General features: G+C 50.1%; 2 protein-coding genes, 1 long non-coding RNA gene and 1 pseudogene across 9 annotated transcripts; 2 read left to right on the top strand and 2 right to left on the bottom strand.

Annotated features, from left to right (window-relative positions):
* Positions 1-322: 322 nt before the first annotated feature.
* SLC25A51 (solute carrier family 25 member 51) lies at positions 323-22,267 on the bottom strand. 7 transcript variants are annotated; one of them, XM_070480239.1, is made up of 4 exons: positions 19,148-19,255; positions 15,261-15,385; positions 6,125-6,170; positions 323-4,789 (listed from the first exon to the last, which is right to left on the bottom strand). In XM_070480239.1, the coding sequence occupies exon 4, from the start codon at positions 4,746-4,748 to the stop codon at positions 3,855-3,857; it is 894 nt and encodes a 297-aa protein (XP_070336340.1). In that variant the 5' UTR covers positions 4,749-4,789; positions 6,125-6,170; positions 15,261-15,385; positions 19,148-19,255; the 3' UTR covers positions 323-3,854. The 7 variants fall into 7 exon arrangements, with proteins under 7 accessions (XP_070336340.1, XP_070336341.1, XP_070336339.1 ...); XM_070480240.1 differs by having other exon boundaries at positions 6,125-6,167; XM_070480238.1 differs by lacking the exon at positions 6,125-6,170 and adding an exon at positions 16,065-16,212 and having other exon boundaries at positions 19,148-19,244.
* LOC139039468 (uncharacterized) lies at positions 18,893-21,794 on the top strand. Its single transcript, XR_011492727.1, has 2 exons — positions 18,893-19,197; positions 19,818-21,794. It is a non-coding gene; the product is annotated as an uncharacterized lncRNA (long non-coding RNA).
* Positions 22,268-35,506: 13,239 nt separating the features above from the next.
* On the bottom strand, positions 35,507-167,847 carry SHB (SH2 domain containing adaptor protein B). Its single transcript, XM_070480232.1, has 6 exons — positions 166,490-167,847; positions 119,388-119,508; positions 81,920-82,135; positions 63,158-63,329; positions 56,258-56,377; positions 35,507-36,346 (listed from the first exon to the last, which is right to left on the bottom strand). Exons 1-6 carry the CDS (start codon positions 167,198-167,200, stop codon positions 36,163-36,165), a joined length of 1,524 nt encoding a protein of 507 aa, XP_070336333.1. The 5' UTR covers positions 167,201-167,847; the 3' UTR covers positions 35,507-36,162.
* Positions 167,848-211,334: 43,487 nt separating this feature from the next.
* LOC110144883 (high mobility group protein B3 pseudogene) lies at positions 211,335-211,925 on the top strand (annotated as a pseudogene).
* The last annotated feature ends 31,868 nt before the right edge of the window (positions 211,926-243,793 follow it).

The following is a 243,793-nucleotide window of genomic DNA, read 5'->3' as shown; positions in this document are numbered from 1 at the left end:
ATACAAAGTATCAATAAGCTGACTTTACCAAGACAGTTTATACCCAGTAAGGGAAGAGTTTATTTGGAAAAAACCTTAAAAACAAAAAAGCTTTGCAGTCAACCTATTTAGAAAAGAAACTTATTTGTAACTTTTCTTGACCAAATAAAATGGATCAGTGAAGAACTGTTTTACCTACAAAGTTATCAGGTGGAGTCACTAAGAGTGAAGGTAGCATGCTAAATGGTCTACCAAGAAAAAGACTAAGAGACTAACCTACTACAAAAAGCAAGAGTGCCAGTAACCGTAACCCAGCCACAAGACAAGACCAAATAGAAAGGCCTTTAAAAAAGAAAAACAAAAAACTTTATTCCAAACAGAAATACCAAAAGAAGCACATTAACTCTGAATCATTTAACAGATTTCATTTAAAGGCATATAGTCACAAAACTCAAAATATCAAACAAAACCAGCTGTGTGCTTAACCACTTTTAATAACGAAACTTCAAAAAAGGAAACATATAGAGACTCCCCCACAATTTGGGAGCCATTTACGCAAGCATATATTCAGTATTAGGCAAAAAGGCAGCATTAAAAACTAAAAATCCTCAAATTTAAGGAGAATGCCTATTCAAGTCTTTGATACTCATTTATTAGCACACAAGAAAACAGATTATTTTCAAAGCATCAAGTCTGAGTGCTTACCCTTTGTTTAAATGTGATCGCCACCGCGCCTTCATCTTGACTGCATACCCCGCACGCGACAGGACTTCATCTACACTGAACAGTCTTGGTGGGTCTGACCGGCTGACCGTGAAGGCCTCCAGGACCACTGTCGTCGTCATCTTAAGGTCTGTGTGGCCTTAGTTATAACTGAGTCTCACCGCGTTCTCACTAGGGAACTTCAGGTCTTCAAAGCTGTTTACATATACACAGTTCTGTTTCATTGCACAGTTCACAATATATAGCGGGTGAGTATGTGCAATACTGACTGTTGAGACAAAAGCACCGACTGTCCCCAACTACAAAAGAAGCAGAAGACACACCCGCCACCACACCGAGGCTGTGTTTACTCTGCAGTGCGTCCTGGGGGTTCACACCACGTGAAGGGTGGTAAGGCTAGAATCTATCACGTATTTTTGGTGGCATCAGAATGAAGTATAGGAGGCAAGACCCAAACTGCCCTCTGCTCTGCGCCGTCTGCCCCACGTGTGTAACAGAAAGGCCACTTTTAAAGCTTTCCAGATAAAGTTATTTGATCATTATATGCCTTTTCAAAATTATTACCATACTAGTTCACACTAAAGGTAAAAACAATAGTTAGAATATCTTACTTACTAAAAACACATTTTGACTTCTTTTCAATTTCAGAAAAAGCTGTTTGCTACCACAAGTTCTGTTGAGTTTTCTGTCAAATTTAAACCATAGGAAAACACAAAACCATCCCTGGCAATGTATTTGCATTTTGGTCTTCAAAAGCTGTAAAAAGTGACAAAGAAATCAATAAAGTGAGTTAAAACCATTAAAAAATATTTATTGTTTTTAAATGCCACATGTTTGAGATGGCAGAAACCAAAGCGGCCTTCCAATTCTCACTCCGCTTCTATTTCACAAAAGTGCTTTAGAGTTTGGATTTCTATCACCTACATGGAGTGTATAGGCAAAAGGAAGCCCTGCAGAACGGAGTGAAGTGGAGCCCACCTGCCGGGCCAGGGCGTGACCGCAGGCTGACTCCCGCGCCCTGGCCGAGCACCCAGACACGCCCGCGCGCGCAGGACACACCAGGGAACCAGAGGGCCAGGCACCGCAGGGCCTCTGCTACCCATCCCTGACACTGGCTCAAATCCCGACTCCGCTCCACAGGCCAGAAGACGCCACTCCCGTTTACCTGGCGTGAGATCCTTACTTTCTCAAACGCTTGCACCTGCACCTCGGTTTCCAGGATAAACTGCCATTTCAGCACAGCATCACCAAAGCGCCTCTGCAGAGGCTCATCACCACCTGGCCAACACGTGACGATGCCCCCGACCCCTCACAGCGGGAAGGACGACGGTCCTGTCGCCCGGCCAGCCGTCCCGCACTGAGACGTAAACATCTGTTTTGGACTGCCTGTCCAGGAACTGAGTAAACTACCATTTGAGGCCCTGGTTTGATTTTGGTCAGCATGTGCACATATTCACATGCAATCATCCAGAACGATGAAAGACTAATAAAAGCTAGGTGCCCTGCCCCATGTCAAATGCTAGAAAGCCATCTTAACTACGTAAGTTACACATGTGGATTTTTTAAAAGCTGACAAACCATTTTTCTAGGATATCTGGTATGTTTTACTAGTTATTCAATACCAACTGAATGAACCAACTTTGCTTTTTTATCTGGAAAAAAATATTTTAAAATCTGATTCCTTTGACAAGCAAATTTGTCTGTTAGGTGATGGATAACTATGCTACTCAGCTATCACCAACTTCTAGCATTTAAAACTAAAAGATATTTCAAATATCTTTATTTAGGCCTTATCCTCTCAAACTGTCTTACTATTTAAATGATAAGATGGTAAAACTGGGTTCCCAAAATGTAAAGATCCTAACAGAAGTTTCTATTTCCAAGACTAAAATTAAAAAAGACAGCTTAACACTGTGGGTAAAAGTTATCCTGAGTTTTTTCCCCTCCTTCTCTGGAACACTTAGAAACCAGAAAAAAAAAAAAAAAATCTGAGGTCCAATTAATAGACTTCCAAAATAAAATGGAAGCACTTTTGTTGTTTTCTAAAGGGAGTTTTAAGAGAATAGGATACCTGAAAATGACAAACTAATACTCAAAGGAAAAAAGAAAAACAAACTTCAAAGTTCTTCACTAGGTTGGCAAAAACAATTCAAAGTTGGGCTGAACAGAGCTGGATCTGAAACACAATTACAGGTTTCCCCTGCATTCCCATGGAACCTTTCCTAAGCCGAAATGGCAGAGTGAAGCAGCAATTACTTTTTGTAAAAGCAAACATCATCTTCAGATTTCTTTTGGTTAGTGGAAACAGGTACTAATGTAGGTCTTATGTAAAAGGGAAGTGGCATAAAGGAAACTCTGGAAAAGTGGGGATTACCTGTAATATGAAACTTAATGGGATGAAACAAAATTTAAGTCTCCAGATCTTTTGGCAATGAAATAAGTGAAATACAAAAATATTTTGGAAAGGTTTAAGGTCAAGTTCAGAACTACAGAGAAAACTTTCAATCCTAGAAAGCAAACCTTAAATGCTTGAGTCTACCATGTCTAGACAAATAACTCAGAAAATGACCATCACAAGAGGTGCTTAGTTTCAAGACAAATACAAGCAATTTATCATGAAAAGCCTACACATAATAAACTATTTTTCTTCTCTCTTCTGCTCCATTGTTCTACCATGTACATGCTTAAGTTCACAAAAACTACCCTTTGCAACTCCTCCTAAGAGCAGAGAAGCAAGAAATAGAGTAACAGAAGGAAGCCTGAGAATTCATGGGACCCTAAAAGCCTTTTCTCTGGCTGGTCATGGCCACTTACGTTTCAGTACAGAAGACTTCTGGAAAAAAGAATCACACCTTGGCTGTTTGTTTCCTTGTCAAAAAGCTATCAGAGAGACAGCTAGTAACAAGGCAACAGGCCTAAAGGTCTCAGATAATGATTTAAAAAAATCCCACCCCGCTCAAAAAAAACCTTTAAATTTTCCAACTGAAACCTTTTATTCTGAATTTGTTGGGGCTTAAGGAAAATAGCTTTGCCCAGAATTCACTGTGCTCTGGACTTATGACACCAATTTTTATTTGGCCTGTTAGAAACAAGGCCAAATTGCATCCATCTTAGGTCTATTCAGGCGACAAATGGCACTGAACCAATTTCTTTCATATAATCTTTAACAAGAACTCGTAAGTCGCATTAATTATGCCCCAAGAGATGAGGGACCGGTGGTAATTCAGATGGGCACCTCGGAAAAGATTTGTCAGCTTCCTGTCCCGTTCTAGCCATATTTTTTGGAAAACCTTGGGGAAAGACTGAAACTCCCCGCCAATCTGAGACTGCATGCGCGTCTTTACAACATTGACTGGAAAAAACAAGATTCCCAACATGGCACCCAGCAGGCCTCCACAGATAAAATCATTGACCAGATGAGCACTGTGAGTCGTGGCTGTAGGCAGGTGCTCCTTTATGGGGCCACGCAGGCCAAAGAAAAGCACATTGCTAAATCCGTTACGGAAGAGAACGGGCACCAAGCCTCGATAATACTCTCGAATTCCATGGCATTTCAGTGCCTTGAAAGCCTGGTACGTGTTTGTAAATTTGTCATGATGCCTGTGGTCCTGAAGCAACGTCTGGACTCTTTCCAGTGGAGTGAAAATTGCTTCTGTTGTCCCTGCAAGGACTGCGGCCATGCTGCGGGTTGCAAACTCTGGGGAACTGATATGCTTACGGAGAAGGCAAGATAAATCCTCATACAGACCAAACATAAGTGCCAGTGTGGTTGTCTTCTGCATTAATGGGGGGAGGATTCCGCGATACAAGTTTCGAAACCCGTCCCTCCTCAACTGCAGCACAGCATCGCGGGTTTTGATCCCATACAGCTGCTGCCGAAAGAGGACCTTCTGGAGGGGGAACGTGAGCGCGATGTTGCTGAAGGCCGCGCAGCAGCCACACAGGTAATGCTTCATCTCGCCGACACCTGCAATGTGAGGTGCTCTATCTTGCTTTGACGACGCTAGGATTGGGGGCCTCTTTTCATGAGCTTCTGAATCCATCATGTTGCTTAAGATCTTTCTCCGTCACAAAGGACTTTTCTAACCTGCAAACAACCAAATGATAATAGGTAAACCTTTATATACAGTACTTAACATATGAAAAATTCCCCTAATCTTTCCTCCAATTTTTGGACTCTATTACATTTGGGGGGGGGGGCGGCCTGAAGCCCTTTCAGCAGTCCAGGGGGTCCTCTCTTTTCCAGCTACATATCTGCGTGAGGCTGGATTTTCTGCATGTACTTCAACCAAAACAATTTACCACAACAGATCAAATGCAGAGGTAGATATGAGATGCCACTCACCTTTTAAGCTGTACATTAAAGAGACTTACAAAACTGTAAAACATATTTCTCATTAATTTTTGGGGAGGGAAAATAATTATTTTTCATGAAAACATGTTGCTTATGTTAACATGTAATGGGTTTATTGCTGTTATTCTAAAGTGAATTAATAAATATTTTAAAATTTTGTTTTTATTTCTAAGACCATGAATATTAATCCATACAAATAAAGGCTCTTTGGGGGTCCACAAAATTTTTTTAAGTTTGTAAAGGGACCAAAAAATTTGAGAACCACTGGACTAGATCATATGTAATGCCTAAACTACATAATGGTACATGCTAATATCCTTCTGAAATAGATTCAAAGGGCTCTTGTAAGTAATAAAATAACAAGACACACATTCAATATTCTGTTTGCTAACACTTACTTAGTATCTACTGTAAACTAGGTCCTCTGCTAAGCGCTAGATATTCAAAGACAAGGAGCCTGCAGTCTAACAGAGGACTGCCAAGGCAGACAGCCACTTCTGCGTAGCACCTTCTGTGATAAGCATCTCCTGTGGGAACACAGGTAAGGGACAGCAGGCACATACTTTGTGAAGTGGAGGCTGGGAGGACAGGGTCAAAGACAGCCTGCAGGTACATACCAGACACTATTTTCACATACTTAATTCTCAAAAACAACTCCATAAACATTACTTTCCCAGTTTTACCAACGAAAAACCAATATCCCCTTCATCCAAGGTACAGTGAGTAGCTGGTGGAGCTGCCGTCTTGAGATGAAGTCTGCCTCAGAGTTCCCGCTCCTCTGGTCACACCACAGACGGCAGTGGCGTTGGTAGGCTGTCCTGGGACAGGCTGGCTGTACCAGACCGTGCTGAGGAAGACCTGAAGCCTAAATACTGAGGCTGAGCCCACTGAAAGAATGAAGGCAAGGTCCTACCCCTGGAATACATACGCTTTCTAAAAAAAGCCAGATTACTCCTTGCCAGTCATCTACAACCTAATTAAAAACAAGCAAAGGACTTGAACAGACATTACTCCAAAGATCTACAAAATGACCAAGAGACATACAGAAAGATGCTCAACATCACTTATTGTCAGAGAAATGCAAATGAAGACTTCAGACTCATTAGGACAGCTGCTATTAAAAAAGAAAAGAGCAGGTGTTTAGTGGGGATGTAAAATGGTGCATCCACTAGGGCAAATAGTATGGCAGTTCTTCAAAAAATTAAAAACAGAACTACCATATGAGATCATCACCAACCCCACTTCTGGGTACACATCATTGCAGGGTTTCCAAGAGATTTCTGCACATTCAAGTTCACAGAACTATTCACAGAGCCAAGAGGTGAAAGCAACCCCAGGGTCTGGATATATAAACAAAACATGGTATATACATACAATAGAATATTATGTAGCCTTAAAAAGGAAGGAAATTCTGTTACATGCTACAACATGAATCAACTGTGAGGATAAGGGGAAATAAACCAGTTATAAAAGGACAAATAACCATGTAATTCCACTTACACAAGTACCTAAAGTAGTCAAATTCATAGAGATGAAAAGTGGAATGAAGGTGGTTACCAGAGGCTGGGGAAGGTGGGAACAGAGTTCTACTGTTCACTAATGTGTATAGTTTCAGTTCTACAAGATGAAAAACTTCTGGAGACCTGTTTTATAACAATGTAAATATAATGTTACTAAATTTACACTTAAAAAATTGGTTAAGATGGTAAATCTTAGGATACATTTTTTTTTTAACCACATACCTAGAAAAGAATACATATAAGAGTTTTGATTATAAGTAATTACAAGAATAAAATAGGCCACTTAAACCATTTAGGTCTTTGACATAGGACCAAAAAAAAAATAAAAACACCTCCCTTCCTAAACAAATTTACTGTTCTTTCCTCCTCATACCACACACCTGCTGCTGTAAACTGCTAACCATTCAGGACAGAAGATGTTAAAGAGAAAGGTCATCACGTGAAGTTGGAGCAGAGTGAGGCGCAGAATCAGAAAGCGTACGTTCAGCTTACATGTGCAGGAGCCACAGACACGGGTCAGAAAACACAGAACACACCTACACGACTCTAGTTTTCCTTCTAGAAATACAGCCTGGGGACAGAGTTATTAACAGAAGAGGCACACGAAGACTCAACTGCAGGACAGTGCAACAAGGCTCTTCACAGAAACACAGAGTCAGAATTAACATGTGGAACAGAGAGACACGCACTGCGTAAATGAAGATGTGGCCAACGTCAGGATGTCATACAGGTACTCAAAATAAAGGAGCATTTACATTTAAGGCTCAGTATATTAATTTGAATTTTTAATGGTGCTAATGAAGTGTTGCATAGCAGTGAGTCCTTTTTTGGATAAAGTATCACAGAAAAAATAAAAATAAGGGAGAATACTTTTATTGACACGGCACAATCACATTTTTATTAATATATTTAGAAAAGAAATAGAAAAGCCAAAATTAGTTTTATATTTTCTGATTTCATAATAATGCTGTATTTTCCTTTGCTATATTTTTCAAGTTGAATTAGTTGGAGACAGTGATAAATCTAAAGGTCTAATCAGGACGAAAGGCCAACAGTGACAGAGGACGTGACGAAGCTCCCAAGTGACCAAAGGCAAGCTGCTGCACCTTCCCGAGGCTGCTTCCACACGCGTAAGCAGCCAAGGCCACCCACCCTCACGCTGGGGCGGAAGTCAGCTGCCGAGGACAGTCGCCAGCACCCACGTATGCTGGGGACACAGCGAGTTCTCAACTGGGCTCTTCTGTTTGCTTCCCTCAGACTCGCAGGATAACATCACCAAGATGTTATTTTCATTTACTTCTGTGAGGAATTTCTTCTTCTTTGCCTGCTTTTACACTGGTCTCCTCAGTCTACTAAGAGATTTTAATTCAACCCCTTTATTCAACTCCTGTAATGTTCAGAGGTTAGGGATAAAAAGGACCTTGGCCTCAGGGGAGACACGACACGCAGATGACTGGGTCAGTGTGATAAATGCAACCACAGGAACATGTGCGAGGTGTAAGCGGTCTGGAGGGAAAGACGTGGGCTGGGGCTCCCGGGCAGGGCTCTGAAGGTGAACAGGACTCTGGTTGTACGTAAGCGTGAAGCACATTCTGGCCAAAGGCAGCACAGGCTAAGACGGAGGGCCCGTATCAAGGAACAGCAGCATCATACTCCTGAGGAGTGTGTCTGGCGGGAGCTTACTGTGGAGGGAGACGGATGCGTGGCAGCCTGACACAAAAGCTGGCTAGGACCTGCATCACCAGGGACCTCATGACGATCCCAAGACCCTCTGATGCCATGATGTTTTGTTTCTTTTCCCTTTCTCGTGTGAAGCCAATAGAAACAAACTGTTTTCCTTAGGCATGTTATACCAAGATCTGTGTGCCCTTTTCCCAGAAGACAGACTATATTAAGTAGAAAATGTAACACCTATATACTCTAGCCCAATGGCTGTTTGCAGTTGGAGCTGGCTTGCTATCACATTTCTATTAGAAAAGATAAACATGCCCTCAGTTGAGAAGAATTATGCCTGGAAACCACTGCAGGCCCCATGGACTATAGCCTGCCAGGCTCCTCTGTCCATGGAATTCTCCAGGCAAGGATACTGCAGTAGGCTGCCACGTCCTTCTCCAAGGAAAGCCTGCCCCAAAGAAGGTAATAACAGGAGTCAGGAACCCCCCTCTCTGTGGCCACCCGGTCACACCTGCAAAAGGAGACAGCGCCAGGCCCTACTTTCCCTGTCCACTCCCATCACCAGAGAAGCCACACGGCCCCTGGGCACCAGAACAGTGTCCCCCTGAACAAACGCCACCTCCGGCAGAGGCTGGAGGACTGGGACTCATCTCTGAACGTTGCTTGGTACTATCACGACGGGGAATAAAGGGACGGTAAAATCGGTGGTTGCTGAGGGGGTTGGGAGAGGGATGGCACACCAGTTTAGGATCAGCAGATGCAAAGCTATTATACAGAGAATGGACAACAGGTCCCAGCATACAGCACAGGAAATTATGTTCAATATCCTGGGATAAGCCACGATGGTAAAGAATACGAAAGAGAACGTATATATACATATATAGATAATGGAATTACTTTGCTGTAGAGTACAAAATAACATTGTAAATCAACCATGCTTCAATAAACTAAAAAAAACCACATTTTAAAAAGATGTATATTTCTCAAGAGAAAAATAAAAGTGTAATTAATGAAATACACATATGTCCTCTCCTCCAAGCTCACTGCCCTAGCCCAGGTCCTCTTCATCTCCTGCCTGACCCACTGACAAACCCTCTTTACTAGTCAGCCTGACTCTAATCACACACTCCATCCCATTCCCACCAACCTCTCCATCATTAAAAAATCTGCTAACAGCAGCAGATACCCGTGTTTTGAATGGTCATATAGTAGTGTATCTGGAGAAGGCAATGGCACCCCACTCCAGTACTCTTGCCTGAAAAATCCCATGGACAAAGGAGCCTGGTAGGCTGCAGTCCATGGGGTTTCAAAGAGTTGGACATGACTGAGCGACTTCACTTTCACTTTTATGCATTGGAGAAGGAAATGGCAACCCACTCCAGTGTTCTTGCCTGGGGAATCCCAGGGATGCGGTGGCACAGAGTCAGACATGACTGAAGTGACTTAGCAGGCTTAGCAGCATAGTTTATCAAATGGATATATTATATGTAATTTATTCTATCCCTTATTTATGGTGGCTATTTCTGATTTTTTCCTTTTAAACAATGCCGCAATGGGCAACTTTGTAACTACACCTGGGGAACTCTCACAAATTTACCTGTAGGGTAAAATCCTTAGAATGGACTGCTGGCTCAAACTGCAGTACATTTTAATTTGAAGGCTATGCCAAATTGCCCCCAGAAACCATACCTGTGATTTACATTTCTATTAAGTGTATGCGAGTTCCCAGTTTCCCTACCATTTCCAGCACCACATATTAAACAGTAATTTCTGCCCATCTGATGGGTGAAAAAAAACTTGTCACTGAAATTTCTTGATCAAAATTGAGCATTTCTAGTATTTATTGACCATCTGAATTTCTTTTTACTGCAAAATTTTACATTATCTATTTTTCTGAAGACATTTTGTTTTTTTGTTAATTTGTAAGATTTCTTCGTATCTGAAGAAAATCAACCCTAGTACATTAAGTAAGTTGTGGCAAACACTTTCTCCACTTTGCATCATTTTTGTGATACTGAAGTTCCTACTATGGATATGACACCTACTGATTCTGGCCTCTAGGTTTTGTGTGCTCCATAGAAGGCCTTCACTATTCTTGAAGTATAACATGGATTATAAGTAATCCACACTTCCTCCTGCAACTTCTGTGGTTTTCATTTACCACTTTAAGTTTCCAGGTAAACTTGAGTGTATTTTTGTCATATTCTTCTCCAAAATCTTGGTATTTCATAGAAGTGACTTTATAAATTTAAATAACTCACTTTCTCTAAATTGAACCTTTAAAAAAAAAACAAAACTGTCCCTTACAAGGATGTGCTTTCTTCCTATTTACTTTTTAGAAACCTTAGTGGTATTTAAAATTTTGTTCACGGATCTTGAAATTTCTCATGACCAGGTATTTTACCTTTTTAGTCCCTATTATGAAAGAGTTATTTTCTTCCAATTAACTTTCTGCTCTTTGTCTGAGTATGAAACAGTTACCAGTTTCTGTGTATTAAGGTTAAAGGCGGCCAACAGCCTCTATTTCTCAGGTTTTTTTGGTCAATCTGCTTGTTTCCACTACATAAAATAGCAAATAACTTTGCCTTCTCCTTTATAGCATGTATCTTTCTTATTGGATTGGCATGTACTTGCTGAACCAAACTGAACTATGGTAATAGTAAACATCCTTATACTCTGACATTTGTGGGAACTCCGGTATGTGAAGCATGATGTTGGCTTTTGGTTTGAGGAACATGAAGTTCTTATCATCTGACTGTTTATAACCCAAGTCCTAGCAGTTTCAAGTTAATGTGGGGAAACAAGTCATCATGATACAAAAATATTCACTGATCAACTGGACCATATAAAATTTGGTCCCACTCAAGCAATCTGTTTACCATCTCTCCCTGCCCATCTTTAGGACTGGGCTGCCAACATGAAATGATAATGTCTTCCCAGAGCTATTACACAAATTCATCTGACAAATTACACTGTAAACCCCAACACTTCATTCTGCATTCATTCTAAGAATTAGTACACCTACAATGATAATTTAAGACCCTGCCCCCTGCCATTTACTAGGAAATTTGTTTCCCATTAAAAATGGATTCCATTTTCCTAGCACTCAGTTCAGTTGCTCAGTCATGTTACTCCTTGTGACCCCATGGACCGCAGCATGCCAGGCCTCCCTGTCCATCACCAATTCCTGGAGCCTACTCAAACTCATGTCCATCATGTTGGTGATGCCATCCAACCATCTCATCCTCTGCCATTCCCTTCTCCTCCTGCCTTCAGTCTTTCCCAGCATCAGGGTCTTTTCTGATCAGTCGGTTCTTGGCATCAGGTGGCCAAAGTATTGGAGTTTCAGCTCCAGCATCAGTCCTTCCAAGGAATATTCAGGACTGATTTCCTTTAGGATGGACTGGTTGGATCTCCCTACAATCCAAAGGACTCTCAACACATGTAAATCCATGGCTGATTCATGTCAATGTAGGGCAAAAACCACTACAATACTGTAAAATAATTAGCCTCCAACTAATAAGTGGGGGAAAAAAAAAAGTGAATCTTCTCCAACACCGCAGTTCAAAAGCATCAATTCTTCCGTGCTCAGCTTTCTTTATAGTTCAACTCTCACATCCATACATGACCACTGGAAAAACCATAGCTTTGACTAGACAGACCTCTGTTGGTAAGGTAATGTCTCTGCTTTTTAATACGCTATTGGAAAAGACCCTGATGCTGGGAGGGATTGGGGGCAGGAGGAGAAGGGGACGACAGAGGATGAGATGGCTAGATGGCATCACCGACTTGATGGACATGAGTCTGAGTAAACTCCGGGAGTTGGTGATGGACAGGGAGGCCTGGCGTGCTACGATTCATGGGGTCGCAAAGAGTTAGACACGACTGAGTGACTGAATTGGCTGACTGAATGAGGTTGGTCATAACTTGTCTTCCAAGGAGCAAGCGTCTTTCAATTTCATGGCTGCAGTCGCCATCTACAGCAATTTTGGAGTCCCCCAAAATAAAGTCTGTCACTGTTTCCATTGTTTCCCCATCTATTTGCCATGAAGTGATGGGACTGGATGCCATGATCTAAGTTTTCTGAATTTTGAGTTTTAAGCCAACTTTTTTACTCTCCTCTTCACTTTCATAAAGAGGCTCGTTAGTTCTTCTTTGCTTTCTGCCATAAGGATGGTGTCATCTGCGTATGAGGTTATTGATATTTCTCCCAGCAATCTTGATTCCAGCCTGTGCTTCATCCAGCCCAGCATTTCGCATGGTGTACTCTGCATGTAAGTTAAATAAGCAGGGTGACAATATACAGCCTTGACATACTCCTTTCCTGATTTGGAACCAGTCTGTTGTTTCATGTCCAGTTCTGTTGCTTCTTGACCTGTATACAGATTTCTCAAGAGGCAGGTCAGGTGGGCTGGCATTCCCATTTCTGGAAGAATTTTCCACAGTTTGTAGTGATCCACACAGTCAAAGGCTTTGGCATAGTCAATAAAGCAAAAGGAGATGTTTTTCTGGAACTCTCTCTGTTCTGATGATCCAGCGGATGTTGGTGATTTGATCTCTGGTTCCTCTGCCTTTTCTAAATCCAGCTTGAACATCTGGGAGTTCACGTATTGCTAAAGCCTGGCTTGGAGAATTTTGAGCATTACTTTGCTACCATGTGAGATGAGTGCAACTGTGCGGTAGTTTGAGCCTTCTTTGGCATTGCCTTTGGGATTGGAATGAAAATTGACCTTTTCCAGTCCTGTGGCCGCTGTTGAGTTTTCCAAATTTGCTGGCATATTGAGCGCAGCACTTTCACAGCATCATCTTTTAGGATTTGAAACAGCTCAAATGGAATTCCATCACCTCCATTAGCTTTGTTTGTAGTGATGCTTCCTAAGGCCCGCTTGACTTCACATTCCAGGATGTCTGGCTCTACCATCATGGTTATCTGGGTCATGAAGATCTTTTTTGTATAGTTCTTCTGTGTATTCTGGCCACCCCTTCTTAATATCTTCTGCTTCTGTTAGGTCTATACCATTTCTGTCCTTTATTGTATTCACCTTTGCATGAAATGTTCCCTTGGTATCTCTTAACTTTCTTGAAGAGATCTCTAGTCTTTCCCATTCTATTGTTTTCCTCTATTTCTTTGCATTGATCGCTGAGGAAGCCTTTCTTATCTCTCCTTGCTATTTGGAATTCTGCAAATGGGGTATCTTTCCTTTTCTCCTTTGTTTTTCGTTTCTCTCCTTTTCTCAGCTATGTGTAAGGCCTCCTCAGGCAACCATCTTGCCTTTTTGCATTTTTCTTGGGGACAGTCTTGATCACTGCCTCCTGTACAATGTCACGAACCTCCGTTCATAGTTCTTCAGGCACTCGATCAGGTCTAATCAATCCCTTGACTATATTTGTCACTTCCACTATATAATGGTAAAGGATTTGATTCAGGTCACACCTGAATGGTCTAGTGGTTTTTCCTACTTTCTTCGATTTAAGTCTGAATTTGGCAATAAGGAGTTCATGATCTGAGCCACAGTCAGCCCCTGGTGTTGCTTTTGCTGACTGTATAGAGCTTCTCCATCTTTGGGCGTAAAGGATATAAACAATCTGATTTTTATATTGACCATCTGGTGATGTCCATGTGTAGAGTCTTCTCATGTGTTGTTGGAAGAGGGTGTTTGCTATGACCAGTGCATTCTCTTGGCAAAACTCTATTAGCCTTCGCCCTGCTTCCTTCTGTACTCCAAGGCCAAATTTGCCTGTTACTCCAGGAAGCTCTTGACTTCCTACTTTTACATTCCAGTCCCCTATAATGAAAAGGACATCTTTTTTCGATGTTAGTTCTAGGTCTTGTAGGTCTTCATAGAACCGTTCAACTTCAGCTTCTTCAGCGTCACAGGTTGGGGCATAGGCTTGGATTACCGTGATACTGAATGGTTTGCCTTGGAAACGAACAGAGATCATTCTGTCATTTTTGAGACTGCATCCAAGTACTGCATTTTGGACTCTTTTGTTGACTATGATGGCTACTCCATTTCTTCTAAGGGATTCCTGCCCACAGTAGTAGATACAATGATCATGAGTTAAATTCACCCATTCCAGTCCATTTTAGTTCGCTGATTCCTAACATGTCGATGTTCACTCTTGCCGTCTCCTGTTTGAGCACTCCCAATTCGCCTTGATTCATGGACCTAACACTCCAGGTTCCTGTGCAGTATTGCTCTGTACAGCGTTGCACTTTACTTCTATTACCCGTCACATCCACAACTGGGTGTTGTTTTTGTTTTGGCCACTAATAATCAACCAATAAGGGCCTCTTAGTTTTTCAAACATGAAAAGGGAATACACACTTATTTCTGTTTTACCATCACCTCCACCCTTTTCCACCACCACTACACTAGGAATCCATCTTGAACTCTGGTCAGTTGCTTTCAGGAAGCTCCTGAGAGGATCCTATGGACCCTGGAGACAGAGCCAGTTAACATTTAACAGGTACAGATAATTGCCTGTGTTCCTGGGTTCAAATCCTGGTTGAATTATGTATATACTGCGTGACTTTCGACAAGTTACTTCATGTCTCTATGGCTTCGTTTCCTTGTTCATAAAATAAGAATGCTATCTACCTCACAGGCCAGCCAATTAATTGAATAAATACATAGGAAGCACCCAGGAAAGTAATCTACGGCACAACAGATGGCTGGACAAGGATAAAGTACTATTGTTCTTTTCTGATGTGTTTGTTTGGTATACACGTGAGTGCACTGCTTGACAATATGTCACCCTTGCAATCCTACTTGGCCACGGTGAAATATTCGTTGAATGTACCACTACAGTTGGCTAATATTTTAAAATTTCACATCATTATTCACAACATACTGAGTTTCTGATTTCAGTACTACCTTCATGTAAAGTTCAGATGTCAACGTTCCATTCCCTTTATAAAAGAATTCTGTCATTTTTCCTTCTTTAAGCTGGTAAACAATTTAAATCTTATCATAATTATCTTTTTCTTGAAAGTTAAAAGAATTCACCTGAAACACCATCTGGGCCCGGTGTTTTGGGGGATGGTAGCTTTTCAAAGACGACCTCAATTTCTTCCATTGTTACTGGTCTGTTAGGTTCACTTTCCAGAACCAACTGTGATAACTGGATTTCCCTAGACAGAACAAAAAAAAAGTCTGATTTATTTAGTTTTATAAAGCACTTGTTATTTAAAAGAACACTTTTAACCTTGTGTGTCTATATTCCCTTTTTTCTTGAGCAAGGTAGCCAGTTTAACTAATTCACATTTCTCTCATCACAGCAAAGAACCTGTTTTTAAATTTACCAATTTTACTATGTTTCAGTTTTCAAAAATTTTGTTTTTCTTCTTCATAATCTTATTTCTCCTGCTCTGGGTTTATTTTCTTCTAATTTCTTGAAGGGAAATTTTTTATGTATTCTTTGTTTCGTAATTTGAGTATTCAAGGCTTTGTATATTTTGCTTTAATCAAAACCTTTACTATTCCTTTTTAAGCCATTCCATGGAGCGTTTTGGTCTAATTGGTGGTTATCTTACCATCTGTATCGTCTCCTGTTCTTCACCACAGTGGCTTTGATCTGGGATGACATGCACCCTTTCCAGAGTCCAGGCCTGTTTAGGGTTCATGCATCACAGCATATCTTTAATTTATGCTCAGGAGAAGAGAATCTTTCTTGTGTAGGAAAGATCCTATATGGATGAACCTTGCTATCTGACAACTACCCTCCAGTCTGAAAAGGTCCAATGACAAAAACACCCTGAGGGTGACCTTCACCAGTGGGAGAACAAAGCAGCCACAAGCAGCCAAGCTCACCATGTTCACGGCTGAGGGTTTTGACCACAGTGGGACACTGGTCACGCGTGTACATGAGCCTGGAGTATCCAGGCTCTGTAACAGACTCGCCACAGAAAGAAAATCAAACAGAGACTTTTCAAAGTGGCCATCTTTCTGCCGGACCATGCTGAAATACAGAGTGAGAGGGAAGGAAACTGAGATTTTAAAATGAAGCCAGGAATGTTAAAAAGTCCCTGCTCTGTTCTGAACTTTTAGTCCATCCAGGACAAACAGGATTTTCCAGCACAGATACGAGAAGCTGCAGATCTGGTATCTAGCTGGGGCCTCCTTGACCTGCTGATTGCCATTATTTTGATTTTTTTCTGGAAAAGCACTTTTGATAAAAGCTGTATAGACTTCCTCCTTCATACCGAAAGTAATTTATATAGTACTGGCATTGTGCCATGGAGTATTGAAGACTCAATTTTTAAACTTGTTAACCTGTTTCTGACAGTGCTAACTCCCCTTTCAACAGATGTCTCCCTTAATTCAGGATATGATCTGTATGTATGACAGCTGTCCTTCACACACAACTTTTGTGGGTATGCATAAATCTGACTTTGGGAGAACTAGAAAAAAAAAAAACACAGTTTTTTAATTTGTTTAAAACAGATCTACTACTACATTTTGTGCTCTTAACGAACTAAAGGTGTCAACAGCATTTTTAGTTAAAGAAAAATTGTCTTATGGACGCTTGAGAAGTTTTCCAGGGCATAGAGTTTGATAATTATCAATCGATCAGTCTTCTATATCCTTTCTTATCGTTTCAGCTGCCAGACATGAGTTTAAACTCTTACTAGTACTGCACTTGTCAATCTAAGATTAACCAACATTTTAAAAACAACTTATCCTAGAAATACTTTATATCCATGTAATGCTTTGCTCTTCTTCAATTTCAGGAATAACCAATGTTAAAATCAACAAAAACATCCAGATTCATGTATGCTATTATGCCATAACACAGTGACAATTTGTAAATGTAAAAAAAATTTCATTTTTACATACAAAACACATAACAATCTAAATTATAAAGTCACAACCTACAAACTGTTTAACAATATACATCCCTGATAACACAAACCAAGATACTTGTACATCTGAACAACAAAATTTTGTTCATGTTCACTCTTAATTACTGGAATGTACTTGCATTACTTTACAAAATTTTGCAAATTAAAGTACTTCAACTAGTTTTGTCATGACTCTTTGTGTCTGCTATTAAACAAACACAAAACTGTGGTTAATAGAAGCCAGTCAGTCATTTCTTGACTACTGTACTAAATTAAGAAATCTGAAGAACATATGTACATTTAGGGTTTCAGATTTTTAAAAAATAAGCCTGGACTTAGGAAAAAGGAACATAATGAAATCTTTCCAGACTTTATAGATTTACAGCTTTCTCCCTCATTTCATCCTACACACCAGGATAGTGTGAAGAGGTTTTCAATTCAGCAACAGAAGGAAGGCTACTGTGCAGGATATTCTTCTGTAGCAAAATTTAAAATTTTGCATGTTTATCTAGAGTGTAAACATGACTAAATTTCTTTGTTAAACTGATCTATATATTTAAATTCTTTAACATGGATAATAATTCTTTGCAATTTATTGCAAAACTTATTTGCCATAATTTTACATTTGCTTGCTACCTAAAACACTCAACCTATGTCAACATTATGAAACAAAGTTAATTAAGCTGACTGTTATTAAACTCCAAGTGTCAATCAAACTTCTGTGGCAGAAGAAAACAGTGTAAAGTCTAAATGCTCACTGTAATTTACAGCCCACAGGATAAGACCGAGATGTGATCCAGCACAAAGGTCTTTGTGCAAAAACCGGGGAGAAAGCAACCGTAATTCTCAAAGGATGTTGAGTCCCACAAGTCAGCAGGTCTGAGTCAGCATTCAGAGCAAGGTTAATCTGGGTTCTAGTCCTAGTTAGGACACTATCTTGCTACTATAAATACAGAGCAATGTCTATAATTTAAAAATTCCACTTCTCTGGGCTAACTTTAAGATACCAAAGGAGACACCAGATAAATGCACTCTCTCTTGAAGGTAACAGCTTGTGATCCTTCCCTGGGATGCACTCGAGGTGACTCCAGATCCAAAGCGCCTAACCTGTGTTCTGGAACCACTAGCGGGCCCAACCAGTCCTGACACCTTTTGATTTTATGGAATTCTTTCAAAGCAAGAGCACTACAGAGTTACTCTACGGGCTTCTGTTTCACTGCTTGCAGGTGGGGATTAAGACCAGGTGTGTACAGCTGTAAGGGGCAAAAAAGAAAAGCGTAAATACAGCTGAGACATCGACACGCTCCACCTAGATAAGCTTAGTAATTGGTACAGAGATTTTCAATTAACAATGCCCACCCCCCCCTTCCCCACCATCACACACACAAAAAAAACCAGCCTAGTACAACGGAGTTTCTCGCAACGCGAAGCAACATGGTGTCGCAGAACAAGCATTGTTTGGCCGGGTAGCTGACCTTACCGCTCGCTCCCCTGGCGTCCATCTCCCCGGCCTGTGGTTAAGGGGGAGGGGAGGGGACGGGATCGTCCAGGCCTCTCCAGCCCCTGACAGGCAAAGGAACCGGAGGTCCTGAAATCCCAGGCCCGAGATGGCAGGAGCCCTTTAGCGGTCCCAGCGCCGCTCTCCCGGGACTCAGGCAAAGCCCGGCCCCTCCCCGCCCCGCTATCAGGGCTGGCCGGGAGGCACCTCCCCGCCCGGGGCGCGCCCAAACGAACGCACAGCCTCCTCTGCCGAAAAGGCTCTTCCCAGCAGCCAGACGGCGCCCTCGGCCCGGAAAAGCCCGGTGGCGGGGGGCAGAGCAGGGAGCCTAGAGCTGGCCCGGCGACTGCGGACCCCACCCGGGATGGCACGCGCGGGAACAGCGGGGCGCACCGAGGGGAGGCAGTGCGCGCGCGCGGACGGGGGTGGGCGCCCAGCAACCGCGCCAGAGGGCCGGACAGACGGCCTCCTCAGCGCCGCCTTCGTGCTTCCACTCACTCCACGCGGAGGCCGGGGACACCCCGTGCTTTCCTTTCGCCTGCCTCCCCACTCACCCATCGCCGCGGGCGCCCGGCTTCCACGCCCGGTAGCGGCCCGCCTGCAGGTTGGTGAGCCTGCGAGCTGGCGCAGGCGCAGACCTTGACCGACCCAGCGCTCTGGGCGGGGCGTGACGCGGTGGGCGGGGCGTGACGCGGTGGGCGGGGCGTGACGCGTGGGCGGGGCGTGACGCGGGCGGGGATTGACGCGGCCGGCGCCGCCGAGCCCGGTCACGTGAGGGAGACGCCGACTCACCACCTTTCCGTAATCCCGCGGAGGGTCAGGTGAGGCCGGCTGACTCCTGGCAGCGGTCCGCCGCCGCAGGGCAGGTGTAGGGTCACCCATCACACCTGTCGTCAGGCTGTGGGGTTCCGCTTGCTGGACTAGCGTGCCCTTGGTGTACGGTGGCCCTGCCGCGCCACAAACAGCCAGCACTTTTGCTAGTGCACAGCCTATGGGCGGACCCCTGGGAATCGACAGTTGTGGATGCAAACTTGCACGTGGGACTAGGCCTGCAAAGTCCCCACCTCGCTACGCTTTGTGTCATTGGTTAGATTTCATCAAACGCTTAGAGTTGCCTTTGGTCAGCTACTGATACTGCCGTTCACAGAACATCTTTCGAGTATACAAATGTGTGTGCTCTAAAATATACAGATTATTTAAAAGCCCCGTTTCCTTCCATTTCAGACAACTTGCACGTCTTGGGCTCCACAGCACTCAGAGTTAGGAGGCCTAGGTCAAGTCACAGCGATCCTTGAGCCCCAGATCTCTGAAAAGGAATGCCTGCCTTGCCTATCCCTGGGCCTTTGTAAGAAGAACTGGGAACAATGAGCTGACTCTTTTATCAACTGGAAGGCACACGGATGTGAGGGACCGAAGGAAATGGAAAGGTCAGCCTGGGAGCGAGGTCCTCTGGAGGATCGTCAAGTATGTGATGGCTTACCAGGTGGCTCGTTGCTAAAGAATCTGCCTGCCCGTGTAGGACGTGCAAGAGCCCCTGGTTCCATCCCTGGGTGAGGAGATCCCCTGGTATCCCTGGGTCAGGAAGATCCCCTGGAGTAGGAAATGAAAACCCACTCCAGTATTCTTGCCTGGAAAATTCCATGGACAGAGGAGCCTGGCAGGCTATAGTCCATAGGGTTGCAAAAAAGAGTCAGACACAACTTACAACTAAGCAACAACTACATGCTCTTGCCTTGGGGTTTGTGCAATGAGCAGCTCCACTGGGGTGAAGCAGGGTGGGGGGCTCTCTCTGTGTACGTCCCCTGAGAGCGCTTTGTAAATACTGACTGCTTGAGCTGGTCTGATGAGCTGCTTCTTGTGATGTGGGAGGCCATGCTACCTAATTTCAGCCAGTGCTCTGCTGAGGTACCTACTCTGTGCCACTGTGTTCTCTTGGGGGATCTTAGAGTGCAGAGAAGGCTGTAAAAGCCATAACTCTGAAAATGCAGAAGCATGGGGCGCCTTTCCCTTAAGAGAGAACCAGGGATGGCTTCATAGAGGAGGAAGTGTTGAATTGGGCCTTGGAGGATGAATGAGTGAAATTTGGACTAGTGAGGGAAGTCATAGCAGAAGGAGAAAAGATTATAAAGGTCAGGAGGTGGGGTCTGATATTGCAAACTTTGACAGTCAGATGCAGGCATCTGGCATCTGACTAGTGTGCAGAGATAGATTTCAGGCTCCACGGATAATGACAAGGCCATTCTGTACCTTGGAACCATTAAAATTGGGCAACAGCTGGGGAAAGGCATTTATGCTAGGGTTATGTTTGCCCTGTCGTGTGTGAATTCCAATTTGGATGTATTATTCGAAAAATAAATAAATTAGGCAGACACCCAGTGTGTTCATAGCATAAATAATTCATTTCTGATTAGAATGGAGAGGTTATTCTCCTGTGGTAAAGCCTGAAGAGGAGGCAAAAATGGAACTAAACACACAGCTGGGTCACAACAGACTCAAAAGAAGGGGGAATCCCCTCAAAAGAGGGCAGTGTCAACAGGAACACTCAGTTCCGGAGCTAAGCCAGTCTTTCTTTTATGCAGCCGGTCCCAGCGCTGGCCTCTCCCCCACCAGCTTAGTTCCTTGTCAGAAACCTCCCAGGTCCTTAATTGGCTATTCTTGGGCGTATGAATGTTGGTGGTCAAAAACCTCTGTTATCTGATACAGGATTCGTCATAAAGTTATCCTTTCATTTCTCCATCCTCATCCACCCATTGTTGTATTCTTTCTTCAGTCTCTTAAAGTATTCTCTATACCTCCAGCTTCCATAGCATCTGTCAGATAACATCCTCTAACCAAGTTTTTTTTTTTTTTTCAGGTTGCAAATATTAATCATTTAATGGTTTTCTTTTATCTATTTGGATGGTATTTTATGTTATTTTGTCTGATGGAAAAAGTGAAAGTCGTTCAGTCATGTCCAACTGTTTGCAACCCCATGGACTATACAGTCCATGGAAAGTTTCAGGCCAGAATACTGGAGTGGTAGCCTTTCCCTTCTCCAGGGGATCTTCCCAAACCAGGGATCAAACTCAGGTCTCCCACATAGCAGGTGGATTCTTTACCAGCTGAGCCACAAGGGAAGCCCAAGAATACTGCCCATCTGATGGAGAAGTCATCTCTTTTTCATATTTTTTTCACTTAAAAATTTTTGTAATTGGAGGATAATTGCTTTACAGTGTTGTATTGATTCCTGCCATATAACAATGCAAATCAGCTATAAATATGTATATAAATATACATATTTATAGCCTCCCTCTTGGGCCTCCTTCCCGCATCCTATTCCACCCCTCTAGGTCATCACAGAGCGTCAGGCTAGGCTCTTTGTGTCTAAGCCAGTTTTGATTATCTCACTCCTCAGCTTAAAAACTTCTAAGGGCCCCATCTGGTTTCCGCAACAAATCCAAACTCCTTACCGTGGCTCGTGGGCTCTCGGAGTCCTGCTGCTTTACTATCTGCCCACCTCATCTCTAGCTTCATCTTCTGCTTCAGTGTTGCGCAGTCTCTCAGTGTTGCAAACCCTTGTTTCTTAAACCTTTCTCCCTCTTTCATCATTGACTCTCAGTAGTCAAACATGTTAACTGTTTAAGGCCCTCTGCCTTCTCCCTGGAAAAGCATGTCTTATTAACCTGGGCAGACATGGTTGCCCATGCCCTGCCCATCGCACACAGTTTGGGGCACTTCTAATATCTGTTTATGTTACAGTCATGTGTGAAGGTGGCTCGCTTTTCTACTAGGGCAGAGCTGTCTGGCATTTCTGACCCTCTGACTCAGTGCTTGGCAAAAAGGGTGTTTCCCCAAATGAAATGCTGGTGGAGAGGGTCTGGGTTCTTGGAAACAGGGCCATGGGAGTGTTGCAGATGCATCTTTGCTTAAGCACCCTCTACTCCCCCTTCAACCTCCCATTAAAATGCTTTCCAGAAACGTGTTCAGTGCACTTATGGGCCCTTTTGTCCACAAAAACAGCTTTACGCAAGCTGTCGTCAGTGGAGCCTTGCTACCTTGAGAGGCTCTGCCCGGATAAGGTCACCGGCTCTGTCCCTAGCAGGGGGTCAGTGACTTCTCTTTCCCTTTCTGGCCACTCCTGTACACATCCCTAGGCTCCAGCCACAGGCCAGCTACTTCTGGGTCCCTTCCCTGAAGTTTCACTTCCCTGCATTCTTTGACTTGTCCTCGAACCATGTACATTTTGGCCTCTCCTCTTCAAAGGCTCTGCCTGCTTCATGACAAAGTTGTATTCACCCTTCACTGCTCAGCTTATGTAGAGGCTTCTTGATGCTCTTCCTGACCTCACTGCCTGACACAGAGCTCCCTCACAGGGCTGTCCTTTGTGACTCGTATGCATTTTACAGATCAAAGAGTTAGATCCTAGCAGATGCACTATGAAATCAGAATTTCCAGGGGAGAGTCTTGTTGGCCTCTCTAGCTGAAACACAAGCCTCAGGTGGTTCCTTTTAGACACGTTAGGGAAACAACAGCTCTAAACGGATATCCTGACCCATAACAGTAACCTAAAGTTTGAATTCTTCAATGGCAGGGCTCAGGAATGCAGCCCAGAGAGGAAATTGGGATTTATTCTTAACAAGAAATGAGCAAGGCTTGAAACAGACATATACCAAGCACTGTGAATGCCAATAGAAGAATGAAAATGCCCTAGCTGCAATCAGGGAAGGCTACCTGGAAGAGGTGACCCACAAAACATAACTAGGACTTAAAACAGGGTTCAGTTCGGTTCAGTTCAGTCGCTCAGTCGTGTCCGACTCTTTGTGACCCCATGAATCACAGCACACCAGGCCTCCCTGTCCATCACCAATTCCCAGAGTCCACCCAAACCCACGTCCATCGAGTTGATGATGCCATCCAACCATCTCATCCTCTGTCGTCCCCTTCTCCTCCTACTTTCAATCTTTCCCAGCATCAGGGTCTTTTCAAATGAGTCAGCTCTCTGCTTCAGGTGACCAAAGTATTGGAGTTTCAGCTTCAGCATCAGTCCTTCCAATGAACACACAGGACTGATCTCCTTTAGGATGGACTGGTTGGGTCTCCTTGCAGTCCAAGGGACTCTCAAGAGTCTTCTCCAACAGCACAGTTCAAAAGCATCAATTCTTCAGCGCTCAGCTTTCTTTATAGTCCAAATTTCACATCCATACATGACCACTGGAAAAACCATAGCCTTGACTAGATGGACCTTTGTTGGCAAAGTAATGCCTCTGCTTTTTAATATGCTGTCTAGGTTGGTCATGACTTTCCTTTCAAGGAGCAAGCATCTTTTAATTTCATGGCTGCAATCACCATCCGCAGTGATTTTGGAGCCTAGAAAAATAAAGTCAGCCACTGTTTCCACTGTTTCCCCATCTATTTGCCATGAAGTGATGGAACCGGATGCCATGATCTTAGTTTTCTGAAAGTTGAGCTTTTAGCCAACTTTGTCACTCTCCTCTTTCACTTTCATCAAAAGGCTCTTTAGTTCTTCTTCACTTTCTGCCATAAGGGTGGTGTCATCTGCATATCTGAGGTTACTGATATTTCTCTTGGCAATGTTGATTCCAGCTTGTGCTTCCTCCAGCCCAGCGTTTCTCGTGATGTTCTCTGTATGTAAGTTAAATAAATAGGGTGACAATATACAGCCTTGACGTACTCCTTTTCCTATTTGGAACCAGTCTGCTGTTCCATGTCCAGTTCTAACTGTTTCTTCCTGACCTGTATACAGGTTTCTCAAGAGGCAGGTCAGGTGGTCTGGTATTCGTAGCTCTTTCAGAATTTTCCACAGTTTATTGTGATCCACACAGTCAAAGGCTTTGGCATAGTCAGTAAAGCAGAAATAGATGTTTTTCTGGAACTCTCTTGCTTTTTCGATGATCCAGCAAATGTTGGCAATTTGATCTGTGGTTCCTCTGCCTTTTCTAAACCAACTAGGACATCTGGAAGTTCACTGTTAACATATTGCTGAAGCCTGGCTTGGAGAATTTTGAGCATTACTTTACTAGCATGTGAGATGAGTGCAATTGTGAGGTAGTCTGAGCATTCTTTGGCACTGCCTTTCTTTGGGATTGGAATGAAAACTGACCTTGTCCAGTCCAGTGGCCACTGCTGAGTTTTCCAAATTTGCTGGCATATTGAGTGCAGCACTTTCACAGCATCACCTTTTAGGATTTCAAATAGCTCAACTGGAATTCCATCACCTCCACTAGTTTGTTCGTTGTGATGCTTTCTAAGGCCTACCTGACTTCACATTCCAGGATGTCCGGCTCTAGGTGAGTGTGAGTGATCACACCTTTGTGATTATCTGGGTCGTGAAGATCTTTTTTGTACAGTTCTTCTGTGTATTCTTGCCAGCTCTTCTTAATATCTTCTGCTTCTGTTAGGTCCATACCATTTCTGTCCTTTATCGAACCCATCTTTACATGAAATATTCCCTTGGTATCTCTTATTTTCTTGAAGAGATCTGTAGTCTTTCCCATTCTGTTGTTTTCCCCTATTTCTTTGCATTAATCGCTGAGGAAGGGTTTCTTCTCTCTCCTTGCTATTCTTTGGAACTCTGCATTCAAATGGATATATCTTTCCTTTTCTCCTTTGCCTTTTGCATCTCTTCTTTTCACAGCTATTTGTAAGGCCTCCTCAGACAGCCATTTTGCTTTTTTGCATTTCTTTTTCTTGGGGACGATCTTGCTCCCTGTCTCCTATACAATGTCACAAACCTCCGTCCATAGTTCATCAGGCACTCTGTCTATCAGATCTAGTCCCTTAAATCTATTTCTCACTTCCACTGTACAGTCATAAGGGATTTGATTTAGGTTATACCTGAATGGTCTAGTGGTTTTCCCCACTTTCTTCAATTTAAGTCTGAATTTGGCAATAAGGACTTCATGATCTGAGCCACAGTCTGTGCTGACTGTATAGAGCTTCTCCATCTTTGGCTGCAAAGGATATAATCAATCTGATTTCGGTGTTGACCATCTGGTGATGTCCATGTGTAGAGTCTTCTCTTGTGTTGTTGGAAGAGGGTGTTTGCTATGACCAGTGCATTCTCTTTCCAAAACTCTATTACCCTTTGCCCTGCTTCATTCTGTACTCCAAGGCCAAATTTGCCTGTTACTCCAGGTGTTTCTTGACTTCCTACTTTCGCATTCCAGTCCCCTATAATGAAAAGGACGTCTTTTTTGGGTTTTAGTTTTAGAAGGTCTTATAGGTCTTCATAGCATCATTCAACTTCAGCTTCTTCAGCGTTACTGGTCGGGGCATAGACTTGGATTACTGTGATGTTGAGTGGTTTGCCTTGGAAACGAACAGAGATCATTCTTTTATTTTTAAGATTGCATCCAAGTAGTGCATTTTGGACTCTTGTTGACTATGACAGCTACTCCATTTCTTCTAAGGGATTCCTGCCCACAGCAGTAGATATAATGGTCATCTGAGTTAAGTTCACCCATTCCAGTCCATCTTAGTTCACTGATTCCTAGAATGTCAGCATTCACTCTTGCCATCTCCTGTTTGACCACTTCCAATTTGCCTTGATTCATGGACCTGACATTCCAGGTTCCTGTGCAGTATTTCTCTTTACAGCATCGAATCTTGCTTTTAAAACAAGGTGGGCTCCAGAAAAAGCATGGGACAGGAAGGAGTGTGTAAGGAAGGAGACAGCAGGCTTCTCATTCTTCTTGATCTCATCCCTGTCCCCCAGCTTTGCTTTTCTCCCAGTCACATCTCTGAGCAGAGCCTATGCCCCTGGTAGCCTTCAGGGCTCAGAACATTGTTGACCTTGGGGTGGGATCCTGGGGCACCTTACTTTGTATCTAAGTGACACATACTTGTGAAATACAAACACGTTTCTATCTGGCAAGGGCCGAGTCAATAAAACAACATCAAACATTTGCACAACAGCCTGAATTTTCCAAGCAGTGACGCGCTAGCTATCCCCTCTGGTTTTTGTGTAATTTGTGTGCGCAGGGAAGTCCTGTGACCTGCTTAAGTTTAGTAGGCCTCCAGAGGTGAGGCTGGGCGGCCCCGCCTCCCACCGTCTCTGAGAACAGAAGCGCTGTTGAGTAGCTGGTGCCTGGCACCTGGGGAGGAATCGATGGGTGGTGAGCTGCAAAGCAGCGAGGAGACTGGCCCTTCACCCAGGACGCGCTGGTCATAAGGCCCCCGAGTAGCTTGTTGCCAACACAGGCTCCTGGTGCCCGTCAAGACCTACTGGCTCAACTCTCCCAGAAGAAGGCTTAGGGATTTGTAATTCACAAGAGGCCTGAGTGAAGCTTATGATGAGGCTAAGGTGGGACCCACTGAAGTGGATGTGGCACGTTGCGAGATCAGCAGACCCAGGTCTGAGTCCTAGACCTACCACTTCCCGGTCGCGTATCTGGGGCAAAGCTTGCTCTGGCTCAGAGCCTCGACACCCCCACTTTAGAAGGAGGGTCCTTCCTGAGCCCACCTTCTCCCTCCCTGAAGGAGACTTCCCCAACGGCAGACCCGGCAAGACGGAGGCTCGTCCTCCTTCACGTAAGGCGTGGAGCGGGCAGTGGCGGCTCAGGGACTGTGCCACCTGATGCTGCAGATGCCACCCTTCTCTCCTGACCCCGGGAAGAAGGGACTGTGCTTCCGTCTGCACGTGTGCCAAGTTGCTTTAGTGGTGGCTGACTCCTTGCGACACTGTGGACTATAGCCCTCCAGGCTCCTCCGTCCATGGGGATTCTCCAGGCAGGAACGCTGGAGTGGGCTGCCACGCCCTCCTCCAGGGGATCTTCCCAACCCAGGGACTGAACTGTATCTCTTTTTTTTCCCATTTATTTTTATTAGTTGGAGGCTAATTACTTTACATCACTGCAGTGGTTTTGGTCATACCTTGAAATGAATTAGCCATGGATTTACATGTGTTCCCCATCCCGGTCCCCCCCCCCCACCTCCCTCTCCACCCGATCCCTCTGGGTCTTCCCAGTGCACCAGGCCCGAGCACCTGTCTCATGCACCCAACCTGGGCTGGTGACTGGTTCTTTACCACTAGCACCACCTGGGAAGCCCTGTACTTCCCTCTAGGCCCTGCTAACCTCTGGGCTGACTCTGCTCTGGGGTGTGAAGTACAGAGGAACACAGGGCCCTCACCACTAAATCTAACTTCTGCTTTTCCTTGCAGCCACTTCACCTTCTAAACCTCCTGCTCTCACACACACAGACTGGTGTGTGCACAGCGTGTGGGGCACACACAGCAAGCCCCCCGTATATGGGAACTTTTATCATCCTTATGTCATTTAACAAATACTTCTTAAGCACCCACTATGTGTCAGGAGCTCTCCCAGACCTCGGCTTGTGTGGCGTGCACATGCTAGTGGGTGGAGACAGACAAATACTGAACATGATATGTGTTTAATAAACAGTCAAGACACTACATAGATTTGATGCTTAAACAGAAAAGACAAGAAATAGGTTTAATATTGAAATAAACAGCTGTGATAATTATTTAAATGGTAAACACAACAGCTGCTTATTATTTAAGTAATATAGTATGTGAGCATTAATTTCAATACATAAAGATGAGACAGCGGAAGATGCAGAGGTAGGGGGATGAAGAGAGCAATTCTGGACTTCAATCCGGACAGAAAAATGATCCTGAGGCCTGATCCTTCATGATGTTCAGTAGTGCTGGGGCACTTCTGATTCGTAAAGTGGACTCCTCTGTCACCTCCTACAGGAAACCTTCCTAGAAACCCAGATCCTCTCCTTTGAAATTCTGTGGCTGTAATGACCCCTGCCTTTGCAGAAAGCACACCTTGTTCTCATCCTAGCTGATGCTGTCTGTAGGTTGAAAAAAGCTAAGATATGTGAGCGGTGTTTATCCAACACTGCGTGTAATCTGCAATAACCCCGTGAGGTCACCCCTGACGCCACTTTACAGCGGGGAAAATGGAAGCTTTTTACACCTTGCTCAGGTCACACAGCTGGAAAGCACAAGAGCCTGGGCTTCAGTATCTGTCTGTGTAACAGGCCAGTTGACTTGCATGCAGCTGCTTTCCCTTCCCGCTGAGACCGGCTGCGATGCTGAAGAGAGCCACACGAGGGCGCCAAAACCACACTGGTGACATCCTGCCACCCGGTCGGCTCCCGGTCCCTTCACAGTCGTCCCCCAAGGTCAGAGATGATACTAGTCACTGCAAGCTGGGACGCTCCCACTCAGGACGGAGCGAGAGGGGAGGAACTGGCTCACAAACTCTCCTAGAAAACCCCCACTCCTACCCCAGCCTTCCCGGAGCGGCGGCCCCGCACCCACGGCACGTGGAGACGGACTCGCTGCGTGGCTCTGAGCGGCCCCCTGCCCTCTCTGAACCCCAGTCTCTGGCCCTCGATGCTGGGCCCCGTGCAGAGATGCAGGGCGGCAGGCGGCCGGTCGCCCACCACTTCCTGTCGGCCAGTTAGGGAACGTGTTACCTGGCCTCACCTTGCTCCTGGTCACCAGCTCTTCCCAGGCCGTTTTGGCCTCAATGTTTGTTAAACTGAACCAAAAAAGAAGTTAGAAAACTCCCCCAGACATGAAACAGGCAGGTAGAAGTGACCACCAGAGACATTTGCTCCTCTCTTCAGGAAATATCCCTGGTATCAGAGCACTGCTGTTTGCCAGTGTCGGGCCCGGGACATGCCAGGGCTTTGCCCTCCCCTGAACGTGGGCCTCCCACAGCAAGGCGTGTGCGTGCGTGTGTGTGTGTGAGCCGTGTGTGTGAGCCGTGTGTGTGTGAGCCGTGTGTGTGTGAGCCGTGTGTGTGTGTGAGCCGTGTGTGTGTGAGCCGTGTGTGTGTGAGCCGTGTGTGTGTGTGAGCCGTGTGTGTGTGTGAGCCGTGTGTGTGTGTGTGTGAGCTGTGTGTGTGTGTGAGCCGTGTGTGTGTGTTTGTGTGTGTGTGAGCCGTGTGTGTGTGTGTTTGTGTGTGTGTGAGCCGTGTGTGTGTGTGAGAGCTGTGTGTGTGTGTGTGAGCCGTGTGTGTGTGTGTGAGCCGTGTGTGTGTGTGAGCCGTGTGTGTGTGTGTTTGTGTGTGTGTGAGCCGTGTGTGTGTGTGTGTGTGTGTGTGAGCCGTGTGTGTGTGTGTGAGCCGTGTGTGTGTGTGAGCCGTGTGTGTGAGCCGTGTGTGTGTGAGCCGTGTGTGTGTGTGTGTGTGTGTGAGCCGTGTGTGTGTGTGAGAGCCGTGTGTGTGTGTGAGAGCCGTGTGTGTGTGTGTGAGCCGTGTGTGTGTGTGTTTGTGTGTGTGAGCCGTGTGTGTGTGTGTTTGTGTGTGTGAGCCGTGTGTGTGTGAGCCGTGTGTGTGTGTGTGTGTGTGTGAGCCGTGTGTGTGTGTGAGAGCCGTGTGTGTGTGTGTGAGCCGTGTGTGTGTGTGTTTGTGTGTGTGAGCCGTGTGTGTGTGTGTGAGCCGTGTGTGTGAGCCGTGTGTGTGAGCCGTGTGTGTGTGAGCCGTGTGTGTGTGTGTGTGAGCCGTGTGTGTGTGTGAGCCGTGTGTGTGAGCCGTGTGTGTGAGCCGTGTGTGAGCCGTGTGTGTGTGTGAGCCGTGTGTGTGAGCCGTGTGTGAGCCGTGTGTGTGTGAGCCGTGTGTGTGAGCCGTGTGCGTGCGTGTGTGTGTGTGAGCCGTGTGTGTGTGTGAGCCGTGTGTGTGTGTGAGCCGTGTGTGTGAGCCGTGTGTGTGAGCCGTGTGTGTGTGAGCCGTGTGTGTGTGAGCCGTGTGTGTGTGTGTGTGTGTGAGCCGTGTGTGTGTGTGTGAGCCGTGTGTGTGTGAGCCGTGTGTGTGTGTGTGAGCCGTGTGTGTGTGTGTGAGCCGTGTGTGTGTGAGCCGTGTGTGTGTGTGTGAGCCGTGTGTGTGTGTGTGAGCCGTGTGTGTGTGTCTGTGAGCCGTGTGTGTGTGAGCCGTGTGTGTGTGAGCTGTGTGTGTGTGAGCCGTGTGTGTGTGAGCTGTGTGTGTGTGAACCGTGTGTGTGTGAACCGTGTGTGTGTGAGCCGTGTGTGTGTGTGAGAGCCGTGTGTGTGTGTGTGTGTGTGAGCCGTGTGTGTGTGTGAGTGTGTGTGTGTGTGTGTGTGTGAGCCGTGTGTGTGTGTGAGAGCCGTGTGTGTGTGTGTGTGTGTGTGTGAGCCCAGTGTGTGTGTGAGAGCGGAGTGTGTGTGTGTGTGTGAGGTGTGTGTGTGTTTGAGCCGTGTGTGTGAGAGCCGTGTGTGTGTGAGCCGTGTGTGTGTGAACCGTGTGTGTGTGAGCCGTGTGCGTGTGTGTGTGTGTGAACCGTGTGTGTGTGAGCCGTGTGCGTGTGTGTGTGTGTGTGAACCGTGTGTGTGTGAGCCGTGTGCGTGTGTGTGTGTGTGTGAACCGTGTGTGTGTGAGCCGTGTGCGTGTGTGTGTGTGTGAACCGTGTGTGTGTGAGCCGTGTGTGTGTGTGTGTGTGAGCCGTGTGTGTGTGTTTGAGCCGTGTGTGTGAGAGCCGTGTGTGTGTGAGCCGTGTGTGTGTGTGAGCCGTGTGAGAGCCGTGTGTGTGTGTGTGTGAGCCGTGTGTGTGTGTGTGAGCCGTGTGTGTGTGCGTGCGCGCGCGTGTGTGTGTGTGTGTCAACCGTGTGTGTGTGTGCGCGTGTGTGTGTGTGTGTGAGGTGGGGAGGGGCGTGCTCTGACGCGCTCAGGACTGACCCTGAGGACGGAATATGGAATCAAGGCTGGACCTGGGGGCGGTGGCGCGGGAAGCGGCCTGCTGGGGGCAGAGGGCCGCACCCCGGGAGGGAGGGAGAGACCGGAGTCCCCGCGGGCCGGGCGGGCTGGGCTCCACGGCAGAGCAGGCCTCCAGGCGAGCCGGGGTGGGCGGTGTGCGGCGGGGAGGGCCTGCGCCTCCTCAGGTGCTGACGCGTGAGGGAGGAAGGAGCTGGGGCTGCAGACCCCCCGGCCTCCCTGTCTCAGGCCGCAGAAGGACAGCATCGTGATCGTGACTCGGGAACAGACAACGGGAGACTGTATGCCCGTCTGTCCGAGCGGCCTCTCCCCAGAAAGCAGAAAGTGAAAGTGTCAGCCGCCCAGTTGTGTCTGACTCTGTGAGCCCACGGACTGTAGCCCGCCAGGCTCCTCTATCCACGAAACCCTCTAAGCGAGAACACTGGAGTGCGCTGCTATTCCCTTCTCCAGGGGGTCTCCCTGACCCGTGGATCAAACCCGGGTCTCCCGCATTGCAGGCAGATTCTTTACTGGCCGAGCCAGCGGGGAAGCCCTCAGCGGGCCAGCATCTCTCCGTCTTCAGGAAGGCCGAGAATGGCTTCCTGCCACAAGCGATGAACGCCTCTCTCCTGCCTCCAAGGGATGAGGCGCTCAGAGGCCCGGAGACCTCGCCAGCTCCTCTCTGCGGGCTGCGCCACACCGTGGCCCCCCACCTGCTACCTCTGCTGGGAATACCAGGCTTTCAGGCTCCTGACTCGTCCTCCAAGGCTGCAGATTCAATGCCCCCCATCTGCCCCCGACCCCGGCCCGCCTCTATTGCATCACGGGTAGTTGCCCGGTTCCCCTCCACACTGGAAACTTCCTGAGGGCAAGGGTTGTGTTCTGTTCTCTGTATCCACCAGGCCTGAGGACTCGACAAATGTTTGCTGAACAAATTAATTTGTTTTCACTTAACAAGCTCATTAGGGCTCTAGCTTCCTCCTAATGATGAAGCAGGAAGTTTCCTTTTTTTCCTTAACGATCCATCTTTGGGGAATGATGGCAGAACTTCAATTTCTGCAAGAAGAAGGCAATCAAACTAGACCCCGGGCACACGTTTGCATTTGAAAGAAAGAAAACATGCAGGCTCAGTGAGGTACAGTTTAAACAAAACACGTGTATATTAAAAGCTTCACATTAAAAATACATTATCATACAGTTCATCACACAGAATTAGATCTTTACAGGACACTTTCAGCAGGAGGCGGTGGTCACAAGGCTCCTGGCAGTGACACAACAGCCCCGAGGAGAAGGGGAGAGGCTGGGGGCTGTCCGTGCCCGGGGGTGCCTGAGTGGGTCTCTGTGGGGTTCTGGAAGGTGCTCCTGCATCTGGGCTCTGGGTTGTGCTGGTTCCACTGGACAACTTGCCCCATTTGTCTCTGCCGGCAATCGCTGGTGGAAGGTAAAAGGACAGACGTGGCAGCTTGCTGGATGACCATCTGAGCCCGCCAGGACATTTCACGGGCATCGATGGGCCCACTCCAGACGCCAGCCTGCCCTGTCTGCCCGTTTCTGCAGGCGCTGTCCTTGGGTCTGTGAGAACATAGGGTAAGCCTGGCCGTCTGCCCCTGCTGGGCCCTTGATCAACGACATCAGCCGCTTCCCTGAGCGTGTACTGGAGAGCTGTCAGAGCTCAGCGCTCTGACTCTTCAGAAAGGCAAGCTCCGGGGCCCGTGACTGCAGAAGCAACCATCTACCGAGGGCCCCACCTGTTGGTTCCCAGGCCCCTGCTGGAAGCTACATCAAGATGGCCCTCTGCCTGCCCACCAGAGCCGCTCTGGGAGCGGAGGCACAGCTCAGCTGGGACTGGCCCCGCCTTCTGAAGAGGGCCCTTTCCACCTCCTTCTTTAGAAGGGCTGCTCTGTGAGCCCGTCTCCTGACGGCAGGTGGGCCCTCTCTCCCCACAAAGCCTCCTTTCTTCCTGGGTCGCCATCTTGTTCTGGAGGGGCTGCCCAAAAGGCCTTGACTCCTCGGTGCTCAAGGACATTACTGCTGAAGTGGCTGGGGCGTTATGGTCAATAATGAAGCCAGCAATGGAGGGAAAGAAAAGGGGAAAAAAAAACCCAACAGTCCTGTGGCTCTGAGCAACACAGCCTGTTGGGGGTTGGAGGCTGTGCTCTGAGACAAGATGCTGAGGCGGGATATTGTGTGGCAGGGAGCTTTTTTTTTCCCCCTCTAAGAAATCCAGCTCATTTTCCCCCTCATTAATTGGCAGCAGATGAAAAAAAAAAAAAAAAGCCAAAACAAAACCCAAACCAACGCCAATAACCTGAATGTGAGTGTTTCTGAAAGGGAAAAGCTGTTTCAATTGTTAGATGTCCAAGAAAACATGAATACACGCTGCCAGAGGAAATGGTCACAATTAGAGGAAGAAGAGGGAGAGGTTCATAAAATTAAGGAAAAAAATTCCTTTTAGCGGCTCCCATCCTGTAAGCTGGCTCCTCTGCCGACCTCAGCCTCCAAGGGGAGCTGGAGGTTGGGGCTCCCAGGGAAACTTCAGGAAGATGGAGGCAGGGCCCAGGAATCCCTTAAAAGAGTAAAGGCAAGAACAGAGGGTGAAGCATTCTTGTTTTCCCTCAGACCATGGGGCGGAGCCTTTTCTGAGAAGTCTGTTCTGAATTCTGTTCATTGAGGATGGTCCTGGGCTCCTGCACTGCCTGACCTGTGGTTCTTAGGAAGGGCCCTGGAGAAATCTGGATTTGCTGGTGAAGGAGGGGCAACTGTGAGGTTCATCTCAACGCCCTGTTCCGCAGGCTACCTCCCCCTGTCTTCTATCTCTAACTGGGTCCTGGGGATCCACTCTCCTTTGGCACCTCTGTTTGGACAAGTGCCAACACTTCACTCATTTTTCTCACTCACTAGGGAAAAAAAAAAGAGGAAAACATGACATTAGTTAGGTACTGTAGCCTCAAAGGATGTTTTTGAAACAGCAAAGGAAAGGTCAGGTTTGAGGTGCTGGAAACTAGGCCCAGGTCACAGGCAATGAGGCAACCATGAGGTGGATGGGCCTGTGGGATTCATGGATGGGAGGGGCTGGGGCTGCCTGGACTGAGACAAGGACTCGGGAGACTGACCTGATTGGTTGAACTGGGCAGGAAGCAGATGCTGAGGAAACAGCTTTGGCCATAGCCTGCTAAAATCCACCAGACACCTAGAGACACGGCTTCTAGTCCTGCTTTGCACTGGCTTAACAGGAGGACAGGGCAAGCCCTCTCCTCTCATGAGGCCTCCATCTCCCATCTGGACAGTGAGTCGGGAGCATCTCAAAGGCCTGGCAGTGCTGGTGATGGTCAGACTGGACTCAGCCCCCTCCTACTGGGGACGATGGTGACCAGACTTCCATTCCTCTTAGCCCGCTGGCAGGCAGGATGACATGTGCTTGGTGAAGGTGCTGAAACTCGTGATGCACCTGGACCCCTCGCACCTCCTTCAGTAGGTGAAAGCCATGCCTTTCATGCTATTCCATGAGATTCTTTTGTTTCTTCCATTGCACTTAATTGTGGTATGGTGGTGGGTGGGTCGGAGGAAAAGGAAAGGTAGCAGCCTCGCTGAGCGTCTGCTCTGTATGAGATGGATCTGCCTCCTGTGAAGGGCAGCGGCAAGATGGGGTGGAGTGTGGGTGTGTGTGTGCAGATGTTCCCATCTGCGAGGAGGCAGTGCAGATGACCAAGAGGACTCCATGTCCCCCGAGAGGTCGGGATTTGCTTTCCTCCAGGAGCAGGGTGACAGCCAGAGACAAAGAGCCGGCTCAAGAGTCTCCTCTGCGTGTGGACTGGGTGAACTCGGACAAATCACCTTCCTTCTCTGAGCCTCCCTTTCCCCACATGTGAAGTGCCTCATGGGGTAGCACTGACCCCAGTTAATGGGGAGAGCGCGTTATGGACTGCTGGGTGCTGTGCGCCTGTGGGGTGAACACAGACTCGCCATCATGGGGTGGTGGTATGCAGAAGAGGGAGCGTGGATGCTGGATCAACATTGAAGGCTACCACTGCTGGAGCCTGAATGTCCCTTCCTGTAGGCTGAGTCTCAAGGAGGCAAAGAAAACCCCTCTGCCCTGAGCTGGGGGCTCTGCCTCCTTCCCACGTGCCCAGAGGAGCTGCACCTTGCTCTGGGAACGAAACTCACAGGTAATCACTTGACCCCCATCAGAGACCCACTGCAGTATATTAAAAAAAAAAAGGGATAAGAATATATATTAAACCACTATTTTATTTACACGCCCTATTCATAAATAATTGAATCTTTTTTTGACTGCACAACGACCCCTTGGAGATCTCCTAATGGTTACACTGAGTGACTGGAAGTGGATTAGTGGGCTTACATCTGTGTGTGGTCGTGTTCTTCCACCAATGTGCTCACGTGCACGCACGCACACACACACACACACACACACACATACACACCAGAAGGGAGGCGGGACTCTGGGGCCTTCTGGGCTCTCAAAACACCAGCACTTGGCTCCCAGCGCCAGGGGGGCCCCCGGTGGGAAGCACTGCGCCCGGGACACAGGTGTGAATTCCTGACGGCTGGAGAACAAAGCGCCGCGACCCGGGAGCTGCCGCCCCCGCCCCTCGGAGCTGCTCTCCTTTGTTCATCCGGGAAGGCATCTCTTTGGGTTTGCAAATATTTTAATTCACAGAAACTCGAGGAGGGGGTGGGGTGGGGCTGGGGCGGCGCGCTGGCTGTCCTCAGTCTCTCCGGGCCTCCTCCAGCCCCCGCGAGGGGCGGCAGCATTCTAAGACATGCAGTGGCGCGCTAGTACCATACACACGACGCGAACTGGACACGCCGGCGGCGGCGGCGGGGCGCCGGCTCCTCCGTCCGGGCCCGGCGGGGCGGGGCGGGGCTCACAGGGTCCGCACCGCCACGGGGTAGAGCAGGGACAGGTGCTCGGCGCCTTTGATGGGCAGCTTCCTGGTGGTGTAGTAGTGGATGACCTCCGGGACACTGTCGAACGGGGGGCTGTTCTGGCCCAGGACGTATTTCTCTTTGGTTTTGGCCAGTTTCATGTGCATGAAGCCCTGGTTGCTCCTGTGAACAAAGCGCAGAGGTCGGTTAGGATCCGCAGAACGAGGGAGGCAGAAGCCGCCACGCTGCCCGGGAGGAGGGAGGCGGTGGGAGGGCCGAGGGCCCCTCAGGAAAGCAGCTCCCAGGGAGCCTCTGGCTTCCCTCTGAACCAGCTTGTCACGAACTCACACTCGTTACCCGGGAGAGCTCTCCCTCTGGCCGCCCTCCTGTGGAGGCGCGGAAGACTCCTTGCTGCCTGGGACATGCAAGAAACAGCCCTGAGCTGCCCCTCTCCCAGCCACGGGTGGGGCCCAGGCCCAGCTGAAACGGGGCCTCACCCGAGAGCCCCTCAATCCTAGCAGCAGACTCGGCTGCAGGAGAGTCGTCAAAACTCAGGAGACTTGAGGGACTTCCTCAGAAAAACACGCGACCCCCCAAACGTGGCTCCCCTCCCTATCACTGATGCAGAGGAGAATTTAAGCCTGGCCTGGCAGGCACCATGCTTACATCCCCAGCGCCCTGACAAGTGGGCAGGGCAGGGGTTACACCTCCAGTTTACCGAAGAGGAAACAGAGTGTGGCAGGATGACAGGTGAATTGTTTCCAAAAAGCTGATGCTGTCCCTTCAACAATATGGAACTGTCAGCAGGAAGGGGCTGCCCAGCCCGAGACTACATTTCCCAGCCTCCCTTGCACCCACTGTTGTCACGTGACTAGTTGTAGCCAATGGAATGTGGGGAGACCGTGTCCTCCCCAGCTTTGCCCCAACACAGGCAGCCTTCTCTGCGTGCTTCCTCTTTCTGCTCAGTAAACCCTGCCTGCCTCCTCCAGGGCCCAGCCTGAGTGTCTCCTCTGCCAGGAAGTCTTCCAGGTTCCCACTGGCAGAGCTCCTTCCTGCCTCCAACGGCACCAGGGGTGTAATGCCTCCATCAGCACTTGCCCTCCTCAACTGTGATCACTTATCCATCTTCTCGATTCCCCTGGGAGCTCCGGAGCAGGGTGCAGGCTCTGCGCCCACCACGCTTGGCATCTGCTGAGACGGGCAGTGGGTGGGTTCCTCGGAGACAAAGCAGAGCCCTGAGCCCATGACATGGTGCTGGGTGGGGCGCCGCTTCCGCCTGGCCCGCGTGGACCTCCCCACGTCCCACTGAGGACTCTGACCACATCGGTCACTGACCCCCAGCCAACCCACCTTTGCTCAGGCTGCCCGTCCCCTGCTCACTCAGCTCCAAGCCTGGCCTGGCCGCCACACCTGTGGATGCTTGGTTTCCAAAACACCGTCCAGATTTACTGTGTCAGTGAGAAAGCTGGGGCTCTGACCTCCAGCGCCTTCTCCAGAGCCTATCTTTTGCGAGCAGCCCTAGGGGCCAGCTTCCAGACCAAGCCCATCCCAGGCGAGGCCCAGAGCACCGCGTGGACGCGGGCGTGCAGCCTGCAGCCCTCCTGAGCTTTGGTTCTTGTTTCAGCTGCTCCCGCATCTCTTCCATCCAGGACTGGGTTCTCCTCCCTTACCGGTGCCCGCTCTATTAATGCATCAATTTGGACTCCAGGACCATTTTCAAATGGGCAGAGCAAATGCTTAATGAAGTGCAGGCACTGAGTAATACATCTGCTCATAATAATGTATTTAGAGATGTCACCCTCAGCTTAAAGGAAATCGTTCAGAGAGCAATTATGTTTCAAGAGAGAATAATTCCTGTAAAGAACTGAAATTTAAATCAAGATTTTTTAAGGCTGACAATGTTCTAATTACAGAGCCTGTGGCAAGCCCTGCTCCTCAGTGAAGGGTCATTTCACTGGAGAATTGCCTCATCTGAGAAGCAGGAGGCGCACTTGCTTAAGCCGGTGCACACATTCAAATACGAGCAACTCCCTCTGAGCCCAAGACTCAGCTACCTGCTACCCACCTCCGTGGAGAGATGGCAAATCTGTGCTGGCCTAGAAGAGTCTGTAACTGCTTGAATGCAGGGCTGAAATTGTATGCCTAATAGAACCGGGGACAGTTACGAAGCCTTGCGGCCTTGGAGGCCATGTGCTCAGTTTTACCTGCAGAAGGGGTGGGTGGGTATGGGGACAACAGGGCTGGAGCGGAGGTGAGTGACCTGGGTGGGTGGGTGTGGCCTCGGACATGTCATGCCCTCTGCTTGGGTGATATTTTGGGCTCTACAGCTGGTGATGCAAAGCACAGGATGTGTTAGGTCTCAACAACTAGCTGTGAGCTGGCCTGAACACCAAAGCTTTCATGGCATTGCAGGTATGAAGTCGCTAGGGGAACCAATTTAGTATCTAAGGAGGTTAAAGAAAATAACTCATGTGGGTTAATAGGATATTTTCACACCAGTTGTTCTGAAAACATTCAGTGAGGGAAGTGGGCAGGGATGCTGACAACAGGACAGAGCCAGAGAAGCAAGCTGAAGCTCCTCGGTGCCCAGATCAAAGGCTCTCGAGGTCACCACATACTCGGAACTCCACACCAATGTCTCCATCTCAACACACGTTGGCAGGCACTGGGACCTCCCCGCACCTTCCTGACTCTCCAGGCCCACTGGATTTTCCTCTGATGCTGGTATTTCAGTACATACCAGTTTATAACCCTGAGCTGGGCTATGCTGAGGGGGCAGGCGGTCACCAAGTTCAGAGCTCAAGGCAGAGAACTCAGGCCTGTGGCTGTCCCCGGCAGAGGGAGAAAGGCCCACGAGCTGGCCCTCAGGCTGCAGTCCCTGCAGGAACGGCCCTCCCCCTTGGGCTCATGCACTGCACTCTCTGGTTCTCTGCACCTCAGGCTCTCCTTGGGCCCTACTGGGCTCTGTCTCTACCCACACTGAACCCGGGAAGGCTAACTGCATGGCCTCTGAGAGTGCTTCTAGGTCTAAGGTCCTAGATTCCACGTCTATGAGCATAGTCTGCTGCCCATGAGGTGAGGGCTTCCTGCAGGAAGGGATCAAGTCAGCCTCATGCCCCCTCCACTGCTGCCCTTGGCCTCCAGTCCTGATCTCACAGGGTGTTGGCCTGGATGGCTCTCAGGGCTGATGTATCCTGGGCACCTCCTGTGAGCCAGGCCATGTGCCCAGCACTGAAGCTCAGGATGGGAGGTAGCTGACTGGGGGTCATGCAGCCATCAGCTGCTGCTGCTTCCCTCCCTGGGAGCCTTTCCCAGAACCCATGCTCCTGACCTCAGCACCGTGAGCTAAGGAGAGGGCCCAACCTAGCCCCCAACACTCCCCATGAGGCCAGCCGGGGGCAGGGGGGCGGGTGAGAGGCATCAGACCCTGAGCAGGTGACTTCTTGACTGTCAGCTTCAGTTCCCATGGCACCCACCCCGCCGGTAACAGTGGCTCAGAGCAGCATAAGGGCTGGCAGTGAATGGCCGTCCCGGGGACCAGGGATGCTGCGTCCCGACCGGTGGAGGCCCCAGCCACGGAGGGACCGTCACACAGAGTTGATGGGCTCGAGAGGTGAGCGGGGCCTTCTTTCTGATACAATCTGTCAAACCCCGACTTAATGCAAACGTTGGGCAGAGCCTTGTCAGCAGACACCCAGGAGGTGTGCTGCAGTGATATATCCTGATCGGTCACAAGGTCCCCACGAGTGAGATGCCACCTAACGACAGCTGAAGATTTAAAAACAGCTGCCGGGGATGATTTTAATAACTGCCAACTCAGAGGAGGAAATCCAGCACAAGATTAAAATTCTCAGGGAGAAGGGAGGGTACGTCAGCTACTCAGCATGCACAGGGGTATGTGGGGCTTTAGCAGCAAGAAGTAGCCTGGGGACCATGCATCCAGGGCCAGGTTCCTGGCCCGGCCACCTCCCCATCATGGCTTCTGAGAAGGCATGGGTCCCTGGGGAGCTCAGACAGGCTGCCACCTCCTGCCAAGCTCCTGCATCAGCCCTGTCTCCTTTGATAGGACATCCTGAGAGAGCTAAGTCACAATTAGGGGTGTCTCCAGCGGGTGACCTGTCTAATGAGTCTTGTAAGGCTGGTGGAGGCTGGGGATGCTGGGGCTGTCAGGGCGTTCAGATCGCTCATTACCATCACAAAAAGCACCTCCTTGTATAACCGGGATTATCAAACGTGCCTGGCGCGTCAGGCCTAATAACAGGCCCCACCTCGTCTCATAATCACGGGCTTTAATAAAACATCACTCAGCCCGCAGCTGCCGGCCCGAGCAGGGTGCGAGGCCTCACCTCACGCTTTTAGACCTAATTGCTTGATGCATATTTCATGAAGAATCTTGGGTAATAGTTATGTTAAATCGCTTCTTTTCATGATGAAATGACTTAAAAAATACTTGATATAATATTTATGTGGGAGAAGTCGAGGAAATTGTCCTTTGGGATTCGTGTGTAGGACCTGGTTATAGGAGTCCATGCTCAGAGGTGTGATCTCAGGTTTACCTCTTTTGAAAGGTGGCTGGGGAGCTGCTCTCTTCACGGAGATGCCCCAGCACACTGTCCCTCAGCTCGAGACCACCCAGGGGTGTCCTTGGGACCCTGCGGAATAAAGGCTCAGCCGGACCGTGCACCGAGCTGCTACCACATGCTATCTCATTTAGGCCTGTGGCAAGGCTGACACGTTGCTTGGTGTAACTACCGGTGTTGACAGATGGGGAAACCGAGGCTGAAGCAGGCTGTGTGCCTCCATGGGCACCTCAGGGCCCACACGACAGGTACTTCCTGCGGCAATGCTGCCTCTGCAAGCAGATGGCTCTGGTTCAGCACATCTGCTCTCTGACCTCCAGGGAGATGTCTACAGAGAAGACGCTTTTCCTGCTCATCACACCTGTGAGCAAGCCTCTCCAGAAACATTTGTGTCTGCAGAGAAGCATGCTCCAAGGAGAGCCCTGGGGCTGCTGTGGAAGAAACCACCCAGACCTCCAATGATGGGGGCCTTCGGGGGAAGGGCACTGGGGTGACATCTCCTGAGGACGTTCCACCTGCAGGCTGGCCCTGCACAAGCTACGAACTTCCCGCTTGGGGCCTGGGAGCCTGGCAGAACAAACACGCGCCACGTGATCACCACTGCTGCCCTTGGTCAGTGACTGGACCAAGCTGTGGCTTCACAAAGAAGCTGGGACGGCTGACATTATCTGCAAGAGCACCAAGGGGCAGAGGGAGAAGCAGCCTGCCTGGATTGCAGTGAGAGGACAGCAGGGCTTTCTGAGTCCTTACAGCCGTGTGGTGGGGTTCCCCAACTGTGCCATGCACGGGGTGGGGGGCACGAAGGCCCCTTCCAGCTGAGACGCTCTAGGGGCCGAGGGAGGGAAGGGGTTTACGCGGTCACACGTGGTCACACGCCTTTTGAAATTGCCTTCAGGGGGACAAGCCAAAGACACAGGCAGCAGGTTATAGAGCACAAACATCTAGATGTGAACACCGCTGAGCCAAATGACTTGATTTACAACCAAATAATCAGACTTTCAATAAGTGCATTGGCAGCGACTAGCCTCCCCAAGAAGCCCAGACATTTCTCAAGCTCTAAGTTGGCGGCTCAGGGTGAGATCTTCAGTAAATGGCGGTGAAAAGCCATCTCCAGGGGGAAGAAGGGCGGCCGATGCCTTCTGCAGAGAGCTTGTTTTGTGCCGCACAATGCAGCAGGTGGGTCAGAACGAACCCATCGGGGGCAATTTTCTCAGGAGTAGACTAACAGAGTGTCAGACAGGAGGACTGCAATGATCCAGACAGCTGAGGAAGTGAGCCTCCCATCGCTGGAGGTGTGTGACTGGGAGGGTAATGATGCATGGAAGACTTTTTTAATTCTTCCGGTCGGTGTCCCTACATAGGCTTCAGCAAGAGCACGTGAAAACAAGGCGAGATGTGGATGCAGAACGAAGGGTGACATGTGAAATGTTTCAGAGCTTTAGGAAGAGGAAAGAGGACTTTTCTAGGAACACGAAGACCCTTTTGTGTTTGAAGCACATGGGGCTGATGGTGATGGCTGGACTGAAGTCAGACACCTGGGTTCAAACTCTGATCCCACTTATGTCAGTGGCTGCGCAGGTCCCCTCTCCCTGGGCCTCAGCATTCTTGTCTGGAAAAGATAGAGGGGGTTCCTCCAGCGCTGAAGTTCTCAAGCCAGTGAGAGGCATCCCAGGGGCATGGGAGCTGCACCAGCATTGCCGGCAGGACTGGCACGCTCACACAGTTATCTCTAGGTGGAGGCCAAGGATGTGGCAGAGGACAGATCACAGCACAGAATAACCCAGCCCAAACTCACAGGGCGCCAGTGCCTCCAATCCTTCATCTGTGAAGTGGGGCTAACAAGAACAGACGTGAGGGAGAAGCGAGAATGTGCATGTGAAGGAAGCAAGGACACCGGATAAAGGTTAGTTGTCCGGCTTCTCATTCAAGGGCTGAAGACACGGCACAGAATTTGCCAAAGGGATGCAGAGGTTCCAGGCTGTTTCCAAGGACCAGCCCCCCACCGTCACTCCAGCCAGCAGGTGCAGGGGGAACACACGGCACCTGAAGGCAGGTCCAGAACAGGGGTCGGGCAGATGCTGCGCAAAGGCAGTTGCCGAGGCAAGCACCAGCTGCCGCGGAGAGGACTTGGAGGGGCACAGCGGGGAGCTGGAAACCTGAGGCTGAGCCAGCTGATGCTGAGAGGGAGATGAGGGGAGCACTCTGGGGTGAGGAAGGTCAGACACGGGCAGAGGGATCACTGCCTGCAGATCCAGAGGGACCCAGACCTGGGCTCAGTCTCCCAGGTCCGAGAGTCTCCCAGACTGCCACTTCTGAGCTGCGGCCTCTCTCGGAGCCTCAGTTTCCTTATTGGAGCTTTCACTGCCCACCCGTAAGGACGGTCCTGAGGTCCCAGCTGGGTGGGGCATGAGCAAGTTTGGCAGGTGCTAAGGTCTGGAGTTCTGGCATGGCTTCGTTCCCACCCACATGCTGCAGGCGCCCTCGTAGAAGGTGCTGCCCGGGCTGAGCACTAAGGTGCCTCCCCCTGCCTGATCTGCCATTCGTGGCCATGTTGGCGGCAGGCCCACCTCCTCCAGGCAGCCTGCCTGGCTGAAGTGGGAGGCCCAGGTTCTGGCCCCAGCTCTGTCACCAGATGACAATGGGCATGGTGTCTGCATCCCCAAGATCAATTTTCCCAAACATCAAGTGGTATTTCTCAACACTCTCAAAAGCACACTGTTATACACTGGGGTCCACCAGAAAATAGAATGGGGATGATGAGGAAAGAGCCTTCTCTGCTTAAAAAATCCTGGTCTAAGGCAGTCCTGCGGGTACTGCTTTGCAGTCAACATTTCTGAGGGACACGAGACACCAAGCAGAGGCTTTTGAGGCCATGTGTTTCCCTGACCTTATTTTACCGATGACGTGAGGCCCAGAAAGGGGTGGAGGTTTGCTCCCCTTCTCCAGCGAACCCGGTATGACCCCCACCTTGTGCCATCAGCCACAGGGCACTACCCACATCCTCCGTATGCTCTAAGAAGGCAGGGATGCCGAGGGTGGAGGTGGGCGTGCAGGGAGGGGCAGGGAGACAGCAACCCACCTACACCCCAGTTCTCATCTCTGTCCTTAAAGCACAGTTCTCATCTCCGTCCTTAAAGCACGGCGCTTACCCTCAGGCGCTTACCCTCATTATCCGAGGACCCAACTCCTTTCCTGGTGGAGCTGTCCTCCATAACTGAACAATGGATTCATTACCACAGCAAAGAAGGGGACTCGCCCACAAAGCATCTGACCCAACTCACAGTTTTACTTAAAAAAACAAAAACAAGTAAAGATGGAAAATCCAGAAAGGTCTTTAAAAACTGCAAACTAAAACAGATTTGTTTGCTCAGCAGCCCTGCCTCTAACCTGAGGATCCATTCTTCCTCCCCAGAATTTCAAAGGCACACACTTGACTCTAAGCCAAAGTGGCCCTGGCCAAAGGCCTTTTGCAAATCATGTGAAAGACAGTGACTGGTGGTTTTCAGTGGAAAAGTTCCCAATAAGCCTTGGGGATCTGGGCCACAATTTCTTCATCTGTGAAATGGGGAGATCTTTATGATGTTCCCTAAAGTCACTGAAAGTAAGGGAAAAGAGCCCTGAACAGGAAGTCGAGACCTGACCCCTGGCTCTTGCCTTCTTGGGCCTTGGTTTTCCCATCTACACAACAAAGGGAAAGGACGAGGGGACCAGTGAGGTCCCACAAACTTCTAAACCTTTGAAACTTAGCACATAGAAGATGGTCACACCATGAGATGAGGAAAGAATGACTTCAGATATTAAACAGAACGACTGACCTTCACTGCAGATGCCCCAGAGTTCCAGGACTGGAAGAGAAGTACAGGTTTTTCAAACACAGGGTTTCTTCAAATGTGCCCTGGAATGCCTACCTCAAGGTCCCCGGGGATTTGCTAAGCCTGTGGCTTCCTGGGCTTCTCTGGAACTAGAATCAGCCTTTAACACGCCCTTCAAGAGACTCTGATGCACATTCAAGTTTGAGAACCACCATTCTATCTCTTATCTGGTGATGCAAAGTCCACATTCACATCTCACGTCCAGCGTTTGCTTTTTGCTCACCCACAGCACTGGGCAGCTCACTCCTTACAGGGACGACCTTTTCCAACCTTTGATGGCTCTCCCCATGAGAAAGTCCTTCTATGTTCTGAGCTGAATTGTGACTTAGCACGGTCCTGCAGACCACAGCTGCTCCACCTGCCCTGAGAAGGCCCGCCTGAAGAACGGGGCCCAGAGCAGGTACAGACCCGAGGCTGCTCCTCTCTCCAGCTGTCCTCAGAGGGCAGGAGCTCCTAGCCCTTCCCATCCTGGCCCCCTGCTGCTCACGATCTCTCATATGCTGGGGGCTGCAATTGGACATTGCTCCCGTGGGTCTGTCCCACTTGGCCATTAGTCCAGCTGTCTGGACATGACTGCACCATGTTACACCCCAAGCCTCTGCTGAACTCCTTTCTGGTGTCTGCTGACCTCCAGAGTCCACTGTCTTCCTCCTCCTCCTGATCCCAAAGGACAGGATCTCATTGGCTTGAGAGTGTCAGTGGGTCAGGCAACATGCACCTCTTGACCCAAACCCCAAAGGGCACCAGCCCAGGAACATGAAGAAGCAAACGCCCACTGGCTGTGGCCACACTTGGAAGGTTTGCAAACGTAATTTTGAAAGGTCACTGTCAGCCGTTCGTAATCTGGGCTCTGGAGGGCGAACCCTCTCACATTGGGCATCCATTCTGGCAGCTTCTGGACAACCTCCGTCCACAGGGTGGAGCGTTCTCTTAAAATTAAATCGCTGGCTCTTTGCTCCCTAATGAAATTGATTTCTGCCTTGATACACAACAAAGCTTTCATTTTATTATTTGGCTAGGGTTTGACCACATTAATTACAGTTTTTTTTCAGCATGGCTGCAAGTAATTGAGTTCCAAAAAGTTACTGACTATTGGAACTGATGGCTTTTTAAAAGCATAACTACCACAGAAGTGAAATGGTCAACTTTCATTTTGTCACAGAAGGATTTCTGGGGGGTAAGACTGGAACAATTCAGGACAAGAAGAAGCATTTCTCTAGTTTGAAAATCTGAACTCAAAATGGGATTACGCTCACATTTGGAGACTGTTTTTGAAATGTGGGTGTGCCTGGCACATACGACCTCACGCATTTGCCGCCTCAGTGGTCTGATCATCACTTGTGTCAGAACTCATAAACTGCCCCAAGTTTTTAATCATTGTTATTGGCGCAAGTCTACCTGCCTTAGAGGATACGCTGCGGAAGCCTCTTCAAATTAGTTTCTGACACCAGGTACCAGGGACTGCAAAGCGCCTACCTGGCACTGTGTAAATGCATTTCCCCCCCGGAGGCTGTGTTCAGTCAGGGTGGGGGCACCGTGTAAACGCATTTCCCCCCGGGTGGCTGCATTCAGCCAGGGTGGGGGCACCGTGTAAATGCATTTCCCCGGGTGGCTGTGTTCAGCCAGGGTGGACTGTACACCTTAGCGTCCATCAGCTGGAAACGATGGGCACACAACTGCTCTGAGCAAGCTGGGGGGTGGGAAAGGATTGTGGAAGAGAGGAAGGGCCAGCAATGCAGAAAGCTGTGGGGAGAGAGACAGAGCTGACCAGGACTTCAGAGTTTATGAGGCACATCTTTGTCCACCTGGGCCAAATGTCTAGTCGCCTTGGCCAAGGGGGGCTGACATGGAGGGGACAGCTGAAAACTCAAGTTGGCACCACAGGGAGAGGGGACACTGCAGAGACCTCTCCCCTGATGCCAAACCCAACTGCCCTTCGGCCTTGCTGTTACTTCCCAACACATTATTATCCTCCTAGGCCCTGCTCACACACCACCTCCTCCAGGAAGCCTTCCAAGATGCCACCAGTCAGACTCACTTTCTTCTTATTTATTCCCTGCCACACTTCCCTCCACCACAGCCCTCACCTATTCTTGTCCCTCTGTCTCCCTATCTAGCTGGAGGCCTGGTGCCCAGCGGGAATGCAGCAAGGACACCTAGGCTGCTGACCTGTCACCCTGCCCTCAAAGTCTGTGCTGAGAATGGGACAGGCTGATCCCCAAGCCGCCTGGAGCCGTGAGCAGCGTGTGGATTTTCAAAAGGAAAATAGCAAGCAAAAAAAAAAAAAAAGTTCTAATTAAAGCATTTCTAATAAGCCAGCTTTGCCAAGCCAATTGTTTCTTATATTCCTCCTGGGTGAAGCAATTTTTTTTTTTAAAAAAAAGGCATTAAAAGTGGCAGAAAGCACCCTCGGCTGGAAGGAGGTTGGCGGCTGCTCACTGTCGGGGGGGTGGGGTGCACCCAGCAAAGGACGGGTTTGAGGCACAAAATGTGTGCGTGTGTGAGTGTGACACACACTCAGACACAGCAAAACATCGTTTTTATAGCTTTAGAATTTGAACTGTGGGAGCAAAGACGAGAGCTATAAAATCTGACATCCGATTTTATAAACCTGCCGCAAATACCAAGAACGTTTATGGAGAAAATGAGAGAAGAAAATATAGTGCCACGGGGCTTCAAAAGGGTAATAACCCTGGGCTGGGAGTCGAGACATCTGGGCTCCGCCAGCAACTCGCTGTGGGACCTTGGGAAGGTCTTTCTCCCTTCCTGTGCCTGCTTCTCTCATCTGAAAGCCAGGGTCTTGACCTGGATGATTCAAGACTCTTCTGGTTGCAAGGGCCTGAGGGTGTGGGGAACAGGAAACCTTGAGATTTTACTGAATGAAGCCGGGTGCTTCAAGCCCCACCAAATGCCTCAAGGAGGGGGCTGGTTATATTTCCTCTGGGGGTTATTTACCTAGCTACTAGCAAAATAAGACCCCCAATACTTCCCTGGGGAAGGCACAAGCCTCTGTAAATAACCCCACCTGCATTTATACAGCCACTCGGGGCTTTCAAAGAGATCTCCCTTCCGCTGTGTCCCTGGACCTCGGGGGTGAGGCTCTGAGACGTGAAATAATTCGCTGGGTGACCCCCACAGCCAGCAGAAGCAGTGGGATTCAGGCCCTGGTCCTCGGGCCCCTGACTGCGTCCTTCACGTTTCTGCCCCTTCCCTGATGGCGGGGATGAGGTCTGCATCTGTCACCACGGCCTGGACCTGCAGTGCCCTCCCAAGTTCCCAAACAAGCCTTTCCCAGGTGGCTTTTGCAAAAACATTGCTGAATAAATCCTATTAACAAGATGTTAGAAATGTGACTGGAAAGAAATGTTTTTCACATTTGGAGAGACCAGTGCCTCAGAAAGGAAGCTGTCCCCGGGCACGAGAGGCTTCCTGGCCATGGATGGGCAGTTGAAACCGCCCCCCAACCCGGCTCCCCGACTGCCACCCGGCAGGCGAGCCTCGCAGGCAGATTTTTGTGGGCTGATACCAGGCAATTAAAAACCAGCTGGAAATGTAATCGGGGTGGCTCGGACGCTGGAGAGGACTAGGGAGCTCTCGGGGGAGTAAAGGGCAATGCGGTGTGCCTGGCTGGGAGGGGACACGCGGCAGGTCAGGAAGGGAAACCCCAGCCCATCAGCGGGCACCTTGGGCGCTGCCAGGCCAGCAGGTGCTCTGGACAACGGGCGGGCAGTGTGAGTGCAGGCGCCTCTTGCCTCTGGGTTTGGGGCAGAGACTGGGGCAGGGATGAAAACTCGTCCTGAGTTAGGATGAGTTTCCTAGGTTTTTCAAAACTGACAGTTCCAGGTCCGTGTTGCAGCTGGTGGAGTCACCACTCGCCCGGCCGTTCAGAAATCTGAACGAGGCCCCAGGCTCCTTGCTCTTTCTCACCCTCTTCAGTTCGACCAAGACACGACCTCTGTTTTCTTCCACTGCCCGAGTCCTTCGCTGAACTGTTACAGCCTCCCCGGCAGCCAGCGCTCCACCCCGACCTGCCTTCCAGATTCAGCCACCGTCAGATGGGGCTTCTGAAACCCTCTGTCTCTAGAGTTCACTGTTTTCATTTTGTCTCCTGCACAGAACGTTTGAGGAGCCTCTTGTTTTGCCTACAGCAGTAGCTCCTAATTGCACCATTTCCTTTAAACCTTTTAGAGAAGGCGAAAACATGCTGTCCACTAATTGAGCAGAAAGTTCACTTTCCCTCCATCAGCCCTGAAAGGATGTGAAACCCTCCGTGTAGCAAGAGCAAAGACACAGACACCCCCCTTCCCTGCTTGCCCTGTCTCAGGCTGGTGCAAATGCTGCCAAAACACAGGGCCGGGCTGAGAAGCTAGGAGGCAGACGAGCTCCTTCCTCTCTCTGGCCTTAGTTCTGCCTGCCTGTTGAGGTGGTCATCATCTTCAGGAGCTGATGAGGAACTGGCAGGTCAGAGAGCTTAAGTGACTTACTCAAGGTCACACGGTCATCAAGAGGGCAGCCTGGATTTAACATGAGCCCTGTGATTTGTCTCAGTCATGGCAATGCAGGATTTTCTCCAGAGGCAGTCTGCATGGACTCTGAGATCCTATCACCATAAAGGGGAGTGGATGTGGGCACGGACAGTCAGGTAGTTCTCAAGGTACTGAGCCACACCGAGCTATTTTCTCAATGACTCATGGTGGTAACCAAGTCTGTAACAAAGACAGTGAGCTACCACTAACTTACTGCCTGCTGGGCACAGGCCAAGCACTTCGCATACATCATCTCTTCATGAATGCCTCTGTAAAACGCATTTTATAGATGAGGAAACCGAGGCTCAGAGATGTTAAGTCCCTTTGTTCAAGACCGTCCTGCTAGTAAGTAGCAGAGCTGGGGTTCAAAAGCCCACGCCAGACCGATCCAGAGCTCATTTCTTCAGCTACCCCGAGCTGCCTCTATTCTGGGGAGATGGGGGAGGATGCTAGTGACTGGATCTACTGAAAACTGGGCTGGAAAGAAGGCAGCTTCTCTCCTCCTGCTCTGCCGTTTCCCCAGCATGGGCAGCTCCTTACCCTGCCCATCCCCAACTGTCTCAACCCTCCTCATTCCCCAAGGCCCAGGTCAAAACCCTTCCTGATCGCACCCTCTCCTGCCATCACTGTCTGCCTGGAGTCAGCCAGCTACCTCTGGGCCAGTCTGCCTGACCCCCGCCTCTGTTTCTTTGGTACCCCCCTCCTCCAGCCCTCACACCCACCTGGAAGCGCAGAGAGTCAGGGGGTCATGGGGGCAAACAGCCAGGAGACTAGGGCCCCGGTCATCAGAGCTGGGCAGTGCCCGGGGCGGTACATACCCGCCTTCCTTGAAGCCCTCAGGGCAGCCTGGGGAGGAGGGCAAGAGGGGACAGAGCCCCACATTCTGGGGCAGGAAGTCATGCTGGGCAGGGGAGCACACAATGGCTGGAAAGCCTCCGCGGTGGTCGGGGGGCCACCCTGGGGCTCGCCCGCGGGGGCAGCCACAGTGGAGCTAGGAGGACGAAGCCGCAGACGTCCACTCAAGGGGTAGCCCAGACGGCAGAAGGAAGTGCAGTCCGTGCTCTCTCTGATGATCGAAGGGCAAGCAGTCCTCGCGTTCCCCCACCTCTCCCCACCCCACAAACTGTTATTATTTCTTGCTCCTGGCTGTCAGCAGCAGCAAACTAAGATTAATCACTCGCCCGCCTGCCTAGACCCAGACATGCCTACTGTTTGAAAACTCTCTCCTTTACCATATAAATCAATGAGGGGAGAGAAGAAAGAAAAACAAGCCTAACAGAAATGCGCCCCAGCGCCCCTGGAACACGGCCCATCATCTCCTCTGGCCCTGCCACACACACCTCCCTCCCAGGAAGCACATGCTGGGCGAAGACTGGCTGCCCAGCAGTCAGCACACCCTCCCAGCTCCAGGCGGGAACCTGAAGGGCCTCGTTTGGCAGTCAGACCAGGAGGCATTCTGTTGATAAATTGTCCCGCCCCCTCCTCCCCGCCTGAAGAAGGAAGTGGGGCCTTCCCACTGTCCTTAGGACGGAGCAGAGAGAGAAGCTGGTCCTGACTGTGGAGACCGTGACCGGGAAGCAGATCTATGAATCAAACACTGGACCCTCTTTCTACGGCACTGGGGGTGGGGACAGACACCGGCGCGGGTCACCCGGAGGCAGCGGCAGCCCAGACACACGCCCAGCGTGTGTGCCCGGTGCAGCCTTGCCCCATGCTGGCTCCGCGCAATGTCTGCAGGCTCTGGGAAAGCTGGGAGGACCGGGGACCGGCACACACGAGGGCTTGCTGTGGCCGGACCTGCCGGGCTGCCTTAGTTTTTATAAGAACTTCATGGGAGTGGCCTGCACACCTTTCCAGGTGATGGTCAGGGAGGTAATTCACTAGAGCCACACAGCATTGAGCGTGCAGCAAGGATTCGAACCCAAGTATCACCGGCTGCCGAGCCCATGCCTTTCACTCTACATCTTCACTTTTTTTAAAAAAAACAAATTTCGGCCACACTGCGCAGCATGTGGGATCTTAAGTGTCCCGACCAGGGGTTGAGCCTGAGCCCCCTGCACTGGAAGTGCAGAATCTTGACCATTGGAAGGGAAGTCCCTCCCTCTACATCTTTAAAAGTGGTCTCCCCGGGACTCCCGCCTGCTCCCTGGACTGTGCCAGCTTTGGTGGCATGCCCGTGACATGCGAGGGCACGGGCAGGCAGAGCGATGCTCCACTCGACACCCGGTTCATGAACGGTTCTGGAGCACATCTGTGGGGTCATGACTGCAGCCCGGCTCAGAACCCCCAGGAATGCTCCCCGACATGCAGGATGGAGCCCCAACCCCCCAGCTGCATGACCAGCCGCCTTTCTCCTTGGCTCCGGCCAGGGTTACTTGCTATTCTTACACAAGCTCTGCATTTTCCTGTCTCTGTGCCACCCTCTCTGCCTGGCTGTCCTCTCTGCCCTGTCCACGGTCTAAGATCTGCCCAGCCTTCCAACACCCGCTCTCCTGGTTCCTTCCCTCTTTCATGGACCTGAGCACTTTCTGCCTTGAAAAGTGAAAAAGTGAAAGTGTCAGTCACTCAGTCGTGTCTGCCTCTTTGCAACCTTGTGGACTGCAGCCCGCCAGGCTCCTCTGCCCATGGGATTCTCCAGGCGAGAATACTGGAGTGGGTAGCCACTCCCTTCTCCAGGGGGTCTTCCCAACCCAGGGACTGAACCCAGGTCTCCTACAACGTAGGCAGATTCTTTACGTCTGAGCCACGGGCGAAGCCCACTTTCTGCCTTAGGTAGCCCTGAACATGTTCTGTGCGGATCTGAGTCGCCGGTGCAAATGGCGCTTCTTCCCCACTTGAGCTACGAGCTCCTGGAGACTGCAGCCCAGTAACTGATGAGAAATGAGGGGACAGAGCTTATGGGCCGAGGAAGACTCTTGAGAGATCTGGGCTGAGCTGCAATCTGACGGGAAGGTCAGAAATGTCTCTTGAGGTCGGAATCTGGGCCACATTTGCAAGGTTGTTGCGCAGTTTGCCTGTGGGGATTTCAAAGCTGAAGGCACCTTTCAAGGCCTCCCTGGGGGCTGTGTACCCTATTGGGGACGGCAGCTCAGGGCCTAAAGAGAGCTGGGCTGGGCCCAGGTCAAAGCAGCAGGGGCATCTCTGCTGCGGCCAGGAGGGTCACTCTGTCTGTCCCCTTCCCAAGCATACGAGGAGGCCCTGGTGCTCTCCCTGCCTCCCAGCTGTAAACCCTCCAGCCTTTGAAGTCCTGTTTCCCTCATCTTGTCCTGATTCCTTTGCAAAAACTCATGAAACTAGAACTTGCAAAGAGTCATTCATACTCCAAAGTGCCTAAAGAACCCTTTTAATGAGGTTTTTTTTTTTTTTAAATCCCTTTCTCCCACTGCTTGCCTTTCCAGACAGGAAACTGGGTAAGAGGGTGATGTTTTCTGGCCAACTTCTAAAAGCTCAACCTTTTGCTTTCCTGAGGCTAGAGTGAGTGTAGCAGGGGTCAATGGTGTGTGCTGATGGCCGATGGCCCAATGCCCTGCTGGGTCAGGCTGGAGATGGGAAGACGGAGACTTCTGCAGGAGGGGTTGAGGACAGTGTTGAAAAGTGACAAGGCAGGACCTCTGTGAGACTGCTTCGTGGTGGGGGCGGCTGCCATGGAGGGACGTGGGAAACTGAGGCAGGCAGGCACCGCGTGGATTACCGTGGGTGCAGGGAAACGTTTCTGGGGAAGGGGCTGGTGGGTGGCTGCTCGGCCTGGTCCAGGGATCCAACTGGTCCCCACAGTGGGACGCAGACACCATCTCTGTTGTCTGTGAGGTCACTTGCCGCTAGGTAGCTGGGTTGGTCGTGAGTCTCCTCTGGGTCTTGGCCTCCCTGACCACAAAGCCAAGGGACTGGACCAGCTGGGCATCTAAGGTCACTGATGACGAGGGTAGTGATGCCTGCCCTGACCACCCCGTGGGGCTGTTCCGACACCAAGGTGCAGGCTTTCTAAATTGTGAAGCACTGTGAGTACTCAGGGTGAAGTGGGCTTTAGGCATACTGATGGAAGCCTGAGGGTGGCCCCGTCACTAAGAACTGAGTCTCAGCTCCTCTGTGGGGCTTGAGCCCTGCCTAGGCTCTTGTGCATCTCCAGGGCTTTGCCTGGCGTGTCCCCTCCACCTGAGATGCCTACCAACTGTCCCATCCTAGGGAATACCTACCCTCTCCTTAAGGTTCAATGTACCTCTGCCCTGCGGCTTCTCCAGACCTTCTCACCCTTACGCCAGCTCCGGCCCCCAAGCCCTCTGCAAGTAACAAGGCCCAGACTGGGAGCTCTGCTGCCTGGGCGAGACTGTCTTCACCTCTGCTCCCCACTCTGCCAAGGGACGGATGGATGAACTCTGTCCTCTGGGCGGGAGGGGTGGAGAGCCCTGTTCCCTGGGGCCACACTCCCCCAAACTCTCTCTCTTCCCCAGAACACCCTCGCAGCAGGGCCCAAGGCTCACGTGATAACGTAGCTAGAATTCCAAGGTCACTAGGCCCTGCAATCCTGATAATGTCGCTCCCCACTCCACCCCTGCCAGGCAGCCTTCGGCATCAGAGAGACCCCAAACCTCCATGGTGGCTGGCAAAGCTGGCACCTGCCCCAAGCAGCTGGGACGTTCAGTAACAAGGCAGTTCCATTTGGGGTTGAGGTGATGAATGCCAGGTGTCTCTCCCTGGTTGGCAGCCTGGCTGGTTACTGGGGCTGTTCTGGAAAACAAGCCCAACTCCCCTTAGTAGGTTGCCCTGGCAAGCCATGGACCACCCAACCCTCCTCCCCACTTCTGGCCTCCTTTGAGGGAAAGCTGATCAGGTAAGACCACCCCTCTGGCCTTTGGGATCTAATGGCTCTAGACAAGCATGCAAAACTAAACCCTCTACCTCAGCATCCGTGGGCAGAGACCAGCCATCCAGACTGCACTTCCCGATAATGAGAACAGACAGGACGGGTGCAGGAAGACAACCCGGGCTTGATGGCAGAGTGCTCTGATCCAGGTTCCAGCACAGGCCCCCGAGCTGTGCCCGCAGTCTCCCCCACCTTCTCCTCTTGCCGGGAGGTGCAGGGGATCTGGCCGCAGCCGGCCAGGGGAAATCCGGGGAGCCAGGGACACTGCTGGGCCTCTCTGTCTGCTCGGAGAACAGCACTGCCTCTCGTGTGCAGGTCGGGACACTGAGGCTCAGAGAGGTGATGTGGCTGCCGAGACCACGAGGTTGGGGAGCGGGAAAACCCGGCCCGGACTGGAAGCCTGTGAGAGCAGGAGCGTCCGGGGAGGGAGCAGTCCAGGGACGCAAAGGGAGCTACGCCCTTAGAACCGCGACACGCTCTTCTGAAGACCCACCTGTGAGCCAGCATTTGCGTCTGTGCGCATGACGATGGCGCTGGCTCAGGGTGCCGGGGAGCGGACCCTGCTGGTGTGAGCAGTTCCCACCCCTGGTTCCAGACTCCTCGTGTGCTCTCAGTGAACAAACAGAGGCGCCGGGTCCCTGCCACTCACAGCAATGACTGGGCTGGAGTGGGGCGCCCCACCCCCGCCTCTGTGCCTTCAATCAGCCCTCCAGGGAAGACGCTTCCGGCCTGGTCCCAGATGACGGAATTCCAGGAAGAATGAAATACACTGAGGAGCTCAGAGACGGCCAGTGTGACGAGTGTGAGGAAGACCAGGGAGTGGGCAGTCTGTCCGGGTCAGCAAGGAAGGATGGATGGTGACATGGAGGCCCATCTCTGATGTCACTCACCTCCCTCACCTCCTGCAGCCCAGAAAGGCACAGTTCACCTTGAGGCAGGAAGGTGAAGATCTGGAAGCATCACTCATGGACCTAGGTTGCTAGGTTACCTCGAGCAGTGGGGGCGGGAAGAGGCAGCATGGAGCAGCGGGGTGACCCCTCCCTGCGGTTGCCCCCTCCCCGGGGCAGGGACAGCCCTTTGACTGTGGCTGCCACCAGCCCAGCTGTTAGCGCACTGAGTTCTCCTTGGCTGCAATAAAACCAGCCTGATTCTAAGCTGTCAGGCCTGATGGTGAAGAATGAAGTAGCCATGTGCCGCTTGCCCTGAGTGCCCTCCCAGAGGCTCAGAAATCCCCTCGACGTCCTCCCTGGCAAGGCAGTTGCCCAGCTCCTGGTTGCACACCCCCAGTGATGAGACACTCACTACCTTCTGAAGCAGCTCTGATTCCTGATAGGCTTGAAGGGTCGGAGAACCGCACCTCTCGCTGACCTGGAGTCCACCTGCCCATAACGCCCCATCCACCACTTCTGCCCTGATGTCCTTGAGAGATCCGTGGCGGTCTGTGCTGGCTGAAGGACCTGGGTTTATATCTCAGTTCTGTCACTAACTCTTTAAATCCCGCCTCTCTCCCAGCCTCACTTTTCCTATCTGTAAAATGGGTTTTAGTCAATCTGTTGAGCTCCATCCAGCAACAGCAGTGAAGGATGAAACCCTCAATCAAAAAACCCTTTTCTTATTTCAGGGCCACCTATCCTGAAAGCAACATCTTGTGGATCACAAAGACCCAACAGCTGACAAAGCAGCTGCAGGTGATCATGTCAGCAAGGTTCTTCCTGGCTCTCCGTGGGGTTCCTTACAACCTTCGCGCGACACATAAAAGGGAGACTTTCCCAAACAGTAGCCAAGGACATAAGGAAAGGGTGGTTCTCACGGGGGCAGCAGGAGCAGAGGGGCGTCAAACACCCGGCCTTGAGTACTGACCCAGCCCCCGCCCCTCTCTGAGCCTCAGTTTCCTCATCTGCACAATGGGGACAAGATGTTTCCCCTCAAAGGGCTGTTGTGAGGCTTGAAGGAGGGATGAGACATGCTAAGTGCTTCTACAGTCCCTGGCTTACGGCAGATGTGGAAGCTATTCTTGGATATTTAATATAAATCCTAGGAAAATGCCCCTCCTCTTCAAGGGAGGCAGAAATGGAGAATTAAAAAAAAAAACAAAAAACCCTCCTTTGTGTCCCAGGAGAATTAAATCAAATTGGAAAAGCAAGGCTTGAAATCACTCATGCTGGCAAGCTTCCCTGGGGGGACACCGGCGGGTCTTTCTGCCCCAGGCAGCCGGGCGGGGTCGCAGGTCGCGGGAGGCGGCCGAGGTTACTCACTTCAGGGAGAGGGAGTAGTCGTGCCTGCTGGTCTGGCTGTTCCGGACAAGGTAGCTGCATTCCTTACACAGGCGTAGCAGGTTCTCAGCGTCGCCCCTGCTGATGGCTCCGTGATACCATCTGCAGAGGAGAGATGGGCCCAGAGCTCAGAAGGGCTGGACACCCCGAAACCCCTCTGCCCCCGGGAGACTCAGCCCCCCCGGAAGGCAGCTGTGGGCGTCCTGGGCCTCCTTGTCACTAGGCGGCGTCCCCGTCCCTGCCGACGTCACGTGCGCGCTCACTCACTAGACATCGGCAGAGTGCCGGCCGCGTGCAGGCCTCAGGGGACAGGACGGTGCGCAAACCCGGCCTCCATGTGGCTCACAGTCTAGTGTGGGTGCCGCGAAGGACACGGCGCAGGGTCGCCTGGCTTGGAGCTGGCGGGAGGGACTGCTGTCTCAAGCAGCAGCGAGGGAAGCCTTCTGCAGGGGTGACATTTCAGTGTGGACCCGAAGGAGTTGAGGGAAGATGCCACAGAAGAAGAAGCTGGAAAACAGCCTATGTGGCAGAAGAAAGGCAGCGAGAGCAGGATGCCCGGCATGTTTTGGAAACAAGAAGGCCAGTGATGGCTAGAGTGAGGCAAGGGGGCGGGGTGGGCGCTGGGGCCCAAGAGGCCCGGGGGCAGGGCCGGGTTGGGGGCCTGGTGCTCGAGGTGATGCGAGGACTCTGAGGCCCGGGGGCAGGGCCGGGTTGGGGGCCTGGCGCTCGAGGTGATGCGAGGACTCTGAGGCCTGGGGGCAGGGCCGGGTTGGGGGCCTGGCGCTCGAGGTGACGCGAGGACTCTGGTCTCTCTGAGAGACACGGGAGCCGTCAGAGGGCGCCGACAGGAGGGATGCGTGCTGGCTCTGCGACATCTGCGGGACCGAGGGCGGTGCTCATCACTTAAGAGAGCAGGCGGTGGGGTGGGGTGGCCAAACCAGTGCTCCCGCCAAGTGCATCTGGCATCGGCCGGGCATGTGGGCATCCCAGCAGTTCTGTTTCCAGGCAGCACGTGGTGAGCGGCAGAATCACGTTGGGGGGGATGCTGTGGCAGACGCCTGGCTAAGGCCCCGAGCGCAGGACAAAAGGGGGACGTGGGTTTTCAAGATTGGAAGAGTTGAAGGTAAAATTTCAGCAGCAGAGTGAAGATCCTAGGATGCTGGTCAGTAGGTGTACTGAGAACAGGTCTCCGCTTACTTACATGACGGTCTCTGAGGGATTGGATCAGTGGGAAGGCCAGATGTGGTTAGGAAGGGAACCAGAGGTACCAGTGGTCAAGGATAGATCATGCTTTAGCCGTGGAGGCGCAGACCTGGCTCTGCCACTGGCTGGCCAGGAGTCTGGGGCAAGACGCTAAATCTGGGTGCACCTCAGTTTCCTAAGTTAGGTCACTCTATTGATGTTTTGGGGTTGGGAAGATTAAACAGAATGATGCATTGAAGGGCTGATGGAAAGCCTGCAGTGGGGTGGGTTTCAGCAACTGGCAGCTACCAGCATCAGCCAAAAGAGAAGTGAACTTGCAGACAGCCAAAGGTCACTTCCCCAACTACCAGTATTTCAGGCTGCCGCTGTGTAGACTGCATTTTAATTTTGTACCTCCCCCAGGGGTACGGAGGAGCCTGTCTCCAGGACCTGGCCCAGGACTGCCCTGTGAATAGTACCCGTGAGAGTTCTGGGACAGACATCCTGCGTGGAGAAAAGCATCACACTGCCTTTCTCTGCACGTCCTGCCGTTTATAAGGCAGTGTTCTAAACAGTTAGCAGCAGTGAAGATGACATAATTATAACCTAAGAAAAAAACCCAACTCAACCAGCTCTAGGAAAGCAAGGACTGCAGAGTGAGAGACGTGAGTATCCCCGTCCAGTGAGCTTGTGACAGAGTCACTGATGGCCCCAGAGGTGACAGCTCACAGGTCAGACCCGAGGCTGGACATCTGGAGGGGGACTCGCCAAGGGAAAAGGCAAGAGGAAGTGGACAGTGCAGACCCGCCTTCCTGTCTACACTTACACAGAAATTAACAGGATGTGACGCTGGGAATCGCACGAGCTGCCATAATTAAAACATTCCCAGAGATGTGAAGGGCCAGTGTGTGTTTAGGACACGTGAGTGTAACTGGGAGACGTGGTGAGACAAGGATGGAGCTGACTTTAGAGATGAGAGCTAACAGTTTTGCCAAGGTTGTTTTCCAGGAAGTTTCACCTGTGTAACACAGCCCCAGTGAGATGACAAAATGCTGCTTTATTAGCCACGCAAGTTTCAGCTGTTTGCAGCGCAGCCGTCCTCAGGGAAGGCCAAGGAGTGGTCTCCAGGGAGGCGCCGCCTGAGCCCGGGGCCTTGGGGGCTCTGGACCCTCATTAGGGTGATCCCTGGTGGGTAAACAGAGTAAGTTGCTGGTTCCTTCCCCAGCTGCTCCAGCCATTCCACACGCAGAGAAAGGCAGGGAACTTGGGATTGAGGATCAAAAGAGAACCAGGAGGAGGTGGGGAGAGAAGAGGCAAAGGGCGCTCAACTGGGGGATGGGGAGAGGGCAGACTGTCAGGATGAGGATGCCTACCAGGAGACAGGACGGGCCTGGCTGGTCCTCGGGGCTGGGGGCAACCCCTGGGCCCAAGGAGGACCTGCCTGAGCTGAAAAGAGAATCCAGACAGAGGCCATCTTGGGGAGGCACTGGACTTTGTAGAGCTGGCCACTCAGGCCTGAACCGTGGGAATTAAGAGGACTCAATCGCCGCCCAGTCCATCCAACACCCATGAGATCATCCAATTATCTACTCACCACTTACTATAACCTTGCTCTCAAAGGGCTGATGCAGGCAGACAGAGTCAACCAACAGATTCAGGAGACAATTTCAGATGGTGACAACTGCTACGTAGGAATACTGGGTTTGTGATAAGGCAGTGACTGGGGTCCGGGAGGTGCCGACTGTGGAATGAATGGACGGGGGGCAACCCGGAGGAGATGACATTTGACCTGAGAATCTGCACTGAGAAGAAGCCAATCACGTGAAGAGCCAAAGAAAACACGTTCACTGCAGAGGCAGCAGCAAGTGCAAAGGTCCAGAAGTAGGAATGAGCTCGGGGTGTTCGCGGAGCAAAAAGGCAGCCAAAATGGTCCCAGTGCTGTGACTGTGGGAAGTGGGGCAGGATGAGGGTGAACGTTCGGTGGGGGGGGGTGTGTTGGGGTGTGTGGGGGAGCAGGGCCCAGTTCCCGTGGCCGTGTGAACCACAGGAAGAAGTCTGATTTCATTGTAAGCTTAAGGAGGGCAATGAGAGTTTTAAATAGAGATGTTAAGAGATACTTGCTCTGGATGACTTTACAAAAGGTTAGCCAGGCTACCCTGAAGCAGGGCCAGAGGGGAAGTGAAGCACAAGACAGGCGAGGAGGCTTCTGCAGTGGTCCAGATGGAAGGACCCGAGATGGCAGGAATGGATGCATTCGGGATGTGTTTTGGATGGAAAACTGGCAGAGCTTAGTAATGCACTAGATGCTGGTGTGACACCAACAAAGGAATCAAGATGACTTCAGGACTGTGGCTTGAGCAACGTGGGAGATGTGATGCTGCTGGGGTGGCGTGGGGAAGGTGGACAAACGGAAGGAGCGGGTGTCCAGGAGATCAGGAGTCCGGTTTTGAACGTGTTAAACTTAAGATGCCCACTCGTCAGCCAAGTAGAGATGCCAAGGAGGCAGCTGGCCGTAGGAGTTAGGAGTTCTGGGAGAGGTGTGGGTTGGGGATGCGAGCTGGTGACTCACCACCAGCATCCTGAGAGAATACCCAGGGAGGGCACAGAGCCCTGGAGAGTCTAACCTTCAGGTCAGCTTGAGGTGAGGAGCTGGCAGGGAAGGCAGAGGAAAGCCGGGAGCAGAGCACGTCTTAGCAGGAGTGAGCCGTTCACGGTGCTGGCTGCCACAGGGGCCAGAAGAGGTCAGCTGCTCACCCGGGCAGAAAAGGGAAGCAGACTGGGGTGGATGAGAGAACAGGAGGTGATGGGAGGCAGAGAGAATGCGCCGACGGCTCTTTGGGGACTTCGTTCACCGAGGGGACAGCTGCCTATTCACTGAGTACCTACTACGTGCCAGGCACCCACCTAGGCTCTGGGCACACAATGGTGACCCAGACAAGTTCCTGCCCTCATGGAGGTTACGTTCCCAACAGGGGCTGGAGCCAGATGGGGGTGTCTAGTCGAGATTTATTTATTTATTTGTTTCAAGAAGTTCATAAAGAAGGTGAGCGCCCAATAATTGATGTTTTAGAACTGTGGTGCTGGAGACGACTCTTGAATGTCCCTTGGAGAGCGAGGAGATCCAACCAGTCCATCCTAAAGGAAATCAAGACTGAATATTCACTGGAAGGACTGATGCTGAAACCGAAGCTCCAAAACTTTGGCCACTTGATGCAAAGAGCTGACTCGTTGGGAAAAACCCTGATGCTGGGAAAGATTGAGGGCAGGAGAAGGGGGTGACAGAGAATGAGATGGTTGGATGGCATCACTGATTACAATGGACATTAGTTTGAGCAAGCTCGGGGAAACGGTGAAGGGAACAGGGAAGCCTGGTGTGCTGCAGGCCATGGGGTCGCAAAGAGTCGGACATGACTGAGCGACTGAGCAATACTAAGAAGTTCATGACTAGGACACGTCTATGTGCTGATGGTAACAATAATGCAGAACGGAGTGGGTGGTGGGCTGCCTCCAGGAGGCTGGGGAGGAGTTGCCCCCTGAGTACCTGAGCAGCCTTTCCACTGTCCCAGGAGGGCCAGCGAGTCGTTTGGGTGCCTGGGCAGAAGTGTGACTACCCACCCCTGACAACCCTCTAAGACGGGGTGCGTGCTCAGCATGCCCACCTTCCCTCTGCCCCGCACTGGGGTGGGGAGAAGTCGGGATTTGGAAGTGCCTACTGAACTCCGAGACAGCATCAGCCCGGGTGGGATACAGTGAACCTCTCGGCCTCGGTCCAGGGTCCTCAGGCTCTACTGGAAGTGGGATCTTACCTAAGCCCACCACCTGACTTCTTGGGTGAGGAGGGAGGCCTCTAGCAGGCTGGAATAATTCCAGGGAGATGAGATGATGGGGGGGAAAAGCCAGCCACGGCTCTGGCTTTGGCTGAGGGCCTTTTGGGCGGGAACGGGAAAGGCAAGGCAGCCCTGCCCCCACGGGGCTCACGAAGTTCCGTCCGGGTGTGGGCAGAGAGGAGGCTGGGCTGCCGACCCCAGGCAGACCTGGGTCAGGATGCCTGCTGAATAGCTCCCAGGCGTCTCTGGATTATATTTTGTTTGTTGATTAAAAAGCACACAGTCTGATCAGAAATAAGCAAAACCTGCCACCCAATCTGTGTGGCTGTGAGACATAAGAGATTAACTCAACACCTGCTGGGCGCCCCCCCACCTCCCCACCCACGTGCTCGGTACAGCAGGCACGGAGCTGCCACAAAGAAGGCTGCAGCACATGCTTAAAAAGGGCACACGAGCTCATGACATCATTCGGAAAACTCCGCATCCTGCTCAGCGAGGGAGCATTTCCTGTGAGGGATGCACTGCCGGCTGCGCGAGACCAGAATCCCCTGGGTGGAGACTAATATAGCACATGATGCACTCGACGCGGTCTCACAAGGAGCCCGCTGAGTGTCAGCTAATCTCTTGGCCTTACTGAGTGCCTACTCTGTGCTGGCCATGTGCTCAGGGTGAGGGAAAACTGCATACAGGAGGGAAGTGAGAGGAAGGTGTGGGGTCGAGTCATGGAATTTGAATCCTGCCTCAGCACTCTGAGCCAGGAGATCCTAGCCGAGGCTCCACATCTCTTAGAGTCCCGGTTTTCTCATTTTGCAGTAAGATGACAATCCCACTTATCCCACATCCACTTGTGAAGAGGGTGATACACCTGATGGTATGAGCATGGGATCCAGGATGTGCTTTGTTAAGTTTCTGGAGGAACTTACTTTAGGGCAGGTATGCGGAATGACGAGAAACTGAAAGAGCAGTCTGGGGGGCCATTCACAGAGCGAATCCGGCAGTTCTGGGAGGTGGGATTTTATCCTGGAGGCGATGGGGAGCCATGGAAGGTTTCAGAGCAGAGCAGGGACCCGAGACCCCAGCAGAGAAAGGAGAGGACCACCTCGGTCAGGGGATGGAGACAACACTGACCAGAGTATCGCGGAGAAGCCGGGGGCAAGGGGCAGCAGGGGTGGGACTCAGATGCTGATTAAAGCTGGGAACTCTCTGGGGGAAACCCAAATCAAGAGTGCCAAGGTCTTGTCCATCTAAGATCAAGCAGATATGGGGCAAAAAGATCACTCTTGCTATAAAATAAAGCTAACAGGAAGCAGGATTTAGCATGTGTATGTATGTGTTGGTCGTGTCCGACTCTTTCCAACCCCATGGACTGTAGCCTGCCAGGCTCCTCTGTCCATGGGATTCTCCAGGCCAGAGTACTGGAGTGGGTAGCTATTCTCTTCTCCAGGGGATCTTCCCAATCCAGGGATCGAACCCGGGTCCTATATGGCAGGCAGATTCTTTACCATCTGAGCTTCCAGGGATGTAGGGCAAAAACATCACTCCTGCTATATAATAAAGCTAATATGCAATCAGGCAGGAGGGTTTAATATACATTTAGCTTTTTAAAAGCTCACTTGCTGCATGATGAAACTAGAAAGGAGGATACGAAAGTAAGGAGAACACCATGTGGATGATCTCACTGTCCTTCCTACTAGCCATCCAGAGGCAGGCAGGTGATACAGAGGAGAGAGAGGAAGCACGGGGCCAGGAATCAGGAGACGTGTGCTTTAACCCTGACCAGACAGACTTGACAGTGGCCTCGGCCTTCTCTGAGCATCGACAGCAGCTCCGTGAACTGGTCCCCGAGACTGAGCTTCGCTCCCTGCGGACTTACATTTGCTTCTCCAGTGGCACAGCGGGATCCACTCTCTCTCCCAGGATCCCACAGAACTCAGGGCTCCCATGTTTGATGGGCTTGAAGCCCCCTCCGGGAGCTCGAAGCTGGCGCCGCCGGTCCCGGGAAGGCGAGGGGGATGACTGCCGCTTCTCACTGCCATTAAACTGGGCTGTGGGGGAGAGAGAAAGAGCACGGTTACCCGGTTACCCAGAGCTCAGGCCAACAAGTTAGGGGCGGCACACAGTGGGGCCAGGAAATCAGCACGGGTGGGTGATGATTTACAGTTTGCAGGCAGAAGAGTTCCAAGCAATGAACAAACACAGCTCAAAAGCTGTGGGCTTCCTAGAGCAGGATGTGAGGTGCCATCACAGTCAGACGGTGCAATCGAGGGGCTGGCTGAATCGACAGAGACCACTGAGCTCAGGCTTATCCCCAAAGGAACCCTCCCACAGCCTCCATCCAAGGGGACACGGTACCCCCAGAGGGGCTCTGCTCCCTAGACAGTGGTCAGGGGCAAAGTTTTTCTTTATTTTGTGCCAAAAACCTGCCTACAAGTGGCTCCTCTCCTCCTCCATTCTCCCACCCTCCCCCCAACCCGGGGCTGCACTGGCCACATCTGCCCCCTTTCTCCTGGGACAAACACAGAGTTCCAATCGAGGGGTGTGTTGCACCACAGCCGTCTGCTCCTCTACACTCACCCCACTGCGTGGGCCCTCTGCAAGCCAGCCCCGTCCTGGACGAGCCCCCAGGTGAGGCTGGAGCAGTGCCCAGCACGGTGGGATGGGCCCTCCAATGTGCCTTCCTTCCAGCCCTGGACCTGCAGGAGCATCCTCTACCCCATGGGCTGGGGAGGTACCTTTGGAGGGAAGGACCCTGGAGACACCCCACAAAGAGTGGAAAATACTGAGCTAAAACCGGAGTTCCCAGGACACCCCTGATGGTCAGGTGGCTAAGAATTCACCTTCCAATGCAGGGGATGCAGGTTTGATCCCTGGTCAGGGAACTAAGTTTCCCACATTCCTCGCGGTGACTAAGCCTGCATTCTGCAACTACTGAGCCCACATGCTCCGCAGCCCCCGTGCCACAGTGGAAGAGCCTGCATACCACAACCACATAAATAAGTATTTTAAAAACAAACAAACAAAACTGGAGTTGCCAGAGGTGTTGGGAGAGACCAGTAGTCCACCTTGCAAGTCATGACTCTGGGCTTCGGTTGCCTCGTCTGAAAACGAGGGATGACGACCATACCCAACGCGTGGGGCAGCTGTGAGGAGTCTGCCAGGGGATGAACAGCCATCTCAGCAGAGCGCCTGGCGTGTGGTTAGTCTGTGCTCGGTCAATGCTATCACAAAGGTTTGCTTTCATTACTCTTATCATGCCTACTCACTGTGGACACGTACTACGTACTTCACAGAAGCTTCCGAACTGCCCTGAGTCCCCCTCTGCAGTCCATGACCAGCTGTGTGCCTTGGCTAAGCCACTCCACTTCTCCGAAGCCGTATTTCCTACCATACCGACTGCCGTGGGAATCAGGTGAGGGACTACATTTGATTGGCACAGCATATACTTAAGCACTGAGTAAACTGGGCCAGGGCCTGCGGAACCGCGTACCCAAGGCCACATCCAGCTACAGGCCCACAGACGCACAATGGTGGAAATCTCCCCAGCCCCAGCCAGCAAGCACGGACGTGGCGAGCTGGCCTCCGACCCCAGACACACAGCGATCAACCTCATGTTCACGGAAGGTGGTGGGAAACTCCTTCCCTGACAGTGGTGATGCGCGGTCTACGGACCGCCGAGGATGGTGAATGAACCTGTGGCACGTCTCTGCCACGGAGCCAGATTACCCATCAGGGCGGCGAAGCATTTCCATTCCTCTGAGACAGGCTTCTCTATTAATCACTACAGAAAACAGTGGGGAGGGAGGGTGGTTCCCGCCAACCGAAGGCTCAAGACAGGCTGGACCCACGTGTTTGGTCACTGTCATGACTGCAGCGGGGTCTGGCAGGCTGTCCCTTCCAGACTCATGTTCGCGTGGGCCAGGCGTGGTCCGCGGTTGGGGAAACAGCACTGCGCAGAACAGAAAGCCCCACTTCTGGAGTTCAGGGTCTGAGAGACAAGTCAAGTCAGTCCGATCCACAGCACTCCAGCTAGAGCTAAGTGCTCTGGAGGAGAGGCCAGCAGGACAAGGCAGGCCTCTCAGAGGATAGCATCTGAATAAACGCCTGCAGGAAGGGGGCCAAGCAGCGTGGACGGCTGGGGGAAGGACACTCTGGAGAGAAGGAAGAACAGATTCCAGGCCCTTGACTTTAGGCTCAGGCTGAGGGTGACAGAGAAACAACACACCAGGGGAACGGGAGTGGGTTGCATTGGGTGGGATTTGAGGCCCAGGGGAGTGGGAGGGAGCAGGGCCGTGTGGTTGGGGGTTTTGTGGACCCTGGGAAGGACTTCGGTTTTATTCTGAGAGAAATGAAGAGCCATTCTGACTTCTGATTCTGAAGTCAGAAAGCTGAAAGCTTCTGGGAAAGCTTTCGACCTGGTACTCTTTAACAGGACTGCTGGGCTGAAAAGGGGACAGAGGGTGTGGGTCTATGGGAACTCTCCATAATTTCATCTCAATTTTGCTGTGAACCTAAGACAACTCTTAGAGAAACAAAAGTGTGTTAATTAAAAAGAGAGAGAGTGAGATGGACGAGGAGCAAGGCCGAGCGGTGCAGAAGCTCCTGGAGGACGGGCTGGCATTGGGGAGGTGGGTAGAAGTGACTGAGAATCGGACTTGTGTATGTCTTCAGAATGGAGGGCGAGAGAGACAGAAGGTCAAGGTCACTACCGGCTTTCGGCCTGAGCGTTGGAGGACGGAGCTGGCCAGCCCAGGTGAAGAAGGCCAAGCCCCAACCTCCAGACGCCCACAGCCTATGACGCCAGGGCTGGGGGCAGAGTGGGGGCCCGCCTGGGGCTCCCTGCCCTCGTCCCTGGCTATGGTTCTGTCCTGTGTCCAACCACGGGGACAAGCAGCCAGGTGGCGATGATCTCAAGGCCCTTCTAGGGGACAGGTCCTGGGGTTGGCTGTCTGAGAAACAAACATCCTCCTCCATCCGGCTGATGAGCTGAGCTTTCAGTGGTGATAAAGGGGTGATGTTCAGAGCTGGGGCCCCCACACGCATGTCATCACGGGCCTTCCCCCAGCTTCCCAGCTCCCCAGTCAGAACTCACAGGGAACCACACCAGCCCTCAGGGGCAGCCGGCAAAATGGGGTACATGTCCTGGGAGGGGGTGTGAGAGAGAGGTGAAGCAGGTTCTGACCTGAGCCACCTAACTTGCAGAGCCTTGCATGGGTGACCTTGGGCAGGGGCAAGCGTGGGGATCAGGTAGACAGGTGAGGGCCTGGTCACCTTCTAAAGAGCTGAGACTTGATCCTATGGTGGGTTGAATCAAGGAATGCCAACCTTCAGACTGGGCTTTAAAGACCTCTCTGACTGCTGATGGGGAGAGGGTTTAGGGGTGACTCTGGAGGCGGAGAGGTAGGGAAAGTGATGAAGGGTGAATCCCTCAATGATGACAGGGATGAGGGAGGTGACTCCAACAGGACTTGACTATTCGCGGGGCAAGTCCGGGAAGACCCCTGTGTAGTACCGCACTGCGATGGAGACCGGGGCACAGCGGGACGTGGGGTCGGGGAGAATGGGGCCAGTGTGCACTTCCCCATGAAGCCTCCCGTCGGCTACCTTTCTGGTTTTGGGGAATGGAGAGAATGGAGACAGGACTGCGCAGCAGGCCTCTGACCCCAAGCGGTGAACGGTGCCCCAGGGGGCAGCAGGGTGGGGGTGTGGGAAGGGGTAGGTGGGAGACGAGGTTCTGGGCTTTGTTCTGGCCCAGGCAGATAAGAGCGAGAGACCAGACGAACTGTAAGGCACTTTCACCTCGGACAATCTGGGTGCTCCACAATTTGGGTGCTCCAAATCGGAATCTGGGAATTTCTGCCAGCATAAAATCCTACTATACACCTCCTGGCGCAGAAGGTAAGGGGAGAGGCATGGAGCATGCAACATGATCATGGAAGGAAGGCAGGTTCTCAAGACCAACGACCTGGCAACCTGTCTGGTCTCAGGTCTCACCACGCCGCCTCCCAGGCTCTGTTCTTCGTGTGAATCATCAGGGCTCTTGCCTTTCTCCTCGTCCACCTGCCTGACTCCATGTGTTCTTTAGGAGTCAGCTCTTCCAGGAAGCCCTCCCTGGCTTCACCCACTTCCCAGACTCACCTTGATCTCAGCCTCAGTTCAGTTCAGTTCAGTCGCTCAGTCGTGTCTGACTCTGCGATTCCATGAACTGCAGCACGCCAGGCCTCCCTGTCCATCACCAACTGCCAGAGCTTACTCAAACTCATGCCCATTGAGTCGGTGATGCCATCCAGCCATCTCATCCTCTGTCGTCCCCTTCTCCTCCTGCCCTCAATCTTTCCCAGCATCAGGGTCTTTTCAAATGAGTCAGTTCTTCGCATCACGTGGCCAAAGTATTGGAGTTTCAGCTTTAACATCAGTCCTTCCAATGAACACCCAGGACTGATCTCCTTTAGGATGGACTGGTTGGATCTCCTTGCAGTCCAAGGGACTCTCAAGAGTCTTCTCCAGCACCACAATTCAAAAGCATCAATTCTTTGGTGCTCAGCTTTCTTTGTAATCCAACTCTCACATCTATACATGACTACTGGAAAAACCATAGCTTTGACTAGACGGACCTTTGTTGGCAAAGTAACGTCTCTGCTTTTTAATATGCTGTCTAGGTTGGTCATAGCTTTTCTTCCAAGTAGCAAGTGTCTTTTAATTTCACGGCTGCAGTCACTATCTGCAGTGATTTTGGAGCCCAAGAAAATAAAGTCTGTCACTGTTTCCATTGTTTCCCCATCTATTTGCCATGAAGTGATGGGACTGAATGCCATGGTCTTAGTTTTCTGATCTCAGCCTTTGGTACCCTAACGGCCAGTTTCTTTGTTTGGCTCCCCATGAGCCCCTCAAGAGCAGGGGCAACACCATATTTGCCCCCATCCCCCCATCCTTAATGCATGACCACAACATAATAGGTGCTCAAAGAATGACTGAATGAAGAAACTTAATGAGCTGCTGTTTCATTTTGCTGGGGAAAAATATCGGTTTTCATACCAGATAAATTGGATAAAACCTAATAACATCCCAGTCAACACTGCAATTCCCCACTGAATTAATTTATACATTCGCTTGCAAGCTTAATAATATAGCCATATATTTTAGAGGGAACAGGTGGTGATGAATGACAGGCTTAATTAGGCAAATCATTTCACCTAAAATAAAAATACACAAACTCCAAGTGCAGTGATTCAGCAGCACAAGGGAAAAAAAAAATGTTAAGAACAAAAGCTCCAAACACAACTGCTTTCATTCCTTCTAATTAAGTTTCTCTTTAATCTGCAATTTTAAAAGGCAATTCTTTTAATTTAGTGATTTTCTGCAAAAGATAAAGGAAGACACAGCCCTCAAAAGAATATCTGCTTTTAGAGAAAAAATATACCACCCCTGTGAGTTGTTAGAATGACAGTATCTAATTAACTCCACCTATAGGCAATTACAAACGGAAGTCAGGGTTCTGCTGGAGGGAGGGGAGGCTCAGGAGGGCAGGGCCAGGCCTCTGGAGCTCTTTGGCCTGACCGCGGGACAAAAGCCCTGGTGGCATTGATCCAGTTAATGGCTCCACCAGCCTCTGTCTCCAAGGCAGGTGAGGTGGCCCTTTGCGATGCCCTAAATGTCCTCCCAAAGCTCTGATCTGATGAGATCGTTAAGACCCAGCTCAGGTCTCCTGGGAGGCCTTTCCTCCATCCAGGTTGGCCTTTGCTGTTGGTGGGGCCCTTCCTACTTGCATTATAGATTTCATATCAATCAGTCCTGACGTTGGGTCAGTGTCAACAAGCACCCATGCTAGCTCTAACCCTCACGACAACCCTGCCACCCTGTGAGTGAAGGGAGGGGGTTACCATCCGGGTCTCAGAGCTAAGCAACAGGGCTGGACAGGCAGGCATTGCATCTCCCTCATTGAGTCTCTGAAATGACCACCAACTGTATGATGTCTAGAAGCTTCCAAGGTCTGGCACAAAAGCTTGCCTTCCACAAAACCTCCCCATCCCGCCTTCTGAGAGCTCCCCTCCTCCAGTACAGCTCACAGCTCTCCACCCTTCTCTTGTAGCTCAGCAAGCCCCCAGCCACTCCGCCCCTGGCGGCCCATGGGGTTCTCTGGGGGACAGTACCTAGGACTTAATTTCCTCTCCAATATCTTGTCAGCCTCTAAACTGACTGCAGTGCTTGGCATAGAGCTGGTGCTTAGCAAATGTTTGCTTAGATGAAACAAATGTGTTCCTTCTAGATCTGGCTCCTTCCTGTTTATCATTCAGGGCTAGCCAAAGGGATCAGGTTCCCAAATTCCCATAAGCCTCTAAAGCACAGCCTCTAAAGCCTCTCTGGGTCCAGAAACACTTGCTAGCTCCTAGGTCCCCAGGACAGGAAAGGACAGAGAACTCACTCTGGTGCTTGAGGCCATCAGTGACTTGGTGACAACCCTTCTGGGTTCCACACCCACCCCTCGGCTCCAGTCACAAAGAATAGCTGGTTCCCCATCCCACATCTTCCTACTTCCAGGCCTCTGCTCTGCTGTGTCTGCCCTGGAGAATCCCTTTCTTCACCATCTCTGGGTGCAGAAATCCTAGCCATCTTTCAAAGTTCAGCTTTAATGCTGCCTCCTGGGGGCAACTTTTGTCAGGACCATCCAAGGTGGAAGGCTTCCCAGGTGGCACTAGTGGTAAAGAACCTGCCTGCCAACAAAGGAGACAAAAGCGACATGGGTTCCATCCCTGGGTGAGGAAGATAGTCTGGAGGAGGGCATGGCAACCCACTCCAGCATTCTTGCCTGGAGAATCCCATGGAGAGAGGAGCCTGGTGGGCTACAGTCCATGGAGTTGCAAAGAGTCAGACACGACTGAAGCAACTTACATATCCGCAGGCCCCAGGAGAAAGGAATTCCGTTCTCCTTTCCGGAAGCCAGCCTCCCCTGTCTAAGGCACTGTCTGACCCCACCCCAGTCCACGTCACACTGCAGGACACACAGGCATCTTCTCAGAACCAGATGGAGATGAGGCCTCTGAAGTTCTCTGTGCCTGGCACACAGTCCACGGGCTGCAACGAGGCCAGAGAACAGATGAACTGCAGCTCAGCTTCATGGAGGGGGTGTGGACTCTGGAGTTAGGAAGATCCAGGTTTGAATCTTGCCTCTGCCACTACTGTGTGGCTTTGGGTAAGTTTCTAAGCCTCTCTGAGCCTTAGCTGCCACTTCTATAAAACAGGGCTGACAATGCCTATGCCATAAAGGATTATGGAGGTGATTAGGAACAGAGGACATACCAAAGCCCAGACAGGACCACTGTACACAGTGGTCCCTTCTCCCCATGGTCACATCCATGCTCAGAGCAGCTCCTTTTCATGTACTCAGGAGCATTAAGTGCCTTGTACCAGACTTCACCTTCTTCTCCAGCCTGCGCTGAAATTCCTAAGGTGGAGGCTCCAAGAAGACAAGACAGATTCTGTTTTTTACAAAGCTGAATTCCCAGTGCCTAGGACAGTGCCTGATGTTGGTGCTTAGACTCTACTGAGTGAATGAATCTCCACCCAGATTCATGGTCAGCAGGTCCAAAAAACACCTCATTCATCAATCAAGAAAGGAAACTTAGGAGCTGGACTCCCCCCTCAAATCATTTTAAAATAGTTTTGAAAAATGACTTGACCTTTACTGAGTGCTTTCTGTTCACAAGCTGGCATATGTGAGGACCCGATGTGACATTCTCTGACCCTCACAACAAACTGAGGCTGTTGGTGGGACTTTATGTTTTTGCGAACGGGGCCTAGACCGGGCAAGTAGACTGCCCAGCAGAGAGGAGCAGGCCATCAGGCCAGGCAGGGGCCCCAGCCCCCAGTCCCTGACTCTCTGCTTTGGGATGAGAGCCTGGGCAGCCTCTCCTCACCTTGGGGCGCTCTAGGAGTGCGTTTCTCTGGGCCAGGCAGGGAGAGAAGACTTGACAGTCTGCCAAACATCCCTGAGTCCTCCGGGCTGACCATGAGTGTGGATGCTGGCCCCTGAGGATGGTTCACAGGGAATTGGAAGGAAGGGAAGGGGACCCAGGGCCTTGGGTCCCCAGGTGGGGCCTGTAGATCGGTGGCTGCATCTTTCTGGCTGGCCTCCGGCCTCCCCAGCCCTCCAGCCCAGGACAGAGTCCCTTACGCGGGGGCAACAAGGATTAGAGAACTGAGAACAAAACCATTGCACAGAGCTCTCAGGTGCTGGGAGGCCTTTTAAGGCCCCATATGGGTGAGGCGGGAGCAAATAGGGGGCTGACAGGGGCCTGCACCGTGTTCCAGGTCTGGTGTTTGTTCACCAGTATCCTATTACATTGAAAACACAAGGGCAGAGAGACCAGAACGAAGGTGCCCACAGCACCCTTTCCACACAGTCCAGGGTGCTGATCCCTGCACGCTGCTGGCCTTGACTCTGGCTGGGTTGGTAGAGGGGGCAGGTGGGGAGTGGGGAGGGCAGGGGTGGACAGGCGTATAAGGGGCTGCAGCGCAGGCAGTCATGAGCCCCCGAGAGGGGGCAAGGAGGGAGACTGTGCACTGATCTGGGGAGGTGGGGCCCCCAGGACCCAGACTCGATGGACCTCTTGAGACGACGCGCAAACACGCCTGCGCGACGGAAACTCGGTTCCCGGCCACGGCCCTCTGCTGCTTCACCTTCCTAAACATACGTTCTGCGTCATCTCGCTTGTTTCTCAGAGACAAGCATTAGAGTTTCCATTTTACAGGTGGAGAAACTAAGGCCCGGAGAGGGGAAGCCCCCTTCTCCCCTGCGGTTCCAGAGCAGGCCTCACTCTCTCCTCTCCCCAGGGAGTGAAGGCTGCCCCTGCAGACAGGCCGTCAGACAGTGGCTGGCTGGCTGCCTTAGGATCCCCAGCAACAGGCCTCCGAGTTCCCCTCACAGGCACACGCAGGCCCCAGGACACCATGCCGCCACATCTCAAGGGCAGTGCCTGAGAAGAGAAGTTCCTCCTTATATGAGGGGGTAGGGGTGACTCCCCCAAAGCAGGGCATGGGGAAGCCCGTGAGGCAGGCGCCTGGAAGCCGCCTGGGCTCCAGGAATGCCATCTGGGTTCCAGGAATGCTGTCCACGCATGTACACCCAAGCCTGGACTGGGGAAGGAGGGCCTGGCTCCAGTGAGCATGCCTTTATCCTCCTAGCCTGCACCCCAAAAGGGAAATATGGATGTGGCTGCTTGGTGCAAAGACCCCACCCCAAGGGCTGCTGCTTGGCTGCAGGAAAAGTAGGGATAAATCCTGATGAAAATGATAAAATGACCTAAACGCAGAGGCCTTTACAGCTGCTGAAGCAAGCCATCTCCACCAGCATAACTCATTTTAGAAATGAAAAGTGACCGGCTGTGAAAGGGACTGACTTGTCCCCTGTCAACAGCGAGACTTGAACTTGGAATTGAACCCATACCTTCTGAATCCCAGGGGCTTCTAACAAGTTCAGCACAAACCCTGTCTATGGTGCAACAGGTTCTCAAGAACAGTAGTGATGATAAAGATACCAAAAGCCAGCATCCACTGAACACTCACTGTGCCCCTGACTCCTGGCACCGATTCCAATTACCACCTGGTTTTATAGGTGAGGAAACAGGCCGTTTGCCCCAGGTCACCCTGCTAGCAAGTGGCAGCCCAGGGGTTTAGATCTAGACCCGGCAGCTCTGCTCGCTCTGGGCTGGGCTCCCTGTCAGATGGAGAATGCCCAGAGCTAATGCAGTGTGTCTCCTAATACCTCCACCTGCAGACACCCACAGACACTTAGAGTCAGTCCCAGGGCCTGGGAAAGGGACGTCCCCCATCCACAAGCCTCGGAGGATGTGCAGGAAGCAGGCTGGGCATTTGTAGAAATGAGTCTTCCCTCCCAGGAGCCCCCAAACCTCAACCCAGCTGCTCACATGTTTCTGCTGCTGCCCATCCATAGATGGAATTACAGGAGAGGGGTGACAGGAGGGGACAGGTGCCCGGCTCTCAGGGCCCTGCTTGCCAGCTACGGGCACACCAGCCTCCCCACCCACAACATGGCAGGTGGATTCAGGGGCCAGTCCTCAAACATCCAGGGACACACTCTCGGCTTCGAGATCAGACCGACGGCAGCAACCACAGCCGTCACCAGCCGCTCACAAACGCCCCTCTTTTGTGCAGGGCCCTCTTCCTCATTAGAAGAGAGACAGGCGTACAGCTGGAAAGAGTGATGTGAAAACATAACCATCTCTGTGTGAGCAGGCTGTGTGATACTCCTCAAGAGAACTTGGGGTTGGTTTTCCTGAGACCTAATTTACTCAATAATTTAATAAATGTGTGTTCGTTACGTGCCAGGCACTGATCTAAGTTGGGAACCTAGGTGTCAACAAGGCCGGCTGAGTCTCTGACCTCACAGAACTTAAAAACCTCTATCCACACGGAGACCTCTGTCTTGCCAAGCAGAAGAGCAAAGACATTCTACTAAACCTTTGGGTTTTCTTCCACACAGGAGACAAAGGCACTTGAAGAAGAAACATTTCTATCAACATAATTAGCAGGCAAGCCAAAGCTATGAAACACCAGTGTTTTTCTTTTCTTTTTTTTTTAGGTTACTAAATGAATTCATTCATATGTCAAACAGAAAAACCAACTGGAAAAACCTGTCCCTCAGTAACATATCAGCCAAAGGAAGCGAGTGATCCCGGTTCTCTCGTTTAAACCCTCCCCCTCCTCTCTGCAGACCCGCTGTTCACACGTGTTAAACATTAATTACAACTGTTACTCATTACATAGCAAAAAGCTCGGAGTACCAACACAATTGTTAATTTCCTCCCCGGCCCAAGGCATTCTGGGAGGCGGAGCAGGGGGCAGGAAGCACTGCTGGAGCCCCGCTGGGGCCAGCGGGGAGGAGGTGGCGTGCGCAGGGGTGCCAGGCGATGGTGGCAGAGTCCCCGTGGAGTCCTCTGCCGAGGCCGGGCCTGTTTATTCTCAGCACCGGGCATGAGTCACAGGCGCGGTGGGAGCAGCGGGCCTGAGCCGGCGCTGACGCACGCAGCGGCAGGGCCGCCACCTTCGGGGCACTTGCGTTTCCGGTGACAACGCGTCCGTCACCAGCGCAGTGCGGAGTGGGCGCGGCGGCTGCTGCCTCAAGAAAAGCCACCTCGCCCCCGCACAGGTAACGGGAAGGTTCAGACCTCCCGTGACATACTCAGTGTCCAGGCGGCAGTGGGGACAGCGCCTGCCTCCACTGGCTGTGTGACTGCGGGCAGGCCGCTCACCGTCTCTGGGCCCGAGTGTGCCCATCTGTGTGAGGACCGTGAAACCACACCCTCCCTTGCAGGACCTCACAGGGTTAACCCACGCCAGCCTCCTTAACCGGGGCTCACTGTCTGTTAACTTCCTGCCCCTCCGCCATCACCCCCTTACCTTCATGGGCTTATCTTAAATTAGCCAACTGAGCCAGCTCAGGCATGACTCACAGATGTTTAGGAAACAGACATACCTGGGACCTTACTTTCCCCTTCCCCTGCCCTTTGAGCTTCACTTGATGAGGCTGGGAAAATGTCAAAACTCAAGAGGGTGCCTGCCAAAGGGGTGTCCAACACAGCAATAGCACCCCTTCAGCTGACAGTGACAAGGGAGTATCTGGCTGTCCCAGAATAAACCAACGCACACCCATAGGGGGTGAGGAGGGACCACAGAGGGGCCCCAGCCCAAACTGGGATGGGGGTGGGGAAGGGAGTCAAGTCAAGGGGGGCTTCCTGGAGGAGGCGGCACTGACACCACCCTCCCTGACCCCAGCACCTAACATACAGTACGCACCGAGCATGCTGTAGGCTCTCAAAGCGGGGTCCCCAGATCAGCAGCCCCAGCAACACCTGGGATCCTGTCTGAGAAGCAGGTTCTCCAGCCTCATCCCTGGAACCTCCTGAATCAGGAGCTCTGGGGGTCGCTCTATAATGTGTTTGACGCTTCTGGCAGGTGACTCTGCCACGTGCTCTGAGCAAACCAACCAACGAACGAACATGTCACAGCTAGAATCGAGAGGGGTTTGGGGGAGACTGGCAGTGGGGACCCTCTCACACCTGGGGACCAGTGGCCTAGTCCTCAGGAGGGACTGAATAAAGGATGGAAGAACTGGGTGGTTCACGGTGAGAACTGGTGCTGGAATCCAGATGGGAGTATCTCCTACAGAAGTGTTGTTTTCCACATTATCCATACCTCCACTGCCTGGAGTAACGGAATGAATTTCATAAATGGGCCTTCTGTGCCCCCAAAGTAGCTTTTTATGCAGTACTGTTTTAATATATAAAATTAAATTTTATTGAATACAGCAAGCCTTCCCTGAGCACCAGTAACTATTCTCTCAGGCATGACCCTTTAGAGTTTATGAAGTCTTTTCAGCCAGTCTTCTCCCTTGATCACCACAGAGATCCAGGGCAATACGGTTTGTGACAATCCCCGTTTTACAGACAGGAACACTGAAGCTCCGGAGGCTGAGAGCCTGTCTGAGATCCCACAGCTGGTGAGTGGTGGGGCTGGCATGTGAACTCGGTCTGAGATCCCACAGCTGGTGAGTGGTGGGGCTGGCATGTGAACTCGGTCTGAGATCCCACAGCTGGTGAGTGGTGGGGCTGGCATGTGAACTGGGGATTGTCTGGCTCCTGCTACTGTCCCAGTGGCTGCTGACACCAAGACACTGTGTTGAGCTTTCAAGGGCAGAGAATTTGGCCAAGGAGCTTAGTAAGGAAGACAGATAGGTACTCAAAATAAGTATATTCAGCATTGAGTCATGTCTGTCTTCTCTTTTCGCTAGAAGGCAGGCCCGTTGCTGGCTGAACCCAGGACATTGCTTTAAAAGTAACTTCAATGGGGACAAATCTCCAGACAGTGAGTCAAAAACAAAATCACTTTGTTTCTCTGAAAGATCTTTTTTTTCCTTTTTAATTTGACTGTGCCAGATCTTAGTTGCAGCATGTGGATCTTTGACTTTCATTGCGGCATGCAAAATCTTCAGTTGTGGCACATGGGATCTAGTTCCCTGACCAGGGATCAAACTCGGGCCCCCTGAATTGGGAGCAGGAAGTTTTACGCACTGGACCACGCTCTCTGAGATATCTTAAGGGTGCCCTCCACCCTCTCTTGCTGCCGGGCACCGTCAGCAAGCACTCTGATCGCTTGCTTCTTCTCAGGGGCAACTGTAACCATTAAAAACGTAGCTTTAACCCGACCCACTGACCTGAGAAGGAACGCTGACCCACCCTCTGGTATGGCCCAACTGCTCTGCCACGAGGTCTCCAGCAGTTCCCGTCCCCGCCCTGGGCCTCAGTTTCCTTGGCTGGACAAGAAGGAGTGGGATGCCATGGTGTGGGGACCCCTCCCCGTGCAGAGCGGGGCAGAGCATGACCAACCCGTGGGACGGCTCTGGTCATCCCCGTGCAGTCACGAACCTTCCAGAACTTGGGCTGCCACAGGCTCCTCAGCTGGAACCATTCCAAGTGGAAACCTCCACCCCAGGCACATATCCTACTTGCTGTGGACACAGAGAAATTGGTGACATTGCCAACAAGGTCTATATAGTCAAAGCTATGGTTTCTCCAGTAGTCATAAATGGATGTGAGAGATGGACCATTAAAGAAAGCTGAGCGCCGAAGAATTGATGCTTTGAACTGTGGTGTTGGAGAAGACTCTTGAGAGTCCCTTGGACTGCAAGAAGATCAAACCACTCAATCCTAAAGGAAATCAGTCCTGAATATCCATTGGAAGGACTGATGCTGAAGCTGAAACTACAAAACTTTGGCGACCTGATGCCAAGAACTGACTCATTTGAAAAAACCCTGATGCTGGGAAAGATTGAAGGTGGGAGGAGAAGGAGACGACAGAGGATGAGATGGCTGGATGGCATCACTAACTTGATGGAGTTTGAGCAAACTCCAGGAGATGGTGAAGAACAGGGAAGCCTGATGTGCTGCAGTCCATGGGGTTGGAAAGAGTGGGACACGACTGAACGACTGAACAACAACCCAGGGGCCCTGGGAGGGTGAGGGCTCCAGCACATCACATGCAGCATCTCGGATGGTGTCAGAGACTCGAGACATCTACAGGGTAAGGGCTTGGGTTCTAAGTGGGACTTTATAGGTTCAAATTCTGACGCTGCAGCTGACTAGCTATAGGATCCTGGGCAACTGTTTCTTCTCTTTGGACTTCAATTTCTGTATCTGTAAAAGGACAAAACTAAGATCCCAGGGGGTGGTTGGGAGGATGAAATGAAATAATGCATGCAGAAGTGTTCTGTAAATACCAGAACTTGCCAGTACCATGCTCTGTAAGCCTCACCAGGACCCTCTGCAGCAGACACATTTCCCCAAAGAAAGCACAGAGGCCCCAGGAGAGATTCTATCCCTGTCCTTCCCCTGGCCCCCAGAGATGGGGAGACTCCACATCCATGCCCCTCCTGCCCCCCGAGCCCAAGTCTGCTTCTCTAGGTTACCCACCCAGTCCTCGGCCCCCTCCCCGTGTGGCCCCCTTCTGGGTAGGCTCTGTCCATCTTACAAAGCCCAGGGGCCGGTCAGACCCTCTGCACCAAGCTGCGCCACCTGAGACAGCATGGAATCACTCAGGATGCTTCTCCTGCCCCCACTGGTCAGGGAGCTGCGTCGGTGAGGGGGTGGACCTGCTGCCTATAAAGGCTCTGGGGGGTGAGTCAAAGCAGCAGGGGGATCCGAGTCCAGCCAGCTCTGAAGGCAGGTGAGTCTGCCAGGGGGGCAGGGGGCTGACAGCCTGATTGTAAAACTGATAAGGCATCCGTTTTGGGGGTTGGGACCAACTCAGGCCAGGCATGTGCGCTGAGACTCCGGTGCTGGGTGCGCCGGAGTGCTGGGGATCCTGGCTGAGGTTATCAGCAGCTTCCCATAGGGAGGGCGGGCAGGAAACCTCCTTCACCTGCCACAGAACTCTGAGAGAAGGGAAGAATATCATTCCCAGCAAGTGAGGACCACCTCACACCCTGCAATAGCTGTTTTCACGACAACCAGGAAGTGATGATGGAGCCTTCCTGAAAGGTGGCACTGGCCGAGAAGGCTACCTCCTGTGGAGAATGCCGAAGCACCCCTTCTGAGAGCCTCCTTTCCCGACTACCGTGCAGGACAGCACCGTGAAGGGCGGAAAGCACTCTTGCTTCATAGACTGAGCCACAGAGAGAGTGCAAAGGGCTCCCCTTCCCCCAGCCTCTGGCCAGCAGGCTGGGGGGCTGACGAAATGAAGCATGGAAGGAGCCTTGGAAGTGGGGGGCTGCAGGCCAACCTCCCACCACAGGGCAAAGCCCTCCTGATTCCAGTCCTGCCTCACGCCAGCTTCTGCTGGCCCAGCTCAGTGACAGGAAGCTCATGATACACTTTCTCACCACTCACCGGGCCGGTGCATCCCTGTGGCTCCTCCTTGGTAGGCCCACCTCTGCCCTTTGGGGGCCCCACGCTGTACACCTCTGGAAATCTGAAAACACTGCCCAGGTGCCCTGCCCAGGTTCCTTCATGCGAGCTAAACAGGCAGAATCAGAATATAAGGGATGGAAAGAGATGACGACAGTTTTGCCCAGTGGATTTTTAGCCCAGCTGCAGATCCTGTCCCCAGGCTCCCGGGGCCCATCACAGCACCTAAGGGCCCAGAGAACTGGGCGGGGCCCTTCAAACAGGTGTCCTGAAAAGGAGGACGCCGCCCAGCTCAGCACCGCGTTGCTCCCTGACACCACCAATGACGTGCTAAGGCACGCGCTGCACTTTACTCACTCAGGCAGGAGGTGGGAACGTTCCCCTTTGTTCCTGAGCAGACACCCTTCCTGGTTTACAAATGGGACTCTGGCAGCACTTCAGCAACCCAATCGAGCTGTTTCCATTCGTTCTGGTTACTTGAGAGGTGCTGCATCCACCTCACTCCACCTGCACTTTGGGCTAGGAAATGGGAGGGTGCTCCTCACCTGACAATTTCTGTCCAGATGTGGGAAGGGGATCTGGTCAGACTCAAGACTGGTGCTCATGGCATCCCTCCAGCCTAGGGAAACAACTTCCTTCTATGCCCCAGAAATCAGAACGGAGCCAAAAGCTTCTTGGGGAAAGTACAATCAGTATCCAGGGCTTCCCCGGGGGGCTCAGCAGTAAAGAATCCACCTGCAATGCAGGAGACCCGGGTTCGATCCCTGGGTCGGGAAGATCCCCTGGAGCAGGGCATGGCAACCCACTCCAGTATTCTTGCCTGGAGAATCCCATGGACAGAGGAGCCTGGTGGGCTACGGTTCAGAGGATCGCAAAGAGTCGGACACGACTGAGTGCCTTAGCATGCATCCACAATGCGTATCCGCTCCAGAGCAGGACACACAGTTGATGAGGTAACTAACCTGATGAGACACAGGTGGGGACAGGATTCTGCATCTGCCTCCTATCAGTAGCCTAAGAGGGTGACCTACAATGACACATGTGATAGCAACTCATCAACAGAAAACCAAATCCAGAATGGAGACCCGTGGCTCAGAAACTTTTGCAGGGACCAGTTCTATCTGAGACCTTGTGATCCTTTGTGAAATGTATAGTCGTTCTAAAACCAGCTTTGGGCAGAATTGGGCAAGTTCTGGCCTGAGAGCCTTCTGAGGAGAAGATGTCGTGTGGGATAAGTGCTTTTCATTTTAACAAGCCTGAGAACCCCCTGGGGGTCTTCTAAAACTTATTGACTTTGCAGGTCTGGGGGCTTCCCTGATGGTTCAGATGGTAAAGAATGTGCCTCCAATGCAGGAGACCCAGGTTTCATCCCTGGGTTGGGAAGGCCCCCTGGAGAAGTGAATGGCTACCCACTGCAGTATTCTTCCCCGGAGAATCCCATGGACAGAGGAGCCTGGCAGGCTACAGTCCACGAGGTTGCAGGGTCAGACATGACTGAGCGACCAGCACTTTCACTTCCTGCAGGTCTGGTCTGGGGCCCGAGACTCTGCATTTCTCACCAGTTCCCAGGTGATGTGATGTTGCTGGTCCAGGGACCACATTCTGAGCCGTAAAGCACCAGACTAGACCAGAACATCAAAGGTAACGTGACCTGCAAGGTGGTCAGCCCAGGAGAGGGTGAGACGCCACGCCTGCCTGCAGCGTCCTCTCTTGCCACGGCCTCTTGGCATCTAGAACAGTTGTCACATGAAACGTCTGGCCCTTTAATCAAACTGGCGTTTGCAAAGAGCCACCTCTGGAGCAGCATCAGTCCCATTCTAGCTTCTCCCACACCCAGGATCACCCATGCCAGGGGACAGCCCTTGGCTTTCACTGTGCCGAGGGTGGAGCAGCTGTGAAATGCGCTGGAGAGACCTGAGGTGACCAAGGACCCTTCAGCTACCCGATTACTCTTAACCCCGACTTTGGGCCGGCACTCACCGCCTGCCAGACGCGCCCAGCACCTATAGCGCTGACTCTATATGGTGAAAGAACTGCCCCGCCCGGGTCACGAGTAGGAAGCTCTGCAGGCCTAGAGAGGCAGCAGGGAAGCCCATGGGACGTGTGGCTGTGCCAGGAGGGCTCACAGTGATGGCAGAGGAAGCGCAGGACTTCTCCAGGTAGGACACAGCTGGGAAGGGCACTTAGCAGAAGGCAGAGATGCAGAGCGCTGCATCCAGGGAACTGAGCCGCACACGCTAGAGTAGTCAGAACCTCAGCTGAGGGGATCAGACAAGCGGAGGGCACAGGCCTCACTTCTGAGCCCCAGAAACGGAGGAAGGGTCTAGTTGTGCTTGAAAATGGGAGATTCTAAACAAAACGAGTGTTACAAATAAAAACTCTTCCTTTATGACCTTCAATGTGAGAAGAGTCAGTCACTCCATGTTTCTCTGTTCATATGCCAAAACTCTTAGAAGCATAGAAATTTTTTTGCATCTGACTTTCCCCGCTTAACATTAAACACAAGCATTTCCCGAGGCTGCTATCAACTCTTCGTCAACGTCACTTTGCAGTGGCTGCTCAATATTCCATTTAATCAATGCCCGATGCCGGACATCCAGGTCGTTCCCCATCTCTCATGATCATCATGCCTTTTTCTGTGCTTTTGATCATAAGTTTGGATCCTAAGGACTGAGATTAGGATCAAAGGGTGTGAACACATCTTAAGACAAGAGACACATATGGCCTACCACTTTTCAGAAGGCTGTGGGAGCAGAGAGGCACCTGACTCATTCCAGGGGCTCCGGGCCAGGGGTGAGGTCAGCCCCTGCCCACAGCCTGTGCTCTGTGAACGGGCTTGTGCTGAATGAAGCTGGGACAGGAAATGCAGTGGCCCTGGATGCAGGCAGGCCGTCGTCGCTCAGCGACAGGATGGAGTCACTGGGATCCACGAGGCCCAGTAGGAGTCACTCTGCAGACTGATTTTCTTCTAGTTTCTAAAATTTCCTTCCAAACTCTTGGCTTCAGTGAACTAGAGCATTACCAACAGGACCAAGACAGAGACAATGAGAGCATCTGGGCTGTCTAGGCCTGGCCTCCCTTCCCTCCAGGATCTTCTTCATCTATGAAGGGCCCAGCTGCACTAGATACCTGTGGCTTATCTGAGCAGACAGGGACCCTCTACACAGGTGAGGGCCATGCAGGTGAGCAGCCGCCTCTGAGCGGGGCCGCTGGCTCCTTACCTGCCAGAGCTGGGATAGTGACCCGGTTCCACTCCCACGGCTGATCGTACTCGTCGGCGGGCCTGTCGTCATCCTGGGGCAGCTTGCTCTCCCGGAGCCGGGGGCTGACCGTGCTCTCTGAGTCCGAGTCCACGCTTTGGCCCTCGGGTTCATAAGGGGTGTCGTACAACTGGATGCCTTTGTGCTGCGACCGGATGCTTTCCTGCCTCTGGAACTCTGCAGGTGAAAAGGAAGGAAGCGGAGATGTAAAGCGTGCCAAGCACCTGCCGGATGATACCCATGGAAATTCAGAGTCGCCAGCCAGGGAGATGCGGACTGCACAGAGCAGACCCCTCGCTGCATTTAACTACTGCCCTCCCCTCGAGGGCGGTGTTTCTGCTCTCATGGCTCAAGGCTTCCTCACAAAGATCTCAGGTTCTGGACCAAATAACAGAACCAGAACACTCCCTGTCACCATCTGCTATCTTCAAGGGCAGAGTCCAGACACAAGCGTGATGTCCTGGGTGTGTTCCAACACCAGCCCAGGACACGCAGAGCTCTCAGCAACCCCCAGCTTCCAGCTTCCAGATGCGGCGGAGGTGGTCTTCCCACTAGGGCAGCTTCCTGGTCTCTGGACTTGTCATTCCCCATCTATGAGATGAGGAAAATGAAAGTGAAAGTCACTCTGTCACGTCTGACTCTTTGCAACTCCATGGACTATACAGTCCGTGGGATTCTCCAGGCCAGAATCCTGGAGTGGGTAGCAGTTCCCTTCCCCAGGGGATCTTCCCAACCTAGGAATCGAACCAGGGTCTCCTGCATTGCAGGCGGATTCTTTACCAGCTGAACTACTGGGGATAAGATGAAGAGACTGGGTCAACGACCCTCAAGTTTCCACACAGCTCACGTACTCATTTTATAGACCTAAGGAGCCAGAACCACCTCCAGAGAAGCCGGGTCACCGACTTCTCCCCTACAAAGCCCAGGACTGACCCTTTCCCTGAATTTCTGCCTCCCTCGGGGTCTGCCTGGCTCCTAACACGCTGAACACAGCCAAGCCACTGGACAGCAGAGGTCCAGTTTCACTTCTGAATAAGGAAGGAACGCTCTTAATCTCCTGGAGAGGATGCCAGGGCCCGGCGCCAGTGTGGGCTGACCAGCGGCCGCCCATCGAGATGAGGCCCCACACAGGGCATGATGCTTTCAGCGACTGCTCATTCCTGGGAGGTGGCGGCGGCTGAAGGACAAACACCAGGATGCTACAATCAGGCTCTTCCTCATCAAAAAAGGGGGCGTTTTTCTGGCTTTGATCACAGACACCCCCTGTGTGCAGGGGGACAGGAGGGGTTGCCTCCAGAAGGGGGACTGTGGGCACCTAAATCAGCAGAATACTCTTTTCAGGAAGGGGGCTCCTGCAGGGCCCGTGAGGGATGAGGCAGGAGGAGAGATGATGTTTGAATCTCAGCTGTGACAAGTGGAGGTTCAGGACGAGGGACAGGATCCCCCGTGGTAGGACCAGGGCAAGCCACGGCAGCCCAGCTGGAGAGAAGGTGCTCAATGCCCACTCTCTTGTCTTACTCGTAAGACATATGTATAGACAAATAAATAAAACATTTGCCATTTAACCATTCCTAAGCGTGCAAGTCAGTGACATGAAGCATGTTCACACTGGCATGCTTTCACCACCATCCATCTCCAGAACCTTTTCAGCATCCTAAACTGAAACTGTCCCCCACTACCCCCTCCATTTCCCCTCCGCCAGCCCCTGGCAACCACCATTCCCCTTTCTGTCTCTGTGAATCTGACGATCTAGGTACCTCATCCAGTGGAGCCATATAAGGTACTTGGCTGGGGATACTTGGTCTTCTTTGACAGTCTTATTTCACTTAGCACAACGACACATTGTAGCGTGTGTCAGTAGTCCATTTCTTCTTAAGGCTGAATAATAGCCCAGTATATGTGTTTGGGGCTTCCCAGGTGGCACTAGTGGTAAAGAACCCGTCTGCCAGTGCAGGAGACTATGAGAGATGGCGGTTCAATTCCTGGGCCAGGGAGATTCCCTGGAGCAGGGCATGGCAACTCACTCCAGTATTTCTGCCTGAAGAATCCCATGACAGAGGAGCCTGATGGGCTACAGTCTGTGTGGTCGCAAAGAGTCAGACACAACTAAAGTGACTTAGCAGGCATGCAAATGTCTATTTACTGCCTACTTCTGCTGGAGCACCAGGTCCAAGGGGGTGGGAGGAGGGGAGGTGGGGCTTGACACAGAAGTGGTGAGGGTCTTGAGAGTGAGCTGTTCAAATGGAGTTATGAGGCATTCTCCAAATCAGAATTCCAGCACCACAGAGATACAATAGGAACCCATGGGAGTCACACGTCTTGAAGAGCAGTTGACAAAATACATAGATGACGTCAGCCCTTCCGAGGAAGAGCATTCTTTAGACTAGGCTTCATGATCCAATACCAGCTCACAGGGCCAACAAAAACTACACCCTATGCATAGCACCTGATACAACAGAAACTAACTGATGCTGGGCAGTGACCTTTAGCGTTTTAAATTAAACAGCACTACGATGACATCTTTCAATGTCACATCTTTTGGCCTTTTCATACTCATAAAGAAAGCTGACCACTGAAAAATTGATGCTTTTGAACTGCAGTGTTGGAGAAGACTCTTGAGAGTCCCTTGGACTGCAAGGAGATCAAACCACTCAAGCCTAAAGGAAATCAATCCTGAATATCCACTGGAAGGACTGATGTTGAGGCTGAAGCTCCAATACTTTGGCCGCCTGATGTGAAGAGCTGACTCATTGGAAAAGACCCTGATGATGGGAAAGGTTGAAGGCAGGAGGAAAAGGGGGCAATAGAAGATGAGATGGTTGGATGGCATCACTGACTCAATGGACCTAAGTTTGAGCAAGCTCTGGGAGATGGTGAAGGACAGAGAAGCCTGGCATGCTGCAGTCCATGGGGTGGCAAAGAGCTGGACATGACTGAGCAACTGAACAACATCAACAATGGTGGTATCTCCCAAACTTCACTGAGTTGCATCCCAACTTCATGATTTTGCCATTTTCTAGTACCACCTGGGTTATTATTTACCATTTTTATTGATGTTGCCTCATTTTTTAGAGTAAATAAATCCACTTGAAAAGGAAACTTTTAATTACCACCCCATTAAACCATTACCTTTTACCAAAAAACAGATGATAAACATAAAAAGAATGAACAAGAACAAAACCAGCTAGGTAGGTACTTCTCCCAGAGCCCCAGGCTCGCTTTCTCGCTGCTGAAAAGGTGGACGGCAAGCACTGGAAAGCTGATGGGGGATGCAAGCAGCAAACCAGGATACCTTCTTTGGCAAATAAGAATAACTTTCTCTTTTTATTTTATTTTTATTTATTTATTTTTATTAGTTGGAGGCTAATTACTTTACAATATTGTAGTGGCTTTTGCCATACATTGACATGAATCAGCCATGGATTTACATGTGTTCCCCATCCCGATCCCCGCTCCCACCTCCCTCCCCTTAACTTTCTCTTTTTAGAAAGAAAAAGTTGAAAAGTGAAAACCTCACTATGTAGCCACCTAAAATCATGTCTCCTCCGACATGTCCCATACTTTGGCAACACGTGGCTTTATTGGGTCCCCTGAGTAAAGTGGGATGATTTATTAGTTTTGAGGATGATGCTTTCATATTTATGGGGGAGTAAGAGAGGAAGAGGTTTCCCAGGTGGCGCTAAAGGTAAAGAACTCACCTGCCAATACTGGAAACATATGAGACCCGGGTTTGTCCCTGGGCCGGGAAGATCCCCTGGAGAAGGGAATGGCAACCTACTCCAGTATTCTTGCTGGGAGAATCCCATGGACAGAGGAGCCTGGAGGGCTATGGTCTATGGGGTCACAAAGAGTAGGACATGACTGAGCGACTTAGTACACAAGAGAAGAGTTATAAGAGGCAGGACTTGGCCACTTTCAGGCAAAAACCAACTGGAAAGTACTGGAGACAACTTTGTAAATTAGGAAATCTATCAAGCTATTTGAGCAGTGTTTTGTGGGGTTGTCATCATCCGCATCACTGCCGTCCTGATTCTAAAGACTGCAGTTTTGCCTCCTATCTTTGGAGAATTCCAAGGGCTGGGAACATTGGGAACGCAGCTGACAGGCACTGACCTAGGAAAACCACCTTTCACTTCATCCTCTTCCACAAGGAGGACTGACAACCAGGAATATGTGCTCTACAGTATTCAAGGCACTTCGCATGAAAATTCACCATTTAATCCTGGGCCTCAGAGCAACTCATGGATGCTCTGTGGGCCGCCAGTAATCATGAACATCCTTGCTCATTTTCTGTCTTAGAGTGCACCTGCAAATAGATATTCATGAACATGGGTGGGATAAATGAACAACAACTGACAGGCAGAAACTCCTCTTTACCCCAAATTCCAATTAATTTATGAAAGTCTCTGGCCGCAGGGTTAAGGTACCTGGAACAACATGAAAAATAATATAGTCTAGTGTTACACAATATTCAGAAGAGATGGATATTCTACATAAACACCAGCCTAAAAGGAAAACATGTGCAGGGGACAGATTAGCTATTAAATCAGAGGGACTCATGCATACACCTCTCAGACAGGATTTATTGTTCTGAAAGCATCTGTGCCTTACCAAAGCTGGGTTAGTAATGGCATGCAGTCAGGGCAGAGGATGTTAGAACGGTAATCATTAAAACAAGCTTCCCCTGGTATTACATGGTGAATTCAAATTTTCATTAAGGCTCCAACAATAGGGAGCAGTTAAGTAAATTATGGCACGCTAACTGGATGGAATATTAAGCAGCCATTAAAATGATAAATCTGAAGATTATGTAGCTACATGGAAAAGCGTGCATGAAATTATGCTAAGTTAAAAAGTGAAACACAAGACTGTTTATGTGTTGAGCAGACCCTATCTCATGGGCTTTCTAAACAAGTCCTGGGCAAGGTGAACAAAGCCCCAAATGAATTCTACTCCTTGTTTAGGAATTGCTGGATACTGTCATCACACATTTTGCCCATCATATCTAAACTCTGATGACAGCTATGTTGTAAGAACCGATACACATGAATAAAGGGTGGAAAATCTGATACAGAAAGGTAAACAGTTACTGTGTATAGAGGGAGGAATTATTGCATAATAATTTTTGAAAGTTTTAAATAATGAATAAGGATGCTAGTAAGGAAAAAATGTAATTAAGAGAATCTCACACGAAAGTAAATGTGACTTTAAGCAGGTTGGGTTTACAGGAGCTGTGTGTTTTGGAAGCAGCTGCTTTTGCCTGACAAAACACCCATTTAGGGAGCATCTCTGCTCCTATTTAGGGAACATCTCCTCTCCTCTTTCCAAGAGTCCCAGGAAGTCAAGTGCTGCTGCACCATGCCAGCCCATCACTGTCCCCTGCCTAATGACCGGGTCCGTCCTCATCATTACTCTGACTGATCTGTGACGACCCAGAGATTGATCTAATAGGGAGCTGTAACCATATGTTTTAAGTCATGAGTTATCTGGACATCACCATCTATAAACTCATGAAAAATGACCTTTAATATTGGGTGGCAGGCTGTGATTTTATGCCTCTTAGGCAGGGAGCAGAAACATTAAATTGACAGGGCAGGGATTTCTGTTGACCTCTGGAGTAGAAAGGTTTTCAAGAGGAGCTACATATGGAGGAAGTGCAAAAAAAAAAAAAGCACTTTCTTTTAGAATCAGAGGCTGTTGAGGAAGGCACTCTGAGCACACTCACCAAGGGCATAGAGTCCAGAGGGTGAGGCTGGTGTGCTGACTAAGGACTGTAGCCCCGAGAGGCAAGGAGGGCCGGGGGTCCATCTGAGTGAGGAGCCCAGGACGGAGATCGGTGCGAACCAGGGGCCTCCTAGCTGGCTCTGAGAGCGTTGAGTTCCCCAAGTCCACGGGCAACAAGCTACACTTAGCTCCGGTGCTCACCAATTCCATTCCTCCCCCCACAGCTTTTTGTTTGTGTGTTTTTATTTTACCTCCTTTGTCTGTTGGGAAGCTCAGTTAATTCTGATGCTTACCTGCAATGGCTCAATTAGCTTAGATACGGGTAGACAGATTCGGGTTCACCTGCCCTCCCTTCTAGTATGTGTATCTTGATATCTATTATAGCAGCCTCATTATATACATTTCTATTACGCACAGCCTCAAATCTGTATTTTGAAAGCAGGCAGACACACATCTAATGAAAAAGACTAGAAGGAAAAAAAAACTCATCTCTTGACCTTCCTTTTGGGAATAGAAACAAAAGGGCAGGACTTGACTTCCCCTTTCGGAAACAGTCTAAATAAATCAGCGCACATCGCTGGTGCACCCAGCGCTCTCCAGGAGCACGGGTATCCTCCTGTCCGCACATCCAGGCAGGCATCTACTGAACGCCCAGCTCGTGAGCAGGTCGAGATGAAGCAGACACAGTCCTGGTCTTCAGGACTTGGTCCTCAGGGACAGAGGGTCAGAGCCCCCAGCACAGACAGAGGCAGCTTAGGGTGCTCAACAGGGGGCAGATGTGATCCTACAACTCAGTTGGGGGAAATCTGGGACGGCCTTAACGAATTCAGACTCGAGGGCATGCATCGCGGTGTGGCAGGGAAAATGGGTGTCTGATGAAGGAAGGACAGAACCAGGGGCACGGCGGCTGGAACCACGAGGTGAGCGTGGGGAAGGCGGGCTGTCCGGGGGCTCAGGCGGAGGGGAAGCTGAGGCACGTGGAGGTGGTTCTGGGTGGCCTTGAATGCTGCAGGATGGCACCCCCAGGACTGTCTGAGGACAGGTGCCCTAGAACCTCTGGGCAGGGTGGAGATGGGCGGGGAGAGGCCGGCACAGACGTGCAGAAGCTGAGCTGGAAATGACAGATGCTGGCCTGCAGGCCCCTCACCTCTAATTTTGCCAGCTGGTTTGTCTGAGAATCCACACCAGATCCCAAATCATAGGGTAGCAGGGCTCAACAGAAATATGTGGCCAAGGAGGCCTCCATTCCCAGGCCCCACCATCATCTCTCAGCCCAAGAAACCTCTACTCAGCCAGTGGTGGGCATGCCGGCCCTCAGGCCTCCATGGCCTAGGGCTGTATAATTAGGACAGTGCAACTGCCCGGGGCTGCCCCACACCAGCCAGCTGGGAGACAAAGTCCAGGCTCCAGGTAATGGACAGGTTCAACAGCACCGTGTGCTGGCTGAAACCACGGATGCCCCCAGACTGCTGGGGCTCAAGGTCTGACCCCAGTGGGGGACCCAGGGCAAGCTGCCCCAGTTTCCTCGTCTCTGAGGGGGGCAATGGTATCCAGGATGTTACAAGGATTAAACGAATCCATGCACCTTCAGTGTCTAGGACGGTGCCTGGCCCACAGAAGGTGCTCCGGGAATGTGGGTTTCACTTCAGTTACCACTACCGGGGCATCTCTGGAATACCATGCCAAGGGCTCTCCTTCTCTGAGATCAGCCTTCATCCCCCAGAGCCACAGAAGTCCTGCTTACAAACCCTAACAGGCAACCCTGCATTGGAAATGGAAGGGTTTCATCGCCCATCTATGAACCTGCCCTTTCTGGATCCACAGCTTCTGATTTCAGCTGCTGCTTTGGCAGTCTCCCGTTTCCACGTGGGAGCTTTGCTCTCAGATCCACTCTTGCACAGAAGATAAAACACACAGCGAAAGGATCTGTGCCCAGGAGTCTAGTGACTACATTTAACACGTTTTTATTTTATATTGGAGGACAGCCAACTAACAATGCTCTGACAGTTTCAGGTGGACAGCAAAGGGACCTGGCCAGACACATGCATGTATTCTTTCACACCCAAACTCCTCACCGACTCAGGCTGCCACCTAACATTGGGCAGAGTTCCCTGCGCTGCACAGTAGGTCCTTGCTGGTTATCCATTTTAAATATAGCAGTGTGCAAACGTCCATTCCACACTCCCTAACTATCCCTTCCTCCCATCCTTCCCTTACCAGCAACACAAGTTCATTCTCCAAGCCTGTGAAACTGTTTCTGTTTCGTAAATAAGCTCTTTCTGTATCACTTCTTTTCAGATTCCCCATATAAGGGATGTCATACGCTACTTCTCCTTCTCCAACGACGACCGTTCATAGATGGGGAACCTGAGGCCTGGGGAAGGCATGAAGCTCCAGGTCCTCTAATTCCTAGACCAGGCTCTGCTTCCTGCCTTTCCCAGACGCTTCCTCACACCTCCTTTATCAGACTGTCTTGGCTGAAGGGGCAACTACTTCGGTCAGGTCTGAGGTGTTAAAAGTCACACCCAGCACCACAGCCTGAGTGAGGCGTTCCTCAGGAGGGGCGGGCGGCTGTTCCCAATTAGACACACAGCCCAAACCCAGCCAAGACCCGGGCACCGCATCAGAGGGAAGGCAGGGGATGCTCTCCTCATCGAAACTGTTAAAACATCTGCTAGAGGAAGACCCTCCTCCTCGCCGGGGGGCTTCAGGGCTGGGTCTGAGTTCAGGGGTCCCCTGGCGGTTGAAGTGACAGCATGGGGCAGCAGGGGTCCTCGGGGTGGACGCCCCCCGGCAGCAAGGGCCGGGCAGCTGGGAGCCGGGTCCTGGACGCAAACCCGGCTCAGCCCAGGCAGAGGCCCGCCCCCTCCCCACCGGGTCTGGTTTCCGGAGCTGTCGAAAAGCCAGGCGACTGACTGATCGGTGTTCCCTGACCGCCTCCTTTCCAGGCGTGCACAGAAAACCCCAGAACAAGGGCGAGCTCTGTGGGGCAGAGGTGTGGAAAAGGACAGTGGTTGCAGCAGCGGGAGCAGGTGGGCCTGTCACTGCCGGGCGGAGCCGGCGCTGCCCGCTCCTGAACGCTTAGCCCAGGCTTGAGGGGCCAGCCCTGGTCTGAGTCAGGGAGCGGGGTCTGCTCCCTTCCCCCGTCCTCTGTGCAAGGATGGGGGCTCCCCCGAAGGGCCCCGTTCTGGGGTTCCCGCAGGGAGACAGGCTCGCACACCTGCTGACACCGATTGTGCTTTGCTCACAACTTAAAAGGCCACGCGGGCCTCTCTGCAGGGCTCTCGGGAGCTGCCCGCAATTACGGCAGGCCCCTCAGCCCTGCCCGTCACTCTGTGCTCTTCCAGTGACTGCCCTCGCGTGCAGAGACCTCTTTGAGCTGTATCGCCATCCCCTGTGGAGACTCACTGAGGTAAACTGGCCACTCCGGGGTTCGGCTGCTCCGGGCTCAATGCAGTACATGAAGGAGGGCCCAGAGGAGCAGCAGCCTCCTCCGGAGACAGCGCTCTTGCCTCCATGTCGGCGGAAGATCCACATTCACGGCAAGCAGGGGCCATGTCTGCTTTTCTTCCTCAGACCCATCACCGAGGGCCTCACTGGCGCCAAGGTGGACCCCAGGCCAGGGCTGAGCACTCACGTGGCATGAGACAAGGCCCCTCGACCCCAAAGAACCCGTGGTTCAGCAGAAGTTGGACGCCAGCAACCATAAGCACTGGGTGAAAAACCATGAGAAGTTACAGAAGGCCTGCTCGTGCCAGACTCAGTCCTGGGTGCTGGCTGCGTGTCCTCCCTCATCGCCATGAGACAAGAGACATGGGCGGCTGGCAGCCTTGGAGCCTCCACAGGGGCCAGCCCAGTTCCAAAGCGCGCAGAGGCTGGCAGTCCACGGAGGCAGAAAGCAAAGGCGGTCCCAGGGATTTCAAGAATCCTTAGGAAGGAGGTGGCACTTAAGAGGAGCTCAAGTCGTAGTGCAAAGAGGCCCCTCAAGGCCACAGAAGCCAAGGGACCTCCCTGGCATCAGAGACGGCGAATGGGGAGCCCAGGGGAGAATGCGTGCCTGAGTCCTCAGTCGTGTCTGACTCTTTGTGACCCCGTGGACTACCGTCCACCAGGCTCCTCTCTCCACAGGATTCTCCAGGCAAGAATACTGCAGTGAGTTGCCATGCCCTCCTCCTAGGGGATCTTCCCAACCCGGGGGTCAAACCCACATCTCCTATGGCTCCTGCGTTGCAGGTGGACTCTACCGCTGAACCACTGGGGAAGCCCCTCTGGGAAGAATGTGCTCAAGGAAAGGAGGAAGATTCGGACGGGCGAAGACAGGGCCTCAGGATAAAGGGCAAGCGATGCAGGTTGAACACAGGCCAAGTCATGGATGGAGCAGAGATGGAGAGATTGTGAGGCAGAATCAGAGACTGTGAACTGTCTGAGCCCAGGGCTCCTGAGGAAAGGATGTGGGGCGTGGCTAGGAAAGGAAACTGGGGCTGGGCTATGGAGGGCCCCGAATGCCATGAGGAGGGGTAGGAAACTGGAAAATGTGGCCAGCAGTCTTCATCAGGTTTGTGCTTTCAGGGGGGGAAAAAAGCCTTTAGAGAAGCTGGCAGGAAACACCAGGGCGTGGTGATCAGCTGCTGATGACCTGAAGGTCTGACCCTCTGAACAATTAGGGCTCTACCCATTCAAAAAGTGGAGGATGCCCAGGGCTCCAGAAGGAAAAACACACTCCAGTGAACAGTTCCCAAAAGGGGAAAAGCCAGCACTGCCACTGGGCTAACAGGCAGAGGTCGGGGTGGCACAAGCACCTTCAGGTCAACCTTGAGGGGGCAGGCGTCCGCTGACCCCTGTGCTGTGGACAGAGGCTGGGCCCCCTGGGGACGGCCAGGGGCCTCGGACGTTAGCCAGACGTGATCCAGCCGTGTGTCTTCTGAGTACTGATGGACTGTACTTACAGAGAGGGCTTGCCAGCCCCTCTGGTGTGATCTTCCAGTCTGCTGGGCATGGAGTGGTCTCAGCTTCCAGAGAGGCCTCAGGCCACACTCTAATGAGATAAAGCCACAGGGGACAGGCTTTCATGCCAGACCAGCTGGGCTACACCCCTCACCGAGCACCATCATTTACCCTTTCTCAGGGAACCTCCCAGAGTGAGCCTTGGAGGAGCCATGACCACGCCCAAGCCCCTTCCCTACCTCACTGATGTGAAATCTGCAACTCAGACAGGCTGTGTGGCTCAGCCAAGGTCTGGGAGACTCAACTCTTGGTGACACACTTTGAGAGCGCTGAGTATGTGTGATGTACCAGGGTCTGTGCTAAGGGCAGTGCCTCCAGGCTCTCATTTAATTCTCACAGCAATTCTGTCCAGCGGTGATGTTGGTATTACCGCTTTAAACTTGGCCACACAGCAAGCCAGTGATGGAGGCAGCCTGGCTCCAAAGCTCACGCTTTTCACCATGCAGCTGTCTATGCCACCTTTCCAACACTAGTTGGTACTCCCTCCCCTCCACCAGGTACAAAATAACACAAACATGTTTGGGTCTGCAGGCGAAGAAAGAAAGCACTGGAAGAAGCGAGTCCTAGCTCCAGCTAACTTGCTCCTGGCTTCACCGTGCTAAGTGATGCCAGGCAAGTTACTTCCTCCCTCTGGTTACCAGTTTGCTCTTTAGTCAGAGTAACTCAGGTCACCCTGGATTTTATCTGACTGGCCAACAAAGGGGGATATTAGGAGGAAGAGAGGTGGGCACTGTGGAGGTACTTAAGCACATTCTCGATCTTCAGCGGGTCGGCCAATGCAAGGACTGGTCCCAGGCTGGCTGGATCTAAGCAAGTGGTTACCGACTGGATGCAGGGTGCCCGCCTCCCAGGGCAGAGCCGGGGCCCCCTACCAGGCACGACCCTTCACTCCATCTGTATCTAACAGCCCCCCTTGCCACGTGTCAGGTTTGCAGCCAAAGTGGTCAAACCCCACCCGTACCCATCTGGTGGAGGCGGCAGTCCTGGGGCTGGTCATGGCTCATGCTGGGGGGTGTTGCTGGCGCTGTGCCCCATGCCCAGCACAGCTGTCTGGCCGGAAGCAACTTGCTGAGATCTGGCGTGCTCTCTGCCCTAGCCTTCCCTGCTTTTGGAACTGCTTCAAGAGAGGAACTAATGTCCCTGGGGACTTGTAGACAACCGCAGCCTTCTGGACGGTGATGATGAGGCTGCCGGCCTGGGACCAGCCCGGCCCTCTGCTCACTGGCTGTGTGACTCTGGTCTGCTGCCTCATCCACTGGGGTCTAAGATTTCTTGCAGGCGAGGCAGAAGCCAGTAAAGGAGATGCTCTCGGAGACCTTTTTGGCTCCAGGGTCCTCAGTCTGATTCTACGAAGACTGCATGTTCACACAGGCTTCTTGTTACACTGCTATGGGCTCCAGCACATGAAGGAGCGAACATACACAGGAGCACCTATCCTACAGTGGGCAGGTTCCCTGGCCTCGGCATCCTGACCACCTTCCAGCAAGCCCCTCCCAAATTCAAGCCCAATATGCAGTTAGAATCCTCTGCAGTGAGAAGCTCTACTCCAACACAGAGCTGTGTTCTCCTGCCTGTGATTAATTTTATGTGTCACCTTGAGTGGGCCACAGGGTACCCAGATACCTGGTCAAACATTTTTATGGGTATCTCAGGGAAGGTCTTTTTGAATGAGATTAACATTTAAATATCTAAGTAAAGCAGATTGCTCTCCGTAACATGGTGGGCCTTGTCCAATCAGTTAATGATCCAAACCCCGGGGGGGGGGGGGGGGGACCCTCCAATGATGAAGAGAATCCTTCCTGCCTGACAGCATTTGTACTGAGACATCAACTTTTCTCCTGCATTCAGACTCATACTGGAGTCCTGGTTCTGCCTGGGTCTCGAGCCTGTTGGCTTTTGAGACCCAGGAAGAACACCATCAGCTCTCCTGCTTCTCAGGCCTTCCAACTTGGACTGGAACTAAACCATTGGTGCTATGGGGTCTTCAGCTTGCTCACTCGCTTTGGGACTTGCCAGCCTCGATAATCACACGAACCAGCTCCTTGTAATAAATCTCTCTTGTCAGTTTGCTTCTCTGGAGAACCCTAACTTACACCCCGATGAAGAGTCCTTCCTCAAACGTCTATCTGCGGTCCCAGCACGGGCTGCTTGTCTGCCCCTTTTCTCAAACAGATCCTGCAAAGACTGTGTGTCAAACAGAGAGCCAGGTCCTCATCACAGCGCAGAGGGGCCTGCACTTTTCCTGACCCCGAAGGACGAGGGCCGAGCCAAGCACCAGCTTCCGAGAAGCAACATGGAGCGCCACGAGATTCCACCCTCAGGAGACCTCACAGTAGCAAAGCCGTCACGAGACTGGCGACCTCGGCAGAGATCCCTACTTGGCCCAGGAGTGACCCGAACTTAACAAAAAAGACCAACAGCAAGATTCCCTCGTTCCATATAGAACTTTCTGATCCACAAAGCCCTTTGTGCGATTTGGCTCTTATGACTTTCTGACTATAGACAGATTTTAACGCTCAGAGCCAGCATTCGCATTTAACAGGGCAAACAGGAAACCCAGAATCAAAGTGATTTGCCAAAGTTAGAGTGAGAAATCTACACGATTCCTACTCATGTAAAGTCTTTCTGACTTTACAATTTCATCTTGTACTTCATGGCACAAAAAATGCCCCAATGAAGTGTTTTTGTTTTGTTTGAAAGGGGAGTGGGGAAGGGGAAGGGGTGTGTGAGGTGCTACACACCAGAATTAGGAACCCGAAAGCTACCACTGTTGAGAACTGCCTTCAAGCGGCTCTTTCCTGTCGAGAGCTATCACAGATGACGCCATCCATACGACCATCTCAAGAATTTTTGGAAGGAAACATCTGGATAATGAATGCTTTAATACCGGGAAATGCAAGAACAACCCCTCTTGGGGCCCTAAATGGGTGTCCTGGAGAGACACCATACTGTGTGAAAGTTGCCATCAGCACCTGGAACGCAAGAACAGAGGCACCGCGTGATGCTGAGCCGGGTCAGCCTTCTCACCGCTGGTGGCCTTTCCCAACCAGCTGCTCTCTGGGAGTCCCCAGGCCCCAAGTCCTACCTTCTGTTTGGGTTGGGACCCGACGTATCGAACCCTCACTGCGTGTCAGAGACCCCTTACTGTCACTAGCTCTTCCCTTCAAGGAGCGAGGAGGGTGCTCATCACTCCCACACGCCCTCAATGTTAGTGGGGAGGCTCCCTCGGCCCAGGGACCCTGAGACCCTACCACAGTTCTAGTCATCTGCACACTCGGCCCTCAGTCCCGTTCCAGCTTCTGAGTGCCGAGTTCAAGTCCAACCCATCCTGACACATCCTCTGCAGGTCCTAACACAGAACGAGCTTCTACAGACCCTCTGTAAATACTGGTGGAAAGAACAATGTGCAGTCTTTTGCAAATTCAGAATTTAGCACAGTGAAAAATGTTTTTAAAACATCTGTTTACCTTAGGAAGAGAACTAGACTCATAGACTGTTGGAGGGAGTATAAAGTGGAGATGACCTTTCCAGAGGTAAAATTAGTGAATCTAACAAAAATTAAATACCCTTAGGCCTCAAGTTCCACTTCTGAAAATCAATTCTACAGAAATACCCAAACCCACAAGCAGAAATAAATGCACATGGCTGTACGCTGCAGAATGTAAGAACAAAAAACTTGACACAAGTTAAAAGGATATAAATAGGGGAACAACTGAATATGCTGTGTTCCAGTCACATTATAGAACCAGTCAAAAGGTTCTAACCAGTCTGAAAGGTTCAGACTAATGACCTTGGACAAGATCTGTGATGCTAAACGATGTCTAGTAGGAAAGTATTGTGTAGGAAAAGAATTGCTGGTACAATATAGAGATGTGTATTTTTGGAAGCTAGTGGGAAAAGGGCTAAAGGAATACAAAACAAATTATTAATGACAATTCTTGTCTCTGAAGAGACAGTTCATTTTTTATTTTCTATATGTCTATATGTTTTTCCTACCAGAGCACAAGGTTTTTTAATGGAATAGTTAAAAAAATCCTTTTAAAGGAAATTTCACATTTTGCAAACGTGGCACTTTATTATTATTGTTCATGACTGCACTTGCTGTGGGTCTACTTTAAACCAGGCCTGGTGCCAGCAGCTTTACAGTAATTGCAGGACAGATGGGGAAACTGAGACTGCAGCAGGAAGGACAGGTAAGTGAGGTCCAAGGGCGGGACTGGGAGTTGTCACACGTGCCTTCATCAGAGTCCATGCACGCTGTCCTCCTTGCTCCCTGCTGTTTCTGGGAAGCACCACGTCTGTAGAATTCCTTCATCTCCTACTTAACATTCTTGTGGAACAGGCTTCCAATCAACAGCTTCTGCTTCTGTAACTGTTTTTAAACAATTACCATTTCGTGTCATGTTTACACATTTGAAGTTTAGGAAATAAGAGTTTGGAGGAGATCATGTTTTGGTTTCTAACATGAAGATGTACATTTTAATTATAACACAGCTCCCAGCTATGCCCTGGTCATCTGGGGAGGCACTCCATGTTTAAAGACACATTAAAGAACTGTAGTTACAGTCTCGGCAACCACAAACAATGACAGTTTTCCTAAAACACAGCCACAAGGGCAGGCCTGATCACTATTTGGGTCCCGTGGTTTCACTGCAAAGGGCCCCCACCCTCTTAGGTGCTTGTTATCCTTTCTTCCAAGTGATGAGTCAAGGTGATAATTCCCTTCAACCAACACTGCTCGGCAAGCAGTGGACCAAAATCAACTTGGGATGTGTGATAGCAAGCAGGCTGCCCTTTTATGGGGAACAGATACGCGGAAGCAGGTCTAGACCTCGACGCCCAGCTGCATAAAGAGGGTGCCTTCTGAAAGACGGCTCCTTGCCAAAGGCATCAGAAGGGATTACAAGCAGCCTGACAAGTTCTTATCCAGAGAAGTGACACAGGATTCCGGCTCCTCCAACACAGGAAAGATGCTTCGGGAAGTGGAGTGAGATCCTGGCACCAGAAACCCACACGGCAAGTGGGCGAGGGTGAAGGTCTGGACACAACAACCTGTTTCACTAGTTCATTCTTTCACTTGCTCGCTCTCCCTTACAGAGCCCCTGTGTCACTGGTTTCTGGAGAAATGCTGATCAGTCAAGCCTGGTCCTTGTCCAAAAGAAGCTCACAACCTAAAATACAGTCTTCTCTGGGTAGTTATGTGTCGCCTGCTTAGGTAGCACCAGGCTAAGAGGACCACACTTCAGCGGAGAGGCAATGGGGCGCCATGGAAGCTTTCTGAGGAGGCTAAGAGGTGAGCAGAGCCTTAGGCCTGCCCCGCCTCACCTAATCCTGTGCCAGGAGGCTGGGCTAGTCAGCCCAGGGGGGCCGTTTCCTCAAGTGTTAGATGCATTCTCACTGCTGCCTTGCCACTGCACGCAGGGGCGCATGAACTAAACGATGACAATGCATCATATCAACCATGGGTCCTACTCCAAGTGTTATCTGCGGGGTGCCCTGGGCCAGAATCAAATGCGACAGGTGCCAGAGATGGACACAGGATCTGGGGAGCACCGTGTGTGTGTGTACTTACATGTACAAATATCCATGCACACGCACGCACAGTCGTGTGCTCACATGCCAGGCCCTCTAGCCGTCTGGCAGTCCCCCAGGCCATTCTGGTCAGGAGGTTTTCCCTGCAGGGGTGGGGTGGGGTGGAGTGCAGAGGTCAAAAGTATTTCCTATCAAGGGCACATGGGGTGAATGATCGGTGAAGAGACTCTCAATAAAATGACAAGCAGCAGCCCATGTGACACGAGATATTCTAGGCTTGCTGAAGACTCTCCTTCCTTTTTCCTGGAACAAAATAAGGCTTAGCACTTGCCTTTGGATTAAGTCTTAGGACCCAGTGAATGAGAACTGGAGTTGGGGGGTGGAGCAAGAAAGAAAGCCTATTTGAGTGTGTAATAAATTCGAAGAAAAAAGAAATTACAGGAAGAAAAATGAACCAAGCTAAAAATAAGGTAGCTCCAATGTTATTGCTAGACAGAAAATATAACTCCTGTTAGGCAGGGAAGCCAAAGTGGTATGAAAGAGAAAATATAAAGTTCCCTCCTAAAAATAACTGGTGGACTAACAGACTCACCGTTGAGAAATATGGAATTTCTGAAATTGCAGTCTCACTCGGTAGGGAGGGGTTGCCACAGTCTGGAATTTAACGTTCTCTTCCAACTATGAAGCTGGCAATGGAGGACGGAGATCAGCTCAAGAGCATTCCTATCTGTTGGCTCAAAGACTCGCAGAAAACTCAGATAAGCTGGTGGGCAAGAGGCAGAACTTGGGCTGAAGGTCAAAAGCCTGGCAGAGTGCATGGCTGGTTAGACCCTGGGCTCCTTGCAGCTTCCACATCTGTAAAGAGACTCAACGCCAGGTGCTGACTGACCTCACTTGTTCATTTATTTACTAAATCACCACTTTCCATACTGTTCCTTCCTTTTCACATTTTATATTTACCTGTGGTTGTACGATAGCGACCCCATAGCACAGAGAGTAGAAAGCGTCTATGGGATCTGGATTTGACTCAGGCCACTTTCAGGCTGTGTGCCCTGGTGAGTTTTCCAACCTCTCTGGGCCTCCAGCTCCTCAAAAGCCAGATGATGTCACTCAACCCAATGAGTAACGAGGGAGGAGTGCCGTGCATGGAAACAGAATTGTCTTCTGCCTTCCCGGGCTTCTAGGGTGCTTCAAACCTTACACTCCTGGAGTAAATGCCTTCCACTCCCCCAGTAACGCAGGTGCGTGGCACATGCATGCTGTCGTGTCTGACTCTTTCTGATCCCACAGACTATAGCTCGCCAGCCTCCTCTGTCCATGGGATTTTCCCAGAAAGAATACTGGAGTGGGTTGCCATTCTCTTCTCTAGAGGATCTTCCTGACCCAGGGATCGAACCTTCATCTCCTACATTTCAGGCAGATTCTTCACTGTCTGAGCCACCCAGGAAGCCCAATAATGCAGGTACTAAACTCTAGGAGACCGACCCGTGTATCCATTTTGGAACCAGACTCAGCAGTCTCAGGTCCAAGACTGAAAAAGCTAAAAGACTAAAAGCTGCCATTTATCAGCTCACAGCCTCTGGGGCTCGACTTGCCCCAGGAGAGCCTCGGCATCCTCTGCTGTGGAGCAGGGAAAATATTAATATCAACTCCACAGGGCTGTTACAAAATAAAACCAGACAAAGGATATAAAGACAGCCTTACAAACCATAAAACTGTATGCAGACGTTACAGATTAGGGCGGCACATACAGATGTGTACACACATACACAGCCTTGTTTCTGGCTGACATCTGGTACAAATGACTTGCCATTCCATCAGTTTACATCCCCAAGAAGACGTCCCATTTCATTTTTCTTTTGTCATTTCAGTCATGTGCTAGGCCTCTCACTGGTGCTGAACAAACAGAATCAACTTCTACCTCACTATTCAATACTTTCCATTTTTTATGCCCCAAAGGAAGACCCCTACCACGTGTGTCAAGATTCTGAAATGACATGATCTGATTCCAGGGTTCTGATTCCATGGCACACTTTTCTGGCCTGGCACCTATCACCAAACTGTTTAGAAACACTCTGGGGAAAGGAGTGCCTTGATGTTATAGAGAAAGGCCCCAGTAACTGGAACCGACGCTTTCTTCCTGAGTGTTTCATTAAGTATCATCTGCTCACGTTTGGCGCTTTTCCACCAGCTAGGAACCTACAAAAACTGATGTGGTGTGACAGCTGAGTTGGTGCTGCCCGACAAGCTTCCTCACCGGCTCGGAAACGGGGGTGGGGGCGGCGAGAGGGGAAGGCGTTGGGAGGGGTGGGAGTGGCAGCTGTCACATTACACGCTTGCACTTCAGATTTCTCTCACTTCCCCCCGACAGACGCACCCGCCACATGACCGCCAGGGCTCCACGCGCATCCATCCCGGGGAGACAAAGAGGCCGCGCCTCGCCGCGGATGTCCATCCTCCTGAGGCGCTTCTCAACCCGCCTCCAGCACAAGCTCTCCTCTGGGCCTGGTCCCGCAGCCATGGGCCCACCGCCGGCTCTGAAAAGGCCCTGCCCTCCAGCCTTCCTGCCAGCTCAGCGGGCGGACCACTGCGGCCTTTGGCCGGTTCGTGAAAACGCTCCCCTGAAGGCAGTGGTCGCGCTGTGTCCCGACCCGAGGGAGGGGCAGGGCCTTGGGGGTCCTGCCGAGGTGCCTTTGGTTACCGGTTCTGTCACCCAAGTTCATGAAAATCCCGTTCATCCTCACTCAGAGGAAGACTCCCTCCTCCTGGCCCGCTTTCCTCACTGACAAGGTCGGGGACATTAATAGTGGGAGTGACATCGTGGGGGGCAGGGAAGGGGGAACAGAGAGAAGGGTGCTCCAAGTTTTCTCATCCGCTCTATAAGGAAGGTCGCTGCCATAGGACCCTCCACGGCACTCCCTTACATCTGCCAGAAGGAACGCTCAAGACCAATTACTCTAAGAGCCAAATCATCGTCCCAGGCAGACGTCTTTCAACATCCAACTGGCTCGCATCCAACAAGTCTATACAATAGGTCAAATCATTCTGTTTCCTGGGGGTTTAATTTGCAACTAATTCCTCTTGCAGGGTTCACCAGAAAGCTCCCACTGTTTGAAACGAGATGTGCCGGGTACTTTATGGAGATTGTTCTATGTGGTGGGCAACCTGACATCACTGTTTTGAAAAATGCCCGAGCTGGAATGACCGCAGCCAGCCACGGTCCACAGGTGGGAGCGGACGCAGGGCGGGCCACCTGTCAGGCTTGACTGGCTGTCTAAATTTTCAGGAGAATCTGAAGCCCACCTCTGCCCTCACGCCCTAGAAGAGCTTCCCAGCTTCTCGTCTGCAAGACAGCCTTCGAGCTCAGCTAGGGATCCCAGGGAAGGTCTGCTCCGGAGGGAGAAGGAGCATGTTGGAAGAACAGCCTTGCAGGCTAACTAACTCTGGAGGGAGGGTCCCTAACCCAGGCCCCGTGGGCTGACTGTGTGATTACGTGCATAGGTGCCCAGATGGCAGAAGCCTGCTTTAAGGACTTCAGTAGTGCAGCAGTTCTTTAAAAAATATTTGGTAGGTCAGCTAACACTTAGGTGAGAGTCTGAAACGTTCATGTCTACAAACAGCAGCTGGCTCCCCACCCTCTGAACGCTGGGCACGTCCAGAATCACAAAGTTAGCATGCACACTTTGTGTCAGGCCAGGGGCCAAGGTCAGTGCCTACTCCCCACCCCATGTCCCCCACCAGTAATCACCTCTCCTTGCGGCTCCCCAAGGCCTTGCAGACCAGGCTGAGCTCATCTTCTTCAAGTGCTGCCCCCGGGCAGCCCAGGGGGGCACTCTGTCCCTCTGCTGCCCACTCCAGCACGGATGACCCAGCCTATTCACGCGTCAGTTAATCAACGCAAGGCCTCAGACATTTCTTTCAGAGCTGGTTTTAACTGCCACAGGACTCTGTGTCCCCAACTTCTTATCCGAGACTTAGTTTTCCAACTTGACCTCAGTTTTAGAGCAGAGGCTCAGTGGGATCAATCCGGGTGCCCCAAGGGGCCCACTGACCACCTGATCCCAGCAGGCGCTCAGCTGATACAGGGGAGAGATAAGCTGATGGGTGGGAAGTGGATAAAGGGTGAGTTACAGTTCAGTAACTCCCAACAGTCACTGAGGCAAAGCCCAGGCTCCTTTCAGGGGCTCAGAAAGCCTTCTGGGACCCGGCCATCAAGCACCCACCAGCTGCGCGTCTTCCCACATGCTCCCCACAAGCCTTGAAGCTGCAGCCACACCAGCCACTCGGGGCGGCACAGGCTGTCTCCACCCCTCCCTCACACAGCACCCACCTCTGGGCTTCCTCAGGGCCCAGCTAAGCACCCATGAAGCCACTGGTGGGCCCTCCTCCCAGCTGGCTGATCAGTCAAGATGTGGGTCAAGCGTTACCTCTTGGGAAGCCTTTCCTGCCTCTTTCCCTCGGAACCCGAGAGACTGTGTCATCTTGGCGAGGACCGCCCCCCAACGAAGTGAAGTCCAAGACACGTCGGTGCCTCCCAGGGTCTCATTACATCAGGGCGGCAAAGTGACTGGGGCAAGGACGAAGTGCTCCTAAAGTCCTGCCAGCCCGCCCCCACCCCCGCCACAGCCTTTCTGTGGCTGACCCTATGACCCTACAGGCCCAGAGGGCAGTGTCTGATGCCACCCTCCTTGGGCCCCTCTAAGGCCCGCCACCCCTCAGGATGGTTTCCGCCTGGTATCCACGCAGCATAACAAAACCAGCAGGGTCAGGAGGCAGGGAAGCCATCTCGCCGCATTTCTCTGGGGCAGAGCTTTTCTCCCTTGTCAAGTGATGCCCCCTCACCTGCCTTCTGGTAAAGGGGAATGTGTAAAGGGGATTTAGTGTTCCTGTTGTTTTGAGATCTCACCGCTGCGGTCTCAAGGCACTAGTGAACAGCAGCAGGCTGCTCAGAGGGACGGGCAGGCACTAGGGCCAAGGTCAGACTGGACTGTTGCCCCACCAGCCTGGACCTCCAGACCACAAACAGCTCCAAAAACTGTAAACTTCCCTGAGCCGCAGACACTCCGGGGACCTGTGATATCTCCCCCAGAGTGAGGCCAAGTGTTTCCTGCATCGCCTGTTTTCATATTCAGGAGAGTGTGTGCTCTGACAGCCTCAGAATCATTATTTATGTGCGAGTGCTCATTTTTCAGGGACAGACAGGAGCTCTAAGAGCACAACTGATGATTACGTTTGCAGCCATCACACCAACTTCAAAGGCAAGCCTCAGACGCGTGCAGAGGAAAGGCCTGTTTTCATCCCGTTTTGACAAGCTCTTCCCGAGTGCAGGGTCCCAAGCTAGACTTGGCGGTTAGACTCAGGCCTGGTCTAGGCTGCTGGGGGAAAGAGGGGCTCAGTCGGGACCCAGAGCAAGAACAGGAAAGGGGGAGTAGAAGCACTGTCTGAGTCCTGTGGGGGCAGGGAGCCGGGAGATGGCTCCTGGGGGAAGGAGGTTACACTGAGAACCGATGCAGGAGGGCAGAGGTGTTGCCTGGAGCCTGGGGTCCCTGGGAGGGGCTGGGTGCAGACGGAGGCATGGCATGAGGAAGACCTGGAAAGCCTGGGTCTGTGGGGCTCGGTCAAGGTGTCTGAACAGGGGAGTAACATTATCGGGCCATGTCCAGGGAAATCATCCTGGGACAGCAAGAAGGAGGGATCTGGGAAGGGTGAGCGGGCAGGCTGGGCTGGGGCCCCTCACTTGACCCTTGACAGGTCCCTCCTCCCCGAGAGCTCCCCTGATGTGTGCCCTGGGGACATGTGCCCCTCCTCTTTACGGGATGATGTACGTGCAAAATGACAACCTTTTAAAATGTATATTTTAAAAGATTTTTTTAAAAAGTAGGCATGGTGAAATCTGCTCCATTTGGAAGTAGGCTTCTCTGGAAAGACAGCCCCCAGGATCTCTGGTGTGGCTTGAGCTCTGGTCTGCAGGGTGAAACAGGCCGTGTGGAGGTCGGGTGGTGACTGGTGACAGAGAAAAAGGCTGCAGTCCTGCGGGCAGTGCCCGGGAGGACACCTGTGTGGGGGGTCGAGTGCCGGGGCCGGGGGGCTCCGTGGGATTCCACTGTGTCTCACTGCTGCTACCGCCACCACCGATGGAAATGAGCACTTGGATCTCCTGTGACCAGGTCCGAGCTCTGACCTTAGAGATGGGGAAACTGAGGCCCCCATGGGCAGTGCTTTGCCATGGTTAAACCAGGAGGCCGTGGAACTGGGATGAGCTCCGGAGCCCTTCAGCTCATGATCCCCCACCAAACCACAAAACACCCTCTACCCTAGCCCTGTCTCATCCGGTCACTCACAGATTTCTAAGATTCTAGCCATAAGGTCACAGCTCTGTGAAACTAACAGGATGAGTCTGCAAGGCTGCCCCCTGCCACTGACAACTCCCAGAGGAGGGGTTTCTGCTCCTCTCTGCAGCCCCCAGTGCTCAGGACTTGCAAGGGGGGAGGGATGTCATGAGATTCCGGAATGGATGTCCATGTCCCTGCAGCAGAGGCAGAGACAGGAGGCAAGAAGTCAAGGAGAACAATGCTGCTGGCAGAGCAGACCAGCCGGCCAGGAACTGAAAGAGACCTCGGGTTAAAGTGAAGCCTCTCACATCAGGGGACCGTCTGTCCCAGAGTCACGGAGCCAGCTATTAGAAGGCAGGCTCCTGGGCCCCAGCGAGAGCACATATGGGTGCAAGGCCTGGAAATCTGCACCTGCAACGCCTACCTCCCCTGGCTTCCCCGTGTTGACTACGACACAGACTGACATTGGAAGGCCCTCAACTCGCATCTTCAGGGCGGCCTGCCCCTCACCTTGGCCCAGGGTGGTGGGCACGGTGTTGGACTGACACTCTTCATGTTTCACAGACCAGCAGAGGTGAGGGGCCTCTTGGCCACCAGAGAGCGGAGCTGGGGGCAGAGAGCGTGGGAGGGTGTTCCACGGAGCCGTCATGTCTCCTGCACGCTCCCGCCCCGGTGGACCTGCTCTGAGGCAAGCAGGATGCTGTCTGCAACATGGGGCTAACCTGTCATCTGGGGGCTCTAGCATGGCTTGTCCTCCAGAGTCACTGCAGGCCGCCCGCATCACATCCCTCTCATGTGCAAGGTACTCTGGGCCAGAACAGCTTCTCTTGCCCCCTGAGTGCCCCAGAGCAGCAGGGGTGAAGAAGCTCCCGCAATGAATCACGGAAACTGCACTGTGTGTGCAGAAGCCAGGCTTACGGTCAGGTCCTGGGCTCCAGCCCTGGTTTCCTGTGTGTTTTCAGGAAAGTGCCTTAACCTCTCTGAGTCTTCACAGCCCAGCCTACAGAACAGGGATAAACACCACATGTACCGTCCTGTCTACCTCCCCAGGGTGATGTGAGAATCAAAGGAGCATGGATATGTTCAGGTCGTGAACACAAGGGCTATTGTTATGTGGTTTTCTGCTATTCATTTTTAAAGCATTAGGAAAAAGGTGTGTTCTTTTCTTCTAACGCTAGAGATCAAGTCAATGCGAGGTAAGTTGGCAGTTTTTTTTTTTTCCAGCAGCAGGCAAGAAAGCACTTGCGTGGCTTCCACCTGGCTGGCCACTTTCTCCAGGAGAAGAAGCCAGGGGTCCTTGTAGACAACTCTGAATGGGCCTTTCATAATTCTGAAATCCCAAGTGCGTGCGTGCTGTTTATGTCAGTACTTGTAAAGGAAATGGAACCTCCCTTGTCAGGGGAGGAGATAATCGTCCAGTTTGTCTCCCTGGCAGAGGTACTGTCATGTAATTAAAGATGATAATTATAGCTCCGCGTCTAGTGTCAAATCCGGGGCTCTTTCCAGACGCAACTGCGCCTCTCCTCGCGCTGTGTGAGCAAAACCACACCGCTGTGGACGGGAGGGCCCAGGCAGCCCCGTCCCGGAGTGGGGCGGCTCCTCTGCGGCCAGCGCTTTGGGCGGTGTGACCCGGAAGCTTTGTCCAGGACAGCGGGGTCCTCTGCAGTCCCGCCTCACTGCAGGATGAGACCAGGTGTCTGGGGGCATGGTCCGCAGACCTACGAGCAGGAAGGAGGGAACCCGGCTTGGTTCCCTTGGAGGGCACACACTCGCCGGCACAGAGCTCCCCCCTGGTGTCCACCCACAGAGTCCTCCGAACACTGACTTGAGCTCTCAGTCTCCTCCTCTGGCCATGGGAGTCTCCAGGCAAGAACACTGCTGTGGGTGGCCATGCCCTGCTCCAGGGCTCGAACCTGGGTCCCCTGCATTGCAGGCAGATTATCTGGGCTTCCCAGGTGGCGCGAGTGGTAAAGAACCTGCTCACCAATGCAGCGGACGCAGAGACTCAGGTCTGGCTGGTTTGGTTGCATGAAACCCTTGGGGTTCACAGCCTCCCCAGACGTGGTGCCCACAGCCTGGAGTCCACTGGACGCAGCGCTTCAGCTGAAGCCTGCCATCCGTTTCTAGCTGACTTGGCCTGAACTCTGGGTGGTGTTATTGGAGACCGAGGTGACTCCTTGGTCTCAGCCTCAGAGAGGGGGTCTGCCCTTCTGGGAATGTCCAGGACTGAGGCAGGGTAAGGGGCTGGGGCCCAGAGGGCAGCCTGGAACTCTCCATTAGCATTGGGAGCTTTGGGATTTACAGCAAATCTTTGTCCAGATGAAAATCAGTTTCATGTCTAGGCGGCACATAGGCTGTGTGTATTAATAACAAACAAACCCTTCCTCCTAATTTCTGGGTGCAAATCATGAAAATCATAAAAACATTGCCGAGTTTCCTTTGAGGCTCAATTCAACAAGATTCCTTTGCACGAAAGCCTAGGCAAAGCTTTGGTAGAGGTGGGCTGCTGCGCTGGGATGGAGGTAGGTTGAAGGTGGGGTAGAGGTGGGGGAGCCAAAAGCCAAGGCGACCACCTTGGGTGGGTGTTTTTCACAGTTCAGAGGCCTCCCTGCTGTCTGTGGCCAGTCCTGCAGCTCCGTCTTCCAGGCCTCCTTGGCGCACGGGCTCAGCCACGACCCCACGGCCTCTGCTCCCACGACGCTTCCCAGCCCAGCCACCAGGTAGGGAATCTGTCCTAACCCATGCCACCCCCAGCCCAAGCAGGCCAGCCCATGTCCTCCTCTGCAGTCGCCAGGGATGCACCTCTATGCCCACATCTGACATCCTCAACCACTGACGCAGTTCCACGGCATGGGCCACCTCCCACTGGAATGGCCTTCCAGGGGCCAGGCCCAGGTGCGTCCAAACTCCCAGCACTACAGGAGCGTCACAGGGGCTGGGCAAAACCCTCTCCTCGGCTTTACCCTGAAGGGTGGGGCTGCCCCTCCTCTGTAACATCCCCCCACCCTACCCTCCAAGCAACCCTCCCCGTCCCCCCAAGAGCGGCTGGGCCAGCACTAACCCTTTCCCTAGCAGACTGTCCGCAGAAGCAGCTCTGAGCTAGGGAGTGGGAATAAAGCCCTAGAGGAGGCCAGGGAAGGCGGGGCAGGGCCGGCGGGTGGGGGGTTGGTGCAGTCCACCGGCTGCTTTTCAGTTCTGCTGACTTGCGAAGTTGTGTCTGGAGCACTGCATTCCCCACTTTCAGGTTTCTGCTTCTTGTCACTGAGGAGGGTGGGAACTGACCCCCTCAGATCCATCCAGTTTGACCTGACAACTGCCCATCCCTCTCCACCAGCCTCAGCCCAGGGTCCTCCCCCTGCCGCCCACCCCTGCCTGGCCCCTGGAACACAGCTCCCAGGATGCCAGGATGCCAGAAGTCTCCCTCATGGCCCCTGGCAGTACTCAAGGTTTTGCTTCTGGGCTTCCAAGCCGGTAAAATGGAAGCAGCCCCAGGTACTGCCTCCCTGGGCCCTGGGGAGGGTGAGGAGGGTGCTCTCCAGGACAAGGTTCCTGATGGAAGGCTGACAGGTCCGTTCTGAATTAGAAAGAAGCTGGTGGGTGGGATGGGAGGGACTCGGGGGAGGGCGGCCCTGAGCTGGCAGGCTGGGCTGGGGTCAGAAGTGGGGGCAGAGCATGAGCAAACTGCGGAGTTAGAGTTGGAGCCCAGTGAAGAAGAGATGGGTGGGGGCAGACGCTCCCCCACCTGGCACAGTGCCAGGCCCGCTGGCTGGCAGGGTCGGGTGGGTGAGGCCAAAGACGTCCCTGCTTCGGCAGGCAGGATGCTGGTGCTGAAGAAAGGTGTGAGGGAGACCAGGGTTCAGACACTCGGGCACCCAGCTAGACGGGGAGGGGAGGGGCAGCTGGCGACACCCTGAGCCGAGGCAGGGTGACGAGGGCAATGCAGGCTTGAAAGGACTACCAATCTGGAGGACGCTGCGGCTGGGGCCCGGGGACACGAGTGTCTATGCTGGTCCCCGCGTGGAGACCCAAGGCCTGGGAGTGAGCCTACAGAGGCACAGGCAGTGGGCCAAGCCCAGGATCAGAGAGAGGGACAGGAGCGGGCCCAGTGACCAGGGCCGAGGGGCGAGCGGGCCAGGGCGTGAGACCCAGCTCTGGACCTGGAAGCCTGTAACCTTGGAGGGAGAGTTTACCGATTGTTTCACAACATCCCACCCAAACCAGCACATTCTGACCCGGGGACATTCTTCAACAGAAAGTTCCGGGCCAATATCTCAAGCACTGGACGCCAATAGCCTGACCACAAGAGTTCCAAGCCCTGTGGTCCCTGTGGTCTCTGCCCTCCAGGGGTCCCCAACCCAGCAGATAAATTACCAAGCAACGTGTTAAGCTCTGTATCAGCAAGACTTCACGAAGAGTGACTGTGGAGCCCACCGAGAGGCTCGGGCCCCAGGAGGTGACCCCTTCTCCAGGGCATCACTTCTCAGGTGGCCAGGTACAATTAGAAGCATGCATTCTGGAAGGGAGGGAAAAGAGACGTTTTATTTATTTGTGCTCATACTGCCAGTTTCAGAAAAGGACCAAAAAGGAGGCAGAGTGCCATGAAAACACACAGACCAAGCTAGGCGAGAATGGAATGGCAGGATTCCCCAGGAGGAGGAGAAGGGTGAGGAGGTGGAGGAGGAATAGATCTCAGGCACCTGCCAAGCTGTCCCACAGACAGAAAGGTTGCATCAGAAAAATGCAAACCCACTGTTACTCAGCATCCTTCCCTCAAGCGGCCAGGCACCAACCCCGCAGGGAGAGGGGGTCTGGAACTGGGCACAGTTCCAGGGAGCCTCCATGACTCAGCTTTCCCATCTGCAAGATGGAAATAATGGCACTGCTTCCTCCAGATGCCTTAAGGAGATTCTCGGCACCATCTATAAAAGAGCCCTTTAAACACACCACTCTGTCATCGTCACAAACTTGCAGAAAGCCAGCCCTAGTCAGAGGAGGGTACTAGTTAATTAGTCAGATAATAGGGTGTGAGGGCAAATCACTAACCTCCCTCTTCAGGCTCCTGGAGGGGCAGAAACTCTGGTGGGCGGTCTCCTTGGGTAGGCCCTGCCAAGCAGCTCCTCTCCCCGGGGGCCCTCCTCCAAACACATGGAGCACAAAGGCGCCACATCTGAACCCACCAAATCCCACCCCCGCCGCCCCGAGAACCTTCCTCCCCTTCTCGGATATGACAGGCCCCATTGGGCAACTGACCCGCTCATCCTCCCGCTCCCCAGGACCCCAGCTCCCCCCTCCCTCTCACCCACTGCACCCGATGGGCAAGCTCTTCCATCCCATCCACCCGCTCCAACCCACAGCACCCTACAGCCCCAGCCCTGGCTCTGGCCTCAGCCCCCTGGCCCGGATGACTGTTGCAGCCACAGAACCAAAGAACCAGTCGCCCTGCCTCTTGCTTCTCTTTGCTCTAATCCATCCTACGCACCCAGGCGGCGCAACTTCCTAAACAGCTTCCTAACCTGCCCAGGATGGGTGGTGTTTCCCCACAGCCTCCGTGCTCTGTCCACACCCAAGGTGTGCTGCTGGGTGGATAGGGGATGCAGGAGCTTTGCTGCCAGCTGCCTGGCGTCCACCGCTGGACAGCGTTCCCATCGGTCTCCATGCCTTCAGATCTCTTAATGTCTCTCCGGAATTCGAAAGGGCAAGAGGCAGGGGTGGGGAGATGAGTGCCTTAATTTCACATTCCCATTCCTTCATTTCCACCTTTGGGAGGGTGCCCGTTTCTCTCACAGCTGCCAGGAGACAGAGAGGAATTAGGTGCTACGTTCCTGGGGTCTGGAACCTCACACCTATGAGGCTGGTGCCAGCACACAGGATGGGGCTTGCTGCTCTGGGAAAATTCATGACGACCCCTAGAGCTCGTGCTCCCGCCCTGAGGCCAGGAAGAGAGAGGAACACAGCAGCCAGCCCCTGAGCCAGAGCTCTGCCCCCTAACCCCAACGACAGCACTGAGACCACCCTGCCTCCTGAAGGCGTTCAGGGCTCTGGGGACACGTCTCCATCCTGCCCTCGACTCTGAGAAAGTCCTTGAGCTGCAGTGCCCAGAGGCCGCAGAGTGTCTGAGAAACAGACCTCCCAGGACCAGAGTTCCCAGAAATGAGTTTATGGGAATCACGGTTACATAACACCCCCCTTTGATCCTGCACCCAGAGCGAAAGCTTCACAAGAACAGGGACTCGGCTTGTTCACTGCTCAACCCCGAGAGCATAGAACGGTGCCAACACACAGCGGATGCCTGCAAACGTCCATCCAATGAACACATGCATCGCACATGGCTCCCTGACTAAGCCCTGGTGACTTCAGACAACTGCGTCCTGGCAAAATAGAAAAAGTTGTTTACAGCAAGGAGCTGTTTACTGTTTGCTTTCTTTTCATTCATTGATTCTCCACCTAGACTTGTATTCCTGGGCTCATTCATTCACCTGGTAAATAGGTACTGGGCCCAGAGGAGATGTGAGGATGGGTAACACCCAGTCCTCGCCTTCAAAGAGCTCTCAGGCAGGGAGGGAGCCGAGGGAGGAGGCACCACCGGAGACAGAACTGACCTCCAGGACAGAACAAGGCACCAAGCGTCTCCTGCCCGACTCCCACCCAAGGTCAAGTCAGCTCCTTCTCTGCCTTCCCACCGACTCAGTAACTGGTTAACCTGGGACTTCCAGATCTGTCACCCTTGGAGGAGGATGGGATGTCTCTGGGCTCCTGAGGGCACCCCAGCATGTCTGTTATCCAGCCCCTGGTCCCTGGAATTAATTAACAGCCTTACACATTCAAGGACTATTTACTGAGTCCCGACTTTGTGCCACATACAACTTTAGCTACTGAGGTCACAGCAGGAACAAAGCGGACATTTCTGCCCTTGTGAAACCCACATCTCAGTGGTAGACAGACTATAAATGGATGAAGTGTGTTAAATAGTGAGCAGAGTTCAGGAACGAAGTCAACCAGAGAAGGAGGGGCAAGAAATGTTGCAGACGGGTTGAAGTTTAAGGTAAGTGGCCAGGGAAGGCCTCCATGGGAAGACAGTTTTGAGTCAAGATGTCAAATGTGGCTCTGCGTGCTGCCCCCTCCCTGTGCAGCCCACCCTGGTCTGCAGGAGCCCTTCCCACCCCTTCCTTTGATCTCTTTTCAGGGCCAGTCTGCTTGGCCTGTTTTATACCACAGACACCAGTGTCTGAGTCCTGGTCAAGCTCCCCATGCGACAAGGGGCCCCTGGAGGGCAGGGGCTGGGGTCTGGCACACTCCGGAATGCCATCAATGACTGTCAGCTGTCCATGGCCTGTCCCAGTCCTGTCGCAACTTTCCTGAAAAGCTGAACGAGCTCCATGTCGAGGGTCAAAAGGGCAAGGGGCACGTGGGGGGAGAGAAGAGGAAGGGACTGCCAGTGTGGGCCGGCCGGTCACCATGGGAACAGACTTCCTGCGGTCCTCCTCAGCAGCGCCTCTCCCCACCCGGCCTCCCAGCCCTGGAGCTCAGCAGGTAAGCACACTGGACGTCTGTGTGAGCTGCGCTGTTTCCCAAGAACAGGAAAGTCATTGGGTGACTAATCCAAAATCTATTTACACTTGATTATCTCCTTCCTGTCTGGTAGGTAAGTCATTCTGGTAAATGATAGACCGGCCAGGGAACTCTGCACAGTCCATGACCAAGCCTTCTATCTGTCAGGCGGGAGAGTGCCTGGGCAGGTTTCCAAACATTTCAAAACCAGGGCAGGAGCCCCACGTTAGAAGTCAGGAGACCTGCTCTGTGGCTTGCGGCTGTGTGACTCTGGCCAGCTTGGGCCCCTCTCTGGGCCTCAGGTGGAAAGAGGATGCTCGGCAGAAAGATTGCTCTTTGAGGGCAGCTCCCTCTGACATCCCCCAGCGGTGGAGACCTGTGACCTGATCCCTCCCCAGGACAGGCTGGAGCCTGAGGCAACTAGGAGAGGAGAGCTGGCAGGCCGGAAGGGAGTGCGAGGCTTATACAGGGTGAGGGGAACGAAGGGTGTGCAGACTGTTCGGGTAGCAGGGCTGTGGAGGAGGCCAGGTGAGGAGAGACGATGCACAGATATGCCGGGAGCAGGGGCCCAGACCCAAGGGCCCTTTACTTGCCCACCACTAGAAGGACAGGACAACAGCGCTGCCTCAGGCTATTTATTACACAGGAACAGACAAACAACAAGGCCCCACCTGTGAAGCGCACGGACTGTCTTCACTACCTTGTGATAAACCATAATGGAAAAGAATATTTAAAAAAGAACGTAAGGTATGCATAACTGAATCACTTTGTTGCACAGCAGAAATTAACACATTGTAAATCAACTACACTTCAATTTAAAAAAAGGAAAAAGGACTGCCCCAAGTGAGAGCGCAGAGATGACAGTGAACATATAGGAGAGCAGAAATCTCAGGCAGGAGGCGGCCCCTCTCTGATGGCCAGTCAAGACTCAGAGGGCGCCTTCTCTGAGAAGCATTTGCTAGTGTTTGGGGATTGTATTCTGGGATTCAAGAACAGCAGCTCCAGGAAGGGCACCTGGAGGTGGCTGTCCAGAGGGTGCAGACTTGAAGCTCCTTCCCCACAACCTGGCAAGACCTGGGCTGCTGCTATGAGGAGGGCAGCGGCGGCGGGGCGGGGGTGGGGGTGTCAGTTCTGCCCAGGACAGCCAGAGAAGCCTGATGCGACCACAAACGCAGAATCTGCTTTTTCAGATGAGGCAACGGAGGCCCAGAGAGGGGAAGCAACCTGCCTCAGGTCACACAGTGGACCAGAGCAAAGCCGGGGCTAGAATCCACATTCCTGCCTCCTTCCTCCAGCAACAGGCCACCAGTGGAACACAGACTTGAAAGTGGTACACAAGCATCATTCTCTCAGACAGCACGCTCTCACTAGAAGAGGCCACGCCAGAGGATAAGATGATATGAAAGAATGCCCCCGCCTGCATCTCCACCTTTAAAATCAGTGACCTCCCTGGCAGTCCAGGGGCCAGACTCCCACACTTCCATTGCAGGGGGCACGGGTTTGATCCCTGGTCCCGAATGCCATGGCCAAAAATAACAGTAATCAAATCAAACCAGTAACTGGCTTTACCTGGAGAGTGCCCATGAGCACATGGAGTTTAAAAGGGCATAAGGCAAGTCGTGAGCACCAGAGCTCTGTGTGAAATGGTTTTCTTTTAATTTCCTCTTATTATGCTATAAAGTTGATTTTGTAATAAAAACATGCTAAGGACTTTTTAATGTATAATTGCTTACATATTAAAAATTATATGAAATGCTTTCAACTAATGCTTATATGATTCATCCTGTGAGATGACACTCTGAACAATTTTATATAGGATGGGGGGTAGGTGGGAGGAGTCACCCCTCAATATGAGGCCCAAGTAACTGTAAAATCCCCAGTTATTTCTGCAGACCCTCTGGGAGTCTAGGACAGAGGTGAGTGCACTTTAGCTAAAGGCGGGGGCTCCAGAGGGTGCTGCTTTTCCTGGTTCTGCTGCTTACTTAACATTTCTGAGACTCAGTGTTCTCATCTGTAAAATGGGGATGATGCTAGTACTTATACCTCATAGGTTCCTTGGGAGGACTGAATGAGTGCATCAGAGGAAGGTTTGGAGCAGTGCCTGACACAGAGGAAAGCCCTGTAAAAAAAACAAACTCCCAGCTTCCTTGTCACCAGCATCACCGTGGGCACCTCTGAGAATTCCTGGGGTTGAAGGCCTGGGGAGGAAGGATCCCTGGTGAGAAATATTCTGTGCCTTTAGGCTAACAAGGGCCTGATGATCTGATCCGTCTTTACATGTTCTTGCCCCGTGCTTTTCCTATCAGGATCCTATCGGAAGCCTCATCTCCTGCCACTCCTCTCAGGCAGAGAGTTCCCACACCTCCATGCCTTTGTTCAAGCTCCTCCCTCTGCCTGGCTGCCAGGCCCAGCTCTTACCCCCCACTCTCACCTCCCACCCAGCTGGGACGGCCCAACCGGAAGCTGCTGTCTCTGCTCGGAACTCCTGGAGGTTTACTGCCCACCTCCAGGCACCAACCAGCCCCCGGGCCCACGCCTGTCTCCACGCTTCACAGATGTTCCCAGAGGCAGAGGCAGCATGTGCCTAGGCCACACGGTCCAGATGCCAACACAGCAGGGCTTGGCAAGGGCTCTGAGTACCAAGGGTACTGCAGCGGACCTGGGAACCAACTGCTCCAGCGGCCTGCTTGTTTGACCACCCACCTCCAAATGGGTTGGAGTTAGAAATGCAACCTGCTCCAGCATTCTTGACTGGGAAATCCCATAACAGAGAAGCTTGGCAGGCTGTGGCCCATAGCATCGCAGAATCGGACATGACTGAGCAACTGAATATGCATGCATGCACCCCAAATGGGCAGGGCCCCGATGGGGACTGGTCAGAGAATTCAGCAGCACAGAAAATCATGTAAAGGACCAAACAGGCCCCAATATCAACAACCTCAAGCACATGTGCAAAGTTTGTTCCTCCACCCAAGACTCACATCAGTGTTACATGCCTTGTTTTACAACGCGGCCCCCAACACGCTAAGCACCCTGGCCCACACAGTCACCCCAGTGGGCCTGACTCAGCCCGACACCCTTCCCTCTGCATCAGGAGGTGTCTCTGTGCATCTGGAGACCTCGAGTCCCAGGATCAAGCCTCAGGGAAGAAGGAGTGAATGGGCTGCAAAGCAGAGTTTTGGAGAGGGGTGGCCTGACTCTACCAGCTCCGTGGGAGGTTTGGCCTGGGGACACTAGAGGTGGACACAGGGGCAGGATGGACACCAAGAAGTGGTATGATCCGTGCTCTTCAGGGCACGTGTGAAAAGGTCAAGACCAGAACCTGACCTCAAGGGACGGGCCGAGGAAGAAGCAAAGGGGAACCAGGACCGAACAGGTGCTGTGAGCCAGGCTGGCGCCGAGAAGGGAAGCTGCCAGCCCTAACCAGATCCTCGCCTATTCAGAGCTGGTCTCGGGTGCTCTGTCTGTGGGACGCGTCCTAGGCGTCTAATGACAGGGCAGGGCACGGTGAATCAGGACATCCTGGAGCTCAGAGCTGGCACAGACCTAAGAAAGAGGTAGCCTGAACCAACCACACACCTGAGACTTCACTACTTTCATGTCATCTCCCAATGCTGGTTGTCTTGCCTCTGCTTGGATGCTTCTACGGAAGGGCAGCTCAATACTTCACAAAGTAGCTTCATATTTAACCAGAATGTTTAAAAAAATCTTAAAAGGATCTGACCTTTTTGAGCTTCAATTTCCCTACCTATAAAAAGAAAAGCTGGGACTGGGTCACTAGCCTTCCAACTGGGTTCCATAGAGCCCTAGGTGTTAACTCTTTAACACCTAGGTGTTATCTCCAGAGCTGCTGTTGGGGTGAGAGAGGTGATCAGGACAGAAAGTGAGGTCCAGGTGTACATGGGTTCTGAGGCTCCATGGAGACCTGAGCCTCCATTTGGGGGCCACAGCCTAAATCCTGTGGGTGACACCAAGGGGGCCAATGGGAGGGGGTGAGCTGAAGCAGACGAGAGGGACGTGGGCAAGAGGAGCCCCCGGAAAACGGGCCTGCTTCTCCACGCACGCCGTCCTGGCTGCGGCCAGCGGGCTGGGCTGAGCTCTCTGCTCACCAACTCACACCTCCCCAAGCTCTCTACCGCTTGCTGCACACTGCCAAGACTGCGGAGAACAAACCTTGCCAGTTAATCACAGGCCACACGGGCCATGATGTGGAGTCTGAAAGCCAAGCTGCTCGGACCCTGGAAAGAAGTCCTGAGTAGCTGCAAACAGGGTGTTGCGGACAGCACCCTCAACTGACTAGCTGGCTGTGCTGCCTTGGAGCAATTACTTAATACCTCTGTGCCTTAGTTTATCAGGGCAGTGGGCACCTACACTTCAGAGAGTAATGGTGAAGATCCAGTGAGAATTCACACCAAGTGCTGTAAACAAGTATGAGAGCGTTTGGCCGTGGCCTCCGCTGCTGCTGCTGCTATTACTGACCCATCCTTCCGTAAACCAGGAAAAACAGAGTCACAGAACGTGCTGCTCAGGGTCAAAACAGCTAGTTCACAGCCAAAAGCAGCTACAAGCACTACTGACGGTCCACTCTAAGGCTACTGCTTCTCAGCGGGAACCTGAGGCCCACTTGGTGGCAAGTGGCCACCCCGGATCTGCTTGACATCAGCTTGGTCTCCTTTCAGACCAGTGCAGAGAGGCACACCATCTCAGGCAGAGAGGCCATGCTCGTCCCAGGAGCGTTATCGTTACATACCAAAGAGGCCTGCCCCATTCACAGAAGCTACGTGCACTCACACACATAAATGTCACAGCATCAGAATAAAAGAAAGGCCACCCTGAAAGGGTGAACGTAACCTGTTCCGTGCCAGCCCTTGCTCGGCTGCCGTCCCCGGCACCCACCTCTGTCCCCTCTCCTCCCCTGCGAGCTTCACGGCAGCTGCGCGAGCTACTTCCTGCAACGCTGACACGGTGCTGGCTAACCCAGCCCCCAGCCCCGCCATCAGTCACTGCGGTGATGGTGATGTCACACGCAAAGAATTCCAAGTCAAAGAGAGCTGCTGCAAGGTCGTTACACCCAGAAAATGTCCAGTTCCCCTGCATTTCCTTAAAAACATAAAAATGTGGGTAAATTTGAGCATAGTCCCCAAGGTACAAAGCAAGCACAGAGCAGAAAATAGAAGGATGCTGCTTTGCAGAGAGAGCGCCTGAGATCTTAACAGGTTTCTGGTAAACTCAAACTGCCCTGCGTTGGGCCTGGCCCCTGTGGGTGTGCCTCATTAAAAAGCCAAAGTCCCTCAGGACAATTCCACCCGGCAAGTCGGCTCCTCACCGCTGCGGTCAGCGGCAGCACCCAGGAGGAGCCCGGCTCCACTCCAAAGACGCTGAGCAATTGTAGACTCTCCCCGGAGTCTGGCTCTCGGCAGATGCTCCCACCCACCCCTGTCAGCTCCCCGCCCCCGTGTTCTGAAGATGCAAGTCTGGATCTGTAATACCTTCTCCCTTTTTTGCTGGTGGGACCCCAAGGAAGTGACTTGTCCAGAGTCTCCATCACCTGTGAAATGAGACAACACCTCCTTCGCAAGGACACGGTGAGGCTTAATGAGCATGTATGTCAGAGTGCCCACAGAGGCTGCTCTGCCAAGAGAGACCAGGAAGATGGGAGAGGGCATAAGAGGCGGCCCTCGAGAGTCTGACCAGTTGCTTCCTGCCTCAAGCCCTTCACAAAGCAGCCAGCTGTTCTGGAGCCTACACAGGTAGCCAGAGAATTGCTTTCCGTGATCAGGAGAAACAGGAGGCAGAGTCCTGGAAGCAGGGCCTGGACTCATACCCAGATTCTTCAGCAATCATCCTAGAGCGTCTCCGCAGCCAGAGAGCAAACATGCAACACAGGCCCAGCGTGTGCTAAGAGCTCAGCTTCCTTTCCCTTTCTCCTCCTCCTCCCCCTCCTTCTTTTTCTCCGCAGTATGTTCTTTTATTTTTTATTTTACTTTTCGGCCACACCACATGCAGGATCTTAGCTCCCCAATCAGCGGAAGCACAGAGTCTTAACCATTGGACTGCCAGGGAAGTCCCTCCCTTCCTCCTTTAAACTCAGAAGGAATCAGGAGACCGTGCTCAAAAACAGGAACACCAAATAAACAGTAAGAGGGTCACAGGAGGAGGCACCTGAGTCCCGAATCCTGAGACATACAGGGCATCAACTCAACAGGACCCAGAATTCAGGGCCACCTGCCCACGGTCTGCGGTACATGGTGCCCCTGCTCACGTTGCTGTCCTGCTCAGGGCCAGAGCAGGCCAACCCACAAGTGTCCTTCCATGCCTGGACCATCCTCCTGAGCCAGCGGGACCCTCGGGGGGGTTCTCCCCTGCGGTGATCTCCCTACCACCCGCCCACGCCTGGGGTCTGTCAAGACGGCTGCTATCTGATATCTGTTCATTCTTTAAAGATGCTCTGGAACTTCCCTGGTGGTCCAGGGACTATGATTCTGCGCTCCCCATGGCAGGTGGCCCAGTTCGATCCCTGGTCTGGGAACTAGATCCCACATGCTGCAACTAAGGATCTCATAAGTCTCACAAAGACTGAAGATCCCGCATGCCACAATTAAGACCCAGTGCAGCCAAATAGACATTTTTTTTTTTTAAAAGATGTTCCAAGTATTATTCTGGTGAAAACAGACCCCCCAGAATACCACATACCCAGCCACATTCTGCTGGGCCCCACAATGCTGCTCTGACAGGTTTCATCATCAAGGGCCAATAGGAAAACGGTTATAGGGGAAAAGTCTCTGTGTTTTCCTATAAACCTGCCACAAAGACCACGGTGCTTTGAGCTGCTTCCTGTCCTAAAACAAAGATTTTCTTGGTTGGGGGCAGGGATAACTTTGTCCTTAATGACCTAATCTGACCCCTTCTACTAAGTAATAAAAGCAAGGTAACCCGGCCTGTTTCTCTTATTGCCCTGGTTGCTAGGAAGCTCCAAGCTTTCCATCTCAAAAGTTGTATATCTTTTTTCAACTAGAAATTCCTAAGAGAAACTCCCCCCACCTCCCCACTTACTTGTTTCTCTCCTGATAAACTGTACTTAGTACCCTGCTATCTCTGGACGGTCACTGTGCCCTGTCGGGTTCTTCCCGAGGTTAGTGAAACCTGAACAGATAACCTGTGGCAAAGATTCAACACAGTGCCAACTGCCCAACCACCACCTCCAAAGCACACACCGTCCCCTGCAGAGGCGGATGGGTGACCACGTGACCCATCCACCACCCCTCGGAGTTGTAAGAGTCTGTGCTTACCAGTCATGATCCTCTGGGCCTCATAGGGCTCCATGTAGCCTGCGCTCTCTCCCTTTCCTGCTTTGCTTTTGAGATCATTCTTGGCATCAAAGGGATCCGAGTAGTCATCAGCGATGGTCACCTGCAGGGAAGATGGCAAGGGTGTGAGTCCACCTGTGGCTTCCTACTTCACTTCTGTTCACAGCCAGGCTTTGCTCCAACAAATATAAACCAAGTCTGTGCCAGATGGGCAAGGGAGGGGAGGTGGAGGCAGGAGTCTGAACTGGCGCCCACCAGCAGGGAGCTCTGACTCTTGCAGGGGGACCAGGAAAACCCACGTTGCCGTGCTCCATCCTGAGGGAGGGTCCTGGGCCTGCACGGGCAGGACCGCTGCTCCAGGCACAGTGACTCAGAACAGAAGCACAGAGGCAAGAACCTGGAGGGTGTCTTCGGGGGTTGTGACTTGCTAAGGGTAACGGAATGAATGGAAACGGAGGAAAGTTGGAAAGCAGCTCGCAGAAAGCCCAGAAATGCTGACATGCTCCTGGCGCTGGCTGAGGCAGAGAAGAGCTTGTCTCGAGATAATTATGTCCAGCGTTCCACTTTCCCAAATCTGGAACACAACCATGCCTTGGGTAATCAGACAACAATTTGGTGAGATCAACGCTCTGCAAAGATGACTGCGGCCCCAGCCGGGCCTGGTGAAAACACAAGAGCAGCTCGGGGATGCCAGGCAGACTGGCCAGACTAAGGGCAGCAAGGGCCTTGGAAGCCACACATCAGAAGACTCTCCTGCGACAGACGGGGAAACTGAGGTCTAGAGCGGGCGGGGGCTGAACCGAGACCCTCTGCTGGCTCCTCTGCCTCCTTCCTGGACTCCTCACTTGTCTGTATCCCAGAAAACAACAAAAGTTCCACAACAAACAGAGCAGTCACCTGGGGCAGCCAGGGGAGTCCCGAGACCATAAAAAAAATCTGAGTTTTGAAAACTTCACAGCTTTCTCTTTTCCCAGGAGAAGGGTAAAAATTCCCAATTGCAGGCTCAGAGCAGACACAGCAACTTTTCCTCTCAGTGGAGGTGCCCTCGCCTTCAGGAGGGGCACCCTCACCAGAGGGGAAAGCACAGGTCCCTTTTCCACGCACACTCACTCCACCAAAACTCACTGTGACTTGGGCTCCTTTGGTCCCACACCTGGCAAAGGCCAAGTCCTCAGCCTCCCAGCCAGGGCCACCCAGCTGCCTCTCTCGGGAGGAGGGGGGCAGGTTGGCCTGTCTCTCAACCCTTGGGGTTTCATGAATTGTTATTTAAATTGTGAGTTTAATTAGAAACCACAAGAGCCTCCACTCTCACCCAGCTCCTGGAATGTGAGGCATTTGAGGGGCCTGTAAACCCGGGGGAAGGGAAAAATCCCCCTTTGTCTGCCGGGGAAGTGGCAGTTTGTGGCAGCAGACCTGGCCGGGTGAGCAGAGTGACCTCCGGCTGCCCGGAAGGTGATGCCCGCAGAAGGACCGCGGGCAGCTGCCCTGTCTCCAGCGTGTGACCAGGAGGGCCGGGGGGAGGCATCTCACACAGGAGTCACTGCTCGCTGAACAAGGGCAGGCTTATCGGTGAAAGACCCAGGGCTGGAGCACCGTCTGAGCACGTGCGGGGCCGGCTGCCACCGCTCTGAAGCGGCTGTGGGTCAGGCTAGAGTCCCAGTGGGGGTGCGTCCAGATGCTGACACTGCAATCGTGGCCTTTCTGGGGACTCCCGGAGCTCAGATGACACTGGGCAGGGACAGATGGGGGAGAGGAGGTAGCCTTCCTCTCCTGTCGTGTCTTCCGTATGATATTTCTACTCTACCATTTGCAGGACACACGAGGAAGAAAATTAGACACGTGAACCACTGTCCTACAGCACAGCTCAGATGCAGATCTGGGGCGCGTAGGGTTTTGGGTCTCAGAGTTCAAGGGGCCAGAGTCCAATGGAGAAAATGATGAACCTGCCGTGGATGACAAGTAATCTCATTTCTCTCGTCCTCACCTTCCTCGCAGTCTCTTTTCTTCGTGAATACCCTCCCGACTATTCTGCAACGAGGAAGGGAGCAAATATTTCCCCAAGAGAACAAAATCACTTTGGGGGGGGGGGATTAGCTGCGGAGGGTGCTGGGCTGCGTAATCTAGAAATCAACATTCTGGCTCCTCCCGGAAGTGCTCAGTAATTTGCAAACACGGAGGCAAGCAGGATACAAACCAAATCTTTGTTCGCCCTGGGACGGGAGCTCTGGGAGGCCTTTGGTTCAGCAGGCACTATCTGTATTTTCTAATTAAAATGAGATCTGAGCTCAGGCTGTCACGGAGGCCCTCAGGCTGCCTGCCCTGCTTGCTTCCGTTTCAATAAGAATTTACAAATCCTGAAACCAGGGAAAGCTCCTGGTCTCTGCTGACATGTGGTTCTAGTTATACCTGCTGACAGTTGAAAATCCTTCCGTTTACAAAAAAAAAAAAGTTTAGAATTCTGTTAGTTTAAGAAGCAAATCGGAAGGTTCCTAAAGTGTATAATATTTAATCAATTTCCTTTCAAACTTCAAAGTAAGGTTGGTAGAGGGGAGGGAATTTGAGGTTTAAGCAACGAGAAACTCGGCAAACACTCACTGAGCTGTCTGACCTTTCACAAAATCACGTCCTGGTTTTTGGAGTAAAAATTTAACCAGGAGTTAGGAGAGTTGAGTGGGGAGCTTAGCCATGCAATGTACCACTGGCCTCAAGGGTGGCCACTATCCCAGCTGCCCAGGGACACTGCTTTGCTTTCAAACACCCCCGTCAGTGGACAGGTATCTTAAACGTAAACAGTTTAAGCAAAAGTGAGCCAACCAGGACCCCTCTGGAGGTCAGGCCACTCAGGTATACAAGAAGCTTTCCTCGATTTTGATCTTGAATCGGCAAACGCCCGGCAGGGCGCTGGACCCTTCAGATGGCCTGCTTGCCTTACCGGGGCAGGTGCAGAGCTGAGAGGAGCCCGGGCCACAGGGCCCGCCGCTCCCCCGGGGAGGAGAGCGGCAGAAAGACGGCTGTTGAGCGTGGCTGCCTAACACATCTTCTTTCACTGTTCTGGCCTCCTGGGATGGGCGTGCCGCCTGCCCCTCTCTGAGAAAAGAAGCCAGGTATGGTTAAAACCCAGACAAGCCTTTTCTCGCTTTCAAACAAAACTGCAGATGCCCAGGATAGCCAGTGGCCCTGAAAGACTTTCACAGGCTTATAAAGCGGCGACGCTGGAGCGGGGCGCGGGGGTGCCGCTGTCCTCGAGAGCCCTGTCCCAACCTCCCATTTTCGTACATGGCCTACAGCAGTCCCTGTGGCTCAGACAGTAAAGAATCTGCCTGGAGTGCGGGAGACCCAGGTTCGATCCCTGGATGGGGAAGATCCCCTGCAGAAGGAAACGGCAACCCATTCCAGTATCCTTCTCTGGAAAATCCCATGAACGGAGGAGTCTGGCAGGCGACAGTCCGTGGGGTCGCGAAGAGTTGGACATGACTGAGCGACTTCACTTTCCTTTCCTGTCCACAGCAGTCCAGAGGATTCCAGAATCCCAGCACACTCAGTGCCTCTGTGACAAGGCTCTGGAGTGAGCTCCACAGGCCTCCTTTCTGCTGTGCACACACTGCTGGGTGGAACTGGTCCGGCCCTGACAGCTGTCTGAAGCCTGGGTTTCCCTGAGGATTTAGCTTCATGATAGGAGGTAGTCTTTCAATTCACCCCCAAAGGGAAGCACTGGAGGAAGTGGGTGTCTCCGCCTGGCCACAGGCCCACAGGCTTTGACGAGACAGTGGCACCGTATGGGGAACCGGTCCTCTCTCTCCACAGGCGCTGGGTGGAAAGATAAACGGGAGAGCCACTGTGAAGGTTAACTTTGGGCAGAATCCACTAAACTCCAAAAGTGACCCAACAGTTCCGCTTCTCTGTATTTATTCCCAAATGTGCACAGGGAGACTTGGCAAAGACGTTCAGTAAAGCAAGTGATAAAGAGAAATTTCAAGAACCTTCTATGTCCATCAATAGGGGAAATGCTAAACAAACCGTGCCAGTTTCTACTAAGGAATATTATGTTTTAGATTAAAAAAAAAAAAAAGCAGTCACTCTAACTCTATATGCACCAACACTGTGCTCCATGACATAGCTTCGAATAGAAAGAAAGCAGGTTTTAGAATGATAAATACAAGATGATACCTATTTATGAAAATTAAACAGAAACTTGTATCTCTATTTAACCTAACAAAAATGTCTGGGGAGACAGACTCTTCAAACTGACACCTCCTCCAGGAGGAGGGAGGGACCAGGATGGGGTGATGAGAGAAAATAAAAGGAGACTTGTCTGTAATATTAATACATTTTTCAAATAAGAAAAACTTATTACTCAATTATATGGAAAACTAAATTTTCCAAAGCACTCCTCTTCACAGGTTATTTTTGGTAGAGGAGATAAACTACTTAAACTAGCCTGAAGATAGGCGTGGCCTGGAATCCTTGTTTTATAAAACCCAGATTCCTAGCCCTAATAACTTGTATATTTAATAAGTAACCCAGGTGATTCTTATGAGTAAAGTTTGGGAAATCTTAAGTTAGAGCCAGCCCCCTCGCCCACCAATCTAAAGCTAAGCCTCTCGATATGACTCTGGAATTCCACTTTTCCCAGATGTTTCTCAGCCTTGTTCATTAAAGTGAAGCAAGAAGTCAGTGTAAAATGCAGCTCTCTCCTGCTTTCTTCCCTGGGGGTTAAGTGGAGTAAGAGATGATCCAACACACCTTGGTCCATCTCCAGGATCCAAGATGCAGGAGTGATGGCATCCTCTGTGCAATCCTGAGGGCTGGTCGGATTGAGCAACATGCCTGACCCTGCCCTGCCCCCTGAGGGGAGCCAGGGCCGAAGCTGGGTCTGGCTGTGAAGATGGGCAATGCTCTCTGTTCAAAGCACAGATCCTTTCAGAACAAGACTACTGCTCAAACTCTCCAGGAAGGTTACCTGGCTCCAGGGAGGGCTGGTGGGACTGTGGAGAAGAGCTGAAATGCACAGGTGTCCCTGCTAAAAGCACACAAGCCTGCTGAAAAGAAGGGACACGGGACGGGCAGCTCCACCCTCCAGGAGTGGGAGGCCTGTGCTGTCCCCACTGCCCCGAGGGCACCTCCTCCAGGCCAGACAGGCACCTCCCTTGCTCTGCTGCCTGGGAACTGGCAGCATCGGGCTGCCCCGGCTCAGCTACTTGCGGGATGAGGCAAGACCAGCTTCCACCACCCTCCGCTGCCCTCTTCTTCCTGGGAAGGGAGGGGGCGGCAACCCATGGGGCCCCGTGTCCTTTCCAGGCGCGGGGCTTTTGTCTCCTCTGCTCTAAAGCAAACTGCAGGTGAACACACCTGGGAACGTTCTACATGGTCCCAGTTGGACCATTTCCTTATCAATTTATTCTTAAAACTGTGCTGCTTTCTTCAGGGTTTGGGGGTCATGGATCTCTTTGAGAATCTAATAACTGATAAAGTTGTTCCTCCCTCCACCCCATTCATATATGCCTGCAAAGTGTCAGGCACTTCTCAAAAAGGTCAGGAGCCCCAGGTTAAATGACTAAACCTCCCCACCGCATTTGAATCACTTTAAAGAACAACTAAGGGGCTTCCCTGGTAGCTCAGTAGTAAAAATAAGTCCGCCTGCCAATGCAGAAGACATGGGTTCGATCCCTGATCTGGGAAGATCCACATGCAACTAAGTCTGTGTGCCACAACTACTGAGTCTGTGCTCTGGAAGCCTGGGGACTGCAACTACTGAGCCCATGAGCGGCAACGACGGAAGTCTGAGTGCCCCGGAGCTCTGCCGTAAGAGGAGCCTCCGCAATGAGAAGTCCCCTCACTGCAACAGAATAGCCCCAACTCGTGGCAATCAGAGAAAAGCCCGTGCAGCACAGAAGACCCCAAAGTAAATCAATCAATAAATTTTATTTTATTTATTAATAGAGCCAAAAATAAATAAAAGAGAGAGAACAGCTAAGACAATAGGAGCTCTCTGCCTTAGGGAGGTGACGGGTGCTGGCTCTAGCATAATTCAACACACCTGGCTGAAAATACAGGCCAGTGTACGACTGGCCTGCCTTTTGACTGTGCAGGGGCAGAGGGGCCATGAAGGACAGCCTGGGGTGCTGTGTCTTGGCTTGCCAGCTGGAAACCCAGGAGCCACACGGGCAACCCGGCCCCCCGTCCACTCTGGGGGTCAGGCGGGCTCCTTGAAGGTGAGTGAACAGCATGCAGGGCAGCAGCAGCCAGCGGCTCCCTGCCTCTGCCCCCACCAGGGGACTGGCAGGCTGGAGTCCTGCTCTTCCTCTGGGGCCCACCGTGACACAGGCCCTGGCAGGCCTCAAGAGGGAGACTCGGCTGCCATGCCGGCCAAGAGATGGCATTAACAGGACAGGGACTTGGGGGTCTGGAGAGGGCTTCCAATGACGAGGGGCTGCCTGGAGAAGAGGAGGTGGACAGATGCTCCATACAGACCCAAACTCTATAGGGGTAAGATTGATGAGTCGGGAAGGACAGCTGACAGCCAGTGAAAGGAGCAGCTGCCTGGGACCTGGAGCGCCTGCCATTCGGGTGCCCAAGCAGAGGCCCTAAGGTGGGTGTGCGGTTTGGGGAGAGGTCAGAAGACTGGACACCACCTGTCTGCGCTCTGTTAGTGCGCTTCAGCTGCTCCCCAACAGGACACCGGCTTCAAGGAACACCTAGCTGGGTGGCTGGCCGCAGAACCCCAGCCGTGACCTAGGTGGGTGGCATTGCCAAAGCCCTAGCAGCAGGCCAGAACTGAGCAAAAACGGAGAAAAAAGAGTGGCTCCACAGAAGGGATCCCGCCAAGCGGAAAGGTCCCAGACAGAGCGTTCTGGCCCGAACTGACTCTCCTTCATCCTTGCTGGGGAGCTTCAAACAACCTTCTTTTTATCTCCTCAAGCTTCAGCAATTCTTTCGTGAAACAGGGCAGAACTATTTGTTTTCTCAACTTTACGTGAGTATCGCGAAGAGCAACTAATGTCATGACTTGGGGACGTGTCAGCAGTTTATAAAGAACAGGCTATGGTGGCACCTCCTGGGAGCCCGGGATCAAGCTGGGGTCTCTGCCCATGAGAAGCTGAAAACCTAGTCGGGAAGACCGAACATAGACCCAAGAAGAAGCCCCAGAAAAGGCCCCAGTGATGATTACAGAGAGAAAATTGGCTGCAATTAGGTGTGACAACAGCTGTCACATTTCTCAACCACAAAAAGAAAAATGTTTGTGAACGATCCTTTTTTTTGCCTTTTATGCTTTGGGGAGGATGCACCTTGTACGGGGACTTGATTAAGAGGTATAGAACCTTCAGGCCACCCTCCATATGCTGAGATGGCAGCGTGTTCTGGGTCTGTGCCCACGTCCAGGGCTCCGAAGGGTCCACAGAACAGGCTGCAGCACACACAGGGCCGTGGGGGACACCTCGCCCCCACGCGGAGACACAGGCAAGCAGTCCCTGCTCGCCATCCCTGTCCCTGGCTTTGACCATCACAGACCACCTCTACTGACAGGCACACCAATAAATCATTTCTGACATGGTAAGAAAATTAATCTGGGGAAGATTAATTAGTTACATTCAGGCGTTCAGCCGAAACTCCTGGAAATCAGCTGGTGGGAAGGGTGCTTTTTCTGCACCAACCTAGGACACGTTCCCTTTCTTTCCTCTAAGGTCCGGCTCAGCCACAGAGAGTCACCTAGAAGTGTGAGGCCCCTCTTTCACTGACAGAGGTCAAGGGTTCTGCCCCTAAGGCCGCAGGGGCGGGAGCTCACAACCCTATGCTTCAGTTACTCAGGACAGTTGTCAGAATCCAAGCAGCCGCCGTCCGTTCCTTTGTGCAGACCTTAGGTGCTTTGTAAACGCTTCTTTACAGACCAGCCACTTAGCTGGCCTGTGTGTCGGGAGGCGGTGGTCTCCACTGGTCTTTCCAGTCCTGCCCCTCCCAAGGCCACAGCTGCTTGCCTAGACACCTGCAGGCTCCAGCTTGTCAGGAAAAATGCATTCCAAATTACAGCCTTCGTCAGCGCCTCTCCAGCCCTGCGTGCCCGCCTCCCCCCTCCTCTCACACACACACCTCACCCTCCTTCAGTTTCACCCCATGGAGCAGGCTGTGGGTCCTGGGTGGGAGGTTGTTGGAGTGCAGCCTGGCCCAGCCCTCTGTTTATCTACCCCAGAACCTTGCTGCTATGTGGTAGGCACCAGCTTCTCAGCATCTCTCAAGCAGTGGGAGGTTCTATTTTGAACTCAGAAATAGCTCAATCCTAGTTTTCATTTTTTCATTGCTTTTAGTCAGAACCTACGGACAGAGGATTCAGCGCCTCCCTCCTGAGGACAGAAGCACCTGGGGGTCTGCAGAGTCACTACATGTGGGGTCAGAGTTCAGAGGGCCTCGGGAGACAGTCTAGTCCAGTGGATCTCAAACTTTCCTGTGTCTAAATTGTGCCAAGGAGATCTCACATGGAGCCCCAACACGCTCCACTTTCCACAGCCTGAGAAGCACGAATGCACTGCGGAGCAGGAGGTCTTGGGGAACGGGGAGTGAAGGTCAGTGCCAGCAACAGACAACCAAATGCTTCCTCACGCCCAGGTCCACACGGCTTCCATGCTACCTGGATGGCTACCTAATTTTCCTCTTAAAGTCTTTCTTAAAAATTTCGGGGCATATTCACCACCATCATGCCCCAGGAGAGGCACACTAGCTCCTCTCACAAGAACCTTCATCCATCCCCGCAGAGTTCCTTACGGAGGCAGCCCCAGGCCAGGCCCGGTCCACCCGGGGTCACCCACTATGCATCCCTCTGTCCTCCTCTGAGCTCTGGCCCAGCACAGAGCAGTCCGCCTGCAAACCCCAACCACCCGCACCACCTTCCCAGACAGTCCTCTCTCCCCAGCTTCCTGCTCAAGAGGGGACAAGTGCCCCTCCGGGGTTTGGGGCCACTGCCTAGAAAGCGCTCTCAGACCAGACCCGGGACAGGCAGGCTAAGAAGGGGATTTTCTTCTTCCCTAGCAGGGCTCTCCAGACTGGAAGTGTAGGAGGCGGCAACATCAGGAGCAGGGACAGGGGACGGTTCTGAAAGTCAGTCACCTCTAGGGACCTCAGGCCCCTCGTCTATAAAACGACCGCGGGGTGGGGATAAAATGATCCCATCTGAGTGATGTACTTAGAACGGGGCTGGCACATGGTGAGTCCTGAGAAATGTCAGTTATGATGATCATCATCTCAACCCATCATCCAGCCTGATGGAGTCCGTCCTCTTATTGAGGAAACTGAGGCCTGGGGAGGGTGGGGAAGGGTCTTGCGAGTCACCTGGATGTCCAGTAACAGAATGCTCATTACCAGGGTGACAGAGCCAGACTCCCGGCAAATCCCAACCGCACGAAAACCTAAGTCATTTGGTGACCTACATACATATTTACAGCTGCCTGCTTCCAAAATGGGTTTTAGATGGCTGAATTGGAGTCATTTTTTGGTCCCATCCGCCGTTCCCTTCCCAAGGAAGGATCAGGCATGCCCATGGGGCTTTCTCACGGTAACAGGAGGCTGTGTCCAATAAGAACAACTTCTCCAGTGGACTCAGAGGAAAAGTATGTAAAGCAAACGCAGTGTGCAAAGGAAAAGTATGTAAAATAAAGAAGCCAAGGCCTTTCCCGAGGTCTCGGGCACTTCTGAAGACCAGGCCTCCATGCTCCACGCAGGGCCCAGGAGAGAGCAGGAGTGCAGAGCAAGGGGGCCTCTCCCAGCAGCCTGTGCTCTGGCTGGATCAAGGGGGTCGGGGCCCAGGCCGGCACAGCGCATTTCAATAATCAGCAGCAGTGGTGCAAGACCATAGGTGAAGGGTCGCTCTCTCTGAACGCAGCCCATCAGGATGATCCATGCACTCTTCCAACCTGGGAGCTGCAAGGCAGGCCAGGCCCCAGGGCCTCTAAGATGTGAACACTAAACAGCCACCCCCCAGCCCACCCCAGCCACTGCCTTTTATGGAGGACATCAGCATGGCCATAATTACCACCACCGTATTTGCAAGTTTCCAGTCATACTCAGCTTCATAGTGGGTGCTCAATAAACGGTGATTCACTTTTGAAAACGATGCCATGTTCTCAAATCCTTCAGCAACCAAGCCTCAATTAACTCTTTCTCCTGTGCAGTCCTCTAAGTTAAGCAGCTGTCCCTGAAGCCCAAAGCATGTTTTCTTACATGTACTTGGCACCCTCCTAAAGTACGGGAAAGTTACCAGGGACAGAACATTGCAGTGTCATACCTGTAATGGTGTCAGCGGCTTTGTTTAATCAGTTACCCTGTGCTTGTGATGTGCTCTTTGCTGGGAGGCAGACTCGGGCGGGTCCTTCCATAAGGCAATCGGCCCGTGGGCACAGCAGGGCCCTCACAAGGTGTGCTGGGCGGGGATGTACCGGGCAGTCCTGAATTCAGGGACCTGGGCTTCAGCGCCTCCTGGATTCTCCCCAGGTGTGGCAGCCTGGGCACATCTCTTTCTCTTCTCTGAACCTGAGCTCTCACACCTTCACTGTGAAAACATCTTCCTCCAGGGGTGGGAAGAAACTGCATCAATGGACTGAGGGTTAGCACCATATTGGCATGGGCGAGAGCACTGGAGAAGCGGGGAAGGATGTTGTTCCCACCTGAGATGCCACAGGCCAGGTATCTTAGTCTGGGTTCTCCCAGATGCAGAACCGGAAGCCAGGACTCAGGTGCAAGTGGTGTATTTGGGAGCTGACACTTAGGAGGGATGGGGAAATGGGTCAGGGAGGCGACAGCAGCAGGAATGCTGGGTAATCAAGTCAGCTACCAAAGTGGACCACCCAAACTCTACCCAACTGGGAAACTTCTGAACACTGTCTACAGAAACCCACTGCTCAGAACCCCTTTACCAAGGTGAGGAGGACAGGGGAACCAGACACCAACTTACTCTGGGAGGGCCCTTTGGAAGCTGTTCTTGAGCCCTGACTTCTGGGTGGCCTCAGGGTGGGAGAAGGATGACCGCCCCATTGCGGGTCCTGCACGAAACCTTGGGGAGAGATGCAGGTTCAAGCCAGCTGGGGGAGGCTGCACTGGTGGGCAGGACGGGCATGGCGGAGGCTGACAGTGTCCGCTGCCGGGGGCCAAGGAGAGCCTCACACCTGGTGAGCTCACCCCCAGCTGCAGCAGCAGGAGGGCCCATCAGACGGCCCCAGACTCCTGTCCCGTCTGGCCCCCAGCCTGCCCACGCTGCCGTTCTCCTCAGAATTTCAGTTTCCTCATCCATGCAATGGGAAGACGGATCTCCAGGCCCCATCTCCCTCCAAGGGTTCTGAGCAGATAACAGTGGCTTTAAAAGGTGGTGGAAACTGTACAGACTCATGGAAGCAGGCTGTCCCTAGAAGCCGGCCTCCCTAGCACAAGAGTGTTCCCACACCAAGGCCCTGGGTCATCTTCTCCTGGGCGAGGGCCCCTGTTCCAGAGGACAAGTAAGCAGCACCTGTACAAAACCAAGTGGGGACCCTGACGGGCCACTAGTCCCTTCAGAGGCCTGCGACGTCGCCTGGCAGCTTCAGGGAGAGCTGAAGCTCCCGTCCAGTGGGTGGGCTGCTAGAGCACGTGAACGCCTGGAAAGGCCTTGGGGGCCACAGACCCCAGCAGGGTGAGCCTGTGTGCAGAGGGGCCACCGCCCCCCGTGACTGGCTGACGGAGCCCCAGACCACTGTGGGACCCACGCTTCACCCACCCTGTAGCTGAGGACGCTGGCAGCCCGTGCCGGCTCCTGACCCCACAGGCAGGGAAGTGAGTGGCCTGCAGCAACACTGTTCTCAGTAGAGCCTAAAAATGCACCTCCTTCACGCAGACACCTATGGCTCAGACCACAGCCAAAAGTGCAGGAGAAAATTCTGAGCCAGCAGCTGGAGTTCTGACTTGTTCTAGGATGGCGTGAGCTGCCTGAGGACCCCCACTATGCAGCCAACAAAAGAGGGTAACAGAATCTTTTCAAAATTTATTTTTGATTTGTTTGTTTATTTTGGCTGTGCTGGGAGGTCCCAGTGGCAGCATGCAGGATCCAGTCTCCTGACCAAGGAACCAAGGCCCCCTGCACTGGGAGTGTGGAGTTTTAGCCACTGAACCACCATGGAAGTCCCCAGAATCTTTACTAGTTTAAAAAAAAGCCTTATCCTTGGCACTTCAGCAATTGACAAAAATCTGATTTCAACACAGAAACTAGGAAAATTCAATTCTTCTAAAATATAACACCAAAAAAAAAAAAAAAAAAAAGAGAGAGAGAGTGAGAGAAAGAAAGAAGCATATTTAAGTACATTTAAAAAAAGGACTGCAGGACTTCCCTGGCTAATGGTCCGGTGGTTAAGACTCCAAGCTTCCAATGTAAGGAGTGAAGGTTTGATCCCTGGTCTGGGAACTAAGATCCTACATTCTGTGTCAATCAGCCCCCAAAAAAAGAGTGGGGCGGGGGGGGGGGACTGGAAGGAAATACAGTAAAATAAGCACAGGTGGGCATGCATGCTTGCTGCCTCCATCCCATCACCCATGGCTGTACAAGACTCCCCTCTGACCAGGCCCTCCAGAGCCCAGGAGGTGGGCTGTGGACTCAGGATCTCTGAGCTTTCCAGGCTCATGGACACATTCTCCCCATACTCTTTGCCCCTGGATCCCCTACCCAGAGGTGCCAGATCTGTAAACATGTGAGTGGTCTCAGACCTGCAGCCTTTGCCCTGAGAACCCCAGGGTGAAGCCACAGTGCCCAAAGCTTTCAACACAGCGTGGTCCTAGGGGCTCTGCCCATCTACATCCCAGTGCTCAGTCCCAGCCTGGCATAAGGGGGCCAAGCAAATGCTGGATGGGTCAACGAGCTGATGGATCCATGGCGGGTTTGTTGGGCCATTCTTCTCCAGGGGGGAGCAGGAGCTCATGCCTATCAGGCGCCCCTTATGCTGAGGGTACTAGAAACAAGCACATTTTCACTCAAGCTCCTGCACACTCCCTGGCTGGGCCACCAACAGGTTGCATAAGCTTAGGCAAGCTCCACAGCTTACACTTTGTCCCGAGTTTCCTCATTTATAAAGTGGGAATAATACAAAGATTTACCTTAGGAGATTGTTACAAGAATTGTGTCTTATATATCTGTCAAACGCTTAGAATCATGCACATAGCACAAGGTAGACATCATGTAAGTGTTTAGTAAATAAAATAAGTAAATAGACACCCACATGCCTAGCATATGCACCTGCACTTACGTGAATGTACAAGCACGTCCATAAAGGCACAACATGCCCAGCCTCCCACACGCTCCAGGAGGCCAAGGACCTCGGTTTTGGTTTTTTTCCCCCAGATAAGCTGTAAGGTCAGATGTGTGGCCCCTTCCACAGCCAATAGTCAAAGAGAGAAGGGCTCTGGTCTGCCCTAAACCAAAAATAAAAAGAAAAAAAAATCCAATGAGCAAAGTCTAGTCAGGGCACTGACCAACAGCCGTGGCTGTGAACCTTAGTCTTTCACATCAGCTCAGTTATCTGCCTGAGCCAGGCTCCTGTGACAGGCGACCCCAGCCCCCTGGTCCGCAGTGATGTACAATATCTCTCCCTGGAGATACAGCACCACCAGAACAAACTCTAGCAGGTGAGACGGCAGGAAAAGCCCTGATAACCAGTCCACCTGTCCAGCCTTCTTCCTCCAGGTTTATGAGGGGCATTTCAGTTTTCTCAACACTGTTTTAAAAATCAAGCCCTCCTTTGGATTTCAATGGTCTGGTATACATCCACTACTTGGCGGGGTTCGCTTTTCCCACCACTTACTCCAAGGGCACACTCCAGACCACCGAGAACTGGTCTCTATGAAATGCCAACATGGTGCAGGACAGTAACCTCTTGAATCGAGCCGGAAGTGGCCTTAATTACTGGTGCACATTGTAAAATCTCCTTCCAAAGAAGGTCATAAATCACGCCACTGGAAATGTTCTATCCTTAAAGAGAGGCAAAGGTATCTTGAACAGAGTCCCAGACTTATCAATTTCAAAAGAGTAAACTTTGATCCACTGCTGCTGCGTTAATCAAGTGATCGCGGAGGCTGAGTGCCTCTCTGACAAGGCACCATCAGGAGATATCCCCAACGTGCTATCCCGTCATCAGCCTCCTCACTTCATACACCTCTCTGCCAGGAAGTGAGACCCTGCTCGACTCCCTGGAGGTGAGGTCCGCTGGTGCCAGGACCTGAGAACCTTAAACCAGACCCTCCAAGAGCCTGAGCGCACTGGAGGATGAGAACTGGCAAGAGGCTCAGACGTGATGCTGAGGATGGAGGGAACAGCTACTGTCAGGCAAGACTAAGGTTTTAACGCCGTCTTACTTCATCCTCCTAACTATATTGTTTTCGGATGAGATAAACCAGAGCCCAGAGAGGTTTCCTGGTTTCTCCAAGGCCTCAGAGCACGAGGTGGTGCAGGTTTCGACTCTGGCCCGCCTCCCTTCCAGTCTGTGGCTCTCTGTGGCGCCCACGGCCTGCCGCCTGAGTTTCAAAAACCCTGGGTTCCTTCCCGACAGCAGGACGAAATCTCTGAAGGGAGGTTTGAGAGGAAGGAGAGGAAGCTCTGCCAGTTTGGCTCAGACGCACACCCACTTGGGCAAGGGCCACCCTGACACTCCCTCATCAGCTGGGCGCTGGAAGTCTCCCTTCCTCTTCCTCGGCCTCCCTGTGACTGGAACACACCTGCATCCTGCCAGGGCCACACCTGGGGAAGCAACCGCTTCCGCCTGGAGCCGTGCGCTCTGCCGGGCTTCGAGCAATTACTTCCCTCCATTGCTTCCTGCCTCCTCCATCCTGCCCAGGATCCCACCTCCTCCTACTCCCCACAACCTACCACCAAAAATAGTGCAGGCATGTCCTTACACTAGAGGCAATGAGCACCAGCATTGTTCCGGAGGTGTTCACAGCAGCTGTGAGGCAGTAGAAAGGCTCGGGGACCCCATCCACATCCCCCACTTCTGCACACAGAAGCATCAGTCAGCACAGGAGGGAGATGAGAGCCAGAAGGTGAACCTGAACACAGGCCCCTGCTTCATCAACAAGAATCAATAGCTGGCTGTATTAACTTTGCCAACAAAGGTCCGTCTAGTCAAAGCTATGGTTCTTTCAGTAGTCATGTATGAATGTGAGAGTTGGACTATAAAGAAAGCTGAGCACTGAAGAATTGATGCTTTTGAACTATGGTGTTGGAGGAAACTCTTTTAGAGTCCTTTGGACTGCAAGGAGATCCAACCAGTCCATCCTAAAGGAGACCAGTACTGAATATTCATTGGAAGGACTGATGCTGAAGCTGAACTCCAATACTTTGGCCACCCGATGGGAAGAGCTGACTCATTTGAAAAGACCCTGATGCTGGGAAAGGTTGAAGGTGGGAGAAGAGGACGACAGAGGATGAGATGGTTGGATGGCATCACCGACCCAATGGGACATGAGTTTGAGCAAGTTCCGGGAGCTGGTGATAGACAGGGAAGCCTGGGATGCTGGGGTCACAAAGAGCTGGACATGACTGAGCGACTGAACAATCTGGGGAAAAGGATATGAACCCCAGAAGGATGTACTCCCTGGGGACATTTAAACCATCACCCCAGCCAACCAGCCAATACGAAAGGGCTCCACTTGAGTGGTGGACCTAAGTGGTCCACCTCCACGTGCCCTCTCCACAGTTCCATCAGGCCCATCCTCTGATCTGTGAGCAACAGGTCTAAATGGATGGCCCTGCATTCTGGACCCCCTAACTGGAGCTGTCCTGGCCCGGCGGCACTGGCTTAAGGACCAGCTTGGGCAAGCTGCTGCCGCTTTCCCAGCACCCTTGGCCAGCTGTGTCAGCTTGGTGAGTAAGGCAGGGAGGGCCCTCAAAGGCTGCCCAGAGCCCCTTCCACCCAAGAAAAAATTTTCTCTAAAATATTGACACCCTCCCCAGAACTGCCTCCCGGATTTAAGAAGGGGAGAGGCTGCTTGGCTTTAAAAAGGAAATTGGATGCCCATTCATGAACTCCCCACACCAGGACACCTAACAGGTAAAACGGGTTCTGCCATTGATTAATGAGCTGGGGTAATAATGGGGCTCACCCTTTGCCATTAAGAACATTAACCTCATTCCTGGCGCAGGGATGTCATAAACCCAGGGCTCATGAAGCTCTCTCAAGACCACACCACACAGCTGCCAGGTGAGGGGGCTGGGTGCATGTCTCTAACCTCCAGGGCAAGCCAGGAAGGGACAGAGCCCTTTAGGAAGCCCATGGACACTCCACCAGGCCCGGCGTGGGCAGGAAGGAGAAATAATGCCATAACTTGCCATAGATATACAAGAACCCAGGGATCTCAGCTGCCTGCGGCCTTTGTTAAAGTGATGCTGTGTTCGCATGGTCTAATGGCTTCTCAAAAGCCAAGCTGCCTACTGGTGGCATGGACAGTGGTGTGACCTTGTGACTTCCACCACCAGGGAAGGACTGTTTCCCTCCATTCTGCACAGACACGAGGGATGCTGGAGAATCACGTCCAGCGCTGGGCCCTGCACTTCAATTAAGAGTTGCCAGCAGGATGATAAACAGCCTGGACTCCATGTCTCATGAGCATAATTAAAGAGACGGAGAAATGTGCATGTTCTAGATAAGATTCGGGGGGGGGGGGGGTGTGTGCAGTGCAGTTAATTCCTGGAACCAGATGTAGACATGCTCTGTGGGGCCAGAGACAACAGAATGAGGACCAACTGGTGGAGGCTATAGAAAAGATTTCAACTCAAGGTTAGGAAGACTGTTTGATCAAACACAGCTGTGCAAAACAGCACAGGATTATTTCAGGAGGCAGTGAGCTGCCTGCCACAGGGAGCTCTGGGCAGAACCCGGCTGAGCCAGCAGAAGGACCGGGACTGCGGTCCTCTGCCCCTGGAATCTCTACGCTCCTCCTGCGATTCTTATGGCACCCCAAAGCAGGGGGCTGGGGGCGGCGGAGGCAGCGGTTGGTCCAACCTGTTAGAAGTATAACCCCTTCTCTCACTTCCTCAAGAAGACCCCCAGCCTGAGAGCCCAAAGGGTGCTGCTCGGCAATACAACTGGCTCATTTCCTAAAAGTATGTGAGGGTGGGAGGATACACAAGCCCGCCCGCAGAGAGGCAGTGTCACCATCCAGGAAAGAGATGAGACAGATCTCCAGATTGGGACCAGGTCACTCAGTGGGGGAGGGTCTCAGCCTAAGCTAATTGGGACCTCTTCTCCCAACTGATGGGCTGGGACTGACCCAGGCCACTTCTGTTTTGGACTTCAGCAACGCCCGTGGTGATCTAGAAGGGGACAGGAGGATAAACAGCTCAGTGTCTGCCCTCAGAGAGGGAGAGAGTCTGGCGAGAGATGTCAGCAGATTTCTTCTGTAAAGAGCCAAACAGTGGCTAATATTTTGATTAGCAGGGCATACAGTTTCTGTGGCAACAACTCCACTCAATTACCACTGTAATGCAAAAGCAGCCACATGCACAACTAAATAAATGTGCACGGCTGGGTGTCAATAAAACTTTATTTCAAAAAATAGGCAGCAGTTGGATTTGGCCCAAGGGCTGCAGTGTGCCCACCTCTGGGCTAGTCTTACTGTTCTCAACAGGCTGTGCATTAGAATCCCTTGGGGAGTTTTCACAAAGCACCAATGCCTAGGTTCTGCCCCAAATAACATCGAAATGGTGTAAGGTGGGGCCTGGGGTGAGTGTTCTCTAAAAGCTCCCCCAGATGATGGTACCATGCAGTCAAGACTGAGAATCACCGATCTCTAGCAGAAAAGAAGTACGTGAAATCCCACTATAATCTCACAATAATCCATAGGATTTCACAAACCCAGCCCAGGTGAAGTGACTGGCTCAGACTCATAAGTGAGTCAAGAGGCAAGGAATCCCAGCCCATGAGCTTTCCCCAGCACATAGCAGACAGCATGGGCTCACACCCCCAACCCAGCGCTCAGGATGCAGGTGCGTTATAGCACATGACCCACTGTTCCAGGAAGACAGGACCCTGTAGACAGAAATCCGTACCAAACACGTTCACAAGACACACTCTAATGCATGGGACCCGGCCTTCTCCCCAGACCAACCTCAATGACCCAGGACTAACAGAGGGACAGAAATCCCCAACAACTCGTTTGTCTGTTTTTGAGAAGCAGCATTTAAACCAAATTTTAAACAGTTTATTAGCATCTGGGAAGAACAAAAGGGGACTCTAAAAACTGTGTTTCCTCAGCCCTAACAAGCGGAGCCACAGGAAACTCTTTACCAGTGACACCACTGAGGACCTGCCAAAACGTGCCGCCTGCCCGGAGCTCTACCCACGCAGGACTGGGGCACAAGGAGCCCCCAGAGCCCTGGGGATGTTGCAAGAGCTTGGCCAAGGCTGGGCGGCCACTGGCAGCGATGATCTCAGCATCGACAGAGCAAACGCGCTGGGTGGGTGGGGCAAACCCAGGCATCCCTGGCCTTGCAGCAGCTCTGTGGGTGGCCAGAGAGCTCTGAGCCCCAGACCTTCCCCTTCCACTGAGTCACGGGGTCAGTCAGGGGGCTGGAGACAGCAAGGATGGGACAAGCATGCTCATAAGACAATAAATACTGAGAGCAGAGACCAGGGGCTGTGGGCAGTTCTTCTCATGTTCCCAACAACTCCTGTGGAGTAGATTCACACGTTGTCCCCATTTTGCAGATGGAAACACTGAGGCACCAAGTAGCCGAGTAATGTGCCCACAGCCACCACGGCAGCAAGTCAGAGTCAGAATTCAAACCCAGCTCCCCTGTCCCAGACTCTGGCTCTCAATGACCTGCTCCAAGGACTTAGAGAGACGCCGCTAAGGCAACTCCTTCCCTGCAGAGATGATGGAACACAACCAGAGTGAGGAAGGGGCTGGCATGGGGCCACACGTGGGGGGCTGGGGCAAAGCCAGTTCCGTGTACCACCCTCCCTCTCTGTAGAGAAGGGTCCCTGCCAGTTTCTCCGAGGATGGGCTCACTCGGTTGCTGAGGGCCTGCAGAACTGTAGAACTGTCAGCTTGAGGGCTCCTGTCTGCCAGCCTGTGTGAAAGAAAGCCTGTGAGGAGGCCCCACATCACTCACGATCTTCGGTCCCACCTGCGTGGCGGACAGGCCTGCCTGCCAGCCCTCACTGTCCACTGCGGCCCACACTTGACTGCAGGAGTCACCAGCCAGCTTCCCCGTCATGGCTCTCTGCCCACCCAGTGCCCTCCAAGGACGCTCCATTCTCCAGTTACTGTACGTCCAGATGCTACCTAGGCTCCAAGGCACAGTCCTCGAGAGCGTGAGCTCTGGGGTGGCCGCTGAGCTCGCATCCGAGCTGTGTCGCTTTGGGAAGCTTGCTCAACCTCTCTGGGCCGCCGTGTCTTCATCTAGGTAGTGAGGATAATAATGGCGCCCACCTCAGGCTCGCAGCAGTAAGGGTTCTACTGTATTATCATCATCATGGTTCAACCTGCACGTACCTTTCTCTGAGAAACTCCCCCTCCATGGTTAGACGTGAGCTCTCCCTCCTCTGAGCCCCCTAGTTCTGTCTGTACCCCCACTCAGCCCCCAGGGCTGACTCTGGGGCAGGGCCCGTGTGCTGGGCTCTGGGACAAGCGGAGTGAGACACGACTTCAGCCCTGCAGGAGCTCCCAGACCAGCCTGGGGGACCGACAAGACTGCAAATAGCAAATAGCTGTGAGCGCTAAGAAGTGACACTTCACATCCTGTGACACTATAACAAGAACTGTTTTTTTTTTTTAAATCTGGCTCACTTCCCACTGACTAAAGGCAGTTTCACTAACTCCTGATGAGCTGTATAAGAGTTTTAAAAAATCAGGTCAAATCACAATTGGAGAATTCCAAATGGCTCCCAGGATTTCCCCCTTCCCTTACTTCACCGTCTGGATTTAGCCATTCAGGTCCCTCTTCTCCACGCGCGCTAGGGCTTGGACGCCACAGAACAGGGTGGCTGCATAGGCACCTGGCTTGAAGGCATCTCCAGACTCAGGACTGGCGCTGCTCTGTTACAGAGCGATGGGCCCAGGAGCCCCAGCGACCAGCGCTATTTCCACAGGCACTGCCCTTTACAGCACACGGCGGAACGTCACTTGCTCTTCCCATGAAGTCATCTTGCCGTGACTATTAAGACCTCCTAAATCGGGGTTCTAGGACAAGGTTTATGCCTACTTATCTTTCTGGTACCTGTGCTTAACACAGCACCCAGCACATACTAAGGTGCTCAGTAAGTAAAAAAATATATATTTTTACAAGTGGGGAAACTGGTTCAGAGAGATTAAGAAACTTGCTCAAGGTCACACAGCAAAGGAAAACAGCCGGCCTGCCCAAGGGCAAGGGGAAAACAGTGTGACAGAGCAGGGCAGTGGGCAAGGGGCCGTCCGCCAGGGGCGGGTGAGTGAAAGGCGGAGTGGGAACGGCGGGCCAAGCTCCGGGAAGGGAGTGTCTGACCAAGACAGAACAAAGGCCCCGGGAGCAGGATGAGAGGGGCCAGAGGAAGTGAGGGGACGGGAGTTTCTGCGACAGACTGTCAGCCGCGAAGAACAAGCTTCTGAACTCCTGAAGTTTATCAGGCAGGCTGAGCTGGCAGGAGGGTGTGACAGCCCCGGACGATACAGCACAAGAAAGGGTTCTTTATAGTTGGCTTTATCCTTTTGAAAAATGTGGATAATTTGTTGTTAGAATGATGAAAAGCTGTCTTAAGATAAAGTGCTCTGTCAAATGTCAGGCCATTTAGACCTCCAATACAGTCCCCAAACCAGGCAACAGGAGTCTTTAAAAATTTCAAAACTATTCCTGGTTTGTCACTGCATCTAAATAAGAAAATGAACAAGCTAGGCTCTTTCACCAAAAGAAAAAAAAAAGGGTGCACTTTATATGATAAGCCCAAGAGAAAGCCAAGTGCAAGACTATTATAGTCCTGGAACCACTCTGTCATCAGCCTATCTGTGCTACTGCAGATATCAAGGCTTCGAGATCCAAAGAAAGGGGGTCATGGCCCCTGGGCCAAAGACTCCATCCTATTTTTGCAGTCCAGAGGTGTGTGAATGAATGGATTCCATGATTCTTGGCGCAAACCTCCTGATTTTATGATCCCCTGTCCCTCCCCCATCTACAGAGCAGAGCTCACAAAGCCACAAGATCCCTTGTAATGCTACTTCCTGTAGATGCCCAGTCTGGCTTTCTGAACAACCTCTTTAATTTGACCACACAACCCACAGTTGTCCAGAAACGACTCTGATACAAGAAACACCTCAGGGAAGCTCCGGCACCTTGTGAGTTCAAGACGTCTCTGGCTCGGGGCCTGCCATCAACCACTCGCCCTGGCAGAGGCCATGCCCATCAGCCTGGTTCCAACAGGCCAAGGGCCCCACCCCTCCCCTGCCCAACCCCAGGGCTGACTGTGGAGTTGCTTTAGCAGGCGGTACTGGTGGGGGTCAGGTGGCCTCCTGGAGGAGGCGCGTGGCCCGTGGGCTCAGGCGGGAATGACTGCACTTGAGGCGGGGGGATCAGCGGGAAGGCATCTGGAGGGGGCGTGAAAGTGAGGGAAGGAAGAGTAAAGTGCCCAGGCTACACTGCTGAGGAGGTTGTCCAGTGGGCGTATAACAAAGACACGTAGAAACGGAGTTTGGGGGGGCGGTGTGGATTGAGGGCTCTGCTTTGGGGCTTTACTGTAAACAGAGACTATATTAACATTCTGAAGCAGAGGGGTAACCAGCAAGGTGAGGGGTGATGGAGTGTGCCGGCTGGGAGGGGAGTGCAGCTGTCCCAGGGAAACGAGACAGGTTGATGTAGAAGATTCCTGCTTAGGGGGCAGTTAACTTCCAGAGGACCTGGCACTTGGGAGACTGGAACAGAAGAGAGCCTGTGACATTTATCCTCACTCAAAACCTCTCTTAGAACCTCCAGCCAGGGATGAAAGGCCGAAGTACAGTCACCACCAGGCTCACGGTTTTCTACACAATCAGAAATAAGCCCTTCATGCCTGATGCCCAGAAAGCCCTTCTCACTAATCAGGAACCTTCATTTGCCTTTGCCCACAAAGTCTCTATCTGTACTGTCTTTCCCCATCACCCAGCCAGGAGCTCTGTACAGGGGAGGGGCAGTCACAGCACCACACAATTACCTGTGAGGCAAGTCAGGTCATCACAAGCAAGGCCCAGAAGTATGACCCATGTTGGGGGTGGGGGGGTGGGGGGGAGGGAGCAGAATAAAGAGACAGTGTCCATGTTCTGCCAAGAGGCAAGATCTGAGCTGAACCTGTCTTTGCCAGACAGGATGGAGTGGAGGGAGGGAAGATGGGCATGCTAGCCTTGGAATAGCCAGGGGCAAAGCTCAGTGGGGTAAAAATTCGGTGAGTTTAGGTAAGGATGCTCCTGGCATATCAGGAAAAGGATTGGGGGACCACCTTGTAGGAGGTCTTGAATGCCAGGCTAAAGCAACCCCACATTACACCAAAAGGCAATGGGAAGCCACTGGAGGTTCCGAGAAGCCAATGACCAGATAGGAATCGTGCTTTTACTGGAGCGACATGATGTCAGCTGTCCCCCATAACGGGGTGGTAGGGGGGGCTGGTACGGGATGCACCAAGAAGAGCAAGAGGAGAGAGCTACAGCGGGAGCCAGCTAACTGCCGAAACGCAGCCGGCTGAAGTCGGCTTGCAAACATACTTGTTAAAAATAGTGCTTTGGGCCTTAGTGGAAACAACCTCATTCTACACCTATTTCCTTTCTTGTTCTTGAATATTCTCTGGAGCGTCTGAATATGCATCTCATGAGGAAGTCATTAGCAGAAGCTCAGCCTGTTCTAATTATAAAGCAGGCAAGGAGTCTGCTGAGGCCAATGAGGGGCTCATGCCCACGTCTGGCCTCACAGAGACACTAGGCCATGGGGTGAGAGCAGGCCCAGGGGTAGCACCATTAGGGCTCAAATGCCACGTCTGTCCTGTGCTGGCTTGTCACGCAAGTCACTCAGATTCCTGTGCCTCAGTTCCTACTCGCTGGGGATAAAAAAAAAGTATCTACTGGAACTTCCCTGGTGGCCCACAGTTAAGAATCCACCTGCCAACGCAGTGGACACAGGTTCGATCCCTAGTCAGGGAACTAGATCCCACATGACACCAAACAACTTGGCCAGAGTGCTGCAACTACTGAGCCCGCACCCTAGAGCCCGTGCTCTGCAACAAGAGAAGACACCGCAATAAGAAGCTTGCGTAACGAAGATAGCCCCAGCTCGCGGCAACTAGAGAAAGCCCGCTTGCAGCAACTTGAAGAACCAGCGCAGCCAAAAAAGAAAAGTACCCACTGACAAGGTTTGTCGCAAGAATGAAGCAAAAAAAAAAAAAAAAAAAGCTTAACACAGCACCTGGCACACAGTAGGAACTTAACATGTATTAGTGAAGCCAAAAACCACCCACCATCTTCAGCTGTCTAACTGCAAACCTCATCTCCTAACTGTGCCAATGCCCTGAAATTACTGAGGACTGTGCTGAGTGGTGAGTAATACCCTGGGCTGGGAGTGGGGAGGCCCAGCCCTGTTCGGGGTCGGAGGGGGGACCTCCCTGACCTTGGGGGGTGGTGCTTCAAGCCGTTCACTTCCCCATCCCTAGAATGGGACCTGGAAATCCCCATCCCCACCTCCCGTGCTCTCTGCCTCCTGGAGCAGCTGAGACAATACCAGTGCGAGGGCCCAGGGCAAACCGAGGGCCGGTGTGAGGGTCAGCACTCCCCTGCTCCGCGGGGAGGCTCTTCTGTCTTGCCCATCTGCTGGCTCGCCTCAGAAGCCACTGTGACAGGCTTTCTCAAGGCCAGCCCAAGCAAGCAGATGCCACCGCCAGAACAGCAGGGGCTCATTTCCAGCCTGGCCACGCATGGGCTTTCCTGGGGTGACCAGGCCCAGCCTAGACATCTAATTCCTGCTAATTCTCACCAGGGGCCAGGCCCTGGGCTTCCCCCCATGTCCCTGCGCAACAGAAACGCAGCCAGAGGTCCCTCAGACACATGACTACAATACAGAATCGCCTGGCTAACTGCCTGGACGGGTTCTCAGAGCCACTCAGAGGCCCCCATCGGCCAGATAATCCACAGCCCCGCCTGTTCCAGCTGTGTGCTCCAGCCCCACGACCTTCCCACCAGACGCCAGCCGTGCTTGCTGACTTCGGTGACTTTGGTCAAGCTGCACCCTCTGCCTATAGCTCTTCTCAATCTTACTGCAGCCACTTTTCAGGGCCAGACTGGAGCCTCGCTCGCACGCCCCCAGTATCAATGGCCCCGAGACGCTGACAGTTCTGCTGTGTGGTGGACGCTCCGTGCCTGTGGCCCTGCCCCCCGCCTCTCCACCTACTCCACAACGCCCTGTCCTGCATACTTCACCATGCCCACACCAGGGGGCTCACCCAGTGCACATGTGGGGACCCGAACCACTGAAACAGCCCCCTGTGAACAAGGTAACGGTTCTGCAGACTTAGGTTCCAGGGATTCCTGTCTTTTTTATTTTTTTAATTGGAGGATAATTGCTTTACAATATTGTGTTGGCCTCTGCCACACATCGACATGAATCAGCCGCAGGTATACATCTGTCCCCCTCATCTGCCTCCCCACCCTACCCCTCCTGGGTGTCACAGAGCACTGGCCCGAGCTCCCTGTGTGTGTCAGGCAGCAAATCCCCACTTGCTGTCTATTTTACACACGGTAATGTATATGCCTCCATGCTCTTCTGTCCAGTCGTCCCACCCTCTCTGTCCCCTACTGTGTCTACAGGCCTGTTCTCTGTCTGCGGGACTGATGTCTTAACTGCATTTCCCAAGCTAAACACAATGAGTTGCATCTTTCCTGGAAAAGCGGTCTCTGGGGGATGAGGGGGTGAGAGCACTTAGCTGTGGGGCCAGCTGCCTTCAGAAGAGAGAAGGTGACCCAGCCTGGGAATGCAGAGCTGGACGGGCGGAGAGAAATCAGAGGCAATGGGACTCCCTGCTCCCCTGCCACGGGCACCATCAACTGAGTCAGCAAGTTCTGGGAAGAGCCGGCCGGCTGCCTTTCATCCTCCCAGAACACGCTAGCAGCAGGGGAAGCTCAGAGGGGCAGACCTTGCGTCAGGGCCGCAGCCACTGGGCTGCAGCCAGCAAGCCAAGGCGGCGACATGGAGAGGCAGGCAAGTCCTGGCTCCGCCCGGCAGCCCACTCCAACCTGCCGCTACCCATGAATTACAGGGAGGAGGCTGCGGCCAGCTGGCTTCAAGGCCGGCCCTGCCTCTCTCAGGCACAAGGAAGCGCTTTGTGCGGCTCATTATCTGGCATCTCGGCCACACCGGAAAGGGCAAATAATGGGGGAAGCATGACACTTGTCGCACAGGTGCCCCTCCCTGCACACACCTGTCCTGGAGCCCCACTGCCTACGGAGCAAGGGCTCAATTAACTCCTTAGGCAGGCATCTGTGGCCCTTCCATCTGGCCACAACAAACCCTTCCAGAAAAACCTCCTTCTAGTCTAATTCACTTATTCATTCCAAAAACATCTGTGAGCACCTAGGTGCCGGGCACGATGCTGAAAGAGCTGAAGGATCCCTAAGTCCTTCCTTCTGCCCTGAGCCTGAGCAGGTCACACGCAGGTCCCCGGCTGGGCTGTGCCCACAGACGGTGCTCAAGGTTGGCGCCCGTTACGATCGTCAAGCCCACCTGTCCCTGACGAGGGAGGAAGCTGCTCTTCCCACACGCCCACCTACCTGCCCTCCAGTGTCACCACCACACCAGAGGCGGGCACAAAACTTACTCTGACCATTGGAGGCCCACCAGGTGCCGTAATCTGGAGCGTGCGCGCTGTTCTGGGGCGGGGGCACTGGGCTTTGGGGCTTTCCCTGTGCTGGAGTCACAGAAGGCTTGGAGACTCTGGGGGGTTTGGAGTACACTGGGTCCTAATCAGCCTCACTGAGGCCACTCATCTGACGTGCATGTCTGGGCCCCTCCCAGTCGGGCCCTGCGTAAGGTGCTCCCACGGGGAAGGCTGAAGAAGGTAAAGGTTACAGGTACACAACAGGCAAAGACGCAGGGGCATGGAGGTAACGTCCTGGGGAAGGCAAGTAGCTTCCAACTGGCTGGCCAGGAATCACAGAACAAGAGGGAACCTTTCACAGAGCTAAGGGGTCAGCTTGAACATCAAGCTATGAGTAAAGACATGGAAGCTATGGAGACTGTTTAAGCCATGATATGTCTGGAGTCACTTTTGAAAGGCAGAAGATGAAGGACTGATCTGGGGCTTCCCCGGCAGCCCTAGTGGTAAAGAACCCTCTTGCCAATGCAGAAAACATAAAGAGATGCAGGTTTGATCCCTGGGTCGGGAAGATCCCTTGGAGAAGGAAATGGCAATCCACTCCAGTATTCTTGGCCTAGAAAATCCCATGGACAGAAGAGCTTGGCAGGCTACAGTCCACAGGGCCGCAAAGAGTCAGATACAACTGAAGCGACTTAAAGCAAAGGCGTGGCCAGAAAAGTCAAGACTCAGGCACTGTGGAATGCCAGGGATGGAATTTTTCTTCTGACAGCATTTGAAAAACCCTTAAGAGTAAGCAAATGGACACTATCAATTTCTTACATCTTTATAAAGAGCCAGACAGACAATACAACAAGAGATCTCACACAGGACTACACAGTTGGAGGGGAAAGTAATACACTTGAAAAGACATACTTTTTGATGTGAGAGCGTGGGCTACTTCTGTGCAACTAAATATTGATGAAAGCTCTTACAGTGTCTTTAGGTCAGAGACAGCTTGCAAGAAATCCATGAGTATGGGGAGGAGTGGTGGGTGGGGAACTTTCATACAAGCAGGAGGTCAAATCAAGTATGTACCAAACGCAGAAGGAACAAGTCAGCATGGCCTGTGATTCTGAAGAGATGTGCCTAACATGTGAGGCCAGAGGTACGCAACGTTTTCTCCAACTACGCTGGGTCTTGGTTGCAGCATACAGAAGTTTTGATCTTCACTGCAGCCAGTGGAGTCTTTTTTTTTTTAGTTGTGGCATGGGAGATCTTTTTGTTGAGGCATATGGGATGGGATCTAGTTCCCTGACCAGGGATGGAACCCAGGCCCCTGCATTGTTGGGGGGGGGGGGGGGTGCCACTGGACCACCAGGGAAGTCCCTGTAAAGTTTTGTTTTTGTAAATAAAGCTTTATTGAAACACAGCCATGCCCATTCATTGTATATTATCTATGGGCACATTCTAACAAGGAAAAAACTGAAAAGCTGCATGTTGTCCCTCAAGCCTCAAATACTTACCACCTGGCCCTTCACAGAAAGTTTGCGCTGCGTGGGAATGGACACATGCAAGCAGAACAAGAGCCACGCACCCCCACCCTGGGAGGAACAACCTTGTTCCCAAAGCCCCTCTGGGCTCCTCTCTGAGTAGGGCCCCCAGGGAAGGCCACACACTTCTGTGAACATCTTAGGGTGGTAAAGCTTCCATCCTTTAGAGTGGATCTGACTTCTGGAAACTGCCCAAGGCTTCTCAAACCAATTCAGGTGAAAAGGTGGGTGATCACGCCAAGGAATGAAACATAAGAGCTTGCCAAGGGCAGGACGCGTGCCTTAAACACTGGGTGAATTGAAATGGTAGTGAGAAACGTGGTTTCATTATAAAGTTGCGTAACTTTATGTCTTGTGTCTCGTTAATTGGGGACAACAGTCATCTGATGTTCGGGCCTCAGCCCAATGGTAAAAGACCTTTTACAAGACCAACCGCATTCCACAAGCATCTGCAGTCTGGGATGGCTGTCCTGAGAAGTCTTTTACTTCTCCTGAAAAGACCGAGCCTGGGAACAGAGAACACCTGGCCGTTACAAATGGAGACGCTGCTGCGCAGAGAGGAGATGGGACTTGTCCAAGCCGCCGAGCCATGGGGCCTCAGGGTTTAATTCATCCAGAATGCTTAGAGTGCTTCAGGTTCTGAGCCACGAGTTAAGAGTTTAAATAAAAAATGTGTACATGCTGAATCCCTGGTCTCCAACGAGACAGGGGCATTTGACAGGCCTTGGCCACGTCCCCTGACCTGAGTCTGTTTTCTTATACAAAAAAATGGACAATAGTCTCCTTGTAGAGTTCCTGGAAGGATTACAGTTTGGTGCTGCACCTAAAACACTCAGCAGAGCACAACATACAATGGGTTCTCAATACAAAGCAGCTCGGAATCTCTGATGCAAGGGCAAGAGCAACGGCAGCAACATTCCACCATCTTTACCCACAGTGGGTGTGCACACCCTCCCATGCATCTCACTCCAAGGCTGCACCGCTTGATTGGGCACCTGTCCGTGCATAGCCTAGTTCGGCCTGCCTCCAGCGCGGAAGTTTACAGGGGGAAACTGCCATCTGCCTCCGGAGGAGCCATGTTCCCAGCTCGAGGGAACCGTCCCCTCTTCCGGGGACTAACTCCATCAGCAGGACCACAGCTGGAAACACAGCACAAACAGGAACGAAGAAACCAAAGCAGATGAAGAGCAGGTTAGCTCTGGCTTTTGGACGAGGCCAGGATCGATGTCTCTGAAGGGGCAAGGGAAAATCCCCATACCTCCCCTGGTGAAATAATGCCAGTAACCCCCTCCACGCTGGCCTCTCTCCTCACATGTAACAGCCAAACGTGCCAGTGGGAGTGAAGCAAGAGAGGGTGTGCATTGCGGCTTCCGGCGCCTGGCCGCGCAGCTCCGATAACAGGGCTCGGCCCAGATGAGGGCTGTGACCACAGACACAGACAGACGACGCCCTGATCCCGCACCAAGGGCCAGCGCTGGCACCATCCAGCAGGACTGGCGGGCTTATATAACAAAGGGCTTGTCATCACTTCCTGTGAGCCTCATCGCCCACATTCCAACACAATGAGACGCTCTCTCTGCCCTGGCTTTGAAGTTCAACAGCTCATTCACAAGGCTGGGCAGAGCTCTGCTGGGAGGCAGAGAGCCTGCACTGGCTCACCTTCCCATCCCCCTTGCCCTTGCCAAGTCATTAGTTTATTTGGGGAAAAAAATGTCCCTCTGTGATTAGTGTTCGCTTTTAAAAACTGAAAAATATCCAACCTTGCAGTGACAACTACTATTCACACTTGGGTCTATCTACTTGGGCCCTTTTTTCACTTTTGTAAGTGGGCATGGAGTAGAAGGAGAATATAAGTGTTTGGTTTTTTAATATCCTATTTCGAAAAAGTCTTCTGTGGTGAGCCTTTCCCCTGTTGACCCTTTGCAGTTGAGTTACTCAATCCCGCTTTGGATGGCCGCATTCCTCTCCACCGTACGCACGTGCCATTTCCCACAGCTGGGTATGTAGGTGATTTCCGCTCTTTTGTTTTTTCCAAACGCTGTAGGATACTGGTAGCTAAATCACTGTGACTCTCTTCACTCTCTCCTTAGGATAAACTACTAGTGAGGCCACAGAGTAGTAACTTCTCAGCTTCTCTGCGTTATTCCCTCAGTTTCCCATCACTCTTTCTGACCGGGAACCAAGTCTGTAACATTTTTGAGGCAACTAAGATTTATAAGGTCCTTGTGTGTGTGCGTGCGCACAGGCTAAGTCTTTTCAGTCATGTCTGACTCTTCTGTGAGCCCGCCACTCTTCTGTCCATGGGATACTCCAGGCAAGAATACTGGAGTAAGTTGCCATTTCCTGCTCCCGGGGACCTCCCGACCCAGGGACCACACCTGCATCTCTTAACGCCTCCTCTATTAGCAGGGGGGTTCTTTACCATGAGTGCCATCCAGGAAGCCCCATAAGGTCCTTTTACATTGGGCTTATTGACTGACCTCATGATAGGGATGAACCGCTCATTTAAAGATGGAAAAATGGGCTCAGGGAGGTGAAATGACTTGCCCAAGGTCACAGGCCCTCAACTTGAACCCAGACTAAGCCTGAGCAGTCGCTCCTGCCCTGCTCCACATGGCTCCTCTCAGGCCCCCAGGCCAGCGTGACAGCAGGCATGACAGGCGTAGTTTAAAGCTGAGTGCGCAATGATCTACAACACACACAGCTTGCTACAAATCCCAGGGTCCACCTGTCTATGCTTGTCAGTCTTGACCATCCAACCACAGACCAAAGAAGGGAAACATCCATAGTTCTTCAACCACAGGGTTCAAGTGGTCTTTTGTTCAGCAATGGAGAAGGTTCTTTTTTACCACTAAAGAACTAATGAGTCGAAAATGGCTACTAGTGGCTGCGGGGATAAATGATAATGGCAATCTAACTCACTTCTTTCTGATTTTTAGTTGTGAATGCAAGATGACCTTAGATTTAACATTCAAACAAATCTTTGAAATTCATAAACACAGATCTTCTAAAGAAGCATGGCTTCTTCTTAGGAGGGACACCCTGATTTCCCTTCTCAAATTTTTTAAAGAAAAGTCTGGGGAGCACAGGATGGCATGAATTTATTTCATTTCAGTACCCTTTGCAGATGTAAAATCTCTTTCCTATCTATCAGCAATGTCTCAGACAAAACGATCCTCTGATTAAATGAAGTCATACAACTGATATTTACTTGCAGAATAAGAAACGTTTGAGCACAGACAGAACTACAGCTGCTGAACTTGAAAAAAAATCCAGTGCTCCAAAGTACTTGCCATGTCGTAGAAAAATAGGTAAAACCAGAAGAAACCATCAAAAGCCAAAGGGGTACGATATTTTCTGGAATAACCAATCCCCAAAGGATCTGACGAGTATTAAAAAAAGGCATTTCTAGGAGAGAAATTAAATAGTTGTAATGTTGTTGTTTAGTCACTAAGTCATGTCCTACTCTTTTGTGACACCATGGACTACAGTCCACCAGGCTCCTCTGTCTATAGGATTTCCCAGACAAGAATACTGGAGTGGGTTGTCATTTCTTTCTTCAGGGGATGTTCCCACTCAAGGGATGAAACCCTTGTCTCCTGCACTGGCAGGTGGATTCTTTACCACTGAGCCACCAGGGACGCCCAGTACTCCCCAACGGAAAAAAAAAAAAAAATCAAGAATGTGCCCTCGCCCCCATCCACTGATTTCTTACTTCCAAACTCCTTATCCAGGGCTCCTCTGCAAGCTGTCACTATGAGCAATTTCTGCTTTCTCTGGAGGTTTCAGGTCTGATCATTTAAAGGACTCTCAATACAAAGGGTTTGCCTGGATGGAGAAGAGTTGCTCAGCTTTTTTAAAACCAGGCCCACCTCTGCCTCAGTCTGTGGGTGATAAAGAACCAGAATCAAGGGTGCAGACAAAACCCAGAGTAGGGCAGGACGAGAGAGAGAAGGCAAGACCCCAGACACACGCCTGGGGTGGGGCTCTGCACTTGGACAACACCAGGCCCAAGGCCTGCACGTCTGATCTGGGCCTTGACAATGCTGTCAGCTGTCCTGCGGGTGATTCGGAAGTGATGACACCGATTCCCACCATCTTGTCACTTCACAGTCACGCCACAGATGGCTTTCAGATGGGCCCTGAGCGCTGCGGAAGCTCAGCGAGCAGGAGCCGAGTGACAGCTGAATTCCCCGAGCGTGTGCCCCAAGCACGTGGCAAGAGCCCCCGAGCTGGCCCGATGGCACATCATTCCTAGATCTTTATTTACCAAGCATCTCTTCGGGAACTGGGAGGCATGCTCTGGGCCAGAGGGGCCCTCAGATTCAGCAGTGAATGAGGGAGGAATTGGCCAGGGATCCTCAGGGGGCCCTTCAACTGAGACCAGCAACATCTTCATCTTCAACGAGGCTAATGTTTCTCCCCCCCGCAGGAGCTCAAAGGCTCCTGAGCACTTACTGCTTCTCAGATCTCCTCCCATGGGGGACGTCCTCTGAAGGTCAGCATCCCAGAGGCAGCCAGAGCGCTGGCGCTCCCGTGTCCCATTTGCATTCCTTTCTTCTGAAGGCTCCAACTGAATGGGCAGCTTTACCGTGGCTCCTCTGACCTGCTACAGTGTTCGCCTGGACACCCCGGGATGCCTCCAGCTCCGCCCCCCACCCTCCCAGGTGCTGCCATCAGACGGGAGAGCTGAATCTTGGCCTCAAGGTCAGGTGACTAGCTCTGCCGTGCCCCAGAACGAACACTGAGCCCTGCCCTACCTCCTTCACCACGCACAACTTCCCTCACAAGTAGCTGAGGTGCTGCCTGGTTCATACAAGACCCCTACCCACCCAACTCTCTGGAAAGGCACGCGTGGAGATGCACCTCTGTCCCTGACCCAGGCCTCGGGAAGCACGATCCGCCTGACTGACAGAATGTGGACAAACACTCTGCTGGCCTGGGTAACTCACAAACCCCACATAGAGCACATCTCAGCTACTGATGACAGGGATTCAGAGAATCTATTCCCTAGACTCAGCTGATTTCCTTCCATTGACCACTGTCATCTGAGAGCCCCTTAAAGCGTCAGTCACAGTGTTTCATGGCTGAAGGATGCAGACTGGGGCCAGGCCCTTGCTGCCTCTGCCTAAAGCACTTGACGTCCTCTTAACAGGGCTCCCCACCCTTAGACCCCACCCGCACCCTCTCAATCTGTCCTCTCTAATGCATCTTCGTAAGATGCGGATGTCACCTCCGGGGCTCAGGTGATAAAGAACCTGTCTGCAATGAGCAGACCCGGGTTGGACCCCTGGGTCTGGGTTGGGAAGATCCCCTGGAGAAGGGAATGGCTACCCACTCCAGTATTCTTGCCTGGAGGATTCCATGGACAATGGAGCCTGGTGGGCTACAGCCCATGGGGTGGCAAAGAGTCGGACACAACTGAGCAGCTGACACTTTTCAAGAAGCAGACAGACAGGTCTCCCTAAAGCAGAGATCTGATCTTATGCTCCACCATCGTTCACTACCCACAGAGGACAGACCCAACTCTGCTGCCCGGCCCTCCAGGCTTTGACACCTGGCTTCATCTCTCTCTTGTATCTTTTCTGTCTTCTCACAGCCTCTCTTTTATTCATTATGGACCACTCACAAGGCCCCTCCCATGAAGTCCTCATACCCACCGTCTCTAAATATCCAGATCCTCTGTTTCCAAGAAGGCCCGCCTCGTGCGCCCCCTCCTCCGTGAAGCCTTTCGGATGCTCCTTTGGCAGCATTATCCTGAGAAGACACAGGGAGAGTGCCTGGCCCAAACCAGATGCTTTATCATCAGCAGAGAGTTTTTAAGTGGCTCTGGTGCTTTGGTTTTGGGACCACCAAATATTACAAGAACTGACCTCTGTCACTGTTCTCTATAACTGTGTAGCACAGAGGTTATGGGCAGACAGAAACCAAACTAACTTCCTGGACTGGACACCTCCATCTGCAGCTCTGCCCGTTCCTAGCTATGCCACCTGTGACAAGGTACTTAATAATAAAATAAAAACCACAGATCTGTTTGCCCCAGTTTCTCCATCTATAAAATGGGACTCTTAATAGAACTTACATTCTGGGGTTAGTGTTAGGGTTGAAATTCAGCAAGTTAATATTCGTAAGCACTTAGAACAGAGGGGCAATCAGGTAGATCCAGGTAGTTATTACCTCTATCGTCCCACTTCAGGGAATCATGGGTCAACCACAAACTGACTGTCACGGACAGGGTCACTTTTTGAGGACAACCTCACCAGGCCAGAAAGGGAAGTGCCACTAGCTTGACTGTGGGTGTAGGAAGCCCAGAGTTTGAGGCTGGGCTCAAGTCCAAAACAGCCTGTGGCCCAAAGAATTCATAACGTTCTTTCCACACGCCAAGCATTGTGCTTAGCCGATCAAACAAATAATTTTACTATGACCTTATGTATTGCCCCTGAACCTTATCTCCAGAATGTTACCTCATCTGTAAAAAGGGGATTCTAACAGGACCACCTCAAAGACCGGCCCTGAGGATCCCACGCAGAAAGTGTTCCACAGGTGCAAGGCACAGAGTGAGCAGTCAGGAAACACCATCTATTATTATTACACCCACGGCAGGACAGATGGGGCATTTCGGGCCTGAAGAAACTAGTCACTTGCCCCAAAGTGCTAAGCTTCTGAGACCCGGAGCCAGGACTGGAGCCCAGACTTCTGAGCCCAAAGCCAGTGCTCATTTCCCATCGCCACAGTGGGCATCGCTAGGGTCCCGCCGTGTTTGACTCAACAGCTCTGGGCACCTGTGGTGGGTAGTGTCACTGGGTACCTCCACAGAAGGCGAAGAACCCGGACCGAGAATACGGGGCCCCCAGCACCAGCCCACTCTCAGCTGGGCAGCGGCTGCTCTGCTTGCTGTTTGCTCAGCGCTGAGGTCCTGATGGCAAGATCCCCCGGCCCCTGCTCCCCGGGAACACGCTCCTGCCGGCTGCTCTAGTGTTCTCTTGGCCTTGGGGACCTACCCCCCGTCCCCCACCCCGCCCCACCGCCCTGCTCCTAATCCACCTGGGAGTCGAACCCAGCCATGCCCCACATTCAGTCACACTACGGCGTGATGACCTCCTCAGCGGCAGCCTCAGCCCACCCACTCAGAACCCGCTCTGCGGCCTGCCACTTCCTGCCCAGGAAGCTCCCGGACCGGGGTCCACCATCGCCCCCCACACTTGTGATGCTGAAGGGTACTGGCCCTCAGCAGTTGGTGTCCTGGCTGGGAATCCGGCTCTGTGGGGAAACAGTACAGCCTGCAGCTTCCGTCTGCCTTTGAAGATACGATCGCACATCTGAGGGTCGTCATGTGGAAGACGTAAGGTTAGACTGGTTCTGCTTGACCTCAAAGAGCCCAACGAAAACAATAACAGAATCGGCAGAGAGAAAGAAGTCAGCCAGCAGAGTGCCCATAAACACCAGGTACTCAACAAACCTGTACTAAATTGGAGGGGATAGCAGAAAAAACTTGAAAGCCCAGCTGTGCAAAGGAGTGTCTGGTTATGTGACAAATCCTCTCATCACTGCACGTTTTCAGGCATGGGTGTAAAAGGGTTGGACTGGGTGATCTCCAGGCTCCCTGGAAACCCCAAACTGAGGTCCAGGATAGCAACTTGCAACTTTGGCTCCATGGCAGAATCACTGGGGGACCTTTCAAAACTACTGATGTCCAGGCTCTGTCCCCAGAAACTGTGGTGTCATTAGTCTGGGGTGGAGCCCAAGCGACTAAAACTTTTGAGAACTGCTCTCCCGGCGATTCTAACAGGCTCAGGGCTGGTGTAGGCAGGGCCTGCTGACGTCGTGACACACAGCATGGGCGATCAGGCAGACACTCTCAGCCCCTGAGAACCACAGATGTCATTCAGTGTTCAAAAGTCTGCATTTTTTTCCTCCCTGATTTATTCACCATGAACACTCCTGGGTTTAATCTGTTCTGTCAACACCGATACATTAATGTCACAAACCCCACGGCAGACACTGCAGAATGGATTATCCTGACACTGGCCTGAGCCAGGAAAAGAACATGCCACAGAGATTGGGAAAGGCTCTCTCACTAATTGAAGACATAAGGACCTCTGGGTTGAGGGGACAGAAAAGGCTGGGAGTGGGGAAAGAACTCTGTAAATTCATGTCACTTGCACTGGAGTTGGGTGGGTGTGAAAAAAAAAAATTTAATGACTAAAATAATATAGTCCCACACGCCACATCTTTAAGTTCTCCCCATCCTTCCAGACTGAGCTCGGCTACTCAAGGTCTATGCTGAAAAATGCCTGCTGCACGGATGACGGAATGGTGCACGCTTTCCCCACAAACGTCACCACCGTGTAAAAGCTGAAACGGGCACACACTCAAGTAAGCTGCACAGGCAGCGCAGAGAGTAAGTGGCTGCCCCAAAATACATCTAGACAGCCAGCCCCCTGGTCCTGGAGGCGGGAGCTGACTCCATCAGAGGTGAGGCGAAGCTCTCCTGGCCTCATCCCAGGAAAGCTCTGGCATCAGACCTGGCATCCAAAGTGAAGTGCTGTTACCCAGTCACCTTCCTACGGTGTCAGGAGTTGAATGTGTAATAACTGCATGGGTATCTGCAGATGAAAGGTGTCATTTTACAAAGACAGGTGAAATCATCATTATCATAATAGTTGATGCGAACATAACACAGCCAGGGTGAGACGGAGTCAAAATATTGAAATCTAAAAAGGCACCTGAAGAAGTACAGATAGCTGATAGAACAAGCACAGAGGAGAGGATGTCCAGACACAGACTGGTCATATTCAGAAAAATAAAATTAAAACCCCACCTTGTACTCTAAAATCAAACTCCAGATTAAAATGTCAATGTTCAAAAAAGAAAGAACCCATCAAAGTGCTAGAAGAAAATACAGTGGAGTACAGAAAACCTCTCTAAGCAGCAGGCTGGTTACACTGTGTTAAACCAGAAGGATCCAGGAGGAGAAAACAACAGTTCAGTGTAAACAACCAGAGCAATCACTGGATGCAGGGCTGAACGGCGAATTACAAACTTGCAAAAACTACCCTGCAATCTAAACGGCAGGCAAGGGACTGCCATCCTTAACCCACAAAGAGCCAGTATAAATCAATAAAATGATAAACCCTATGGCAGAAACGATGGACAGATAGAAATACACAGCTTTGGAAAAGAGACACCAGTGGTCAACAGGCACATGCACTAGTAACCCAAGAAGCTGCAAATTAAACTAAACTGCATTACAGTAAAGCAGGCAAAACTTATAAGGCCTTTCTAGGACACAGTTTGAAAGCCTGTATCAAAATTTTTACCTTCCTACTCAACAATTCCCCTCTGGGAACCAATCCCAGGGAAATAATCACAGACTTATTTATGCAAAGAATTAAGTTACAAAGATGCTCATTACAGCACTGTTAAATTAGTGAAAACTAGGAGAGCCTAAATAGGCAAATAGAATACTATACAGACATTAAATTACTGTTGTTGAATGTTTAAAACAATGTAGATATCTTTCCACGTCATTAAGTGAAAAGTATATAAATAGATACATACAATATTGATTTCTGTGAAGGAAAATATAGGCACACATACATGCACTGAAAAAGGTTAAGTGGAAAAACAGTGAAACGTTACAGCTGTTTCTTTGAATTGTAGAACTGAAGTTGGTTTCTATTTTGGTTTTGCTTATCTGCATTTTCTATACCAAACCTTGTCTTAGTTTTGCTGAAGGGGGAAGAAAAGAGTTAACACAGATTTAAAAGAGTTAACACTGGTGGTGGTTTAGTCACTAAGTCATGTCCAACTATTGCGACCCCGACTCCACTTTCCACGGGATTTCCCAGGCAAGAATACTGGAGTGGGCTGCCATTTCCTTCTCCAGGGGATCGTCCCAACCTGGGGATCGAACCCACGTTCTCCTGCAATGAGGCAGATTCTTTATTGCTGAGCCACTGAAATTTATTTAAAAAAAAAATCCAAGCTCACTGTTCTGAGGAACTGCCCACAACACAGGCAACTGGCATCTGCTCCCCACAGGAGGGCAGGTAGGGGCTGCATCATTCTGAGAATGCCACGCAGGCCCCAAAGCACAGGCATGACTTTGGAATGCACTGGGGGGATTACCAGGCTGTCTGGCTTTCTGAGCGTGCACGTCCCAAAAAGCAGAGAAGCTTCACTCGGAGGAACTTTTGGGACATTTTCACTTTTAGAATTTAGCCACGGCATGGAGAAGCCAGGAAAGTTCCATTCCTCCTACTTCTGTTTGCCTCTCCCCCATAGCCCACGTTCTGGTGTGCCCCAGACAAGAAAGAACTTTCCCAACAATCACAAATGCCCCGCATCGAAATGTTCTGCTGAGCAAAACAGGCAAGCTCCAGCCTCATATTCATCCTGCCCCAGTGCCGAGCTCAGGCAGAGAACACAGCAGCTGGCCTCCCAGTTTAGAGAACTGGGGCAATTCTCTAAATTGCCAGGGGCAGGCGGCCCTTCACACCCAAGCCCCTGCGCCTCCTTCCTTTATCACGAGCAATTCCACTAGGCAATCTGGAGGCTCTGGCCACACTTGCTCGAATCCAGCAGGGCTCCCTTCCGCATCTCAGCCACTGCAGACAGGACCCTTTCCGTCTGGGACGCCCCACATGCACCGTCCTCTGCACCCAGCTCCCAGACGACTTCCTCTTCCTGGTGGTTCTTCCCAGCCCGTCAGAGCATGTATGGCTCTTAATCCCGGACTCACCTGCTGGATCAACTCTACTGGCTGGACTGTGGCTGCACTGCCGGGTCCTATTCGTCTTGGCTAAAGGCAACTCATCCTGCTAAATGCTCCAGTTAAAACCCGGAGTCATCCGCGACTCTCCTCCCCCATCACAACTCACACTTCCTCTGTCAGGAAGCCCTTTAGGACGAGTCCTGAATCCGGTCTCCTCTCAGCACCTATCACCAGCGCCCCAGTTCCTGCGGCTGAAGGTCATCGTAGTTGGCCCCCCAGCTGGTCTCCTCCCGTCTATTCTCCACTCGGCAGCCAGAGTGATCCTTTTGAACCCCCAAAGCCAGATCATGTCATTGCTCTGTTTAGAGCCTCCACTCACTTCCCATCTCACTCAGAGTTAAAGCGAGAAACCCTTTCAGCGCCTCCAAGACTCAAAGCTCTCAGCCTCCCCATCCCAACCCATCTCAGACCTCTGTCTCCCCACTTCCTCCCCACCTGCTCCGCTCAGTCACTCCGATCTCCCTGAAGCAGCCAGGCATGCTCCTGCCTTGGACTTGTGCCCTGACCGTTCACTCTGCCTGGAATGTACTTCTCTCTGTGGGCCGTGTGAATCACACCATCACACCCTTTAGCAAAGCCCTCTGGGCGTCCATCTGAAGCAGTTCTCCGCCTCAAATGCAGGCCCACCCCAGTTTTACTCTTCTCTACACTCCACCCGACATACTGTATTTGCTTGAATCCTCTCCTGAGAGGGCAAACTCAGGGGAGCATGAACGTTTATGCTTTGTCCACTCTGTAGTCCCAGCATCTAAACAGAACAATACCCAGCACGCAGCCCGCTCTCAACAGTGTCTGCTGAATGAATGTAGAGAAGGGGCTTGGTACCGGCTCTCAGGGCCCAGCCGAGGACTTGGAGTTCAGCCTGCAAGCGGGGGCCCAGCAGTGCGCCGGAAGTACCCATCTCCCTGCCAGCCCACCACCCATCAAATCATTTTCCCACTCACTGGCCTCGGGAAACCCCTCTCTGACCACTACTCTAAAGTTCTGCTTGGAAACCTCAGGCCCTGAGTCACTCCCGAGGGCTCTGACTAATTCTCTCTCCATCCCTTGAGCCCACCTCCAAGATCCTTCCTCTATAGCATAATGGGAAGTCCAGAGCGAGTTCCGCTTGGGGAAAATGGAAAGGAACTGAATGATTTAGAGGAAAATTCAATTCTTCCTAGCTCACCAGTTGAGAAAGCGCAAACTCTCAGGAAGCCAGTGCCTCCGAAAGTGAAACATTAATAGAAATATTACTGGAAAATACCAAACAGGAAGAGAAGGAAAATTCCATTGCGGAAGCAAGGTCCTCTGTCGATGTTCCTTAATGGTCTCAGTAACTTGTTTCAGAATCAAAACACAGAAAGAACCGGAAATCAATCAGGCTGTCACCCTTCCGGTGGACTAGAGCTTTGGCCAAACCATCTCCACATCACCCCGGCACAAAGGGCATTAGACTCAGAACACAAGGTCAGCGGCCTGGCCGCTGTGTTGGCTAGCACCTGCTCTGCGGCGGGGCAAGCTCCATTCCTTCCGGGACCCTCAATATTTCCATCTGTAAAATGGGGGTTACAGCACTTTCCTCAGAGCGAGTCTGACAGTGAAGTTAATTATGGGTGTGAAAGTTTCTTTTAAGCTTTGGAATACTTATGCAAATGTAGGAATCTGTAGGTCCTACAATGCTAACAGAGGAGATTTTTGTAAGACTTTAAGTCTAGCCACAAATAAGGCAGAGAAAATTAAGGCATGAGATTGTGCAGCCTGAGGTGGTATAGCACAGTGGTTCAAAGACCCTAAATCCGGTTTCAGGTCTCACCTCTGCTATTTACTGGCAAGGTGACCTTAGATAAGTTACTTAACCTCTCTGCCTCAGCTCTCGCATATGTAAAAGGGGAGCGACAATAGATCTACTCGACTTTGGGGAGCAGCATGACGGATTCTGCTCCTGCGGAAAGCTCCTTCAACTCAAATACTACTTACTCTTCCTTGAGTCAACTGCCGCCTCCTCCGAGAAGCCTTCCCTGCTTCTCTCAGTTGAAATGAACCTCCTCCTGACCCTGCTTCTTCCCTGAGTCAAGGCTCTGCTCAGGACGGCTTCTGGGCCAGGATGGCTCCCAGCTCACCCACACCACTCTGTTTACAGACAAACTCCGCCACACAGAACTGTGTGGTCCCTATGTCCTCACCAGAAGATAAGCTCCTTACGGGCAGGCACGACCTCTCCCCTGGTTCTTCCCTTTTATCCACGCAGCTTCTGACAGTGGCCTGCATGTGGCAATCTCCCAGTCACCACAAGCCAAGCAAGGTATAAGGCAGGCAGGGAGGCAGACACCACCAGCAGTCGGCCTCCATCCTGCAGGAACAGTCCCCTCTCCGAAAGTGGGCGGAGATGCCACCATCAGCCAGCCGGCAGCCCAGCTTTCTGCTTCAAAGCCACAGATCCCAATTTATTTTCCAGGGCGCCGCCTGACCTCTCCCTTCGCCACAGGCCACTGCCACTTGGCTCTCCCATCACAAGAGGAGAAAGTCAACTCCAAGTGAAACTGCTCAAGGGAGCGTCTGACCACAGGCATGTTCAGCTTTGCTTAAATGACCAGAGGAACGCACACCTTTTCAAGTTTGCATTTTAACCCCTACTGTGTGGGTCAGAAGCGCTCTGGGGCTGGGGAGAGGACGAGGTCAAGGCTTGGGGGTCAAGTCTGGGGAAATCAGTTATGTTCCGAGGTGGTCAGATTAGAAGACAGTGATCTGATCTCCCTCAAGAACACTCAGGTTCCTGGTTGACAAGGGCCAGGGTCCTGGGGTTTGTTTTGTTTTTTCCCTTAAAAAAGCGCACATGCAGGCTCGCCAACCCTTCAGTGAGAAGACATGACAGTTACAAGTCACGTTCTGTGCAGCTGTCCCTTGGGCAGTGCCAACTCTGTGCATGGAATTTCTCCATGAAATAACCCGGGTGCTGCACTAACATCTCATTTAGGGAACTCAGAGTGAGATGAGGGAAGGGGAGAGGAAAGCTGGCTCTGGGGCCCCTTTGGGGACCACCAAAGCCCAGACTGAAAGAGATGGGAATTGGGAGGGGGTGGTATAAGAAAAGGAACTTTAAGGGGAGGAGGAGATGTACAATGCACATTTCAGCAAATATCAGAGCTTTACTATCTCTATCTTATTAACTGAAAGGAGTCAAACAAGTTGATAAAAAGCATACAGGCTTATAACTCAGACTGAAGGTGTAATCCTGGCCCGTCACTTGGTAGTTTTGTGACATTAAGCAAATCAATACCTCTAAGCCTCAGTTTCTTTATCTGTGAAATGGGGCAATAGTGCCCAGGGTAGAGGAATAGCAGTAAACTCCCTGATTAATGGCCTGCCTGTATCCCTACCCTCTGCCACAGGACTTCACAGCTTCCCCTTTCTCTCTCTGAATACTGGCTGGCCTTATAACTTGCTTTGGTCAACAGAATGCAGCAGAAGGAACAGTAGGCCAGTTTCTAACTTCAAGAAACTGTACAGGCTTCTGTAATTCCTTGGAACCCTGCCACCATCATATGAACAAGGCTAACTTGCTGGAAGGTGAGAGACCATGTGGAACAGAACCGAACTGAGGCAGCCAGGGCCATCCTAAGCCAAACACGTAAGGCAGCCCGGCTAGGACTGGCCTGCAGACCCGCTCCACACTGACCACAGATGCCTGAGTGAGCCAACTGAGGCCAGGAAAACTACTCAGTTGACTTGGGGGTTCATGGACAATAATAAAGACTTACCATTTAAATCAGGGGTTGGAAACTGCAGACCGCAGGCCAGCTGCCTTTTTGTAAATAAAGTTTTATTGGGACACAGCTATACTCTTTAATTTATACACTGTCTGTATGCTTTCAAGCTACAATGGCAGAGTTGAATGGTTGTGATGGGGGCTGTCTGGCCTACAAGCTAACATTACTCACTAACTGATTGATTCTTTTGCTAACCTCTGGTTTACAACCACCGACTTTGGAGTAACTTGTGATGCAGCGATAGCTAACAGATACGGTACCTAAACCCCTTCTAGAGTGACTGTGAGGATTATATGATCAATTAAGTGGTCAGTCTGAAGCCTGGAGAATATATTTCTTTTCTGAGGAATCAATGGGAAAAACTGGATCGGATAGGCAGCATTTCTCTCACACTACTTTCAAGGGACAGGACTTCAAAGTGTTCCAAGCCAAACCACAGCTACCAAGCTTGGTCCTTACTTTTCCAATCAATTACTTTCTAAGAACTGGAGAATGTGGCTATTAACCAAATGGAAATAACTCTCAGCTCATGCTTCACCCTGGCTTCAATCAAGCTACACATCACCTATTTGATGTGAAAAGGACACAAAGACTCCAATTCCCAGCTCCTCCAAAAGATACACAAGACAATCTCTTCCTTTTGCCGCACCAACCTCTCTCTACAATGCCCCCACCACACCCACCTTTCAGAGCCTCCATCCATTCTCTTGGCACCAGCTTCTACCTGGAGAAGCTCAAATGTCACCACCTCGTGAAAGCCCTCCTTGAATTCATAGTCAAGAGTTGTGAATTCTACTCAGCCCTCTGCACACACTTCTGTTCTGGCATGCCTCATGTTGTGACACTGCCTCATTACCCGACTGACTCCCAGACTAAATCTTAAAAAGCTCATTTCAACTGCAGATTGAGAAGCTTCCCTCTCGGAAAAGCTCTCCACCACTTTTTCTCTCTGAGGTCCCCCCTGCCTCGCATGCTGCTCAGAAACTGTTTGCTGAGTATTTTTTTCAAAAAAAGTTGACCATGATATTATTTATTTCTTTGGAAGCATGTTATTTAACTCAACTCTGTGGATGCTGACAAAATACCAAGTGTTGGTACACATCAGCCTGTATTTAAACTTGGGAAACTGATGTCATGGTGCATCTCGACTTTCTCAGCTGCAGTGGAAACATTTACTTAATGATGACAAAAGAAACAAGACTTCAGCAGAAAACATAAGTGGATAAGACTTGTCTGGCTGCACATAAGGAGACCTACCAAGTTACTGGCCTCTTTGTCATCATTATTTTTTTTTTATAAAGACAACCTGGGGGAATAATATTTCCACCTACTAAAGTTTCGTATTTTCTTCCCAGGAGCTCAGGCCCTCACTGTCTCTCCCTGGGACTATACTGTAATTGCCTCCCAACTCCAAACCCATCGACCCAAGACTGCAGCAGCTTACAGCCTGGGATGCTCCCCAACCACGGCTCTGAGTCTATCCTTTTCCTGATCCAACAGTCTTCCAGGCTTTCCCTGTGGGGTCCAAACTCAGGCCCCCACCTTTCTCACACTGTCATCTCTCATTTCCCAAGTGAGGCCCACTGCAAGAAAGCTTTGGTTTCCAAAAACACTCTCCACATTAAGGTTTTATATATACACATGCACACACAGGCCAACGCACAGACATACATGCATGCACACACAGATGCATGTACACGGCACATATACCTAAGGGCTCCCACAGGCTCCAGTCAGCCTTTCCCGGCACCGAAATTACACTTCCATCCCTAGATCCAACTCACAGCTGCCTCCTACGTGAAGATCTCACTAAATTCCCCAAGACAAAAACACTGGGAAACAAATGATGAAAAGGTGACGGGTGTCAGCAGCCTTCAGAGGCTTAGGCCAAAAATTACTGCCAAGTCTTTTTGCAGCCTTTATTCTCTTCCTCCTAGCTTGTCCTTGTACTGAGAGATCTCTGAGCGCAAAATATGTGCTGGGTAAAAGTTGGTTAAATTGAAAACGTGATTCTAAAAGGGAAACTACCCCAAACTGGAGACTGGCTGGTAGCAGGGTATATGTAGCCAGGGGTGTGTGTGCCCTGGGATTCACCCAGGAGAACAGGAGGATGGCTAAGTATGTGTCAGAGGGGGGCACAGTACTGAGGGGGCAGAAGGGCCCCCAAGACAAAGGTGGGTGGGGGTGGCAATGGAGGCCCTGAAAGGAGGATCTGTGGACCCACAGCTCCTAGCCCCATGCCACAGTAACTCCCAGCACAGGCCAACATTAAAACACAGGTCCCGACACAGCTGGGGCATCCAACAGCCCTACGGGTACTTGTTCTATTCCCTAACAGCTGATAAGAGGAAGCTGGGCCAGAGATTAAGTGGGCTAGAAGGAGGTTTTCCTGGATCTGTGGGTGAGGGGCAGAAGGCGGACTCTAGTGTGTTCAGGGCTGGACCTGCAGTGTCCCTGGCTTCCAAAAGCTGTCTGGCTGCAAATAATGTGAAAACCAGGCTACCGCCTGGCTGCTTGACCAGGAATGCAGGGTGGGTATGGACGGCAGCCCCATAGAGGGCAGAGATGAAGAGGGCACCCGGAGTCTCTGCATCCCAAAGCAGCTCCAACCAGAAGACCCAGAGGGAGGGTTAAGAAGCCGCTGTTGCACTGGTGTGGTGCCAGGATCAGCTGCGAAAGATCACCTGAGAATTTGTGAGAAATACACCTTCTCGGGCCCCACGTGTTTTGGCCAGTCCTCCAGGTGATGGTTTGAGAACCGCTGCCTAGGATGCCCCTCACTGGTTCCTCCTCCTGCTTGCTAGAAAGAACATCTGGCAGTTGCAATCCCTCTGACTCTGAAGATGGCAACAACCTCTTAAAAGATCAAAGGGCTCAAAGTCACAGTCTAGTAGGTAAAGTGCACTCCAGAGAGATCTTTTTTAAAGAAACCATATCTGCTCATACCATTCAAGAGCTGAATCCCCTCACTGCTTAAGTTACAAGGTTCTCCCCGACTCGGGACCTCCTGCCCCTCTGGGGTCCTGGCCAACTCTAACCTCTCAATTCCTGCCACAAGGCCTTTACCTACAATCCCTGAGAGCACCAGGTTCTCTTCTGCAACCACCGTAAGAGTGGTCCTCCCTGGCCACCTCCCATGAAGCCCTGCCATCGCAGCACTCATCATGTACGCCGCAGCTTGGACCACAGGCGTCACTGGACCCTGCTCCAGGGCCCCGCGGAGGGGAGCAAAGAAGAACCGTAAGAGACGTCTGGTAGAACAAAGCCAAGTTTTCAACGCACTTAACACTCCAGCCATTAAACTTCGTATTCCTCGGTATTCGAAGTAGTCTTATTTATAGTTAGGAAAAAACATTTACTAAAGTTTTGAAAACCATAAAGGAAGATCCTAGTGAGTAGGCAGAACCACAAGCAGCGGGAGAGAAAGGAGATTTGCCCACCGGGGAGGTGGTCATGGAATAACAGGGGAATGGCGGGATCTCTCTGGAGCGCTAGGCTAGGCCATCCTTCTATTTCCAGGGACTCCAGGTTCTCCCAGATGAGCACCTAGCAGAGCCTGGGCCACACATAAGGCGGCAGGGAGCCTTTGTGGTTTCCCTTACAGATGGACCACAAACCCAGAATCCTGGGGGCTCCCAGAGAAACCTCCTCTGTCCCCGAGGCAGCGCCAAGGTGGCCACCCGGATCCTAGCTCTTGTCATTTAGGTGTGGCACCCCAAGTGCTGAGGAAGCCCAGAGTCCATGCAGATGCGGCCCCAAACTGGCTCCAGAGGGAAGTGGAATCCATAGGTTACCCACGTTGTCTTCAACAGACCCAGCGGGAGGAGGAGGTATGCTAGGGGGACCTGGGACCCTGGGGAGAGGAAGTCAGGCAGAAAAAGTCAGGAGGGGCACCGGCTTACTTTTCCTGCCTGGAAAAGGAAAAGTTCCCTTCCCAAGCACCAGCTGGCAGGTAGGGGCCTGTCTCCCTCCTGTCTGGACATCCAGTCCTAAAAGAAATTCAGACTCTATCAGTTTCCCCCAGCCCACATCTGGGTGAAAAGTTTACCTTTGGGAGAAGGCAGGGCGGTTGGAGAACAAGAAGGACAGCAGTCTCACAGCCATCGCAGGGCACTGGGCCTCAGATGGAACGAAAGCACTGCCTTCCACCAGAGGCAGACAGAACAAGTATTATTTTATGGGGGAAAGGAGAGTGTCACAGGAGTGTGAAGGGGGAAGAGGGGACCCAGTCTGGCTGTAATTAACCAGACTGCTCCAAAGGTCCGGGGGATCAAGACAGTCTGATCTGTTAAGGAGGAGAATGTACAAAATCGTCCCCCTCATCCTTGGGGCTGTAAAGGGTAAGGTCAGGAAGGAAGATGAGGATGGGAGGGGTGGTCTCCTTCCAGCTGGCCGGGTAGGCAGACCCCTCTTCCCCCAGCCGGGCTGGAGGAACTGACAGGTCGAAGTGGAGCGCTCTTGTAGACCAGCACACTTCAACCGGAAAAGCACGCGTAGGGGTTGGGGGGTGGGGGTCGTGTTTCTCGGTACAGCTCCAGTACAAAAGGCTGCCCCATTTGGAAACCTGGAGCGGGGGTGGGGGTGGGGGTGGGGCATGGCAGGGCATTTAGAGGGATTTACATATATCCGTTCAGAGACAGCCGGTCTGGATCTGCCATCGAAAATGTGTAATATGCGGCGGGTCCCTTCCCAGCTCTAGATCTCAGTTCCCATCTATAAAGTCAGGGGCGGGAGGAACGGGGGTAGACAAGAATAAACACTCTTCTAAATACGTGGAGAAGGAAATGGCAACCCACTCCAGTATTCTTGCCTGGAAAATCCCACGGACGGAGGAGCCTGGCGGGCTACAGTGCATGGGGTCGCAAAGAGTCAGACATGACTGACCCACTAACACTTTACATACGTTAAGGGCTCTGACTCTCTGACTTTCCTCCTCGAGGGGCTGGTTGGCTATCTCTTGGACCAGGCTGGGCAGAGAGCTCTCTGGTCAGGATATTTCCAAAGAGGGCACCTGGCTGTGGGTTCAGATTGAGGACCTTTGGGAAGCAGCAGCGTTGAGACTGTCAGGAGGCCAATGATCGGGGGCAAAGTGCGTGCAAGGAGGCAGAATTTGGTAGCATCGTAGAAGGCCTGACCTCGAGTCCTAGCCCGAAGTGGATGTAGGAACTCGAAACTAGAGCGGTGCCCCGTGCGCACAGTGGCTCTGGAACCTCGAGTGAGGCCAAGGGCGTCTTACCTTGTCCTTCTTGCCAGCACCGCTCTCCTCCGCGGCCGAGGCGCCACACTTGTTGAGTAGTTTCTTGCCGCCGCAGGCCGTCGGGCTCCAGGTACGGCCGCCAGAGCAGGCGGCCCCTGGGGGGTCCCCGGCACAGCCCGCGGCGCTCTCCACCTTAATGAGGCGATGCTTCGGGGAGATGTAGCGCACTTCGGCCGGGGTGGCAGGCCGCCGCTCGCTGCTGCTGCGGTAGAGGTGCGGGGAGCCAGAGGACGAGGACGAGGACGCGGCGGCGCCCGCGCCGGAGGAGGCACAGCAGCAGCCCGCGGCGCCCGACGCGGACGAGGCGGAAAAGGCGCGCTGGCTCCCACCCGGCTCCCCGCCGCCGCAGTAGTCCAGGCGGCACATGGCGCGCAATTTGCGCAGCGACGAGCCGGGCCCGTTGTAGGGGTCCTCAAAGTCGCGCTCCTTCTGTGCGCGGTAGGCGCGGATGAGGTCGCTCGTGCTGCCGCTGTCGTCGGGCAGCGATCCCGACGAGGCCGAGAAGCAGGAGGCGGCGGCGGTACCGCAGGACGCGGAGGCAGCCGCGGGGGCCTGCGGCACGGCCTGGGGGGGCTGCGAGGGCCGCTCGCCTCGGCGCCGCTGCTCGCGGTAGTCGGGCCGCGGCGGTTGCGGGGGACTCTTGGTCTTGCTGTTGCCCAAGCTGAAGTACTTGTTCAGCCACTTGGCCATGGCGAGAGGCCGCCTAGGGCCGCGGCGCGGGAGCCGGGTCCGCCGCCGCGGCCATCCGGGGGGCAGCGATGCCGCCCAGGTCCCTCGGCGCCCCGGCCCCGGCCCCGGCGAGGGGCGTCCGGGGCGCCCGCTCCCGACGCCAAGTTCAAGTTCTCTCCGCTGCCTCCTGCCGGCCGCTCCCGGGCTCCGGCAGCTGCAGCACCGCCCTCCGCCTCCGCCGCGCGCCGCCCGGGCTTTGGATCTCCTGCCCCTTGCGGGCGCGTCTCATGGGATCCCCGCCGCGGCCCCACGGATAGCGAAAGGCCCGGGCGCCTCCCGCTCCTCAGACGCTCTGGCCGTGCGCTCTGCCACGGAGCGCGCTCCTGTCCCGTCGGAACCGCAGCCTCCGCCTCGGCCGGGATCCGCGGCTGCTGCTGGAACTTGTCGGCGTCCTCGGCCCCCCGCCGCCCCGACTTCTTCCTTCCCGAGAGCGCTGGAGCGAGCTCGGCCCCCGGCCGGCGAGCAGTCGGGCCGGAGAGCGAGCGAGCGATGGAGGGACGGAGGCAGCCGGCGCCCGCCCGAGCCCGCGCGCCCGTGCCCGTCCCGGCGGCGCCTGCCGCTGCCGCTGTCGCCGCCTCCCGAACCGCCGCGCGTGTGACACTCGGGCCGCCAGAGCCCGCCCCGCCCCGCGGCCCCGCCCTCCCCGGGCCCGCGCGCGCCCCGCCCCCAGCCCGCCCTCTCAGACCCCGCCCCGCCCACCCCCACGCGCCCTGCCGCCAGACCTCGGCCCTGGCCCCGCCCTCTAGCGCCCCGGTTCTGGACCGCAGCAGCTCTCCCCTTCAGCACGCGCCACCTCCCGCGGCCGCCTCGGCGCCAGCCCCCGGATCGCGCCTGAGGGCGCCGGGGTCCCGCGGCGCAGCCGGCCCCGCCTCGCGTGCAGCCCGCCACCGCCTTGGGCGAGAGATTGGCAGCCTAAACCTGCAGCGCGTAGAGGCCAAGCCTTCCCCACCCCGGCACCCGCGCGTTGCGTTCTCCAGGGATCCCCACTTTAGGGGACAAGGGGCATTTTTAGTCTACGGCGTGACCCTCTTAGAGGAAATGCCGTGCCGAGACCCTTAGGAACAGGGTGTCTAATTCTCTGCTTAAACGGACGAAGACTTCGGTTCAACCCTGGGTGCCAGACCATCGGAGGATTCTTTATGCAAATGAGCGCTTTAGCCACGCGGACGACCTGGATTGTCTGCGGGGGCCTGGCCCCTCACCAACTGGAAAGCCAAGCTAAGGGGAGATCGGATTGTTTGCTTACCTTTTCACCTCTGAGGAAGTCTTGGCTTTTACCCTGATCAGTGCCAACCTGGCAGAGCTAGCCGTGGGAATGTTTAATGCCTAAAATTGTAGGAGCTAGCAACACTCCATTTAATCCAGGGCCCTCATTTTACTGATGGAGAAACTGAGGCTCGGAAGAAGGTCACCCAGGTGGGTCTGGATGTCAGTTCCTGGTCTGGTGGTGCCAAAATTGTTTCGTTTCCACTTGTCTCTACTTTGCCGTTTAAGATCGTCCTCTGATTATTAAAATGAGGAAACTGAGGCTGAGGGAGGAGCACAGTTTGCTCAGGAAGGCTTTTCCTGAGAGGAGCAAATGTTCTGCGGAGACCAAAGAGTTAACTGCCTCTAGAGCCGGTGCTCCTTTGAATTTGGCTGATCAAGCCCCAGACTATGACATACCATTAAGGTGTAAGACTGAGAAATTCTCAAAAAATGCTGATTTATTAAGATGATAGTCCAAATCATTATCACCACTTGCAACCTGCGTATTACAGATGGGCTTTGGGGAAATCTGTTTCCTGTATCCTCTAGGAAAAGCAGGACCTTTTAGGGCAGGGAGCAAGGTCAGTGTCTTCTCTGGCTAGGACTGGAGGTGGAGGTCAAACAGTTTGAGGCTCTTGGGTAGGTAGGGCCTCTTCCCCTGCCTAAGGCCACAGTGGGGAAATGGCAAAACCAGGAGACCAACTGAGATCTTACTCAAGCCTGAGCTGTGTCAACTCAGCCACCCACATTAATCCAGTGGAATTGACTGCAAACTCCCTTCAGGATCAGGCTGTTCACTCTTTCCCTCTGGTGAGACAGGACTGTAATCATCTATGAGCCAGTTAAAGTTTACAAACCCAATATATGATATACAGCCGTATATTATCAACTACACCAGCCCCTTCATTGCCGGAGATCTACTTATTTGGAATTTCATGGGAAATAATCTAGGATGTGGGGGGTGTGTGTGGTGTCTGGGGATGGTGGGAGGGCCCAGAAGTTGACCTGGACTGAAATGTTTATTTTGAATGTCCCTAGATTTAACTGTCTCAAATTACTCCTTAAATCATTCCTCTACTTTATAAGCACTTAATTGTCCTGCAAGTAAGGGAAGCTCCAATAGAAAACCTGAAATGTGAGGATATCCTCACTGTGAATCCCACCTTTCAACCAACCACAAAGCCTCCCCTACTCCCTCCCTTCCTATCTCTGCTTCCAGGTTTAGGAAAGAGGAATGGTCAGATGCTGGCAACAGGCCAGGCCACCCTGGGGAAGACAGGCTTCTCCAGGATCTAGAAACTTGTTCCCTGCATGTGGGTTGCACATGGAAGAATTATCTCTGCCTTTTCCAAAAGTTTAGGAAGAGAAGTTATAGTTCACAGCTTATTTTTTCCATTTCACTTTCAGCGGGCCATGGGGTCAGACCCACTTTTCCATGTGATGTCTCTGCTGGGGTATAATTTGCAAGCCAAAATTATTGTAATGCTATAGTATTATGCCAAAAACTTCCAGAGCACTTGTGTATCTGCTTAGCCCCTACACATTCTGTATATAATTAACCCTCCTCAGCATCCCTACAATCTGGTGTTATTCCCAGTTTACAGATGGGGTAACTGGCCTAAGGTAGTGTTTATTTCAAGCAGGCAAAAAAACCACATGGGTGTTTTTCTTTGGGAACTAATAACGACATCTTAGAAAACTCAGAGTCAGAAATAATCACTGTGAAAAGAAACAGAAAATTTCCTGAAAGGTGATGTTGGAGAAGCACTGTGTCAAATGGCTAGAGAAGAGGGGAACTTGTAAGAAAGGGATCAGAGCACTACAGATGGTTAAGCTAGCTAGACTCTTTTTAGAAAGCCAGTGACCCCATTTCACAGGGAGAAAGAAACCTGGGACCAATGAAGAGAAGAGATTGAATCAGGAGGCACGATTGGGACTGACACCCAGTCTCTTTGGTATCACAAATCCAGCCCTATGCCTGTCATTCTTGGCATTTTTAACCTTTAAATCCCCTTGCCTGCCTCTTGTCCCCAGTTTTCTTATTGGAGGGGTTGGGTATGCTCCTGTTTCTGTTTCTGCCCCATTTCAACTTCTCACTTTTCTCTGCACCCTCAGTATCTGGAGGTATGCTCTGCCATTGGAAAAGGCCTGGAAAAATGATGCCACCAACCCAACAGATTCATCTACTTTTTCAGTTCATTTCATCAAATGTTAATGTCAGTTCCTTGCTGTGTACCAGCCCAGGAGTCTGAGCTAAAAGCATGGATTCCAGAGTCATTAATCCTCAGTAAACATCTGAAACAAATCCCTCAGTCATTCTTGACACCCTTTTTTTTTTCACTCCTGCTCCATCCAACCATCAGCAAAGAATGTGCAGAATCCTACCATGTTCCACCACCTCTACTGCTTCCATCCTGGTCCAGCTCCTTAATCTCTTGACTGAATCATTGCAAGTGTCTCTCACCCATTTCCCTGTTTCTCTCTCAAAACAGCAGCCAATAATCCCATTAAAAATGAATCTGGGGAGTTCCCTGGTGGTCCAGTGGCTAAGCCTCCAAACTCCCAATGCAGGGAGCCTGGGTTTGATCCCTGGTCGGGGATCCCACAGGCAGCAACTAAAAGATCCTGCATGCTGCAACTAAGACTTGGCACAGTCAAATAAGTAAATAAAAATAAATATTTTTTTAAATGTATAAAAAAATGAATCTGATTATATCTCTCCCCTCTTCAATGAGTAAAGAGTTTATGTGCTCAGTCAGGTCCAACTCTTTGCAACTCCGTGACTGTAGCCCACCAGGCTCCTCTGTCTGTGGGATTTCGTAGGCAAGAATAGTGGAGTGGGTTGCCATTTCCTTCTCCAGGGGATCTTCCCAACCCAAAGATCAAACCCATGTCTCCTGCATGCAGGCATTCTTGACCTGCTAAGCCACTGGGGAAGCCCTCCACTCAAATCTCCCATTAAATCCCCATTTCCCTAAGAATAAATGTGAAAATCCTTATAGTGGCCCATAAGACCTCAGATGACCTAGTTCTCTTAAATTCCTGACTTCATCTTCTACTGTCCTCTCTCTTGCCCCAAACAGGCAGCCTCTTTGCTGTTTCTTGAACTTCTCTCAGGTTGGGTCTTTGCACTACCTCTCTGCCTGGAATGCTTCCTCCAGTTGGCCCCTGGTTCAACATTTGCTCCCTTCTGGTCTTTATTTAAATGACAGTTGCTGTGAGACCTCCCCTAGGCGCCATATCCAGAGTTGTCCCCAGTCAACACTTTCTGTCCTCATCTTTGCTTCATTTTTCTGAGTATCACTCATTCCCTTTTCACATACAGCGTATTTGATGTACCTTTCTTGTTTATCCTTTATCTTGCCCCACAGCGGGGAAAGGATCTTTGCTTTTTGTTCTCTGTATGAATTCCGTGTCCAGAACAGGGTCTGACACATAGTAGACTTGTGATAATATTTGCATAATGAATGAATGAACATGAGTGATTGATTGTGGAGGGTAGAAAGGCAGAGGGCTAAAAGTACATCTCTCTGCCTCAGTCCTGGGTGCTCGTGGCTTGGGCTTTGGTCTGGAGGTGGGAGCATGTCTGACTTGCTGCATTTTTAAAGCAAATGTGCTGGAGTGTTCTGTTCCCAGACGATGTCTCCTCCTTGGAGGAAGCAGAAGGAGATTCGTCCCTGTTTTCCCAGCATCTGCAGGGGCCTCCAGGAAGGTTGTGGAGCCCAGGTAGCCCCTTCCACACAAGTCCCAGTCATCCTGACACGCAAGCCTGTCCGCGGTGTCGCTGAGCCAGCTCTGTGTTCCCTCCACCTCAGGTACAACTAATCTTAGGAATCTCATTCCTGGCTGAAAGATAATCCTCTGTATCTAGATTAAAGGCTGTGTTTTGACCATTACTGTGCATTGAACATTGAGCCGACAGTTTAATTGAGCTGTTTATGCCGCTGCCTTGATCTCTTCCCAGAGAATTTACAACTAATTCCAAGTGTCTCTGTGAATTAAGTGGGCCTCTTCCAACATTTTCTGCCTGTCGTTTGCCTGTGCCAAAGCCCACTTGTCCTTGTGTTACCCAATTATGTGCTCTCGCTCATAGCTGTATCTGGCCGGGACCACTTCCAGCCCGCTTCCTCGCTGAGATGGCCATTAGTGACATGCCCTGAGAATGGCTATGCCCCAGGACAGCCTTGGTGGTGCCTGCAGCAGTAGAAAGCGGGGTATAGGTGAGGACTGGGACAGTAGCAGAGAGGACACAAATCAGACCCAACCCTTTGAAGTCACCTCCAGGTGACTGATAATAACCCCCTAACAAGAGAAGGGTGCAAGTGTCTTTAGCACTATGCTGTGTGATGGAAGGAAAAGAATTCTAGATGGAGGTCAAGACTCCTGATTTCTTATCCTGGCTCTCCTCTGACTTCCTATATGACCCCTGGGAACTTGGTGTTACTATTTATACAATGGAAGCTGGCAGATCCTTGTTTCTCATTCTATGTCATAGAGCATCTAAGGGCAGAGTTGCCAGAATTATAAAAAAACAAAATAACAATCACAAAAATGGACATCTATGCAATATTTGGAATATTCCTATGGTAAAATAGTATTTGTTGTTTATTCAGAATTAAAACTTAACTGTGAAACGAAAGTCACTCAGTTGTGTCTGAAGACTCTGTGTCCCCATGGACTGTAACTCACCAGGCTTCTCTGTCCCATGGAATTCTCCAGGCAAGAATATTGAAGTGGGTTGCCATTCCCTTCTCCAGGGGAGCTTCCTGACCCAGGGATTGAACCTGGGTCTCCGGCATTGCAGGCAGATTCTTTTCCACCTGAGCCACAGGGGAAGCCCCAAATTTTATTGAGTGTTCTATATTTTACCTGGTGGTCTCAGGTAAGTGGGCCCACAGAAAATGAAGGGGGCTCCCCATGCCTGGTGCAGCCTCTACTGATGAAATGGACCAGAGCAGACTTCTCACCTCACGCTGAGTGTTAGAATCACCTACAAAGCTTGTACAGCGCCTCGTCTCCAGTCTGCTGTTGTTTAGTCCCTATGCCATGTCTGAGTCTTTTGTGACCCCGTAGACTGTAGCCTGCGAGGCTCCTCTGTCTGTGGGATTTTCCAAGCAAAGAATACTGCCATTTCCTTCTCCAGGGAATCTATCCAATTCCTGAATCTATGCTTCTCCTGCTTTACAGGCAAATTCTTCACCACTGAGCAACCAGGGAAGCTCCGGTGACCCGTCTGTATTTCAGACCGGTTAAATCAGAATTCTGAGCATGGACTCAGGCATTAGTCTACCTTTTTTTTTTAACTCCCCAGACGAGTCCAATGTACAACTGAGTTTGAAAACCACTGAACTGGAGCGAGGATCCTTAAAGTGAGGCCCCTGGAGCTTTCCCGGTGGTCCAGTGGTTAAGAATCCACCTTCCAATGCAGCAGACGTGTTTTAGATCCCTGGTTAGGGAACTAAGATCCCACATGCCACAAGGCAACTAACCCCATGCACTGCGACCAGAGAAAGCCCGTGTGCTGCAATAAAGACCCAGTGCAGCCAGAAAAAAAAAAAAAAAAAAGCTGAGGTCCTTGGACCAGCATCAGCCTCACCTGAGAACCTATTAGAAATACAAATTCTGATTTGCAGAGCTTCAGAATCAGAAACTGGGTGTTGTGGCGCAGCAAGCCCTCCAGGACCTCTGCTATAACTGAAGTTTTAGAGCCAGTTCAAAAGTTCCTTTGATGACAGTAGGGCGCCTGATCAGCAAAAGGGTGCTAGGAAACTGAATTAGTTGAATTGCTTTGCAGTGATGCATCTTAATGGAGAAACTGCCTGAGCTCTGGTGATTGCAGCCTAAATGATGGAGTTTGCACCCTACCAAGTACGGTGACTGTCTCAGTCTCAAACTTCGGTCTGACAGCAATCTTGGAGGCCCCCACACCTGGCAGGCTCCAAGCCTGTCAGGATGGGCCAGAAAATGCCATCAGTGGGCTGGAGACGTCTGAGGGCATAAAATTCTGGGTCAGGGAGACGGGGCTTGGAGCCTGTGGACGAGGAAGCAAAAAGTGTGACAGAAAAGAACCAGACAGGGTCAGAGGGGCCGGAGGTCAGTCCAGGTCCCAAGGAGGCCTTGAGAAACAAGGATAGCTCCAGGGCTGGTTAGACTCAGGCACTGCTTCTGCAAGGAGCGGGGCCAGGGCAGGCCGGAGCTGAGCTCACCGGAGGAGGTAGGGAAGGGCGGCTGTTTTTGCTTTGTGTTAAGAAGCAAGTGATGATTCAGAACAGGGCAGCATTTTTCTGCTGCCGGGGAAGACTAAAGCATAAACCCATGAGCCCCGACAGGCCTTTGTCTCTGTAGGCCCCGCAGTCCCTGGCTGATCTGCTTTGGGGGTGCCAGCTGTCCAGGACATGTGACTTTGGTGTCTGGAGAGAATTCTGGAGGGCAAGGAACAAGGGCTGTGCGCAATGTATTGCTGCCCACCCCCAGGGTTCGCTCAGCACCGGGCAAACGTTAGGCCCTGTGTGTGGAATTGACTCCAATAGAGATTCAACAAAGCAGGGGCGGGGGAATCTTAAATATGAATTATCACCTCAGGCCTAATAAACCACACCGATGAGGAGCCACAGACGTCCCACATGCAAAAGGGCACTGTCACCCCTCGAGTATCATTGCAGACTCTCCTCCCGGCTGGCTGCCTGCCTTTCTCCCTTCTCTCTGCTCAGCACCCTTCCTATCCGAGGCCCGGCTCCACCACACGGCAGTGAACATTTGAAAAACAGGCACACAGGCAGCAAACACTGAAACCTCTCAGGTGACACTCACCTGGGTTCTAATGCCAACGACTTTGTGTGCAAAACTCAAAACCTGAGGTCTTTAATCTGATTCTCCTTATCTCCAAAATACACTTTGGAGTTCCTGAAAAGGTACGTGTATATGTGCGTGCCAAGTCTCTTCAGTCGTGTCCAACTCTTTGCAACCCCATGGACTGTAAACGGGACGATATTACTTTAAGTCCTACAGTTGGGAAAGGGATTTATTTCTTCAGTGTTAAACTGCACACACACATGTTCTTCTGATGCAATTTCCATCCTTTCCTTTTGATTGTAATATTTAAAGACAATTTTTAAAAGTCACTTTCTTTCCATGCATAATTTTCTCCTGATACATTTTATTTTTTTGCCAAGCTGTCATGTGAGACTTTCCTGGGGGGTGCATTGTTCTTAGCCAGAGCCAGGAAAGAGTTAAAGCTGTAATGGACATTCTGTCTTCTGTCTCAGCTTGAGGGTGGGGTGGGGGTGGAGATTACCTAATTGTCTGTCCTTTTCCCTTCCCTGGGGCTGAGTGCAGGATGTTGAATCTCCCAAAATAACTCGGACCCTGTGAGTAAATGCCTGCCCAGAGCCTGCTTGGAACAGAAGATTCTCAGGGTCAGAGAGGAGCTTAAATAATCTGATCTCCTGGCTGGAAGAGAGAAGAGCCCAGCACCTTCTAAACCAGATGTCCGCTACCACGTCATCAGTGGACCGTAGGAAAACCAGGTGACCGTTGTCAACTTCTTTCCCTCAGGTGGCATCCCATAGTGGACTGTCCCCAAGGAGAGGCCTGCAAGGCCAGTGGGAGAGGTCCCATCAGATCCTGGGCAGAAGCTAAGTGAGCCTGTCCATCACTGGAATTCCTGGAGATTTGGGGGTTTACATGAAGCTGTAGGATCACTGCTTACTGCACATGCCCAGAGGTTGGAACTGTTGGTTTTTGCAGCTTCCCAGAGTCACAGTGAGTGGACGGGCGCCTTCTGCCCAAGCCTTGAGTCCCCTCTGATCCCTCTTGTCCCAGAGTTCAGACAGTGATGGGCTTAGGAACAGCATTTCATTCATATACTTTGAGTCTGGAGCCGGCAAAGCCCAGAGAGAAACACTGCTTTCTTAGTGTCGTGCTTTTATCTTGATGCACAGCTCCATTCGTATTTCCGTTTGTTCCCATTTGTGGACATCTTTGTGGCAGACATAAACTTTTTATGTTATTACTAGGCTCTAACCACAGGAATCCATTTCTCCAGTGGACCTATTTAGCTATAAAGTAGCACGTTCCCCGTGGCCACGACGTGGGTCAGAGTTTAAGCTTGTGAGCCCGTCTCAGGGTCACCTAGGAACTGTCTTAGAATTAGAATGCGCAGTGGCAACACGCCGGCAAAAACCTGACTCAGAGCCTCAGGAGCCCCAAATCTACATTTTTACATGAACTGCAGCCAATTCTGCTCAGATGGGCCAACTCTCCCACTTTGAGAAACTCATGGCTCCCACTTTGAGAAGTTCATGGCTAGTCTCTGAGCTCTGATCCATAGTTTAAACCAGCAAGCCACAGGTAGAGGCATTTTTTACTTTTGTCCCCAAGATGTGATGTTCAGAGGGCTGGACTGGCTGTCTGTCATGCAATAAATGTCCCTGCAGGGCTCCATGTCACCTCAACTGTGCATTCTACGGGACACACAGTTGTTCTTATTTATACTGAGCAAATCTCCCTCAGTGGCCAGTATAATGGATTCTAAGAAGTGGGGCTTAGGCAGAAGGTAGGAAGGAGAACAAGTGTGAACACAGAACACAAGAGGATGCTGAGCCCAGTTCAGGACCTGAGGACGCAGGGGTCCAGGGCCAGTAAGTGCTGGACTCAGGTATGTTTGACTTAAAGCCGTCCTTTTTTCTATCCTTGGTTTTTTGTTTTGTTTTGTTTTTTTACTGAAATGGGTGCATTTTAAAACTTTTTCAACATTTTTTTGGAAAAATTTCAAACTAGAGAGAAATTGCAAGAATAGTACAATCAACTCCACAGACCCTTTAATTGTTAAGGTTTTATTGCATCTGCACTCTATCTACTGTTGCCAGAAACACAGAAACCAAAACCCCTTGCCATGAGAGCTGTAAATTCAGTTTCATTTGGGGACTCACTGAGGACTATAGCCCTGGAGATAGCCTCTCAGATAGCTCCGAGGAACTGCTCTGAAGAGTTGGGGTGGGTGGGGGGGAGATGATAGGATTTTGATGAAGGGGATGCGTGTAATTGAGGACACATCTCTGCAGAAAGTTGCCGCTGGTCACAAGACGCAAATGTCTCCATCAAGGATTATAGTGCTTTTCTAGCTATGAGAAGATGTAGGAAATCATGTTCATAAAATTTCCCCCTGAAAACATCTCTCTCTGAAGGCCTGTTCAGCCAGTTTTCCAAGATCAGAGTGTCTCCTGATCTCCACGCTGAGCTCCTTTCAGGGTGTGTTAAAGGTCAGTGACTGCAGTGGCTAGTGACTTCATTCTGGTAGGGCCAGATGGTGAGCAACATTTTTTAGTTGTATCTATCCATCCATCTATACATCCGTCTATCAGTTACGCTAATCCATTTGAGAATGACTTGGAAGTATTTCATTTACTCTCAAATATTTCAGCTCATCTCCAAAGAGCAATGGCATTCTTCCACAAAACTACAATAAAATGATCCCACTTGGGAAGTTTAACATTAACACATTACTATTTGATATCTGGTTTACTTTAATAATTGCTTATAAAATGTACTTTATAGTATTCCTTTTTTTTTTTTTAATATAAACCTCCAATTCAGGATCATTCATTGTATTGAACTATTGCATTTCTTTAGTATGTTCTCATCTAGAGCTTGGCTTTCCAGTCATTATTTTTCGTCTTTTATAACACTGACATGTTTTAAGAGACCAGGCCAGTTGTTTTGCAGAAATCCCTCAATTTGGATTTGTCACATTGCTTCCTCATGATTATAATCTTCTTTAGGCTTCATGTCAGAGGGACAAAGGCTTTGCCCTTTTGATTATCCTCCACTGCCTCTCACCAGGTGTGGGTCAAAGTTGGCCTTTTGTGCTGTTGTAAGGACCAATGTTGGGAGAAAAGCAGCATCAGTCAGTTCAGTCGCTCAGTCGTTTCCGACTCTTCGCGACCCCATGGACTGCAGCATGCCAGGCCTCCCTGTCCATCACCAACTCCCGGAGTTTACTCAAACTCGTGTCCATCGAGTCGGTGATGCCATCTAGCCATCTCATCCTCTGTCGTCCCCTTCTCCTCCTGCCCCCAATCCCTCCCAGCATCAGGGTCTTTTCCAATGAGTCAACTCTTTGCATGAGGTGGCCAAAGTATTGGCGTTTCAGCTTCAGCATCAGTCCCCCCCTCCAATGCACACCCAGGACTGATCTCCTTTAGGATGGACTAGTTGGATCTCCTTGCAGTCCAAGGGACTCTCAAGAATCTTCTCCAACACCACAGTTCAAAAGCATCAATTTTTCGGTGCTCAGCTTTCTTCACAGTCCAACTCTCACATCCATACATGACCACTGGAAAAACCATAGCCTTGACTAGACAGATCTTTGTTGGCAAAGTAATGTCTTTGCTTTTTAATATGCTGTCTAGGTTGGTCAAAACTTTTCTTCCAAGGAGTAAGTGTCTTTTAATTTCATGGCTGCAATCACCATCTGCAGTGATTTTGGAGCCCAAAAAATAAAATCTGACACTGCTTCCACTGTTTCCCCATCTATTTCCCATAAGTGATGGGACCAGATGCCATGATCTTAGTTTTCTGAATGTTGAACTTTAAGCCAACTTTTTCACTCTCCTCTTTCACTTTCATCAAGAGGCTTTTTAGTTCCTCTTCACTTTCTGCCATAAGGGCGGTGTCATCTTCATATCTGAGGTTATTGATATTTCTCCCGGCAATCTTGATTCTAGCTTGTGCTTCTTCCAGCCCAGCGTTTCTCATGATGTACTCTGCATATAAGTTAAATAAGCAGGGTGACAATATACAGCCTTGACGTACTCCTTTTCCTATTTGGAACCAGTCTGTTGGTCCATGTCTAGTTCTAACTGTTGCTTTCTGACCTGCATACAGGTTTCTCAAGAGGTGGGTCAGGTGGTCTGGTATTCCCATCTCCTTCAGAATTTCCCACAGTTTGTGGTGACCACACAGCCGAAGGCTTAGCACGGTGGAGATGAGTGCAGGCCTCAGTGAGCAGCAGAACTGAGCTCAGTTCCTGGCTCTGGCCTCTAGCTGATTTACCTTGACATATCAGTTAATATTCCTGGCCCTTGGTCTTCTCAATTATAAATGCAAATGGTTCCTGACTTGCAGGGTTTTATCTAACATAAATGAAAAATTTAGCAGACCATCTGATGTATAACCAACTGTAGTTTTATAAATGGCAGCTATTATTAAGTCCTTAAATGTGACATACCAAAATACCTTATTTCTTTTTTCAACACATCTCTCAGCTGCACTTTTCTTGTGCTTTCACCTCTCTCTCATTTTAGGGCGTCTGTCGTCCGGTGCCCACACCTTAACTAGTCCCATAGGTGCCCCCACTGCTTGCCCGTAGTGTGGGCCTTGCCGTCATATCCACCCGACTTCCTGTTTCCTCATTGCCTTAAGTCTGCAGGCCTGATATTCAGTGCCTCCGTCATCTCACCTCATTCCACCCACCTGAACTTGCCTCCCACTGTTTTTCACAGGGAAATGTGGCTGCTCTTGACTGACTGCTAGCAAATTCTTCCTCTCCTTCTGTCATCAGAGTTATAAATCCTACCCTATGCTCCACCCTTGGGGTGTATGCTTGTATCAGTTAGGATATGGTCATAAACAGGAACTGCTGAAGGTATTTTAAGAAGGAAAGGACTTAATAAAGGACATTAGGTCCTTAAAAAATCACTGGAAAGTCTGGACATAGGTCAAGGAAGGCCACCAGCTTTTACAGACAGGAATTTGAAGGAACTCAGGAAACCAGTAGGAATGATCATAGCTTCCTCCCATCCTGAGGCCCGAGATTTTCAGGAAAAAACTTAGAGACCACTGCAAAATGTCATGTCTGCCTAAGCCCAAAGTTTGACAGTGCCAGAGGAAGGAAAATCTGGCTTCTGCCTTATTTTGCCTTTCACATCTTGGTAAGTGCTTCTCCCCGAAGAACTGCTGTTTCTGAAGGCAGGGATTCTGGGACATAACCCTCCCAGGCTTCTAGCCCCTTGATAAAGAGAAGAGCCTAGAAGGGTCAGGCTCCCGTGATGGTTCAGCTGGTAAAGAATCCTCTTGCAGTGTGGGAGACCTGGCTTCGACCCCTGGGTTGGGAAGAGCCCCTGGAGAAGGGAATGGCCACCCACTCCAGTCTTCTTGCCTGGAGACCCCCATGGACTATATCCATGGGGTCGCAAAGAGTCGGATGGGACTGAGTGGCTTTCACTTCCCTTTATAGAAGTTTATCACCTCTATCACTGGGCCAATGGAAGCCCCGGGGACTCTTCTGATGGAACTGGTGGGGAAGACTTCTAGGGTCGCAGCTAGAAGTACATGAAACTGGTTACCTTGGCGGCCATCGTCCCTGACGTTTAGAGGAAACCAAGCTATGATAGAAGAGAATGAGGCCCTCAAAGAGTGGAAACGAAGTGAACGGTGAAAAACAGGTGCAGACAGAGTGAGAGGGAGGAGAACAGGAGAGAGGAGGAGAGAGCAATGCCCGCGAAAGCTGATGACGGGCGCCGGGTGTCAGCACCGGGTTCGGTCATACCCTTTGCCACTGCTGTCCGTGTTCGTCTCAGTTATTTCAATTCATAAATTTCTTTTTTGTCTAAGCTAATCTGTGCTGCTGTTACTTGCAACCAGTAGGGCCCTAATGAATAGCAGAAAAGAGATTAGTAAACATCACAGAGTCTGAGGGCATTGTATGCTATGCAAAGTGGTAGGAAAGTGCTAACAGCGCCCAAAAAAGATAATAAGAGAGTTTCTCTCTCTTTAGTCTTTTATCTTGGAAATATTGTTTTAACCATAATTTTTTTCTTAGCTGTTACTTTTCAAGGCTGTTACTTCCTTCCAGAATACTCTTCTTTTTTTCCTTCTTGTGATGCTATGATTTATAATGAGAAATATATATACATATATATTTGGTCTTTGTCCTGTTCCTGCCACAGAGCTCCTAAAACCCTTGGAATATCTTAAGTGTTAAGAGCACAAAAGTGAAATGGGTATCTTTTGTTATTCTGAACAAGCTCCTTTCAACCACATCTGAGTTTATGTTAAGGAGGTGGCTTTTGGAAAGTTCCTTGGGCTGGGGACAGGTTGCCAGAGGGACTAACCAGGTGATTAGAGTGTTGAAATTTTCAGCGCCCCCTTCCAGAAAGGTGAGAAGGGCTGGAGGTTGAATTAATTATCAATGACAAGAAAATGGCAACCCACTCCAGTATTCTTGCCTGGGTAATCCCATGGGCAGAGGCGCCTGGCGGGCTATAGTACCTGGGGTTGCAAAAGAGTGGGACACAATTTATTGGCTAAACAACAATTTAATCTGTCATGCCTATGTAGTGAGACCTCCGTAAAAACTTGAAACAGTAGGGTTTGGAAAGCTTCTGGGTTAGTGAACACATTTACAAAGGCCAGCGTCCTGGGGAAGGCACCGAAGCTCTGTGCCCCTTCCCACATACTCTGCCCTATGTCTTTTCCATCTGGCTGTTCCTGAGTTATATTCCTTTATAGTAAGCGAGTAATCTAGTAATTTCTGAGTTCTATTTGCTGTTTCTAGCAAATTAATCAAACCTGAGGAGGGGGAGTGGGAACCCCAAGTTATAACTGGTCTGTCGGAAACACAAGTGACTGGACTTGCAATTGGCCATCTGAAGGGTTCTACAGTCACTCAGTCCGACTCTTTGCCACCCCATGTGGCCAGGCTTCCCTGTCCATCTGAAGTGGGAGGGGTACAATTTTGTGGGACTAAGCACTTAATTTATGGGATCTGATGGTATCTCCTGGTAGAGCCAGAACTGAGTTAAATTGCTGGATACCCAATTGTTGTCACAGAATTGCTTGATGTTTGGAAAACCCACACATCTGGTGCCAGAGGTAGTGTAGTGGTAAAATGAGATTAAAGGAGCCACATAAGAGTATTTTCCTTTATTTTATTTTTGGCTGCACTGTGCAGCTTGCAGGATCTCAGTTCCCCGACCAGGGATTGAACCTGGGCCATGTCAGTGAAAGCCCAGAATCTAAACCATTAGGCCACTGGGGAACTCCCAGGAGTGTTTTTTCTTTACACTTTTGTTTCTGAAATACTTCCTGTGTTCCAAACATTAGTTCAAATCTGCTGTCTCCAGGGAGTTCTCAACTGTTTGACCTCATTTCTGAATTCTTGGAGTTCTTGGCACAGAATAGTTGAACATTAAATTATTAAACATTTTCTGTGTATTTTTTACTCTATTTATTGATTCTGAACTCCTCAAGGTCATGGGCTACATCTCACATTCCTTCTGCAATCCTCCATCTCCAGGCTTATCACCACTGACCTGTGCTCAGTTAATACCAGGGAGTTGATGGAGTGATTGGACTGATTGCTCAATGAGGATGCTGAAGTTCCCATGGGCAATAGACTGGAAGAGTAAGCGTGGAGGAGATGAATCCTGTCCAGGTGCCAGCCATCCAGGAATAAAGAAGCATTTCCAGAAAAAGTAATCAAGCTGACTCAAAAGTACTTGGCACACAGGTGTGGACCTTGAGTCCCAAGCAGCGCACCTCTTGTGGTGACCACAAGGGGGCGGCAGAGGGCACAGTCCAGGTATCAAGCCGTAGATAATGGCGCCTGGTCAGCTAACAGCCCTGCTGGGCAAGAGATCTTGGTCTAGGTGATTTGCACAGGATAAAGTGGGCTTCTTACTAGAAGACCTGAACGCAAGGTGCCTGGACCAAGGTTGGGAAAGCCGGAGGATGAACAAGTGGTTGGCAGACATCAGTAACTAAGAAAATGAGCTGAATTCTCCAAAATCAAAGCAGTGAGTGATCTTTAAAGATATCTAGATATTCTGCTAAGGACACGGGGACTGCCTCAGTGTTTTGGCAAAGGAAAAAGGACATCCAGGCATGTCATCATGGGCAAGGAAAAGTCCGGGGGTGGGGGGACTCATCTCAAAGCCCCTAAGTCCTCAGTACCTGATGACCTATGGGATGATCTGCCCCTCTCTGAGCCTCCAGTAGCTCATCCTATACAAAGAAGATTGGTGTCTAGAGACTCAGAGACTGGCCCTGTTTTTTGCACTGGTCTCCACCATGGCCAGGGATCCTTCTAGCTTAGATAGTCTCTGGATTTACAAGAACAAAGAAGTTCAGTTGGCTACAAAAACCTTTATTACCATGGCCACCTGTTCTTTTTAAACATTTTGATGGGCCCCATGGGACCAAGGCTGTTTCAGTACCTTTCTGGGAGCCAAGCAGTCTAACCTTCAGAGGCACCACCCCATGTCATAGTACAAACCAAAATTCCCCTAATATTCCACCACAAACGCAATTATTTTGCTTTAAAATAGTCTTGAGGGCATTTTTAATAATTATGTTTTCAAGATTATTTTGCCAATTTAATTTTCAGTGACTGTGATTTCTCAGAAATCATCGGGCAGTTTTAGGGATTCCTTGAAGTGAAAGAATCCACTAATCATTTTCAAATACTGTATAATAACACTTCTATAGATACCAAGTTGAACAATTTAGGGAGTTGACATAATACTGTATTTCATGGACACGTAGTTAAATTTCAATTTTGGAATTTTTATTTTGTATCTTGGAGTTGATCAGAACGTTTGTGATGTGCAAGGATTTTTCTAGGGCCTTAAAAAGCTTGCATGTCCTCAATCCTGTGTCTGTGGCACCTGATGACTAAAACCCTCCTGGGCAGCAGCTGAGACAGGGTTGGGGGCGGGAGTGGCTTCCTTCAGTGATTGCGTTTGTCTTGTGTCTTTTGGCCTGGGAGCCTGAGCAGGCTTTGCATGCCTCGATGAGAAAAGGACACCTCCTCCCACTTCCCTTTAATCTCAGAAATTTCACTGTCACCGTATCTTTCAGCCGAGTCAGATAGGCAGGCTCCAAGGTGGCAGAGTCTCCCTGCTCGGGGATTTTTGTAGAGGGGCACCTCCCAGCCCTCCCAAACAGACCACATTAAAGCCAAACACCATCTCCATTGTCAATGCTTCCATAGAAGTACTTATCTCACAAAGGGCAATATCTCGCCAGAGAATTTGTTTTCTCTTGCTGATAATTTCTCTCCATAAACATTTTTGAGAGAGATGAATAGGTGTACCTTTCTGGAACAGCGGGCAGATGCTGGGGCGTGAAATGACTTTGCGAGGCATGTTTTATGGATGAGGGAGGGGTGAGTCCTGAGGACCATCTTTTGTTTCCCCAGCTTCCAACTTGGTTGCGGATGGCCAGGTTCCTCTTCTGCAGGTGGTGATTCTCTTCACTGCTGCACTCCTGAAGATTTAAAGGCCCAGCTTGGGTGGAAGCTACAGAGAGACCCCCAAAGTATCGACACAAAAGGCCAGTAACACTCTGGGTCCACCGTGGAGCCCTCGGTTCTCTTGGGACATTTCCCAGCCAGGCCTACAGTCTTCACTCTGTTATGCTGGTATTTAAAATTTTTTTCCTGTCTCTTTTTTTCTCTCTGTCTCTAACAACAATAAAGGGAATGAATTCCTTTCCAACACAGAGTTAATGAATCTCAAAGAAAAAAAAAAAAGACATGATCTCAGAAAAATAAGGAAACTAACATAAAAACAGCAAACCCTGTGACCTTCAACAAAATGAACAAATGTGGGATTTTTCCATCATCTCTGTCTGGGAGATGGGGAGGGTGATTGTTATTAACAAAGTGGCACCAAATGATTCACCAACAGTTCACCAGAGTCCCTCTGGAGCCCGGAGTGAACAATGCCAAGTGATTCAGGAGCGTGGCAGACCACACACGGGTGAGGTGGGGACATAGCGTATGTAGGCCCAGGGCACAGGCTTCCAAAGGGCTTATTTTCTCCCCAGGGTCAGGATGCCAGATTCAGCCAAAATAATATATGGCGCCCAGTTATATTTGAATTTCAGGTAACAAATAGTTTTTTATTTTTTTAAATTTATTTATTTATTTTTAGCAAATAGTTTTTTAGTATATTTGTGACATCCTTGTGCTGAAAATTTTTATGTTTATCTGAAATTCAAATTTAACTGAGAGTCCTTAGTTTCCCCTGGCAACCCTACCTCAGGGACACAATACTTCTTTTCATTTCCTAAGTACTTACCTATTTCTAGGTATAAGCTCCGCTAGGAAGAGTCTCTCTCCAGTCTCAGCGTCTTGAATCTTGTGCTGTCTTACAGTGTTCAGTTCAAAGACCACACTTCTATGAAGTGTGGGCCAGTCTCTGAATCTCTAGACACTGATCTTCTTTGTATAGGATGAGCTACTAGAGGCTCAGAGAGGGGCAGATCATCCCACAGGTCACATAGCAATAGCATTCATGAATAGCATTCTATGAAGACTTTCCCCTAAATCAGCTCCTCCTTTCTCTCTGTCCCCTTGCCCCGGAGCATTTTATTTCCTATTTTGGTTTATTTTCAGTTGCTTATAAGTCTGCTTCCCCCACTTGATGGGAAACAACTCAGGGCACTTGGTCTAGATTCTTTTTTCTCATGGCCCCAGTATAACTTTATATAGTAAGTAGTCTGAATATTTGATGAGTGAATGACCATACCTAACATACTGTGAGTGCTGACCATATGTGTCAGGCTTGGGTCTCAGCATTTTATTTTTTTTTTGGGTCTCAGCATTTTACATGGACGTAAGTCCGTTTCTCTTTGAGTAGCCCTTTGAGGTAGGCATTATTTTTATTTTCACTTTAGAGGTGCAGAAATGGAGGCACAGAGAGGTTAAGTAACTTGCCCATGATCACACAGCTAAAAGGGGGCAAAGCTGGGATCTGAACCCAGATAGTATGACTCCAGAGTCTGTGCTTGTAACCTCTAGGATGTAATGAGTGATTAGATGAACAGAAGAATGTGTGGAAGAGCAAGTGAAGGAAGGCATGAGCAGAGGCAGCAAACAGGAATTAAAATCTGGCAGACAGAACAGGTGGGGGTCAGAGTGGGTGATAAAGAGCAGTGGATGCAGGGGCCGGAGAGAGATCGGGAAACTGCGAAGGACCTCGATGGATCTGTGACCTGCACTCGGGAGGCAGTGTGCGCTTGGCAGCGGGCAGACAGGCCTGATTCCTTCTGGTTTCAGTTGGAAATCAGTTCTTGTGTCCCGCGCCTTCAGCATCCCTGCAGGGGCCTGACTGTCAGGCTTTTTCTGCCGCGCAGCCCTCTTCTGTCCTCGGAGGCCGATCCCTTCTGCTCCCCCGACCCCACCCCTCCGGGGCTCTTAGCTGGAAGTCACCAGCCGTGGCCGGCACCCTCTGCATTCTGGGGCTCCAGGCCGGCCATGTCTGGGGCACCTCTGTCTGGCTCTTGCCCTAACTGTGGGCTGTGTGATACACAGAGGAACCCATGTGATCCAGAGGGTGATGGTGAACTCGCATGAGCGCGCTGCACAGGTTATTACGGTAATGTAATAACCCTTCCTCGTCAAGTCTGTGGAAACAGTAGATAGTAACTTGCTAATGCCTTCAACCTGGTTTTTTATTTATTTGTTTTCACAGTGGCTTTTTAAAAATAAAGGTTTTACAGAAAAAGAGACACAGATGTACAGAACAGACTTTTAGACTCTGTGGGAGAAGGCGAGGGTGGGATGTTCTGAGAGAACAGCATTGAAACAAGTATACTCTCAAGGGTGAAACAGATCAGCAGCCCAGGTTGGATGCATGAGACAAGTGCTCCGGGCTGGTGCACTGGGAAGACCCAGAGGGATGGGATGGGGAGGGAGGCGGGAGGGGGGATCGGGATGGGGAACACATGTATATCCATGGCTGATTCATGTCAATGTACAGCAAAAACCACTACAATATTGTAAAGTAATTAGCCTCCAACTAATAAAAATAAATGGGAAAAAGATAAAAAAATAATTTAAAAATAAAGGTTTTATTATTTTATTTATTTTTATATATTTTCTTGTCCACGCCACACAGCACGTGGGATCTTTGCTCCCTGACTGGAGATCCACCCCCATGCTCCCAGTTTTGGGACACAGAGTCTTAATCACTGGATTTCCAGGGAAGTCCCTAGTCTTCTTGTTTTCAATTGTGGTTAAAAAAAAAAAGACAAAAAAAACCACATAACATAAAATTTACCATCTTAACCATTTTTAAGTGTACAGTTCAGTAGGGTTAAATATATTCACACTGATATGAAACTGATCTTCAGAACTTTTTCATCTTGTGAAATTGAAACCCTATACACATTAAATAACTCTTTTCCTCCCTCTCTCCCCAGACCCTGTTAACTACCATTTTATTTCTATGTCTATGAAATTTACTTCTCTACATACCCCCCTTTTTTTTAAGATAGCCATTTTTTAAAAAGATGTATTTGTTTATTTTTTGGCTGCGGTGGGTCGTCGCTGCCGGGAATGCTTTCTCTCGTGTGGTGAACGGGGCTGCTTTTCACGCAGAGCACCGGCCTCTCTTGTGGCGGCCTCTCCTGCAGGGGAGCGCGGGATCCAGGACACACAGGCTTCAGCGGTTCCAGCCCACGGGCTAAGAAGTTGCGGAGCCCAGGGTTCGTTTCTCCGAGGCCTCTGGGACCTTCCTGGGCCGGGGGTTGAGTTAATATCTCTTGCGTTGCAAGGCGGATTCTTAACCACTGGACCATCAGGGAAGCCCTGGATACCTCTTATAAGTGGAATCATGCAGAATTTGTCTTTTTGTGACTGGCTTACTTCACCCAAGTTTCACCCATGTTGTAGCCTGTGTCCGAATTCCCTTTCTTTTTTTTCAAGGCTGAAGAATATTCCATTGTATGCATAAACCACATCTTGTTTATCCATGTATCTGTTGAAAGGCATTTAGGTTGCTCCTCTATCTTGGCTTTCGTGTATAATAATGAATAATAGGTGTACAAATATTTATTCCAGTCCCTGTCCCTGCTTTCAATTCTTTTAGATATATATATATATCCAGAATTTGGATAGCTGGAGCATATCATAGTTCTATTTTTAATTTTTTGAGGAGCTCTATACTGTTTTCCATAGCTGTTGCGCCCATCCCATCAACAGGGCCCCAGTTTCTCTAATCTTTGTCAGCACTTGTTATTTTCTGTTTTGTTTTTTGATAGTAGCCATCTTAATGGGTACAAGGTTGGCTGGAGCCTAGTCTTTATTAGGAGGCTGTGTTTCTGAGGTGCCTTAGGACGTTCTTCACCGGCACTGAGCAATGGGGTAAACAGCACAGAGCTCTGGGCAGACAACCCGATAACCTGCAGATAGAGCGTATCATAATTTCCCCAAAGACTTTGTGACTCTGGGAAAGTTATGCAAACTCTTCATTTCTCTCTGTCCACTGCGGACAAGGCTTTCTTGATGCCTTAGCCTCCTCCCTCCTTTCCCCAACGTTTCCTCCAGGAAAAGACAGGAAGTGAGAGATGGGAAATGACTCGTAAGATAAGCAGCTTTGTCTCCGCTGCCATCACCCTGAGTGCATTTTTTCCTTTCTTTTTATTATAAAAACAAGTCATAATTATTTTTTAAAAAATTAGAAAGCTCAGAAAAGCCTTAGAATCAAGGAAGTGTTTATCTATCCCTCCATCACTTGGAGGCAACCCCTGATAATATTTCTATCTGTTTCTTGTAGTTTTTTTTTCCTAAATGAGGCAAACTTCTTTAATCTCTGAAAGTCCCTCTTTTCCTAGAGATGAGCACCTCATTTTCACAGCAATCAAAAGCGAAGTTAACTGAGCTCTCAATTTCTTAAATATATCTTTCTTTGTGGTATTTCATGTCTTAAATGTGTCACTTTGAGTGAAAGGCAATTAATTACAGTGGAAACGCTGCTTGGAGACGTCTTATGAAATTGTGTTTAATATGTGCAGAGAGAGGGAAAGGGAGGGGAAAGGGAGCTGATGGGAAAAACAACTAGTCTAGTTAAATGGACAATTTTCTTCCCTTTCAAGTTTCAGAGTGGAGGGTCTCTTTATTTATGAAAGGATCGGAAAGTTATTATGGTTGTTCCAATTTGTCAAAATCATAAAACTCCATCGGAAAAGCAAAGTTGATCAACCAGTAAAAAGGTAACAAACAACAAAAAATATTTTAAAATGAACACTGTCAGTTCAGGAAAGAATCTGAAGATATAAAAAAGATGTAGTGTGGGACTTGCCTGGCGAGCCAGTGGTTGAGACTCTGCATGTTCAATGTAGGGGATGAGATTTCAGTCCCCGGCCAGGGAACTAAGTTCCCACGTGCCACGTGGTGCGGCCAAAAGAGGAAAAAAAAAAGAAGGAAGGAAAAAGGTGGAATGTGGGAGAGCCTGGAAGGTAAGACGCTTTCTTAGGAATTTCTGACCTCAGGAAATGATGCTTGAGGCTCTTCTGGGCTGGTGTTGTCTAAAGTAATTGGACTGTGGGACTGCAGGAGACCTAGAAGTGTTTATCTTGATCACTTGGCCTGACTGGGACCAGTGAGGATGGCAGACCTGAATCCTAGGCTGGCAGAATAATGCATGAGAGGAATTGGGCACCAGGCACAGAGGAAGTGCTCCAGAACCGCCCTGTATAATCGCTGTTATCTGGGGTGGAGGAGAAAGTGGACTTTTGGATCTTCTTGGCAATGTGCCAGGGGTCAGAGAGTGTCATACTTGCAAGGCAGGCAGTGGTGGGAGTGGCCTGGTCCTTTATCTTCTTCCCGCATGCGTGTGTGCTAAGTTGCTTCAGTCGTGTCCAACTCTTTGCGACCCTATGAAATGTAGCCTGCCAGGCTCCTCTGTCCATGGGGATTCTCCAGGCAAGAATACTGGAGTGGGTTGCCATGCCCTCTTCCAGGGGATCTTCCCCACCCAGGAATTGAACCTGCCTCTCTTATGTCTCCTGCATTGACAGGTAGGTTCTTTACCACTAGCGCCGCCTGGGAAGCTCAACTTCTAATTCCTCTTTAATCTAGGCTTTTGGGTCCTGGTTGGGAAAGGCACGTGTGCATATATGTGTGTGTGTTGGGCATGTAGGATGAGGAAGGCTCCAGGAAATGGAAGAGTCAACTGGTATAATTAAGCTATACACCAGGCACCATTCTAAGTGTTAAAAAGCCAAAAGACACCAATCTTGCAAGAGGGGTTAGGTACCTTGACTGCACATTTGGACCAGGCTTGTCTGTCAGGACCTAAAGCCTGAGCAGAGACACTCTCTCCATTTTCTGTGTACCATTAGAGAGATTTTCTCCATTAAGTTTCAAGAGTTCAAGTCTAACCTTGCCTTGGGTAAGGTTGTAAGAGGCAGAAGTTTCCCCATCTCGGGAAAAGATCAGAGGCTCTCCAGTTTGGGATGTTGAAGTTTTCTGCCAGTGACAAGCAACCACACCATCACTGGCTCCCGTTAGCACTGAGGGCCTCTCCTCAAAGGGGCTGAGTGGGGTGTCCTGATATAGGCGTGCCAGAAACCTCCTCCTGGGCCATGTGGGAAACCAGGCAGCCCATGGCACCTGACTGGTCTGATGCAAGCGATGGGTAGAAGGGAAGCAAGCTGCAGCCTGCAGGCCAACCCTGGCACACAGTGGGGCAGTGGGCAAACAGCCATCCTTGGAGCCACTGGAGCCAAATCTCTCGCCAAATGGGCTTAGGTTTCAACACGTTGGTGAGCACAGGAGCCTGGGAGTGTGACTTTGCCATTGACCCTGATGCTGAGCCAGAGAAGAGCCCGGAGAGTTAGCACCGGGGGTGGGAGATATGGCCCGGACAGCAGGCTCTCGGGGACCCAGCCCTTCCTTGGGGAGTGTGATACCATCCACCTCCCAGGACGGAGGTGGGCTTTCATTGCCCGTTCTACCCGTGAAATCTTAGAACTTAGACTAGGAAGGGTTTTGTAATGATCTCCCATTCTTGCTCAGCCTGAATCAGGAAAGGAGGTGAACTATACTTAATAGATCTTCTAAGAAAGCAAGACATTTTACAGTGTGCTTTAGAAAGATTTACATTCAAAATGATTGCAGTTCTTAATTTATATCCAAATTAATGATAATTTTTAATATTTTGGCCAATGGAAAGCTTTAGTTAGCAAATTTCATTTAAGTGGAATGGAGAGTATCAGATTTTGCTGGGTAATGATAAGAGTCACACTTAATGAATGTTTACCATATCTCAGGCCCTATTTTAAGCGCTTTACTTGCATTAACTCCTTTGACCCGTGTAACAGCCCTAATGCAGTGGTATACATAGTCTTACTTTAGGAAGGAGGAAACAGAGGAGTTTAGTAACTTATTCAAGGTCACACAGTTCATAAGTGGTATACTTGCATTTGAACCCAGGGAGTCTGGCTTCTGAGCCTATGCTCTTAAAGCTCTGTTCTAAAGGGTCCCCAATAATGAAGACTTTTCTTTGGATATTTTACTAAGTGATCATTTACGTAAAGTTTTCATGGGACTTTTCACAGCGACAGGTCAGAGGTCAGAACAAACTGGGAAGACCAAACACTTGACGTCCTAATCCCTCCCTGCCTCCCATGCAATAGTAAAAACGAGAAAACGAAAGCCCAGAGAGGTGTTCGTGACCCGTCTAAGGGTACAGCATGCAATGGAACTGGAAGTTGGAACTTAACATCCACGCTGGGTGTTTCCCAACACGTCATTCTTTGTGATTTTTTTTTTTGACCCCCCGACCAGGCACTGAACTCGTGCCCCTTACAAGAAGCACGGAGTCCTAATCGCTGAGAGAAGGGGACCGACCAGGGAATTCCTTATCATTCTTCGCTCTGAATGATTCTAGGTCCGTTTCTCAGAGTTCCGAGTTCTGCCCCGACCCCGTCTCTTCCTCTCCTCTCTTTCACAGCCCAAATTCTTGTCAGCCAGAAAGTGTCTATACTTTCCTCTCCGGTACACAGAATCCCTGGTTCTGATTCCATCGCAAACGCGCCGGGGCTCCTCCGTGTCTGTCCTGCCTGTTTTGCAGAGGCTGTGTCTGAAGGAAGAATATAGGGTCTGTTTTCCTCCTGAAGTCAGGATCGAAACAAAGTGGCCAGGAAAGGAACTTTAAGTGGTAACGTCCAGGCCACATGATTGGGTGATGGAAACCAGGGCCTGGCGACAACCAGAGTTATGCCGGGCCGCGCCCATCACCCCGTCAGCCCCTCCCTCGGCTATTTATCAAATCACTAACTATGCTGAGATGCCACTGACTCAAACGTGCTGTAAGAAACAAAGATTTAAGTGTCATGGCTAGATGTTGGAAATACTAGAAGAGTTCTAGACTAGTAATCAGGAAGCCTGGCTTCCAGGCTTGGCTCTTCCACTAACCAGCTGTGTGGCTTTGGGCAAGTTGACATGCCTCTCTGGGCTTCTTGTTTCTCATGTGTTACATGAGTTAATGAGCTGCTTGTCCAACCTCACAGGATTTCTGTGAAGCTAGACTAAGAGAACAATAGTGCTTTGGAGACAACAATACAGTGTGAAGATGCAAGGAATTATCGTTGTTACACTGAACTAGATCCAAACGGCCCGAGGCTCCGGATTCCCTGCCCTGATGAAAAATAGTGGCATGAAAGACTTTATTCACTCTCACCTACCATATTGGGACTCGTTCCCTGGAAGGGATTTGGGAAGTAGAAAACCAGAGCCCAGTCTGGGGCTGCGTCCAAGCCCACGGATTCGCTCTTTGGAGCACTGTGCCAGCAGCCAGGAGCCGGGGTTCTGGACACCACCTGTGTGCCCCGTGAGGCTCTTAGCCTCTCTGTGTCTTGGCTGATTCTGAAACTCTGATGCTGCATTGTCAGCTTGAATGCAGGGAGTTGGAGCAACTCTAGGATTTGGGGAAGGAGGAAAATGGAAACGTATGCCTTGCAAGTGCCAAGTCCTTCCCATGTTATCTGTCCCCTTTCGTTTACTCAGCCCCTGATTGGGCCAGACTCTGGGCTAGAAGGCTGGGATCAGCTGTCAGTCATCAAGACAGACCCAGCTTTCTGGGGATTCTGGTGAAGCAAGAGAGACAAGCATAAAACCAAAGTTCACACAGATACAGAAAGAAAATTTCGAGAAAGGATAAGAAGGAAAATAACTACTGGGGAGACCAAGCCAGCCCATTGTCGAGCTGTACTTGACAGATAACAAGAAGGTGGCCAGCTAGAAGGGACAAAAGACTATGCCAAGGGAACAGGCGTGAAGGTCCCTAGGTTGAAAGGGCACGGCATGGCCCAGAGACGGAGGGACACGGCAAGTGTGACCAAGGGGCGGTGAGCATGGGGGCGACTGTTGTTGGCGTGGACGCCCAGAAGCTGACCAAGCCCTTTCTTGTAGGTCAGAAGTGGAGGTCTTGATCCAATTTTTGAATGTCAGCTCTGCTGACCTAGGTCTTCTGAATACAATTAGGATTTCTTGTTTTCTGGACAATCTGATCACATTCAACAAGTTTAATAAACATTCGCGGTCCTGTGCCCTAGAAAGACAGGAGAAGCAGAAGCTTTGTCCCTGCCCCTCATGTCGCCTTCTGGAGCTCAGGCTGGGTACAGGGCAGGGGACAGGGCTACTTTATTAAGTATCCATAGAGCAGGAGAGTCCGAGGTGAGAGCCGCAGAGGCGCAGGTCTGAGGCTCGATGAACAGAGCCGACAGGTTCAGGGACTTGTCATCTTAACGGCCACAGCTTTGAAATGCTTGTCACACCCACTGGGAGAGTTTCCAGGAAAAAGTATGATTTCAGCTGAGCCTTGGACAATGGTAGGACTTAATATTTTTTTCCAATTTAAAAGTAATATATGCTTCTTAGAGAAAATTTGAGAAATGCATAGATGAATGAAGAAGATACGTATAACCACATTTAATCTGGAGAAACCATTGTAAATGTTTTAGTGAGTAACCTTCAAGGCTTCTTACCTGCGTTTTAACAATGCTGGAACATCACGTAGCTATAACTTGGCAGCACTCCCCTTTTTTCATTTCATGTGTTGAGTCTTTTCCTATATCATTAAATAATCTTCAAAAACATGATATGGAATGGCTGTTCACTATTCGATTTTTTTTGGATTTGTGTAACCAATTCATTATCACCGGATATTTTGGTAGTTTCTAAATTTGTTGCTACTATGAATAATGCCGGAGTGAGCGTCCTCATACATGAAACCTGTGACAGCACCTGGCTATTCCCTTAGGGCCGATCCTGAGAAGTAGAATTCCTGAGGGAAAGGGGTGTGAACATTTCTCTGGCTTTGGATTCACACTCCCACCAGTAACAGAAGAGCTCTCCAATCTCACTGCACATTTGCCAACACTAGTTTCTGATTTGAGTCCTTACCGTTCTGATGGGCGAGGGAGAGGAGCTGTGTTCTCTTGCTGTTTGAGGCGGTCCTGACCTTAGCCAGCAGAGGTGGGGAAGAGCACAGAGCCGTCTGAGGGAAGTCCTGGTCGGCCCCGCCCCAAGCAGCTCTCAGAAGAGTCTGGAGTGTTGAGGGACTCACACAAACGTTGCCTTGCTGTGACTCCTCCCTGCGGTCTGTGGCCCATGACTCAGGATATTTCACCAGAGGACAGGTGACTGCCTGAGACACTGTTTGTCCCAGGATGCACCCAGAAGGAAGTGCATCTTGCCCACACTGCTCCCCTACGGAACAGACACCTCCACCCCAGAATTTGCCCAGCGAGGGGAGACTCTACTTTCAATCTCCATAAAAAGTGAAATATGGTGAGGTGGGATGTGGGAGTAAAATTTTTTTGGCAAATGCCTTCAAATTTAGGATTTTATTATAGACTCCTAGAGGAGTATAAATTAGTTCAACCCTTTTGGAGAGCAACTTGGTAATCAGATTGTAAAGTACAAGTACTCTTGAACTCAATAATTTTACTTTAAGAATGTGTCTGAAGGAATAAGGGGTTTCCCTGGTGGCTCAATGGTGAAGAATCAGCCAGAGAATGCAGGAGACATGGGTTTGATCCCTGAGTCGGGAAGACTCCCTGGAGAAGGAAAAGGCTACCCACTCCAGTGTTCTTGCCTGGAAAATCCCTGACAGGCTATAGTCCATGGTGTTGTGAAAGAGTCGTATCAGTTCAGTTCAGTTCAGTCGCTCAGTCGTGTCTTATTCTTTGCAATTCCGTGAACTGCAGCACGCCAGGCCTCCCTGTCCAACACCATCTCCTGGAGTTTACTCAAACTCATGTCCATTGAGTCAGTGATGCCATCCAACCATCTTATCCTCTGTCATCCCTTTCTCCTCCCACCTTCAATCTTTCCCAGCATCAGGGTCTTTTTCAATGAGTCAGTTCTTTGCATCAGGTGGTCAAAGTATTGGAGTTTCAGCTTCAACATCAGTCCTTCCAATGAACACTCAGGGCTGATCTCCTTTAGGATGGACTGGTTGGGTCTCCTTGCATGCACGGGACTCTCAAGAGTCTTCTCCAACACCACAGTTCAAAAGCATCAATTCTTTAGTGCTCAGCTTTCTGTATAGTCCAACTCTCACATCTATACATGACTACTGGAAAAACCATAGCTGTGACTAAACAGATCTTCGTTGGCAAAGTAATGTCTCTGCTTTTTAATATGCCATCTAGCTTGGTCATAACTTTTCTCCAAGGAACAAGTATATTTTAATTTCATGGCTGCAGTCACCATCTGCAGTGATTTTGGAGCCCCCCAAAATAAAATCTTTCACTGTTTCCCCATCTATTTGCCATGAAGTGATGGGATTGGACACCATGTTCTTAGTTTTCTGAATGTTGAGTTTTAAGCCAACTTTTTCACTTTTCTCTATCACTTTCTTTTTTTCTTTTCTTTTTTTTTTTTCTTTTTCCTCTATCACTTTCATCGAGAGGCTCTTTAGTTCTTTTTTGCTTTCTGCCATAAGGGTGGTGTCATCCTCATATCTGAGGTTATTGATATTTCTCCCGGCAATCTTGATTCCAGCTTGTGCTTCATCCAGCCCAGCGTTCCTCATGATGTACTCTGCATAGAAGTTAAATAAGCAGGGTGACAATATACAGCCTTGACGTACTCCTTTCCCTATTTAGAACCAGTCTGTTGTTCCATGTCCAGTTCTAACTGTTGCTTCTTGAGCTGCATACAGATTTCTCAGGAGGCAGGTCAGGTGGTTTGGTATTCCCATCTCCTTCAGAATTTTCCACAGTTTGTTGTGATTCCCACAGTCAAAGGCTGTGGCATAGTCAGTAAAGCAGAAGTAGATGGTTTTCTGGAACTCTTTTGCTTTTTTGATGATCCAGTGGCTGTTGGCAATTTTATCTCTGATTCCTCTGCCTTTTCTAAATCCAGCTTGAACATCTGGAAGTTCATGGTTCATGTACTGTTGAAACCTGGCTTGGAGAATTTTGAGCATTACTTTGCTAGCATGTGAGATGAGTGCAATTGTGCAGTAGTTTGAGCATTCTTTGTCATTGCCTTTCTTAGGGATTGGAATGAAAACTGACCTTTTCCAGTCCTGTGGCCACTGCTGAGCTTTCCAAATTTGCTGGCATATTGAGTGCAGCACTTTCACAGCATCATCTTTTAGGATTTGAAATAACTCAACTGGAATGCCATCACCTCCACTAGCTTTGTTCGTAGTGATGCTTCCGAAGGCCCACTTGACTTCACATTCCAGAATGTCTGGCTCTAGGTGAGTGATCACACCATTGTGATTATCTGGGTTGTGAAGATCTTTTTTGTACAGTTCTTCTGTGTATTATTGCCACCTCTTCTTAATATCTTCTGCTTCTGTTAGGTCCATACCATTTCTGTCCTTTATTGAGCCCATCTTTGCATGAAATGTTTCCTTGGTATCTCTAATTTTCTTGAAGAGATCTATTCTATTATTTTTCTCTATTTCTTTGCACTGATCCCTGTGGAAGGCTTTCTTCTCTCTCCTTGCTATTCTTTGGAACTCTGCATTCAAATGGGTATATCTTTCCTTTTCTCCTTTGCCTTTAGCTTCTCTTCTTTTCACAGCTATTCGTAAGGCCTCCTCAGACAACCATTTTGCCTTTTTGCATGTGTTTTTCTTAGGGATGGTCTTGATCACCACCTCCTGTACAATGTCATGAACCTCCGTCCATAGTTCTTCAGGCACTCTGTCTATCAGATCTCAATCCCTTGAATCTATTTGTCGCTTCCACTGTATAATTGTAAGGGATTTGTTTAGGTTATCCCTGAAGAGAATGGCAAACCACTTCAGTATTCTTGCCTTGAGAACCCCACGAACAGTTTGAAAAGAGCTGTACAGGGCTTGCTTAGCAACTAAACAGCAACAGCAACAACTGAGAAAATGAATAGATGAGGATGCAGAAACGAGTGCATAGGGTTGGGCATAGAAGGAGCTACTGTCAATAATCGTGAAAACCACCTGAGTGGGTATCTTCTCCATGCCTAAGAAATAGACATTTGCGTGAGAAATTTCATGGGAGTCTGAGTTGAGGAAGGGGCTGATGCCAGCTAAGAAAAAAACTATCTGGAGACTATCTGCAGGATCCCCTGCCCAACACCCCAGAGGTGCCCCTCCTCCCAGCATGGCACCTAATATGGCAGTCACATGATTCGGGAAGGGCACCAGGCTGGCTCACTTCAACCTGCGTCCATAAACAGGGAGAATGAGTCATTCTGCCAGGAAGGTGAGGGTCCTGTCGGGCTCCTGTCCCTCCTGGTGCCTCTCAAGCTGCTAACATGGCTCACAGGAGAACAGTTCGTTCATCCTGGACTGAGACATTCCAGTGGGGAGTGGAATACCCCCTTATCAGGTGTCTTTCATGTGGTTAAAAACAATCCTAATCAGGGGACCAATTAGACGAAATGTCTTTTCTGGAAAGAGGTACATCACAAAGAGTAAAAGAAAAAAAATATTTAATTCAAACGACAGCAAGCTTTGAGAGGACATCATTTATTCATTACAAAAAGCGGGCAGGGACCCCCACCCTGAGCTAGAGTGAACAAGGCGGGCACAGTCCCTGTCCTCATGGAGTTTGCTTCTGGGGGGGCACCAGGGAACAAAAGAGGAAGTAAGACATACGTGGTGGCGACGTGGAGAGCACAAACGGAGGCCTGACAGACCTGACTGACAGTGAGCAGTCCTGCAGGGAAGGGTGCTCCAGGCAGAGGGCGTGAGTCTTGGGGCAAAATGGGCCAGTGTGGCTTCTGAGCAGGGCAGGGAGAATAGTCTGGGCTGGGGGTGGGGTAGGGTGGGTCACGAAAGGTCTGATTCAATCTGAGAGCAACTGGCAATTATTTGTTCAGCCGTTCAGTCATATCCAGCTCTTTTCGACCCAATGGATTGCAGCACACCAGGCTTCCTTGTCCTTCACTGTCTCCCTGAGTTTGCTCAAACTCATGTCCAATGAATCGGTGATACCATCCAACCATCTCATCCTCTGTCGCCCCCTTCTCCTGCCCTCAATCTTTTCTAGCATCAGGGTCTTTTCCAATCAGTCAGCTCTTCGAATCAGGTGGCCACAGTATTGGAGCTTCAGCTTCAGCATCAGTCCTTCCAATGAATATTCAGGATTGATTTCCTTTCCGATTAACTGGTTTGACCTCCTTGCTGTCCAAGGGACTCTCAAGAGTCTTCTCCAGCACCACAGTTCAAAAGCATCAATTCTTCGGCGCTCAGCCTTCTTTATGGTCCAACTTTCATATCTGTACATGACAACTGGAAAAACCATAGCTTTGACTAAACAGACTTTTGCTGCCAAAGGAATGTCTCTGCTTTTTAAGACGCTGTGTAGTTTTAACATGAGAAGGAACAGATGACTTTTTTTGCTGACCCTTCCAGCTGGGCAGAGACAAGGGTCCTCCTCTCTGGTGTCATTCAAGCCCATAGAATGAGAGGAAGTTCAGTTCAGATGCAAAATTTTATTCTTTTATTTTTCGAATTTATCCTTTAATTGAAGGAAAATCGCTTTACAATGTTATGGCAGTTTCTGCCATACAGCAACGCACTTCAGCCGTAACTATGCAAATACCACCTCCCTCCCCTCCGCACCGCTCTAGGCTGCACACAGCTCCAGGCTGAGCTCCATGTTACAGAGCAGCTTCTCACCAGCTATTTGTGATGGACAGCGTCGAGCCTATACTCTGGAGTACATGCTTCCCCAGCAGGCTGAAATCTTTCTAGGGGGCTTTCCAGGTTATCCGTCAGTGGGGAGGGGGTGGAGTTCTCGCGAGGCGAGAGCAGCTCTCCTGCTCCCGCTGCGGGTCTGAGTGCTGGGCGTCTCTGCACGTGGCTCGCTGCCTCCAGTTTGAGTTGAGTGTCGTGTGCAGCTTCCGCGTGTGGTCCTCCGAGCTGAGGTGTCGGCAGAACCATTCTGCACTGGGAACTTTGTTCTGAGACGTCAGGTGCAAGGTCTCTGCTGTCGTCCCGTGAGCAAGTGAAACTAGACAAGGAACAAAGGAAAAAAAGGTTAGACTTTTTATCCAAATTCTATTATTATTTTTTTTTTTTGGAGTGTGTTGCTCTGCATATGGGATCTTTGTTCCCCTGCTGCTGCTGCTGCTAAGTCGCGTCAGTCGTGTCCGACTCTGTGCGACCCCCTAGACGGCAGCCCACCAGGCTCCCCCGTCCCTGGGATTCTCCAGGCAAGAACACTGGAGTGGGTTGCCATTTCCTTCTCCAATGCATGAAAGCGAGAAGTGAAAGTGAAGTCGCTCAGTCCTGTCTGACTCTTAGCGACCCCATGGACTGCAGCCCACCAGACTCCTCCATCCATGGGATTTTCCAGGCAAGAGTACTGGTGTGGGTTGCCATTGCCCTCTCCTACCAGGTATTAATTAAACCTGGGCCCAGCGCAGTGGGAATGAAGCATCCTAACCCCTGGACCACCAAGGAATTTCCTGCAAATTTTATTATTTAATGGGCTTTGCCAGAGATAATTTATGCTTATTGCTACTGTTGCTTTTTGAGTTTTGTTGTTTGTATTTTTAGTTTACTAAGTATTTTTTAAAAATTAAGATATAATTGATATACTATAAAATTTACCCTTTAGAGTATAAGTTGGTGCAGCCACAGTGGAAAATAGTATGGAGGTTCCTTGGAAGACTAAACATAGAATTACCATATGATTTATCAATTCCACCCCTGGGCCATATACCCAGACAAAACTATAATTCAAAAAGGTAAATGCACCTCTATGTTCCATTCACCCCTTTGTTCATAGCAGTACTATTCACAATATTCAAGACATGGAAACAAATGTCTATTGACAGAGGAATGAATAAAGAAGATGAGGTTCATATATACAGTAGAATAATATTCAGCCATAAGAAAAGAATGAAATAATGCCACCTGCAGCAACATGGATGCAGCTAGAGATGATCATACTAAGTGAAGGAAGTCAGAAAGAGAAAGACAAATACTGTGTGATGTCACTCACATGTGGAGTCTAAACCATGGTGCAAATGAACCTATCTGCAAAATAGGAGCAGACTCACAGACACAGGGAACAGACTAGTGGTTTCCAAGAGGGAAGTGAGGAGAGAGAGGGACGGAGGGGAGCTAGGGGTTAGTAGATACAAACTATCATATACATTTAGAATGGATAAGCAACTAGGTCCTCCTGCATAGCACACGGAATGGTATCCTTTCTCCTGGGATAAACCATAGTAGTAAAGAAAAAAAACTTTTTAAAAGAATGTATATACATATATATGTATAATAACTGAGTCACTTTGCTCTACACCAAAAATTAGCACAACATTGTAAATCAACTACACATCAATAAAAATTCACGCTTTAAAAGTGTGAAACTCAGATGTTTCTATTGTATCACATATTTGTGCAGCCATCCCCATTGTCTATTTCTAGCACATTTTCATCACCCTAAAAAGAAACTTCATATCCATTCAGGTAAGTCTCAATTTCCCACTCCTGTCAGCCCTTAGCAAACACTAATCTACATTTTGTCCCTATGAATTTATCTATTCTGAATATTTCCCAGAAACAGAATGATATACTATGTGGCTTTTCTGACTGGCTTCCTCCATCTAACATGATTCCAAGTTCATCCATGTTGTAGCTAGTATCAGCACTTCATTCCTTTTTATGGCCAAATAATACTGCAGTGTATAGATATACCACATTTCTCCTTTTCTCAATTGATGAATATTTGGGTTGCTTCCACATTTGGGCAATTATGAAAAATGCTGCTATGAGCATCATGTACGAGTCTTTGAATGAAGAACACGCGAACATATGGTTTCCCTATATAAGTGTTCCTTGGATTGCTGCAAGCCTTTGATTAATTTTCAAAGTTCAGAAAAAGTTGATTTTGACAATTTTCGCCAATTTTGACAATTTTCACTGCGTGTATGGAGAGGATTTTTGGAGATCCTTACTCTGCCATTTTGCCAGTGTCACTCTGAATCACTTCATTTTAAACCCTATATTAGTATTTGATGAATCAAAACAAACTGAATTTTAAAGGTAAGTGACCCCAAAGATTGTCTTCTAAGACCTGCCTCTGTTTCTAAATTTATTGTTTCTGATGGGCCAAATGTTGAGTGAAATAAGCGGCCAACTAAGCGAGTTAGACCTTCAGTCAGCCTCTGGGTAGGGCTTCAGGGCTGGGAACAGTGCAGTTGTGTTTCTTGAAGAGATGGTCAGTTCCCGCAGAGCGAGCGTGCTTGGCCAGTGGGAGGAGGCTGGCTTGTGGCTCTAAATGACTGTAGGACCTTGTTCCAGGCTTCAAGCCCCCAGCTTTATGATTTACCGTGATCAGGGGTCCCCACGAGGATGCTCCACTCTGGGAAGGCCAAGTATTTCCAAGTTTTTATGACAACTCTTGGGGACTCTTGGTTGCACATGAGGATACTTTTGCACATCTTAACTTCTGTAGAATTTCCTGTTCAGATAGATTGGGGGTGTTGTCTGGCAGCAGCAGGATGTGTAAGTTGACCTCTGTAAGTTGATCTCTGTTGTTCCTTGGGGATGGGGTATGGTCACTTCTCTTGAGTTGGCAGGAAAGCAGATTATCTATGCCCATATGGAAGATGGAGGAGCTGAGGCCAGAGCAGGGCCAGACTATTTCAGCTGCCCCTCACTTGCCTCTAAGTCCTCCAAAGGGCTTGGCTGGAGCTCTTCGTGTTCCAGTTTCCAACTGGTTTGTCCTGTAGATGGCCCCATGGCAGGGTGGAATTTATCCAGGTCAATATCAAATCTTACTCTTGGAGATAAAAATCCAATTGCAGAATTCTGGCTCAGTAGAGATAAATGAGAGAAGGGCTAGGTGATGGAGTTGATGGAGATGAGGGGGAAATATGAGGGGCTACCCTTGGGGGCCAAGAAGATCTCAGGATGTGCTAATGAAATAATGTCTAAAAGGAGGGATGTTAAATTTCTAGACACTCTGGGTTGCATCAGACTTTCCTGGGGTTTGTGTCCTGGAGTGTGTCTAAGGTAGGGAGGGAACTGTGTTGTGTTAGAACAAGTGAAGGATTAGGAGCTGTCTAGCTGAAGAAGGTCAGATTCAAGAGACGTGGTCTACAGATCTCTAATGGGCTATCCTGGGGCAGAGAAAGCCAGTCAGAGAGACCCCTTTGAGGGCCAAGTTGGATTCAATGGAGGAAGCGCAGGGAGGTAACCTTAAGCTCAGCATTGAAAAGACCTCTGTAACAGGTTTAGTGTCCACATAGGTAAGCGTGGGTTCAAGTCTGTAGGCAGTAATCCCCCAGTCAGCCCTCAGGGGCCAGAACAAGAGAGTTCTAGAAAGTGTTCTGTACCACATCTGAAATAATGTTCTCTTAAAAACATGTTGAAGCTGGGCAAGGTTATTGTACCTTCAGATCTAGCCTTCCTACATTCCAGATCTACAAAGGGATGTCCCTAACCCCTCCCTGCCACCCTACCCCCCGCCAGTTTAGCATCAACCAGAAACCAGGCATTCTCCTAGACTCCTTCCCTTCTCCCACTCACGTCAGTAGGTCAGTCAATCACCAGATTCTGACGGGGACAACCTCAGGATAGTTTGCATCTGGCCACCTTTCTCCATCCCACTGCTGCTGTCTTAACTCTTAACTCAGATTTTTATCATTTCTTGTCCTGTCCTTTATTACAGATTCATGTCTGTTCAGGGGCAGTCTTAACTGATGATCCTTAAATGCAGTATGATCATTTTAGCACTTTGAAATATTTACCATCTCTCCATAGTCTCAGGATAAAGCGTAAACAGTTTAACATGATATTCAACCCACCTTTCTGGGATCACTCTTCTCCAGGCGCTTCGTGCTCCAGCCACATGTCCTGACCACCCGGCCTTTGTTTATGCTGGCTTTTTGTATAAACTTCTCTTTCCTGGCTTTTTTTTTGCCTGTTTGTTTTTTAGGTTTTCGGAAAGATTGATCAGAAAGTGCAGAGTTCTCACACACACAACCCCCTCTAGTTTCCCCTGTTATTTACATCTTGTGTTAGTGTAATATATTTTCCCACAACTAATGAACCAATGTTGATACATTATTATTAAGCCCATAGTTTACATTAGGGTTCACTCTTTGTGCTGTACATTCTGACAAATGCAAGATGATATGTTTCCACTCTTACTATATCATACAGAAAAATTTCTCTGCTCTAAAAAGCCCCTCTACTCTTCCCTCTAATCCCTCAAAACCAGGTCAAAATCTATCCATCTTTTAGGATCTCATGTAGATACTACCTCCTCCAGGAAACTTTCACTAATTCTGTCGATTGAAAATATTTACTCTCTTTTAATAATCAATAGCATATATGGCACATCTTTTCAGTCTGGGTGCTATATCAATCCTCTCTCTCTCTTCCATATACCAACTCTGCTGGATAGATTCTAACTTCCAGATGAAGAAACAGAGGCTCCTTTATTGAAATGACTTGCTTAAGACCTTACAACTAGCAATATGAAGACTGAGATGTGAACCCAGGTCTGTTTGCCTCCAAGCCTGCCAAGAGGCCTCTTCAGTCCTTGACCTCATTCACTGTTTGGTTTCCACCCCGGAATGAGAACTTGAGTTCAGGTGCCATTTACAATTCATCTCTGGGTCCTTAGAATCCAGCAAAGGGCCTAAAACAGATCAAGATTTTCAGGTAAATGTGAACAGATGGAGAAGTATTTTGTTCATGGGAATTCTGGTAAACTACTAGCTGGAAGTACTGAAGGAAAAAATTCGGAGTCTTTGGTCTGTCTGCAGGAAAAATTTGCCCCATTCACTCCAGCAAACGCTCTGGGCTGAGCCTCTTGAGCGAACCTGTTAATTCCAGTGACAGTGACCTGAAGTTGTGTGTGAGTCTGTTAGTGTGGGAGGTCCCTCTCCCCCACTCCTAGGACACTCTTAGGAGGGAAATGGACTCCTTTCATCTCAGCCTGGAGAGAGCTGGAGAGACCCAGCCTTCCCGCCGGGCTGTGCTGGAGGTGGGCCAGGCCCGGAGTGTGCTCGCGTGTGTGCGCTGGAACTCCAGCGTCTTCTCTTCTCCGAGCTCACATCACCAGATGCGTAGTTCTCTCTGCTAATGCAATTTATATGTCTGAACATGAACGGAGGATTTGTGAGCCTTCAAAGCTGGGGCTTTGGAAATTACCTCCGTGGGCCAGGGCTGCTGGGTAGAGACCTAGGGTTTTAGGAGACTTTGGGGGAATTATTTTCAAAGGTGCTGAGGCTCCTCCTGGCGGGAGGAAGGGCCATCCTCATTCCACATCCTCCCCCAGGCCCTTCCCAGGTTCCATGTTGAAACAAACCCAGTAAGACTTTCTGGTTTAACAGTGATCACGAGGGAGCTACACAACGTGGCAGAACAAAGGCTCATTTGACAGGTCAGCTGGGCAGGAAGTGAGGGGAAACGGGAGTGGGTCGGGCTTGGGCTCCCGTCCAGCATTGGGCACTCACCAGCTGGAAGCGTCAGTAAAGTTTTAAATCTCTGCCTCAGCTCCTACCCGAGGAAGTTGAGAGGGATAAATCACGTACACCAGGAGGCTGTTTCATTTTGAAAAAGACGCCGGCTTTTGTATCCGAAAGATTTGTGTGGTCTCAGGCAAGCTATTTCACCTCTCTGAGTCTCCTTTCTGTTATTTGTAAATTTGGAAATAGCAACGGTTACCCTGCAGGATGGTTTTTTATTATTACTGTATTTAATTTTTCGGCTGCAGCATGTGGGGTCCTAGTTCCCTGACCAGGATCATGCCTGCACCCTCCCTTGTGAGCGCAGAGTCTTAATAACCACTGGACACCAAGGGGGTCCAGTGCAGCATTGCTCCCAGGGACTAAATGACGTAGTATGTCGGAGGTGCCCCGAGTCGCGCTGGTGCCTAACGAGGGCTCAGCATCAGCTGCCTTCTCCCTCTGGCACGTCAGTCATGCTCTCCCACCCACCGCAGGGCCTCAGCCACCACCTCTGTCTGAAATGCTCCTCACTCACTTCACGCAGTGCTCCAACCCCCATCATCTCTCTTGACTGATAATCCTGAGGCTGTCGATTTTCTCCCCACTTGTGGGGAACTTATTGCCTTCTGTTCTGCCTACAAAAGGCTCTTTCTGAACTGCTTTGACCATGTCTTTTTCCTGCTTATAAAACCCCTTACGACGTCCATTTGCCTACACGATAAAACCTAACCTCCTTTCCACCTTTCACCTTCCCAGTCTTACTTTATCTTCCTTTAAGTAGATGTCATACTGCTGTATCAGGTCCAGGGACTGTGGCTCCCTGTTTTAAGCATCTGTTATCCCTGTTTCTTGGGTGTTATTGATCTTTCTCCCTCCCAAGATGAGGATGGTTTCTGTACTGAATTTTGAAGATGATGATTGCTTGATCTAGTTTAAGAAAGTATTCTATGGAAAAACAAAATAGCAATTTTTTTCTTTATACCTCAGAAGCCACCTGAGTTTTGCCATGGATTTATTCACTGTTTTCCTATGAGCCAGCTGTAGAAAGATCAGAACATCCCATTTCTTTGTAATTTCCCTGTGCTGAGTTGCAGGCCTGGAAAATGATAGATGCCTAAAATTGATCAGGGTAATCGATGCTACGTGAAGTATTTACACATGATGGATGTATCATCTGCCAGATGTGAGTCTTGGCAACGGCTTGGTTGTTTATAAAACCCCTGAGATCTCATTTGTATTAGTGACTAATGTTTGCACATGGAGCTGTTTGCAGTGTTTTAGAAATGACTATTTATTCGACATGCCCACCTTTCTCCTTTACTTTCCCATTTATCACAAGCCTTGCTGCTCTTTCCTACATAACGAAATTAGGGTTTTCTTCAACCTTCTTTCTCCTTGACCTTGCTGATACATGGGGGTGTTTTTACTTTGCATTCCCAACTGGGCTTCCACTTCCCCTCTCCCTCTAATTAAAAACTTATGTGTTGTTGGTATTATCTCCTGAGGCTCTGACTACTCATTACCCATTACTGTACCTACAAATAAACTCCAACACCCCTCAGATGGCATTTAGAATCCTCCCCAACCTGGCCTCTGCTGATCTTCCCAGCTGTATGTCTTACTGAGGATCCCAGCATTGGACAGGGTATTCTTGTAAGTGACAGAAATGCAGCCTGCCTGACCAGCTTATACCCACGGAAGTATTTATTGAAAGATCCCAGTCTATGAAGAAAGATCTGCCCGAATGAGCGCAGTTCTGGGAATCTCAAAGACAGGAACCAGGGTCTCCAAGACAGTCAGTAACTACCGTGACACTGTTTCTGCTTCCTCTCATTTTTGCTTGTCTGGTGCGTCATTCTCTCCTACAGATAGGTTTTCCTGTGCCTGGCAGGCAATGAGGCCACTTTCAGCCAAACTCCACAATTGGGAATGTATACCTTTTCCCAGTTGCCCTGGAGGAGGAACTCTGAATGGCCTGGCTTGGGCCCCCTGTGTTCCTGGGTGGGTCTCACTATCCGGGGCAGGAGGAGTGAGAACTAGCCTCGCCCGCGTTGCTGGCCTGACTCTGTGGCCAGGAGGACAGGGTTGGCTCCCAGACAGAGGGGGTGGGACACAGGACTACCCGGCTACCATTCCTATTTCCCCGACTGGCTACAGCGTGGGTTCCGTTCAGTGACGACCACCAGCGCTCTGTGCCGGGTTCCTAGCCCTTCAGTCACCTGAGCTCACAGTCCGGTGGAGGCAGCAAATACTCAACAGGTCATGACGATGCAGAGCGCAGTGTGCGGCAGCAGAGACAGACGCAGAGCGCGGTCAGAGCGCAGGCGGAGGCCTTGCCCCCAACCTGTCTCCGTCGAGGAGGATTCTTCTGGAAGAGTGACAGCAACCAGAGAATACCAGATTCTCACAGGACAGCAGGAGGGAATGAGGCAGTGCGGGAGGACGGCAGGGCATTCCAGGTGGACACCTGCCTGAAGGCCTCAAGCGGCAGCCTGGTGCCCGGGAGTATGGGATTCAGGAAGGCCAGGGCCTCGAGGGGGAGCTGTGGTGATGGTGATGGGGTGGGGGTGGGAAAAGTGGGCAAGGCTCTTAAGTGCTCACTCCTGGCTTTGGCTCCCCTTCGCCCCCGGAACTGAACTCCAACTTTCGCCTTCAAGACGAAACTCTAAAGCTGTCCTGTCTTTGCATCTGGAGGTAGTGAATTACAGCTTATCACAGCTTCCTCAGGGACTCTGCAGAGTCTCAGGTGCCTCTCTGCTAGACTTCTGTTCTGCCTCCTTTCAGATATTTATTTACATATCTGAGGTCTTTACCACATCAAAAGACCCTTGAATGCGGTAACCATGCCCTAAACGTCCTTCTCTCTAACACAGCATGGCTTAGCCCAGGTCCTTGTTCATTATCCAAAAAATAATTCTTGAATTGTGATCACTTGGCTAATTGGGCATTTTCCCCCCTTGGGATCAACTAGCAAAATGCTATTGGCTTCATGTGAGTAGAAAGAATCTTTAAAATTATCTATCAACATTTTCTCAGCATAGCCAGTTTTTGTTCTTCTGCCAAAATAAAAAGAGCTTTATAGATTTTAATGATTATAAAGTTGATACATATGCATATATATGTATTATAAGTAATACATAAAAGCGTTAGAATAAATTTAAAACTACACAAGATACCATCTCCCAAAGGCAACCACTGTTGATATTTCAGATAACAACTTTCCAGACATTTCTCTATAAATCCAGCTGTAATTAATATATTACTTTGTAAGAAGGTGGTGAAAAATACAACATAAGCTAAGTTTCAGAGTTATAAGTTTAAAATAATTTAATAGTTGAATAAAATGTTTTTTTCTAGATCTAAATGAATTCTTAATGTTCTCTGAGGGATTAAGCAACCACTCAATATTTGCTTTGGAAAGTTCTACCTGCTCTTTTTCATTGAAGTATAATTTACATACCATAACATTCACCCTTTTAAAGTGTATAATTCAGTGGATTTTAGTAGGCTCACAGACTGTACAACTCTCACCAGAACATTTCATCATCCCCTATACCCTTTAGGCAATCACTCTCCATTCATCTCTCCCTTTAGCCCCCGGCAACCTCTAGTCTCTCTGTCTCTATGGATTTGCCTATTTTGGACATGTCATGGAAATGGAATCTTATAATGTGCTGCATTTGGTGTCTAGTTTCTTTCATGCAGCATAAATGTTCAAGGTTCATTGCATTCTAACAAGAGTCAGTAATTCAGTCCTGTTTAAGGCTGAACAATATCATATTGTATGGATATACCATATTTTGCTTATCCATTCATCAGTTGATGGACATTTGAGTTGTTTCTACTTTTTGGCTATTATGAACAACATTGTAGTGAACATTCATGTAAAAGTTTTTATCTGAACATATGTTTTCACTTCTTGGTAGTCTACCTAGGAGTAGAGTATGTGGTCATATGGTAACTCTCTGCATAATGTTTTAAGAAACTGCCAAACTATTTTCTAAGGCAGTTGTATCCTTTTACAGTCCCACTATCTATGCATAAGTTTATGATTTCTCTACACCCTCAACAACAGTTGTTATTGTCTGTCTTTTCTGCTATGATCACTAGAATGGTCATAACAGAAAAGACAGTGGGTTTAAGGGGGCTTCTCCAGTGGCTCAGCTGGTAAAGAACCTACCTGCCAATGCAGGAGACACAAGAGATGTGGGTTTGATTCCTGTGTCGGGAAGATCCCTTGGAGGAGGAAATAGCAACCCACTTCAGTATTCTTGCCTGGAGAATTTCCTGGACAGAGGAGCCTGGTGGGCTACAGTCCATGGGGTCACAAAGAGTCGGGCACACCTGAGTAGCTAACACACTCAGTATTCTTGCCTGGAAAATTCCATGGACCAGAGGAGCCTGGCAGGCTACATTCCACGAGGCCACAGAAAGTAGGACACAACTGAGTGCACATGTGCACGCATGCGTGTGCACACACACGTACACACCGACACACGCACACACACGTGCACTCATGCACACATGTGCACACATGCACACACGTGCCGCACATGCACACACCGACACGCGCGCACACACGTGCACGCATGCACACACATAGGCGCACACACACACACACAGAGTGAGTATGAAGTAGTATTTCACTGCAGTTTTGATTTTTATTTCCCTAATAATTAATAATCATGTGTTTATTGGCAATTTATATATCTTCTTTAGAGAAAAGTTTATTTCTTCAAGTCCTTTATCCACTTTTTGTCTGGGATATTTAATCTTTTTATTGCTGAGTTTTAAAAGTTCTTTAAATATTCTGGATATAGACCTTTATCAGATACAGGATTTGCGAATATTTTCTCCCACTCTGTGGCTTATCTCTTTAGTTTCTTGATATTATCCTTTGAGAAGCAAACATTTTTAAGTTTGATGAATTCTAATTTGTTATTTTTCTTTTGTGGCTTGTGTTTTAGGTGCCATTCTAAGAAATCACTATCTAATACAAGGTCATGAAGATTTATACCCATATTTTATTATAATTGTTTTATAGTTTTAGCTTTTACATTTAGATATTTAGTCCATTATGAGTTAATTTTTGTATGTGGTATGAGAGAGGGGTCCAACTTCATTCTTTTACATATGGAGATCTTGTTCAAGGACCATTTGTTGAGAAAACTATTTTTTTCCCATTGAACTGTCTTGAGGAAAATCAATTGATTATAAATATATGGGCTTATATCTGAACTCTCAATTCTATTGATCTATAGGGCTACCCTTATACTAGATCCAAGTAATCTTGATTAGTATAGCTTTGTAATTTTAAAATTAGGAAGTATAAGTCCTCTAACATTTTTCTTCCTTTGCAAGATTGTTTTGTCTGTTCTGGATCTCTTACATTTCTCTATGAATTTAAGGATTAGATAGTCTCTTAAAAACAAACAAACAATCCAGCTAGATTTTGGTAGGGATTGAGTTGAATCTATAGATTAATTTGCAGAATACTGCTATTTTAAGTTCATGAACATGAGATTCTTTGTATTTATTTAGCTCTTAATTTCTTTCAGTGATGTTTTAGAATTTCAGTGTATGGATCTTAAATTTCTGTCTTGAATTTATTCCTAAATGGTTTATTCTTTCAATACTACTGCACATGGAGTTGTTTTCAGAATTTCATTTTTGGATTCTTCATTGCTAGTATACAGAAACAGAACTGTATTTTGTATATTGATCTTGTATCCCACAATCTTGCTGAATTTATTAGTCTTAAAGTGTGTGTCTGTGAATTTCTTAAGATTTTCTTTATATAAGACTAGCCATCTGATAGTTTTACTTCTTTCTTTCCAGTCTGGATGTCTTTTATTTCTTTTTCTTGCCTAATTGTCCTGGCTAAAAACTCCATTACAATGCTGTGAAGTATCAAAAGAAAATCCTGATCTTGGGAGAAGGCTTTCAGGCTCTCACCATGAAGACTTTTTCTCATATTAATGTTTGGCAATTTCTTCAGATAAAAATCCTATTCCCTAAAAGTTTTCAGATTATCTGCATTTAAAATGTCTGGAGAGGCAGCTAGCGCGAGGCTGTGGAGCGCTGAGCCGCGGGTCGTGCCCTTCGCTGCCCAGACTAGCAAACAATACAGTCAGGATGGCTAAAGGTGATCCCAAGAAACCAAAGGGAAAGATGTCTGGTTATGCCTTCTTTGTGCAGACATGCAGAGAGGAACATAAAAAGAAAAACCCAGAGGTCCCTGACAATTTTGCTGAATTTTCCAAGAAATGCTCTGAGAGGTGGAAGACCATGTCCGGAAAAGAGAAGTCGAAATTCGATGAAATGGTGAAGGCGGATAAAGTGCGCTATGATCAGGAAATGAAGGATTACGGACCAGCTAAGGGAGGCAAGAAGGAGAAGGACCCTAATGCCCCCAAGAGACCACCATCTGGATTTTTCCTATTCTGCTCTGAATTCCTCCCCAAGATCAAGTCTACAAACCCTGGCATCTCTATTGGAGACGTGGCAAAGAAGCTGGGCGAGACGCAGAATAACTTAAGTGACAGTGAGAAGCAGCCATACATCAAGAAGGCAGCGAAGCTGACGGGGAAGTTTGAGAAGGATGTCGCAGACTGTAAGTCTAAAGGGAAGTTTGATGGCGCCAAGGGTCCCGCTAAAGTTGCCCGGAAAAAGGTGGAAGAGGAGGACGAAGAGGGGGAGGAGGAGGAGGGAGGAGGGAGAGTGTGAATAAAAAAACAAACGGTTGGTCTGTGTGCTTGTGAATACCTTGGAGTGGGAGCGCCTTGACTGACGTGTCATTGCCCTCATTATGTTTAATTACCCAACTGGATCATGATCATATCCTAGTCTCTCCACATGCTCTAGCAATTGTCAGCGGTTTACATTACGTGGCCTCCGGTGTCCGGAGCACCTGGAAACTGTATCAAAGTTGTACATATTTCCAAACATTTTTAAAATGAAAAGGCTCTCCTGTTCTCCTCACTCTCTGCACGTTGCTGTTGGTGTGACGAGGCATTTAAAGATATTTATGGCATTTTTTTTTTTAACTTGTAAGGTAGTGTGTTAATTCTATGGTCATTGGCTAGAAATCCCGAGTGCTCAATTGTACATATCTATAGTTTGTAAAAAGAGCAAAGCCACCGAGACACACTCTGGATGCTCCTTGCTTGGTGTGGAGGCTGTGGGGGCGATGCCTTCTGGAGGGGCCACAGCTCAGGGCGTCACGGGCTGGACCCGGGGACACTGCAGTGGGCATCCATTTAGCTTCAGGTTGTCTTGCTTTTGTATACAGCGACATAGCATCCCGCTGCCATTCTTAGCTGTGGAAGGGGGCGGGGGTGGTCAGCAGGCACGAGAAGTGTTTTGGATCCTTCCTAGTTGAAGTGCGGTAGTTTTTAAATGTTTTTTTTTTTTAAAAAAAAAACAAAACAAAACAAAACAAACTGTAGAACTGTTCATTGTCAGCAATACCAGGAGCCACTGCACCAGTGAAAGTTCAAGAACCTTCTGTACTAAACACGATCTGCAGTGTTCTGTTATTTCTTTTTTTGTATGTTTAGAATGTTGAAATGGTTTTGAAGTTAAACAAACAGTATTGCATTAAAAAATAAATAAATGAAATGTCTGGAATCTCGAGGCTATAGCCTTGGTACTGCTGTAACTCAATCTGCTGCAGCTCGCTACTGAAACGATTCAAAAACCTTTCAATTAATTCACAAGCATCTCTTTGAATATCCCACACTTTCGAGGTTCAAGATGATTTTGAAACCCCTGCAGTTTTTCACCGATAAGGTTGAGATGCAACACCTTTTCATTCTTCAGTTTTCCCTTTTTTTCTTGTTTGTGGGCCTCTTAATTTGAGCTGCTTTTTTACTGTATGTATGGATGACTTTTTTCTTGTCCTACACTTTTTCCCTGTGGTGCTTTAGGCTAAAAGAAATGTTCGTTAAAACTTCTGGACTTATTTGGTGGTTCGGTGATCGGAATCCGCCTACCAATGCAGGGACACTGTGAAAATACCTGCTCCAGGAAGATTCCACAGGCCCCGGGGCAACTATTTAAGCCCCTGGACCTGGAGCCTGTGCTCATGATAAAGCCCTCATGGCGAGGGACCTCGAGATCTCCGCCTCACATGCCTGCACACACCTTCGGTGGCAGCGGCAGTTCACAAGGTGACTTGCTCTTTTTTAATTCACTTTTTAAGAATTTCTCTTCTTCAGTTGAATCATCTCAGTTGAGCTAACTGCAAGTTTGCTGATTCTTACTTCTGCCTGCTCAATTCTGCTGTTGAGTTCCTTTAGTAAGTGTTTTTATTTTGGTTATAGTGTTAATACTTGTCAACCTCAAATTTCTATTTGGTTTGTCTTTATAATTTCTATCTCTATTGTTATTCTCTATTTGCTGAGACATTATTCTCATTCTTTTATTTAATTCTTTAGATATGGTTTCTTTGCCTTCTTTGAACGTAATTGTGTGTGTGTGTTAGTTGCTTAGCCGTGTCAGACTCTTTGCAACCCCATAGACTGTAGCCCACCAGGCCCCTTTGTCCGTGGGATTCTCCAGGCAAGAACACTGGAGGGGGTTGCCATTTCCTTTTCCAAAAGGAACTATAGAAAGAAAGAAAGTGAAGTCACTCAGTTGTGTCCGACTCTTTGCGACCCCATGGACTGTAGACTATCGGGTTCCTTCATCCATGGAATTTTCCAGGCAAGAGTACTGGAGTGGGTTGCCATTTCCTTCTCCATGAACATAGTTAAAAGAGCTAATTTAAGATAACTGGGTTTCCTCAGGTAGAGTTTCTATTGATTGCTTTTCAGTTGAAGCATATTGTGTCATATGCTTCACTATATGACAGAGTCTCTCTTTTTCTTTGCATATCTTCTATTTTTTGTTGTTATTGAAAACTGGACATACCTAATAATACAAAAAGCAACTCTGGAAATCAGGTTTTCTGCCCGTCCTCAGAATTTGTTTCTGCTATCCCCTGGAGTGTGGCAGGGCACGTTTCCTGATAGGCCTTTGTAGATCTGATTGTTTCAGCCTTGCCCTAACTAGAGCTCTCACCTGCATCCTGACTCCCCCTTCTGAGTCTTGCAGGCAACCCAGGCACCTTCAAACATTGGGATTTCTTCTCACCCACGGATCTTCTGTGTTCACAGTGATCAGCACATTTTCACACAAGACACTTTGGACTGACTTCAAGATTTGTCTTGACATTTGGCTGAAAACTTCCTCCAGCTTTGGCTTCTGTGACAAAGACTCTATTTATTCTCCCTCGCCCTCTCTCCACTGCTCCTTGACTCTTGGGCTCATCGCCTTGCTTGGGGTTGCCGTACTCTCATTTTTCTCTCTCTCCTCTCTCCTTCCAAGTGTATCTAGTCTTCTTCAATGATCTCCTCTTCATGATGGAGTTGGGATGCAGTAATGATGAGAGTAAGCTTTGGAGTCAGCCAGACCTGGGTTTGATATCTGGCTTGGACATTTACAAGCTGGGGAATCTTGGACAAATTTATTGACAGCTCCATTTCTCAGTTTCTCATCTATCCAATAAGGATAATAATTATACTGCCTCAAGGAGTTTCATGAGGCTTAAAACTATCATGTGCTCATGATAGAGTAAGTGCTCAAAAAATTAGCTTTGGGGTTCTACCGCCACTTAGACTCAGTCTATCCAAACCAAGCTCATAATATCACTCCAAATAAACCCTTCTGTCTTCCATGCTCTCCAGCCTTCTAGTCTCCTCACTTTGTGGGTCACCCGTAATCTGGACTTTGTTCACTAAGAATGATGACTTCCCACACGAATCTAATATCACCAGAGCTTTTGAATGCCCAGTTTTTTGTTTTCTTTATTCTTGGAGCATCATTCACTTAATCCTGCTAACTTTTCCTTCAAAATATCCCTCTCCCCACCTTTTCTTTCTGCCGTCACTGACTTTGCCCTAGCCCCACCCTCACTGAACTCTGAGTTTCCAGAGTTCTCTGGGACTCTGACACTCCCTGATACCACAGCTTCCTATCTGCCTCACAGGAGCTAGATTCCAGGCAGCTTCCTGTGTTCCCTGTGGCTCTTGTCCTTTTTTTCTGGCAAGGTGGAGCCACACACTAGCCAGAGAAACTATGGGAGGGGGTTAACTGTGGGAGTTGAAGGCAGGAGTTCTTGATTCTAGACGAAGCTCCGCCATGGATTTACTAGAGAATCCAGGCAAGCCCTTCGTGTTCTTTGGATCTTGGTTTCCCCATCCATGCAGTGGGGATGCAGAATTGAACTGTTTCGAGGGCTCCTGCCAGCTCTGATGTATGCTGATTTATCACATGTGATTTCTTTCACATGCCAGGCTCGTTCATGGGGATTCTGAGAGGTTGTTCTTCCTTCATTCTCTCTCTACTTTGATAGACTTGTCTTCTAAGGCAAATTCTCCTTTGCCAAGTTTTATTCAGACCTCATTTCCTGCCCCGACTCACTCTTGGCTTCTTCCCCTACCCTGTAGGCTAGGGTGTGTATGCTGATACACAAGTCTACTCTGATTGTTGGCACAGCTTCTACTTCTGTGTTCTCTTGGTCTTTCCAGAGAATCTCTGCATTATGCCTCTCCTATTCCATCCGGCTGCTACACTGATACATACAGGATTTCCCTGGTGGCTCAGACGGTAAAGTGTCTGCCTACAATGCGGGCGACCTGGGTTCGATCCCTGGGTCGGGAAGATCCCCTGGAGTAGGAAATGGCTACCCACTCCAGTATGCTTGCCTGGAAAATCCCATGGACAGAGGAACCTGGTAGGCTACAGTCCAAGGGGTCACAAAGAGTCAGACACGACTGAATGATTTTGTTTTCACTTTCGCTACACTGATGGCCTGTGGGGTCTTTCTAAAGCATAAACTGGAACTTGTCAGCACCTTGCTGAAAAACCTTCAGTGGCTCCCCACATCCCTAGGATAAAGTTTATCTCCTTAGCCTCCTTTCATAGGTTCCCACACCCCTCTAGTCTGAACTCAGCTGTTTCTCTCTTCAGTTGTTTCTGAAGGAATGGTCCCCCTAACCTTTTGCTCTCCGTTCCCTCTGCCTGGATCGCACCTTTTCCCAGTCCAAAGAAGGACTGCATACTTCTTTGTCTATTGAAATCCTGCTTACCCACCAGGTCCAGATCAGCTATCACTTTCTTGTGAAGCCTTTCTTGATGTCTTTATTCAAAACAAAGCCCTATTGCTTTCGGATCCCCGCAGAATGTTACTCACCCAGTAGAGAAGAATCACTTTATTTCTTCTTCATATTATAATAAAGGCAAAGACAGTGTCTGTTTTAGGACAGGTGCTTGGCAGATATGGCCTTCCTTGGTGACTCAGACAGTGGAGAATTTGCCTGCAATGCAGGAGACCGGGTTCGATCCCTAGTTTGGGAGGATCCCCTGGAGAAGGGAATGGCAACCCACCCCAGTATTCTTGCCTGGAGAATCCCATGGACAGTGAAGCCTGGAGGGCTACAGTCCATGAGGTCACAAAGAGTCAGACACGACTGAATAACTAAGCGCACACACTCGGCAGATGGGTGGTGCTCAGTACACATTTGCTGAAAAAGTGAATAATTTTTCTCAGGTTATCTGGCTTTGGACTCATTCTGCAACCAGGCTACTTGAGAGGCCACCTCCAATTCATCTATCATAGACAGATCTTCCCAAAGGGCAGCTTGGTTTACCTGCTGCCAAACCGAACTCCTGTTCATCCACATTTAAACAAAGGAACAGGAAGAAGCAAGGATTAGTGCAAGATCCTAATCCCTGAGTGCAGAGACACCTGCTAGCATGGGGCACTCTGGTGGAATTCCCTGCCACTGTGCACAAAAGCAAGTGGTTGATGATGACACAGCCAGGGTTTGCATTGGTTGAGCTGGGGAATCTGAACATTTGGATCCTTCCAAATACTAGGTTGTCAGAGCTGGAGCTGGCCTTTGAGATCACCGTGTCCAAATAGATGCAGAAGCTAAAGCCCCAAGAAGGCTTCCCTAGGTCACACAGCAGGTTGGAGCAGGGCTGAGAAAGAAACCCAGGGCTCTCACTCCTAGGTCTGAGCTCCTCCCTCTCCACCAGGCTGTGAAGTTTTGTAAGAATTGTTGTAATTCCTGAATGTCTTATTTCATGAACGGGGATTTTCCTAGAGCTGGATTAATATGACCTTGAAATTGGCACCAATGCTTTAAATTCCAAGAGCAGAAACAAAGAGAGAGGGAGGGGGGAGGGAGAGAGAGAGGCGGGGAGGAAGGGCGGGAGAGAAGAGAGAAGAGGCAGAGAGAAATACAGAGGAATGAGATGTGGACAAAGAGACAGAGACAGAAAGACAGAGAGATGAAAATGATCAATGATCGACAGGCAAAGAGGCCAAAAGAGAGCCAGAAAGAGACAGTGTGTGTGAGACAGAGGAAGCAGAGATGGAGGAAGGCTATGCTAACAGAATCCTCCCTCTATTCTTCCTAACTCCCCTTCTACCAGCCCTGGGAAATGCTTCAAAGATTTTTTCACTTTGGGTTCTCTGAGGCTCATACAATGACACGACCCCAGATGTCCTAAGACTTCTTTATGGGAGCTGCAGCTTCAGCTGTTTGGGTGGCATGTGCCTATGAGGTGAGGATTCAAGAAACGTGTTGGGTTTATCCAGTAGCTTCTTCCAGGTTTCCTGGGGCTGCAGAAAGAGCTCAGCGGGGCAGGGACGTCAACAGCTCAGGCTCTGGTTTGAGTTTGGCACTGCCTCGCTGGGTGTCTTGAGGTGTTCAACCCAGGCTTTGGACCAGCTGATCCCTGAGGCCTTCTAGTTATAAAATTCATGACTGAGCCTTTGGATTTAAAGGTAAATGGTTTTAGCTCTTCTTGGATGCTCAGCCATTACTTTGGAACTGTGTTTGCCATCAAGGATGTGAAAAGAGAGGGATTATACATACAAGGAGACAGACTCCACATGTTGATACCTCCAACAACAACAACAACAACAACAACAACATCTTCTTGGTAGAAATGTTAAGTTACAGACCATCAGAGCTAGAGGAGCCCGAGACACATCTTTGCTAATTTACTCATTGCTCAGACGGGAGAGAGACACAGAAAGCCCTTGTCAAAGTAGAAGCTAGAACTTAGATCTACTGGCTCCCAGCCATGTCCCAGGTGTCAGACTAAATGTGGAGTGGCAGGGGCTGGGGGAGTGGGGAGAACACAACTGGGGTTTCATTGGCAGTGAGAATAGCCAAGGTGCCAGAAACATCCCCAGATTTTGGGTTGGGCAGCACTTCTTTACCCTTCCCACTCCACGATTTTAAATTAGGTTGTTATTCAGAGCTTGTTGCAGAGTCCCACGTCATTGCTCTAGGAGCTGAGATGCAGCTGGCTGCACACTTACCCTTCATTCACAAAGAACTCCGACTTGCAGCTCCCCTGTCTCAAAGCCTTGCCAACTGTTTCATCACTATCTTGGAGGATGTTGCTTCAAGCTTTGGAGAGGGCTTGACAGTGGACGAAGAAGGTAGCAGATGGGATAGTTGGGAAAGTGAAAGGGATGTTAAAAAGATGAAGGTCGGTAAACTCATTTACATTGCACACCACAAATCATCAAGTGATGGAACTGACTTCCAAAGGCATGCTGGGGCTATCCTTCTCTTCACTCCCTTACTTATTCGTATACTTACTCATTCATTCGTGTAACAAACCAGCCAGTCATTCATGATGTACATGCCCAGGAGTGTTGACCGTGGTGGAGGTGGGTGGCATTGGTGGTGGTTGGTAGTGGTAGGGGGTGCTTTTACCGGTGGGTGGTATTGTTGAATGTTGGTAATTGTGGAGGTCTGATGCTGTGGTGGTAGAGTGTGGTAGTGATAGGTTGGAAATGTAGGTAATGATGGGTTCTGGTGATGAGAGATGGGGGTTATTTGTGGGGGTACATTGATGGGCAATGGTGATTGCAGTGTTGTTGATGGGGTAACAGTGGTGGTGCTGAGTAGGTTGTGGTGGTGTGAGGGGGTAGCAGTGACAGGTGTTGTTTTAGGGTAAAGGTGTTTTTAATGGGGGTAATGGTAATAGTGATTTGTTGTTTAGGATGATCATGGTTTTAGAGATGGGGATTGTGATGGTGGTTTTTAAAAATAACTTAAAAACTTTATTTATTTTGGCCATGCTGGGTCTCCACTGCTGCGCAGGCTTTTCTCTGGTTGTGGTGAGCAGGGGCTTCTATCTAGTTGCTCATCGAGGTGGCTCCTCTCGTTGCTGAGCATGGGCGCTAGGGTGTGCGGGCTTCAGCTGCTGTGATTCCCAGGCTCTAGAGTACAGGCTTAATAGCTGGGGCACATGGACTTAACTGCTTCTCAGCATGTGGGGTCTTCCTGGACCAAGGATTGAACCTGTGTCTCCTGAATTGGCAGGTGGATTCTTTACCACTGAGCTACCAGAGAAGCCTTGTGATGGGGTTTTTAATGACGAGTGAGTGTAGTAATGGTGATGGGTGACCGTGTTTGCAGTGATAGGGGAAGAGGTGATGGTGATGATGTTCATGGGCAGTGGGTGTGATAGTGTGGGCAGGTGGTTTTTGAATAGGGAAATTGTGGTGGTAACAATGGAGGTATTAGAGGTGGCAAGCTGGGCAGTGGAGACAAATCACCCAGTTTGGTTCAGTGCACTTGTAGCTGGTTGGGAAGGAGGTATGACCTGGCGGCGGCTGCTGCTGCAACACCATAGCTGCAGATGTACAATGCTCAGGGATGTAGAGAGGGAAATGAAGACCTTTGGGGGCTTGGAAGAGGTAGAAGTTTTTGCTGGTTAAGGCTTAGGAAGTTATTCCTGGCTCCTGAAGTGTAAGTAGCCATAATTAAAGAGGAGATCTACATAAAAATAATAGTTTTATTGCTTTTATATTTGCAACACCTGCTAATTCAACAGAACCATGAAGTATAGAAAAGTACAAATAAGAAAATTTTTTAATTAACCAAAGTCTCACTTCCTAGACTTAATGATGGGGGAGACAGGTCATTTTTACATTCGGAAATGGAAGTTTAGAGGTTCTGGACTCAGGACATTCCCTTCCGGATGGAAGAAGCAGTATGAGTGATGGCCTGAAAGTGCCAGATGGTAGGGGTTATTCCAGAGCAGCGACGCCCATCAGCAGGCGTGAGGACCCTGCCTTCTTTTGGGGAAGAGAGATGGCATATGGGGCGATAAAAGTGGACATACTGCTGACAGAGTTGGACAGGGGTGGTTGGGGTAAGGGTGCAGCAGAATGGGCTCTCCCTCTGCCTGCCCTTTGTCCTGTGACCCGCCTGGGTGAGCAGATAAGCTTCACGGGCCATTGCGTTCTGCGTGTCACTCCCCAGGAGCGTATTGAAGTGTATCGAAGCAGGTTGCTGCAGCATCTCAATGAGCAAGGGAGATCTGGAAAGGAATAAGATCATAGGCCTTTTCTCTGCTCCCTTTGCACCACCCCTCCCCTTTTGTGCCCATAAACAGAGCCTCCCAGAATCCCTGACATTTCTCTTTATTTATGGATCTGTATGATGTCAAAGGAGCATGCTTAGCAATGAGCTTGAGGAAAAAGATCTCTTGGGTCCTACTGAGACTAAGGGTTATTTGGAAGTTTTCAGTGCAGTTTGAGAGCAAAAATGTGTCAGAATTTTAAGAGCCTTTAAAAAAATTATACATTTCTTTTAAATTTTTTATGAGAGGACAGCATCACGTGGCATGTGGGACCTTAGTTCTCTGACCAGGGATCAAACCCACATCCCCTGCACAGAGTCTTAACCGCTGGATCCCAGGGAAGTCCCTTAAGAACCTTTTAAGGGTGATCAAGACCAGACCTTTCCAGCCCTTCCATCCTTGTTATTTTATAAGTTGTGACAACCTCTTGTCAAGCAATGTCTTCAGTGAAAATCCAACATGGAGTAGCCTCCAACAAAAAAGGAGGCTTCTCTGGTTGAAGCAAAGGAAGAATTTCTTGCCTAGCTGGGTCCTTGATCAACTCAACCCCAGCCGAGTATTGATGTGTGAGATGGGGATGATGACATTTGTCTTTCAGGGCTGTAGGAGGATAGCATGTGATAATGCATGTAAAGTTCCCAGGACGCTGTATGTAGAGCTCCTTGGCATTGTTCTAAACCCTCCACATGATATCTCATTTGGTTCTCCAAAAACAAACTCTTCCAAGGCAATATTATTATCCTACCATTTTATACATGAGGAAAATGTATCACAGAGAGGGTGTGATTTGCCCAAGGTCACACAGGTCCCAAGAAGCAGAGCTGGCGTTTGATGCAGGCACCGTTGTGCCAAGACCCACAACCGACAGGGCCTTCTCCATTCCTGAAATCTCAGTTGTCGCATCTCACTCCCGGGCTGCGGCTCCCCTCTGCCCTTGCTCTTCCACCTTAGAGACACTTCTAGGTGCTTTTGTATCCTTTCCCATTTCCCCCCCTTCTATTAGCCCTTCTTATCTTCTCTTTATCATCCCAAACCCTTAGATTTATACTGGCAACCTCATCGGCTCTCTGAGCCCCAGACCTACTACCACAACTGGTGAAAATTCAACTTCGCCTATCTGGAATGAGGCAAAAATCTCTTGTTTGAGAACTGGCTGCTTTGGAACCTTCGAGAAGGGCTGTCAAAGTCTTCTTCCAGATAAAATTGCTCCTTTGCTCAGAGAAGCTCTTTTAAGAGCCTTTAGGTGAGACCCAGGGGGTGGGTGGAGCAGGGGCTGTTAGGGGAGGTGACTCTCGGGTCATGCCTTGGATGCCTCTAGGGGCCCACTCACAGTGCTTCTACATAAACGGGGCTCAGCACGTTGTGAAGCGTGTCCTGCTCCCTCCCGCCACCTGCACCCAGAAGAGCCTTAGCGGGAGAGAGCACGAAGGATGCTTTTCAACACTAGCTCTGGGATATGAGAGGAAGTTATGCTCTTATCTTAAAATCCTCACCCTTCTGTAAAATAGATTCCAGTGTCCTTCCTTTGGACTCAAGGCCCTACAGAATCAGGCCCCTGCCTATCCCATAGGATCACACAGCTCCACCCGCACCAACTTCCCACCTCCCCTCAAACCCCAAGGATAAGACAGCCTCAGCCTCTGCCTTCATACCTGCGCCCCCCCGCCGGGCCACAGACCCTAGATACTCAGCCTGGTCCTCGACTTCATTGTCTGCTCAAATGTCACCTCCTCAGGAAGGCTTCCCCTGACCTGCCTAGCTAAAATTGCATACGGTCACTTTCCAACTCCTCACTCTGCTTATATGTCCCTCAAGCCCTGATCATTATCTGATGTCAAAGTATAATTTCCAAAGAGTCAAAAACATGACTTTCACACAAGCATCCAGTGGGATGTGCCAGTGATTTATTTAACTCACAGTGAGGGTATCGACAGGATGACAAAATTGGTTCAAAGAAAGTATGAGAAACTGATATATGTGATCAGTGGAGAAAGGGAGCAGGAATAAGTTTGCAAAGTTAAGACGCTAAGTTGGTTAATGTCCCGTTGCACAATGAAGCTGCAGCCTTTGGGGTTATCCTTTCCTCTAGACAGAAACCATTTGCATCTCTGCTGGACAAAAACCACTTGCTGCTTATCAATCTTTAAGTTAGCATTTTACTTCTTAGAGTCTGGGTCCTAATCAATAGTAAATAGTAAGTCAAACAAAAGTTACTTTCCTAGAGCAGTGCTGTCCAAAAGGACTTTCTATTATGAAGGAAACATTCTGTTCAATATAGCTATGCCATCCAATATGATAGCCCCTCATGGGACTAGTCAGCTCTTGAAATGTGGTTGGTGTGACTGAGAAATAGAATTTTAATATTTAATTAAGCTAAATGAAATCTCAATAAATTTAACTGATACATTAAATATACCTTACGTCTCTGTCTATACCAATGTAATATATAATATGTAATATATAATAATGCAATATAAATATGATATAACTAATATTATATAAATATAAATTACATGTAAATATATAGTTTATTATATTAAATATATTTTTAAATTAATATAAAATTAATAAGTTTAAATTTAGATGTCCACCATAAATTTTAGTGGCTACCCTATTGCCCAATTGGACAGCACATCCCTGGAAAGTCAGATGACAGCTTGTTAGGCAATGCTGTAGCTGAAAGGGAAATATTTTCGTATTTTGAATAGTTTTTCTTAACTTTGACATCATATATTTGCTTTTGTCTTCTGTCCCTACTAGAAAGTAAGCTTCAAAATAGTGGGCACTTAGTCCTGTTTTCTACATGTCCCCAGTACATAGGAGGGGTGCCCAGAGCGTGGAAGTCAAGTGAATAAGTAAATGTAAGGAGGCTGGCGTCTTACCAGAAGCTGAAGCAGTAAGGGGCTCCCCATGGTATGTCTGGCTGACAAACTTTAGCAAGAGTGATGCCTGATGTTTAATTTTAAATGGTTTTCTTATTCCATAGAGTAATTTCCTCCCATGACCCACAGGCCTTCAGTGAACTTACACGGCTCTAACGGCTAATGGTTTTAGGTGGAGGTGGGGATAAGGTCTGTGGGGAGAGGACCAGGCCTGGAGGCAGGTGATGACATGCTGGGGATAAGGAGGTGGTTGATTTGGGTGCAGACAGGTAGCACTAAAGTGGACAGAGGACTCCCCAGAGAAATGGGAGTGCCTCCTGGGGATCCTAAAAACCCCAAGGAGAGCCTCAGGCACCGTGAAGTTAAAATGAATCTAGTTACTTACTTTGCATGATGTACTAATATTAGAGTAAGTGACCTGTAGTAACAAATATCTTACCATCACAGTGATCGAACATCAGCAAGGTCTCAGGACAGGGTTCAGATCTTAGGGGACAAGGTCTAGGGGAGCAGAACTAGACCTTGTGGTAGAACATCTATTTATACAGAGTGAAGGTGTGGTTGATGAAACTCACAAATCACTTTTTCCATCTTTGGGCTGCCTTGGGGCCTATGTCTAAATGGGGGCATGTTTACTCAGGGAGTTTACATGGGGTCTGCCAGGAAGCTCTGATGCTCTGGGTGCAGAGAAGCTGGGAGACCACAGCTCCCCTTTCTTGTGCCTCCCCTTTCTCGATCCCCCGCATTCCTCCACTTTTGGCCAAGCTGAGACCACACCGCTGACTTAGATCAGCTGAGCTGCCTGCTCTGCCCAAACCCCTCTCGCCCCACTTTTCTGAGCCACCTAAAAGATGTGGCCTGTCTCCTGAGGATGGGAGCGGTGGCAGGGTTGGCATAGGGGGGTGGCCCAGGTCTCATCTGTAAGGCACCCTGGCTGCCCACGGATGGTTGAAGATTATAAATGGAGTGAAAAGGACTGTTTCTCTCTCCTATTCAGGATGGTCATCAAATGCACTGGAAAATGTGGTTATGAAGTTATCAAGCTGCACCATCCCTTCAAGAATGAGGCCTGGAATCATTCCTGGAGCTCCTCCCAGAAAAACGGAATGTCAGATATGGAGGGGTCTCACCTCTCATTGTACAGAGACCTGGGCCTGGAGAGGGGAAGGGACTGCGTGGGGGCCCACAGCAAACAGTGGCAGAACTGGGCCATGAACCAGGGTCTCCTGTCTCTCAGCCAAGCACTTGGACCCTCTCCCCTAATCTCAAAGCCTCCCTCAAAGGTGCCTGTTTTATGGACTTGTCCCCTGGTCCTCCCTGCCCTTCTCCCTACCATCAGAAGGGCCGAGATGAAGTGGGATAGGAGACACAGTGGAATGCAGAGATGCCTTTTTAGGCTGCAGGGGCTTCCATTCTGGGACTGGAGCTGAGAACTTGTTTATGAGGGCCTTATCTCTGGGTATGCCCCCCCCACCACCCATGTCACTCTTCTGTCTGGACTGAGGGGCTTGGGAGGGGCGGCAAGTACTGGTTGCAGGCTGTGCCTGGGACTGGGACCTCAGTTGGCCATGTGGCTCCATATGCCTGATATCTGCCCTCTATACTCTCCTCCCGGCCTGGGATTCCCTGTTACCTCTCCCTTCCCATGCGACAGGGAAATCCACCATCATCAGAGTTAGGAAGGCCCTTAGAACTCTTCCAGCCCCCCCTCATTTTGCAGCTGGAGAACGAGAGGGGAAGGGGCTTCTGCTTGGCTCCATGGCCAGTCAGGGCAAAGCTGGGACTAGAGCCTGAGGTTTCTGAACCAGCCAAGAGTTTTCTGGTTGCCTCCTGCTGACTTTCTTGTCTTGTCTCATCTCATTAAGGATGAGGGGCTAGAGAGGCACGGAGACGCGACCCTCAGAGTGACTTCTGAGAGCTCTTGGCTTGTGTCACGAGTGTGTCGTCTGAGACAAACCCTCCCCCACTCCCATGCCCCTGACCCGAACCCCCTCCTGCTGGCTCCCCTGTGGGCCAGGCTGTCTGTGCGGGGTTTCGGGACCAAGTCTGGACAGGGGGGAATGAGTGACAGCGAGTATGCTGCTCCTCTGGGCGTGTGCTGTTGGAACAAAGGAGGGTGGGCAGGCAGCCCCCGGTTAGGATAGGTCCTTGGACATTTCATGGCATTCTGTAGGCGGGAAGGTAGAGGGGATTAGAGCAGGTGAAGAAGGAGCAGGGCCATGGCTTAGGCCTCATGTCGCTGCAGCCAGTTGAGGGATGTGATGGCGCCTCTTCCTGTAGGAATTTCTGCAAGCTTGACTTCTGGATTCCTTAGGAGAGAGGCAAAACTCAGAATGTGCTTGGCTCACTCAGTCAGGATGCTTTTGGTTATCACAGAAGCCCGGTTCACGCAGGTGTAGGACAAGGGGGAGAGGAGGTTATGGGGAAGAAGCTGGAGTTTCCCACGCCACTGAATCATGAAAGTCCTTCCTCACGTCTACAGGCTCACTCCAGGGGCACGGAAACCTGAGTGCAGCCAAGCCCCTCCTCCCGTCTTTCACCCCCACTTATCTGTACATCAGCCCTGCTCTCTGACGGCTTCTTGCATTTTAGGGGACACAGCACTGACTATTCCCCAGGGTCCCACGACTCAGAGCTTTGCTATAGGGATGGACGACTCCTCTTTCCTTGGGTCCCGTTGGGGGAATCCCCAGGAGGACTTACACCATCCTGGGGTTGGGTGAGAATCCATCCATGGCCTGAACCATGTGGTGCTGGGATCTGTCTTCAGAGAACAGAACCCATGGTGAGCTAAGGGAACCTCCTTCCAGGATCCTATACCAGCGTATTTCTTCTGAGTGCCTGTGGATGTCTCCTATAAGCCATGCTCAGGTGGGGCTGAGCTGTGAGCAGCCCCAGATTCAGGGCCACTGCAGTTGAACCCAGGAACAAAGCAGAAGGCAGAAAGTGCTCCAGGGTGCCAAGAGGCAGAGGTGGTGCTCTGGGTTGAGAGCAGTTTTAGAATCAGAGAGAGCAGAATACATAAAAACTTGGAGGAACCAGGAGCCTCTAGTGTTTGGGGCAGGTAGCATGAGATGAGGCTACAGAGTTTCAGATTTGACCTGGAGGCCAGTGGAGACTCAGAGGACAGGAAAGCGACAGGGTCAGACTTGTGTGACTGTCTGACGTGGGTCAGTGATTTGTCTGGCACAGGGTTGCTGAGTGGCCTGTTTTTGGGAACTTGCTCTCAGTGATGTGTAGAAAGAAGGGACTGAGGTTGAAATCAGAAGAGGGGGTGGGTTGCAGCCATGGGCTTCTCCTAGGATGGCCTCAGCACTCCTGCATAATTATGGAAAAACTGTATTAGGCTAATTGAGTACCTTTGTTCTGTGTGACTGTTTCTCCAAGGAAAGGGAAAAGGAATTGCTCTGTGAAACTTAATTAATCAACCAAAGAAACTGCTTTTGGTCAGATGCTAACATCTCACTTAACTTTGCTTCCCTGGCCTCGGCTCTGCCATCAGCTAGTTGAGGTAGGCAGAGTTGGGTTCTGTCCTTTTAGGGGCTGGAGTAATCTGCAGTTTCGGCCAGTCACTGTGGTGAGGGGGGAAATCTTGGCGGCTTGGTTGGGTGACAGGAGAGCACCTGAGGCTCTGGGGATGGGGAAGGCAGGGAAGGTCAGACACAGGGCCTCCCCTCATAGGGATTCAGGTGTCTGGGATTCCCTCCTGCATCAGAATACATCTTCTTAGAGCATCAGCTGTCATCAGAGATTTTAGAAGAGAAAAATCATGTATCATTTTTATATTTAAGTCAAATGGATATATTATGGAGTAAAATGCACATTTTAAATACTTTAAAAAATTTTGGTAAAATACATGTAACATAAAATTGACTACCTTAACTATTTTTAGATGTACAGTTCAGTAGTGTTAAGCATATTCACATTGTTGTGCAGCCAATCTCTAGAACTCTTTTCATCTTGCAAAAATGAAACTCTGTACCCATTAAATTAAAACTTCTCATCCTTACCTCCCTGCAGCTCCTGCAGATCACTTCTACTTGCTGCCTCTATGAGTCTGACTATTCTAGATACTTCATATAAGTGGAATCATACAATAATTGCATTTTTGTAAATGGCTTACTTCACTTAGCATAATGTCCTCAAGTTTCCTCTGTGTTACAGCATTTGGCAAGATTTCCTTCCTTTTAAGGCTGAATAACATCCCATTGTGGGTTTCCCTGGTGGCTCAGTGGTAAAGAATTCGCCTGCCAATGCAGGAGATTTGATTCCAGGGTGGGGAAGATTCCCTGGAGAAGGAAATGGCAAACCACTCCAGTATTCTTCCCTGGGAAATCCCATGGACAGAAGAGTCTGGTGGGCTGCAGTCCATGGGGTATCAAAGGAGTCCGACATGACTTAGTGGCTAAACAATAAGAACAACAGCAACCTCCCATGGTATGTATAGACCACATTTTGTTTATCCATTCTTCATCTATGGAATACTTGGGTTGCTTCTACCTTTTGTGAATATGCTACTATGAACATGGCTGTGCAAATATTTGAGGTCTTTCTTTCAATTATATTGAGTATATACCCCAAAGTGGAATTGCTAAATCATATAGTAGTTCTATTTTTAATTTTTTGAGGAACTACCATCCTGGTTTGCACACTGGCCATATCGTTTTACATTCTCATCGCAGTGCATGAGGTTAGATTCTCCACGTCCCAGTCAACCCTTGATATTCTGTTTTCTTTTACATAGCAGCATCCTAGTGGGTGTGAGGTGGTCCCTCTTTATGGTTTTGTGAAGGCGTCTTTAAAAGGAAAAGACGCGTCTCACCTCTGACGGCTACTTTGAGCCTCGCCCTCAGGGCCTGGGACTAGTGCGTTCCAGCTCCTTGGCCCTCCAGAGCTTTCAGATCAGAGGCAGAGAGAGCGGCCAGGCCTGGACTCAGCATGCTGTGTGGGTCTGCAGGAGTCACGGCCCTTCCTCCTTCCCGCCTGCTGTCCATCTTGCTCTCGTAGCTTAGAGGGCAGGATAGACCACACGTAACCGTGATGCGCAGCAGGATGAATCCCTTTTGGCAAGTCAAAGCATTAGGCTCAGAGGATAGGACAATCCCTCCCCTCTGGGCACATCCAGGGAACAGCTTTATGGAGAGGTGATATCAAGCTGGACAGTGAAGATAGAGAGGATTTTGCAGGTGGAAGGAAGTGGCATTAGAGAGTTTCTCCTTTTATTAGTTACAGGAGCAGGTTTGAAGGATTTCAGTGTCTCCACACTTTCTTGCCCTCCCCATCCCTGCTGGCCAAACTGCCCCTCCTCTAGGTCAGGGGGGCCAGTGTCTTCAGGCTCCTTCTCCAGCCCTCTCCTGCAAGGTGGCATTCAGCCCTGCAGATCACTCTCTTTTTCTTGACACTCTCTCCTTGGTTCCTCAACACCTGGCTCTTTGGATTTTTCTCCTCTTCTCAGACCGCTCCTCCCTGTCTTCTCTGATATTCCTTGTAGCTCCTGAAGTGTTGCTAAGGGCAAAGTCTTGGCAGCTTTCAGTTTGATGGGCTTCTGCAAACCTGCCATCAGGATCCCAGAGCAGGGGCTGTCCGTGGTTGAAGGGGTGACCAGCCCATGCATTTAGCCTTGATTGCTGGCATCCCTGGAGGAGTCCCACTGTGTCCTGTTGCCTCTCCTGCCCTAGATAAAGTAGCAGCAGCAGCTCCTTTCTGGTTGAGTTCAATTGATTTAAGCTCCCACAGGCACCTGGGCATCTGGTTAGAAGGACATCAGGCAAAAGCTTCAAGGGTCATTCTTGCATCTAGTCTATGAAGACATAGATGAATCTTCCTGGCCCTCCCCTCCAAGAGGAGAGCTGGATTTGGTAAAAGGCAATGACAGTCACTGTGATAGGTGGTGTGAGAGAGAGGTGCCCCATTTTAGTGGGAGCTGGAGGAGGAAGACATCCACCCAGCCTCAGGCAAGGCTTCAAGTAGAGTTGACAGCCTCCCTAGAGAGGTAAGCTGTGTGAACACGCAGTAAAAAGGCAGTATGTTCTCAGAGGCATTAGAGAAACAAATGAATACTTTGGGTTTTGGAATAAGAAGACATTTTTCCCTATTTGGGCATGAAGTTGTTACAAAGACATCCTGGATGAGACAGATTGAGCCACACCCTGGAGATGGGAAGCAGAGAAGAGGTGGAAATAGAAGGATGAGGTACCAGAGCCAGAAAGGCCCCCGGGGCAGGAACCTGTGCATTATGTCCAGGAAATGGCATGAATCTTGCATGATGGGAGCATTTTGGTGACGGAGGCGCACGGAAGATTCTAGAGGAGAGATGGGATGGAGTGGGAAGTGTGCAGTGATTAGCAAGTCACTTCTAATGACAGAGTTGAGACTGCCATTAGCTAACAGTATCAGGTTTGAGAAAAGTGAAATCCAATCTGTGTGGACTCATTAGCAATGATTTCTAGGCCAGTGAAGTGGAAGCAGGTCTAACCTTTTGGAAAGCAGTTGCTTGAGGCATCAATGCACAGCTCCTGTTCAGCGGACCCTCAATCTTTCTAAGGATGCCATTTTAACCTAGTTTCCTGGAGCTTGTACAACTGAATATTTGATGTTTTAACAATTGAATCAGAAAACTTCAAACAGGATAGAAAGAGCTGTCATTTTAAGCTTCCTGTTGGCTTAGTTTTTGCCTGGGTGTCTAGCGGCTGGAGAGGCTGAGAAAAGAGACACAGATGGAGGAGCAGGTCTGCCGGGGGAGCGGAAGGCATGTTTAGTTCTGGCCTGAGGTACACGGTGACTCCCAAGTGGGGATTTCCAGCAGACTGTTGTGTTTACGAATGTGACATCTCGGGCATAGATTTGGAAGCGTATTAAACAGGGTATTTCTACTTGTGAGAGACATAATCCTAACTTTAACTACATGAAGCCAAAAAGGCTTTTTTTTTTTTTTTTTTTGCTCATGTAAATGGAAAGTACAAAGGGTGGTTGGCCCTGTTAGATGTGGATGCATTTAGGGATTCAATGATGTTATTAGAACTTTGTCCACATTCCCAGTTCTGCCAGCTCGGCCCCATTCTGCAGGGAGCATCTCTCTCTCAGACAGGTTTTAGTATCACCAGTGGACAGAGGCTAATTTCTTCTAGCAGCAAAGTCCTGGGAGAACTTTGATTGGGCAGGACTAGATATGAATAAGGGTACTGAGCACTGGGACAGAGGGAGGAGTGATATTATGATTGGTATTTCCACTCTGATCACGTGGGATGGGAGAGAGGGATTCTCCAAAGCAGGCGTGGGGTGTTGTTGCTGGGGATGCATGTGGGCCAACGAATGCTACGGCATCCATGGGCTATGTCTGGGCAGCTTCATTGCACAGGTGGTGATTCTGAAGCTAGAGGAGTGGATGAGATCATCTTGGAACACTGTGAAGAGACGAGAGAGGAGAACTAAGGTTCAACCTGATCAAGCTCAGGGCAACATTAGACACACAAGACTGGCCCCTAAGAGTCTTCCAGGAGCCAGGACAGGCAGTAAGGGTCTAGATCAACGCAAACCCCAAGAGGAGACATTTCAAGGAGGAAACAATGATGGGATTCACTGCAGATGGCTCCAGCAAATCAGCAGTGGAAAAGTGTCCATGATTTAGCAATTAAGCCTCTGATCAGCTTGGAAAAAAGCTAGGGAGGGGTGGGGTAGAGCTTGGGGCTATGAAAGGAGTAACTGGGTGAGGGAACCAGAGAGGTTGGTGCGTTTTTGGTTTTGTTTTTGTCTAAATGAGGAGACACTTGATCTTGTGTTAGTGCTTAAGGGAGGGGTTAAAGTTTGGGGACAGGGAGGAGATGCTGGAGATGGGCAGGGCTGGAACTAAGGACAGAGGCAGCAGGATTACCTTTGTCTCCAAAAGACCCCCTGCACACAGCCATGCTACATTCAGAGTGCACTATTCATCTTATTTTTTAAAATTGTTTTGGTGACAGTATTATATCATATGAATTTCCTATTTGCCTTACAATATTTATACTTATCTTTTAAAATTAGTTTTTTAATTACAAAAATAAATGTGTATGATAGAACAGAATTTCAATAATTAAGAAAGGAATAAAGACATAGAATAAAAGTCTTCTTCATTTTCCTTCAGGCTGTCTTCCTCAAGGTAACTGCTTTTTAAAGTTTTCTCAGGAATTCTTCCAAAAACTTTTCATGCATATGTAAGTGTATATGTGCATATATTTTAAAATAAACACGTGGGATCCTACAGTGCATTCTGCTCTGTGCCTTGCTTTTTTTACCCAATGATGTGTCTTTGGGTAAATGAGATCACTCATTTTGTTCCAGAAGCAGGATGGTGTTCTATTGTGGAGTGGAGCAGGGTCTGTTCAATCAGTTTTCCACCACATGAATTTACTGTTGTGTTCAATTTGTCACCATTAGAAATAATATTTCAGTGTATATTTTTACTACTGGTATCTGTACACTGAAAGAACTATTTTGTGCATTAAATTCCTAGGAAATGAATTACTGGAGTATATGCACTAGTGGTAAAGACCCCCCCCCTGCCCCAGGAGACACAGGTTCAACCCCTGGGTTGGGAAGATACCCTGGAGGAGGGCATGGCAACCCACTCCAGTATTCTTGCCTGGAGAATCCCATGGACAGAGGAGCCTGGTGGGCAACAGTCCACGGGGTCACAAAGAGTCGGGCACGACTGAAGCGATTTAGCAGGCACGTAGCACGCATGCATAAAAACATATACATTTAAAGAGAATATGTATTATTAAATGGAATTTTTGGAGCACACACAAGAATATACTTTTAAAAGAGTGACAAGGCTTCCCTGGTGGCTCAGGGTAAAGAGTCCGCCGCCAATACGGGAGACACGGTTCGACCCCTAGTCCGGGAGGGTCCCACATGCCTCAAACAACTGGGCCCCTGCCCCACAGCTACTGAGCCTGTGCTCTGGGGCCCAGAAGCTGTAACTGTTTAGCCAGGTGCTGCAACTACCGAGCCCTGTGTGCCCTGGAGCCCATGCTCCGCAGTAAGGCAGCTCACCACAGTGAGAAGCCTGAGCCCCACCGCTTGGGAGTGGCCCCTGCTCGCTGGAGCCTGAGAAAAGCCCATGCAACCACGAGGACCCAGCACAGCCAAAAAAAAATGAACACATTTAAAGAATGAAAAAGAGTGATAATGACAAGTTGCGCTTCAAAGAAATTCTATAGATTTTTAAAAAATTAATTGATTTATTTTTCTCTGTGCTGGGTCTCTGTTGCTCCGGGGGCTCCTCCCCAGTTGGGGTGCCTGGGCTCTTCATTGTGGTGGCTTCTCTTGTCGCTGAGCACGGGCCCTAGGGGTGTGGGCTTCCGTAGCCATGTCATATACGCTCAGGAGTTGTGGCTTCCTGGCTCTAAGGCACAGGCTCACTATTGTGACGCAGGGGCTTAGCTGCTCCGCAGCACGTGGGATCTTCCCGGATTAGGGATCGAACCCCTGTCTCCTGCATTGGCAGGTGAACGCTCCACCACTGAGCCACACAGGGAAGCCCTAGAGATGTTAATATTTCAAAAGCTGAGTCAGAGATATACAGATGTTTATTATATTCCTGTCTGTACTTTTCTGTGTGTTTGGATAGTGTACACACACACAGACACACACACACACATGTTTATACTCCCATGAACAGTAAATGAGCATGCTTCCATTTTCTCAAGAGGACATTAACAAAATTTTTAATCTTTACCAGTCTGAAAAATGAAAAATGGTGTATCTCTATTGCTTTAATTGCATTTATTTAATGACAAGGGTGGCTGATCATTTTTCAATGAATTGCCTTTTTCATTTCTAATGAGTCACACTCCTTTAAGGCTTACAGAATATTCCATTGTATGTGTCCTAATTTACTTAACTATATTCTTATGAGTTATTTATGTTGTTTCCAAATGACTGTGAACATCTTTGTATATAAAGCTTTTTTCTCTTTTATTTTCTAGACTTTTTTCTTTAGTGTACCATTTCAGAAGATGAATTGCTGGGTCAATAATGTGGACATTTTTATGCTTCAATACATATTGTCAAATTGCTTTCTCAAGGGACAAAGCAATACATAGTACCCCCAATTTCATTATACTCTTATTGGATTGGGTTTGTTAATAAAAATTAATTTTTGCTAATTTTATAGGTAAAAATAGGGTCTTAATTTCATTTGTATTTTATATTACCAATGAAGTTTAATGTTTTCTTTATGTTTGTTAATTGAATGAATTTCACTTCTTCAAACAGTCTGTCCTCTCTTCATTTGACGGATAGCACATCCTTGTACAAAGAAAATAAAATTATGTGTTATCAGGGAAACCCTTATTTCCTCAGATTATCAAGTTAACCTCTTGCATGAGAACATGGGGGAGGCAGTGGTTGAAAAGACTTGGACTAGTGTGGGCTGAGAACTGAATGGATGGCTAGGACTCTAGGTAGTCAGAGTGGGTTGCAGAGAGAGAGGTGAGAAGGAATTTGTCAGTTAGGATAAAAATTCATGGTCAGCATAGAGGACATGCTGGACTCTGTTCATCACCTCTGAGCTCCGCGGTGGAACTCTGGGTGGGCCGGGTAGCCATGCCTGTGTTTCAGAATTCCAACCAGGTCGTCGTTGCTGCTTGTTGAGGCTGTGTCCCAAGGCCAGTGCTGCAGAGAAGACTGGAATAAGGGAGGCTTATTTTACTGTTATCAGTTATTGCAGCCCTCCCCCAGCTTCATCCAGATAGTTATTTACTAATTTATACATATATATTTTTAAAATTTATTTTATACTGAACTATAGTTGACTTATAATGTTGTGTTAGTTTCAGGTCAGACAGTTATTTATTGATAGTTTCACCATTATTGAACAATCTTTGTCAATTAATTTAATATCTAGAGTTATTTTAATTCTTATTTCTTTTATCACTACTTTTTATATAGAGATATTTTTATCAGCTTTCATATTTAGGTATATATATATTATATATATATATAAATTATATTTCTATATCCATACCATTTTATTACTTCTTTTCATATCTGTGTGTGTGTAGTCTCTCCAAAAGAGAGACTATTCATATTCACTTTATTTTTCTTTTAGGATGTTAATTTTTATTCATTTCCAAATAATCTTTATATATTAAAGTTATGAGATTGTCATTTTTAACTAACATTACTTCTAATTTTTTGTTTATCTTCTGATTTTTTTTTCACTTTTTACTGCTGAGATGCACAGAGTATGTTATGTTTGATGAGTTTTGACAAACGCATATACCCGTGTAACCCACATTTCTATCAAAGTACAGAATATTTCTATTACTCCAGAGGTTTCCCCGTGACCCTTCCCAGTCAACGCTCAGCCCCCGCCTGCCCTGCCAAGGGCAACCACTGCTCTGAGTTCTATCACCGTATATCAATCAGTCTTGCGTGTGCTAGCATTTCATGCAAAGGGAATAAGGAGTGTGTACTTTTCTGTCTGGCTTTTTTCACTCAAGTTGAAATGTAGCCATGTTGCTACTGTTGATAACACTTTGCTCCCTTTTGTCGCTTAGTGGTATTCCTTTGTAGGAGCAGAGTTTATTCATTCTCCTGTCCACGGACATTTGGGTTGTTTCTAATATTTAGCTATTATGAACAATGCTCCAATGAAAGTTCTGTTTCATGCAAACATGTCTGTTTGCAGACATGTGTTTTTATTTTTCCTGGATAAATATCGAAGAATGGAGTTGCTGGATTATATAATGTGTATATTTAACTTTTTTAGAAACTGCCAAACTATTTTTCCAAAGTGATTATACCATTTTACATTCCCACCAGCAATACTTGAGGTTCTAGTTTCTCCACATCCTTGCCAATATTTGCTGTTGTAAGTCTTTAGTGGGTTAGTGGGGTCTTATAGTAATAATAAGTTTCACTTCCCTAATGACTTAGGTTATTGAACACTTTTTCTTGAGCTTATTAGCCATTCATATAATAATAAATTTGACTTAGAGACTTAAAATTTAATGTAGTCAGGTTCATTAATTATTTTATGAATTTTAAACCTTTTACATTTAGAAATTCTTTAAAAAAACTAGCAAATATTTTTACTTATATATCCTTCTACTACTTTATTGATGAAATACCTAAATGTTAAACTCTTTTTAGTATACCTATAACTTTTTTTAAGTTGAAAGGAAAGTATTTGTCCTCATATAATTAACCAAATGAACTATATATTAAATAATCACTTCCTTCTTTATCCCCTTATTTGATTTACTATATTCCTCTTAAACCAATCTTTAAATATACTCGGATATATTTCTGTGCTACTGTGTTACAGGTGCTTCTTCTACTCATAGTATACTCCTGACAATTGGAGTTTTAGAGTTTAATTATCAAGTGAGCAAGTTTAATTTCATTCCCCTTTATTTCATCAAAAGTTTCTTAGCAATTCCAATTCATTTATTTGTCTAATCTAACTGTGTTATTGTTGTTTAGTCACTAAGTTATGTCCTACTCTTTTTTTTTTATGTCCTGCTCTTTTTTGACCTCATGGACTATAGCCCACCAGGCTCCTCTGTCCATGGGATTTCCCAGGCAAGAATACTGGAGTGGGTTGCTGTTTTCCTTCTCCAGGGGATCTTCCCAACCCAGGGATCGAATCTGCAGTTCCTGCATTGTAGGTGGCTTCTTTACCACTGAGCCACCACTGAATCTAACTATAGCAGACTGAATAATAGCCTCTCAAAGATGTCTGTGTCCTAATCTTTGCAACCTGTGAATGTTACCCTACATAGCAAAAGGGATTTTGCAGATGTGATGAATTTAATGATCTTGCTATGGGAAGATTATCTTGGATTATCCAAATGGACCCAGTGTAATCACAAGGCTTCTTATAAGAGGGAGACAGGAGTAGTGGAGAGAGAAGATGATGGGGACACAAGCCAAGAAATGTAGGCAGCCTCTAGAAACTGGAGGAGCTAAGGAGCAGATTACCTCTTGGAGCCCTCAGAAGAAACAAGCCCTGCCAACATCTTGATTTTATTCCTTAAGCTTCACCTCAGTCTTCCGAACCTCCAGAACTGTAGGAGAATAAATTTGTATTATTTTAAGTCCCTATATTTGTGGCAATTTGTTATAGCTGCAACAGGAAACTGATACACTAACTTCACATGCCTTTCAAAAACTAAGTTCTAACTGTTCTTAGATTTGACTGGATTGTGTTTTTGTTTGGATTATATTAACCAGAGACTTTAGTTTGGGTAGGACAGGCATTTTTATGCTATTCAGTCCTGCTATGCAGACTGCTTCAGAAAGGTGCCCCCAGCATTTCTACCCATTGACTGCTCTCTTTGTTTGGGTTCCCCAGAGGTAGACGTGAATGCAGGCAGTAGGGAGAAGGGAAGGCAGCCAACAGAGATTCCCCGTCAAGTGTGCAGCTCTGGGTTCCCTAAACCTTTTTTATTTTACTAAATTAATTAATTTAATTTATTTTTTGACTGCGCTGAGTCTTCATTTCTGTGTGAGGGCTTTTTCTAGTTGTGGCAAGCAGAGGCTGTTCTCAGGTGTGGCGTGCGGGCTTCTCATTGTGGTGGCTCCTCTTGTGGCCGAGCACGGGCTCCACGATGCGCAGGCTTCGTTGACCTGCAGCATGTGGAATCTTCCAGGAGCAGGGATTGAACCCATGCCCCCTGCATTGGCACGTGGATTCTTAACCACTGAACCACCAGGGAAGTCACCCCAAATCTTCTTGAGACGGCAAGTGTATCACGTCAGCCTTGGGAATGGAAGGATATCAGGACGAAGAAAGGCCATCAGACCTGGTGATGGCGGCAGATGGATACTGTCTTCTTTGTTGTCGCGTCCAGCTCCTTGCGACCCCATGAATCGCAGCACGTCAGGCTTCCCTGTCCTTCACTATCTCCTGGAGTCTGCTCAAACTCATGTCCATAGTGACTGGCTATTAAGGCGCTCCCTTTTCTCCCTGGGGCCCAGTGTCCACACATTCCCTGCTCCCTCACATGGAGGCAAGTTTACAAAAGGGATCAAGCTGGCCTAACTCTGCACAGGACATGGTAGCCAGACAGCTTCCCAGGGGAGGTGAGTGCTTGCCAAGTGCCTAAGTAGCTGTAGCACATGATCCCTTCACCCTTCCCATTGCGATGAATATCCGGTTTCCAGTGTCAGCGTCTGCATCTCTTTTCCCAGGGGCTCATCCTGCTGGCCAGAGCCCATGGGAGGTCAGAAGTGCCAGAGAACTAAACTTCCTCACCAGCAGCTTCCAACCAATGACAAGAGTTCTCTCTAGTAGAGAACTCTGATCCCCAGAGCGCCCCTGGGAGCTGACATTGGACTATGAGCACTTATTGGCTGCCTTTCCTTCCCTGCCTTCAAAAGGTGCTTCCGGGGTTCATCTCCCAAATATGTATTTATGCCCAAATTCTTGTCTCGTGGGCAACATCTGGGAAAACTCAAGTAAGCACAGTAGGCAATGGACCTAAGTGGCCAGAGGGGTGAGATGGAGGCATTCCAGGTCTGGGAATCAAAGGCAAGCCCCTTGGAGCTGAGACAGAGAGATTCTGAGCCCACGGTGTCAGCTGAGAGGATTTTGACCTTCTATACACTTGATGTTTTTATGGCTTCCCTGACATGATATTTTTATGGCTCCATCATTATGATGCTTGGCTGGCTAGTCACTGTGGCTGCTCTTTGGGGGTCTGGCCTGAGACTAGGGTCCTAATATTGGTTCTGGCTACCGGGCTAGCCCCTTTGAGGGGCAAGAGTATATGGAAAGTCATTCAGTTTCATGAGGCAGCAGGATCCACAGGCCACTTAGACTTCATTTTGGCAGAAGAGCTGAGAACAAAGGCTTCTGGTAGAAAGAACTCTCCATTCTGGAGGATTTAATGCATTCCCGGGAGGGGAAAAACATCAGTGGAGAGTGAGCTAGTGCTCCAAGGAAGACGTTCCGCTAGGCCCTCCCTGGTAACCATGGGGATGGAGGAGAGTGGGAGCCAGGCAGGATCCATATCCCATAAAAACGTTGGCGGCTGGATTGCAAGATGAAGGGCCTGCAGATACCCTCTGACACCATATAATTTATGGGGTAATCAGAAGTCCTCCTGAAGGGCTGTGAGGGAAGAGGAGCTGTGATTCAGAGCCTTCGGGCCTTGGACATTTAATGAGGCACTAGGAGCCCATAAAGATTAAGATCAGAATGATTTTCCATTTAGGGTGCTGATTTTATCTTAGCATCACCCTGACGGATGCCACTTTGTCTCTGAATTGTCTGGAAGACTGAATGTGAAAATCAACAGCCCAGAATTTGTGGGGTATCTTGTAAGGATATGGTCGGGCGATGCTGAACTCCTGGAATTTCTGGATGCTGAAACTTCATTTTGACACTGGACGCTGCCTACTGCCAAGAAATTGAGAGAACCTAAGAATCTCAAGCTGGAAAAGGATGCTGAAGTCCAGAGAGGTCAGGTGACCGGTTTAAAATCACACAGTACACCAGGGACTGTTGGTACCAGTTATAAGATCAGGTGGAAGAAAAAAGGACCTTCAGTCTGTATAGGGGAAGGAGCTGGCATGATTCCTTTTTAGAAGGCAAAGAGCAGTGTGCAATGTGCAAAGGGCACAAATAGTGTCATTTGGGACTTTAAAGCTTGAACATTTAAATTGGTTTCCTAAGTGCAAAATATGTATTACAACATTTTCAGAATCTCTAATGGTTGGTTGAGCAATTAAGAGACAGCTTATTAATATACGGTGACTGACTCATGAAATTGATTTAAAATGAAATCTGTGTGCCTTTAAGCTGAGACGTTTTCAACATTTGGAGACATAAAGGCCTGAAACAAAATGCTGCAGGAATATTCATGAAATCAAAGGATGAATGAGACTTGGCCCTCTGAAGGGGACCTGGCCTTGGTCAGGGAATCTTAATTTTTTTCCTTTTCTAATTCTAAAGTTTATTGTAGAAAATTTGAAAAATACAGAGAAATATGTAGAAGAAAAACAAAAAAATCACCTGTTAACCAGCCCCTTCAAATATTCCCAGAAATAACAATTCTTAACATTATTATATATTTCCAACAAGCATTTTTCTGGTATACATGTATTTTTAAAAATTGTATTTAAAAATCTCAGCTTTAAGAGATTTGCATTTTGCCTTGATTCTAACTTACCGTTTAACAGTCTCCAAAGAGATTAATTTAGGTAGCTGCATTATATTCCATAGAAATGTTGTGGTATAATTTATTAACCTGTTTCTAGGTCATTTCCAATTTTTCAATATTATAAATAACACAATGATAAACATCCTGGTGCATAAATCTCAGATGCCACCTCTGACTGTACTCAGAGTCCATTTCCAGTGGTGGGAACCATCAGACAATCCTCACCCTCCCTGCATGTCTGGCCCCAGGGGCTTCAGCCCTAGTAGGGGAGAGACAGGGTCCCGTGGGGGGGCCACAGCTGACTGTACTGTACTAAGCTTAACACCATTAAGCACCTGCTTTTTATTATATTCATTATTTACATGCTTGACAAGGTAGCTTCTGCATTAGTTGCATTGCCCCAGGCTCTGCTCCCTTCTAGGAACAGCCCTGCCTTCTAGGAACAGCCCTGCCTGGTTGCACCCTGTCTAGTGACCCCTGAGATCTGGGGTAGCTCCTCAGAGCCCCAAGGTCCTGCAGACCCAGTCTGAAACCTGTGGCTTCTGTCCATTCCAGGGACACCACGACTGACGCCACTCATGCTGCTGTTATTTCTGCCAGCCGCGCTTGTCCCCCGAGTTCTCCCTGCTCACTAGGTACCATGGTCAGTGCTTTATGGGCATTAACTCACTCAGTCCTCACGGCCTTCTGGAGGTGGCGCCTGTCAGCATCCCCATCTTACAGATGGGAAGACTGAGGTTCAAGGGTGTTAAGCCCCTTACCTGAGGTTACAGTCCATTTGCCTCCAGAGCCCGTGCTCCTGTCAACCACACATACTGCCTCTGAGAGCTCCTTTTGATGCCTCAACACACGGCAAGGCCCTCCCACTGTTGGCTCATGCCCAGCTCTCTGCAACCCATCATCACATCCACGTGCACTACAAAGAAGACCGAGAATGGGGCCTGTTGGGTGGTGATGCTCGTTCCATCTGGGACAGCCGTGGTCTGAATGACTGGGTCTGAACAACAGCGTGAGTCCATAGCTGAGAGACGCAGATCGCATGTGTCTACCTGGAAGCCCTGACCCATCCTGAGCCCTGCCTGATGCTCACACTGCCTCCCCTCTGTGGCAGAAAGCTATTGGCAGCTTCCTCCTTTCCTGCCATCTCAACCCAGGGTCACAATGAACCCCAAAATAATTCCTGGCAAAAACTAACCAGGAATTGGATCTAGGGTTCTCAGAGAACTCTGGCCAGGGAGATCTGGGTCCTGCTCAACCACCTACTGCTTCTTGAGCCCCAGCTTCCTTGTCTATGAAACGTGAGGCTGACTACCCTCCTCCTCTTTATCAGGACTTTCGAGCTCAGAGAGATGCCTGATGAGAACATGTTTTGTGAACCTGGAGTCTTGCACTTGTAGAAGGAAGCCCAGCTGTGGCTAATGGAATGAAGCTACGGGAAACGGTGTTCACAAATAGAGTCCCGCAGCCAAGTCACACCCTTCTGGCTTGCAGAGCTTGGTGATTGGCCAGCGGTGACCCCTGTAGCCCCTCTTTGAGTTTAAGTCTCCTTATCTGAAAAATGGAGTCATCCTACCCACCCCAGACGAAAGTCGTGAGGATGAATGGAGATAACAGGCAGGAAGGTCTTAGCACTAGCCCCAAACCTAGTAGGTACGCAGCAAGTGGGAGTCCCAATCTCTTCCTCCCCTTCCCCCAAGATTCGTTCCCGGATGGAAATGCCCGAGCAGGTGACAAGGCCCTGGGGCTGTGGGAACAGGCGTGAAGGTCAGTGGCCAGGTCCCCAGGCAGGCCCTGGTTTAGGCTGGGTGTAAAAGTAGCTGCTACACCAGGGCTGTGGCTACTGTCCAGCGGGCCTGGGGGTGGGGTGGGTGTCAGGAACGGGAGCCTGGAGCTCTTTTGTCTGTTGCTCCCCAAATCTCAGGAACCCTGAGGGATCAGGTATTAAATCTTCAAGATTTCTGCCTTCGAAACTGGGGAGAGGGGTGGGATGTGAAGAGGGAGAGAGCACTTGGTTTCCTGTCCTGGTTCTGCCGCTGACTCTGTGTGACTATGGGCAAGCCCCTCCCTACTCTGGCACACAATTTCTGTACCTGTGAGATTGAGGTTTGGTTCAATGTGTGTTTAGCAGTTGTGGCTCACAAGTCTGTCTCCCCCAGCTGGCGCCTAGAGATGCTTTGCCAGTGTCTGAGTCTTGGGTGTTGGTGGGGAAGGGATGGGCCTGCAGCTCACGGGTGCCCACTGGCCTGTGAGATCCCCAAGGACAGAGACTGTGTCTGATCCACCTCGTCCGTGCCCTGCAGGGCCCTGGGGCTGCTCAGTCGTGTCTGGCTGACAAGGGAAGGAAGGCCCCCTGTGGCGGAGTCAGGCTCCCAGTCTGGGGGTGGGGTGGTAACTGTCGAGGGGACAGGCAGGTTTTACATGATTTCATTTTATTTCCCCGTGTAGAGGGGTTTGTCTGGGTGACACTGGACAAAGCACCCAGGGTTTCTGTTATCAGCTTCCAGATCTGTCTGCTTGGCCAGGCTGGGCTTCCAGAGGTCAGGGGCCTGTTGGATTCCTCTCTGCATCCACAGTGTCTGTACAAGGTCTGGTACGGAGGCGGTGCCCGGTGAGTAGTCAGAGAACCTACTTCTGTCTGACTCCATTTAAACCTTCATTTGATAGCCTCTTACTGTCAACAAGAGCCAAGTCCATGGTCAGGCTGTCCTGTAGGGGGACCGAGGTAAACCCGACTCCTGACCCTCGAGGCACTCCCCGCGTACCTACGAAGACCTAAGTGAACGATGGGCGGGGGAGTGAGGGGGACAACCCAGGACTCTGAGCACATGGCCTGGCGCATGAAGCAAGCCTCTGAAACCATAAGCCCCGGAACCAGCCTGTGTGTGTTCACATCCCGCTTCTGTCCTCTCTCGGCTCTCAGCCTCGAACGAGGCATTTCATCTCTCTGGTCTCAGTGTCCTCCTCTGCCAAACAGGTGCAGAAGCAGTGCGTTAGAACAGTGCTTGGCAGAGAGCGAGTAGTCAGTAAATACCAGCCAAAGGAAGACCATGAGCGGCCAGCACCTCTCAGGGCAGGAGAGGGACTCCGCCTCCTCCCTACAGTTACCAGGACTGTGTGCTCCCTGGGCGTCTCTTCACGACTCTGCTGCCCGGCTTGAACACTGCTGATGCAGGGGGAGACAGGCCCAGAGAGGGGCAAGGACTGGCCCCGGTGGCTCGGCAGTAAAGAATCTGCGGGCAGTGCAGGAGACCCGGGTTTGATCCCTGGGTCGGGAAGCTCCCCTGGAGGAGGACGTGGCAGCCCACTCCAGTCCCCTTGCCTGGAGAAGCCCACGGACGGAGCAGCTGGGCGGGCTGCAGTCCAAGGGCTGCACAGGGGGCGCAGCTGGGTGACCAGGATTGGCGGCAGCAGCAGCAGCGCATAGCCAGTGGCAGAGCCGTGACTGGACCCGTGGGCTCCTACCTCCCAGCCTGGAGGATCGTCCTCTTTTGCAGGTCACTTCCCTTGTAAAAACCCCATGTCTACATGCTTGGATTGATCCCTGAAGGCCCATGTGAAATGCAGCTGGATGCTCTTCAAAATTTGGCTCCAAAGGGAGTGTGCAAGCTGGCTTTCACTGATCATTGGACCAGCCAGAATCTTGCTGGTCTTCCAGGAATTTAAAAGAGTTTCTCTTTTCAAGTGAAGTATTTTGGTTGGCTTTTGCCATTTAAAAACATATCCAGGGAGGAGTGATCAAATGGCTTCTTTTTCCTATATATGTCATCTGAACAAGACGGAACCTGGACTGTCCTTTTTGAAAATTACCTGCTCTCCTTCTGTGTCCCTTCTCTTCATGTTCTCTGCCAGATTTAAGGCCTTCGTGATCATCTCTCCACCTGACTGCTCTTCCAGGATCCATTCATCCTCATCTCTTCGGGTGTTACTGTATAACCACCTCTTCCCTGTATCCTGGCATATGGTTTTGTACTTCCCATTTCCTTCTCTACTGAACTGAGGTGTATTCTGAAAAATCTACTTATATCATTTCCCTATTTTAAACCTATGGCTCCTCAGAATCCTCAGGGAAAGGACCATAGTCCTTAGATTGTCATTTAAGGTCTTTGGTGATCTGGCCTCA

This window comes from Odocoileus virginianus, chromosome 18, assembly GCF_023699985.2.
Source record: "Odocoileus virginianus isolate 20LAN1187 ecotype Illinois chromosome 18, Ovbor_1.2, whole genome shotgun sequence".
Classification (NCBI taxonomy): Eukaryota; Metazoa; Chordata; class Mammalia; order Artiodactyla; family Cervidae; genus Odocoileus; species Odocoileus virginianus.
The sequence above is the reverse complement of the archived record's forward strand: the minus strand, read 5'-3'. Positions and strand labels throughout refer to the sequence as shown.

Excerpts from the sequence above, each read along its gene's own strand:
- SLC25A51 (XM_020879929.2), bottom strand. The coding sequence starts at position 4,748 with ATGATGGATTCAGAAGCTCATGAAAAGAGGCCCCCAATCCTAGCGTCG.
- SHB (XM_070480232.1), bottom strand. The coding sequence starts at position 167,200 with ATGGCCAAGTGGCTGAACAAGTACTTCAGCTTGGGCAACAGCAAGACC. Across the intron at positions 63,330-81,919 it reads CACTATCCCAGCTCTGGCAG|CCCAGTTTAATGGCAGTGAG; the intron begins GTAAGGAGCCAG and ends TCTCCCCCACAG. Across the intron at positions 36,347-56,257 it reads GACTACTCCCTCTCCCTGAA|GAGCAACCAGGGCTTCATGC; the intron begins GTGAGTAACCTC and ends CTTTGTTCACAG.